At 44.5% G+C, this 263,713-nt stretch overlaps 2 protein-coding genes across 14 annotated transcripts in view; both read right to left on the bottom strand.

The window, feature by feature from the left end:
- Positions 1 to 36,498, bottom strand: part of PLEKHA2 (pleckstrin homology domain containing A2) — a 74,833-nt gene extending 38,335 nt beyond the window's left edge. The window contains exons 1-2 of one of the 3 annotated variants that reach the window (XM_066237254.1): positions 36,391 to 36,498; positions 9,772 to 9,935 (exon numbers count right to left, since the gene is read on the bottom strand). In XM_066237254.1, coding sequence (XP_066093351.1) covers positions 9,772 to 9,912 — 141 coding nt within the window. In that variant the 5' untranslated portion in view covers positions 9,913 to 9,935; positions 36,391 to 36,498. Of the gene's footprint in view, positions 1 to 9,771; positions 9,936 to 21,949; positions 22,072 to 22,309; positions 22,468 to 36,390 lie in introns of those variants that run through there. The other 2 variants (XM_066237252.1, XM_066237253.1) reach the window with 2 other exon arrangements.
- Positions 36,499 to 67,251: 30,753 nt separating this feature from the next.
- TACC1 (transforming acidic coiled-coil containing protein 1) lies at positions 67,252 to 174,024 on the bottom strand. 11 transcript variants are annotated; one of them, XM_066236875.1, is made up of 14 exons: positions 173,827 to 174,024; positions 120,264 to 120,450; positions 119,182 to 119,297; positions 98,534 to 99,617; positions 94,767 to 94,827; positions 93,065 to 93,272; positions 89,647 to 89,699; positions 83,660 to 83,785; positions 81,393 to 81,469; positions 78,835 to 78,878; positions 77,370 to 77,530; positions 76,440 to 76,546; positions 73,126 to 73,246; positions 67,252 to 72,077 (listed from the first exon to the last, which is right to left on the bottom strand). In XM_066236875.1, exons 2-14 carry the CDS (start codon positions 120,422 to 120,424, stop codon positions 72,009 to 72,011), a joined length of 2,388 nt encoding a protein of 795 aa, XP_066092972.1. In that variant the 5' UTR covers positions 120,425 to 120,450; positions 173,827 to 174,024; the 3' UTR covers positions 67,252 to 72,008. The 11 variants fall into 11 exon arrangements, with proteins under 11 accessions (XP_066092972.1, XP_066092973.1, XP_066092974.1 ...); XM_066236876.1 differs by lacking the exons at positions 120,264 to 120,450; positions 173,827 to 174,024 and adding an exon at positions 152,960 to 153,108; XM_066236877.1 differs by lacking the exons at positions 120,264 to 120,450; positions 173,827 to 174,024 and adding an exon at positions 152,960 to 153,108 and having other exon boundaries at positions 93,152 to 93,272.
- Positions 174,025 to 263,713: the final 89,689 nt, after the last annotated feature.

Below are 263,713 nucleotides of genomic sequence, written 5' to 3'. Positions count from 1 at the left end.
TGAGGAAATGACTTCCTCAAGGAGCAGAGGGAAGACAGACAGACCTCATGACTCCCAACATCAGTCTGCTGCTTTGACAAAGCCCACCTTGGAAAAGGAAAACAGAAACGGACATATATTTAGAGTATACTATGCACCAGGCCTGCTGCTAGGGACTTTTGCAGGTGTCACTGAATCCCAACACTCCCGTTTTACAGAAGAAGAAACTAAGGATTGAGCAGGTGAGGCAACTTGCCCAAGGTAACACAGGTACTGAGGAGTCAGGCCAGTGGTGGAACCCACCCTTCCTGATTCTCAAATCCCATGCAGTTTCCTCTCTACCACGCCACCTCCCTTCAAATGTACAAGGACCTACTCATTATCTAAGAGTTGATTATCAATGAAAGGTAAATAAAAGAGCAAGACCAGCAGGCTTACGCCAGATGAGGCCCTGTGGAGTTGCCCAAACTGGGCAGGGCAGGAACTGGCCAAACTGGCTCTTAGGTGCCAAACTCCAAAATACTAGGAATTGAGAGACTGGAAAGGGGAAGGAAAGACGCTGGTGGCTGGTGCCCTCTTAACGTCTCTGCTAGCCCTCTGGGCTTCTTAGCAGACAGCGAGGGACACAGCAGGCAGTCAGAACCGACCTGCTGGCCAACTGGTGGGAGGAGGAAGAAGAGAACGTGTGTGGAAATTCCACAGCGAAGGCAGGAACCACCACGGCTGCCCATGGCTGAAACCACAACTCAAACCACCCAAAGCCAAGGTCAGACACGGATCTCAGGGAAGGGCTCACCTACGAAGAGCGCTCTATGGGGACGGAAGGGAGAGCGGAATTCCCTGGGCCCCAACCCCACAGCGCTCACAGCGGCAGGAGGGAATAACCAAAGGAGAGGAGCCCAGCTGCACCCAGGCACTAAGGGACCCAGCCAGGGGCTTCACCCGCTGCTTTGGTATCACACACATCTCCCCTCCTCCCTCTAGCTCCACTACCTGATACTAAATAGAAGAAAGGTGTAACGTCCATGGCTACTCTCTCCATTCTCCAGCTCAGAAAGATGTATTTAACCTTTCCCTTCGAGAAAAGTCAATTCGCTATCATACACTGCTGTGTTGGTGTGACGCTCCCACTCACCATGCAGCTGCCCCTTGTGGCCGTGCAGCAGCACCAGCTTGAGCCAGCACGAGCTTCAGGATGTGGAAGCTTCCCAGCCATCCCATTCCCAGCCCTTCTACTTCCTCTTCCAATCCTGGTGACAATGACCTAAAGACATGGCCAAAGGCCTCAGCTCTAGATAATCTCCTGGACACATTCAGTTTCCAAAACTCCAACTGCTGGCCACCTAACTGTTTCCGAAACCTTAAATTCAGTAAGCCAACTATTTCACCCCTTTCCTCAACTTGGCCCCCTCCAGATTTACCTCAAACTCAATCATCATTTCCCCTCCACCCTCTAACTGATTCCCTTCCCAACTTTTCCGTCTCTGTCAGCAACTCCGCACTTGCTCCCCAGTCAAGCAGGCACTACTAAATCTTTGACTACTTGCCAGACGAGTGGTGGCTCAGTGAATAAACCATCGACCTGGAACGCTGAGGTCCCAGGCTCAAAACCCTGAGGTCGCCAGCTTAAGCGTGGGTTTGCCAGCTTGAGCCCAAGATCACTAGCTTGAACCCAAGGTCACTGCCTTGAGCAAGGGGTTCACTGGTTCGGCTAAAGACCCCCAATCAAGGCATGTATGAGATGCAATCAATGAACAACTAAAGTGCCACAGGTTTTTTTTTCTTCTTTTCCAAGTGAGAGGAGGAGAAATGAGACAGACTCTCTCCCATGTGTCCCAACAGGGATCCACCCAGTAACCCCTGTCAGGAGCCAATACTCTACCCATCTGGGGCCATATTCGCAACCGAGCTATTTTTAGAGCCTGAGACGGAGGCTCCACAGAGACATCCTCCGCACGTGGGACTGATGTGCTAGAACCAATCAAACTATGGCTGCAGAAGAGGGAAAGAGAGAGAAAGAAAGAAAAAAGGGGGGAGAAGGAGAAGGAGTGGAGAAGTAGATGGTCACTTCTCCTGTGTGCCCTGACTGGGAATCAAACCTGGGTCCTCCACATGCCAGGCTGACGCTCTACCACTGAGCAAACCGGCCAGGGCCACAGTGCCGCAATTTTAATGTTTCTTTTCTCCTCTCTCTCTCTCCCCTCCCACTTTAAATTGGTCCCTTCCACTCCATCCCCACCACACTACCACCACAGACATATACGAGAGCTGCAGAACAAATTCCTCACTGTCATCACTGACTCCAGCCTCCCCCCACTTCCCTGTCCATCTCACGTCACTACCGCAACAAACTTCCTTAACAAATAACATCTCTATCAACATCTAACTTGATAAACTTCAGAGTTTATCAAAGCACTTTCACATACATTACTTTATTTCATCTTTACAGTAACTATGTCAGAGATAGAGGTAATTTGTATCATTACTGGTATTTTACAGATGAGGACAGGAGGCTCAAAACAATGGATGCTTCCCTAATTAATGTATTCATCATATCCTGTGCTTAGCTGACACAACTAATAAAAATGAGCTCTGAGTACAATCTCATAGGCAGCCCTGCCCCAAACATACAAGTGCCTGCTTTTCCTTACAGACATTATTTTAATAATAAAATGACATTCATGTCTATAAATAGATAAAATATTTTATGTATATATGCAGAACGTTAAAATCTAAAGCAAAACATGACAATATAACCAGAAACAAATTTTAAGAAAACTTAGACCAGTCATCACCATGGTTTTGCATTAGTAAAACCTCTGCTAAGTTTCAAAGCTTCTATCTCTTTAGCTGCTTGGACTTTAATACCAAGCAGTGCCGACTATTAACATGATTGCTTAAAGTGCTGTTTAGTTTTTACTTCTTTTTAACTTAAACAAAGTACACCTTGTTACAAAGACAAGAATCATTTTATTTAAAATATAAGATTACTATAAAAAAAACATAAAACAAAATTACACTTACAACATTTTAGGTTAACTCTCAAAAAGCCCACACATAATTTTAATTCTTAAAACGTTAATTTAATAATAACCCTTACCAGATTAGCATTTATTTGTTTGTTTGTTTGTTTTAATTTGCATGTTAGTCAAAGTATAAACCTATTGTTTGAAACCTTCCTTTTGGGACTTTTTCCCCCCCTAAAGGAATTCTGCATTCTTACTCTAACACAATAATAGACAAAAGCATGCCAGAAATTCTATTTAACAATTGAAATCATGTGTCATATTGATAGCTAATATACCAATTACACAAAATCCACTAATTAAAAATACACTGCTCACAAAAATCAGGGAATGTGCAAATAGTATAGTGCATTTTCACCAATAAAATAAAAGTTGGTTTTGCACTTCATTTGCATATCCAAACAACTTTCTTTGACTTGTTTGGTTTTCTGATGTTTTTGTTTAATTTTTTTTAAAAAAAATCAATGCTTCTTTTTTTATTTGCTTCATATTCATTTTGAAATATCCCCTAATTTTTGTGAGCAGTATACTTTGCCCAACAATTGTTGAAGAGCTGAGAGTTATCACAATGCTTGTATATACAGAGTATCTCTGGACAGGCACACAGAAACTGGTAATACTGGTTGCCTCTGGCTAGGGGACTCTGTAGCCAGGGAACAGGAGTGGGAGGGAAAAACCTGTCACTGTAATCAGCTCTCCCACATTTCAAATTTTGTATCATGTGCGTTTATTGGCCAGTATTTAAAGAAAGTTATCTAACTGGTTATTGGCATTTTGACAGGGTGAAGCATATTACACAAAAATCTTCTAAATATTGTTGGATTTCAGCCAAATTATGCTCAAGAAGATTGTGATATAGAATACACAATTTAAAAAACACATACTAATATTAGCCTAGCCTTTAAGACAAAACTATCATCTATTATACATTACATATAATATAATTTCCTACCCCTCCTCTGTACACTTTCTACTAAAATGCAACTAAATATTCATCTTTTTGTCAACACAGCTAAATAAAGCTCCTTGCCCCTTTCAATGGAAAGAATTGCTTTCAGTTTATTTAAAAAAAAAAAAAAAAAAAAAAAAAAAAAAGCAAAGGCCTCACAGAAACCCGGAAAAATGCAAAGATGCAATCTTTTTGGATATGATGGGTATTTTGTTCCAAATTCATATCAGGGCCTTTGGAAAGTAAAAGCATCTGAGCATTATTTGGCCAAAGAGAGAAAATACATTGTACAGAGTACATTTGATAAGAACAGCAATCTAGTGCAACACTGTTTTCATGCTTCTGTTTATCCTTTGTTCAGAACTATATCATTTTTACAATTACTTAGCCAAGCAGGCATTAGATGGATGGAACATAAGCATGGTTAATTACTCTGTAGGTGGTGGCAACAAAGTAGAGAAGCCTTATTAAGGAATTTCATCCCCTCTCTCATGATAGGGACCAATATTAAATTAAAAGACTGTGCTGGTGCCACCATATCATAGAAATGTTTTAAGAAAAATCCCGCCAATGTTTATTTCTCCGCATCCCAGTCCAAAGCTCTATCCACTGTGCCACTGCCTGGTCAGCAATGTTTATTTCTATTCAAGAATCATTTGCATGTTTGATATGGTCAGCATATTGATTTTTAAATGCATTAGCCAAATCAGTGGCCATAATCAATAATACTGAAACGTTCCATTTATAGGAGTCCTTTTTCAGCTAATGGATTTCATTCTAAATTAGTTTGGTGTCACCAGCGCCTGTATGAAAAAAAAATACCCTTGATTCCTTCTTACTTTACCACTTCGAAACTAATTCTGGCAGTCATTCAAGGCTGGACTGGGTCAGCACAGGCTGACCCCTAGCATGTGACGGCAGTACGTCCAGGAGCAGACATGGTCGCGGGCCTCTTGTCTCTGACGTTCTGCTGTGCTCACCATGGCCAGCACCTGCAGCTCTACTTCAGAGGGCTGCCATCATGCCACAGAGCCATGCTGCCCACGTTTGCAGAGCCAGAACCAGTGACCGTCCAGTGGGGCATCCGGAAGCCCAGCTCCCGTGGGACAACTCTTAGGTCTCAGTTACTGTCAGCCCTGCAGCAGTGGGCTAAGGCCTGCCTCCCCTCTGCAGACCTCTCCTGAGCTCACACCCTTGTCTGGCTTCCCAGCACACTTGACAAGTCTCAGGGGAACATTTCCTTCATAAAGAACTTTCCACAAATCGCAGTGTCAGGGCCTTCTGGGGAACCCGACCTTAAACACTCTCCAACCATGCGAGCTCACCTTCCCTCCCTGGAGCTGCCTCTGCCCCATGGTTCCCTCACCTAACCGCCCCCTCTTCCCGTCCTCCGTCCTCCGAGGTGCATCACAAGCAACCGGACCTCAGAAATGAAAACACTGAAAACCCGGAAGGGTTCCACAAATGTCAATCACTTGTAGTAATCACTTCCAGATTTGGATTTATTGCTACCCCCTCCATAAAGGGGCGCCCTGCAGCTCTCCCTGCAGCATTTGTATTTAGTTATCTACTCCCTCCCCCCCCCCCCCACTATAGGGCAAGCTCTGGGAAGGCAGAGACTTTGTCTTGCTCACTGGAAGCCTCCGCATTTGACTGGTGTCTGGCATGCAGGGCACATTCAACAACTATGTGTTAAGTAGATTTGCTGAACTCCAGGATCTTACTCTACTCTCAGGCCTTCAGGAAATAAAAGGCCAAAAGCCAAGTTAAGGCTTATGGCCCAAGTAGGATAAATGACTTGCTTATGTACAAAACAACTTAGCGGCCAAGCCAGGATCTGACCCTTGATCTCTGTCTCCTGGGTCTGAGAAAGTTCCATCTAAGACTCCACCTCCAGGCCCTGCTGTTCCCCAGATGGGCGGCGGCAGGGGGCACTGCTACCCCTTCACCTTCTACCGTAATACTGGTATCTAGGCGACTGAACTTAACGATATGCTACCTTGTTATAAAGATGGACTCGGATTTTTAGCACTCTCGTTCTGTGTGTATCGTTTTCATCCTTCCTGAACCTGAAGCTTCCTAGTGGCAAAGGCCTCGCTGAGTTCACCTTCCACGTCAGCTGCAGGACCTTGCTCAAGGCGGAGCACAGGGTGAGGAGAGCAGGTACTCAAGTCAGACAGCCCGCAGCCCGGGCCCGCCTCTGGCTCTGCACCTGCCACCTGGGCAACCCGGAGCAAAGTCGCTGGGCGTCTCCGCACCCTGCAGAACACGGCAGAGCGGGAACAGTCCCTGGGTCCCAGGGCTCTGGGGAGGGTTTCAGGAGCTGATACATGCAACACATTTTGCACAGCGGCTGGTGCAGGACAACCACTCGGGAAGACGTGGGAAGTATAACCTGCAGTCAGTGATAACAGTAGTAAGAGCAGAAGTGAAAAACAGGCTCCATAAATGCCAAGTCGTTTCAACAGGCAAAGATCAGAGACCTGGGTTCAGAAAATCCCCTGCCAATGAATGTCTATTAGTTAAGATGTTACTTACATCAGTTGTCTTCTTTTCCCTATACAACAAGTAAGATGCTCAGTTCCTGAATGGAGTTCCCAAAGTCTCTCTCCACATGGACAGACAAACCTCTCAGTTTGCTCTTGGGAGCACTGCCAACCCATCTTCTCCTGACTCGCGGGACTCCACAGAACTGCCGTCTGGTTTAGGCCATGTCTCCAACCTCAGGAGAGCAAGTGCTCCCAAGTGAGCAAACTGGAGAGCCCTCTCTGGCTTGTTCATTCATTCACTGAATAAGCACACATTTACCAAATGCTGAACACGTGGATCAAAAGCTTAACCAGATGAGCCCCCTGCCACCTATGAGCACCCAGCCCTGAGAGTCCCCTGGCTTCTATGTCTTAATCAGAGACTACCTTTGAAAGCTTTCCTTCCTCCCAAGCCGCATTAAGACAACCGTCTCATCATCTGCAATAACAGCAGAGGAACCGAAGTCTGGCTGCCAAGGTTAGAATCCCGGCTCTGCCACTTGCTTATTCTGTAATCAAGGGCAAATGTCTTCCCCCACTCTGCCTCACCCACCTCACCTTTAGAATGAGGACGGTAATACCTATCAATTAGACTGCTGTCAGAATGAAATGAAAACCCAATGAAGTCTTCAGAACAATGGTTGGCACACAGTAATAAATGTTCACTAACACGACTTTACAACTTACAAAAATATCCACTCTCAAGTCTGAGATCGGCTGTTGGGCCATTTAATATAACAAAGAGCCACGTCAACAACTGAAGAAGTAAAATGTTCAGAAATATTGCTATGTCACAGCTAGACTCTCCTTTTTTAGGCACAGGCTGAAATTTCTGCCTCTAGGGAAAATGTAAAGGATCTGCAGCAGGGGCCACGGGTTTTATTTGGTAACTCAAACTCAGAGAAGGCTGTAGCGCAAAGAGCATCCTGAAAGCTCAGTTGGCACGGAGGCACAGGAGGCTGCCCTGGGCAGGACGGGACCTGCCGGAGAGGCTGACCCGAGGCACCGCAGGAAGGCAGCCCAAGGCCCGGCACCCGAGGCACCGCAGGAAGGCAGCCCAAGGCCCGGCACCCGAGGCACTGCAGGAAGGCAGCCCAAGGCCCGGCACCCGAGGCACCGCAGGAAGGCAGCCCAAGGCCTGGCACCCAAGGTTAGTGCAGGTGCTGGAACCAAGGGCAGTCGAATCCTAAGTCGGGAAAGAGCAAGAGAAATCCTGACAACTGCAACATTCAAGAGTAGGAATGCGGCCTAGCGTGCGGAGGACCCGGGTTCGATTCCCGGCCAGGGCACACAGGAGAAGCGCCCATTTGCTTCTCCACCCCTCCGCCGCGCTTTCCTCTCTGTCTCTCTCTTCCCCTCCCGCAGCCAAGGTTCCATTGGAGCAGAGATGGCCCGGGCGCTGGGGATGGCTCTGTGGCCTCTGCCTCAGGCGCTAGAGTGGCTCTGGTCGCAATATGGCGACGCCCAGGATGGGCAGAGCATCGCCCCCTGGTGGGCAGAGCGTCGCCCCTGGTGGGCGTGCCGGGTGGATCCCGGTCGGGCGCATGCGGGAGTCTGTCTGACTGTCTCTCCCCGTTTCCAGCTTCAGAAAAATGAAAAAAATGAAAAAAAAAAAAAAAAAAAAAGAGTAGGAATGGCGACACTGTGGTCCTAGGTGACATGTCACTGACAGCAAGACTCAGAGCCTGTGGTCCAGAGTATGAAGGAGGCTCCAGCTCTCAGGGGGGGTAGCTGGCAACAGCGAAGCAGGATTCCCCAAGCAAGTAAATTTGGGTTAAGAACAGTCCTAGTAGGAAGCATAGCACTAGGCAGCTAAATCAGCACAAAAATAGACTCGAATCACCTGAGCTAACCGGGCAGGAAGTGGGAGAAGGTATACAAAGGAAGAAAAGGGGGAAAGGACTTATAACACCCAGAGACCGTGACTCACCGCGGCTCATCCCTGGCATGCCGGAAGCCAAGTCTACTGGCCACAAGACTTGATTTCAAGTTCCTCCAACAGTGGGGAAGTGGTACCTAAAAGGTTACTTCCTGTCACGGTAGACTCATGACTCAGCTGTGGGCACCTCTACAGAGCAAAGGCAGGGAGCATGATACAGCAGGGCCCACAGGCAAACCCAAAAACAGCATCACAAGAGGCAAGCATTCCAGGGTAAGTCAAAGATGTAACTGTCCATACGAAGGTTTTATTCTGAATGTTCAGCACTCTGAATAAAAGTAATCAACGGAAGGTTTATGAGGAATGTGGGGTGAAATAGGGCACAGCTCCGTTTAGGATTAAGTCTTTCCTGGAGAGGGCGATTCACGTTTTCTGTGCCTGCAGCGTTTTCTCTCAGCCATCAAACCCAGAGGACCAGTGCCAGAGGCCGCCAGAGGGTGAGTCGCTGGGTAATGATCTAGAGACTCACGGGACTCTTCACTTCACATCTTAAAGCCCAGATCCATCCCCCAACACTCAGACTTTCCCCTTCCCAAATCTCTGAACCAGAGCCAAAGCCCAGGTCCACTCCTCACCCCACCTCAATATGGCCATGACCCATGACCTTGCCGATCAGGGGGCCACACCAGTCTTTGGGGACTCATTCCATTAAACTGCTCTAAGGTAGTGGGGAGGAAAGAGCCAACAGCTCTTAATAGCACGAGAAGAAAGACTTGAGATCCCACATCTTCTGAGACCAGGGGCAACTCCAGGGACTCCCAGGCACAGAAATAAACTTCGTCGACTCCACTGTCTGGGACTCGGCTGTTTTTCATCTGTAGTGCAAAGGAGCAGAACTGAGTTCCAGGGTCACCTCCAACCCAGGACTGGGACTCCTGCAGGAGAGCAGGGAAGCCCAACACTTGTCCAGCTTAGGGAACCAGGTCACATTCTCTGCAGGGGAGGGGCCCCAGACTGGAAGAGCAGGAGTGGCCACAAGGCCACAGCCCTAACAGGAGAGGTGAGAGCAAGCAGGCCATGCTCTGCAGCCTGGATCCAGCCCGGCCAGCCTCGGCCTGACTTTTGCAAGTATTAAATTCCTGAGTGTGAGAAAAGACACCAGATCCCCTGGGTCAGGAGAGATGAGCTTTTTTCTCAAAGAACCAGGGATGATTTCCTGTGCACATGGGTGGGTGTGTGTGTGCATGCGTGTCTGTGTGTCTGTGTGTGTGGTGGCGTTTTCTCCTCCTTACTGACCAGCAGGTCAGTGTTAGGCATGAGATGAAGCCCTTGAGGCTAATCCCGTGTGCATTCCACCCAGGCAGCGATGGGCAGCCAGCCACCCTGCCACCTTCCCCCGCAGCCTCTCACCTGGGGGTTGTCCATGTACCAGAGGAGGCAGTTGGCCTGGGTGTCCAAAATAAAGTACCTCCGCAGAAACTTGCCACTGTTCTCATTCTCCTCGATGTCCAGAAACCCACAGATGCGGTTCTGCCGATCCACATAAGGCATTCCTGGGCTCTGCTCACATCACCCTGCACGGCAGGAGGGAGGGGGTGCTGGTGAGAAGGAGGGTGAAGTGGGCCCTGCCTCAGGACCTGCAGGAAACTCACTCTGGCTATCACCTCTGCGAGAAGCTGAGCTGACACTCTCTCGCATCAACCTCCTTCTTTCCCCAGGGCACCCAATGTTCCACCCCAACCAGACCCTGGAAACCTCCATTGGTTCTAGTCCATAGCAGTCATCAAAGTCCATTAACATATATCACCTAATTTTCTTGAGGCTCCTTTGTGTGCCGAGCAAAGCGTCAGGAACTTTACATACATAGAGGGTGTAAGCCTCGATTTTGGGTCAGGGGCCAGGGTTCCAATACCAGTTCTGGCCACTTACTGTGTGCCACAACTATTTAATCTTTGTGTACCTCAGTTTATGCATCTATAAAATGGAGATAATAACAGTATCTGCACCTCATAAGATTTTGGTGAAAATAAGTGCTTGGCACAAATTAAACACTTAATAAACACTAGGTATTACTATTACCCCTTCACAAAAGCCTTGGAAAGTAGGTCATAACCCAGTTTTATACATCAAGAAACTATTTCAGAAAGGATTTAAGCTCCAGTTCAAATACCTGGGTAAAACTTTTCCAGGAATTCACTCAATAACCGCAGCCCCGCCATATTCATGAAGGTGCCAAAGACTTAACCTGAGGGGCCCTGGGACCTTGTGGCAGGGCCATATGCTTCACTTATGTCACTTTGCTGTTACCCAGAGGCCACTTGTAATTGACAAAATAAGGGACAGGAGGACAGCCCCAACCCTAAGCACTTTCACTGACTCCAGAGGGTGTTGGTGTTATGAGACATACCACACGCTCAAGCCAGCCTCCCCTTCCTTGTGATTTCCTTCTGTCTCTCTGAAGAGCCAAAGGAAAGGGCAGAAGCTCTGTTCTCCTCCCAAATGAATATGAGCAACTTCCCATAAGCAGTTACACCCAACCTGATGCATAACACAATGTAGAAGTGAGACAAGGTCCCACAAGGATTAGAAAACACCTTCTAGGCCAGGGGTCCCCAAACTTTTTACACAGGGGCCAGTTCACTGTCACTCAGACCGTTGGAGGGCCGAACTATAAAAAAAACTATGAACAAATCCCTATGCACACTGCACATATCTTATTTTAAAGTAAAAAAAAAAACGGGAATAAATACAATATTTAAAATAAAGAACAAGTAAATTTAAATCAACAAACTGACCAGTATTTCAATGGGAACTATGGGCCTGCTTTTGGCTAATGAGATGGTCAATGTCCGGTTCCATATTTGTCACTGCTAGCCGTAACAAGTGATATGACGCGCTTCCGGAGCCGTGACTCATACGTCCCACGTCACCAGAAGTAGTACTGTACGTGAGCAATGCTGCCAATGACCACCAATGAAAGAGGTGCCCCTTCCGAAAGTGCAGCGGGGGCCGGATAAATGGCCTCAGGGGGCCACATGTGGCCCGTGGGCCGTAGTTTGGGGACCCCTGTTCTAGACTTTCAAGGACAGACACCACCCACCCAGGCCAGTGTGGCTCCAACAAGCAAAATTCACTAAGACCCAAGCCCACAATGGATCTTAGTCTACAACTAAGCAAAGCCATGAGATGGCCGGCTGAAGGCCACTGCCTGCACGGCAACACTGGTCAGCAAGGAAGCTACCGAGATGCCACCGCTGTGGTCATTCGAGCCCAAGGGGCAGGTCTCACCAGCAGGGAGACATGGTCCAATGAGACCAGGCTAATTCTAAGAGTGGTGGCTGGTGGTGCAGTCTGTTTTCTCCCACCCCCACAGGGGCCTGGCGGTGTTGAAAGTCTTCCCTCCAAGTCTTCCCTCCCCCCCAAAAAAACTGCCCCCACACAAACAGGTATCAGTGAACAGTGAATCCCTTGATTCCAGGTAAGGTCAGGCCAGAATTCCAACGGGAACAGACTTCATCAGAAGGGAGATAGATGGGCCAGGGAAGCCCATGGCTACTCGCTGGGTAATGACAGGGGACAAAATAAAGCAGGTAGGGACACAGCAAAGGAAGTAACAGGAGAAATAAAAGAGAAGGAGACAAAAGGATAAAAAGTAGAAAGAGCAGGTTAAGAAAGATGGCCGAGAAGGAAGAAGTGCGGCGGAAGCGGAGACAATGGCAGGGCGGGGTTCGGGGGAGACACAGCCCTGCGCGAAGGAGCGCTGGCTCCCACGGGTGCCTGCAGCCAGGGGCGCTGCTTCTCGGGGCTTCCACGAGCAAAGCCACCATCCTGGCTCCGTTCACACGGAGGATGTGTCAGCACAGGAAAGGGAGAGAAATGAAGACAAGCCAAGAGTTAGGAACAAACGCCATGGGAGGAACTTGAAGTCTTCTCGCACACACGGGGTCAAAGATGGGAAGGCAAGTAGTCTGGCGCTGGTGGGGGCGGGAGCGTGTCCCTGAGAAAGAATGCAGCTTCCCCCTGGGAACAGGGGGACACAGGAGCCCCCTGCGGAAAGGCTGGGACAGCCTCCCAGTGAGAGTGCACAGCTGTCTGGTCAGGCTGATGGAGCGCACCCCCCCCCCCAAGAAAACTTGGCAAATTCCCCTGATGCGGCCAGAGAGACAGAATTTCCAGGGGTTTCAGGACTTGCCACTCCTGGGGCATTTCGAAGCGAAAGCATATAAACTGCAGTGAAACAACGAAGCCAACTGTCTGAGCCCAGTTGGTAAGCACAGCACCCAACTCCATGCTGGCTTTCAAATATTCCCCTTTCAGCCAACAGAATTTTAAAAATGTCTGTCTTTTTTCTCAAGTCAGAGGCTAAACAAGGCACTCTGTCTACAACCCTCCAACAGCCCACTTTTGTTGGGGTGGGCTTCCCTTCGCATGGATCCACAGAGGAGAAGACCTTCATGAACCAAAAGGAAAGATGATAAAAGGAAGAGTTCTGGTTACAACATCTCCTGACTGTGGTTCTAGCCCCAGAAAAAAAAGCTACTCAGACGTACTGAGAAGCCACTGAGTCACAGCGCTCATCGAGAATGTGGGAGGTGGGAGGAAGGATTAGCTGCAGGGGACCCAGCATCACAGGGACAGGTGATTATAACAACCTGACCCACACAGAAGTGACACACTCAAAAGATGGTGCACAGAACACAAACCTGAGGTCCTAAGCCCCAATCCTTGGAGAGTTCATTCAGATCCCATTTATTTGTACAGCTCTTGTCACAATACCCGCTAAGATGTGGCACAGAGAGCCAGCTGTCTCCAGCCCCCAAATCCCCTTTCTCTGTCTCTTAGACCTGCCACCTTTACCTTCCAAGTTTCTGGTCTTTTGCTCAGAGGGACCCCTCCAATACAATTAATTCTGACAAACAGCTGGGCAGTGAGGGGAGAAAAGAAAGTGCTAACAATTGGTACTAATGGGGGGGGCCCACCTAGATATACACATACATACTGTCACCCCAAAATTCCCCTACCAAGACCAAGAGGAAGCTTTGAAATGTCCTTTCTAATTCTCATGACATTCTTCCAGTTACACTATTTTAGTCTGTTTTCTGATTCTCTAAAATCACTTGTTAAAATGTCATTTTAACTTATATTCCCCAGTGTAAAATCACTGGGTGGAGGGTGACATTGGGTGGTTTAACCCAGGAGTTGCCCCTACGTCCGTATGTCCTGGACCCCAATCGCTGACAGTGTCTCTCCCCATCTCCTGGGACAATATGCAACATGTTCTTGCTGGGTTAAAGTACCAGATACCCCTCTCTCAGGCTAGCCTCTTCTTCATTGTTCTAACACCATGAAGAAACCACCCAGCAAGTAGCTTCTTAGTCTTGACAACGCATGGAAGACAAAGAGAACAGATATTTGTGCAGGAAGGGACCTTGGTCCGCCCCACACAGTACCCTCCCTATCTTTCCAAAGCATGCCAAACCTCCCTAGTGTCTTCCGTATTTAGTGCAAAAATCACAACATAACAACGCTGGCATTTTAAAAAGATCACGCTAGCCAACCATTTTCACTTTTGCATGCTTTTTTCATGCCCCTGCCGGCGTAATCAGCCTTTAAACTTTTTAAGTGATATCATAAACTTGTTGCATGCTGCAAGTCTTTATGATCATTATTTTTAATGGTTACATAACATTACTGGACTGTATTTACTATAATTTACTCTCTATGCTTAGACAGTTAGATTACTTTCAATTTTTTACCATTATAAATAATGCTGAAATGTACATATTCATGGCTTTGTTTCTTCTTTAACATAAAAACAACATACATTCCGAGTAATAATGTGACTAGATCCTAGCTTATGATTTTTTACAATTCTTGAGAACTATTTCCTGCTTCTTCTTCCACCCGGACTTTATGAAATGTGAATCAATGTGATGTGTGCACACAACCAATATCGATCTCTCTCTCACACACATACCCCAGACCAAACCAAACCAAAGTGTGGCCTCACATAATCCAGGTAACAAAATAATGTATTTTAAAGAAAAGCAAAATAAAAACGAGGAGAGTCTTACATTATCCAGATTTCTTCAGTATTTAATTTCCTAGGTATGTACTGCAAATGAAAAGATATTAGATAATTTAGAGTAAAAATGAAACTTTGAAGAAAAAGAGTGAATTTGCGTGAAGTTACCCATTGATCAGCAGCAGAAAATGGGTTAAAATGTCAATCAAATGGACCTGAAGAGTATTATGCTAAGTGAAATAAGCCAGTTAGAGTAAGGCAAATACCATATGATTTCACTCATATGGGGAATCTAATGAACAAAATGAACTAACAAAACAGAAACAGACTCAAAGAGCGCAGGCTGACAGCTGTGGGGGGGCAATGAGGGAGGGATGGAGAGATTGAACAAAAAGGAAAAAAGAGAGAAAACTCACAGACACAAACAACAGCGTAATGACTGCAGGTGGAGAAGGGGGGAGATAAATGTGATGAACAGAGACTTGACTTGGGGTGATGAACACACAATACAATGTACAGATGATGTGTTGTAGAACTGTGCACCTGAAACCGGTATAATTTTATTAACCAATGACACACTAATAAATTCAATAAAATGGGGGAAAAGTCAAGTAAACCAAGATTCCTGGTCAATATCTGCCAGGTGACCAGACAAAGCTCATGAAGGAAAAAAGGGTCAAAGGCTGCCTCCCTTACATACAATGAGATCAGGGGAATCGGGAGGTTTTTCTGTCCAAAACATCTCCTCAATTGCCCATTTCAATGCCTCAGGTCTCATCACTAGAGAAGAGTCAAGAATAAAACTGTCCCCTAGGAATTGAGGCAATTGACATCTTTGTCAAGCTCATAATAGATACCTGAAACCAAGACCCTAATAAATAGAACACACGCAGATGGAAGAGAGAGGCAGTAGAGGGATGAAAGAGTAAAGGAAGATTGGCTTGAAACAAATGTTATCTACTTTAAAAAGTTCCCTAAGATTCTTACATACCCAGGACAGGAGTAGGAACTTTTCTGGGAAGCAGTTTGGCAATATGTAACAAGAGCTAAAAATGTTCATACCCTTTGACCCAGTAATTCTACTTCTAGGATTCCATCCAAGTAAATGAATAAAGATGCAAATAAAGATTAAAATAAAAAGATAGCAACTGCAATAGAATTAGTAGTAACAAAAAGTTGGAAATGCTCTGAATGTCCCAATGATTAGGGAATAATTAATTATGAGATATTTGCATAAAAAATATTACATAAGCATGTAAAAACTATGTTTTCAAGTCATCTTTAAATGAATAAGGGAGAAACCATATCCTGATAAGATTTTTAAAAATATAATGTGATTTATAACAGTGTTTTTCAACCACCGATCCACGGACCAGTGCCAGTCTACCAGAAATTTTGTGCCATCTACGAAAGAGTTAACCACCCTGACGCTGTATGAAGATTAGAGACCCAGTGATCTTAGTTGAATTTGCCTATGCTCAGGGTTATTTCTGCCTTAGCGGTCCCTGAAATAATTCTATTTCCACCAGTCCACAAGTGTAAAAAGGTTGAAAACCACTGACTTATAATATGATCTCAACCTCCTAAATGTTATTTTTGTATTTCTACAGAAAAAGACTGACATACAGAGCAAGTTATTAGCAGTTAGTATCTATGGTTTGTGGGTGAATTTTATCTACTTCTATATATTTTCTATATATTTTCCATATTTTCTACAGGGAATGTTTGTTATTGAATTTAGTAGGAGGGAAGAAAGCTGTTTAACTCCACACAAACCCTCACCTCCAGTACAGAAATTTTGAAGCCGAGAATAAATTTCTCAAGTCTCCAGAGTTCACAAACAAGGTAAACCATGCCTACATTATAGCTCCCCTAGGACTTCTTGGTATGTCAAAGTCTTAAATCTAAAAAAGCAGTATCTCACCCATCACAACTGCCCAAGAGCCAGGTACCTATACTCAGGGAGATTTGGCACCCTTCATTGCAGCTGGGTATCTCACTTCCTATTTCAACATCCTCTTAGAAAGGCTCTTCCCCTGCAGGTTTGGCTCCTTACTCTCTAGCCTTCCTAAGAGGAGCCCCTGTATTTGGAGCCAACAACATTCACCCCCAAGTTGTTGCCTCCATTCCTCTATTGCTATAGCACCTGAGCCACACCAAGCCCAGAACTCTGGGGAAAGGAAAGGAAACCTGACAAGGATCCCAGTGGAATTTTCCATCTTGAAACTTGGCGGATAGGGTTGACATTTTAAAAATAAATGGCTAAATTGATGAACAGATAGATAAACAGATTTTTTTAAGAAAAAAAAATCTATAGAGCTATTAAGTCATAAAAGCTATAGTTTGCTGTATTAGACATCTGTCTTCTTTTAAGATTTTACTTATTAATTTTAGACAGAGGAGAGAAAGAGAGAGAGAAAGGTGGGGGGTAAGGAGCAGAAGCCTCAACTTGGTAGTTGCTTCGCGTATGTGCCTTGAGCAGGCAAGCCCAGGGTTTCAAACCAGCAACCTCAGCATTCCAGGTTGATGATTTATCCACTGAGCCACCACAGGTCAGATGTACTGGATATTAAGATCACTAATGTAGTTTGGGAAGAAAGGAAAGACTAGATAGAGTAAAATAATGGAGTTTGAGCTGCCTGACCATTCTGACACTGTTGGGGTGTATAAAAATATAAGAAGGGGATAAAGCCTTAAACAGCATTGGCCCCATTATATGATATAATCTAACCTCCAGTTCAAATATGTTTTAATTTACTTGTTTTTTAAATTTGGAGATTTTTCTTTCACATTACTCTTTGTTGGCAGGACAGGGAATTTCAGCGATTTTAGTGGAGAAAATGGTCAGGAAGGCATTTTATGACATGGAGTGGGGCACACAGTAAGTGCATCTCCTGTCTTATTACCCACTGGGGGTGGGAGAAGGAGGGTGGAGCTGGAGACAGCGGGGTCCAGAGTTGGCAGTAAGTGATAGGGATACCAACAGGAAATTGCTAAATTTCTACAGGAGAAAGTTTATCAGGAAATGACATCAGAGGTCTCAGCGAGGACTGTAATAGAGCAGACAGGAACTGGGGTGTGGAGGTTAAGAGCAGGCACTCAACTATTCCTAGAATATGCACGGGCCATGTGAACGGAGCGCTCACCTATGTTAAACTGTTGCATACACAGAGATGGCCTGTAGAACCACAACAGCGGCAAGGGCCCGATAAAAATCACAAGAACAATAACAAAACAAAAGCTTAGCTATTTCAGAAGACATCCCTGAGAATAGACCAATGATGATAACTTAGGAAGTGTGGGAGCATCTACTTCCTACTGTTATCACCGCATTTTGAAAATACCATCAGAGCAAACTCCAGACAGTCTTAAGGCAGGAAAGTAATGTGAGAGAAGGGAATGTACTGACAACATGTTCCCAACGGAAGCTCGGGGTGAGGAATGCAAGCATCTACAGGAATGGGAAGATTAAGGAGCCTTCTTGACACGGACAGCCCAATCCCCACTGGACCCAAGAACTCTGAATGGAGGGCAAAAGACACTCAAGGAACTTTGAAGGGAAAAAAATTGGTCAGGGGTGAGGGGGGGAATGGCAGAAGTATCTGAATACTGATACCACTGCAATAAAGATGCTAAAAACAACAAAATATTTCAAACACTCATGACCTCTCTTAACAGCAGCCTCTTCCATGTTCAGAGAAAATGTGGTTGTTGGAGCCAGCAGGAAACAAAGGCCTGCCACAGGTCAAGGCTCCACCAGAGAGCTCACCAGGGCAGAGAGCTGCCACACTGGGTCTGTAAGTAGCTTAGAAAAATGGAGCTCTCCAACCTGCAGAATCATCCAGCACCCCCCCACACACACACACACTTAGAGACTCAGCGAATTGTTTCATGGAGGGGATTCCTAGCAACAGCCACAAAGGAGCTCCAGAGTTACAATCTTCACTTAAAACTTGCCAGTGTCAGCCACTAAAATGTGGGCAGTAGGAACATGAAAACATTATTATCTCTACTCTCGACCAGTTTTTTGAAAAGTTAAGAGCATCTGTCTAAGGGCATGTGCTCACAACCCTGAATTCAGGGAGCGAAGAGGAGTGACAAGGAGGATGTGCCGGTGATGACCATCAGTCCGAGCGCGTTTGATGAAACTCCTGTAGGAAGAGGACCGTGGAAAGGGGTGTGCGGATTTCAATTACCCATTGATGCGGCAGACTTAGCGAAGCGAAAGAAGGTGGCTCTAGAAAGTCAGACTCTGCTGAACGTTTCTGGGCCTCTGTCCTCGTTTGCAAAATGGAGAGAATCACTGTACTGACTTCAAAGGTGGCAAGTGGAGATTCAATGAAATAAATAACGTGTGCAAAGTGCTTACCAGGACGTCTGGTAGAGTAAGCACCGGGCACATGTTGTTAAGACGTCTGTGTATGCGGAGAGCCTAACGAGCAGTGTATGATGACCATGACTACCGCAGAGCTGCTCAACGCAGGGCAGGCAGCTGCAGGGGCCGTCACCGCCCCTCCAATAGCAACTAGCAAATTATCAATGGAAAGGCCATGACATTGGGTTCCCCCACAAAGAAAGACCTAAATTTCCCTTACTCTGGTCTCTATTTCAAGAAGCATCATATTTTACATCTCTAAAACACTCCAAGAGGTTTAAAAAAAAAAGAAAAAGAAAATCCAAGAGCTCCACAGACCTCCATCTTTGCCAGCCTACCCTGGATGTTAACAGAACCCAGCCATGCCTATTGGGTTCCAGGAAAGGGTCTCTGGAGCTGCCTCCTGCTCCACCCAAGGGAGAATCACAATAGCAGAGAGCCACTTTGCAAGTGGCTGGCCAAATCAGGGTTCGAGCTGATGGCACAGAGAGTACTACCCTTTGTAGTACTACCCTTTAAGTGTAGTGTTTCCCAGGAGTGTTAGGACCAGCAGACCTGGCTTTCCACCCTCTTTATCTCAGTTGGCCAACCTCTATGGGCAGAAAAGCACACCACAGGCCCAAAGCTGAAAGCCTTTCGCCTGCCTTGGGCAGTGCCAGGAGCTCCTGCACCACCAGCGTTCAGAAGTCCATGGTGAGCAAGCCCAATTCGGTCTTTAATCCTCTGCAAGTCACTTCAATCAATGGAGAGTCAAGGAAGAGAAGAGCCTTTCAGAAAGAAGATAAGTTATAAAGCCCAAAAATCTGGTGGGGCTTAACAGCCAGGGCCAAAGGAGGGGAGAACAGAGTAACCCAAGATTTGAAATAAAGGTCAACTACAGTCCCGCTGCACCAAGCACAGGCCCCGTCAGAACGGGAAGGGACCTCATCCCTCCCATCTCTCGGCCATTCTAGCTCCCCACCCTGTCCAATTGCCAGGTTCAATGATGGGCTTATATGGGGCAGGGCTAGGAGTCTTCTCTTCCCATCGGCTGTCAAACCATAATATTTGCTCTGCTTCCTTCCCTTCCAAAGCCTAACAGATGAGATTGCCAGAGTCCTACCCAGCTCACTAAGACAGATGGAAAACTGAAAGTCAGGCAACCCAAACTGCTTATGGTGGGCAGAGACAGAGCAACCCAATGTTCTAGCACCCAGATCCTCTTTTCCAAGCTCTAGGACTATTTCAGCCAGAATGAATAATGCCCCAGCAGTTTCAGTGAATCAGATACTTACTGCACTGTGGCCCACAGCAAGATCTAATCTGAGGCATTTCCGCATTCTAACAGGGGCATCACCCTACCTGTCCACCTGCCCCATGAAGAAGACAGGAAATCAATGAAGTGTCAACTGGATGTGCACAGTGAAGACCGCACTCCTGCTGCTTGGATCTTCCTCAAGTTCCAGCACTTCAGCAACACGCTACAAGCCTGCAGGGGGCTGCTCGGGAGGGTCTGGCTAATAGGGCTGATGCATCTCCCCTCCCACTTTTGCAGAATCTCTCCAGAGGTAGGCATCAACCAAAACCTGCATGCTTTCAGGATTTATTTTAACCTTGGTAAAATATCGAGCTAAATACAGTTCAGCTCACTATGATGACATGACGGGATCCGCAGGCCCTACTTCCTTATACAGAAGAGAGAAGAAAGCACCAACAGAGGAAAAGAAGGTTTTGCAAACTCTCGACCTAAGAGCAGGTGGTTTCCGAGTCAATACCTAGGAGACTAGCCATCTCTGAAACGAGCAAGGCTCTCTTCACCAGCTAGCCAGAACAAAGTGAGGAGTACCACACTTTGCAAAAATCGGGGCTTACAAATAGGGCAGCAGATTACTTAGGTGTAAAGGCAACATCTGGAGTAAATCTTCATGAACCAGCCTGATGAACTGAATTTCTATAGGCTGCAAGCACTGCCACACTCCTCTTTTCCCTTCCATTTGGACAGGTGCAGACCATTTATGTGCCTGCAGTCACTCATTCATTCATTCAACTAACATTTACCCAGCACCTAGTAGAAGTCACACATTGAGCTGGCCACAGAGTCTAGACTACAAGCCAGACTTTCACTATGACAAAAACCGCCCGCCTTCAAATGGCACACAATGAAGAAGGCTGAAATGATAATAATGCTTTTTTTTTAAAGCTTCCACTGGTTTCTCAAAGCATGCTAGATCTCTCTATTTGAGCAAAACCTTTGTGTTCTAGGAAGCCTCTGAGCTCCCTAGACTGGAAGCTCCCTAAAGACAGAGGCTGAATTTAGTTCATCGCTGCCTTTCATATCCTTAGTATCCAGTGTGTCAACTGAATGCAAATAAAAGAAAACAAACATTTCTGTTCTTTCAAGATCTTTGGCTTTGCTGTTTCCGAAGGCTTTGCCTCCAGAGAAAAATGAAGCTCCAGAAAGAAGTAAAAAGGGGACTGACTCAGATATATTAAGAACAAACAACGTGAGTACAGTTTTGGAACCTCCGCCCAAGTGCAAGCACCAGTCAGCGGGCTGAGGTGCCTCCAAGAGCCACAGCTGGCGTCCTGGTAGAACGCGTTCCCCCTCCCTCTTCTCTGCCGTTGACTCTCCTTTGCAAAGCCCCATTTGGAGTCCTAAAGAAAGAAAGGAGGAGGGATGGGAGGAATTAGAAGGGGAAGACACAGCTTGAACCCACACTCATCAAGAAGGAAGGAAACCTGAAGCCGAGAGGCTGGGGGGCAGGGCTGCCCTGGGGGAGGAGATCTGTAAGGCTGAAGTTGGAGGGCATGCCTGGACACTTTTCCTTCCTACAGGCCTCTTTTTTCCCTTTTCCTTTCTTTCTCTCTCTCTTTCTTTCTTTCTTAATGTGATAAAATAACAATTCAGAACTGCAAAACTGGTGCAGAAAAAGGGAGTGAGGTGAGGAAGAAGCTGGATAAAAAGAGACTGACAGACAAACAGCTCCCCTCGAGGTGTTTTCCCAACCTGGCGCTGTATGTGCATTTTAGGACACTTTTTCTTCAAGTCAACCCCATAGCCTGGAATTCCAGAAGCCCGCGGGCCCGGGCTGGAGCCAGAGGAAAGGAAGAGACCTCCCTACGGAAGCACACTAGGCCTGTCCTGTAATAAGATAATAGGGGAGAGAGAGATGAGTCTCCACGGCCCAATCCGTGCCCCAGGGACTTGCCTGGACGGTCTCAGCTCGCCTGCCCTACCCGCAGCTCGAGCAGTCGTTGCGGAGCCGCTGCCCCAGCGCCAGAACCCGCAAAGAAGTTTCGCCGCTGCACAGTGAGAAAATGCAGCTCAGCAGAACACCCGCCCCCACCCTCACCCGGCCCCACCCCCGCGGCCCGACCCCTGACGGCCGCGACCTTGGCCACCCCGGACGCTCCAGAGCATTGGAGGAGGGGCTGCCTCCAGGCTTTTCCGGGGCGCGAGGAGGCGGCCGGGGGCCACGGCGACCAACTCGACTCCCCCAGCCCGCGCTGGCCCCTGCGCGCCCCTCTGCGCCTCTCCGCCCCCAGGCCCGCGAGGGCACCCAACTTACCCCGCCGTGCAGGGGCCGGGGCTCGGGCAGGGTGCGTGGGTTACATCGGGGTGGGACGCGCCCCTCCAGCCCGCGGGGCCGGCACTCTCGGGGGATTTCTTTATCTCGCGGCCAAACTCTCGGTGCCTCTGGCTCCTCTGGCTCTTCTCCCCCCACCCACCCCGCCCCCTCCTTCTCTCTTGTCTCTCGGCTCTTTTTTCCGGGTTAATTACGTTTCGCATTAAAGCAAAACCCAGCCCCGGATGTGAGTACAATGCTCCGCCGAGCCCGCTGGGGGAGGAGAGGGGTGCCGGGGCGCCGCGGGGTGGGAGGGGGCGCGGCCGGGCGCGGCGGGCTGCGCGGAGGAGGCGGGGCGGGCGCCCAAGGCCCGGCCCCGACCACCTCGCCAGCGTCTGCCGCGGTGCAGGTGGCACCTGGGCTGCGAAGAAAGGCCCGGCCTCGGACGCCTGACCCCGGCAGCAGGTGTCCGGAGCGGGAAAGGGGCCCGGGGTAGAGAGCATCCTCGAAAGAGGGAGGCGCAGACTCCCCCTTTATCCCCATTTCTTCCCAAAGCCCCACCGCGCGACTTCAGTCGGGCCTCCCTCGCATTCTCCACCCTTGCCTTTCTGGGGCCGTGAGACTAGGTTTAGGGTTAGGATCGAAAGAAGAAGCGCAGGTTCTCCCGGGTTGTCCTGAAATTGCCCGAAGAGAGAGTACAATGGGGCCGGACGATCTAACGGGGGATACAAGGACAGAGTGTGGCGCAAAGACGCCCTTTCTGCCCTCAGAGAGGGAGGGTGCTGGGGGGGGGGGGGGAGATGGGAAACCGACGAGCTTGCACTAAGTAAATATTGCGAAGGGGGACCTAGGAGAACCACAGTGCAGCCTTTGCGCTATCTCATTTGATACACACAGCATCTCTAAGGGTATCCATCCCTTTCACGGTGAGAAAACCGAGACTCGGAGACGTGAAGTAATGTGCCCTGGGTCCCACAGTTAATCAATGGCAGGTCTGTCAGGTTCTGACGGCGGCCTCCCACGTGAGGCGATAGACATTTAAACATGCACGAAGCCAGGCAGTCAACATCCCGAACAGAAACGTAGTGGATTCACCCTGGAACGGAGGATCGTGAGATGCAGTTTCTCGGGATTCTGATGCAAATGCAATTCATGAGATCTGAGTCCTACCAGACTTTTAGGGAGAGGAGGGCAAAAGATCCTTGAGGCTCTAGGACAAGGACTGGATATGCGGGAATGACTGCAAGGCTGGTCCACGTCCCAGGATTGTAGGGGAAAGGAAGACGGTTTAAGTCTCCAGGACCTGAGGCAACAGAGCGTGGGGGTAGGGGGCCTGAGCCAGAGGAGCCGGGAGGGAGGCAGGACAGCGCGCAGCACACACCCCGAAAGCACCAGTGATGAAACCACACACGTTTCCTCTTCCATTTTGATTGCCAAAGCAAAAATGAACCACCCGGTTCTCTCAGGTGTGAAAGAAAGGCTGTTTGCTTTAGAACATTTTGCTTTGAATGAGGAAGGAAGGGAGACACAAGAAAAAAAATATATGTATTTCCTTTGAAATAAACACATCAACGACATTTTTTTTTTTTTCCCCCTGCTCATGAAGATTTTTGCCACTCATAAATTTCGGGCAGTATAGCACATTGAAGAGCATGTTCTCTGGAACCAGATGGCGTGGGTTTGAATCCCAGGTCTGCCACTTATTAGCTTTGATCCCTAGGCAAGTAACTTCACCTTTACGTGCCTCAATTTCCACATCTGGGTTGTTATAGAGAGTAAAGGAGTTAACGTTTGTAGGGTTTAGATTACTTTCGAAAATGAAATAGATGCTGTGTTAAGTGTTTTTGAACTTAAAAATTAAATTATGGTTTTCAGCGTGGACGGGAACCCTAGAACTGAGGGTTTCCACTGTGAGCAATGGGGTAAAATCTCAGATTTCATGGTATGGTTCAGATTAAAGCCCATAAAGTTCTACTCCCCGTTGGGCCTGCCTGAGTCACTCAATTACAGAGCCACAAATATTTCCCGAGCACTACTGTATTGGATGCCTGGGAGGCCCAGAGGAACCAAAGGCCTTGGGTGTCATTGTAAGGATAAAAAGTGTCACTAGAAGGTCGCAGCAGCCTTGTATTCCTCCTGGAAGTGCCCTGGAAATAAATGGCACAGAGTGAGTACTGTCAGCCTTCAGAGGAGCAAGACGTTTCTGTATGGGATGGAGGTGGAGTCTCAAGAAGGAGATGGACTTTGAAATGGGCTTATGAAGATGGGTGCAATTTGACTCCAGTGAGAGGGGAGGTTCACCAGCATGTTAGGCCGGGGAGAGGGTCATCAGCGCACTTCAGATGATGCCCATACTTCACAGGGAGCCCCATTCTCTGCTATATTTGACCCTGGCCAGGACCTGGCCCCAGTTAGACTACCGTTGCTGCCCTGATTCCATTCCCTGCCCCCTGAATTTCCTGGTGCTTCTTCTGAGGGCCCCCCCCTCCTATACTGGGCACCACAAAGCAGATGTGAATTGATTCTGTGCCTTGCTATTGTCCTTTTCCATCTTGTGACTGACACATTTTCAAAGTATTTCTATTGCCTGCTTTTATGCATTAATTTTTTTCAGTACAATAAACAGCCCTGATGTCTGACAATGTGACTCTGCCTGTGGGGAAAGGAATGTCCAAAAAAGGGCCTTTCACATCAGCTATTTAAGTCCCCTCGTTCTAACAGTGCAGCATGAGGTTCAGCAATCTGCTCAGGGTTTCACAGCTGGTTAGTGGCGGAGCCAGAGCTGACTACCCTCAGAATCTTCCAGTACTGGTGCAGAAGAGGGAGACATCTGGCCTAGAACCTAAGAATCTAACCAGAAGTCCTTTTGCTCTACTCTAGCCATTTATTTATACACTTCTATTATTGTTCAGTATTAAAGGCCGGGTGACTGGACAACCTACTAACCTTCAGTGGTGAGCCATGACCCCCTTCAGGGAACTGCATTGCTCTCTGTCCTCATTACATCTAGTACCAAGCTGCAGCTGGAGCCAGTTAGCTCTGTTGGGAAAGTGTGGGACTGAAGAGGCCAAGGTCATTGGTTGATTCTGGTTCAGGCCAGTTAATTTTACACAAAGATAAGTTGCTCCAAGGGCATATATTGCATATCTAATGCTAGCTGGTCGTTTTATAAATAATTACTACTGGTTTCAAGAGCAAAGCACCATCCATTTCCAGAAAGATTACTCAAACTGCTATTGTTCTATTCAGTCCTATTTATTCAATAAACAATTATCTGAACCTATTACCATGTTTCCTCCCATATCTCTTGTATTTACTTATTTGCCAGATACTTACTAAACGCTAATTGTTTTACATCTATTATCTCATTTAAGCCTTACAACATTAGGACAACCGATTCTTGTTGCCCCAATTTGTAGGTGAAGTAACTGCGACAGAGACCAAGCCTAGATACAAACCTGTGCAGCCTGGCACTCTTTCACCTCCACATTTTTTATAATAATTATCATTTAGAATCTCCATTCTATTTCACCTAACAATTTCATGTCCAAGGATAGGTCCTACAGAAAATCATTGGCAATATATGTGGCACATATGGTGTGCGTATATGTATATGGACTATATGCAAATAGATTCCTGAAAGCATTGTTTATAATGGAGAAAATGGGAAATCACTCTCATGTTCACTAATAAGGAATTTAACAGGTAAATATTGGTACACCCACACAATCTTATACTATGCAGCTGTTTTTTTCAAAAAATGAGATACATCTCTATGTAAAATATACAAAATACTTTTTTATAATGTTCTCATTAATTTGTAAGAGAGAAATAAGGGGAGAAGGGGTAGAGAGAGAAAGAGAGAGAGAAGCATCACTTCACCATTCCACTTAGCAGGTACTCATTGTTTCTCATGAGTGCCCTAATTTGGGATTGAACCCACGACCTCGACACTCAGGGACAGTGTTTATCCATTGAACCACCTGGCCAGGGCTGAAATATACTAAATACTTTAAGTGGAAAAAAAGTACAAAGCTGTCTGTGTAGTATAATCCCATTTCTATAAATAAAAACCTATACATGCTTATTACATGAGAAAAGTCTAGAAGACTACATTCCAACCTGTTAATTGCAGTTTTCTTAGGGCAGAGAAGGAGGGACTGACACGGTATGTCTCACTTTCTAAGAGATGTATTCTCTGTAGTGTCTCATTTTTTACAATAACTGTGCATACGTTTGGTTATGAGAAAAGACAATGATTATTTAGTTTTTAGTAAAAACTTATAAAGCTCCATGAGAAAGCAAGGAGCCCATCATTTAGTAGGGAAGGAATATCACATGTGCAGGAATAGCTACCATAAAAGCCAGAAACGGATACATGCAGAGGAGAGAAGGGAGAACATTCTGTGGGAAATCACAACCCACAGGGGTTGAGAGGTGCAGGAGAACATGTCTGAAGGACACTTTAGAAGGACCTTAAAGGAAAGGTGAGATGGAGAAGGTAGGGGGCGGGGTTGAGAATAGGTGGATTCCAGATAAAGAGACTGTCCAAGGCAAAGCAGAGGGGCAGATACGCACGGGAGCCATTGGGGGAAGCATGGCTGGTGCAGTTCAGCCGGAGCAGGGAAGGATAGATGAAGGATTTCCATGGGGAACAAAACAAGAAAGAGAGGTAACTGGAGGATCTTTATTGCTAAGCTAATGAGTTGTGCTCATTTCTTTAGGCATCAGGAGCCACTGAAGGCTTTTGAGCAAGGAAATGACACAATTAGAAGTGAATAAGCAATTTCATAGTGATTGCAAAGTAACTGGACTCTAGCACCAAGCTGCTAGGATTTGATGCTAGCTCTGTCACCAGTTAGCTGTATAGCCGTGGACCAGTAACTTTACTTCTTTCTCTGTGTTTCTATAAAGTGGGGAAGGTGGTAATAACAGATAACCTATCTCACACGGTTGTTTTTGAGTTGAGTGAGTTAATGTTTTTAGGGCACAGTGTAAATATCGAGAATTTCTGTTAAATTTTATTTATGTGTTTGTTTATAATTTTATTTTATTTTTTCTGAAGTAAGAAGTGGGGAGGCAAAGAGACAGACTCTGGCATGCGCCTGACCAGGATCAACCCAGCAAGCCCACCAGAGGGCAATGCTCTGCCCATCCAGGGCGTTGCTCCATTGCAACCAAAGCCATTCTAACCCCTGAGGCAGAGGCTATGGAGCCAGCCTCAGTGCCTGGGCCAGCTTTACTCTAATGGAGCCTTGGCTGTGGGAGGGGAAGAGAGAGATAGAGAGAAAGGAGAAGGAGAAGAGTGGAGAAGCAGATGGGCCCTTCTCCTGTGTGCCCTGGCTGGGAATCAAACCCAGGACTTCCACACGCCGGGCCGACACTCTACCACTGAGCCCACCGGCCAGGGCTTCTGTTAAATTTAAAAATTTTAGTATACCTTTGGACTAAAATCCTTACATTTCATTTTGAAACTTTTATTACAGAGAGTCAACATTATATGATAAATTATTAAATATTTATTCTTTCCACTTTCACAGAATTGTAGATTATTAACCTCATTTTACAGATGGGATAATTCTGCTTTTCAGGAGAGATACAATCTCAGAATCACATAGCTCATTATGAGCTGAATCCATGAGTTGAATGATCTCTGTTCAACACTCAGGGTCATCTCTTAGCTCAAATTCTCAGGGCCTTAAAAATGTGGAAAATGGAGAGTGGAAGAATCTTTGGTAACCTCTGTGTACAGAATAAGGGAAACAGCAGTACAAGACAGTAATAAAATAAAATAAAAAGATAAAAACTTGGTGGAACACCTGGAAATTTGTATATAAAATCAAACTTATATATGTACGTGCCGAATTATGCCTCTCACTTCAAAAATCATGTTAAAGACCTAACAAGTGGATTGCATTTGAAGAAAGGGCTTTTAGGAGGTAATTAAGGTTAACAGGTTATAAGGGTCTCTGCCTCCCTGCTTCTCACTTTAGGGGAAAAAAAAAAAAAAGAGGTTATAAGGGTGGGGTTCCAATCCTATAGAATCGGGCCTGATAAGAAGAAGAAGAGATCTCTCCCTGTGTCCACAGATGCCGAGGGAAGGCCACATGAACACACAGCAAGAAGGAGGCAACTGCAAGCCAAGAAGACAGCTCTCACCAGAGCCCAGCCCTGCTGGCAACCACACCTTTGGACTTTCAGCCTACAGAATTACAAGAAAATAAATTTCTATTGGTTAAGCCATGCATTCTATAGTATTCTTTATATACATACATGCACATACCTGTTTACATACATTACATACACATGTCAAAATTATCTTCTAGAAACAAAGTTTAGAAAGCATTGCTATCCTGCTAAACCTGACACTGATGTAAACCTCAAAACTGAGTGTGTATCCTTGTCCCCAGAAATGACAGTCTGCCTGCTAAATGCATCATTCCTATTGATTCGTGCTGAGGGCATTGTTTTTCCGTCAGTTTGAATAAGTGCAGCGCACTGCTAGGATTCCTACATCCCCAGTGATGCCCTGTGATTATGTGGGAAGAACTGGGCCTCTGGAATCAGAGAGAAGGAATAGATACCTTAGCTTTGCATCCGTGACCACATTTTAGCAGTGTATTTATCTTTGTTTTGCTTAGACTAGTTACATGATTCATTTCCTCAGCACTGAATCTATATGCAGGCTACTATTAGTAAATACTTATGGGTAAATATAGTCAAAGTTGTTAGCTAGAATAAACACCATCCGGTTTTCCAAGAAATTCCTATGGTAGTTAGTGAAGTGGGTAAAATTTTCATTGGTGGTTCTCAACACAAGCTGATTATTACAAAACAAAGAAAAGCAAGAAGGATATTTGGACATATATTGAATAGATTTATGTAGCTTCATTATCTTGTTAGTAGGAAAAACATCCACACTGTATCGAGTTCAAAAGGTACAAATAGTAAGAACAAACAAATATTTCTTCTACTCATGTCCCCCAAACACTATTTTCTTCCTCAGAGTTAATCAATTTGAGAGTCTATGTGTGTGTTACATAATAAAAATATTCTGTTTGCAAAGATAAAGTTTAAAATATCATTATCTAATACTAGATTTATAAGTGATTTTTAAAAATCTTTTTTATTTCTGAGCTTTCTAAGTATTCTTCAATAAGCATGTATTATTTTATGATCAGAGGAGGGAAAATGTTAGTTTTACAAGTAAATAGTTTTTAATTTATAAGTACCTCAGGGTTCTCATAGCTGCTTTGTGAATTTTTAAAAAACTCACCATAGAATTAACTTTATCCTCAACTTAAAAATACATGTCAGTCCATGAATACATTTTTCAAAAAATTTTAGCCAATTGTGTGGCCATTCACATTAAAACTCCTACCACTGGAAATGATATACAAAACCTGATTAGCAGCTTGAACCCTGAGACCTAGTGAAACTCAGTATGAGTCACTGGAGACAGGGAATTTGCCCAGGTATCTTCTTTCAAATGTCATCATAATGTGTATGATGACTCCACGTGTCTATCAAACTCTATTAAAATTAAGTGTAACACAAGGCTGGAAGAATTAAGTCCAGTTCACCACCTTCATTTAGTAATTAAACAATCACAAGCTAAATTTATCCTTACACCTAATACTTAATGATGCTGTGAATGTTCTAATTGGATAAGTAGCCAAATGCACCCTCCAGCATCTGATGTCAGAAGATGTTTCCCTGCTGGCTTGCTAAAAAGACATACAAAAACGCACGACCCTGATCTAAAGGTTGCCCTTTGGATGACTTCAATCTTTGGAACAGAGCACTGAATTCAGAAGGTCAGATGGGAAAGGCCTTAGACAAAGTCCTTGCATTAAGAAGAGCCTTTCTTAGGCTTGCTTATGGGTACTGATTGAATATCTAATTTCCAAAGGTCCAATTATGTGGTTTCCTAGCCCTCAGCAGATTAGAAACAGCAGCAGAATGGAAGAGCTCTTGTTGATGTAGGAAGGAGGGGGTGGAGGGGGAAATGACTTTCTTCAGTTCATTCCTATGTCCCTAAATGGATTAGCTGACAACAAGGGAGGGAAAAGAAAAGTTGACAGCATTCCCAGAGGTTCTATGTGCTCAAGATGACTTTCGTCATTCCTGGTGAGGACGCCGGGGTAGGAAAATGTGGTTGAACAGTGATCTGTACTTTTATTTTAGGAGGAAAGGTTCACGTGGTTTTGCTGGTAGGAGCAGTGACCTCTGAGGAGGAGATCACCTCTAAGGTAGTAAGGGGAGGCTTAGGACTCACTCAGACTCTTATATTTTTAAAATATATTATGTGCATTATGTATCTTTTTCTTAATAATACAAAAATTTTTAATTATTTTAAACGACTTTACAAATAAAGTCTCTAAAAAGAAAATATTAAGGGGCCCTGGCCAGGTAGCTCAGTTGGTTAGAGCATCATCCTGGTACACCAAGGTTGTGGGTTCAATCCCCAGTCGGGGCACAGAAAAGAATCAGCCAATGAATGCATAATTAAGTGGAACAACAAATTGGCCCCTCCCTCCCTCCCTTCCTCTTTCTTTTTAAAATCAATAAATAAAAAAGATATTTTTTTTAAATATCGAAGACTTAATATCATTAAATTTCTAGAAGAAAACATAATGGGTAATCTCCTTGATATTGGTCTTGGCAATGACTCTCTTTTGGATTGACACCAAGAGCAAAGGCAACAAAAGCAAAAATAAACAAGTGGGACTACATCAAACTAAAAAGCTTTTGCACAGAAAAGACAACAATCAGCAAAATGAAAAGGCAACCTACAGAATGGAAGAAGATATTTGCAAGCCATGTATCTAATGAGGGGTTAATATCTAAAATATATATAGAATTCATATAACTATAACAAAAAAACAAACAATCTGACTTTAGAAATGGGCAGAGCAACTGAGTAGACATATTTTCAAAGAAGACATAGGAATGGCCAACAGGTACATGAAAAGATGCTCAACGTCCCTAATCACCAAGGAATGCAAATCAAAACTACAGTAAAGATATCACCTCATACCTGTTAGGATGGCTATTATAAAAAAGACAAGCGATAGCAAGTGTTGGGAAAGGTACTAAGAAAAGGGAACCTTTGTGCACTGTCGGTGGGAATGTAAATTGATGCAGCCACTGTGGAAAACAGTGAGGAAGTTCCTCAAAAAATTAAAAATAGAACTACCATATGATCCAGCAATTCCACTTCTGGGTGTGTATCAAAAGGAAGCAAATCACTATCTCGAAGAGAATATCTGCATCCTCACGTTCATTGCAGCAGTATTCACAACAGCCAAGACATGGAAACAACGTAAGTGTCCATTGATAGGTGAATAGTTAAGAAAATTAAATATATAATATCAATAATATGATAAATAATAATATTAAATATATAATGTTATTTAGCCATGAAAAAAAGAAGATAGTCCTACCATTTGTGGCAACATGGATGGAACTTGAGGGCATTATGCTAAATGAAGTAAGTCAGACAGAGAAAGAAAAATACTGTATGATCTCACTTATATGTGGAATCTTAAAAAAACCAAACTCATAGAAACAGAAGACAGACTAGTGGTTGCCAGATACAGGAGTTAGGGGTGGATAAATGACTAAAGATAGTCAAAGATATAAATATAATATTAAATAAGTTATGGGAGTGCAATGTACAGTATGGTGACTATAGTTAACAATACTGTACAGTATTGTATATTTGAAAGTTGCTAAGAGAGTAGATCCTAAATGTTCTCATTACAAAAAGAAAACATTCGTAACTATGTGAGATGATGCATGTTAACTAAACTTATTGTTGTGATCATTTTGTAATACATACATGTATCAAAATATTTCGCTGTACACCTTAAATTAATACAATATTATGTCAATTATATCACAGCAAAAATGAGAAAATTCAAAAGATAACAAAGAATACTATATCACAATGAGATATTGCTACATACGTATCATAAAAATAGTGACAATGTCATATGCGGGTTAGGATAAAGAGAAATGGATCATACATAATTCATTGCAGGTGAGAATGTAAGATAGTACAGTCTCTCTGGAAAACAGCCTGGCAGTGTCATTTTAAAAAAAGAAAAAGAAAAGTAAACATGCAACTATCATAAGACTCAACAATCACAACTGGCATTTATCCCAGAGAAATAAAGACTGAAATCCACACAAAAACCCGTATGAATGTTTGTAGCAGCTTTACTGATAATAGCCAAAACTGGATACAGCCTAGAAGTCCTTCAGCTGGTGAATAGTTAAATTGTGATAGATCCAAACCATGGATGCTATTCAGCAATAAAAGCAAACAAACTACTGATACATAAACAGCCATAATGGATGTGTAGAGAATTAGGGTAAGTGGGGAACAAAAAGACAGCCCCCGAAGGTTATACTGTATGATTCGTTCTTTTTGTAGAACATTCCTGAAAGGGCAAAAATACAGAAATGGAGAACAGATGAGTGATTGTCAACCGTTAAGAAGGACATGAGTTTAAGAGGGACATGTGTGTAGCTATACAAAGGCAACGCAGGAATCCTCCTGCTGATGGAAATGTCCTGCCTCTTGGCTGCAAAAGTCTCAATATCCTGGTTGTGATACTGTACACAAGATGCCACCATCGGGGGAAACTGGGTAAAGGCTACACAGGATCTGAGTTATTTCTTACAACTGCCTGTGAATCTTTAACTGTCTCAAAATAAAAGGCTTAATTAAAGAAAAAAAATAAAGCTAAAAAATATTGACAGAGCTTTGTGTTTAAATAGTTATTATCTAGTTTTAACAATCACTTGTGGTGAGACAGAACTCTGTTGACCCCAGATTAACCAAGGCAACACTTACAAACTCCACACACTGGTGAAGTAGGTTCACGTGTGGAGTCTGTACTGACAACTGTGGTGGAGCAGTGCTTTATTTCTCTCCTACCTCAACTGCTTCAGTCCCTATTACATCACTACCCCCCCCCATGGCCATTTCCTCTGCCATTTGGGCATATGTTGTCTCCATCCATTTTTCTGCCTTCCTTAAAAAGAAAGTTTTTCATACTTGGAGAAACTCCCACCAGAACTTCAGCTGGTATGCAAGAACATGACTTTCTTATGGCAGGGTGAACATCAGGGTTAGTTAGATCATTTCAATTAGTTACCATAAAACCCTGCCGTGGTACCCGATATTGAGAAGGTGACAAGCAAACATTACAGTAGAAGCCCGTTAGAATGCAACTTGGGATTATATGTTACTGGGTACACCATGAGTCAAATCACGGCCACTGAAATGTAACTGCATATTCTTAAAATAGTTCAGCTGTGAGGGCTAGGGGCTGATTTATTTCTGGTTTCTCTAGTCTAAGCCCTTGTACCATGACCCTGTAGCTACCACCCAGTTTAGAGTAGATGGGCAGCATAGTGAGGGACAAAGAACTTGGGAAGAGAAAACCTCTGAAATCATAGGCAGGACGATGCCTACAATTTAACACACAAAGTTGCAAAAGATCTAGAAATATAAGCAGTATGCTGTGAGCAAAAATGTCAGAGGAAGACATAAAACAGTGTTTCTCAAACTTTTCTCCACTACACCCCCTAAAAAGTACTGGAAAATAAGGTATACTTTTGCTTATTTTTAAGTTAACATCTGTAACTTTTAATCGTAAGTTTGAATGATTACAAAGGATGGATTCTGAAAATTGTTAACAAGCAGTGTTTTAAAATAAAACTGTTATATCACTCTTTTTAAATGTAACCAATAAAATCTAAGTACCATTGTCATCTGACACCATCATCCCTTTTTCAAACAAAAAAGCAGTTATTTAACAGAATGTTAAATCATTTCCTTTTCCCTGCATTATATTTATATATATTTTCTTCCCCTAAAGAATTATATCCAAACATCATATAGTTTTATGACATCATTTATTATTTAATCATTTTTATCAACTACCCAATCATATGTTCTGAAACAATAATGTGTATGTGAATTGATTTTACAATTTAAAAAATGTCTGGTGACCACAAGCCTCCCAATGTTAAAGCATTCTTTGAGACGAATATACATCATTACCATTATTAGTAACAAAATAAATATATATTTCATTGATCATTAAACTTAAAAGAGTAAAATATTGGATATTATTCTTTATAGAAGGTGAATGAGGATGGAATTTTAACTATAATGTATTTTATATATTTACACATATATGTAATAGTTCAAATATTCATCAATTAATAGTACTTTTTGCAAGAATGAGCAGGCTTACCATTAATCTCATTCCTATTTCTCATTTTTATGAGTGTAGGATCTGAGAAAACTTGTTCACATTAATAAGTGGATGGGGCTGTAGGAGTTTCTTTATGATAATATTCAGGTCTGATGAGAAGGAAGGAAAATTGGGGTGTATTTCTGGGCTTATGGCTTCAGAGAGGGACCTGGAATGACTTCATTGCCTACAAATACAAATCCTATGTGAAGGTTTCTTGCCAGTCCACCTTTGCCAGGAAATGTGACATTTGTTTTTCAACAGGGCTGGATTTGGCAATACCATTCAATTCTTCGAACTCCTTTGAATCATAGGTTAGATGTCACTTAGAGATCTTCCTTCAAAACTCATTCTGTGGGGGGGTTGTGCCTGCTAGGGGGCTGGGAACTTATGGGAACTCTCTGTACTTTCTCCTAGTTTTGCTGTAAACCTGAAACTACTCTAAAAATAAAGTCAATTTTTAAAAAAAATTATTGTACTGATCCATCAGTGGTCAACTCAATTAGGTTTTTCTCCAAGTGTTCTGGAAAGTCATAAATTGGAAACTACCTAACTTGTGAAATGATATGTACTGTTTTAAAAAAAAGTTTGCTTTCTCAACACAAAAACAAATATTTCTAATTGTCCTTTGTCTTAGCCCTGGACATTTTTACAACCGAGGGCGCTTCCTCTCTCCTTTTTTAGAAGTGAGAGAAGTCTAGCGCGAGTGACAGGTGGGAGCCAGGAAGATGCCCGTGGGCGGCCCTCACCCCTCCTCAGGCAGACCCGGAAACAGTCCCTTACCACTCCTTACCCTGCGGGGAACCCACCATAAAGCAGCACTGGAGTGAGAGCATCTAAAAACTGACCTCAAATACACAGAATTGTCATTGCAGACTTTTTAGTTACTCACTGGCTGTTTAGCTGCAATTCAATGTTAACTGGGTACCCAGGACCGAATCATTCTTCTTAAAAGAGGAGAAGGTGAGGCCTGGGAACAAATGCCTAAAGGACTCAAACAGCCAGAAGGGCTTTTTATTTCTCCCTCTACCTAATTCTCAGGGGGAATTATCGCCTTCTCACTTCTCAGCAGGCTGTCCTCCCCCTCCTCTCTCCCCTACGTCTCCCCATCCTTCTTATCCCAAAAGCAAAAGTGTCACAGAAACAGCCCCCAGAACATGGCTGGACAACGTTCAGGAAAGGAAGACAGCTTTGGGAGGGAACCAGGGCCAGGGACCTGCCAGAGAGGAGCAGAGAGGGTATGTGGCTGCTGTGGGGACACGTCTCTGTCCCCTCACCTCAGAAACAGGCAAATGGAAGGAGGGGGCAGTAGCCGATTCTTTCAGGCCAGAGGCCAAATTTATATAAAATGTGTGAATATTCTCTTTTACAGTCTAGCCCATGGAGACATAATAGAATATATTCTTTAAATCCAGCAACCTTCTGATATTTGCTGCTCTCCTGGGCTGCTCCTTGGTAAAGACATTGACTGTGCCTTTCGCCCTGTCCGGCTCCTATTTACTACCACCACTGCCCTCTCGCTCCCCTCTCCTCTCCCAAGCACCAAAAATAATTTGAATTTCAAACCTTTTTTTGGCCTTCCTGTGGGTGTGGGAGGGCCTCCTTTGGGAATTGTTCTGGGTCGAGTCGCCTCCATCTGTAATTTGTCAAAATCTCTGTCTGCACCCCACCCCCACCTCCTTTTCTTAATACAGGGGGAGTGTGGGTTCCCATTTCTCCCCCTTAAAGGACCTTCTCTACCTAATCCTTAGATCACAAAAGTGAAAGGAGCCCCCAGGCAGCCCCTGAGGGCCTGCAGCCTCCACTTACCCTGCCCAGTGTGGAAGAACAGGGCTCTCTGCTTCAAAGGACGAGGTGGCTGAGAAGGAGGAAGGCAAGATCTGAGCTCCACGGTTCAGGAGACCCAAGGCAAGTTCCTGTTTTAAAGACAGAGTTTTCAAAATGATTAAAGTTTAGATAGGTGTGCATGTGTGTGTGTGTGTGTGTGTGTGTGTGTGTGTGTGTGTGTCCCTCTCCCCAGTTCAACCCTGGGATCCCCCTGATCTCCCTCTGAGGGACAGCTGATCTACCTTAATAGAAAATCTCTCTAGATGTAACCTCCCCCACCCCCGCCCCTGTTCCTCTGCCTTCGTGGACATTTCTTAGCTACTGCCTCAATATTCTGGTAAATTTTTGTTATTAACAAGAAGGAAAGGCCTGATCAGGTGGTGGCGCAGTGGATAGAGCGTCGGACTGGGATGCGGAAGGACCCAGGTTCGAGACCCCGAGGTCGCCAGCTTGAGTGCGGGCTCATCTGGCTTGAGCAAAGAGCTCACCAGCTTGGACCCAAGGTCGCTGGCTCCAGCAGGGGGTTACTCAGTCTGCTGAAGGCCCGCGTGGTCAGGGCGCATGTGAGAAGGCAATCAATGAGCAACTAAGAAGTCGCAACGCACAACGAGAAACTGATGATTGATGCTTCTCATCTCTCTCCGTTCCTGTCTGTCTGTCCCTGTCTATCTCTGCCTCTGTTAAAAAAAAAAAAAAAAAAGAAGGAAAGGAAAATAAAACCTAGGAAGAGAAAAGACCACACATCCTGTGGTTTGGGAGAGCTTTATTTTATTTTATTTGAGAAAAGGGGAGATAGAGAGACAGACTCCCGCATGTGCCCCCAACCCAAACCCCATCTGGGGCCAATGCTTGAATCAACCAAGCTATTTTTAGTGCCCATGCCAACATTAAGACCAAGAAGCAATCCTCAGTACCCGGGGCCAAGCTCTAACCAATAAAGCCACTGGCTGCGGGAGGGGAAGAGGGAGAGAAAGGTGCTGAGGGAGAAGCAGAAGGCCGCTTCTCCTGTGAGCCCTGGCCAGGAATCGAACCCAGGACATTCATATACCAGGCTGACACTCTGTCTACTGAGCCATCAACCAGGGCCCGTTTGGGACAGTTTTAGATCAAGGTTCTCATGACTTGTTCTCCCCTAGTCCTTCCCATGCTGAGGACAGGTTACCTGTGGAGCCTGTTTTCTTCCTCTGATCCTGCATGAGATGCTCTCCCTAGATTTGGATTTGGGAGAAACGAAGTAAAAGTGGGGGGGGGGGTTCCCAAGGATGGAGAGCCAGTTACAGGAGGGATCTTCTGTGCAACCAGAGCCTTTGTCCTCAGTGCTGCAGACTGTAGGCCACTGAGCCAGGAAGACTGTGCCCCTGGGAACTCGGCCAAAGAGGGCTCTCACCACTCAGTTTTAACAGTACTTGTATATTCCTCTAACTTGGCAGTTTCTTTATATTAAAATGGGCATACTAATGCCTAACACACAATGTTATTATAAGGAATAAATAAAATGAAAGTGCCTACTGTAGTGCCTGGCACACAGTAGACATTAAATTAATGTTTGTTGAACATAAAGTATGTTTATCACATTATGTTGTATACCTTTTTGTCTTCCCTGCTGGACTCTGAACATCTTACTCATTTTTATATCCCTTTTACCTGCCACAGTGCCTGGAATGTAAACACTCAATACATATGTTTAATTAATTATTCAATTAATTAATACATGGGCCCACTCTCAATCTGGCCCAATTTCCCTTGCTGGTCAGGAGTATAGTCTTTGTTCTCTCTCAATATGTGTCCTAGATCAAGCTCTGAAATCATCCATCAAGGACCAGCAACTATTTGAGGGAATCCTCCAACATAAAGGAAAGATCAAGACCAACAAGTAAGGCATTATGGGGGGAACTTGGAAGAAACAGAGACAATCCAGGGAGGGAAAAACATTAGTATCATATTGAAGTAAAAAAAGATACTGTGTTCATTTTTTAAATAATGATCATTAAAATAAACAAATCAAAATAACCCAACCAAGATGTTCTGTAAAGAGAGAGAAAGCATTAGGATAAGAAGAAAGCACTCATGGAGATTACAAATCTGTTGACAAAAAAAACAAAACAAAACAGTAGAAGGGTTGAAATAGACATTTGAGGGAATCTACCAGAGAATAAATGGAAAAACAAAAATTTAGAAAGTAGGAAAGATGAAAACAATTACATACAAACTCAAGGGCTCAATATATACTAAATAAAATTTCCAAAAAGATAAAACAGAGAAACTAATTCAAGATCGAATTCCGGAATTGAACTAAATCATGTTCTAAAAAGATAAAACAGAGAAACTAATTCAAGATCGAATTCCGGAATTGAACTAAATCATGTTCTAAGTTAAAAGGGCCAGTGAGTGCCCAGCACAGTGAATTAAAAACAGACCCACATCAAGACACAACACTGTAAAACTTCCATTCTTCAGAGATAAAAAAAAAAGAGGCCTCAGAGAGACCTTTTTCTTTTTCTCCAGAGAGAAAGAAACAGATCATACTCAGAGATGTCAGGGAACCAGAATGACATCAGACTCCTGAACTGCAGTATGGGGATGTAAAGGACAGAGAGATCACGGCCTTTAAACAACCTCGATAAAGAAAAATGTTTCATAACCTGCCTTTTTATACCCAACCAAAGTATAAACCAATCATGAAGAAAGAACAAAGGTATACTTCAGGCACATATTGCCTCAAAGATTCCGCTTCCCATCATTCACCCATTCTCAAGAAGCTCTCAGAAGATGTGCTCCTCTAAAACAGGACAAACTAAGACTGTCCCTGGAAACTCCAGGTCTAGCACCTACGGTTGTAGGTGTTGTAGGAGAAAAGTGGAAAGGATTCCTACAGTGAAGGTGAAGGGACGTTGCAAAATAATAACCGTCCATCCAACCCAGGGTAAAGGAAGACCATATCAGAGCTGGGGAACAGAGAAATTCAGGATTGCTGGATCTTGGAGATCTCCAAAGGAAAAAAATGACTGGGAGATCACCTGATGTGTGTGAATGTTGGAAGAATTCTATAATTCCTTATTCTTATTAATAAAATTATATTCTTAATGATAAAATGAAGGATTTTATACTTCTCACCCTGGCCAGTTGGCTCAGTGGTAGAGCGTCGACCCAGCGTGTGGAAGTCCCCAGTTCAATTCCTGGTCAGGGCACACCGGAGAAGTGACCATCTGCTTCTACTCCCTTCACCCTCCCCCTTCTCTTTCTCTCTTCCCCTCCACCAGCCATGGCTTGATTGATTAGAGTAAATGGGCGCCAGGCACTGAGGATGGCTCCTTGGAGCCTCTGACTCAGGCACTAAAATGAGCTCTGTCACAAGCATGGGCCCCAGATGGGCAGAGCATCTGCTGCAGACAAAGGTACCAGTCAGGGAGCATGCAGGAGTCTGTCTCTTTATCTCCCCTCCTCTCACTTAAAATTTTTTTTAAAAGAATTTTATACTTCTTAAATTATAATTTTATTTATTTATTTTTTTAAAGTCTTTTTTATTTATTTTTATTTTTTTTATTTATTCATTTTAGAAAGGAGAGAAAGAGGGGAAGAGAGAGAGAGAGGAGAGAGAGAAGGGGGGGAGGAGCAGGAAGCATCAACTCCCATATGTGCCTTGACCAGGCAAGCCCAGGGTTTCGAACCAGCGACCTCAGCATCTCCAGGTCGACACTTTATCCACTGAAATTATAATTTTATAATTTATAAAGTTGGAAGAATGAATTAATGATAGATACATAGAAAACCAATTAAACAATAACAATAAAGACGCAGTTATTAATTCCAGGAAGACTAGAAAAATATATACAAGAGGAGGTGGTCACAGTGTGCTACATGGCCCCTCTCTGAACGACGTTTATATAAATGTTAATGTAAACATTAAACATTGATTTCATTAAAAAGTGGTATGTAACTTGAAAGGGAGGATAGGAAGAGAGCTAAAATCTGATATTCTATAATAAGATGTCCATAGAAGGAAAAATCAAAAGCTAGCCACATGAGCATGCTATATGAAACCAAAAAGGAAAAAGAGCATAAGACCCAGCTGACTTTGAAGTGGGTGCCTCTCAGGTGAGGGCAGTAATGAAAGAAAGGAGCTATTTTTGTTCTAAGCCTTAGAGTACTAATTGCTTTTTTAAACTGTGTACTTGGATAATGGTCATTTGAAAGTTGACAAAGCAAGCATTGCTAGTTCCGGTCCTATTTTCTTTCCTTCCATTAAAAGGATCTCAGTTTATTGAATGTCAAATGAGGAGCCAGTGATGCCCAGCTCCCCATTTCCTGAGGTGGGGCATAATCACAGACCAGAAGGTGGAGTTTCTTCTTCTCTGAATTCCTGGCGGCTAGATGTCTATCCCTTTCCCACAATAATCATAATATTTATTCAATGACTAGAGTAAACTGAAGGAGTCTTGGGGACTTCTTTATGGAGCTTGGGGGAAGTTTTCATTTATATAAGATGATGATAAGATGCCAAGGGTAAAGGCAGTGTTGGGACCAGTCCTTGTATTCTACACCTGATAACATATTTCTGGCCTTTTTCCCCAAACCAGTTGAAAACTCTCTGATGACAAGGGACCATAACTAATGTGTTTTGGTTAGTTGTTTGGTTAGTTGGTTGATTTTGTTTTGTTTTGTGTTTTTCATTCCCCACCCAGGGTGACAGTACCTTGATAACCAGCAGCTAAGCAAGCCAGGAAGCCTGTCCTGCCTTGCTGAGAGGACTTGCAAAGCATGTGTCCCTAAAAGAGACAGGTTTATTTTAAAAGAATAAAAAGAACAGGGGTATTTTTAGTCAAAGGGCCTGAGGAACTGCTTGAGTGGTTCTCCAAACCAACTTTCCTTCTAATTTTTTGTTGATTGCTTTGTCCAGTTCCTGGAGACATTGCTGGGTTAGGAAGCAGAAAACACCAAGACTTTAGCTATACTCTGCCACTAACATACTGGAGGGGCTTGAAAAAGTCAGGTGGGAGCATTTAGCCTTGTATTCTCCCCCCATGAGATAAAAGGATTAAACCAGCTGATCGCTAGAGGCTCTGCTGCTGCCAAGACTGTGGGAGTCAGGACTGTGTACAAACAAGTGGACACGCTGGCAGGCTGGGGCCCCACGCTGCCTGCCCTGCAGAAAAAGAATGTCCTCAATGGTAAGGGGGTTGTTAAGTGCGGAGGAAAGGAGGAATAATAGACATGACCAGGTGACAGAGGGCCCCACCAGGCAACAGCTGTGAAAAGGGAAGTCAAACAATGTACGAGTAAACTGCCGGTGAAATAATTCATGAAGAAAAGGGCACCTCCGCCCATTTCACTTTAGGTGACTCTGGTAAGAAGGTGCCATTCGCCTGCACGGTTTGCTCAAAGCTTAATAATTCCAGAAAACAGTACAGAGATTATTTCCAGCAGAGCCACTGATTTGAAGATCACTGGGCAAAAGCCAGTGAGCATTTGGTGTGAGGGCTGGGAGGGGCTGAGGTGGGAGGAAGGGAAATCTGGAAAGCTGTTGTATAATTACCGGTCACAGAAAACTGGTTATGGCGTTCAGTCTGCCCCGTGTGCTGGTACACACCTTCCTTTGCAGAAGACTCCCTCCCCCCACCACCGTTCTCCTGAGAAATGCTTTCTCCCTCCCCAACTCCGGTTCCAGAGTTAGTTACCCAAGGGTACCTGCTCTAGTATGAACCCATCACGGTGTCCCACCCACTTGGCTCAGTTAGTTGGTCCATAGATGAATCTGTGACCCACATCTGGCCAGTTAGTCAACTTATTTGGGGGATACTTCAAATTAGAGTTGGAAAATAAATCCAGATCCTCTCGTGTGTATCAAAGTTGGGTATGAGGCAACTTGTGGCTGGTGGAGAATGTTACCCCGAGAGAATAAAACCCATAGCAAAAAGAATCCAGAAAGGCCTACTGGAGGAAAATAACCTAGAATGAAGAAAAGGCAATTGCAGTATTATTTTGAGAAAATTATCATTTAGGCCCTGGCCAGTTGGCTCAGTGGTAGAGCTTCAGCCCCAGTATGTGGATGTCCCAGGTAATTCCCGGTCAGGGCACACAGGAGAAGCAACCATATGTTTCTCTACCCCTCCCCCTCTCACTTCTCTCTCTCTCTCTCTTTCTCTCTGTCTTCCCGTCCTACAGCCATGGCTTGGTTGGAGCAAGTTGGCCCCGGGTGCTAAGGATGGCTCCATGGCCTCCACCTCAGGCGCTAAGGAGAGCTCAATTGCTGAGCAATGGAGCAATGGCCCCAGATGGGCAGAGCATTGCCCCCTAGTGGGCTTGCCCAGTGGATCCTGGTCAGGGTGCATGCAATGTCTGTCTCTGCATCCTCTACTCTCAATGAATAAAAAAAGAAAAGAAAAAAATGAAAATTATCATTTATAGTCTCCTTTGTTTGTTAATGAGCTTGAATTACTGTTATTTGAAACATACCTGATTCAAATAAACAGGTAAAAGAGAATTACCTGTATAGAAATGGGCTCATGCACTCTGATAGAGTGTATTCTCGCTGAGTAGAGTTTAGACTGAGCATTCAGCTCTTGGTCTCAAGTGTGCATGCTACATTGATAAAATTCCTGCCCAAATGTTCAAAGCAGCATTTTAAATGCCATGCTGCACTTAATTCCTTGGTTGGCCTTTCAGGTGACTGAAACCTGTTGTTCTTTTCTTAGAGAGACCAGGCAAGGGAAGGGGTCTCTCACGTGGCCCTCTGAAAACTCTTTCTTGAGTTCAGGCTTCACGGGCACCTGGGTAGTCAGCAATGGGGACAGCCATCCCCTGCAGTATGGAGGAAGGCCTGCACAGTAATGACTGCCTGGCATCCTTTCTATGCACAGGGACACATTTCCCAGATAGAACTGATGCTCGGCTCTTGTTGTTCCCTTTCACACCCATGCCCTTTCCTTCCTCAGTTTAACTGACATCTTTTATTATTTTACTTTTTACCTCAACTACCATATATGTTGACAACTCCTAAATATGCGTTTGTGGCTTGGACTTTTCTCCTTAACTGAATTCCTATAGCTAACTACTTCCTCGTCTCTTACCTTTGAATGTCCCAAACCTTCTATACCTACAACTGCCCTCGCTGTTTCTGCCTCATAACTCTCTCTCCTGCTTTCCCTGTCTCTGTGCAGGATAACCATCCACTCTGTTGCCCAAGCCAGAAACCTAAATGTCACTCTTACTCCTCCCTCTCTCACCACCCACAGCCACTTACTCATCAAGCCGGATAGTTCTCGCTGCTTCCCATCTCTTTAGTCCATTCCCTCCTCCCTGTTCTCGGCCTTAATCCAGGCCCTTATCTTGTCTTGTGTGATGTGTCCCTCATTCATTCATTCAGTGTCTAGGGACTTGGTGAACAAGACAAGGAAGACCCCTTGCCTCATGAAGGATATTTGAGGGGGGTAAAAGACAGTAATTAAAGAATCACATGTTGACAATATATTAAAGAGATGGGGGGGATATAAGTGTCCTCTTGAAGGAGGTGAGATCAAAGCTGAGATTTCCTGGTTGAGAAGGAAGTCACAGAGAGGGTGGAAGACAAGCCCTCTAGGCAAAGGGAACAGCAAATAAATGCAGAGATCCTGAGGCAGAAAAAACTTGCCCTGTTTGAGGAGCTGACAAAGGGCCCTGTGGCTTTTTGAGTATTCCCTAGGAAGGCAGTGGGACCGAAGGCATAGAGAAGAAGGAGGAGCCCTTCTGGCACGAGGAGAAGCCTGGATTTCATTTTAATCTCTCGGAAGACTTTAAGCAGGAGAGTGAGATGTCTTCCAGGATCAACCCCTCCAATCCTTCTCCAAGTGACTTCCAGGTTGACCTTTTCATAACAAAAATCTGATTACATATCCCTGTGGTTTTAAAAACTTTACCGTGGCTCCCATGTGCCTGTAGATTAGCACCCAAATTTCTTAGCCTGGCCTACACATCCCTTCATGATTTTGTCCCATGTTTCTCTCCATTGTTGTGTCTCCCTGCGCCTCCTTGTCCCCCTGGCTCTGGCTGAGCGAGGTGACTTCCAGACCCTGACAGAGTCTGCTGTCTGATGGCCATGTTTTACTCCTGGGTTATCTCTGCTGAGCAGGGTTCCCTACCCCGTCATCAAACAAAAATCAACTCATCTTTCAAGACAAAGATCAAATGTCACCTCCTCTGTGTCATCTTTCCTGATCCCTGCCCTCAAGCAGAATGGACCATTCTCTGCTTTGCCTCCTCTGTGTGTCCTGGGTGAACGTCCAGCAAAAGCCCTTTAACCCTTTATGGCACTTCTCAGTTTACTGGCATCTTTCCCTGTTCACAGATGACCCTTTCTGACTCACATTTATTCCCTGACACTGAGCATAGATCTTGAAATACTTTATGGTATAAAGAGAATGAGTTTCCCTCCATTTTGCCTATTTGTATTACCCATTGTTATTCTGCCAAAGGAGTAGGATCCCAGATGCTTGAAACTCAGTAAGAATTTTCACTAAAATGTCAGAAAAAACTTAGAGCAGATCTACTGTCTTTAAGCTATTCGTGTCCCCCCATTAGCTGCATCCATCAGCACATTGATCCCCCCGGTAAGGATGAAATTGGGAAAGAGTATGAGCAGGTAAAAATATCTGTGGGCAGGAGGGGTGTGTTGTTCTGAAACCTATCGACTCATCAATCACCTCTCAGCATCTGCAGTGTCCCCATCATCCAATGTCTCTGCAGGGCGTACTCACCAGTAGCAGATGGCCCAAGGAGGTACACTGGCTGGTGGAGGCAGGACTGCTGGAGACAGAACGCGTCACTTGGTAATTTCCTGCTGAGGGCTCAGCACTGTACAGTGGGGGGAAAAAAGAAGTAAATGACTTGTTCCCTATATTTTAGGAAGGGAGATTATGACTATACCCACAGAAAATACTAACTAATTGATGTTTGTCAATTGATACACAAGAGATAATTAGTGTTGGCTAAGGTGTTACCGGAAATAAATGCGGTATATTGTTTTTAATCTCTTCACCTTCTTGTTGAAGGTCACTATATGGCTTCTACCAGCTCATGTCCGCTCATTTGGGGTGGGCCACAGTGAGGCTGAGCTGGAAGAGAATCAGGCAGTGACGTCGCCACATGCTCACAGGAGTTTCTCTGCGGCTTATTCGAAGTGCTTGCCATTGACTGAGAAATGCACGTGGAACCCGGGCCCCTCCTGCCTTTTCAGTCACTGCATCTCAGGAAGCAGAGCAGACGAAACTGACTGGGGCTAGCAAATAGGCGACCAAGGCTCCGAGCCTTGGAAAATGTCCGTGGGCCATGCACTGTCTGTGTGTCCTGCAGTCTGGGGTCAAGAGAACTGTTGTCACTGAGTACTTTTTTATGAGTTCTCACTGAAAAAAAGTCAGTGGGACACTCAGGGCACGTGGGCTCCTCCCGAAGAAGACAAATGGTAGTAAATTTCCTTGCTCCCCAAACAGCCTGCAGCTACACCAACTCATCCAGAGGCTTTGCCAGCAAGACATCCTTGCCTGGGCCAGGCTCGCGGAGAGCAGCCCGAGGAGAGGGCAGCTGGCTGGAGTGCAGAGGAGACGTAATCATTACCAGTTCTGAGGAAAGATGTGAAACCCTTAAATCAAACCACAAATGATGAGGGCTCATCCTTCCATAAATCCTAGCTGTGGTGATTTCATTGGGTCTTAAGCAGCAAACCATATGGGCCTTCTTGGTGAAGTTTAAGTCAGTAGTGTTACCTCCTCACTTAACAGTACAAAATTTCAGTTGATTCTTCATATATATCATATATATATATATATATATATATTTTTTTTTTTTTTTTAGTTTTTTATACTTTTATTTCTAGGCTCGCCAATCTAATTTGATACATTAGACATGATGTGTTCAGAGTAGGGGTTTATGCAATTCATTGCACATAATAAACTTATACTAAATAAATATCTGTTCCTTGACTGACATATAGAGTCTCAGCTTTTAGGTCACAGCAAGACACTCCATATTGATTAAATATCACCTAATACAGAGTCCATATTCACATAGCTCTTATTGCACATGACAAGTCCTTTAAAGCTATTTTAGCTAGCTCTTGACGTCTAAACCTATTAAGACAAGAGTTTCTTATAGTCCCATTTGCTTGTTCATAACCATGTTTAACCATATTTTCTGCAGAGGATGATCCCGTGGCCTCAAAAGCTAAGGAGGAATTTAATGCTACGGTTCTTCTCTGTGGTACAGTTTCTCAAATCTATTGTGTGCCCAACGTGACGTCCCATCTCCAACACAGGTGCCAGGTGAGGTATGGGAGGGGCAGGTGGGTGTGTCCCAGAGCTTCCTCACAACACCAGCTGTCAACACAAACCCACTCTGTAGCTGAGAACCCACACTGTGGTTCTGAAGTAAAATAAAGATGTTAATAACATGACTAGCTGCTTACATTGGCCACATCACCCTTAGGTAACAATTCTTTGCCTTCTAACATCAGCTTTCAGTAGTAGCCTTTAGGTAAGTCACTCAAAGTTTCACTTAAAAGGGACAGAAGACACAAAAACTGAAGATAGAATTAAACACACCAGGTCCAAAAATTATGGACCCCAAATCCAGGTTTTGTGAGTTGGCTCCTCCCCACCCCCATCTTCCATATTTAAAATTGTTGAGTGTGTGCGCCAGATGACTCATCCAAGCTGGTCTGGAAGTTGTCTCTGCTGGTGACAGTGAAGCCGATCCACCCTCTGCCCGCCGCCCCGTCTGGTGGAAATGCAGACTATCAGTTCCGTGGCACTGTTACCAGGGCACCGTGGCTTGCTTTATTTAGACACACGGCTCTTAGGCAACTTGCACCCACATGGAACTTTTCCTCTCCCGATCACATTTCCCCATCATTTCCAACTGTCTGCACCACGTAAAGTGTGTGTGCCCTAAAAGAGGCTGAGGACCCAAAGACCCCCAGGGTCCTCAGAACCCACAGAACAGGCCCCTCCCACAAGTGATCTCCTTGTTCTGCAGTCTGCATATCCAAGGTGATGAGACACTAAGCTATTACCCAGCCTTATCAGGGCAGGCGCCCTGCTCTCTCTTCCTGCTTCTCTGTGGTTCTTCATAGCAAGCGTGCAGAAATGTTTTTCTTTGCAATTTCAGTAATTCTGATGCTGACTATATTCACAGAAATTCTGAAACTTCTAAGTGGTACCAGCTCCTAGATATCATTATACATTTAGGGGACAGAGCCCTGTTCCAAGGTTCAGGCTAAGCCCCCTAAAACAACAGGACTTTTGTGGGAATTGCCTTTTTCTCCTCCTTTCTCCACTCTATAGATTTTCACATTCTGGAGGAAAGCCAGGCTCTCTCTTTTTTTTTTTTTAACTGTAGATCTTCAAGCCAGCCCGAGCAGGCTCCTAGCTCTCTCTCCCTCCTCCCTTTTCTTTCTTTCCCCTCCTGGCTCCCGTTCAATGACTAAAGCTCTCCAGGAGTATTTATGGACCAGGGTATCTATTGTGACCTTGTGATTGCACTAATCCCTTGGCTTGAGGCTGCTCTGCTCTGACAGTCACAAGGGTGATGGGGGCAGGGAGTGGGGAGAAGGACAGTGCATCATCCAGGAGTGGAATGCTTATTTATAGAACAGGCCTTTTCCTTTCCTTCCTAGAGTTGTCTATAAATGCAGCAGTGGCCATATCCTCAAACACTCCCTCTCGGAGATAGATGATGGAGGACCAGGGCTCCAAGGTAAAGGCTAGAGCCCTTGGAGTCAGGGTTCCAAAGGGTGGTTTTCCGCACCTCCATGGGACAAACCCCAGGAGGCCCTGCTTCATAGGGATGGTTGCATCTCTGAACTTTTTAACTTCCTCAGAGTCTCAGAGCTGCAACCAGATGCTCCTGCCTAAGGATACCTGACTCAACCGCCTCGGGGGTGCAAGTCAAATTTCTGGGAAACTGACCTCTTTCGGGCTGGTTGGAGTCTGGTAGGACTGACCATCTTTTGGGGGTCTTTGAAAAGCATGCTGGGAAATTGTTGTTAGACTAAGAGAAAACAAAAATGAAAGACTTTGTCTTGTAGATTGAAATTACCTCTATCTGGGTTAAGAAAAAAGAGATGAACAAAACAGGACTTTGAGGAAGGAGTGAGAATGAAGGCCGTTTGAATAAAGCTAAAGGGCGCCTGCTTAGCCTCATAATTTATTATATTATTATAGCCTACATCGGGTACCTGTGATTGCTTCTTGTGTTCAATTTTTGACTCAACTAGACTGAAAATCATTTGAGGGCAGGAAATTTCGGAAACAGAGCTGGGTGCAAAATTAAAATTAGTGCTCAGGAAGCCTTGTGAGTTCTCATACGTGACTACTTATAAGTGACTATTGTTACCATTGGGGAAGGTTTGATGATGATGGTGATAATGAAGATGGTGGTGGTGGTGGTGGTGGTGATGGTGGTGACAGAATCCTACTATAGCCTGACCAGGCGGTGGCGCAGTGGATAGAGCATCGGACTGGGATGCCAAGGACCCAGGTTCGAGACCCTGAGGTCGCCAGCTTGAGTGCGGGCTCATCTGGTTTGAGCAAGGCTCTCCAGCTTGAGCCCAAGGTCACTGGCTTGAGCAAGGAGTTACTCGGTCTGCTGAAGGCCCACTGTCAAGGCACATACGAGAAAGCAATCAATGAACAACTAAGGTATCTCAACAAAAAACTGATGATTGATGCTTCTCATCTCTCTCCGTTCCTGTCTGTCTGTCCCTGTCTATTCCTCTCTCTCTGTCTCTGTTAAAAAAAAAGAGAATCCTACTATAGGCAGAAACTCTATCCCTTTTTTATTTCTCTCATTGCTCTGCCCAGAGGGTACAATGTACACAGTAGGCTTTCATATTATTCACTAGACTTTCAATAAATAAATGTTGATAATAAAGATTCAATGTCTGTCACATGGAATTGTAACCTGTTTAGTGGTGCCTTTGACTAAGCTTGAAGCTTTTCCCTCTCTTAAAAAAAGAAGAAGAGACATCTTCTGAGCCTGATATTCAGTTCTCTCAGAGAGGCCTGTGGACTGTGTGCGACCATAGGGTACCGGTTCAACTTGAGCTTTAACCAGAGCCATCTAGAGGCTTGGGGAAACACTATGGTCAGGTGTTCAAGAATGTGTATTTCTTTCTTTTTTTTTTTTTTTTTTTGTATTTTTCTGAAGTTGGAAATGGGGAAGCAGTCAGACAGACTCCCGCATGCACCCAACCAGGACCCACCTGGCATGCCCACCAGGGGGCGATGCTCTGCCCATCTGGGGGCGTTGCTCTGTTGCGACCAGAGCCATTCTAGCACCTGAGACAGAGGCCATAGAGCCATCCTCAGCGCCCGGGCCAACTTTGCACCAATGGAGCCTTGGCTGTGGGAGGGGAAGAGAGAGACAGAGAGGAAAAAGATGAGGAGGGGTGGAGAAGCAGATGGGCACTTCTCCCGTGTGCTCTGGCTAGGAATCGAACCCGGGACTCCTGCACACCAGGCCAACGCTCTACCACTGAGCCAACTGGCCAGGGCAAGAATGTGCATTTCTTATAATCAATAATATTGTAATAAGTATGTTGCCAGTTGGGCACTGGAACTATCAGGAGGAACACTTTGTAAAGTATATATATGATTGCCTAACTATGATGTTCTTCACCTGAAACTAATACAAAATAATACTGAATGTAAACAATAGTTGAAGATAAAATTTTAAAAATTAAAGAAAATTTTAAAAAGAAAAAATAAACAAACAGAAAGTCATTGTATAATTTTACATTTAAGATTTAATTCAGCCCTGGCTAGATAGCTCAGTTGGTTAGAGCAGTGGTCCCCAACCCCCGGGCCGCAGACCGGTACCAGTCTGTGGGCCATTTGGTACCGGTCCGCAGAGAAAGAATATAAATAACTTACATTATTTCCATTTTATTTATATTTAAGTCTGAACGATGTTTTATTTTTAAAAAATGACCAGATTCCCTTTTAGATCCGTCTAAGACTCACTCTTGACGCTTGTCTCGGTCATGTGATACATTTATCCATCCCACCCTAAAAGCCAGTCTGCAAAAGTATTTTCTGGCCCTGGCTGGTTGGCTCAGTGGTAGAGCGTCAGCCTGGCGTGCGGGGGACCCGGGTTCAATTCCCGGCCAGGGCACATAGGAGAAGCGCCCATTTGCTTCTCCACCCCCACCCCCTCCTTCCTCTCTGTCTCTCCCTTCCCCTCCCACAGCCGAGGCTCCTTTGGAGCAAAGATGGCCCGGGCGCTGGGGATGGCTCGTTGGCCTTTGCCCCAGGCGCTAGAGTGGCTCTGGTCGTGGCAGAGCGACGTCCTGGAGGGGCAGAGCATCGCCCCCTGGTGGGCAGAGTGTCGCCCCTGGTAGGCAGAGCGTCGCCCCTGGTGGGCGTGCCAGGTGGATCCCGGTCGGGTGCATGCGGGAGTCTGTCTGACTGTCTCTCCCCGTTTCCAGCTTCAGAAAAAAAAATAATAATAAAAAAAAATAAAGTATTTTCTGACATTAAACTGGTCCATGGCCCAAAAAAGGTTTGGGACCACTGGGTTAGAGCATCATCCCAATATGCAGAGGTTGCCAGTTCGATCCCCAGTCAGGGCACATACAGGAACAGACTGCTGTTTCTGTCTCCCTCTCTCTCCTTTTTTCTCTCTTTAAAATCAATCAATACATTTTTTTTTAAAGATACCACTGATCTTCAAGAAGGAAGAATTTTTTAAAAAATAACTTAGACTTACACAAAATGAATTTGTATAGAGTTGTATCTTTTGGGGAAAGTTGTTCTGAAAGAACCATGAGTTGCAAGTATACTAACACTTATATTTCAAAATTATTAATCAAAAATGTATCCAAATATTATTATAACCTATAAAATACTCTTAAACCCAGTAACAATTGCATCAGCAGAAAAATCCTCTCAAAATTAAAAATTAGCAAAAAGTATTTGTGATCTATTATTTGCCGAGAAAAACTGAACAACCAACTGATGTTGCTTTCAATTATATCAATTAAAAATGAAGTTGTTTGTCTGACCAGGCAGTGGCCCAGTGGAGAGAATGTCATACTGGGACACAGAGGACCCAGGTTTGAAACCCCGAGTTCGCCGGTTTGAGGATGAGCTCATTCGGCTTGAGCATGGGGTCACCGGCTTGAGCATGGGATTATAGACATGACCTCAAGGTCGCTGGCTTGAGCAAGGAATCACTCACTCTGCTATAGTTTCCTGGACAAGTAACATATGAGAAAGCAGTCAATGAACAACTAAGGTGCTGCTATGAAGAATTGATGCTTCTCATCTCTCTCTTATTGTCTGTCTGTCCCTCTCTCTGTCTCTGTCACACACACACACACAAAATGAAGTTGTTAAATTATAAATTTTGATGACCTAAAAAACAAATTAAAAAAAGCAAGTCAGCCTGACCAGGTGGTGGTGCAGTGGATAGAGCATCGGACTGGGATGCGGAAGGACCCAGGTTCGAGACCCCGAGGTCGCCAGCTTGAGCGATGGCTCATGTGGTTTGAGCAAAGCTCACCAGCTTGGACCCAAGGTCGCTGGCTCCAGCAAGGGGTTACTCTGTCTGCTGAAGGCCCGTGGTCAAGGCACATATGAGAAAGCAATCAATGAACAACTAAGAAGTCACAACGAAAAACTAATAATTGATGCTTCTCATCTCTCTCCATTCCTGTCTGTCTGTCCCTGTCTATCTCTGCCTCTGTAAAAATAAATAAATAAATAAATAAAAATTAGTGTTAAAAAAAAAAGCAAGTCAGTAAAACTCATGTAGCTAATCAAGATTACATTAGTGAAATGTTATCATTTATTATATTATGTAAAAATTTGACACCAAATTACTGTCTTTTTTGCAAGTTGACATTGTTACTGATCATTCTGTGCCACACTTCTTACCCCGCCTGCCCTAACTTCCGGTTCTCGGGCCCTCCACAGTGCTCCCTGGACCTCTTCCCCCGAAGGTCTCCAGCTGTGCAGCCTTTGCTACCTGATCACCCACTGGGAACACCACCAGCTTTCAACCTCACACCTTCTCACACTTCAATCTGACTTTGTCCCTCAAGGAGCATTTGTAGAGCACTTACTATGTGCTAGGCACTATAACACCTTGGGGTATTATGGTGAACAAAAGATGGATTTCCTGCTCCTATGGAACACACAGTCTAGAAGGAGGAGACTGACAAAGGCCATCTAAGGAAATACTAATTGCAAATTATGGCTGGTGTTTTAGGAAAAGAACAGGTGTTGAGGTAGAGACTAGTGGGAATGAGGGAGAAATATTTCGTCTTTGAGGAAATGGCATTTAGGCCAAGATCTAAAGGATGAGACCAGTACAGGAGAGCTAGTACTGTGTAAATAGGGACAAGCATTTGGGCAGATGGAAACGTATGCACAAAGCCCTGCAGGAGAACCCTCATTCAGAGCTATGCAGACTATTCCTGGCACAGGCAGGTCCTGCCTAAGGGGTAAGAGGTGCTGGAATCCAGCCCATCTCTGCCCCCTACGCTGTGTGCCATGGTGAGAAGAAGGGAAGAGCTTTCTTTTTCTGATTCTCACGAAGACACCACATGGGCTAGCAGTAGTCCTGGCCTTCAGGCGCAGAGGGAATGGCTCTTAGTCCTGTCCTCTTAGTTCACGGGCTACAGCCTTGATTCACATGCTGGGACGTGGTTTCCAGATGCAGGTCTCCATACGCCTGGCCATGGCCCAGTCTGTGTTTGGTTTTATCTATCCAATGATAACAATTCAAACTGATGTGGCATTTTACATTTGCTTAAAATATCATTCCATCTTTCAGTATCGCTGTGAGATAGCAAAGGCAGGCATTTTTTCCCCTTAAATGTACATACAATAAAATGAACCGCCATGGTTCCCAGAGATGATCTCTCATCCATTCTTCTGCGCAAGCGCTTTTCTCAGGTTTGGGTGTCCTCTCTGGTGCCCTCTCACCTGCATCGTCCACAGGGCTATCCCCTGCCAGACCTCTGAGCGAAGCCTCCCGTGTTCTCCCGTCCTGTGTAGGCACCCTGCCCCGGACACAGCCCTCATGACCAGAGCTCCTGTCCTCAGTGCTTTCCCCTCCACCTTGCCCACCAGGCTGAGGAGGGACCAGGACTGGCCTTTCGAATCCCTAATACTTGGCATACCTCCCGGATAGCCGAAGGAGCCTGGGGAAGGTTCACTGCACGAATGAATGGAAACTGCTGAAGACTCCGCAAGTAGCAGACTACATACAGGTCAGCAATGACTTTGGAGACTTTTGATACAAAACAATGGAGGGGGAAAAAAACACAACAAAACAAGGAGGGGGTAGGATTTGCCAGTAAAGATGTGGGGAGGGAATGAAAAGTGGGGTGGGTGGAATTACCAGTATTTCCTTTAAGTCACCTGCAGTAAATTAATTCCTCCGGCCTTTGAGCAGTGTGACAAAGGTGTGTTCAGAAGCAAACAAATAAAGCTTTGGAGTGAGAACTTTAGGCACTGGCCCATAACAGGGGCAGGAAGTCAGAGGCTTTGCAGAAGGGGAAGTAGGAGCCTCCTGAAATTACAGCACCTCCCTGCAGGTCCTTCGCTCACACCTCCCCGAGCTCCCCCCCCCCCCCCACTCTCGCCTGGGCGGCAGCGTCTTATTCTTTGCCTTCTGATTTGACGGCCTTAGATGCTGACAAGTTGCTTTGAGGGCTGGATTCTCTGTGGCACCTGGGGACATGAGGCTTCTTGTCCTGTACTTAGTATATAAATCAATTTCATCTTGGAAGCTATTTTTAGACTGGCGAAGCTGACTTATATTCTGTAGGAACGTTTATAATAAAAGCTAGAGCGGCATGCAGGAAACCTGGTTTCTCTCTCTCTTCCAGGGACCAGCTAGCTGCTTGCAGACGGGCAGTGTTCCACTTCCTTCCCTGCTCAGGCGGTGCTCACCAAGACTGCCCGCTAAGGTTTATTTATGACCCTTTCAAACCGACCACAGAGCTGTTTTCCATTCCTAAGATTGTGCCTTAGAAAACTTGGCCCCGCTTCCTAAGTCCTCTCAGTGATAGGACTCTCTGTGAACTCCAGTGGCCAGGAAAAGTATGATAAACAAAAGCACCCCCAGAGGGAGTTACTCAAGTTCCAAATGTTTGATCTCAAAATCCGGCTGAATTTATCGGTTGAAAGCACCATTGACAGAATATTTCTGGCTGACCTCTCTGCCCCGAAGCACCCACCACCCCCATTCTGAACGCTGAGCGTCTCGGCCCTCCTATTAGCATCTGCACAGATACCTCTCCTGGGAAAAGAGCCTACGTTCTTCCTGGAACCAGTGTAAACCCAAAGGAGCCTTTTAAAAATATATTTTAATAGCTGGAGAGGATCCCTCTTCTTTTAACTTCTGAGCTCATTCCCCCCTGGGAATCAAATGACATTTAGATTCCGGTGTATAAGTTGTTTTTTCTTTAGATTAGCTTTTGGGTAAACATTCCTCTGCAAATTATTGTCACATTTTAAGGGAACTTCAAGTGTCCAGTCAGACCGATTCCTACAGTGTTCCCTTCACTGCCCCCAGCTCGACTCTCACACACCAACTTCCCCATTTCTCAACAACTCAAATTCAAACTGATTCTGCTGTTGGTTAAAATATTTCCCCAACTTTCTGGAATTTCCATCTTTCACAGTTACCTGCCCCCTCCTCCTTCCCCCGCTGCAGCCGAAGTTTTGCCCACTAAGGTGAGTGCAGCTGGCCAGAGTCACGAAGGGTGAGCCACCACGGATTGCTCCATGCAGGTGCGGTCAGCAGGAGGCCAGAGGGTCCTTGAGGAGGGGAGAGAGGATCAACAAGACAAGCTTAGTGAGAGGCGGAGGTCTGGCACCGAGGCCTGGGAAAGGGGGAAGCAGCTTTCTACCTATGGATTCCCAGGAGCCTGGCGGTCACAAACAGAAAAGCAGGCAAATTATGTCTTTTTTCTTCAGCCAGGAGTTCGACAGCTCTTTACATCAGGGTAACCTCTCCTCATGCCCTGTCTGCTAACATTGCCATCGGAAGCTTTGTCCAATTTGGTGCAATTTTCCTTATACAGATTCTTTATCTCTCAGTTTCAAAGCATGTCCCTTTAATCAGGTTACCATGACGAGCCGGATGGGCTGTTCCCAAGCTCTAGGGAGCGCGATTCACATAGCCTACAATATAATTATCAAAATAGCAAACGATGTCTCCTCTTTAAAACTTAGAGTCATGTTTTATTTTGCTTTTGTAGGTTAACAAAAGTAAAATGGTCGAATGAAAAGAATACCTAAGTAGTTTCTATTACTGTCATAAAATTACTATGTTGCCCTCGACAGGTCACCTCGCTATCGTGTCTCTGCTCTGTAAATTAAAGGAGTGGGGACTACATCATCTCTGGCAATGATATTTTGTATTCAGCAGAAAGTGACATTTCTTTGACCAATAAGCTACATGGTAGGGAGTTTTTGATTAGTCATTTTCTGTGGTCATGGCTCCCAAGTTGGAGCTGTTCAGCCTGGTTCTGACTTCAGCTCTCTGCTGCACTGTGGATTTTGAAATCCAGTGAATGTGGACTGACTGTGCCAATTTCCTTCCTTGACTTTCTGAGCTTGGATCTTTTCTGCACTATTAAACACAGAAGCACTCATTTGAGGAATTAACTGAGGTGGTCACTTGAGGTCACATAGCAGCTGTGGCCCTTCAGGGTCTCACTTTTGCATAGAAACAACAATTCAAGAAAAAGAGAGAGAGAAAGAGAGAGAGAGAGAGAGAGAGAGAGAGAGAGAGAGAGAGGAGGGTTGACCAGATAACTTGGGAAGCTTCGGAAACAAAGCATTCCATTCTAAGTTTTTAGCTGTGGGTATTGAATCACAGCGCCTCCTGGGTTTTGTTCCCTATCAAATCACAACTTGGCCAACATTTACTGGCAAAGGCCATAACCAGTGCTGTGGAGGGCAGTGGAGAAACGCTTCCTTGACCAATCCCAGAGTAGTTCTGTGACACCACATCCCAGGAAGAAGGTTGGGGGGAGAAGTCTCTTTTTATTTGGCCACATCCAACAAGCCTTTGTCAGGAGTTCCAGCTGTGAGGATACCAGTGTGGAAACAGTACTCCTGAACCTTGAAGCTGTAATGTTAACACATGCGCCAAATCAGAAATGAGAGCAGTGCTTCTCAATCTCTCACGGGGATACTGCAAGTAATTTATTACTATGATACTTAGGGCACTAAAGTTTGAAAGTGATTGTTTTGAAAACATAACTAAGAGTGAATTCAGGTCATCTTTCAATATTGAGATGTTTGTATTTTGGGTTTTTTTGTTTTTTGTTTTTTAAGTCTTCTGCTGGAATACCTCTGCAGGATGGAATTGTTTGTTTGTTTGTTTGTTTATTTATTTATTTATTTATTTATTTATTTATTTAGAGGAGAGAGAGAGAGAGAGAGAGAGAGAGAAGGGAGGGGAGGAACAGGAAGCATCAACTCCCACATGTGCCTTGTTGACCGGGCAAGCCCAGGGTTTTGAACCGCCGACCTCAGTGTTCCAGGTCGATACTTTATCCACTGTGCCACCACAGGTCCGGCTGGAATTGTTTTTATGTAGGAAAATACCTTGAAGACACATTTAAGTATTAAAAGATGGGACAGAGCCTGAAGAGACAGATCAGTGGAGGAATTATTTATCTGCTCTGCCTAATACGGAGGATGGAATGCATTTCTGTTGGTTGTTTGTTGTTGTTGGAAATAGGCCAACTAAGAGATGGGATGGTAATGCGATCCGGACAAAGTGGCTGAAATGCGGCTCCAGAGGGAGGTCACCCAGCTTCACGGCTGTAAAACCCACCAGGAGGCCCCTGCAACAAAGCAGTTTAGATGCAAGAGAAACTGTGCCTGGCTTCCAGCCTCTGTCCAATTCCCATTCTCAACCGGGCTGGGCTAAGGTGCTTTAAAATAATAATATAATAATGCCATGTATATATTTACTATAGATATAATTTTAGTATTTTACCACTTCTATGTGTTCAGTTCAGTAGCATTCAGGACGTTCACATTGTCGGGCTGGGCTGAGGTTCTTCTTTCTCTGGGGAAAGGGAAGCCCCAGGGCTTTCCCGGCCCATCTCCCTGGCTCCCTCTACCGAGGAGGTTCCTGACACGGCTGCTACCATCCTGAAAATCCAACCAACCACAGGAAGGGGGATCGACCCTATCAACATTTAAGCCAGAGCGTCGGGTCACCACTACGTGGAAGCTGCCAAACCGTAGAATGGAATCAGATAGCCCAGCTGGGCCTCTGACACGCCCGGCCAGCAAGGTGCCCAAGCTCACCCCAGTCACTTCATTAATCTCACAGGAGGTAATCCTGCCTTTTGGGGGACTGAAAAGTTTGGATCCCATACTACTTGTCTTTCAGTCGGGGTTCCGGTCAGGCATGTCTAATATTCAAATGGAAGTTATTGCATTCCTATGATGTTAACTTATTTGGCAATAGTTCTACATTCACAGGATTTCTTTATTATTACTCTTATTATTATTATTATTATTATTACTTTGATGAATATTAAAAAGAAGATGCTAAGATATATATTTGAGTCAATGCACCTATAGATATGTAAAAATAGACATTAGATTGGAAAGGAAGAACAGAAATTCACTGGAGGAAGAAAGCTAGATCCATAGCTTCCTTTGTGTTCCTTTTCTACGCCTGTACAAAATTCACGGTTATCCCTGCTTCTAAAATTTCTTTCAACACTTCAGAGGGTTACTGTAAAGATGAAGAGATGAGTAAAAAACAGTTCTTAGCCCTGGCCGGTTGGCTCAGCGGTGGAGCATCGGCCTGGCGTGCGGGGGACCTGGGTTTGATTCCTGGCCAGGGCACATAGGAGAAGCGCCCATTTGCTTCTCCATCCCCCCCCCCCCCCTCCTTCCTCTCTGTCTCTCTCTTCCTCTCCCGCAGCCAGGGTTCCATTGGAGCAAAGATGGCCCGGGCACTGGGGATGGCTCCTTGGCCTCTGCCCCAGGCGCTAGAGTGGCTCTGGTCTCGGCAGAGCGATGCCCCGGAGGGGCAGAGCGTCGCCCCTGGTGGGCGTGCCGGGTGGATCCCAGTCGGGCGCATGCGGGAGTCTGTCTGACTGTCTCTCCCCGTTTCCAGCTTCAGAAAAATACAAAAACAAAAAACAAAAAAAAACCAAAAACAGTTCTTAGAGTCGTGCTTGGCACACAAAAAGCGCTAAGATACTATGATTATTGTCATTATTGATGTTAGAGCACTCAGTACACTATGATATGGTCATAAGGGCTCGCTCCTTCACTGACTCCCTCTCGCTCCAGTGTCAGGTCCTTTAGGATAGAAACTTTGTGACTCCAGCACACAGAGAACAGCAGAAATAAGCATGAGTTGGTTGACTGCCCTTTTTTTTTTTTTTTTGGTAGAGGACCAGATAATTAATACCACAGCTTCTGGGGTCAAAAGGTCTCTGTCACAGGTACTCAGCTCTGCTGTTGTGGATGAAAGCACCATCAACATTAAATAAACAACTGAGGGTAGCTGTGTTACAATGAAACTTTATCTAGGAACACTGAAATGTGAATTTAATATCATTTTCACATGACACAAAATATTATTGTTCTTTTGATTTTTTTCCGGCTACTTAAAAATGTCAAAACCATTTTTACCTTGTGGGTCATAAAAAAACAACAACAACACATAGCAGGTCAGATTTGGTGCCAGACCACGGTTTGCTGACCCCTAAACTAGATACGTGGGCAGGTCCAGGGCAACAATTGGGCCTTACTCATATAACCTTTAGTCTAGTTCTTCTCATGGGATGGATGGTCAAATAAGGTTTGTCTAACTAGCAAATGGAGAAAGGCGAAAGGGAGGGATTTAAGGAAAGTAACTTACTAAACTGTTTCAGAAAGATTTAATTTGTAGTGATGACAGGATGACGGCTGGCTTGGCCATGCCTGTTATGTGGGTGGGGTGGCAGTGATGGGACCCAACTGCATCTACCAAATCTTTTGTCATATTAATAATAACTCTTAATGGAAACCTTAAGTGACACCGATGGTTTTATATCCTGCCTGTGAACTGCCTTCAATCCCTTTTGGAAAAGTTGGAATTATACATACTTCTAAATAATACCTGCTGATCAAAAAACAGGACCAGAATCACATTACTGGATACCTTCTCCAGAAAAGAAAAACTGTCGGATTATATTAAATATATTGGCATCCTAATTTCACAGAACAGAATTGGGAATGTTGCAGAAATAGAAAAATAGCAGATCAGTGTCCAAAAGCACAGATAGGCCCCGAATTTGATCCACCTACACAACTGAGTCAGGCCCAGCTGGAATCAACAGATGCTGCCTGCTGTGCCTCCTGGTGTCCACGCCTCCCTCCCCCTCACTCCAGTTGTCTCCCAGGCAGAAAAACGCATTTGCCTCCAGCCAAGTGAACCCTCTCCTCCCTGAAGATTAGGTGTCCCCATGCATATGGAGGTACTCAAGTTACACAGACACAGGTACAGCTTTATTTTTTCTTAGGGGTTCTTAATTTTATGTGTGTGTGTGTGTGTGTGTGTGTGTGTGTGTGTGTGTGCACGCACGTTACGCGCCTACGATCTGATTTCATTTAGATCTCAGGCAAATGTTCATTTGGAGGGCAGACTTTCATATAGGAATCCCATAATAAATGGCATTTCTCAATGCAGGACTATGACCAAATGAATTAGGAGAACAGCTCTGTCAGGAGGGATGCCTCTGGAATAAGAGGGAAATTAAAACAGAGCTCAGGTTTTAAATATAGTGTTAGAATGCCTAAACACGTGTAGTTTTAGAAAGAACATAGAGTCATAGAGAGAGGCCAAACTTCTGGTGTTTTGTAGGTGAGGAAAGAGGTCGCTGGTAACAATGACTGTCCAGAGCCCCTGTGCGTAGGGGAGGTCTTGAACACAGCTCTCTCCTGAACTTGACTCAGGCTCGCTGCATAGAAGATGCAGAGAGGAAAAGGAAAGGAGGCTTTCTTTCATTAAAGTGAATTGTCACACACCAATCTGTAGCTTTAGAAAATATTAAGGCGCCTGACCAGGCGGTGGCACAGTGGATAGAGCGTCGGACTGGGACACAGAGGACCCAGGTTTGAAACCTCAAGGTCACTGGCTTGTGCGCAGGCTCACCAGCTTGAGCGCGGGGGTGCTGGCTTGTGTGCGGGATCATAGACATGACCCCATGGTCACTGGCTTGAGTCCAAATGTCTCTGGCTTGAAGCCCAAGGTTGCTGGCTTGAGCCCAAGGTTGCTGACTTGAGCAAGGGGTCACTAGCTCTGCTGTAGCCCCCCCCCCATCAAGGCACATGCAGAAAGCAGTCAATGAACAACTAAGGTGCCTCAACAAAGAATTGATGCTTCTCGTCTCTCTCCCTTCCTGTCTGTCTCTTGTCAAAAAAAAAATTAAGCAATATTTTTTATTGGAAAAGAGCTTGTACTTGATTCCACCACTTAGCTATGACCACAGTAATGCTTGTTTCCAGCGTAGTGCTGAAGCGCTCATGGTCTCCCCCTGTCCCTTTGTGCAACATACCACATAGGTACAACAAAGCTCAGAGGACAGAAATGGCAAAGGTAACTTTTTCCTACCAGCACCTACCCAGGACCTGGCACATGATACATGCTCAAAAACACTCTTGGAACATGTAACCGTGGGATAAGATACAGGACAGGGTAGAAGTAGAGAGATAACCACAAAAGGGAAAAGGTTTAGAGAATCCTCGCAACTTTCCTATAAACTGAACATGATTCAAAAATAAAAATGTTCTTTTTTTTTTTTTGTATTTTTCTGAAGTTGGAAACGGGGAGGCAGTCAGACAGACTCCTGCATATGCGCGACCGGGATCCACCCTGCAAGCCCACCAGGGGTGACGCTCTGCCCATCCGGGGCGGCGCTCTGTTGCGACCAGAGCCATTCTAGCGCCTGAGGCAGAGGCCATGGAGCCATCCCCAGTGCCTGGGCCATCTTTGCTCCAATGGAGCCTTGGCTGCGGGAGGGGAAGAGAGAGACAGAGAGGAAGGAGAGGAAGAGGGGTGGAGAAGCAGATGGGCGCTTCTCCTATGTGCCCTGGCCAGGAATCGAACCCGGGACTTCTGCACGCCAGGCCGATGCTCTACCACTGAGCCAACCAGCCAGAGCCTAAAAATGTTCTTTAAAAATGTCTCAAGAAGCTAGTGGTTATTTCAACAAATATTCCAACTGACCAATTATTTTATCAGACCTCTGGAATTCTCTGATTTCTACCTGTGTGACATTGTGGTGACCTTTCCTCTTTTCGCCTTAGGTTTCTTTCTTTAACTCCCAATTTCAGATTCAACTTCAAATTTTATCACACTTCTGAAAATATGGGGTGCCTCGTGACTTAGTCACTTACTCACTTAACACTGTGTGTTCATGGCTCGGGGTCACTCAACAGGAGAATGACATCGACAGTAGCAGACAGTCACCCGGATCTAGTTTAGATTTAAATAAGAGATTTGGTTTACTGTACATAAATGTTTATAATTTAGAGTTGAACTGCGCAAGGGAGGGAAGTCTAAGAACTTGTAATCAAGGAGAATTCTTGCTTCTAACAGAGGTTTCCTTTCTTCGAACATGAGTCAGGTTCGTTTTTAGCAGTGGCAGCAAAACAGAAACAGGGCATCAGACCGAAGGAGCCCGCCCTCTGCTGCCACAGGGAGGAGGAGGAGGGGTTCAGGGCAGAGAAAGAATAATTTTACTTTTCTTCTTCTTTTTAATAGACTAATTTTTAAGGCAGTTTTAGTTTCACAGGCTTGTTCTTCATATGCCGTCCTCCTAACTTCCTCTCCTCTTCTTTGCCTCTCAACCGAGTCCTACACAGGAGTTTTGACGTCTTGTTCTCTGAATGCAGCTTCGTTGTCCCTGCGCCAAAGTTTTGATTTTCTTCAAGTTGCTGTGAACTCTGGTGGTTGGTTACAAAGTGTTCTAACTCTGCAGCTCACTTTTTTTTTTTTTTTTTGGTATTTTTCTGAAGCTGGAAACGGGGAGAGACAGTCAGACAGACTCCCGCATGCGCCTGACCGGGATCCACCCGGCACGCCAGGGGCAAGACTCTGCCCCTCCGGGGCGTCGCTTTGTCGCGACCAGAGCCACTCTAGCGCCTGGGGCAGAGGCCAAGGAGCCATCCCCAGTGCTCGGGCCATCTTTGCTCCAATGGAACCTCAGCTGCGGGAGGGGAAGAGAGAGACATAGAGGAAGGAGAGGGGGAGGGGTGGAGAAGCAGATGGGCGCTTCTCCTGTGTGCCCTGGCCGGGAATTGAACCCTGGACTTCTGCACGCCAGGCTGACGCTCTACCACTGAGCCAACCAGCCAGGGCCTCTGCAGCTCACTTTTAAAAGATGGGATTGCGATGTTATTTTTTTTTACTTCCATAAAATCCTTGACTGATTTAACCACCCCTTTCCCCCCACAGCTAAAGTGAGTGCCTTTCACACTTTCAAAACTTTTATTTTTAACTCTTCAGGCCCCCCAACTTAAGATGTTTCAAATTGCAACCTAGTACACATAGAAACATGTACGTGAAATAAGTCTCTCAAAACAGTTCCTAGCATCGCCACTTATTCTTACAACAAGCACTCTTCTATTCTCTCCTGATTCATATCCTCTAAAATAGATTTTGCCCAGCTGTTTGAAAAACACGGCTGCATAGACTGTCAGTCCTTGGGAGTGGAGCCCCCCAGTGACCATTCACACACATTTGCACTGGAGACGGATGCAGGAAATAAAATCATATTTTAGACACCTTATTTTTGCCAAAAATTGGTGATGTTACGAAGATCAACGGAAAGGGAGAAAGAAAACAAATGTGTCTGGAAAAATCAGGACATTATGAAAGACGAATTACAGTAAGTGCCAGCCTTTCGGTGAAAGAGAAGCACATTTATTACTGCTCCTTGTCCTGAGGTCCGGCCTGGTCTGTCCGAGCTCCGTAAGATTTTAGTAAAACATGGTAATTATGCCCGAATGAACCCAATTAGCTAACTAGCTGTCATTTTTGATGTTTAGAACAAAAATGCCTTTCTGAGTCTACACAGTTGAAGATTTGTGATTATGAGTTTGCACATCTTAACTCAACACATTTTGTCAATTAAATTTATTTTCAGAAATTCAGACAGAATAGGCTGGCCATCCCTGCTGAGCATACAACTAAACCACTGAGTCTGCGAGCATATTATTGTGTGTCAGCTTGAATCATAAGAGTGGTGGGTACAGTGGCTATAATGACATTCTCTACTCGTGGGAGAGGGTGTAGAGGATATAGCCCAACTTCTTCATCCTGCGGACAAAACTAAGGTCCAGATTGGAGCTGCTGGCCCAATGGGCATTGGTTTGGGACTTAGCTCAGACCTCTTCTCTTCCTGTGTGATGAGGGCTGACGTTTACCTCTCTGAATACTATAGTCACAGTAGACATGGTAAAAAGTCCCGTGGATTCACCATCTTTTTTATTTTATTGATTGATTTTAGAGAGGGAGAGAGACAGAAACATCAATCTGTTTCTGTATGAGCCCTGACCAGGGATCAAACTGGCAACCTTTGCGTATAAGGATGATGCTTTAACCAACTGAGCAAGCCCAACCTTTGCATATCAGATGATGTCCTAACCAACCAAGCCATCTGGCCAGGGCTGGACTCACCATCTTGTGGCAAGTCCAATTTTAATACATCTAAGATAGCCATCTTCAGGATGATTTTAACAGAAACTGGGGAACCTTTCTGCTTTAGAGTTAGCACTTTAGGAAGATGTAACATCACAAAATCATAGGAAGGAACGCCCTAGCATTCTCAGTCAAAATAAGGGTGTTAAAGGCCTGTCAAATGCAGTTGACAAAAACTAGGACTAGATCCCATCTGAAGCCTTCCGTGCCAAAGCTCCTTCTGTGGAACAAGGCCTGAAAGGGGAGGAGAATAGGAGATTTTTCCCTAAACTGCCTTTTCAGGACAGTAACGAATTATGAATCTTTGCTAGGTATCATGTTCTCACACTTGCAGAACTTTGGTGACATGATTCTGCAGAATTTTCTGATATCTATTGAAATATTCCCCCTGGAGATAAGAAAGGAGCAAGAAAATTCATTTAGTGAATACGAAGCCCTTCTCTGCCCTGTGGAAGAGTATATTCCAAAGTTTGTCCCAATTTGGAGTGGCCTTAAGGAGAATGGGATTCGAGATCAGTGAGACCTGGGTTCGCACGCCAGCTCCACCTTTGTACTAACTAACGATGGTGTGTGTTTTATGGCTCCCCACCCGCCACCGGCAAAAAAAGCAAGCAAAAACACCCACTTCCACCTACATGGAATTGTTAATGTGACATATTTGTAAAGGCACCTGGCACATAGGAAACTCAAATATCAATGACTTTTTCCTTTAAATTGGCTAAAAAAATGAATTTCTGTTTTTTGAGTTATATCTTCAATCTGTGTTGCATATGGATTCCCATGGGAACCAAACTTTGGAGGATGTACACACGTTCTGGCACAGGAAAAAGAGAGATGATAGAAACCTTTTGTGGCTGAAACAGGTCCAGGGAGTCTTGGAATCGTCAGGAGCCACGATGACTTTCTTTCCCTACTTCAGAGCTCCATCACCCCAACGTGGGGGTCTGTGTTCAGCTAACCCTCCACCCCTCCGCCCCCTACCAATCTCAAAAAAATCAAGTTCGGTAGCTCCCAAGTTTCCAAAGCGTTGTCATTTTTAGATGTCTAATAAAATAACAAGATCATTTGGTTCTGAGGGGGAATATTTAAAAATTTCGTCAACTCGAGGTTTGAGAATTACTCTCATTTATTAAGGACCCAAGGGGCTGGGCACTATGCGAGCATTGCCGCGGAGTCCTCACAACTACTCTGGGAGGTAGAAACTGTGATCACCAGTTAGAAAAGCGGATCCCAGGCAGGAGAAGTCACCGAGGCCGGGGTCTGAAGCCAGGCTGAGCCCAGTGTCATCCTGTGCGGCTGGTGCTCTACCCAGTCTGCACATCCTTCCCAGATACACTTCCCCCCTCCGGAACCCTTCACAACCCATGGCATCCTGTCCTGTTCGGCGGTTTAGATTCATCTCAATTAATTTGTAAGCACCTATGTGACCCCATTCTCAAGCTCATAATTTAGGTAAAAATCACCTACAAATTACAATTGGGCTAGGAAACCTGGAATAGGGCTGACTTCCTTCGGGGAGAAAAGTTGTTTTAGTTAGCGTATCACTCATATTTCAATCAAGTTTTAAACTTAAAAACAATTTTTCTTGCCTGACCAGTGGTGGCACAGTGGATGTAGCGTCGACCTGGAGCGCTGAGGTCGCCAGTTCACAGCCCTGGGCTTGCCGGGTCAGGGCACAGGCGAGAAGCACCCACGCAACTTCTCGCTCCTCTCCCCAGCCCTCTCTCTCCTCACTAAAACAATAAATAAAGTCTTTACAACAAAACAAAAAAATTTTTCTTCGGCTAGACTCAAAAATTTTGCATGTTCCACTTTGAAACTCTGCAAATGCACTAAGTATTTGGTAAGTGAATGAATGGAAACGAAGAGGTATTTGGCTTTGATTGGTCCTTAAACACCTACCAGCTTAGAAAATGATATAAATATAACACTATCCAAGTCTGGGTGAAATTGGATTTCTAGTCCTTGGAAAGAACTAAGTGGCAATTAATTTTATTGCTCATTTTGAGTGAGGGTGATAATGTTCCCTAATTTGCAAACTATGGAACCTTGGCCCCATCACCACTCTCTATGGGCCTTGCCCTTCAACTGCAGAATGACTAACATTAGATCATCTTTTCATACTTTGACCGCTAGCCATAGCAAGAAATTAATTTTCATCACGACATAGCACATACATCCCTACAGCTGAAACACATGCCATGAAGCAATAACTTATCCTTAACGTGTGCAATGCACTTTGATGTTTGTCAGCTTCTCTTCTATTAAAATACTGATTGCCAATTACTAAAAAGATCCCGTGATCCCCTATTTGTAAGAGTGTGAAAAACAGTAAGTGGTCTCTTATTATCTAGAAATAAAATTCTGTAAGAGAGTAGAAAGGTAATTTTCATCTTATTCTTTTTAAAAATTCTTATTAAATGAGATGTCTGCCATCTTGAGCCTTCGGTAATCGGCAACAGCTCCTCCCCCACTCATCTTACAGGAGTCCTCGCCTGGGCCTCAGGGGCCCGTTAGTGAAAAGCATTTTCAGGAACCTTACAGGCTGTTATGTCTTCCGATGCAGCAAACAGTAAGAAAGTGACAGTGATTTTTCTTAGTGGGTTCACTCCCAGGTTATAAAATGGAGCCTCTTATCTTTTCCTGAAATAAAACTTACAAAATTTACTACTGAGGCCCCCAGCCCTTTAAGAGTGGAGTTGGCCTGGCTCGTACTGAAAAATAAGAGACATAAAACATCAACTATTTTCTGTGGGCTGTTCTGTGATGTTTACACAGCTCTGGCTTCTTGGGGTGACCTAGGTTCTTATGACTTGAAAAATGCCCGGGCAGACAAGCAGTCTCTGAGCAAAACCAACAAGCACCCAATTACTTTGTTTGCACAGATGCAAAGGCATGGAAATAATTTATATGGTAAGGTCTGAATTCCAAAGTTTGTTTTGTTTTTAATTATACACCCAACCAAATACATAAAATCCCACAAAATGAGTGCAGCGAAAAATGTCATCCTTTCTATTTTTAAACTGAAATATAGAGCTCATAAAAGTGAGGCGGTCATAAATTTTCACTTGGGGACAAAACCACTCTCTACCCAGGGAAAAATGTGCGCGCGCGCGCACACACACACACAAATTTAACAGTGGCAAAGTTTTTATTCAGGCAATGAAACATGGAAAAAATATATTAGTAATCATTATAATAATTTCATTTGTGTGAGTATAACTTTTACAAATATTTACCTGACATATAAAAGGGAAATTATTGTGCATATAAAATTTATGTAGATGATTACTCCACACAACACAATCCTGATAGCAGTAGTCAACGCAGTGTTCACTCCTCCAGGCGAGGCTCCTCACACACTTCATGGCACCCGAGGGGACACAGTGGAAGCAGATGTGCAAGTACACTTGTTGGCACATTAGTACAAATGGGTATCTACTGGCAAACACACGCTTGCTGACAGCAACACTGAAAAGGTGACTGCTGCCTCTGAGATGTACAGGAAATGCCTGGATCCTGTCCCATCGGCTGACAGGGGCCAAGGCGGAGGCTACTGTGTGGTCACAGACTGCCCTGTATCTGGACTGGGGCTGGTTTCTCAGTTCAGATTTGTATAGGTCCATCTGGAAATTATTAATATAGGATACCGGTTAACAATGTGACCGGGAAATGCTTTTTGGAGAATATTTCAGACACCACTAACAGGCAGAGGTGGAGAAAGTGGCATCTTTACGGTTCTAAAGAATCGATACAGGGAAGGTTCGAGCCACACCACAGCTCTATGCCTGGCCTCCTCCCAATGAGTTAAGACTGGCAGCATGGCACATGACGTCTCTATATTAGAACTATAACCAGAATATATATAGATATGTAATAGCTGTAACCATATTATAGTTAATAAAGTCATTCCTTAGGAATCTTGTTTGTCCAAAATCTAACTGCATGCTAAGAGGCACAGAAATGGGATTGCATTTGGACGAAGAACTACGAAAAGTGCAATCTTTAGTCTCCAGAATGCTAGCTCTGGGCACTAGGGAGGGTCTTCCCTGGAAATGCTGCCGCTTAGAGCATCTTCCAGAGGAGATCCTTAGAGAGAAGTGTCCAATGTCTTTATCTTTACTCTATGGGAGACTCAAGGTTTGAGTGATAAATTGCTTTTTAAAAATCACTGAGTCCTAGAGGCCAAACGCTTTCAGACAGAAGTCTCCTCAAAATACTTCTATTAAAATCTTTGAAGAAGATGACCTCTTAGACCTTTGGCCTGACATTCTGGGATTCCCAGACTATATATTTGTTCTTTAATAAGCAAATAATAATCTGCTATCTTTAGAATTCTTCAGAATATATACACCTTTACTTTAAAATCCTTTGCCTGAATCATTTACTCTTTCAATACCTAGTTTCTCTCTTTCCAACAGGAAGATAGAGTAAGAAAGCCAAGCCTGAGAGCAAGCTCGCATGGTCGCAAAACCACAAAGAAAAGACAACAGTCGTGTACAATGACATGGCTGCTAATTGTAGTGAAAAACCAAAAGGAAATGAAGGGAGTCTTTATACCAATGCTTGTTCTTTAAAAATGTCCATTTTGAGCTTCAGAGCCACCACCAGTTACCTCTACTTAAATTTTAAGGTGAGTGCTTCCTTCTGCCTGCTTTCAGACTGCCAGCAACACCTGGAACTTGACTCCTCCTGTCCACAAACAGTTCTAACTCAGGGCTGTCCAACACAGATCTAAGAACGGGTGTGAGAGTTGCACCAAGTGTGGCACAAGTGGAAAGGGGCACTGGCTGGAAAGAAAAGTCAACTTGAGTGATCCCCCAAAACCAAACATAAAACTTCCCTTAGATCCTGAATCATTCTGGAAGGCGGCCTGACCCTCAGTTTTGCTCTGTCATGACTTTCTGCACTTCCTGATTTGGGCTGGGGCTGAAGAAGCTGGAAACCACATGAGAACACTGGGCTTCATGGATGTTTCCAGAACAGCTTCACAGAACCAAAGGCTGGAGCACGCCTTCAGGAGCTCCTCCCCAGTAAGTCTTGGGAGGTCTGACTGTAACTGACCAGTCACCAAGAGACCAACTGTTCAGTTTCCAATTAAAATACTCTAAGATATACACTACCTACCTAGCTACACTGTGGCAATGTCAAAAACTGAAGAAACAGCTCTGGAAGCAGAGTTGCAACAGAATCACCTAATATTCCCAACCACCCCCTGGGCCAGCGCCTCCCACGGGTCTCTTTTCACTTCTGTAACATGGTTTATTGCCTGACGTACAGGAAATCTGGCCCCCCGGGGGCTAACTCTAGGTTATATTCTTACTCGCTAGAGTTCTACAAATTTAGGTTTTTATTTTTATTTGTTGGCTTATTTTTAAAGAAAATAAACATGTTACCCTGCCCAGTATACTTCTGATCTGCCAGCTGCACAAGCTATGCCTGTATTCTTGCTGGAGAATATCCACCTGTTAAATCAGAAGGAAGAGCATGTTCTCGTGACGGTCAGGGCTGACAGGCCAGTGGCAAACGTTCCTTAACAAGGGCCTTCATTCTCGGTTCTAGTTTTTAGGGGTCTTTTTTAACCAGTGTGCTAGGGAAGGATTGTCGTCACCTGTTTTCAAAACACAGCTATCTTTTTAAAATATACACAAGAAGTTTAAAAAGAGGACTAAGATTCATAATGAATACCACTATAAGCCTTCCATGCCTAAAACAGAGCAACAGAAAACAAGTAAACATGGCAATGTCACCAAAATACAGCAGCAAAAAGATTTAGCAATGTTTCTTTTGGCCTAATGCAAAGTTAATTTTCCTCACAGGAGGGGACAGAAGAAGAAACGAGTCACACCACTGGAGACACTTGCACTCCACTGCTGCTATGACCACAGGACAGCACTCGCCTTAATCCACGGTGACTGTTTGCAGAGCCCTAATGATTGTCAAGTTACTTCTCAAGCCACAGATCATTTCTGTTGTTCTTTTTTTGTACAAAATGCTATGACAATAGGCTTTAAAATACAGCCTAAGCACCAATTATGATAAATGCATATTGGTAAAACGTGACTTCTGGCTTTAAAAGACATTATTGACCTCCCTGGGGCTAAAGATTGCACCCATGTGAACAGTACACTTCTAAAGAAAACTCCATGTGTAAGGATCTATAGAGGTTCTCCACTAGGCACAATTCACTGCTGAAGTGAAGTCATGCAACAGCTTTACAGGAAAAGGACGAACACCTACACGTACTGAATATAGCGCATATCACCGTGAAGACCGTCAGGGTGTTCAGACTAAGACAGAAGAGTGCTTTGAACACTTGCAGGGATTTGGTTTTGCCTATCAAATACTAGGGAATTCACTGGCTACGTGGAAGTTTTCCATTTGGGAGTCAATGGCCCCCCACTCGGAACCACATCCAGCCAGAACTTGAGGAACCTGGTTGTACGTGGAGCTTGTCCCCTGCATGCCCTTCCTCCACGAGACAAATGGCCTTTGTTTAAAATTATCCAAAATGTGCTGATTTTCAGGGCAGTTCAAATGACATTTACTGCCTGTTTTGTTAAAAATTCTGTCTTAAGCCTCCAAGAACTTTTTTTTGCCTTCAAAGAAAAGTCTGAAGAACAAAACACACTCATGAAAAACCTACTGTCTCTTCACCTTATAATTGCTGCTGGGGTTGCAGTTACCTTAAGATTATCTAAACCTTTTACAAGTAGATTTTCTTGGCATATTTTAAATAGATAGTGAAGAGGAAATACTATTTTGTAGCGACAAAGGAAGCAGAGATGGCACGGCTCTAGGATGGCCTTGCCCAGCGCCGACTGTGATGCAAGGAAGCCCACTGTGCTGCTCACGAGAGAGCAGACACTCAGTCTGAGGGCTCACCCCAAAGGGCCCACTCACACTCACCAAGGCTGAGGGTGCTCAACACCAGGGCAACACAACATTATGGCAACATCTTCCCCCGGCGTGAACCCTGAGCCTGGGGTATGAGTCACGACAGACAGGAGTCTGCGGTCTTCACATCTTCAACCCCCCACAACTCTGAAGCTGCATTCTAAGCCAGGACTCTTCTTCAAAACAGGATTTCAAGTGTACAGAAATGGGGTCTTCTGTAGCAAAGCTCTTATTTGACTACGCTCCAGGGAAAAATCAGCAGCACATGTAAATATGGGTGAGTGTGAGTGTGAGTGTGTGTGTGAGTGTGTGTATAAATGGGTACTCAGAGTCCCTTCTTGTCTATAAATTAGAAGTAACAAAAGCCAAATTACCTCCTCAAATAAAACCACTAATACTGAAAATTACATTTAAAAGATGAAATAAATAGGTCACAAAAAGAATCAGATGGTAAATAGGAGATGATCCCAAACAGTAGCCATAAAATCACAAATTTAACATATTGGAAAAGTAAAGATGACTTTAAAATGAATTAATGATAGAGAAATCACAAACCCAGACTTAGCAGCCTGTCTACCTGAACCTACTGATGGGAAACTGTGACAGCCTCTAGACCAGGGGTCCCCAAACCTTTTACACAGGGGCCAGTTCACAGTCCCTCAGACCGTTGGAGGGCCGCCACATACAGTGCTCCTCTCACTGACCACCAACGAAAGAGATGCCCCTTCCGGAAGTGCGGCGGGGCCGGATATATGGCCTCAGGGGGCTGCAGTTTGGGGACGCCTGCTCTAGACTGTCAGGTGTCACTCCCTGTGACTGCAAACTCTAGGCTTTCTTCCAGGGCTATTGCTTCAGCAGCAAAGCGGGACAGGCAGCAGTAGGCATGTGCTTTTTCAAAGTTCTTTTTCTCTGCAAAGGGGCAATAATTCCTGGATAAGGCAAGATACTTGTGGTCATAAGAGAAGCAGCCAGATGCAGATCTTTTGGGAAACTCAGTCAGTCTTTCCCAGCTTTGCAATCAGCTCGTCACAGATTTTCGTCAGTTCTTCAATTTCTTGGTTCTGAAAGACAAATGATGTGATTGTGCAGGTCATTTGTGTCCTGCAATAAAGGCAATTATAACTAATAGTTTCAAGACGGGCCTAGACTCTAACTCAGTGATTCAGAGACCTTTTAAAGAAAGGAGAGCTCTATACCTTCTCCCTGGAAAATGCTCACGTGTTCACAAAGTTATGTTTAAATTGAGCAGGGGGTAAGGGTAGTTACCAGCCCTCTACAGCTTGTCCATGAACCTCTTAGTCCTCAAATTTTCTTGTTATCATAGGAATGACCTGTTAAAAACACAAGCATCTGGGCTTCACTCAACATTAGCATCTCCAGGGTCCTGGGACGCTTGAGTCTTTATATCCCGGGAACACTGCCTTAGAGGTTATTAGAACCATGGTAAGAACCCTGTCCTGACTGAATGGAGGCCACCTGAGTACACGATAGGAGACACAAGAGAAAAACACAAGAAGTATACAATAATTGAATTCCGAGAATCGCTGACCAGAGAAAAATAGGGACTGCTGTTACCACGATTGTTATTTATCTATACAGTTTCTCTACCACGCACCATTGGCATTTAGGGTCAGTCTTTGTGTAGGGGCCGTCCTGTGCATTGTAGGATGTTTGGCAACATTTCTGGCCTCTACCCCTAGATGCCAATACATCTCCTAGCCATGACAACCAAATATACCTCTAGATGTTACCGAATGTCCCCTGGAGGGTAATATTACAATAAAGGGGGAATATGGCTTCATATACTACATAAGAAAACAAGAAGAAATTTTCAAAGGGAACCTCAGGGCCCGACTAAGCAGCCTCTGGTCCCTGAACTTCAGTTAATGCAAGTTCCTTTTGCACCTGCCTGTGGACAGTTCCCACCGACATGCCAGGGAGTTTTGTGGTCTGCCTTATTTGTCTCCCCTCGAGTCAGTTTACAAAGGACCTGGATTGAGGTGTCTGGGCAAAGGGGCAAGGCCTCTTTCATCCAGATCCACCGCAAGCCAGCCACTGCTGCAGACGAAACCCAGCGTCTCTGCAGTCACACCACACCCCTCTTTGTACCTTCTGCTGAAGGGCCCTCTCCAGCGACTCCACCTTCATCTGCTCTTTCCGGAGTCCTGCGTGAAGAGCTGCACTCTCAGCCTTTGCTTTTGTTCGAACTTGAGCAATCTCTTCATTGGCTCTGTTTATGGTGTTTTTGTTTGTAGAATAAAGGGACAAAATGCATATGGTTAGTCATCACTGGGCAGTAAACAATGACGTCTGTGTAAAAGGACTGAATTCATGACAAGAGAAAAACAAAAGAAATCAGTGACCTAAATAATTCAATTTTAATTTATGAAAACTCAATTTACACACAGCTGCTAAGGAAATTCTCATGGTGCAAACCAACGGCAGAGTTCATCTCAAAGGCCACAGAGTCCTTCAAAAGTCACACGTCACTGAAAAATGGAATCACATGACAGTTTCTATAACAGTCAAAAAAAGTGGTTGTTTTTTTTGAACCCAGTGCAAGAGCAGGCAGGGTCATCTCTGGGATCATCACAACTAAAGAGGCAGGATACCAACCACCGACATCTACAAGACACAGTCCTAAAAGTGACTTCGTTCACGAAATGCAAAAGAAATTTTTTAGAAAACATAATGTTGGCTGATAAATCAACTGATGAAGCAATGCTAAAAGCTCACTAGTTATCAGAGGCATGCAAATTAAAGTGATAAACTTTTACAATTTGTCAGACTGGGAAAAGCTCACAAGGATGACCTGTCCCGTGCCGGCTGAGCGGCAGCAAACAGGCTCATGCGCTGACTGGGGAACAGAAGCCGGCCCTGTCCTGGTGGAGGGCGGCCTGGGAGGAACCACTGCCGCACAATGTGTACACACCCAGAGTCGCAGTCCTCTTTCCTGAGCCCTCCGCAGCGGCACTCCCATCTGGCACAATGGGAACGCACAAGGATGTCCCCTGCAGCAATGTTTGCAATGGAAAAGAGTGTGACACCATCTAAATGCCCATCCATAAGGAATGCACTAGGCCTCCAACCTAACAAAATAACTAGATTATGCTACATGTTCATGGCCATGAAAAAATGGCCATGATATACTATTAAAAGAAAAGGGAAACTTGTGCAATATGACTCCATTATAATTTTTTAAAAGTCCAAAAGCCATTATGAGTATAGTATTTGTGAAGGCACAAAGACTGGAAGGTACACAGTCAGCTTTAATAGCAGTACCTCTGAGTCTGGGAGTGGCTAACGGGGACCTTGTAAGGTTTTACAAATAGGAAGACAGAGAGCGAAATATACAGTCTGTATTACTTTTTAGTTAAAAAATAAAGTTGGATGCATCTTTTACACTACTCCCAAAACAAATTCTAAATGTGTAGATTTATTTATTTAAAAGATTAATTCATAAAAGTACTAAGAGGAAAACACAGGTGAACATTTTATATTCAGCACAAGAAAGATTTTTTTAATATGACAGAAGATCCAGAAGCTGTAAAAAAAAAAGTGACTGATAAATTTTACTACTTAAAAATAAATTTCTGCATATCAAAAAACACTACAGGCAGAACCAAATGATAAACAACAAGCTGGAAAAATTATTCACGACTCATACCACAACGGGTTGTCATCCTTAATATATAAGTATATTAACATTAATAAAATATAAAAATATATGTATATAACATATAATAATATATTTGTATATAATATATATAAACTGATGACAGAAAACTAAGCATAGTCATTCATAATAGAACAAACATATGTATAGACAGCTGCTAAAATATGTTCAATTTCACTCATAAGCATGAATCAAAACTACAATGAATAAAATAAATGCCCTGTTGCTTAGCAAAAACAACACTACCCCCACCAACTATAATGAAATACCATTTTCATCTATATATTAGATTTGTAGAAAATAAAAAATTTTGATCTGTTGGCAAAGCTGTTGTGAAAAGAGACATTTTCATACACTGCGTAGGAGCATAAATGAATAAAATTCTAAGGAGGACAATTCGACAATATTTATCATAATTATAAATTCAAATACTCTTTGGCCTAGCAATTCATTTTCTATCCTACAGATAACTCACATGCATGTCTAATGATATTCATAAAAGGTTACTTATTGCACCACTGTTTGCAGCAGCAGATTTTAAATAACCTGAATGTCCAACAGAAAGGTACATTCCCACAATAGAACGCCATACAGCTGTTAAAAACCATGAGGAAGCTCTTAATGGATTGATTCGAAAAGATTTTGAAAGTATACTGCTAAATGAAAAAAGCAAGGTATGCTATCATCTGTATAAAAAAGGAGACTCTTACCACAAAAAAAAATATGGTAACTATGTGAGGTGATGAAGGCGTTGGCTAACACTATCATGATGCAATATAAAAATATAGCAAATCAACACGCTATATATAGTGTATCCATAAAGTCATGGTGCACTTTTGACCGGTCACAGGAAAGCAACAAAAGACGATAGAAATGTGAAATCTGCACCAAATAAAAGGAAAACCCTCCCAGTTTCTGTAGAATGATGTGGCAGCATGTGCGCATGCGCAGATGATGACATAACACCGTGTATACAGAGGAGCAGCCCACGGCCATGCCAATCAAGATGTGGACAGTACAGAGGAAAGTTCAGTGTGTTCTGTGGCTCACTAAATTCGTATCCGTGACCAAAGTGCACCGTGAATATCGGCGCGTTTATAATGAAGCGCCACCAAATAGGAATAACATTACTCGGTGGGATAAGCAGTTGAAGGAAACTGGCAGTTTGGTGGAGAAACCCCGTCTGGTAGGCCATCAGTCAGTGACGAGTCTGTAGAGGCTACACGGGATAGCTACCTAAGGAGCTCTAAAAAATCTGTGCGTGAGCCCACATCGAACTGCACTGAATAGATATAAAACTGGGAGAGTTTTCTTTTTATTTGGTGCAGATTTCACATTTCTATTGTCTTTTGTTGCTTTCCTGTGACCGGTCAAAAGTGCACCATGACTTTACGGACACACTGTACTTACACATGTTATATGTCAATTATGTCTCAATAAAGCTTGAGGGAGAGAAAAGAAGAGGGTAAAATTACACCTGGGAAGATAAAATAGTGATTACCCCAGGTGAGGAAAGTGGTGGGAACCCAGTGGAGGGGGGGCAGAGGACACTCTGGATCTTATTCTTTTTAATGTTAGAACCCTGGGAAGATTCTACCTATTCAAAAAAGTAACTCTCTCTCACACACACGCATGCACACACGCACACACAAATGCCAGCTGGAGTAGCAAACAGTGATTTTTTCCTTGCCTCCATCAATCTTCTCACAACATTATGAAAGTAAAATTGTCATGTGTAAGCTCTTACTTGTCTAGTTTTTCTTCTGCGTGGACCTTCAGAGCCTGGTATCGCTGTTCCTCTTGTTTAACTCTGGCTAAGTAATCCTGAGCACATTTTTTCAAGGCTTCTTCATTCTGTTTCAAAATAACAATTTAAAATAAGTGGTCATTTTTTTTTCCTGTATAGGTGATATACAATCAGTTCTCATTTTTTCAAAAACAAGAAAATCCAATTAATTTAGATGCCTTCAAATTATACTGCATAGTGATTTGAAACAGTCACAAATAAATCTACTGAAGAGAATCTAGATAATTTCCTCATGTATTAATTTTCAAATCATACAGCAAGGTTCAGTGACGCTGGTACACCTGCTTTAGGAAAGCAGTTATTCAAATCCCAATGGCAATCTGATTCCCACAGATAATTTGGCCAGTCTCATTTTTATTTAACATGAAAAAAAAAGAATGTTCACTGCTATAAATGTGTCTCATTGATGGTGTTCAACCAAATTTAATCAATATGCCCACTTACATCTAAGTTTGGAACATTCTATTACTTTTCTCTAGAATATGCAGCCTGAATTTTTTCAGTGCTGTGTCTTGAATCCCTTTTATTAATATTAAATTGGTAAAATAGCAAAATGAACATTTCTAGGATTCTCCTCAAGTTCAAGGGTTCCGCAGTTCTAACACTCCGTGCCACACTCTGGCTGTGTCTGGGGTTTATGGCCGCAGCCAGGAGAGGGATGGCCGAGACACGCCCCCTGCAGGGCAAGATGTGGGAGCAACCGCAGAAAGGAAAAGCGGGAGACTCCCCGGCTTCACTGGAACAGAGGACACAGGCCAACAGGGGCCCCGAGTCCCTCCTTCAAAGGCCCCCACACCCCTCCGGGATACACGTGTGCAGATCCACTACCAGGAACATGCACCGGCAAGGAGAGTCCGGGCGCTGCGCTACCTTCTTGAAGCCTTCCAGAACCCCTTTCAGGTTCTCGTATCTCCGGAAGAGGTCAGAAAGGGACCGCTCCACAGAATTAAGGTCAGCCAGGGCCTGCTCCTTTTCCATGGTCAGCTGCTGGAAGCTTTTCTGAGAGGTCATAGTTGTCTTTTGTTCATCTTCTGTGAAACACAATCAAAAGCAATGGCATATTCAATCAACAGACAGTTAACAGCTGCCTTCCTTGAGCTGATGAACAGTGTCCTCATTGGTGGGACCCAGCAGTGGACACAAGTCCCCACTCTCAAGCACTTACATATAGTGGGGGACACATGCAGTGGATGGGGGACAAGCAAGAAAGGTAAGAGGGATGGGGAGCCTTTCCCATACAGAGTGGCTCACTCAGGAGAGATGTGAAGAGACTCAAAGAACTGAGGGCAGACGCTTGCTGGGAGAATATTCCATGCAGAAGAGGGGAACAGCTGGGGCAAAGGCCCTGTGCTGGGAAGGCATTAGGTGATGTGGACAGTGAAAAATATCATTGCAGTGCTTAAGTGTAGAGAGATCTGACTTTGAGTTTGGGAGTCAGTCTGTCCTTACAATACTGGTGAGAAGTTCTAATTCAGTGCAGGAGGATCAACCACTGTCATTTTGAAAAGGCACCCACGGGTCTGATACAGGGAAGGTGGCCCTGGGTACAAACGATGTGCCTAGGCCACCAATGCTCTGGGTACTGGGTGAAGGGTTTTTCACAGAATCCAAGTGTTTGCCAGCCTCTGAAATGAACCCAACTACAGCTGATCCCCCTGCTCATGGATTTCGTATTTCTGAATTTGCCTACTCTCTAAAATTTATTTGTAATACAAAACTCAGTATTTCCGGTGCATCCCTGGTCATTCACAAACATGAACAGAACAGCAAAAAATCTGCGTCACCTGACGTGCACGTTCTCAGCTGGGGTTAACCAGGTGACACCTTGTCGCTTCATACTGTAAACTGTCCCTTTCACAGCCTGTTCAGTGGCACCTTTGTGTGTGTGTGTGTACTTTCTTTTGGTCATGTTGCTATTTAAAACAGCCTCCAAATGTAGTTCTGAAGTGCTATCTTGTGTCCCTAAGTGCAGGAAGGATGTGACATGCCTTACAGACACAATACATGTTAGATAAGTTTTGTTCACACTTGAGCCTTACACTGTTTCCCATGAGTTCCACGTTAATGAATCAACAATATATATCAAATGAGATTTTTTAAACAGAAACCCATGTAAGACAAGATTATGTATTGATAAAAAAAAAGCTGTGAGCAGAGGCTTGCAGGAACCTAACCCTGTATTTCCCTAGGAGCAACAGTTCGGTGTTTACTAATTCAGTGTTTGTGGCAACTTTACAGAACGTAACTATTGCGAATTATGAGAATCAACTGTATCCTGACTTGAAAATCATCTATGGATCCTATGGCTTATGCCCTAGAAAAAAAATTTCCTTACCAATCATTTGAGCAATGGTCTTTTCATATTCAGCCACAATTTTCCTTAAAAAAACAAAACAAAAACACAATTATTATCAGAAGAGAATTTTTAGACAATAGAAGTTGAAGAAATGCTTCCCCAATCAAACATATTAACATACAGAGTAGGGCAAAAGGAGGTGTATAATTGTTCATATAAAAAATAATGACATAATTAATAAATTGTACAAGAAAACACTGTTTCTTTCGTGTACTCACAGGTATAAACCTGCTGTTGCCTCACCCTATCTACTGACAAATTTACATAACCTATGTATCCGCTTTGGGCTCTCTTTTTTTTCTTACGTTAATGCAAGTTTGTTAATGTTCAAAAGGTTTTTCTTAAGACTATGTTTAACAAGCCTTCATTCTATTTAGAGAACAACTGCCTCACCTTTCCTTTGCCCCTGTGAGTGACCTCGAGGCACCAAATTAAGTCTGCCTAGACAAATCAGTCTTTCACAAAATAAGTTACAGCAGTCCCCATTATCTGTGGTTTCTCCCTCCTCTTTCGGTTACCTGCCATCAACCACATCCAAAAATACTAAATGAAAAATTTCAGAAGTAAACAATTCTTTAGTTTTAAATTTTGCACCATTCTGAGTAGTGTGGTAAATCACACGCTGTCCTGCTCGGTCACGCGTGGTCTGTGAATCATCCTTGTCCGCGTTCCCACACTGTATACGCTACCAGCCCATTAGTCATTATTGGCCATCTGGTTATCAGACCGACTGTCACAGTATCACAGTGCCTGTGTTCAAATCACTTTTTTTTGTGTGTGTGTATTTTTCTGAAGCTGGAAACGGGGAGAGACAGTCAGACAGACTCCCGCATGCACCCGACCGGGATCCACCCGGCACACCCACCAGGGGGCGACGCTCTGCCCATCAGGGGGCGATGATCTGCCCCTCAAGGGCGTCGCTCTGCCGCGACCAGAGCCACTCTAGCGCCTGGGGCAGAGGCCAAGGAGCCATCCCCAGCGCCCGGGCCATCCTTGCTCCAATGGAGCCTTGGCTGCGGGAGGGGAAGAGAGAGACAGAGAGGAAGGAGAGGGGGAGGGGTGGAGAAGCAGACGGGCGCCTCTCCTGTGTGCCCTGGCCGGGAATCGAACTGGGACTTCTGCACGCCAGGTCGACGCTCTACCACTGAGCCAACCGGCCAGGGCCCAAATCACTTTTATTTTACCTAATAATGGCCCCAAAGTGAAAGAGCAGTGTTGCTGACAATCAGACGTGCCAAAGAGAAGCCATATTGTATGCTTCCCTTAAGTGAAAAGGTGAGTACAGCACAATATTTTCATTGAGAAACCACATTCGCAAAGCTGTTATTTCAGGATACTGTTATAATTTTTCTACCTTATTATTAGTTGTTGTTAATATCTTACTGTGTCTAATTTACAAATTAAACTATCACAGGTAGGTAGGTACAGAAAGAAGTATATGTACATTTCGGCACTAAGCAGTTTCAGGCATCCACTGTGGGTCTCAGAGCATACTGGCGGTGGGTAAGGGGGGACTACTACAATGACATCATGGGGGCTCCCCCTGAGAGATCTGATCTGAGTTTAGGCTTTCCTGGCCCAAATCTACCTTTTCAGGCACCTTTCCCCACTGGTTCACTTATAAGTTTTATTTTACTGTAAAAACCAAAAGTATTTCAGTTATTTAAAGACTTGAAAGATCACCCGCTGTGCTCGCCTTTCTGTCAGAGAAGTGCAGGTGCTGCCCCAACTCTATCCGGGCTGCTCTTCCCTGGGACCCTCAGTGAGAAGTGGCTCCCCTGCCCCTCGCTGGCAGCTCCCATCACCCTGACCCTGCACCCAGGCTTCTAAGGGCTCCTCTAAGCTCTCCCTGCCTCTCAACCATACCCAGGTCTGGGCCTTACATCCAGTAAATGCTCAAAAAGAGCAAATAACACAAAAGACACAAATTAGCGTGGACATACAGATTTAAAATGTTTCTTAATCATTCAAATTCTGACAGTAGAGTGTATAAATTATTTATGCTTTCCCCTCTTCTTTGATGCCCTCTTTAATTATTACATAGCTCTTAACTCTCCTTTCTAGAGAATGAGCAGCAAAACTAAAAAGATTTCAAATCATAATCTCAATCAATTCTGCTTCCTGTTAAGCTTTTGTAATCTATTTAGTGGTTATGAGATTTGAAGCTACCATGTATAGTTCCTTAAAAGTATTATGAATTATAATGCCTCCATAACTGAATGTCAGGAAAGCTTATTACTCTGTATTTCAAGTGGATGTTTTTGTAAAAATTTGTCTTTTCAAAAGATAAGATTATCTGAGTTCTGCTTACTTGTAATGTTGTGGACATCCCCAAAATAAACAACAGTATTTGAACATAAAAACTGGTCAGCAATGCTCATGAAATGATATTATCAATCACAAGTTAAGGTGTAAATAGCACAGCCCCATGTTCTCAGCAGCTGGTTCTGGGGTGAGCAAATTCTTCCACCACTTCCTTTGTATTAAACCTAGTAATGCATAAAGATATCCAAACCCTCGCCCGAACCCAATCTCACCTCATCTCCAAGACTTCTTGTCGGGTTTCTTCGTATTTTTTCTTCCATTCATTTGCTTCGATCTCTTTAGTGATAATCTAGATTATAATAAAGAGAAAGCTTGGTTTTACCTACTCAATCTATTAGTTTGAATTTAAGACTGGAGATGGAAACAATACCTACCCAGGTCCATACAAGACATTCATCTACCTTAGGAATATACAACCTCAACAGCTATATAATGCTCATAAGCATTTGTAAAAATAGACTCTTAGCCACATAGGGTGCTGGGAATGTAGCCACCAGCGTAAAGGTAAGCAGAACATCTCCTGGAACTAGTTCCCAGTGGTAACAAAAATCTCTGTAAATTTTACCACAGTCCAGGGTCTGGCTCTCAGCACTGTGGGCCAGGAAAATTGATTGGGACAGACACCTAGAGCAGAGCACCTGTCTGACAGACTCACCTTAATAAAGTAGACACCAGTACACCAATTTCAGTGAGGATGGGAAATGAAACTGGCACAAAGTCAGTGTTAGAACTTGGCATGACCAGCATATTCCCTTTCTACAGAGACTTCTGATTGCTTGATAAGGATAAAGTCAGAGAGAGGGAGTCAGAAGTGCCACGCCTCCATCCAGACGCATCCATCTCACTAAAGGCAGGATGTTGCTACTCAGTGCAGAACCCACAGCCCTACTTGGGATGCCCATGAGAGATGGAAAGAAATTCTCCAAGTTCATTGCTTGAAACTCCACCTGCCCTGCATTGGGCTTGGGTGGGGACCTGTTTTTCTATTTTATTTTACTTCTCTGTGCTTCCCTCTTTCTAATTGGTACGTTTTTACTTTGGTGCCTTTAATAAGGTTCTCAAGACCAGCTTGTCTGCTCCAGTGACTAAATATATCTTTGCTTTGATGCCTTAGGGGGTCATCTCAAAATTTAACTCTCAGGAGAAAGATGAAGTTGATTTTCTATTTATGAGATTCTGGGGGGCCTCCTCACCACTGCTCCCAAGTTTTGACAATAGCATTAGCTGACACCCCTCATTACTAACCTAATGCTATTTTTAAAGCTTAAGAGACCCACAGAAGAGGTGTGGTCACAGGGCACAGAGAGACAGTGGTCAGAAGGAAGGGGGATGAGGGAATGGGATCAGAGAAGGTAAAGGAATTAGCCAACATATATATATATATATATATATATATATATATATATATATATATATATATAAAAAACACATAAATACAAATAGTGGGACAGCAAATCTCAGAGGGCAAATGGGGTGTAATGGGGGCACACTGTTGGGGGTTGAGGTGTTATATTGAGTGGGACACTTGAATCCACATTAACACAATAAATACTGTATATAAAAATGTAATTAAAAAAAAGCTGGAGTCATCAATTAATATACAACCCAAATACAGAAACTATAGTGCAGAAATATAACAGGAGAGGCTGGTAACTGACTACTGGAGTATTAATGGTGTCTTTCCTATTATTCAGATCGCCCAGGAACAGCTTAGCAGTGACCTATTCTGAACAAAGCCAGCTTAAGAAACATGATAGAGACATTTGAGAGCCAAATTAAAGAATGGATGAAGATAGGCAACTATATTATAGCAAATCTAGAATTTAAGGAACTTTCATGTTCATGCATATATCCTGCACAAAATAAAGGCACTAATTTATAAACTTATGTAAATGAAAGTGGCACAATTTGATATTTAAAATTTCAAGGTTAAAAAATAAAGAAGAGTATAACATTTAAAAAAACTTATGTACTAATTTTAGAGAGAGGAAAAGAGAGTAGGGAGAGAGGGAAGGACAGGGAGAGAAAGAGAGATAGGAGAAGGAGAAAGGGAGGGAGGGACAGAGATAAAGGGAGAGGGAGAGAAAGGGAGACAGGGAGAAAGAAACATCAGTTTGTTATTCCACTTATTTATGCATTTATTGGTTGATTCTTTTATGTGCCCTGACCAGGGATTGAACCCATAACTTGGCATATTGGGAAGACGCTCTAACCAACCGAGCAACCCAGCCAGGGCAAAAGTACAGCATTCTTAAGGATATTTCAGAGCATCAGCTTTTTCTCCTGGACACCACAATGTCAAGACCCCAGCACCAATGTGGTGTTTTACAGGGAACCCTTTATATGAGCTAAATGAGCTGCAGGAAATAGGAACTTCCAGCCAGGGATAACTCAGGCCAACAGAGAGGGAGTCTGCCCACTGGCCCATGAGCTGTACAAAGACACGGAGTGATAGTGGATGGAACAAGAAAGCCTTTACCTCTTCTCTTATCAGGGTGAGCACGGCTGTCTTATCTGACTCGCTGAGGCAGATGCTGTCCAGGGGGCTCTCACCTCCACAGGCCACGGACAGAGGGGCCTTCTCCACAGGGGATTCCAACAGTCCCTGAGGGGAGATGGTTACATTTAATACTGTTCATCTTCAGCTCCTTAATTTCAAACATCTTTTAATACATTCCTCATATTACATACAGCAAAATCTTTAAAAACATGTTTGAATTAAAAAACAAAACAAAAAACCCCAGCAGGATTCAAAATAAAATCTTTCAGTTACAGCGCTATCTAAAGGAAAAACTTCCTCTAATGACTATCAGGGGTAGCTCAGCCTGTTTAACGGATCACCTAGAGAAGCTTCTTTCTTATCCACAACCAGAAAGCATAACTACCATAGTGGTCAGTCACCAAAGAATTACATGCAAAAAAGAGAAAACTTTACATCAGGCATCCCCAAACTACGACCCACGGGTCGCATGTGGCCTCCTGAAACCATTTATACAGCTCCCGCCGCACTTCCGGAAAGGGGCACCTCTTTCACTGGTGGTCAGTGAGAGGAGCACTGTATGTGGCGGCCCCCCAACGGTCTGAGGGACAGTGAACTGGCCCCCTGTGTAAAAAGTTTGAGGACCCCTGCTACATGGTTCATGACTCATATTTCAAGGGGTCTCTGGGGATGATATGTTCCATATAAATAAATTTTCAAAAAAGGATCAACTTTTTTTTTAATATATTGATGCTTTGTGGATGGAAATATTTCTAAAATATATAACTAACTTTCAGGCCTAAGAGAGCAGAACTGGCAATACATCTGCTGTCACCCCAGCCCTGGGTGAGCCAGGATCGCCAGGACTTCCACTGTTCCACAGTGACCTCTATAGCAGCCCAGCGACGCTGACAGGTGTGCACCACTATCTGTTCCTGACAGGAAGTGAAAGTCTGTGCCTGTGCTATTTCTGGCCCTTCCTGGCTATTAAGTCGTCAGTTCCCTCTAACAGCACTTCACTTTCTGGCACACCAGCTTGCTTTTATCATAAACTCAGGTTCTAGGAAGCCACGTTCTTCTTAAGTATACCGACTTGGTACTATTTTTCTTCCAAGAAGATATTTTTCAGGCTATTGCCCCCTAACTCATACAAGGAAATTTTTTATATAAATGGGGAAAAAAGCTCACCAAATGACATTCAAAATGCCAAAGTGACCTAGGAATTTTTAAATGTCATTATAACTGATCAATCAATTACTGATTATAATCAATCAGTTCTCTGATATCTTGTCTGAACCAAGACTGAAAATAAAGCCCAACGTTCACTTAGACCAGTGGGTTTTAAACTCATCACGGTCATAGACTCATTTGCTCTCTAGAAAATACTAAAGAACACACAATTCTGCATACAACCTCATAGAACTCATCCAATATAAACATTCTGGGCTTAGGCCACAGAAAAGGGAAATATAAAGCCACAGGCTGGCAGTGCCCACTTCCAGCAGCATTCAGGGGGAGGGTAGCCCACTAAGGTGACAGAAGTCCAAGGTCCCCTCAGAAACACACTCTATCTTGGGATAGATCTATCACTACAGCCAGAGGCCACTTGTGGTGGGAAACCTCTAGAATAGTCCCAGTGACCCCCAATTCCTGATACTAATCCTCTCGTGCCCTCTCTTCCTCTTGTGTGCAGGCTGGACCTAAGGACTCACTTCAAGAAGACAGAAGGCCCTGGCCGGTTGGCTCAGTGGTAGAGCATCGGCCTGGTGTGCAGGAGTCCCAGGTTCGATTCCCGGCCAGGGCACACAGGAGAAGCACCCACCTGCTTCTCCACCTCCCCTCTCCTTCCTCTTTGTCTCTCTCTTCCCCTCCCACAGCTGAGGCTCCATTGGAGCAAAGTTGGCCCGGGCACTGAGGATGGCTCCATGGCCTCTGCCTCAGGCGCTAGAATGGCTCTGGTCGCGGCAGAGCAGTGCCCCAGAAGGGCAGAGCATCATCCCCTGGTGGGCATGCCAAGTGGATCCTGGTCGGGCACATGCGGGAGTCTGACAGCCTTCCCATTTCCAACTTCAGAAAAATAAAAAATAATAAACTAAAAAAAAAAAGAAGACAGAATACAGTCAAAGTCACTTCTGAGATCAGTTTACAAAAAGTCTCCAGCTTCCACATGGTGAGAAACTCCATGGAGCGTTCCACGTGGCAAGGACCTGATGGCTCTGTCAACAGCTAGTAAAAAACCTGAGATATGCCAACAGTCACATGAATAAGCCTGCGGGTGACCGCATCTGGGTCAATGCCTTGATCGTAGCCTATGAGAGACCCCGAGTCAGAAGCACCCCACAAAGCCATCCCAGGATTCCTAACCCAGAAATGATAGCATAATAAATGTGTGTTGTGGATAACTGATACATCCCTAGACATCTGAATCATTCCATTAACTTCCTACGCCATGTTTATCAAGAGGCTGTCTGGTAATCTTGTTCCCCATGCAACATGCTTACAGGGTGATAATGCGCTAAGTTAAGCTAACATATCTGGTTTACCTTGTTGTTACATTTCCAATGCTAAATTAATACATCCTGAAGTATGTATTTTATGAGTGTTTACTGTTATTATTTTCTTTAAGTAAGAAGAGGGGAGATAGAGACAGATTCTGCATGCACCCTGACCAGGATCCACCCAGCAACCCCCATCTGGGGCCAATGCTTGAATCAACCAAGCTATCCTCAGCACCCAGGGCCAACACTTAGACCTACTGAGCTATCCTCAGCGCCTGGGGCTGACGCTCAGACCAACGGAGCCACTGGCTGCGAGAGGAGTAAGTAAGCCAAAACTTTTTTTAGTAAAGAAAATAGCATCTATTCTGGAGTTCAGCATCTCATTCATTTGTTGAGGTGATAAACAAATTCAGCCTGCCTGCTTGTTTAACAACTTTTTGCTAACAAACATGGCGTCTGAAGGGAATAGCATTCTGAGTTGGGGGTACTAGATCAGGGCTCAAATGACAGCAAATATTTCCTGATGAGTGAGCTCTGCAGCCTGCAGTTCTCGTCTAGGGCAGGGCCCTCTGCCTGGCCACATGCCAGGAGCCTCCCGGCTCAAAATGCAAGAGCTCTTAAGAGATATGGCAGGAATTAATGCCACCCCTTCCAGTCCCTTAGCATTTAACTTTCTGCATTCCTTGGTCCTTTATATTGTTTACCAAAAGTGAAGAAACCTACAGAATGTACCTTCACAAAGCACTGGCCTGACGATCTCTTCCTGGTCTCAGCAATCTTATATGTTTAATAAAGATGCTGAACCAATCAATCATATCCTTCCAAAAGGGTCCTGTCTCATGTCCCTTAATACACCCTGTCCCAAGGAGCATTCATACCTGAGAACCAACAAAGACCTCTCTCTAGACAGTGGAAGCCCAGGGAGTCCTGGCTGCAAGTTTCCCGTGAGCACAGAGGCCACAAAGTAACCTCCTGGCGCATGCCCTTGCAGCGGGAGAATCGGCATCATTCATCTGTCACGGCATGTTGACTGTGCTCTCCCTATCGCCTGTCCCTGAACCACCTGGGGCAGGGCCACTCCTGCCACTTTTCTAACAGAGACATGCTTGTAAAAGCCAAACAAAGTCAAATCTTAAAAAGTTTGACTTCCTTAAAAAATAGACTCCTAAGTGAGAAGTGCTGCAGCCCAACAGCTGAGAAGCAGACGAGAGACTCCCAGCCACCAGGCACTTGCCCTCTGGCCACCACCCACACGGGGTGTGAGACTGCAAAAGACGTGCTTCAAAGCCACCCAGAGGCTTTAAAGAGTACATGCTAGATTAAACAGACTTCTTTATTCAATGGTTTGAATATTGTAATTTCTTTAAGCAACACTCAATATTCTAAGGAAACAGGTTAATTTATTTTAGGAAGTTCAACTGGGGTTTCTTCGATCACAGTATGCTCTTCACAACCTGGCTCTAGAGACAAGTGTTTCTGTTTTTCTTTCTCACTCTCTTTTCCACCCTCTTCCTATCAACATCACACCACCTTCTATAGCCTCGCACCCTACAGCTTCCGCCTTCCACCTATCATTTCATTTTATCCTCACAATCACTCTGCTGGGCAGAGAGGTGCCGCTAGTAATATGGACGAATGAGCTGGGAATCCAGCAGTTTAGCAGGTTTGTTTCAAGAATGGGGGGAACTAACTGAATGTGCAGCCACACAGACCATTGCTTGGTCCGGCCAATACATCCTTCTTCAATCACCCTCTTGCCAGTTTTTACACTGCAAATATTCAAAAGTGTTCCCAGAGTCCTTGGAAAATTCCAAAAGGAACTGGTCTCCCCAAGAGCAAAACCAGGCTGTTCTGGCCATGCAGCGGGGAGCCTCATCCTCTCACAGGTGGGGAAGGAAGACATCCTCTGTCCCACAGATGAGAAGCCCAGGTGTGAGCCCATTAGTAGCTGCACTGGGATTAGATGGCCTAGCTCCCAAAATGCTGAGGATCAGGTAAGTTTCTAAGCAAAAGTTATTCTGTCCAGAAACAAATGTCACGAATGTGAGAGGCCCCTGTGAGGGGACATGCCCAAGTCCCCGTGTGCTTTGTGCACGTCTTGGGCTCCTGCTTCCGCAGGCCCCTCCTCCGCCCAGCCACCTTCCCATCAGCTGCACATCCGCGCCTCCGGGGAAATACCAGGGCTGCCGCCCAACAGTGAGTCTCCTAACCAGCCCCGTGGAAAGACATTCTATGAAACAACTGACCAGGTGCTTCAAAATGTCAAGGTCAGGAAAGACAAAGACAGACCGATTAAAGGATTTAATCTGCGACAGATTAAAGGAGCCTAGGGACATGAGAACTAAATGCCATGCAGGATCCTGCACCAAAGAGAGACATTACCGGCACAACTGATAAAATTGGAATATGGTTTATGGATTATGTAATACTGTGTGTCAGTTGATTTTGATAACTGTGCTGATTATATAAACTGAACATTTGAGTATGGGTGAAAGATTTACAGTTATTCTTTGTACTATTTTTGGTAATCTTTGTTTTTCATTAGCTCAGACCCAGCCTTCTTGACCCCATGCAGCCGGTCAGTGCCGGCTCCTGCGGCCCCAGCAGGCCCCAGCGAAGTACTCTATTGCAACATTACCACAGGTGTGGTTAGTTTCCATTTTGCTGTTCAAAAGAGCTTTATAATGCAAGCCATGCGTAATTTAAATACTCTCACTAGCCATATTTAAAAAGTAAAAGGAAACAGGTGAGATTAACTTCAGTAACATAGTTTAGTTAACCCAATATATACAAAATAGTATCATCTCAACATGTAATCAATATAAAGTTAGAGATACTTTACTTCCTTTTTGTACTAAGTTGTCAAAAACTGGTTGTTTTTTACACTTAGAGGACACCTCAGTTCAGACTGGCTCCAGTTCAAGTGCTCAGCTGCACATGCAGCTAGGGGTGCTGTCTAGGGACCCTCGGGGAGACCGCCATCCCTTAGTGAGGAGCTGTGTTTTATTTCTATTTCAACCCCATCATGGGCTTCAAAACAAATGCTAGAAAAATCTGAGCACCACTTAACCCTCCTCAGCCAGGACCAGGACCTCACCGCCTTGATCCAGGCGGAGCTGCCACGATCGTGCCACAGTGAGGAGTGGTGGCGGGACCTATGGGCTCTCGCTGGCCTCAGTTTCCCCTGCCATTCCGGCTCCCTGGAGCTGGGGACTCAGGCTCCTAGAAAAACCAGAGTGGGCAGCAGGAGACCCAATAGACAGCCCACTGCTCTGAGTCTCTGCAGGGGCCGGGGGGCTGGGACCCTGAAGCTTAGAGCCTGAGCCCTCCCCTTCTCCCTGAGACCACCTTCCTCTCCCCCCCGAGATTCCTACCTTCACGTGTCTCCCGCTGATAAGTGTCTGACTTTTCCTTCATCATTCTTCTTTTGTAAATAAAAAGCAGAGTTCAGAACAAAACAAAAACACCCCACAACATTTAGGAACTTACTGGCACGGCAGATCCATCTTTCTCCATCTTCTGGCACGTCTCTTGTTCTATGCCTACAACACAGAGAGTCATTTTTGTAGTCATCGCAAGAGTCGGTTCTTTGCTTTGCTTCCTAGTAAAAGACACTTGGAAACCCCAGCACAGGCCCAGAATAACATCTATGAACACAGAACGGCATTTCAAGGTTTCCAAAGGAGCACCAGTTCTCTGTTGACCACTGTGTTGTCTGTGTTAAAAGTCCAAAATATTCAGAAGGAGGAGTGCAGAGTGTTAAAAGTCCAAAATAGAAGAAAGGAGTCCAGTTAGCCATAAACCAAAGCAGAATCTTCAGGTGGAAAGAACAAGGCTGCCCCCTTGTGTCCACAGCCTAACCAGGGACTATTTCAGGAAGAGGAAACACCACCAAATGCTACTTTATTACCAAGTCTTAGTGAATTTACATTCCACCCCAAAGTTCCTTCAATCTAATTAGTATAGCAGTTGTAGATAAAACAATAAGCTTCCAATTGCAATACCCACAAGACTAAATTCATTTTCTACCTCCCACTCTACCACCAGAGGCAACATTTTAAAAACTCTAACACTACACTTTTTCTAATTCAAGGAATATGCTCTCACTAAAGGCAATTTTTAAAAAATGGAAAAGCACACAAAATGTTAACACTCCCACAACGCAGTAATGAATTACTATTTTAGTATCCTGTCAATAATGAATTATTTTTAAAACATAAATGTGACTATTACTACTCTGTTTAAAAACCTTCAATGGATAAGCCCAAATTCCAAACTGCCCCTCTGTCTTCTCACTTACCCTGTGGCCTCAGAGAGCTACTGGCCACTTTCCTTACATGGCAGGCTTCTTCCCATCCCTGAGACAGATTCCTGCTCTCTGGTGTACATCTATGTCTGGACCTGTCAAGACCTCGCTCAAAGGTGACTTTCCCCAGTAAATATCTCCGACTCACCTGACAGAGATCAGTCTTCCCGTCCACCTCCCACGCCCACACCTGCAGGACCACAGCCTCTGCTCACTCCCTGGAAATGGCTAATCAGTTATACAGGGACACGGCACCTGTTCACTATGAGGACAGCACTGTGTCTAAGAGAACCCCAGCTCTATGGACTTCTGTTGAAGGACTTCCCTCCGAGTGAGAAAGAATATAATTTAACACATATCTACTATGCACCTGCACCCAAGGAAATTCAAAGATGAATCACTAATATAACCTCAAGAAGTATATCAAAGATACCCTTCTATAATTAATATACACAATAGGAACAAAGAAGAAATGCATTGGGAGCATAAAGTGTGGTGGGAGCCGAGTGACATTTTTTAAATAGGCCCACAAGAACGGGCAGAATTTTTATAGAAAATAGTAAAGAAAGGTATTTCAAATAAAAGAAATAAGTGTAACCCTTATAAATGGGTAAAGGGGCATAAAGAGAGATGGAAAATGAGATCGTGGTAAAGAAGTCAGAGCATGAAGAGCTCTGGGAAGAGGTCTGAAACAGTGCCCGGCACACCTGACAGATGAAGACTGAGCCCGGGGCAGGGCGGCCAGAGCAATCACTTCCACACAGTGCCGCTTTCACCCGCTTCCTGCTGTGATGACAGATCACCATTTCTTACATTCTAAGTACAAAGGCCCCGAATTAAATTATGTTGCTAAAGATCTGAGTTTTTGATAATGTTTAATGTACTCAGAAACATGGTTCTAAACATTTCACAAGTCTAGTTTAGGACCACCAATATAACTTGGGACCAAAAAGAAGGCCACAGCTCTAGAATGTTCTAAGAGTCCAATAGCAAGAAGTTTCAGTACACGTGAGTCTATCTAGGTTCTTAGTTGAACACTAAAAAGGGTTTATAGGGCATTGGTTAATTGCAGTCTACCATATCTGTGAGCAGGAAAATTTGTAACAGTCTTAATGAAAACAATCTTTCACCCTTTAACACTGTGGTTAAAAGACCATGGAACCAGGCTGCAGAGGTCGGAATTCTACTCTAGGTCTACCATTTACAAGGGATCCTGGCCGACTAACCTAACTTCTGTGTCTCACTTTCCTTCTCTGAAAAATGGGGGAAAAAATACCTAACAAGGAGCAGTGGGTTAATAATACATGTAAAGCACTTAGAGCAGGGGTAGTCAACCTTTTTATACCTACCGCCCACTTTTGTATCTCTGTTAGTAGTAAAAGTTTCTAACTGCCCACCGGTTCCACAGTAATGGTGATTTATAAAGTAGGGAAGTAACTTTACTTTATAAAATTTATAAAGCAGAGTTACAGCAAGTTAAAGCATAGAATAATAATTACTTACCAAGTACTTTATGTAGGATTTTTGCTAAGTTTGACAGAATAAATCTTTATAAAACAACTTACTGTAGTTAAATCTTTTTATTTTTATTTTGGTTGCTCCGCTACCGCCCACCATGAAAGCTGGAACGCCCACTAGTGGGCGGTAGGGACCAGGTTGACTACCACTGACTTAGAACAATGCCTGCACTCAGGAAGGAATTATACAGGAAGGAATATTAGTTTCTATTATTTCTGTAAGTTGAACAAGGAGCAAAATAATCAAAACATGGTTACAGGCCACTACACTTTATAATATGGCCACATAAAAATAAATTATAAAAAATTTCAAGCAGTCCCACATGTTAGTGTCTCCTGGATATCCTGCCACTCTTATCCATATGTCCCTGGAATTGGATAAAACACCCTTTTGTGTCTCTTTTCTTGGTAAAGAAGCGAAGTATAGATCGGCATCCTAAGTCCATCCTTCAGGTGACCCAATTCTCTAATCTAAGGCAGGGGTCCCCAAACTACGACCCGCGGGCCGCATGCAGCCCCCTGACCATTTATCTGGCCACCACTGTATTTCCGGAAGGGGCACCTCTTTCACTGGTGGTCAGTAAGAGGAGCATCCGCATCCTGTGCTCCTGGAGTACTGTATGTGGTGGTGCCGCAAAGCGAGGCGTCGCTCATGTACAGTACTACTTCCGATGACGTGGGACGTACACGTCACGGCTCTGGAAGCGAGTCATATCACTTGTTACAGCTAGCAGTGACAAATATGGAACTGGACATTGACCATCTCATTAGCCAAAAGCAGGCCCATAGTTCCCATTGAAATACTGGTCAGTTTGTTGATTTAAATTTACTTGTTCTTTATTTTAAATATTGTATTTGTTCCCGTTTTGTTTTTTTTACTTTAAAATAAGATATGTGCAGTGTGCATAGGGATTTGTTCATAGTTTTTTTTTATAGTCTGGCCCTCCAATGGTCTGAGGGACAGTGAACTGGCACCCTGTGTAAAAAGTTTGGGGACCCCTGCGCTCTAAAGCGTCTGCAGCGTTAGGCTTTCTGGCATTTCTATGCTTATGTACATTAGAAAAATGAAGATATGCTTCCATACCTGCTTCTGAGGATGAGAACGCATGATTTATGGTAGACACAGGAACATTGGTACACTCAAAGTACTCCAGGCCTTCCTCTGGCTCACCTTTCACCTCGGCCCCGGCTGACTTCTGCCCAGAAGAAGTGCATGCCAGTTTCTCCTCATCAGTAGCATGGCCATCCCTGTTAGAAATGTCTGAAATCTGGGAGATCACTGCTCCTTCATCCTGGGAAACATAACAGAGAAGATGACACCGTTAAGGAAGACACGGTGGGGAAAGGGACATCTCAGAGCAGCCACGGTTCCATAAAGGTATTTGATAAGAGTTAACCACTGATCTGAGTACAAATCAAGCAAGAAGCTAGAGTCTCTCAATCACAAAATGCTATATTTTCGAGAGGCTAGTTTTTGTAATTCAAATCAGAGGTTTGCTAAGTTAATCTTTTCTAGTCTAAATTTCTAAAACAATTTTTGAAAATTTATTTATTGATTTCAAGAGAGAGAGAAACATCAATTTATTGTTCCCTTTATTTATGCATTCACTGGTTAATTCTTGCACAGGCCCTGACTGGGGATTGAGCCCACAGCCTTAGCATATCAGGACAGTGCTCTAACCAACTCATCTACTGGGCCAGGGCTTAGCCTACATTCATAAGCAAAAAACTTAAGTGGTTCAAGACAGAGGTTTTTAAATATTTTGCTTATATACCTGCTAAATTGAAAAAGAAAATCTATGTACTCCATTATATAAAAACTTTTCAGCCTGACCAGGCGGTGGCGCAGTGGGTAAAGCGTCGGACTGGGATGCGGAAGACCCAGATTCGAGACCCCCAGGTCGCCAGTTTGAGCGTGGGCTCATCTGGTTTGAGCAAAAGCTCACCAGCTTGAGCCCAAAGCCCCTGGCTCAAGCAAGGGGTTACTCAGTCTGCTGAAGGCCCACGATCAAGGCACATATGAGAAAGCAATCAATGAACAACTAAGGTGTTGCAACGCGCAACGAAAAACTAATGACTGATGCTTCTCATCTCTCCGTTCCTGTCTGTCTGTCCCTGTCTATCTCTCTCTCTGTCTCTGTAAAAAAGAAAAAAACAAAACAAAAAAACAATAACTTTTCAGCATTAAGTTTAAATAACTGCAAAGAATATATTATCTGATATAAATTGTGACCTTGCTTAAATCAATGTAGTTATTCTAATGATTTGATATCCCACCATCTATTTAAAAGCAGATATGAATGACCTCTTTAAAAGTCAGAAATTTACACCATTCCTCTTTCTCTCTGAATCTGTACTTCCATCTACTTCCACCAACTCAGGCTCTCCCACTATGTTGAAAATGATGAGCTGGAAAACCATCTGACTTTAGTAAAACATGATTCCAGGATGGAATCACCTCCTGGAAACCTACATCAGCATCCATCTATATCTCCCTTCATTTGGTGCCCCAGAGATGTCACACCCAGAGTAATGCACCTTAGTAAGATTCAGAATGGGTGAGAGGGAACTTCAAAAAAATGGGAAGATGGTAACTGGGAAAGGGTTCCCTTGTCCTGAGGGGCCTTTTCAGATCAGTTTAGGAAGCTGGTTTTCTTAAAGCTAAGTACTCCCATACCCAGTGGGAAATTTTTATTAACCACCATACCCCCACCTGGGGTGGAGATGCAGCTGCCAGTTTGGGGACTAGTGAGTCTAAGAAACGTTCTGGTGATACACAGACTTACCTGCGAACACCCATCCAAAGCAAGAGACTGCGTTTCATATTTCTTCACCTTACAGCCACTCCTGGAAGGAAAAATAATAATAATAACCAGGCTGATTTGGAACCTCACAGACAACTTTCAAGCTATGAGATGGAGCAGAGAGAGCAGACAGAAGCCAAGGCATACAGCATCACACAGGTCATCCATCTACATATCAGAGACGGGAACACCCTTTGTATTTCTGAATCATATCTCAAGAGGAGGGCAAGCAAAGAACCAGAGTTCAGTTCATTCTCTGAAGAGACCTCCCCGTGGGCTTCTGTGGGACGTTAAACACCAGTACTCTGACCTCTACAGTTTTTAATTACACACCACCAAAGCCGTTCGGGGAGCAGCCTTAGACCTAGAGACACTGGGCTCATCTGATCCTCACCCACTTGGGCTTGGACATCATTAGAAAATTACCACACGGGACCAGATTCTTTAAAAATTCTTTATTGTACTAAAAGCCATTATTAGTCTGGTAAGCTCCAGACCTGTGAGCTAACAGAGTAGAACTGTGGTCAACAGAAAGTATAAAAAGGCAAATATCTGTGTAAACTATTACCATTCCTATTAAGTAGGTAAAATGGAAAGGAATGTCTTGGCTGAAACTAGGGAAAATTCAAACCACCTGTTATTTCTAAACGATCATATAATTTGTGATCTGAAGACTAGTTTAAATTCTTCTGTTTGAATGAACATCAAACGTCCAGTAATGTGACTGTGACAAAAGAAATAATAATAATTTGCAACTTTTTCTCCTTGTGTGGGCAAACAAAAGAAAACGAAGGCAAGCATATGTTACCAAAATGTGCAGAACCACTAATTGGTTTGTGATTTTCATTCCTATGCTTGAGTGCCACCCCTCCACCAAACTCAAGTTGGTTCACAAAAATCCCATAGTCTCCATTTCATCCCCTGCTCCAACCCAGCAGCCTTAGCCTTTTTTTGATAAAAAGCCAATCATTTCTAACATGAAATAGCAGAGCAGTCCCTGGAAGCGCTGCTGGGGTGATCTCGGGGCCAAGCCGGCATTCAATATCCAAGCGCCACGAGAGGCGTGCCAAGGCAGGGGGCGCAAGCTCTCGCTCCTGAGGCGGCAAGGCCGAGCCCCCCCTTTAGGTTCAGACAATTGCAAGGCTAAGCTGACTCGGGAACTGGCAAATGAAATGCAAAACGTAATCCACAGGTCAAACTCAGAAACAGAAGCCAACATGCTATGGAGAGATGGTCTGGGGAGGATGGGGAGGAACTGCCAACAGTCCCATATGGAAGTGATGGCAGGAGTACTTACAACAGAAAACAGAGAAATTTCACTTGTTCAGTAGTCCTGATGCACCAACAAAATCAGAGACAGGAAAGAGACAGACAGATGGAGAAAAAAAGCATGTAAAGCCTGGAATATTTTAACTCTAGTCTGGAAGAGGTAAAGGCTGCAAAGTTCTTTCTATGAAGTGAGCCACAAATTTAAAATGGGATATTCATGAATGTTATCACTGATGAGTGAATGATTATCAGGAACCTCAACTCTAACAAATAAGAGTGGTAGAAACATTCAGAAATGTCACATATGCAAAGTTACAGATGAAAAAGTAAACAACATTTCACTGCTGAGCCTGTTTACTCTTAAATGTCTAGTCACCCAGCTTAAGGCAATGCATGAATAGAGTTGAAAATGTGTCTGCTTATATCTACTGCAGGTGTGTATCACTAAGACACCTAAAATGACTTATCTTACTCGGTCCACAAAAATCCCAATCATACATAGTATGTCGTCTCCATTTTATAGAAGAATCTGAGATGCCAACTAAACGTGTCTTTTAAAAAGTCACACAAGTAACCCGCTAATAGGTCTACCTGTCCACTAGATGCTATCCCACATAACTCTCTTCAGTCTTTCCTATCAATGAAGGGATGTGCTAAACAAAATCCCAGCGTTACAGACAGGTTGAGCACTCTTCTCAGAGACTAGAGTTTTGATTGCATAAGAGTTCAGAAAACTCTTTTATATTAGATCAAAAAGTCCATTCACCAAAGATGGAGTATGAAGAAAATGCTATCAGGTGAAGTAGGTAGCATTTTCTACCTGGTAGTCCTACCAGGTAGGACTCAAAAGAGCGTGCTTCTTGCCACTGAAAATAAGATGTAGGCTAAATGTCCCTCCTGTTGGCCCAGATTTAATCTTATCTAACAGGAATGCACTAACTACATGCCTTCAACATATAACTGAAAGGAAGGCTCCCAAATGACTTATTAACACCTTGCTAGGCAGAAGCTCTCCACATTTAGGATAACCCATATCAGAAAGCACCAAGGCCTTGACCTGGCCAACATATACCCCAGCCACTGTCTAGACAACAGTAACTAATCTTAGCCACAGAAAAGCACTTGGAGGACACCTGATCAGTCATATTATTCAGCAACCATTTAACTGCTTAATATAATCAAAAAACAGATCAACAACTACTAATAACACTTTATTCCCCTAGACCAGCGGTTCTCAACCTGTGGGTCGGGATCCCAGCGGGGGTCCAACGACCAAAACACTGACCCCTGTGTTTTGGTCATTCGACCCCCGCCGGGGTCACGACCCACAGGTTGAGAACCGCTGCCCTAGACATTTTGAAGTTGCTTAAGAACTGATTCCTACCAGCTTTGATATTTTCTGCTCTTTAAACCATTTCCTTTTAGTATAACTCACCACGCCATCCAATATTTTTCTTAAAGTCACAGTAATAATAAAAATTACTTCCCTACTGATCTATGGTGACAACTAAAAATATTTCTTTTTCAGTCTTCCTTTTCATATTTTATCCTCTATGTCACTGGTCTTCCTTTATAGCTAATTTTTAGCAAAAGGTTACAGGTTTACAAGGGGGACCTGTGAACCTTGATTATTATCACTCAAGTGCTGGGATAAGGTAACCCTGCAACAAATTTAAACTGAAACTGGACATGAACTATGGGCTGAGGTGATCACTCTGAGAACTCCAAGGACCTTGCAAAAGTGGCCCCAGATTCCCCAGGGTGGGGGGTGGGGGAGATGGTGTGACAACACACAGCAAAAGACTAATTTAGTCAGATTTATGTCACCATTGAAAATATTCTTAAATCTTATTGGAAATTCACCTCCTTGGTAATGGAACCGGAAGCTAACTATAAAGACATAAGAATTCTCACCAACTTTTAGTGGTTTGCTTCCAACAAAAATCACAGCTTTCTGCTTTAAGTGAAAAACTTCTACAGGACACTTTTGGACCATTTTCTACAAGTTCTTGATACAAGACAGATAATCTGTAGATTTGGGATTTTTGTTTTAACCACAGAGAATCTGAGGATGGTGGCCAGCACAACACTTGAATTTTATATATGAAGTGACTCCTGACAGCCCAGATAGAATTTCTGAAAACCATCAAATCTCTGCCTGCCTACTTCATGGCATTATTTTAAACAGGAAGAAAGTACTCAAGGTGGGAGGTGATGGGTGGGTGGGGTAGTGGAGAGAGTTCAGTGGAATAAGCTGAGCATTCAGAAACTAGGTAGACATCTAAAAAAGAAACCTCTGATATTTAAGATTCTACACAACAGTTTGGTTCAAAATAGTGAAGACTGCAATATAAAGTTGTAAGCTTTGTGTCTGCCCAACTGCGCCTCAAAGATAACTTCAGTTCACAAAAGCCCGAGCAGCTGGCTGCAAACTTTGAGAGTGTACACGGAACACAATACCCACACCTGTCGTCACTCACGTTATTAAACGCGACTTTGCCTTCTTGGGTGATTCTAAGATTTCATTACCATGATTACCAGCAGGAGAATGGAAGTCACTGTTTGTTAAAGCTGTAGTTGGTTTAGAGGGATCCAGGGATTCATCAAAGTGGTAGGAGCCCTTAGAGGGGAGGAGAGGGGAGTTCTGGCCCCCAAAGGGACTGCAGCTGGGGTCATCCCACTGACAGGGATCCAGCTTAGAAGGTGTCTGGCAGAGAGGAGCGTCGCCCGCGGCTGGGTCCAGAGGCGGTTCTGCACCTTTGGCGCCGACTGCCTTACTGACGCCATCTTTCTGTACCCTGGGAGTCGGTTTGTTACCCAGTTTCCTGCCAAGTTTTCTTGGAAGGCCTTTCCTGGACTCTACATTTTCCACATCTTCTGTGAACTCGAACTCGAGCTTGAGAGGGGAGCTCCTCGACTCATCCAGCAGCTCCACCCCTGAGTCATTGGTGTCACTGCTGGGAGTGCTGCTGGATGTTTCCGTAACGTCTGGGGGACACTTCTGGCTCCTGGCATCTCCTGACAGGAGATGTGTGTTCCCATCCATTCCATCAGGATAGGACGCCTGGGGCAGGGGCATGACCTCCATAGAAGCTTCTGTTTCGGAGAACTCGCCAACTGTCTTCTTCCTCAGAGAGACGGGTTTAGGCTTTCTTAGCTTGCTTCTGCTGGGCACTGGCTCAGAACAGGAGCTGCCACTCTTCAGGTCAGCTTCTGTGGAGGCGTCCAGGGTAACCCCCATGGTGCCGTCGGTCATCGCCTTGTCCTGGGCGGCTTCTGGTGGGCTGGAGGGCGGAGCCTCACCTGAGATGGCAGTTACGTAGCCATATGCTGCTCCTGTTCCCAGAGCTGTCGAGACACTCGGGGAATGCTTGGTTTCTATTGAAAACGGCCTCACTACTGAAATTCTGCTAGTTTCGTGTTCAGGTTCTTCTTTGAAATCCTTGACTGAGTGAGAATCAATAGTCGGCTGTGGGACCTCATTTCCCAAGGGTCTAGAGCAAGTCTCGGATGAACGTCTTTCAACCACTTCTGCTATTAGCTGTTCATCCGCTTCTTGTGAGTCTAAAACAAAACACAAAAACCATCTATTAAAGAATTATCTTTTTGGCATTGGTAAGTATCTCCTACTTGATGAATGCACAAGACAAATAGCAGGCTCTTCCCTTACTTTCTGAAGCGCCTCTAAGTTTCAGCAAGTACAGCAGTTGCAGCCTCCAAAGCAAGAGCTGGTACAACCCTCAACAAATGAATCTTCCCATTCCAAGTTGTGAATGTATATTATCCAAGTGATTCAAATAATAACCACACCAAATATACGTACTAAGGAAAAGGCTAATGGATCACAGATAGACTGCAAAGCATATTCACATGATGTTAAAGTTCCATTGTTAAAGTTAAATGACTGGGCTGGAAGGCGCTATAGGTGCAGGGATCGAGCTGGCTCTGACGGTTCCCAGGCAGCACCCGGCAGTGTCAGGGGCTGAATTTCATACAGCAAGCAGATTTCAATTTTTGGATGTTAAAACCAAGTACTCCCTCTTCCCCAGAATGGAATTTAAATAATCAAACTGTTTCAAAATTAAATGGCAAATGCACCATAGCCAGCTGAGAATAACTTCCCTGTAGACTTAAAAACAAAAAGAACTAAATTTAAAAAAAAAAAAACTAATTTGAAGAAGCAGATATAGGAATGGCTTTAAAAACAAATAGCCATTATTTTACTAAGACACAAATCATAAAACAATAGCTATTTTTTTTAATTTTAGAAATATTTTTAATTTTTAAAAGTAAAAATACATAACACTTTTTTTTTCATTTTTCCAAAGCTGGAAACGGGGAGGCAGTCAGACAGACTCCCGCATGCGCCCGACCGGGATCCACCCGGCATGCCCACTAGGGGGCAATGCTCTGCCCATCTAGGGTGTTGCTCTGTTGCGACCAGAGCCATTCTAGCGCCTGAGGCAGAGGCCACAGAGCCATCCCCAGCGCCCGGGCCATCTCTTGCTCCAATGGAGCCTTGGCTGCGGGAGGGGAAGAGAGAGACAGAGAGGAAGGAGAGGGGGAGGGGTGGAGAAGCAGATGGGCGCTTCTCCTGTGTGCCCTGGCCGGGAATCGAACCTGGGACTCCCACATGCCAGGCCGACGCTCTACCACTGAGCCAACCGGCCAGGGCCTGCTATTTTTCTTTAGAAGCACTCTCTAAACTGGGCCAAAAAGTCAAATCACTTCTAAAAAATGAAGATACTTTTCAATTGGGGTCTTATTAGGAGAATTGCTTCGATTAGGAAGGTATAATGAGGTTATTCCTTTTTAAAATTTATGTATTTGATTTTAGAGACAGGGGAAGGAAGAGAGAGGGAGAAAGTGGTAGAAACATCGATTGGTTGTTCCACTTATATATGCATTTATTAGCTGATTCTTGTACATGCCCTGACCGGGAATCAAACCCGTAACCTTACCATACCGAGATGATGCTCTAACCAAATGAGCTACTTGGCCAAGGCAAGGGTATTTCTTCAAAGCAAAAACTAAGGCAGTGTTTTCCTGACTTAGATACTGAAACAACAGAGTAGCAGCAAACACGAAATAAGCTGGTTATTATCAGAGTATCTCATGATTTTAAAGGAAACTCAGAGATGACCCACTAATCCTACTTTCTATTCCTAGTCCTAACCCAGGATCAAAACCTTGAGCCTCACTCGAAGAGTTTAGGAAATACTCACACCTTTCTATCCTTCTACATGATGCCCTTCTGGCTGGAACTGGGCAGGGGCTTCCACCTATAGCTCTGGGGAGTAAAGGGTTATACCTACTGTATCAGAAAGCACGCCACCTACCATGGTGGCGTGGGGAAGGAAACAAGCAGCCCCTATCTGAAGTCAGCCCCCCACCTGGAGCAGAGAGGAAGGAGCTCCACCGAGAAAAGAGCCCGCCCAGGCATTTCCTTGCTAGCTCAGGCCAGGTGCCAGGGAAGCAGACTTGCCCGGCCCTCCATCTGGCGGCGGGCGGGCGCAGACCCGGCCTGGGTCTGTACCTTGTTTGCTGCAGAAGGCACTAACGGGCTGGGAGGGAGCAGTGGGAGAGGACTGCTCACTGACCTGAACCTGTTCTGGACGTTGTGAGAATGTAGAACAAGAAAACAAACTAACCACATAACTCAGAAAGGTATGTCTGAATAAGACCTTTTTCATTTATACTCTAGATCAGCAAGTGTCCCAGTACCAACTGAGCCCACACACCTGAGTGCTGCCCTAAAGCAGAACCTGAACCCCAAGCATCACACCCAAGTCACTTTCTTTTTTTTTTTTTGTATTTTTCTGAAGCTGGAAACGGGGAGGCAGTCAGACAGACTCCCGCATGCGCCCGACTGGGATCCACCCGGCACGCCCACCAGGGGGCGATGCTCTGCCCATCCGGGGCCTTTCTCTGCCGCGACCAGAGCCACTCTAGCGCCTGGGGCAGAGGCCACAGAGCCATCCTCAGCGCCCGGGCCATCTTTTGCTCCAATGGAGCCTCGGCTGCAGGAGGGGAAGAGAGAGGAAGGAGAGGGGGAGGGGTGGAGAAGCAGATGGGCGCCTCTCCTGAGTGCCCTGGCCGGGAATCAAACCCGGGACTCCGGCCTGACCTGTGGTGGCGCAGTGGATAAAGCATCGACCTGGAAATGCTGAGGTCGCCGGTTCGAAACCCTGGGCTTGCCTGGTCAAGGCACATATGGGAGTTGATGCTTCCAGCTCCTCCCCCTTTCTCTCTCTCTGTCTCTCTCTCCTCTCTCTCCTCTCTAAAAATGAATAAATAAAAATTAAAAAAACAAACAAACAAACAAAAAAAACCGGGACTCCTGCACGCCAGGCCGACGCTCTACCACTGAGCCAACCGGCCAGGGCCGCAAGTCACTTTCAGTAAGAAGGAAAACACCCACCCTCGTCGGCTCCAGTTCCCAGTCTCCCATTGGTCAAGAGTTCCAGCCACAACTGTCAGTGCCTGTTTTTAATCTGAAAATACTGTTGCGTACTCTATTCATCCTTCTGTTTTCACAAAAACCCTGTATTCCTTAAAAACTTTCTTCCAGGGACTGAACAGCTGTCTCCCTGGAATGAGTCTGAAGAGTCTGACAAGCACGGCGCTGCCTGGTGGCTCGGTGAGCACAGGCAGAGATTAGATCAGCAGATGAATTCAAAGCACACACATAGGAAATCCAGAAACAGACCAACACTTCCACTTCCGCCACGTTTGCTGCTGCTGACGGGACTCTTCCTCTCCGTGACCAGCCTCCCATAAATCTGAAAGGCTGCGCGCATCGCCCATGTATGCTCTAACACAGCAGATGCCTTCCTGCTTCCTCAGGATACGGACTGTCTCCTGTAAAAGAGTTTCCCACCCCTTTATAATATGGTGAAAAGAAAAGGCATGGATGCCAAAAATGTAAAGGTTGAGGCAACGCCTGACATTCTGGTTTGCACTCCAGTATAATGAAAATATACTGGCTAAAATACAAGTTCTGAGAAACCTTGAAAGCCTTAAAAGAGGGAGGGGAAATACCAGTATCACAAAATATATTTGAAATTCAGAAATGTATTCAGTTAACAGACTGAGAACCCACTGACTAGCTGCTTTCACATGTACAATCTCATTTTAGGAGATAAAATGACAACCCCTTGGAAAACAATGGACTGCGTTACTTCAGATTTGGCCTAATTGTCCAGGATGCTTGACTTCTTCCCCTCAGATTTTAACTTTTTGGTGAAACAGTGTCTGCAAGCTCCTTCTGATCTATCGCTTCCTGTCCTTCAGCTACAGATGGTCCCTCTCATGGGTTTCTAAATACCTGATATGCAAAGCGAGAAAGCTGCCAGAACTTAAACAGGTTTCCGGTACGGTGCAGACACACATCCTGGCTTCCTCCTAATCTCAACATCCACAAATAGTATAGATCTCTCATCCAAGTCTAAGATACAAGGTCTAACTTTAAGGCAAAAACCTTAAAACAAAAATCTCAGAACCAATACATGATACTGAATCTCTTTTACACTAACGCAAGGTGGGGTCCACGAAGACTCTGAAACGCTGTGGGAAATTCTGCGGGACTTCTGTCTGTGGGGGGACATCCACAGCTTCCCACTGAGGAGCCACTTCCCCATTTAGGAGCCTGTACTTAGGGTCCTCAAAAGAGCTCCTCATTCCTGGAGTTATAACTTCAACCCTCACCCCAATCACTACACTGGGGTTTAAAAACTCTGAAACTACTGAGGGGGAAAGAACTCAACGTCAAAGACTAAAACTTGTCACCTCTGAGAACATTCAAAAGGAATGTGTTACAAGTGCTGTTTTAAGCAATTTTAAGTGTGGACTAAATCCTTGAGAGGAAACCCTTACTAAAACACAAATTCAAATAGGTTTGTTTAAACAAAATTCAGTCACCTTACTTAATGCATGTTGACAGTGAGACTGAAATAAAGGGTGGACTAAAGGAACACAAAGGACTAAAGGAACACAAAACATCCAGTGACAGCTGGAGGAGACATGGTCTTGTCAGGACGCGGGTTGGCAGGAAGGCACTTGGGCAGACTACCCTGGGAACAGAATCAACCCCCAGGAACAAACTGTAGAAAACAATTTCCATCTCAGGAAGGTGGTTCAGGTTTGTAATGCAGGGTGAAGCCATGAGGTCTGGGGACAGCCCAAATGTGCCTACGTCTGCAGGCTGTTCTCCCCTAATAACGGCTGGATACTCCAAGTACGTTGATTTGAAGGGGAAGCCAAGTGGCCAGGCCGCCCAGTGACCCTGGCCTTGGCTAGCCCCACGCACAGGTGAGGGATTGTGAAGTCCTGGCAGACAGGCTCATACACCAGATGTTCAGGAAACGCTGGAGCCACCATCACTAGACACCAGATAAGCTGCCTCCCACAAAATCTCGTATAAAGTGAAAAAAACAATGTGAAGGAAGAAAAAGGAGGAAGTCGAGCACTGACTACTGTGTCAAGCATGGTGACTGAGCATTTTACAAACAAAAACTCATGCAACAAAAGAAGAATTAAAGAGAACACACAGAGAGAATTTCTGTCATAAGGACTTGACAAACTGGAGTGAGCAACCAGACCATAAATCCTCCTCCCATTTCCCATGTAAAACAATACTGTCCCTTGTGCTGCCACTGAACTGCAATTCAGGAATTCTATATAATGGGTATACAAGCAATTTTTAAATGGCCAAAACATATTTGAAAAATACGTTTACTTTAAATTCATATACAATTAATAAACAGGATACCATTTTTAACCCATCATATTTGTAAAAAAATACTCAGTAACTAGGCAAGGAAGCCAGTAGGCATTCTCATACATCTCAAGGGAAAGTATATTATGGTAATCCTTTCAGAAGTATTTAACAGTACCTACCAAAATCCAAAATGAACTGATTTTTTAACTTATCAATTCCACTGCTAGGAATGTATTTTAATTATGCACACAAAGAGGGCCAGCCAAAAGCACATATGTACAAGGATGAGGATGTTCACCTGAGTGTGGGTTCCTATACTTTTCTGCGCTATTATAAAGCATCACAGGGGACTGACAGATAATTTAAGGAGTAACATCACACTGGAATACTATGTGGGTCTTAACAATGAAGCTGACCAATATATGCTATTACGGGAGGATCTCAAAGACATGTTACAGGGAAAAAGCAGAGAAAAGGACAGTGTGTTAAAGTATGCCTCCTTCTTCAATTTAAATGTATAAAATATATAAAACTGATATTCAGAGGCTCAGAATCCTTGTTAGTAAGCAAAAAAATCTCTTCTTACTCAAAACCTAATCCCGTTCTACCCATTTCTCTTGTCTCCATTTCCAACCCCAACGCGCTCTGCCCCTACTTCCCCCGAGTGCCCAAGACCACTGGTTAGGCAACGTCTTCTTAGGTACGACACCAAAAACACAAGGGACAAAGGTCAAAATTGATAATACGAACTTCATCAAAAATAAAAACATTTTTATACTTCAAATGATACCCTCAAATAAGTGAAAAGACAACTCACAGAATAGAAAACACTGACAATCATATATCTAATAAAGGACTTGTATCTAGAATACATAAAGTACTCTTACAACTCAATATAAAAAGATAAATAACCCAATTAAAAAAAGTTGGCAAAGAATCTGAATAAACATTTTGCTAAAAAAAGTTATATAAACAGCCAACAAGACATGAAAAGATGCTCAACATCGTCAGCCATTAGGGAAATTCCAAATCAAATCAAAACCACAAGACAGCACTCCACACCAACTAAGATGGCTACAATCATACAGATAACAACATGTGTTATCAAAAACGTGAAGAAACTGAAACCCTCACACACTGTTGGTAGGAACGTAAGAGGGTACAGTAACTTTGTAAAAATTTGAGTTTCCTCAAAACGTTAGAAATAGTTATCTTATGACCCAGCAATTCCATTACTAGGTATATACCCAGGAGAAATGAAAACATACATCCACACAAAAAGCTGAACACAAATATTCACAGCAGTATTGTTCATAATGGCCCCAAACTGGAAAGAACCCAAATGTTACACTGATGGGTGGGTAAACGAAATGTGGAATAGCCATACTGTGGAGTATTAATCAACAATAAAAAGGAATGAAATACCAATACATGCTACAATATGAATGAACCTTGAAAATGTTACGGTAAGTGAACAGAGCCAGTCACTAAAGACTACGTGTTTATACGAAATGCCCAGAACAAGCAAATCTATTGAGACACAAGGTAGATTATCAAGTTGCCTAGTGCTGGAGGGTAGAATGGGAGAGGAACGGTGGCAGTGGAGGGGGTGACTGCTCATGGGTAAGGGTTTCCTTGAGGCGCTATAAAATGTTCTGAACATTAGATTGAGGCAACAGTTGCACAATTCTGTTCCTATACTAAAACCCATTGACCTGTACATCTTAAATAGGTGAATTGCATTGTATGTGAGTTACATCTCCATGAAACCAATAAAATAAAAAAAGAACATGGAGGCTCAGGGCATAAAAGAGCAGGGGCAGCATCCTGAAATATCTAATAAAATGTTCTACCACACCGTAGACTTACTTTTCAGGAAATGCTTTAAATAGTCTCTTATGTGTGTCACTTGTAGGGACACATACTTGAGAGAGGTGAGAAATCTCACCATCACATCAGTTTTGGATTTTAAATTTCTCTTGAGGAAGCCTAGAATGTGCTAGATAAAGTCTATTTACAGAAGGAGGTGAAAAAAATGACATCATTCCTCTCTCCTATAACAGGTACAGCCAAATATACGAACCATCCTAGAGACATGACAATTGTGAGGCTCAAATGGCTTTTGTGTTGTTGTTTGGGGAAGTAGAGTTTTTTTACTCTAATTTTTAACACTTGACTTTTTCCAGGACCTCCCTCACACAATCCCCTATTAAACTATCTATTTGCTGCTAAAATGTCAGGAGAAGCAAACCCAGGGAAACAGAAGGTAGCTAGCTCCCTCCAGACTCTGAGGCTTCACACTCGGTCTCCTTTTTACCCCAAAGCAAAACCAAGCGCCCAAAACACAACTGATGCTCAACCAGTGTCCACTACCCAGCAAATGTCCATCTCACGTGATTATCTTTTTTTATACAGAAAAAGAACCTGTAAGTAGTGATAAAGTCATGCAGCTCTACACAACAGCTGTAAAGAACATTTGTTCTTCATCTGACCCCCTCCCTTTGAAGACCCCTCCTACAGATACTTGGCCCACCCTCCCATCCCCTAGTCTCCCAGGTTTGAATAAAGGGCTTCAGGAGGGAAACAAGTGTGATTCTGGCACTGTGCCACTCCTATCTGCAAGCGTTCTGACCTGAGGAGACTGTTAATAGAGTCTTTACTAGGGTTGCACATTACCTTTTAGGCAGATTTTAGGGCTTTTCAATTTCATGCCTCTGAGTTCCTGGTCCCATTGATTCCCCCAAAGTTGAAATATATTTTATACAGGCCAGTTGGCTCAGCAGTAGAGCACTGGCCTGGCATGTCAATGCCTGGGTTCGATTCCCAGTCAGGGCACACAGCAGAAGCAACCATCTGCTTCTCCACCCCTCCCTCTCTCCCTTCTCTCTATCTCTCTCTTCTTCTGTCGCAGCCATAGGTTGGCTGGAGCAAGTTGGCCCCAGGTGCTAAGGACAGCTCCATGGCCTTGCCTCAGGCGCTAAAATAGATTGGTTGCTGAGCAACAGCCCCAGATAGGCAGAGCATCACTCATAAAGGCCTTGCAAGGTGGATTCTAGTCAGGGCGCATGTGGGAGTCTCTCTCTCTGCCTCCCTGCTTCTCACCTAAGGAAAAAAAAAGAAATATATATATATAATATATATATGTACATTCTAAATAGATGAGTCAAGGGCATCAGCCTTAAAATGGAGTTGAAGTGAACACTATGTATTTATTGTCCAGTGACAGGACAACTAAACAAAAAGGCCTTTTCCAGAAGGCTGGGTAGAACCTAAGGGTGTGGGCTGCAGAGCTCACGTTCACCTGACAACCACTGGAGCCCCGGGTCAGGGTTCCAAGTGGATGAGTCAAAGCAGGAAACATCAGAACATTCTCTTGAGTATGCCAGAATTTTAAGATGTTACTACTTAAAGCAGAAAAACAACATCAACACACATACACACCCTTGACTCAACCTAGGTAATGAACTAACTGTCCAACCCTTCTCCTCCCCACCTTCCAAAACAAAATCAAACAAAAACATTACTCAGGAACTAAGGAGTGGGGCTGGGGGGAGGGATAATTACTTTTTGTAAGAGACAGGGCGCCAAGTGCCACGTTGTTCTCCCAAGATAAGAGATAACCTTCTAACTCCAGACAGACTCACTCTAAAATACAAAACTCCACAGGTAAAAAAGAATTATCTGGAAAGCCACTTGATGGACTGAAAAGGCATGTACTAAGGATGAAGAAAGTACTTCAAATTTGCAAACCAACACCTTATGTTATTTTATTGACAAAAAGACCCAAACCTGCCCTGGCTGGTTGGCTCAGCGGTAGAGCGTCGGCCTGGCGTGCGGTGGACCCGGGTTCGATTCCCGGCCAGGGCACATAGGAGAAGCGCCCATTTGCTTCTCCACCCCTTCCCCCCCCCCCCTCCTCTCTGTCTCTCTCTTCCCCTCCCGCAGGCAAGGCTCCATTGGAGCAAAGATGGCCCGGGCACTGGGGATGGCTCCTTGGCCTCTGCCCCAGGCGCTAGAGTGGCTCTGGTCGCGGCAGAGCGACGCCCCGGAGGGGCAGAGCATCGCCCCCTGGTGGGCATGCCGGGTGGATCCCGGTCTGGCGCATGCGGGAGTCTGTCTGACTGTCTCTCCCCGTTTCCAGCTTCAGAAAAATACAAAAAAAAAAAAAAAAAAAAAAAAAAAAAGACCCAAACCCTATCCTCTGAGGGCCAAGATTACAATAAGGTAAGAGGGCGGGGCCCACTATTCACGAAGAATCTGCCTATCAGGAAGCCAAAGCCTTCTCCAGAGAAGCCCATGTAACAATCAATGCCTTCTCACTCATGAGATGCCCCTGAGTTCTACAACTGTCTTGGTTTTTTGGGGTTTTTTTTTGTATTTTTCCGAAGTTGGAAACAGGGAGGCAGTCAGACAGACTCCCGCATGTGCCCGACCGGGATCCACCTGGCACGCCCACCAGGGGGCGATGCTCTGCCCATCCGGGGCGTCGCTCTGTTGTGACCAGAGCCACTCTAGCGCCCTGGGCAGAGACCAAGGAGTCATCCCCAGCGCCTGGGCCATCTCTTGTTCCAATGGAGCCTTGGCTGCGGGAGGGGAAGAGAGAGACAGAGAGGAAGGAGAGGGGGAAGGGTGGAGAAGCAGATGGGCACTTCTCCTATGTGCCCTGGCCGGGAATCGAACCCGGGACTCCTGCACGCCAGGCCGACGCTCTACCACTGAGCCAACCGGCCAGGGCTACAACTGTCTGGTTTTGAGGTTACATTTCAGAGTGGAAACCCCCTATCACAGTCAGAACTCACAGAGCGCCCTCTCTACAGCACTTCTCCATCCCCAAACTATGCAGCAGGAAGAGCAAGGGGAGAGAGAGCATGTGCTACCAGATGGGGCTCCTGTGCAGAGACCTGAAATTGTGTAACTTCTCTCTGTTGCTGCCAAACATAATGTGCATCTCTTCAGAAGCAATTACTGGCGAATTCAAAATACCAACTGCCTCTCTCACAAAGTAGCAGCCGCCTACGCGGAGCTGGGAGGCTGATGCAGGATAAAGAAAGGCTGCAGCCTGCAGGGAACAGCAGCAGCCAGCACATCGGGCACAGGAGACACCTCCCACAAGTGCACAGGGACCCTGGCTGAAGGCCACGTCATGTTCCCGCTGCTTCTGCTCCTGCACTCTAAGGACAGGGGCAGCAGGAAGGGGGGGGCAGTTAAGAGGCCCCAAAGAAAGAAATAACGAAAAAACTATGCAGTCCTTGATATAATTTTTTTTTTTAAGTAGAAAGGGGCCTTGAGGTAGCCAGCCTCCAAGATGGCCCCCAGTGAGTCCCACCTCCTGGCATTCACACCTTGGACGGACCTGGTAACCAAAAGGATACTGTGGAAATAACAGAGAGCTACTTCTGAGGCTAAGTCACAACAGGCATTGCAACTTCCATCTTGCTCTTGGATTCCTCCCTCGGTGGGCCGCTGGCCACCAGACTGGAAGAACACCAGGCAATCCCAGAGAGAGAGAGGTCCACCCACACGGTGAAGAAGTGAGGCCTTACCCGACAGCCAGCGCTGACTTGCCAGGCCTGAGCAAGCTACCTGAGGAGAGGGTGCTCTAGCCCCAGCCAACCTTTCAAACGCCTGCAACCCCCGCCAACACCGTGACTCTGCTCTCCCCAGGAACCTAAGCCAGACCACCCAGACAGCTGCTCCCAAATTCCAGAACTGCAAAGCTATGCGAGATAATGAATGTTTCCTCTTTTAAGCTGCTAATAAGTTTTGGACTAACCTGTTATGCAACAAGAGAATGAATTCAAGCCTCTTAGAAATACCCCTTCCTACCCTCAAATAGGTGCAGAGTCCCAGGAGGCTGCGGGCGCACACGTTCATGCACCTGCCTCTCCTCACCCACAGATGACTCCCGGGAGAGGGAAGCAAAACTATTAGTCAGTGTGCCCATTTCCTTTTTCTTTCTCATTGATGAGCTGAAGCTAAGCATTAAGGAAGCAAATTTTTTTAATCCAACTGCACTGCTTACACAGTGAAGCTTTATTTTTTTGCTTCTATCTAAATTGTGCTGTAAACTTCCAAATGTCTCATGTCCAAAATTCCTAAAATACATTTTATACTTCATATATTACATATGCCAAGTTAACACATGTGGAAGATGTATCCGCTGCTGAATTTTTTATTTTAACTATTATCACTTAGAAGGATATCTAAGAGGACGCTCCCCCCCCCCCCCCCACTGTCCTGGCAACACAAAGACTGTAAGACGCTTACTTCCTGTGGTAAGTCTTCAGTCAGTGAAGAGATTCACACATTCCCTGGGGAGAGAAGCTATATAATACGTTCCAACAGCTCTCTAGATCTCTGATCTTAGAAGCTGAATTTAAGACCCTACTCAACTACCAGCAATAAAGCCTCTGACCTCAATTTCCCAATCAGTGGGATGGATATACATCTGTACTATCACACAGCATCATTGTTATAAAAATAAAATTAGATGCTATATAAAAAGAAACAACCCCTACTTGCTTCCAATACATACAATAAACATAGCTGAAACAGACAGTGGTCTGCTAAGAGGGAGTCGTATGGTAAGAAAGGTGGAGATCAGGCCCTGGCCGGTTAGCTCAGCGGTAGAGCGTCGGCCTGGCGTGCGGGGGACCTGGGTTCGATTCCCGGCCAGGGCACACAGGAGAAGCGCCCATTTGCTTCTCCACTCCCCCCCCCCTTCCTCTCTGTCTCTCTCTTCCCCTCCCGCAGCCAAGGCTCCATTGGAGCAAAGATGGCCCGGGCGCTGGGGATGGCTCCTTGGCCTCTGCCCCAGGCGCTAGAGTGGCTCTGGTCGAGGCAGAGCGACACCCCGGAGGGGCAGAGCATCGCCCCCTGGTGGGCAGAGTGTTGCCCCTGGTGGGCGTGCCGGGTGGATCCCGGTCGGGCGCATGCGGGAGTCTGTCCGACTGTCTCTCCCCATTTCCAGCTTCAGAAAAATACAAAAAAAAAAAAAAAAAAAAGAAAGGTGGAGATCAATTAAGAGTTGCTATATTACCAGCAATGACACAGGAAAGAGGGTACCTGACAGTATCTGTATCGGCCAAAGAGAACTGTCAAACTACATTTTTTGTGAATTAATGCAATACCCCATTTGGTTACTAGTCCCTTGGGTTTGGCCATCACCCTTCTTAGCCCTGAGGATCCAATCACGTCTGTGTGAACTCAAAATTAGGTTCATGTACACGCAAAAGTGAGGGTGAGATCTTGAACTTACAAGGAGCAATCCCTTTCCAGGCCCAACCTTAACAATGTTGGGATAATTCAGCAATCCTCAGTTACCAAATCCCCACTGAGATGGCTGTTCTGGGTGGATAAACCACGATCTTCCCATCACTAATCTGAGTTTAGGTGGCTATGACACACGGTCACCTCCAAGGTTCCCTGAACAATAAATAGTACTGGGCACTTGAAAGACACTATGACTGCTCTTTAACTGAAATGTTTAAATGGCCTTAGACCACATCCACTTTTTAAGTGGAGTATCAAATGCTAGCAGTACCATTTTAGAAGGGTTGTCCCACTACCACCAGAAATACAGAGAAATGCCTCCACCAGCAGAAACTATTAAAGTAAACAAATTGCTTTATTTGATGCTCAAGTAAGCCTAAAATTGGGGAGTACAAGTCTGAAATAAGTTTAATCATTACATTTCTTAGAAAGTTCTGGAATTTACTATTCATCCTAAAAACAAAATACTGCTTTGACAGTTACTAAAATCTTTACTTTTGGCAAGTAGACTTTTGCCCTTGCCCAAGTTTTTGAATTTTAGAGAGAGGAGAGAGACAGAAGGAGGGGGAACAGGAAGCATCAACTCATAGTTGCTTCCCATATGTGCCTTGACCGGGTAAGCCCAGGGTTTTGAACCAGCAACCTCAGCATTCCAGGTCGATGCTTCATCCACTGCGCCACCACAGGTCGGGCAGCCCAAATTTTTATTTAAAACCTATGATTCTGCACTCTCCAAGGTCTCTTCTGGAAACACTACATCTTTCCCCAAGACATTCTCTTTAGGGGCAGCGCCATACAGAAGCAGAGGTGCTCCGTGCGCAGCTCATTTCCCGGGGAGAAATAGACAACAAAGAAACATGGCTCTGATCCCTCTTACTAACTAGTGATAATCTTGGAGTTGAGCTAAAAACATTATATGAAGAAAAATAAAATAAAGTTGCATCACACTGCTGAGGTATTATTCAAGCCTTAAACATCTTAAAAGATATAAAACAATATAACATAAAAATATAAGCTGTGAAAAAGTCAATCATATACAAAGAGAAAAAGAAAATGAACAGCATTAGCCTGGGGTGTTGTAGAAGGAGCCACATGGGTTGAACTGTTGACCTAGGTAATGTTTGAAGTCCTTAATTAATCTCATCATTTCTAAAAAAATTCTAATAAAGCAATCCCTGTGGTAGGGGCAGGGAGAGGATGTTAAACTAAATCCCTAGGGGAACCATTCTTGTAGATTCAGCTGGAATACTTCATTGCATGCCTAATAAAAAAAACGTTTGCATAGCACTGGGTTATATATTTAACCCCAAGCGCTAAAATAAAAAATCTAAGGCTTAGATTTTAACAAGAGCTCTTTCTACATCTTCTCTAATTTCTTTTTGTGTACATCCTCAGATCTTTCAGTCAGTTGAGAATCAATTACCTGACCACCGGTGCCCATACTAATGGCACGCAGCACCCACAGTTCATTGGTTAATCAGATACACCCTTGCTATATTTTTTAAATTTTCATCCCAAACTACTTAAACCTTGTATTTTTTTTTTTTACCAAAATTGCCATGTGGCTTTAAGTTGGCAAACTCTTCTGTTAGGTTCTCTGGCCATTCGCTCTCTGACCCAAGTATTCGACCTTGTTGATACAGTGTGAAAGCGGCCACAGACAACACCCAGGTGAACGAGTGTAGCTGCATTCCAACACAACTTCCTTTATGGGCACTGAAATGTGAATTTCATATAACTTTTACACATCACAAAAATGTTTTTTTCCAAATACATTTTTTAAATGTAGGGACTGTCCTTAGCCTTTGGGCAGAACAACAACAGACAAGAGCAGGTGCAGGCCAGATTTGGTCTCTGGGCCGTATTTGCTGATTCCAGATCTAGACTCCCAAAACTGTGTCAACAAAGAACCTGCATTCCCCACAGGGCCTCTGCAGCAGTCAAGATGTGCGGACTGACCCTGCTCATCTCCTCTCTTCCGTCCTGGAGGACTACAGCACACCTCTGAAATCTATAGGCGTCAAACAGGGTAGGTTCATTGAGCTGTTTCAAGGACAAAACAGAGTTTCAACATGGATTAAGATTCTCTTTCTCAAAGAAGAGTAACAGTCTAAATCAGGGGTCCCCAAACTTTTTACACAGGGGGCCAGTTCACTGTCCCTCAGACAGTTGGAGGGCCACCACATACAGTGCTCCTCTCACTGACCACCAATGAAAGAGGTGCCCCTTCCGAAGTGCGGCTGGGCCGGATAAATGGCCTCAGGGGGCCGCATGCGGGCCCGCAGGCTGTAGTTTGGGGATGCCTGGTAAATAAAGGTGGGTGTGTAGTGGGGGAGGGCTCAAGTAGCAGGGGCAGTCAGTGCAGCCTTTACAGACTAAACACTGGACAAAACCAGTCCATAAGCACCGCCCCCCTCTGAAAAAAAGAGGAACTTCAGATTATAGCTCTTTTAAAGGTCCTTTCCTAGGCACTGTCTCCTCCTCACTGATATACCTCCCAGCCAAGTGTAGTAAGAGCAGCAACTTAAACACCCTTTGTGGGGGAAGGCAGACAGATAGCAAACACAGAACGACCAGTGCAAACATTACAGTCATCACCCTGGTATTTTCAAGAAATTTCTTTGGCTAGAGTTTTATTTCACCAGTTAGTCTGAAACTGGCTTTTATTTGTGGCTTAAAAAAAAACAACAACTAAAAACCCACAGCCTCATCCACTGTTAATGTCTAGAATGGCATACAACTCTACAACTCTGTCTTAAGAAGAGTTACTATAGAGTTCAGATAATGTAGGTCCCTAAAAAACTTCCGGTAAAGAGAAAATTAACTTCAAAATATACTGCTCACAAAAATTAGGGGATATTTCAGAATGAATATGAAGCTATAAAATATCCCCTAATTTTTCTGAGCAGTATAGGTGCAGATGTTTCCCTGAGTTCAAATAATTAAATGGAGGCTGGGGTGGGGCCATGGGTACAGAATATGAGACACAGCCCACACATTTGAGGGCCCTTATATACCAGGAAGCCAGGATCTTTCACACGTTAGCACCAGCTCCTAACTGGGTAATTCATAACTCATCCCTCCAAAAGATACAGGCTTATATAATCTACACCTGGTGTTCTGCCATGTCCTAGAACCACAGAAATATGAAAGGCTAACTTTATCAGAGAGAAAGAACCATTCAGGCCCAGAGATTAGACTTCAATTTGAAATGACTCGCCACAGTGGATAGAGCATCAGCCTGGTGTGCAGACGTCCCAGGTTCGGTCAAGGTACACATAAGAAGTGACCATCTGCTTCTCTCCCCCTCCATCTCTTCTCTCTCTCTTCCCCTTTCGCAGCCAGTGCCTTGATCAGTTTGAGTGTCTTCCCCAGGCACTGAGGATAGCTCGGCTGATTCGAGCATCGGCCCTAGATGGGGGTTGCTGGGTGGATCCTATTGAGGACGCGTGCGGAGTCTATCTCCCCTCCTCTCACTTAAAAGAAAAGAAAGAAAGAAAGAAGTGACTCTCCAGGAATTTGCCCACTGATACCATCCCTAGTCAGAGCTATGCTTCGGTGTACTTTTTCACTGTGTATGTGCGACAAAGCCATCAACAGGACTCTGGCCTAACTCTAGATATTGGGTAGAAAGAGCCGTAGGAGGCAGGATATTACCAGGCCAAAAATAGGCAATCTTCCTATTATATAAAGACCCTAAATTGGGAGACTTCATAATATACATGTAGTGGTTTTTTCCAGACTCCACTCCCCAGCCAACCCTCCACAATAGACATGATCTGCAGTCATTAACTACTCCACAGCATTTTCCCAGGCCATGTATGCAACTTTTAGAGGGTGAGAGTGTAATGACCAAAACTTGTAATAATGAGTCAGTGTCATACGATGGACCAAACAATTGGGTCTCTATGGCTCTGGGAGCCAGGTCTGGGCCATCCAGGCCACTAACCAGGCCCCCTGTTCAATTCAATTAGCAAAGAATTTGTCAGAATGAATCAGACTACCAGCTGACAGAATGGCGGGGAAGGGGAAGGGGCCGCCCAAGCTCAGGCCCATTCAAACAGGCTTTCAAATACCAACATAACAAGTCTTGTGAGCTTTATTTAAATTTGATGGGAAGGCTAAAAAATAGTTCTTTCAGGCATTCAAATCTCCCTTCTGTCTGTCAGTCTTGAGAGAAGAAAAGGAAAGCTACCAAAGAACAAGTGGCATCTTCAGGCACTGAGAATGCCACAAATACAAAGCAAAGCGCACACACACGTTTTCCAACCCACAAACTTGCCTGTTCCCATGCGGTCTCTGCCTAAAACAACGAACGGTGAAAGCAGCCGGGGTGAGTGGAGGGTGTTCTCAATTCTCAGCAGTTCACAGTATGGAGGTCACAATTTAAAGCAAAAGCAAACCACAAAAAGCTGGTATTTCACTGATTATCCAGCCCTGCCATGATCTCTACCACAGAGAACCTAACTTCCCTAGGCAACCTGGGAGGCAGTTATCAAACAATAAAATACAATAGCTGTTGGCAGACAGAAAGTCATAATCAGACCAAAAATTAGGTAACTGGCTAACTGAACGCTGGCTCTATATGCCACTGTAGGGTAACAGTAGCAGACACTAGAATAGAGAAAGATAGTAAAAAAGGAAAGGACCTGATCCTAGAGTCCCTTCCCCAGACAGCAGTCAGCTAACCTTTTTATTTATTTATTTATTTATTTATTTTTTTATTTATTGATTGATTTTTAGAGGGGGGGGGAGAGAGAGAGAAGGGGGAGGAGCAGGAAGCATCAACTCCCATATGTGCCTTGATCAGGCAAGCCCAGGGTTTCAAACCGGCGACCTCAGTGTTCCAGGTCGACGCTTTATCCCACTGCGCCACCACAGGTCAGGCCTAGCTAACCTTTTTAAAAGGAAATCGAAGCACAATCCTGTGCTCAAAGTCCTCTGCTGTGAGTTGAACTGGGAACCCTCAAAAAGATGTGCTGAAGCCTGACCTGTGGTGGCGCAGTGGATAAAACGTCGACCTGGAAATGCTGAGGTCGCCGGTTCGAAACCCTGGGCTTGCCTGGTCAAGGCACATATGGGAGTTGATGCTTCCAGCTCCTCCCCACCTTCTCTCTCTGTCTCTCTCTCCTCTCTCTCTGTCTCTCTCTCTCCCTCTCTGTCTTTCTCTCCCTTTCTCTCTCTTCTCTAAAATGAATTAAAAAAAATTAAAAAAAAAAAAAAGAAATAAAAGATGTGCTGAAGCAAGAGTATCTTTGCAGATGCAACCAAGATAACAGGAGGTCATACTGGATTAGGATGGTCCCTAACCCAATGACTTGTGTCCTCGTAAGAATGCCATGTGAAGACACAGGAAAGTAGGAAGCAAGTGGCCAGGTAATGAAGAAGGCAGATGCTGAAGCTGTGCTGCCACAAGCCAAGGAATACCAAAAATTGCTGGCAACCACATTTGGAGGGTGCCTGGTCCTGCTGACCACTTGATTTCGGACTTCTAGCCTTCAGAACTGTGAGAGAATCCATTTCTGTTGTTTTAAGCCACCACGTTTATGGTACTTTCTCAAGCAGCCCCAGGAAGCTAAATAACACCTTCTCCCATGGCTTCCTATCTCGATCAGAAAGAAAATGTAGCATCACTACGGTATGATCCAGACTGCCCCTCACCTGGCTGACCTCAGCCACTTCTGCTCCCTGCCTAGTCTCTCCACTCCAGCAACACTGGCGCCTTCACTGGTGGGTCCACAAACATGCTGCCACACTGCCACCCTCCCAACACGGGGCTCTGCCCGTCACAGGCTGGTCCTATCTCAGACCTCTGCAGATGCCATGCCCTCTGCTGGAAGGGTTCTCGCCCCAGGAATCTGCCAGGCTGTTCCCTCCATCCTCAGGGCTCTGCTCAAGTCTCCTTATCATTGAGCCTCCCCGTAATGACCCTTCAGCATCTCCTACCCGACCCCATACCACCTACTCCTCCTTCCCCTGCTTCACTTCTCTCCATAATACTTAAGAAAGTGACCTGTCGATTTCTCTTAACCTTTAAAGCAGGGGTCCCCAAACTACGGCCCGCGGGCTGCATGTGGCTCCCTGAGGCCATTTATCCGGCCCCTGTTGCACTTCCGGAAGGGGCACCTCTTTCACTGGTGGTCAGTAAGAGGAGCACATTGACCATCTCATTAGCCAAAAGCAGGCCCATAGTTCCCATTGAAATACTGGTCAGTTTGTTGATTTAAATTTACTTGTTCTTTATTTTAAATATTTTATTTGTTCCCATCTTGTTTTTCACTTTAAAATAAGATATGTGTAGTGTGCATAGGGATTTGTTCATAGTTGGGTTTTTTTATAGTCTGGCCCTCCAACGGTCTGAGTGACAGTGAACTGGCCCCCTGTGTAAAAAGTTTGGGGACCCCTGCTTTAAAGGGTCCGTCGCCCTCTTGTAATGTTAGAAGGGCAGAAGCAGGAGTTTTCCCTACTGAATCACAGCGCACTCTATTGAACAGACAAATGAATTCCATCAGAATAGGTGAAATTTTACTCAAAACTGGCTGCGCGACAAAAAAGATTTCTACTAATTAAGTGGAACAGCAGATGCTTCTGTAGATGAAGGGCAGACTCAAGGTTGGGCTCTGAGGGGCCGGGAGCCACTCTCTGCACCAGGTTTTCTTAGGGAGACTGAGGGGTTCACCTCCACTGCTGTGTGAAAGAGCAGTTTTAAAACAGCCTCTTAAGATTCCCTCTTATCTAAAAAAACGTCAACTCTTACCTTGAAATTTTCTCCAGCCACACCCTCGCAGAAAGCTTAGCTGGAGAAATTTGTGAAGCCAAATCTAAACATACTTCACCACTGCATTCCTACACATAGTTTTGTTTTTTAGGGGATCAGAGGAAGGGCCCAGCAGGTTTGATAATGATAATCTCATGCTGCAAATGTACAAACCGTTTGGGAAAGAAAGCCTCTGACTACCACAATCCTTAAAAACAAACAAACAAAACCATTTTAAATAAACCAGGAGCTTTAAAACAGCTCTTTCTCAATAAGGAGATCATCCAAACCTAAATGGCCCTAAATTTACACTTTTCCTTCCCTCATTTCCATTTTCAGAACTGAAACAAAAGAGGCAGAAAATGAAAGTCTGTCCTTACCTTGCGTTTTGGCCCCAGGTCCTGCTAATCCTAGTGACAAATGACAGGATTCATTGAGAGGTGATCTGATCGGTGTTTCAACTTCAGGGGTCTCAAAATTACCTTCAGAATCCGAGCTGCCAAGGGGGAAAAATGAGGAATTACCACTTTCAATGGTATTTCCGACACCCTTTATAATTATAATATCCAAAACGGCTCAAGTCCAGAATTCTTCCTAACTTCACAACCCACTGCCCCTCGGCACAGACTGGCCTGGCCTGTGGGCGATGCTGTGGGTTTTCTAGCTGGGTCTTCCTCAGGCTTCTGTCTGGCATCCTGTCTCCCTGAAACTCACCATCCTCCGGAGCTTTTCTCCAGCACCATCTATTTTGATGTCATCCTTCTCTCTGACACCCAGGAAAAAAGCTCTTTTCAACAGCGTCTTTTTCTCATAAGAGCCCTTTCCCAGAGCCTTAAAAATTAAGATTGTCCCCTTGTCCTAAAATACTAAGCCAATGCTCGCTGTGATGCCTTTTTCTCTGGCAGGCCTCTACCTGTTATAACTCATTGGGCCAGAGGCTGAGAATTCAGTCACCTGCCTTCCGCAATCACACGGGTGACAGCTCAGCAGAGACCACCATTTCTCACCAGCTGCCAGGGGCCTGTCATCACGAGACCTTCTTTACCAAGACTGTATTTTGGGATACAGTAGGAGCGACTTCTTCCGCACAGGGAGAGCCCCCAGTTCCACCAGTGTAATCAATGACACTGTGGTATATGTGTGTGTGCGTGTGTAGGGGCGGGAGACCGAAGCTTAGAAAAGGTCACTGAGGCAGACCGGGATGCGGACAGACTGCAGATTCTGGGTTAGGGTCAGAAAAGCTCATACTGGAACGAGGGAAAGAAAATACACGGGAGGACGGAACATCCTGAACTTTCGAATGCACAGAGGGAACATTTGAAATGCATTGCCAAGAATATGGTTATGCGGGTGGGCGATCACACACACGCACACAGAATGAGCTGCAGATGGATGGATGGCAGGATGGGTGGATGGCAGGATGGCAGCACGTTTGCATCTCCGCAGGGATGCGTGTACTTGCCTGAAACTCAAGGATTTGGTCTCGGCTTGCGAGTCCTCCTCCTCGGGGTCGCCCTCGGGCCCTCCGGCCTCGTCGTCTCCGGCGCCCCCGCCGCGCACCGCGGACCACGTCCATTTCGCCCACTGCACGGGCGACAGGATCTGCCACGGGCTGAACGCCATGAGCGCGGGTCCTGCGGCTCCAGCTCCTATGAGTAGGGGAAGGGGAGAGCCTTTTTTCCTTTTCAAAATGGAGGGAACCGGTGACAGGCGCCTGCAAGCGTTTCCAGCGGAGGCGCGGATGTGGTTAAACGAGCGCCGTCGGGGGCCCGGGTGGAAGCGCTTCCTCTCCGCCGCCGGGCAACGCCGCTTCCTCCTAAGTCCTCCTTCCCCAATGGGGCGACCGCGGCGCCGCCCCGCGCCCGGCGACTGTCGCCGGGAAGACGCCTCTCCTGGGGCTTCGTCAGGACCCCGGTCCGCGGCAGCCGGCAGCTCGGGGACTCGGGGGAACGGGTTCCCAAATCCCCCTTCCCCGCCCGCGCGGCGCGCATCAGCTGCCGCGGTAGCCGCGCCCCAGGAGCCGCCCCTCGGACCGTACTACTCGCGCGCGCGCGCGGGGGCGGCCGCGGCGGCGGGGCTTTGATGTCTGCAGCGCGCCCGCCGGACCCCCCCGCCGCCGCGCCGCTCTGGTCGCGCCTGGACAGCGGGATGGGGGCTTCCCGGCTGCGCCTCGGACTGCGGACGGCGGACCCAGACACCTCTACAGTACGGTCAACGTCAGCAGCAACGAAGATCCACTTCTCTGGGTCCCCGCACGTTGGCCTTTCCTTCCTTCCCTTTTTATTTTTATATTTTCATCTTGCCCACTGTGACTTGATGGCGTGGGTGATGTTGGACCGCACAGAAGTTAAACCTCTTATTTAAAAAAACAAAACTTTGAGGCTGCCGTTGACTGGTGTTTTTTCCCTCCCTGATATTGACAGCGTGGAAGATTTCAGCCTGTTCACCTTCAACCCTGTCACCCCCTGGTTTTGGATAATCCGTCAGCTACGCCGCCAGGGTGGCCAAGGGCTGGAAATTTAGATGCTCTGTCCCTCCCCAAACCGCACTCGTGGATGCTTTGTGGCCAAGTCTCTGGTAAAGGGTGCCGAATTACCCTGTGAAATTATAGCCTGATCGGTTTCCCATCCTCCTTTTTGAGGCTTTCTTTTCATAACTTCCAAATCTTTGATTTCTGACTTCGTTTGCTGCTTCAGAAGTATGCCAACAGGCCTGGTGAAGGCAGCCTTCAAAATAAAAATCCTCTTAATGTTTGGAGGCAGCACTCTCCGAGGATTTCTTCATGTTCCACTTAGGGATTGCTCCTCTCAGAATCACCAGTGCAGCCTCAAACACCAGGCTTAATGCTCTTGGTCTGGATACGGCATTTCTTGTACAGTCACAATTTCCCAAGGTGATGGTGTATCTGTGAGGTGGTTGTAGGTTCCCACAGAGAGAGCAGCTCCACAACTTAGGAACAAGTGGTTGGTGCCTATGTTGTTGATGAATCATGACTGTTTTACACATTCAGTAACAAAAACAAAAGGAAAAAATCATGCAAGATAAGATGTGGCACGGCTACCTCACTTATCAGAAGGGCAGGGGTTTGCCTGAAGTCTAAATGAAAGGGTTGGGGGGTAGGGGTCGGGATGTGTAGAGAAGTCACCCAGCTCCTTCCCAGAGATAAACACAACTGTCACGAGTCTTCTGGAGACTCTGTAGCTGTGAAGTAAGCAGGAGTCATTTTCTTAGGTTCACATGAATATGCCACAACACTATGCAACTGTATTTTTAGGTTTAGAGTTCACCACATAAACCTTCAGATTATAAGGTCCCCCAGGTTTCTGTATTTAACACAGTGTTTTGTTGCCTGGAAATAATATTACCCATGTAAATCAGTCACTGGCATGCACTAGGTTGTGTTCATTCCTCCTCCTGAATAGTTCTCAAATCTTTTCATTTCTCTGTATCCCCATTTTTCTCAGTTCTGCTATAAATGTCTCCCACCTCGTTCTACCTTCGGTTTTTCTCACTGGGGGTCACCCTGTGTAAGGCCAGAAGGCACGGCCACGGCCACTATCACAGCAGCCCGGCCCATGCAGGGTCGCATTCGATTTGGACAGTCGGCAAAGAAACAGCGGAGCCAAAAACTGGTGGGCCATAGTCTTTAATTCTAGCTTTGCACCCGGCGGGCAAGTAAAAATACACACTGGGCTCCAAAACCCAGTCACATTCAGTGCTCACAAAGCTACTGACTTATCCGAGTTTCCTAGAATCAAAGGTTTCTAGCTCACCAGACTTATTATTCACCTCTGTTCCCCATCTCCTTTCCTTATCCCAGATACAAACTCTACACAAACTGGCATCTCACTCAGCACTCCGCCATCTTGGCTGCTTCTCCTGGCCTCCTCCTCCACGTGGCCTTTCTCTGCTCTCCTCTGCTCTCTCTTCTAATCTCAAGAACCAAGCGCCAAACTCTCATTCCATCCCCATTTTATAGTGTAGAAATCCAAACCCTTAATCCAATATACAAAACAGGGAAGTCTCTCATACAAAGTCAGCCTCTGAGGCATGATAGGATTGTACCGCCCTACATCAAAAAGGGTAGGAAAGGCTTAATCCCAAAACCAAGCCCCAGGCTAAAGGATTCTGCCTGCCTTTAGCCCACCCCAACACACATTAATATCACCTGGGTGACGGCCTCCTCCTGTTATCTTTAACAAAGTGAGCATAATACATTTTATCTGCCCAACACCCTGCCTGGCTGGTCTGTGACTTGTACTCTAGTCTTGCTGTTCCTATCCCCCTGCATTCCCAGCCTTTTGTATTCTTAGCCATAATCAGTAGAGAATTGGTTCTGAGCCTTTAATATGTCCAAGAAGCATGTGGGGCACTTCTTTAAAAACACAATTCAAATTGCCAGTGGGATCTGAAAATCTGTATTTTCACCAAGTGTTCTGGGAATTGTTTTTCCACAGGATAAATTTGGGAAACAATGACTAGTTTGCACCAACTAATTGCGTCTTCCTGGACAACCTTCCTTTTGCCTGCAGTTTTTCATAGCCCTCCTCATAGCCCCCACCTGCGGCTCTCTGACCTTGACTGCCTGAACTTCCTTCACCACCCAGCTCTGGGAAAGCAGGCTGAGCTCTCCCTCCTTTCTACCATCTTTCTACCCCAAACATCCAGAAAGACTTACTGTGGCCCCTAGTTAGTCTGGAAAAGAGGGCGCTATTAATAGTTATACCAGGACAACAGGCATGAACCAGGACATCCCAGGATGTAAGGCCACCTTACACCTTAGCATAATTGTTTACTGATCTGTCCCACTTCTGGACCATAAGCTTTAAATGGCAGTGACCACATCATTTCTGTTTTCCCAGAGATAATACAGGACCATACATTCAGTTGGTGTTTAAATGTGCTGAATTCATTCAGTTGGTGTTTACATTCCTAAAGCCTGACTCCCGAAGAAATCAAGTTATTGAGCCAGCAAAGAACAAAACCTGGGGCTAGTGATGGCCCCAGTAAGATAAAGGCTGACCAGTAAAGCAATTTCTTGAAACCGGAGAGGCAAATGCTCAGTGTCTGAACACACACTCCTCTGCAAGCTCCTGGACTTAGTGTGAATTGCAATAAAGTAACTACCCAATAGCTTGAATAGATTTTATTGTCTAGCAGTCCAAGTAACAAGGCTAACTGATACATGAATTTTCCTGTAATTCTGGGAAAAAATGGGCAATATTTGACAACAGATAATCCTAACCAATAATTTTGCTGCTACATCCTCAACTTCTTGGAGCAAAATGTCTGCAAATACATGACCAAGTAACCAGATGAAATGTATTTGTTTTGGAAATGACCATAAACACAGAAAGGACCCCGTCTGTTCTCTTCCCTCCTCAGCTCTTGCTCTTCACAGAATCTCTGGATCAATACGCCATGAAAATCTAAAATGTAATTCCCTTGAAACATGCCACAATGCTGGCTGGGCCAGGCACACACCATACCACTAATGGGTGCTCCAGAGAGATATAAGAAATGGGTCCTGTTGGGCAGATAAAATGTATTATGTTCACTTTGTTAAAGATTACGCTGCCCACGAGGAGGCCGTCGCCCAGGTGATATTAATGTGTGTTGGGGTGGGCTAAAGGCAGGCAGAATCCTTGTAGCCTGGGGCTTGGTTTTGGGATTAAGCCTTTCCTACCCTTTTTTGATGTGGGGTGGTACAATCCAATCATGCCTCAGAGAAGTGACTTTGTATTAGAGACTTCCCTATTTTGTATATTGGATTAAGAGTTTGGATTTCTACACTATAAAATGGGGACGGAGCGGGAGCTTGCTCTCTTGGTTCCTGGGATGATTAGTGTTGGGCAGATAAAATATATTATGCTCACTTTGTTAAAGTGGCGCTGCCCACGTGGAGGCCATTGCCCAGGTGATATTAATGCGTGTCTCTCTGGGCAGGCAGAATCCTTGTAGCCTGGGGCTTCGTTTTTGGATTAAGCCTTTCCCACCCTTTTTGATGTGGGGCGGTACAATCCAATCATGCCTCAGAGAAGTGACTTTGTAGTAGAGACTTCCCTATTTTGTATATTGGGTTAAAGGTTATGGATCTACACTATAAAATGGGGGAAGAACAGGAGCTTGCGCTCTTGGTTCCTGGGATGATTAGCATGAGAGAGCACAGGGAGCAGAGCAGAGAACAGAAAGAGGCCATGTGGCCAGGAGAAGCAGCCAAGATGGCGGAGTGCTGAGTGAGATGCCAGTTTGTGTAGAGAGAAGGAAGGAGATGGGGAACTGAGGAGAATAAGGCTGGTGAGCTAGAAACTTTTGATTCTAGGAAACTCGGATAAGTCAGTGGCTTTGTGAGCACTGAATGTGAGTGGGTTTTGGAGCCCAGTGTGTGTTTTTACTTGCCTGCCGGGTGTAAGCTAGAATTAAAGACTATGGCCCACCAGTTTGTGGCTCCGTTGTTTCTTTACCGACTGTCCGAATCCAATGCGAACCTGCATGGCCCTGGCTTCTGGCTCTACCGGTCCTTTTGGTAAAAAAATAAAATACACGAATAACCCAACTGAAACAGGCAAACAATGATCCGTTCAGTAGCACAGCTACTGGGAATGTGGCTGTGAGGGGCAGAGGCAGGGTGGGGCCTCATGGGGAAGGACCCTGTACACCCATTGACGAGTTTGCACTTAGTCCTGTAGTGGGGCAGCAAATACAAGTTCCTGCCTTTATAATGTAAGGCAATGACCTGTAAAACAGTGCCTTGGCTGAGGGGCAGCCGTACCCAGGTCCTGAGGCCCAGCCTTGCCATCTAACAATTTTCCAAGAGAAACCAAAATACTGGGTTTCATAAAAATCTTCCAGTCTTTAATGTTCCCACTAACTTAAATTACTTTAAACCCTGGGAACGCCAACATGGTGCAGAACAAACAAAAGCCATTTACTTATGCGCCTGAGTGATCCATGGAGCCAGGATGGACAGAGTGAAGTCATCCCACTTTGAGCAAGTAAGTAACATTTCCGCTTAGAAAGATCATCCTGGCCCTGGCCGGTTGGCTCAGCGGTAGAGCGTCGGCCTGGCGTGCGGGGGACCCGGGTTCGATTCCCAGCCAGGGCACATAGGAGAAGCGCCCATTTGCTTCTCCACCCCCCCTTCCTCTCTGTCTCTCTCTTCCCCTCCTGCAGCCAAGGCTCCATTGGAGCAAAAGATGGCCCAGGCGCTGGGGATGGCTCCTTGGCCTCTGCCCCAGGCACTAGAGTGGCTCTGGTCGGGGCAGAGCATCGCCCCCTGGTGGGCAGAGCGTCGCCCCTGGTGGGCGTGCCGGGTGGATCCTGGTTGGGCGCATGCGGGAGTCTGTCTGACTGTCTCTCCCCATTTCCAGCTTCAGAAAAATAAAAAATAAAAAATAAATAAAAAAAATAAAAAAATAAAAAAAAAAGAAAGATCATCCTGGCAACAACCTGGGGGCTGTGAAGCTGCTATTTTCCCTGCTCCAAACTGCGTAGAGAAGAGGACAGCTTCTCCCCAGAGGGTAAAAGAAGCAGAACTGGAATGAGTGTCCTTATCTTTCAGTCCATTTATTTACTAAGTGTCAGTGCTGTAAGCAAGCCAAGCACAATGGGAACACTCCTACTGCTGAGAAATGGAGTTCCTAACAGCCAGTGAAATGAGAAGGAGCGAGGCTGCAAGGAGGAGGAGAGGGCTGGGAGGCACTAAGGAATCCCAGAGATAAAATAACCACTGAGAAACCAGAAAGGTCAGAAAAACAGACAGACCAGTCACTTTATCTGTGTTTCCTAACAACTTAAGAATTTGATGAGCAGGCCCTGGTCAGGGAGCTCAGTCGGTTAGTGTCAACGTATACGCCACGGATGTCGGTTCCATACCCTGTCGGGCACATACAAGAGTAACCAATAAATGCATAAATCGGTGGAAAAACAAACCAATGTTTCTCTCTCTTTCTCTCTCTCTCTCTCCCTCCCCCTCTCTTTCTTCCTGCCTCCCTCCCTCTCTCTATAATCAAATTGAAAAAAAAATTAAAAAGAACTTGAAAAACAAAAAATACATCTACTTCAACTATGATTAAATGCCAGACTGATGATGGCCAAAGTGGCTGGGCAGCCTTGGAGGGCTTAGAAAAAGCACCGAGTCTGACCAGGCGGTGGCGCAGTGGATACAGCGTTGGACTGGGATGCGAAGGACCCAGGTTCGAGACCCCGAGGTCGCCAGCTTGAGCGCAGACTCATCTGGCTTGAGCAAAAAGCTCACCAGCTTGGACCCAAGGTCTCTGGCTCGAGCAAGGAGTTACTCGGTCGACTGAAGGCTCATGGTCAAGGCACATATGAGAAAGCAATCAATGAACAACTAAGGTGTCACAACAAAGAAATAAGGATTGATGCTTCTCATCTCTCTCTGTTCCTGTCTGTCTGTCCCTATCTATCCCTCTCTCTGACTCTCTCTGTCTCTGAAAAAAAAAAAGAGAAAGAAAAAGCACCAAGCCATATGAAATCGAAATGGCCATGGTAACTAGATTGAGGGGCTTCAATGGAACCCATTGGACCATCTCCCATCCCCCAGCCCCCCAGCCCCCCAGCCCTGCTCTTGGAGAGAGCACCATCTGTTCACTGCATGCAGTTTCTAAGCCATGATGGGGAAATCCCTGCCTACATCAACCCGATCACTGAATGTCGTCTCCCCACTCACCAAGCTAAACACCCTCAACTCTCAGCACTTTTTTCTCTTGAATATTTAAATGAAGGTCTCTAAGATATAATGATAACAGTACCTTATATCAATAAAGTTTTATTTGATCCTTATAGTCATTCTCTCATGTAGAGGGGCAGGTTTTCTCATTCTCAGTTTGCTGATAAAGTAACAGAACCAGAAAGGACAAGTCACACAGCTAACTAACATCACAGATGCATGTAGAACCTTTATCTCCTACCTTCCAGTGTCCTCTGCGCTGTGTCAAACTGCAGGAAAGCAGAATGGCCTCGCAGCCACCCACAGATGGAGCTTCCATCAGCTGGCCATTCCTTGCAAACTGTAGCTGCTACTAGAGTCCTGGCTTCTTGCTTATGAGGCACTGGCTGCAAAATTGCAACTAGGAATACCTCCTTCCCTCAGTGAAAAACAGCCATTGTCAAGAGGAGGTCTGTTTTTCTGACCTAGTCTAACCGGCAAGAACATGCTGATGTTTGTACGAGACAACATTGCCAATAACGGCATCTAACTAATATTCAAATATTAATGATACATACAGTATTAACCTTGCAAGATCTGATGGTATCCTTTACTTGTAGGTTATAATCACCTATAGAATCCTCCGTCCACATCTAAGCACACCCAAACCAGAGAATTTGTACTATGCATTTACACTGAAAGTCATAGCATAAAAAACAACAACTTGCTTTCTAATTTTTACAAGAGAAAAACTGGGTTTGTGTCCATAGTTAATTAATATTCAGAGCTGCAGGGCCTGAGCTGTGGTGGCACAGTGGATAAAGCATTGACCTGGAATGCTGAGGTCACTGGTTCAAAACCCCAGGCTTGCCTGGTCAAGGCATATATGGGAGTTGATGCTTCCCACTCCTCACTCCATCTCTCTCTCTCTCTCTCTCTCTCTCTCTCCCCTCTCTAAAATGAATAAATAAAATCTTAAAAAAAATATTCAGAGCTGCAGGAAGAGTAAAAGAGACCAGAGTGCATCCATTAAAGACTTGGCCGGGCTCCCCACCTGAGCCTGCTCAAAGACAGAGGTCCAGGTTTTGCTCTGGTGAACCACTCCTGTCAGATCCACCCTCTCATCTATTTTGTTCTGTGTCAAAAATAAAGTTTGACTTCCCCAGAAAGTATGCCATTCAACGTAGGTCACAATGAGACCTGTAGCTGAGTTATCCGTGTCAGCTTTAAGAGACACGGGGAGGAAAACCATATATGTATTTTATGATGTTTACGCTAAACGGGTGTTGTTTTAGTCATTTTATGAGGTTCTCTCTATTCCCATCAAACATCATGACAATATGTTTATTGACTTTATAAGAATGCTCATGTTAGTTCTCTACCCTGGAGTGTACGAGTATTGGAGAAACAGTTGTTGAGTACAAAGGCTATAAACAGAATTAGGTCAGTCTATTCATTCTACCTGAGGAAAATAACTCCAACATTATTCCTCATTCTACCCACCAACTACCACAAATCCAAACAAGCAAACCAAAAATAAATACAAAAGATCCACCTAGAGCAGGGAACTATCTTTAAATTTAGAAATATCTTGCCTTGGCTGGTTGGCTCAGTGGTAGAGCGTCGGCCTGGCGTGTGTGGAAGCCCCGGGTTCATTCCCAGTCAGGGCACACAGGAGAAGCAGCCATCTGTTTCTCCAACCCTCCCCATCTCCCTTTTCTTTTTCTCTTTCGCTTCCGCTCCTGCAGCCATGGCTTGATTTGTTCAAGCCAGTTGGACCTGGGCACTGAGGATGGCTCCATAGCTTCACCTCAGGCTCCATGGCCTAGCTTCAGACACTAAAATAGCTCAGTTGCCCAGCAACAGAGCAGCAGTTCCAGATGAGCAGAGCATCACACAGTAGGGGGCTTGCTGGTGAGTCCTGATCCAAGCGATTGCAGGCTGCCTCCCAGCCTCACTTAAGAAGAAAAAAAAAAAAAAAAAAAAAAAAAAAAAAAATATATATATATATATATATATATATATATATATATATTCTAATCCAGTAGATATATACTGCTCATAAAAATCAGGGGATATTTCAAAATGAATATGAAGCTATAAAATATCCCCTAATTTTTGTGAGCAGTAAAAAATTTGGTTTTTCTTGCCAAACAACATTGCAGTTACAGAGCCTGTTAAACAGGTATGTCATCTTGTAAAGTAACTGTTACTGATGTGGCACACTTTGTTTTCTTCTGTTGAATTTACATTCCTTTTTAGCAGGTTGGGCAAGGAGAAAAGTGGGCCCGCCTTTATATGTAAAGCCTCCGACAAGAACCCTTTCTAGGTTGCTTATGAATTTCAGTTTCTAATAGTGAATATTACTCCAAATTGGAGAGATGTACTTTCCTTCAGTTACCTGGGTTACGGGGAGGTGGAATCTAAGGCTTGAGTTTAAGACGTTGAAGAAATTTAGGAATTTGAAATAGAAAAATATTCCTTCACTGTAGCCATTTTATTCTCTCTCCTCTACCCTATCTCCAAAATAAAATGTTTCCCAAATAATGTATTCTATTCGGAAGAACACTTATCACATAGCCCAGATTTTCTGAGATCATCTTGATGTCCAATATTCTACCCACTGTCCTAGTAAATACAGGTCCCATTTGTGAAGCACTGTGATTAGGAGATGGGAGGGCGACAGGTTGGGAGGGTTTGGAAAGGCCCGCAGAGAGCCCACCGATGGGAGGGTGTGAGAAGTGTCTACCAGAAGAAAGAATAAAATCACAGAAAGATTTGCAAAGTAACAGGGACAGTCACTCTGCCTAAGTCCTCACCCTGGGGATTTGGGGGCATTTCACTACAGTAACTTGTGTGTTTGTGACGGGTGGCCTGCCTATGTTTCTAGGAGATACAAAGATGGGGGGACTAGGAAGCAAACTCCGTGACGTGATATGCGACCTTCTGTTACTTCCAGCTTCTGTCTATTTAAAGGGTTAACTGCCACTTTTTGGTTCTGAAATTACAAGTGTGTGAGAACTGAAAAATACAGTGTGTCTGTAAAGTCATGGTGCACTTTGACCAGTCACAGGAAAGCAACAAAAGACAATAGAAATGTGAAATCTGCACCAAATAAAAGGAAAACTCTCCCAGTTTTATACCTATTCAGTGCAGTTCGATGTGGGCTCATGCACAGATTTTTTAGGGCTCCTTAGGTAGCTATCCCGTATAGCCTCTACAGACTCGTCACTGACTGATAGCCTACCAGAAGGGGGTTTCTCCACCAAACTGCTGGTTTCCTTCAACTGCTTATCCCACTGAGTAATGTTATTCCTATGTGGTGGTGCTTCGTTACAAACGCGCCAATATTCATGTTGCACTTTGGTCACGGATTCGAATTTAGCGAGCCACAGAACACACTGAACTTTCCTCTGTACCGTGCACATCTCGACTGGCATGGCCGTGGGCTGCTCTGCTGTATATACAGTGTTACGTCATCATCTGCGCATGTGCACATGCTACCACATCATCCTACAGAAACTGGGAGGGGTTTCCTTTTATTTGGTGCAGATTTCACATTTCTATCATCTTTTGTTGCTTTCCTGTGACTGGTCAAAAGTGCACCATGACTTTACGGACACACTGTATGTACTTTTACTTCTCTGTTATAAAACAAAGTGGGAGAGAAGAAATCTGTTTTCTTTGTGTCCAAATATTGAAATATCAGTCATTTTACGCACTAATGAATATAAGCTACGCAACTGGCTAACTGTAAAGACATCACAATGTTCCAAACTGGTAAAATTAAATATTGTAAAGGTGGCGATACTGCTCCATTCATTTATAGGTCTAATGCAATTTTCATTCAAAATTCTTAGGGGATTTTTCTTAGGATTTGTCAATATTAAAAAAAAAAGGTCAAGGAAGAGATTAAATCTACAAGATATTGCCACATTTATGCAAAAAGAGGCATATCCTTGTTCTGTAAAAAAAAAAAAAAAGAAAGCCCAGAAAAAGACCATATAAGATACAGAAATTTATTATATGATTTAAAAAACATGCTACAATACAGGGGGAAGGAGAGATTATTTAACAAACGGCTGAAGAAAAGTTGGTTACGCGAATGGAAAGGGCTGTGTAACAAGCCTGACGAGTTCAGTAACAGAAAGTAACCACACAGGCTGGATTGAGCACAAATTCCTAACTGGGTAGGTCATGACAGGGAATCAAAAACCAGGCTTATAGTGTCCTTAGCAAAGGTCAATCTTTACCCTGTCTATTATCCTTACGCATCTAAGATACCACACCTATGAAAGGCCAGGATGATTTTCTTTCCCAGACCCCTGGAAGGTACAACTGCAGGCAGCGGAGCCCAAGACCACCTCCTGCCTTACCTGCATGCCATCTCTATTCACTGTAAATGATAACTATCCTGTACTCACCAATGTAAAAAAACAACAACACTATTTTGCTTTTTATCCAATCCTAGAAATTTCCCCTTTGCGTTCTTCTCTCCTCCCCCCCACACCCCCTCAATCTACCATCAATAGATTTCATGTAATCTGCATAAAAAGAACAGCAAAATTGCCATTCTCTGGAGCATTTTCAAAATTCACTGAGATTTTGCTTGCAGGCACTTTCAAAATTTTGGCTCAAATAAAGTCGTATAAACATTTTCTATAGGTTTGTTTGGATGTTGTTTTGTCCACAGTTGGCAATGGGGAAAAAAGACCACTTATCTCAGAGCATGTACTAAGATAAATTCCAAATGTGTCAGATGGCTAAATAATAAAAATCAAAGCATGGGAAGAAAACAAACGAGAAGCAACAGAATCTGTCAAAGCTCTGTTGTAAGGATAACTGTCCAAACTTCGAAGTAATTAATGAAATCACACACAAAATAAAGATTGCAGATTTGGCTACATGAGAAGCATCAAGTTTCTAAAAGTTTGCCTTCGAATTAAAGGGCAAATCGACAGGCTGCAGAAAATAGTAGCAACCCAAAGCTAAGCTCGTTATATCCTACAGAACTCATGAGAACTAGTAAGATCATCCAAACCCCAACAGAGAAGTGAATAATTGCAAGAAATTACTGTGCACCAGACCCTCTGCTATGCACTTCACACTTAATCCTCACCCTCTTGTCCCAGAGTCTCATGAAAAAGGTATGATTTCTGACCAGTCAAGGTGGCTACATTTTCAGCTTCTCAAGAAGGGGATCCTGGTCTGGGTTTAGCAAGGAAGAATATCGGATCATAACCTCCTTGAAATTATAAGCAAAATTATGTGTGTGTGCATATTTGCAACACCTCTCCACCTCCTCTTCAAACTCCATTCCAGGAATAATGCTTTAGGCTGATGAAAGATTAATTTTCTATTTATTTATTTATTTATTTATTTATTGTATTTTTCTGAAGCTGGAAACGGGGAGAGACAGTCAGACAGACTCCTGCGTGCGACCGACCGGGATCCACCCGGAATGCCCACCAGGGGACAATGCTCTGCCCCTCCGGGGCGTCGCTCTGCCGTGACCAGAGCCACTCTAGCGCCTGGGGCAGAGGCCAAGGAGCCATCCCCAGCGCCCGGGCCATCTTTGCTCCAATGGAGCCTTGGCTGCGGGAGGGGAAGAGAGAAACAGAGAGGAAGGAGGGGGGTGGTGGAGAAGCAAATGGGCGCTTCTCCTATGTGCCCTGGCCAGGAATCGAACCCGGGTCCCCCGCACGCCAGGCCGACGCTCTACCGCTGAGCCAACTGGCCAGGGCTGAAAGATTAATTTTCTAATCTGAAAGTTGAAGTTGAACAAGTAGAAGATTCTATTTTTTCTAACAGTTACAAGGAAGTTCTAACTGGAGGGACTCTTAACTCAGAGAACGCCAACCTGCTGGAAATTAATACAGGCACCTGCAAGCTTGGATGACATACAACAGGTGGAAAGGAAAAGAATGCCCAGTGGGAGGCCTGTCAATCTAACCTAAGTGACCTGCTGGTGACTACATTGTGACACTCATATTGCTCAGAAGTATTTGCCTAGAGAGCCATAAAAATGAGGGCTTTAAGAAAATACAAAAGGACCAGGACCCCTCTGGAGTCCTGAAAGGGGACCTAAGCAAGTGAGAGGTCCTGAAATTTAAGCTGCATTAGTTACACGGTAAATTCAGCCTGGCCTCGAGGGCAAGAGAGACCCCTCTGTCTCAGGAGTGGACAGCTGGCTTCAATTTGGGAAATGAAAATATTGATATTTTGAGGGAAGGGGTCACACAGACCTCTTCTATCTTCCTAAAAGAAATGAAAAAATTTAACTGTTGGAAACTTGCTAAAATTGTCAAAAGATATCTTTTACATGAATTGTGAAACATAACTCATAGCTTTATTCCTTTTGTACCAGTGAACACACACACGCTTCAAGATAAATAAGAAAAATTGTAATGCTTCTTTAGCACTGTGCGCCTTCTGCACCCTATTCTTTGAATTCTCACAAGACCACCATGGTGGCGTGTAACTTCCTCCCACGTTCATTATTTCCTTATAGCTGTTGGTAAGAGAACCCCCTGAGGTTTTGTTGGGCACAGGCCACCCAGCGAGAGGCAACATTGCCCAGCTGGAGCCCTTCTCCGCAGCTAGGTGTGGCGCTGTGACTCAGTTCTGACCTGTGGGATGTGAGCCAGAGGTGGATGAGACTAGGGCTCACTGTCTTTAGAAAGAAAACTGCTGCTCTTGCCCTTCCCTTCCCCCATCCCAGAGGCTGGGGCGAGCCAGCTGCTGCGGTATGGGTGAGGACGGAGGGGAGCAGAATACGCCCCCCCCTAAAATGTGCCACTTTGGCATGTGGGTTGCTTTGAACTAAAGTCAATCAGGACCCACCAGCAGACTCGAGGAAAACGTTGACCTCTTCCTCAACTACCTATAGGGTGCGTGGCTCAAAAAGAGAGCTATTATCAGAGAGAACTGTGTGGCAGGGAAACAGCTAACTACCAACCGTCTTCCTTTCCGCCTTCCTGTGAGTCACCCGCCCTCTCTTTGAAGCCCGGGCCCCTGCCCCATGCCTCTAGTGCAGGGTGGCATAGAAGCCTCACTTGCCAGACTACCTTTGGATCTCCTATTTTTAGGTGTATCCCATATATCCAAAAATTGCTTTTCTCCTCTTGATCTGTAATATGTTCATCATTAGACCATGGAAGGGAAGAAGGGAAATGTTTCTCCTCCCTTACAAGGACCGTACTTGGAAGATGAACAAGCAGCATGACAGGTGGGGCCAGGCCAGGCGGCCTCGTGCGGCAGAACAGCCTGCGGCCCTGGACCACTCACCACCTGAGGACTGATACGTGAGAGAGCAACAGAAGTCTGTCTTCTTTGCACTGTTGTGCCATTGGGTCTCTTTGTCATAGCATCCTCACCCCTCGTTAACAATATAACCTCTTTGGGGGCATTTCAGCATCTAAACTCCCTTAGATAGTGAGTCATACTGAGGAACCTGCCTTAATTTCATCCCACATTCTCGTGAAAAGCATTTTATTTAGGTTTCTTCAAAATTCATTCACAGTATTTTATAAAGCGAAGAATTCTTTTGTATGCAAATAACATTTGGTTTGCTTTTAAAATATTTCAAATGCCTTTATTGTTTAAAGCAAAACAACACATACTTCACCCTTTCATTGAGTCATTTTACAAACACTACAAAGGACAAAAGAGGCCCAGTTTTTGCCCTGGTGGAGCTCGCATATTAGCGAGTTTAGTCGGCAAAGAAATAATTATGTGACTTATAAACTGTCATGAGTGATGTATAAGGAAAGTGCAAGGGGCTAGGAGAAAACCAGCAGAGAGTGAGCCGGGGTTATTGGAGATAAATCAGGGACGGGCGGCTGCTCGGAGGAAGTGGCTGCTGAGGGCTGAGGCTGGGAAGTGGAGGGTCGGGGCATGCTCTGCTCTGGAGCAAGGGTGCCCACAGTGAGTGAGGGGAAGAACTGTCATGCTCAGGTTGGTGGAGTAGGAAAGGAGGACACAGGTTATCCAGGGGGCGACCTTAAGGATGATGGTCTTTGTAAAAGTGAATTTTTAATGACACAGAAAAGTACAAAGAAGAAAGGAAAATCTATTCATAGTCATGCTTTTGATAAATAGCCACTCTTAACATGTTGATGAGCAATATATTACCCTGCTTTTAATCTTTTTCTTCTCTGAATTTATTGGGGTGATATTGGTTCATAAAATTATACAGGTTGCAGGTGCACAATTCTACAATACACTTTTTCAAAGCTCTTCTTACATCTGGAATCAAATTATTTATATTTTTCTGTTTACTATCTGTCTTTCCTGACTAGAAGTGTTCTCTCTGAACCCATTCTTGTTCTGTCTGATCAATCCTATTTGGAGACAAACTCTGCAAATTCTCTTCTTACGTACATACACATGTACTTATGAGCTTGGCTAGATAGATTAGAGAGAGAGAGAGAGAGATAGGTAGATAGATAAGATATACAGAGACAGATACTTTAAAACACAGGAGATTGAAATATACATACTGTCCTCTGCTAGAGGTGAAGACCTATTCCTCACTTCTCGGGTCTTCAATGTAAGCTCTGCTCCCCAAGGGAGGAAGTGGGAATCGGGAATTCAGCCGAGACCCTTCCTGACCCCACAGGGCCCAAGTGTGTGTTTACATCATTGACATCATTTGCTCCCCAGGGAGGGATAGAGGGGGGGGCGGGTTCATTCTTCCCGCTAATGAAACTGTGAGGAACCACCCCAGGCATGCATCTTTTCACACATACAAGATTGTTTCTTAGAGTTAAAACTCTAGAAGTGGGATTGTAGTGTCAAAATAAACTCATTTTACATTTGAATGCTTATAGACAAACTGCCCTGCAGAACGGTTGTACTAATTTAGCAGGTTTTAAATTGTACATATTGATTTTAGAGCAAGAAGAAGGGAGAAAGAGTGGGAGAGAGAGGGAGGTACTGATTTGTTGTTCCACTCATTCACACACTCACTGGCTGATTCTTGTATGTGCCCTGACCAAGGATGAACCCTCAACCTTGGCATTATCTGGATGATGCCAGGCCAGGGCCTAATTTACATTTTAAAATGAGTTATCCCTAAAGTTTAATTAAACTGAATTTAGTCAGACTTCTAAAACCTTGGCAAATAGGTGGAAATGATAAGTCATTTGGGGGGTTTTTTGGGTTTTTTTTTTTTGTATTTTTCTGAAGTTGGAAACAGGGAGGCAGTCAGACAGACTTCTCTGCATGCGCTCGACCGGGATCCACCCGGCACGCCCACCAGGGGGCATCTGTTACAACCGAGCCACTCTAGCGCCTGAGGCAGAGGCCATGGAGCCATCCTCAGCGCCCGGGCCAACTTTGCTCCAATGGAGCCTTGGCTGCGGGAGGGGAAGAGAGAGACAGAGAGGAAGGAGGGGGGCGGGGTGGAGAAGCAGATGGGCGCCTCTCCCGTGAGCCCTGGCCGGAATCGAACCCGGACTCCTGCACGCCAGGCTGACGCTCTACCACTGAGCCAACCGGCCAGGGCCCCATTTTTGGTTTTATCTAAACACATTTGATTAATAATGAAGTCTGAACCTCTTGTAATGCATTTACTGAAACAGCAGCTGACTTCCTTCCCACCCGCTCTTCCCTTCATTCTTTTCTTCTTCTTAAAAATTTCTACTTATAGCCTGATCAGGCGGTGGCGCAGTGTGTAGAGCATCGAATTGGGATGCAGAGGACCCAAGTTCAAGACCCTGAGGTTGCTGGCTTGAGTGTGGGTGGCTCACCAGCTTAAGCATGGGGTTGTTGAATTGAGCCCAAAGGTCGCTGGCTTGAGCCCAAATGTTGCTGGCTTAAAGTCCAAGGTCAATGGCTTGAGCTCAAGGTCGCTGGCTTGAGCAAGGGGTCACTCGCTCTGCTGCAGCTCCCCAGTCAAGGCACATATGAGAAAGCAATTAATGAATAACTAAGGAGCTGCAATGAAGAATTGATGCTTCTCATTACTCTACCTTCCTGTCTGTCTGTCCCTATCTGTCCCTTTCTCTGCCTGCCTCTCTGTCTCTGTCACAAAAAGAAAATCTCCTTATTGATTTTAGAGATATAGACAGAAATAAACATGGATTTGTTGTTCCACTTATTTATGCATTTGTTGGCTGATTCTTGTGTGTGTCCTAACAGAGGAGGGAACCAGCAGTGTCACACTGTTGCCGGAGGAAACGGGTCCTTGTGGCGCGACCTATTTCAGGGACACTGCCTATGCTAACAACACGATAGACCCTTGCTCTCTATTTGGGAACCATGTCTCTAATCTTCAAACTAGGAACAGCAAGTTCAATATTTCCTCCTCAAAATGGTATTTATGGACTGAATATCATTTGCTATTTCCTTTCATGCAAAAATATTCTGAGTCACTTTAACCAAACTCATGAGTCCATGGCATCACTAAGGACCTCACTCACAATAAATTGTAGCTGGAAGAGGTGTTTCGCTATCCTTGTCTGCCTAACATATTCCCCCTTCCTTGAGCAACAACCCACATTTTCCGAGGAAAGACCCCTCCCACTCTCAGAGCCTGTGGTTTGGATACCCTGGCTCCTGGCACAGGCCTGGGAGAGGGACTCAGGTGACGACACAGTCTGTGCATCCCTGCACACTCGCCACAGCCCTCCCCCCGGCGACACTTGGGGTAGCACAGGGAGCATGGCCCAAGCCCATCCAATGCATGTCTCCCAATAACCTCGCTAGACTATTTAACCATTTTCTCCCATTTCTGTATCAAATCTGGGGCCTTTCTGGCAAGATTCTGAAGAAAATCCAGCGTCCTCAAGGAGGGAGACAGATGAAAGCTGCCCACTTCTACTGTAGTAACTGCAGCCTGGCCAGCAGGCATTCTGGGTCAGGCAGAATCCGTGCAGTGACATCAGCAGACAGTGTATATGCAGAAATGGGACTCTACATTGGGATTAGCCAACATGATGGGCACTTTTATTAGTCACTAGCCTCTTGGTGCGATAAGCCCTTTATTTTCAAGGCTCAGGAAGCCCAAAGTAATGCCAGCTGGTAGACACATTTCCCAGGCTGCTGGTTCGAGTAGTGGGCACAGGGAGACAGTGTGGCAACATTCTTCAGCCACATTCTAAGGCTCCTGGCACATGTTTGACAAAGCTGCCTCCGATGTTCCTGGAATTCATTCTCCTTCACCAACAACCAAGCTTAAAGAAATTACTGAACTCTCAATTATTAAAGTACCTTTATAAGTGTAGAGTATTGTGCTGAACTCTTTCTTCTCTCTCTTTAGATACTGACTTTTGCCTCAAGTAAGATACTTAAAATTATTTTAGCTTCAGCATTCATACTTTGATTAAATCCACTCATTGAAAAACATCTATTGAATGACTCTCAGGATGGGCAAGGCATGCCATGGGACCTGCTCATTCTCTCTGGCCTCGGCGTTAAAACAGGAACATACAGACAGCACACTGCAAGGGGCTGAGGAGCTTCTCATATCCCAGCCTCCTCTGAGTGCTGAACGCAGAGGAAAGCTCAAGTATGACCAAAAAAGGAAACATCGTGACAGGAGAGAAAGGGAGAGAGCAGGAAGGGAGGGAACCCCGAGGGTGGGGGTGCTACTGGCTGCAAGAGACCGAAATGCAGATGGAAATACCCCAGTCCACACTCGCTCAACATTATTCGGGAAGGAACGCAAGCTGCTGCTCCTGGGGAGATAGCGTTATGGTGATGAACTATGTGGCGTCTAAAAGCCTCTCTGCTTTGTCGAGAATGTGAGCGATCTGGGATCTGATGCTGTCAGGTAGAGCATTCATACTTTATGGAATGCAGACAAGACAGTCCTGAACAGAGCTCCTTGGCTCAGAGGGAAACCACAGTCTTCTGACATCTCTGTGTGTGAAACTGCCCCTGCTTTGTGAGGAAGCATTTGTGGGAAAGTGAGGGCTGGCAGCACAGGTGCGTGCTCGTGCACACACACACACACTTCCCCCACACACCTGTGCATACACACACACCTCCCCTACAAGCACATAAATGCACATCTATTCACACACCTGTGCATATCCACACACACTTCCTATCTGCACCTGTGCACATACATACACACACCTCCCACATACCTGTGCACACACACACTTATACACCCCTCCCACACAACGCCACACGCAGTCACACAGACCTGTGCACACATAGACATGTATATACTTCCCAGTCACACAGACCTGTGCACACACAAAGACACATATAGACTCCCTACACAATCTCTCTCTCTCTCTCTCTCTCTCTCTCTCTCTCTCTCTCTCTCTCTCACACACACACACATACACACACACACCACAGTCACACACACCCCTCAAGCATTCCAGTCCCAACACAAGACCCTCCCCAGGCCCACTGACCATTCACACAGGGGCCTGGAATCAATCAAACAAGACAGACAATTAGCAGGGGCATAAAAACAACTTATACTTAAAAGAAAAAGATCATAATTTGAAAAGGACTGCTAAACACAAGAAGACATTTAGAAGGGGAGTCCTAGGGCAACAAAAGATGAGAAAAAGAGATGTTGGAAGGGCCAGTCAAGTAAGTACTGGAGTTGTCTGGGTTTGGGTCTCTGAAGAATGTGCCTCAGGAGTTGGGATACCCATCTTCTTGGGGAAGAATCTGCTTCCTGACCCTTTCTCTCTCTGAATAAAACCTTCCCTGTACACACACTTTGCCAGCCTGTAGCTACAGCAGCCACCAGAGGGCACCAGAAAGCCCTGCCACAAATTCAATCAACAAAAATTGTTTTAAAAAGATTTCTTCAAGATTTGTATTTCTGTAAATACAAAAAAAGTCACAATGAGTGTCCTCTGCATCTAACATGGGTCTTTATATACTACAATTCAACAGTGAGCACCAATGGACAACAGGAGGGAGGATGCAGACTTCCAACTGATCAGAAACCACACACACACACACACACACACACACACGCTCTGAACCATGCAATTTGGAGGAGCAAAGAGAAACAACACACCCATGAGAGGTAGGATCTTAGCCAGTAGAAGGAAACAGAAGTATAAAAACTCAATTTCATCCTCCCTCATTCTCTAATTTATTCTTTTCTTCTACATGCACTATAAGTCAGTATCAGATGACTTTCTAACTTGAACGCACTCAACAACGGAGTGGCTGAAGAAATAGTCTTACTCACCTCAGCCTATCCTCCGCCCAAAACTAAGCAGATGGTGGCTGGCGCCCCCTGGTGGAAGGACTACAGAATGGTACCTTCTATCAGGCAAGAAGCAGGAAGGAGGTAATCAACAGGTCAGAGAGCCCCAGGTCTAGACTACACCTCCCATCTCTGTCTCTCTTCCTCCCCACAACTATCAGCTACTCTGGAAATTTGCGCACATCTTAGTTTTAATCTTGTCTTCAAGAGAACCTGCCAACCTACACTTGGAGTATCAACTGTAACGGTGACCCATGCTATTCAGAACTTGACTTGTGTTTCCAAATGTCATCATTATAGGACATTGGACATTTATTAATAACTATGGCTTCACACATGGTGAAACCAGTGGATACACAGCTTTCTTTTTTTTTTAATTTATTTTATTTATTCATTTTTAGAGAGGAGAGAGAGACAGAGAGGGAGAGAGGAAAGAGAGAAGGGGGAGGAGCTGGAAGCATCAACTCCCATATGTGCCTTGACCAGGCAAGCCCAGGGTTTCGAACCGGCGACCTCAGCATTTCCAGGTCGACGCTTTATCCACTGCGCCACCACAGGTCAGGCCAGATACACAGCTTTCAAAAGGCAAAGGAAGGAACAGGGGAAGGGACAGAGACTGGCAGACACTACTGGACTCAGAGAAACACTTAGAAGACGAGGTCTCGCAGGTAGAATGTCAGTCAGCTTCCCACAATTATATCTTGCCCAAGCCTTTCTTAGTTCTGTTTTCTCAAACCCCTATTTATGAACAATTTTGATGTGGCCATAGAAACATAACATTCTGCAGTTGTTAGGAAAGCAAGATCAGACACGAATAATTCAGTGCTGAAACCCGGGAGAGGCATCCTATCTGTTCCGTGTCAATATAATCTAGTATATATAGGTATTTATCTACAGAATGGGTTGGACAATGTTTTCTCAAGCATTTACTTTCCTGAAACTGTTATCAGTAGGTAAAGAGCCATAAAAACTTATTCCCTAGCCGATACACAGAAGCCTCTATCGGTTGATGCGTTGCCTGGGTGGCAGACCTACTCTGGAAGGCCTGGCCGTTTTGTTTCCTCTGCTTCAGCCAGGCTCACTAGACTTGAATCCCAGCTCTGCCATTTAGCGGCTCCGTGGCCTTAGTTTCTCCACTTTCCCAGGCCTCAGTTTATTCATCTTTAAATGGAGAAAGTAATATATATATACCTCACAGGGTCCCTGAAAGAATGAAATGAGATAGTGAACAGCCTTCAGGATCTCTGACGCTCCTTACTTTTATGTATTGTGTATATGTGTATTTTCTTTTTTTTTTTTTTTTTTTTTTTTTGTATTTTTCTGAAGCTGGAAACGGGGAGAGATAGTCAGACAGACAGACCCCCGCATGCGCCCGACCGGGATCCACCCGGCACACCCACCAGGGGCGACGCTCTGCCCACCAGGGGGCGATGCTCTGCTGCAACCAGAGCCACTCTAGCACCTGGGGCAGAGGCCAAGGAGCCATCCCCAGCGCCTGGGCCATCTTTGCTCCAATGGAGCCTTGGCTGCAAGAGGGGAAGAGAGAGACAGAGAGGAAGGAGGGGGGAGCGGGGGTGGAGAAGCAAATGGGAGCTTCTCCTATGTGCCCTGGCCGGGAATCAAACCTGGGTTCCCCGCACGCCAGGCCGACGCTCTACCGCTGAGCCAACCGGCCAGGGCCTATATGTGTATTTTCATTTGGAAAAAGTCTATAAAATTTTTATTACATTATTAAGGGATCTGTGGTCCAGAGAAGTTTTAAGAGCTCTTGCTCTAAAGCAAAGCATCTTTGCAAGATTCCTGGGAGCTCTCATCAGTGACATAACATGCTGTCAGACTTTCATGGGGAATGGGGACATGCAGTGCAAGATAGATATACGGATTATATTAGAAACAAATCTATCCTGCTCTCAAAAATAGGTATGACTCAAAAGCTTCCATGTAATATCCCTAAATTTCACTGAGCCAAATATAATTTCTTTTGCCTATAATTATTATTAATACTGTTTTCAGCAGACACACCCTAAAATTGGTCAAGGTGAAACTGTACTATGTACAGGTAAACAATATTATATACAAAGTGTTCTTAAAAGTAAGCATTCTGAGAACAAAGAAATGTAAAAGTGAGGGACTCTTTCACTCTCTGAGGGTTACCAGGTGGCCACAGGTAGGCATGGGGGATACAGGAGGAGCGGAGAACCGTGGTTTTTTTTTTTTTTTTTAATTTATTTTATTTTCTTTTAATAATTTTTATTTATTTATTTTTATTTATTCATTTTAGAGAGGAGAGAGAGACAGAGAGACACAGAGAGGAGAGAGAGACAGGAGGGAGGAGCTGGAAGCATCAACTCCCATATGTGCCTTGACCAGGCAAGCCCAGGGTTTCGAACCGGCAACCTCAGCATTTACAGGTCGACGCTTTATCCACTGCGCCACCACAGGTCAGGCCAGAACCGTGGTTTATCATTTGCCAGTCCTTATATAAATCTGCTAGAACTCTATATCATATTAGTATAAAAAATAAAGTGCAGAATGTACATGCAAAATGTAAGCCTGAGAAAGCTTGAAGATGACCTGAGAGTATATAAAGGCACCACCATTTCTATACAGGAAGCTAAACTGTTTAAAATGAAACCTTCAAATGGACTGCAGATCCCTGGTCGGCAAACCACGGCTCGCGAGCCACATGCAGCTCTTTGGCCCCTTGAGCGTGGCTCTTCCACAAAACACCATGTACGAGCGCTACCTTGATAAGGAATGTACCTACCTATATTGTTTAAATGTAAAAAATTTGGCTCTCAAAAGAAATTTCGCCCTGGCCGGTTGGCTCAGTGGTAGAGCGTTGGCCTGGCGTGTAGAGGTCCCGGGTTCGATTCCCGGCTGGGGCACACAGGAGAAGCGCCCATCTGCTTCTCCACCCCTCCCCTTCTCCTTCCTCTCTGTCTCTCGCTTCCCCTCCCGCAGCCGAGGCTCCATTGGAGCAAGGATGGCCCAGGCGCTGGGGATAGCTCCTTGGCCTCTGCCCCAGGTGCTAGAGTGGCTCTGGTCGCAACAGAGCAACCCCCCCCAAGGGGCAGAGCATCGCCCCCTGGTGGGCAGAGCATCGCCCCCTGGTGGGCGTGCTGGGTGGATCCTGGTCGGGCGCATGCAGGAGTCCGTCTGACTGTCTCTCCCGGTTTCTAGCTTCAGAAAAATAAAAAATAAAAAAAAAGAAAGAAATTTCAATCGTTGTACCATTGATATTTGGCTCTGTTGACTGATGAGTTTGCTGACCACAGATCTAGGTCAATGTAAAATCTATGAGAAAAACTCAATCATGACTGTCTTTTTTTCCTACCTCTATTCACATGGTCACCCCCACAAATCTGACTGGCAAATGTCCTGTGGTCAATATTCTTAAATTTTTTTATATTGTGTACTCATGTAAATCCCACATAAATAATAAAAAATACAGTCCTTGAACATAAGAGTATAGTCAATATTTGTTGAGTGAATAAGAATGGAAACCATCAAAGGTTAAACAGAAGGAAAGAGAGGTTATAACACTGAATTTGAAAAAAGGTATTAACAAATCTGTGGGAAGAGAAGGGATTGTTTAATACCTCATACTAGTACTGGAGTAACTGGTTAGTTATTTTGAAAAAAATGTTAGAGCCTTATCTTACACTAGTGGGTCTAGAAATTTCAGATAGAGTATATGATTTGTTATAAAGAGAAAGAAGTCATAAAACAACCAGAAGAAAAAGTTACCTCATCTTGGGGTACAGAAGAGCTGACCAAACCCAAAGGCGGAGCAAGAAAAACATGATAGGTTCGTTTACACTTTCATATAAATGTAATGTGGTATTCTGGAACAGAAAGTGAATATCAGGAAAAAACTAAGGAAATTCAAGTAAAGTATGGACGTTAGTTGATAATAATATACTAGTGATGGTTTCATTAAATGTAACAAAAAGTACCATTCTAATATAAGATGTTAAGAATAAGAAAAACTGCCTGTAGCATCTATGGGAACTCTCAGTATATCTGCTTAAATGTTCTATAATTCTAAAACTGTTCTAAGACTCAAAGCTCACTAAAAAAATATCTGCCCCTCAAAACAAAACGAAACAAAATAACAATGGTGGCCAAAGGTTAATAGATTTATATAGCACAATATTATGGGCCTCTGGATTTAGGCCATCTAGGTTTAAATCTCAATTTTGTTACTCTAGCTATGGGACCTCAGATAATCTATTGAATCTCACTAGGACTGATTCTTCATTTATAAGTTGGAAATTTAACACTATCCACTTTATAGGGTTATTTTAAGAATCATGTAAGTTTATGCATGTGAGAGACTAACTTCTTAGCACATAGTAAGTGCTCAGTAAATATTAGTTGGCTTCATCATAAAGAACTCTCAGAAGTAAATAACAATTTAGTATCTCAGTACAAAATTGACAAAAAGAAATAAACAAAAAATTAAGTAATTATACAAATGGCTAATAAACATATGAGGGAAAGTTTGCTCTCACTAGTAATGAATTTAAAAAGTTAAAACAAGATAATATTTTTCCTATTATTAAATTGGCAAAAATTTTAAATAATATTGCCCTGCACTGGAAAGGATGCTATGAACATATTGAAAGGATGTTATACTGCTCGGGGTACGGGGTGTATAATTTGGTACTACTTTTGGGGGAATAATTTGACAATATATCGTATATATGTGGCTTGACCAGGGATCGAACGGGCAACCTCTGTGCTACAGGATGATGCTCTAACCAACTGAGGTTTCCGGCCAGGGCAATTAATTTTCAGTAAGGGTGGCAAAACCATTCAAAGGGGAAAGGATAATCTTTTCAACAGATGGTGCTGGCAAAACTGGATCCACATACAAGAGAAGGAGAAAACCCTTACCTTATACCACCTGCAAAACAACTCAAAATGGGTAAAAGATCTAAACTTAAGAGCTAAAACTATAAAACTCTTAGAATAGGACATAAGGGAAAATCTTCACAACCTTGGGTTCGGCAATCATTTCTTGGTTGTAACACCAAAAGCACAAAGCAATGCAATAAAAAACACACGTAAATTGGACTTCATCAAAATTAAAAACTTGTCTGCATCAAAGGACACTAAGAACACAGTTAAAAGGCAACCTACACAATGGGAGAAAGTATTTTCAAATTACATATCTGATGGGGATTTAATATCTAGAATCTATAAAGAATTCCTATATCAGACAAACAACCTATTTCAAAACTGGGCAAAGTCTGGAACATTTGGAGAATGGACAGTTCTTCAAAGGTGTAGATATGGCCAAAATACACACGAAAAGACAATTGACACCACTAACCATCAGGGTAGCTTTTCAACCTTTTCCATTCCAGGGCACACATAGTCCAATTCCTAAAATTCTGTGGCACACCAAAAAATACATTTTTTTGCCGATCTGACAAAAAATATATAGGTACAATTTTGATTCATTCGCACCAGATGGCTATTGTGGTTGGCTGTTGTCTTTTTTTTTTTTACACTCCAGGAAAAGAGGTCAGTGACCCTGAATCAGATACTGCATGTTTTAAAACTTCTTATGGCACTTTAGGGAAATTCATATCAAAGCAAAATGAGATGGTACTTCATACCCATTAAGAAAGCTACTAATTTTTTTTAAAAGAGGGGGTGGGGGAGAGGGAGGGGCATAAAGAGAAACAAATATAAGATGACGGAGGACGATCTGACTTTGGGTGATGGGTATACAACATAATTGACTGTCCAAATGATGTGGAGATGTTTTCTCTAAATCTATGTACTCTAGTTGACCAATGTCACCCTGTTAAATTTAATTGTCTAAATAAAAATAAATAAATTAAAAAAAATTTTTTTTAAATGTTTTAAAGAAAAAAAAAGCTCAGATAATAACAAGTGTTAGTAAGAATACGGATAAACTGGGACCACCACGCATTGCTGGTGCGAATGGGAAATGGCGCAGTCCTGTGGAAAACTGTTTGGTGGTACCTTAGAAAGTTAAACACAGTTACCCTATGATCCAGCGATTTCACTCCCAAGCATATACGCAGAGGAGCTGAAAGCAGGGACTCACACTGATACTAGCACACCCATATTCATCGCAGAATTACTCACAATAGCCGGAAGGTGGAGGCAACCTAAGTGTCCATCAGCAGATGGAGGAACCAACAAACTGTGTGTATAAACACAATGGAATATTGTTCAGCCATAAAAAGGAATGAAATTCTGATCCATGCTACAATGTGGATGAGCCATTGAGGGCATTGTGCTAAGCCAGCCAGACACAGAAGGATAAGTAGCGTATGATTCCACTTATAGGAGAGACCTATAGACAGATAGAGGCAGAAGGTAGAAGAATAAAGGTTACCAGGGGCCAGTGGAGGGGAGAATGGGGAGCTGATGTTTGATGGGTATAGAGTTTCTGCTCAGTATGATGAAAAATTCTGGAAATGGAGAGTTGTAATGGTTATACAATACTGTGAATGTACTTAATGCCACTGAACTGTACACTTAAAAATAAGTAAAATGGTGAATTTAATGTTATACATATTTTACAATAATAAAATGCAGAAAAATAGCACCCCACAATAGCCACAGTGAGCTTCCTCAAAATACGGACCTCCATATTCCGTGGCCACTTACACTACCAGTTCATTTCCTGACTTGAAGTAAATTCACATATCCTGCTGGCTGCTAACCAACTCAGACAGTAGACCATCTTCTTCGCTAGCTCAGTACCCCAGCAGCTGTGCGCCTTGCCCCCCTTTTCTCTTCTTTTTTTTTATTAATTTTTTTTTAGAGAGGAGAGAGAGTGAGAGAGAGAGAGAGAGAAGGGGGGAGGAGCAGGAAGCATCAACTCCCATATGTGCCTTGACTAGGTAAGCCCAGGGTTTTGAACCCGCGATCTCAGCGTTCCAGGTCGACGCTTTATCCACTGCGCCACCACAGGTCAGGCGCTTTTCTCTTCTTGACTTTTGACACTGAACGGTGTACCACCTGGGAAAGGCTGTGGGGTGGAGGTGGGGGTGGTGCACGACTGGCTGCTGGGGCTCAAACAAGGAAGAAACTGTGGAGCAAAACTATACTTGAACCCCCTCGGAGTTTTGATCCTTGATAGAATATCTATCTTAACCTTTTAATGCTTTTCAGAGATGAATTCTTCTTCCCCTACTAACTCTCTTTACTATTTAAACTACCCCCAGAGTCTAGAAGTTATGATATCTAAACTCAGCATACACACACAAATAATGCCCTTGCCATGTAATTCAAACCATTTCCTTTTGGGTTGACTTCACTGGGGACAGAGCCAGTATGTATGTGTGTATATATATATCCCTCCTCTAACACTATAATTCTTTGAACTTTTCTGCATTTAGCTGTGTTTTTTTTTCTGGGTCTTCTCCACAAACTTTTTTAAATCTAAATTTTTAAAATTTTCTACAGCAGTTGGGAACTTAAATGTTCTTAATGACAATAAAAATTGTGTGGTGAGAAGGTGGTGAACAATATCATGAACTTGAAAGCAATGGGTTTCAGAAATATCATTCCCTAAGTTTACTTATTTTGAGTCATGTTTTCCTGTGTCTGAAACTTCAAAGCCGGCGCCTCCCTCCTCATGTCGGGGACATCTGTCCCACAGTGACTTGCCCATCAAGCGGCACTGCAGCTTGGTTGCTGCTGACTTTGAAGTTCACCAGAACTTTGTAGAACCTGCATTTAATTCACACAGTCAGAAAGATTCAGGGCAAAAACATACCAGACCTCAGAAACTGACCCTGACTTTGCCACTGAGCTCTTCCATTATGCTATATACCAAATGCAAACAACGACTGGACTGGAAACTAGAATTGACAGCAGGTGCAACATCTTGCATTCCAGGCACACAAGCTCAACAAGAACTAGATTAATTAGTTACACACTCTATTCTCCAATGGATAATAGACTCTGCTTTATGTCATTCTGAAATTCTCTCCACAGATTGTCTACTGCTCTTACGAAACCCATTCTGGACACATTGTCAAAAACAATCAACCCAGGAATCAGTAATTTCAAACACTTCATCAAACTACCACCTCCCCAAACTCATGTCCACGGTCTTAATCTTTCTGGAAAATGGAAATTAACTGAGGAGAAAACTGACTCCAAAAAAAAGTTATTGCCTTGCTTCTGTAAGATGCCTTGCTGAGTTAGTACAGAGGGCCACCTCTTCAGAAGAGACCCTGCCTCACTCAGAAACATACATCCCCTCTTCCGGGGACGGAGTCTCCAGGCATTCAGAGCAGTCCAGTGTTTGATATGCCATTGGAGGCTGTCCCACAATACAGCCTCTTCAAAACTAGGCTGTCCTGAACCCTCGACAATAGAATAGTTTACCTTTATACCACGAAGGTTAGGAAAGCACCAAAATCTACATGTACCCAGGTCAACTTGGTGGAGTTCACACTGAGAGACCTACAGTTCTAATGAGATTGTCTGAAACAAAAAATCAGGTCAGCAGGGCCGATGGTGGAGCCACGTATGCTAAATGTGTCCATGGCAGGATCAGGCGTGCTTTCCTTACGGAGGAGCAGAAAATCGTTGTGAAAGTGTTGAAGGCACAAGCACAGAGTCAGACAGCTAAATATTTATATAAAAAGTGAAGCTTTGGCCCTGGCCAGTTGGCTCCGTGGTAGTGACAGCCTGGTGTGTGGAAGTCCCGAGGTCGGTTCCTGGTCAGGGCACACAGGAGAAGCAACCATCTGCTTCTCTACCCTCCCCCTCCCTCTCTCTCTCTGCCCCTCCCACAGCCAAGGCTCAAATGGTTCAAGCAAGTTGTATCCAGGCGCTGAGGATGGCTCCATGGCCTTGCCTCCAGTGCTAAAGTAGCTTGGTTGCCATGGGCGGGGGGGGGGTGGTGTCTGTCTCTCTGTCTCCCCACCTCCTTCCCCCAAAATGAAGCTTTTTTGAGTAGAAAAAACAAAGAAAAGGCCTATAGATATATATCCCAAATAACCTAGCATAGCTTCTGCTTTATAGGTACAGGTACATGTGAATGTATTCGTAACAACTCAGGTACCGATCACGCAGGCAGTGCCAGGCCCTGCACTAACTGTATACACCACTTCAAAAAGAAGTACGATTATCGTTGACATTTTAAAGACGCAGAAATCTGCCTATCTGAAAAGTTAAATGGTTATTTCCCAAAGCTTCCCGAACTAAGTTAGCATGCCACCGAGCTGGCCTTGCACCCAGGCTGGCCTCATTCTCCAGCTCCTGCTTCTGATCACCATACAGTACAACCTCCAGGAATAAATGAAGTGAAATTTCCCCTAGCTTCTACCAAAGCCAGCTCATTTGTTTCCTTGGGTTTGGGGAAGGTAGACAGCTTTAAAATAATATTAAAAAATGAGTTTTATCTTAAAATCAGACATTTCTTTTCATGTACATCCATACTTATTTATATTTCACAATAGAGCTCTGCTTAGAGCAGGGGTCCCCAAACTACGGCCCGCGGGCTGCATGCGGCCCCCTGAGACCATTTATCCGGCCCCTGCCGCACTTCCGGAAGGGGCACCTCTTTCATTGGTGGTCAGTGAGAGGAGCATAGTTCCCATTGAAATACTGGTCAGTTTGTTGATTTAAATTTACTTGTTCTTTATTTTAAATATTATACTTGTTCCCGTTTTGTTTTTTTACTTTAAAATAAGATATGTGCAGTGTGCAGAGGGATTTGTTCATAATTTTTTTTATAGTCCAGCCCTCCAACGGTCTGAGGGACAGTGAACTGGCCCCTTGTGTAAAAAGTTTGGGGACCCCTGGCTTAGAGGTTTATCTGGTTACATTTAGTATTTGATTAAATTACTCTGAAATGTAAATTGGGGACATTCTGAAACATAATTTCTCCCTCAAAAGACAAATGCAGGCAGTAACACTTAACTTGTGAGATTTTCATGTACATATTCTTTTTTTTTTTTAAGGGACAATAGATTTTGAAAACGCAGCAGCCTGAGGAGGAGAACTTCCTTGAGGTCAATGTTATCCACGACAGCCACATGTCCGGCAGGAAATGTACAGCCGCGTGACCTTAACAAAGAATCTCCTACTCCCTTAGACCCTGGAGAGGCTTGTGGCTTGTACAGCTGAACAAGGCAGGACTTGGATAAAAAGCATGCTTTTTGCTTTTCAAGTATATTACAGGCATGGAATCATATTTCTAACGACGAGCATTTCACCAGCTACATGCCAAGAGGTTTATAAGGCTGGCTCATTAAGCATAGCTGGCACACTCTGATGGGGCTAATGATCCCAGCACTGCCTACATGCGCTTATGTGTTTCTTAATGTACTTACTTGAGTAGAGTAGGGCATCCCTGGGCTGTATTCTCAGGTGAAGACCAAGAATGAGCTTTTATTTTGCTCTTTTTAAGGTGAGCTTTGCTAACTATATAAAGTACATGCAGAACCTCATTGGAGAGAGAGAGAGATCTTCTGTTGCCAAACCACTGGGTAATTTAACAATTGAGAATCAAATTCCTCACCCTAACAACTAAATCCTACACAGAAAGCAGTGAGTTCACTTCTTTAGCATGCTATCAGTGAATGGTTCCAATATTTACTTTCAAGTTACACAATAAAACCGGCCACATGTTCACAAACATTAAATAGCCAATTTTTATCCTTGGCTAAAACAATATATTGCTCAGAGATAAAACTCTAACTTGTTGTTCATATATACATGATCTTATGTCATCCTCAGAACAGCCTATGACGTTGTCAGTTTTTCCACTCCCCTTTTACCAACAAGGAAACAGACACAGAAAGGCTAAGAAACAGATAAAAGCTCTCCAACAGCTAAGAAGAGAGCCTAGAATTAAAGCCAGGGCTATCTGCCTCCACTACTCTCAACTTCATCTCAGTATTCTATTGCCTCTTATGTTTGTTTTTTAAAAAGTTAAATCAACTTTGGCACTTTCCTCTCATGAGGTCTTAAGCATTACTAATACAGATATCTCCCTTATTCAGGAAGAACTGAAGAAAAACGGGGTGTGTTCTGTCAGCAGCGATGAAAGTTCGTTTCCTAGGATAGTCCCAACTTTCCTGTAGGAGGCAGGTGCAGTGTGGGCTCTGCAGTTAGGTAACCTGGGTCCTGCGCATCTAGCAGTGTGACCTGGGACTTAGCCTCTCTGTGCTTCAGTTTCCTCACCAGTTAAATGAGGTAACGATAGAAACTAACTCAGTGTTCTTGGGAATTAAGTAACACAGTATTTAGACCAGGATTTCCCACATTTTGCATATTCAATCATTCTCAGCTATTCTTATGATTAATAAGCTGCCTGAACTAAGTATAGATTAATGATCGTCCATAAACACCAGAAGGCACAATTAACACATCTATCATTTGGATATCCAGGAAGCCTTGAAAAGATGATCAGAAAGCCCTCCCATGGGCCAGGCTGCCTATATGTGACAGCTAAGTAGATCTCTCTCAAACTCAATATTTTGGCACTGGCCGAATTAAAATAGACTGTGGATTCTTTGGCATTACTTCACCTCCAGGACTTATATACACTAAAAAAAATTTAAACACTTAAAGATTGTTTGAGTTCTCAAATAGTTGTCAACGCATCCTCTCTTTTGCAAGAAGCACGGCCATCTTTCAAACCATGCAACTTGCTCTAATCACTTTCTCTAAAAATGTCCCTTCGCAGCTTGCATTTCAGTACTTGGTGTCCCCAATTGTTGCTGTCCCAGAACAAAGCCTAATTGCTGCTGGTACAATACAGCCCTTTCTCTGAGAGCACCATGAAGACCTCGGGAACAAACAAGAGAGGGAGTTCTGAGCAGCAAACGCCGCATGGAAGTCCCTGGACTCTGAAGGCCAAGGCGAGCTGAGTTATCTTTGAGACTCGGGTCCCTTGCTAATATCTCCCCCTCCCTGCAAACAGTTCTGTCTCGTGAATGTTTCAGAACTCATTAGGACGCGTGTGTTTTCCTACCTGAATGAGTCTGGAAAACTTGAGGTCCCCTCGTCCCACCCGCGCAGCGAGAACAGTATCAAGGCAGCAGTCCTGCTTGGGCGCGATTTTCTCGCGGTGGGGTCGTGGCCGGGCGGGCGCCCCGAGGGCCTCGCAGGACGAGACTCGGGGCGGATGTCCCACCAGGCCAACCTCGGAGTCCCTGCGCCCCCGCGGGTGCGAGCGGGAACCCCACCTTCCCAGCCCTTGCGGGACAGGCGCCGAGCGTTCCATTCCCGGCTGGCACGCAAACCCCCACACGGCGGCCCGGGGAGGCCTGGGACTCACGCGCTCTCCCTGGGTCTCGGGGGCCTCTCCCCCGCCGGCTCCCGGTCCCTCGGGGTCTGAGAGTGGGAGCCTCCCATGGCTCGGAGCTCGCACCCTGCCTGACCCGCTCGTGCTCCGCGGTGCGCCCACCCGCCCCGGACCCTGGGCGGGGAGGCGGTGGCGGGGCGGGGCGGGACGGAGGTGGGGCCGAGGGTGGGCGGGGTGGGGGAGCCCGGCTGCAGGGTCCCGGCCGCGGGGAAAACCGGCGAGAGGACCGTTGGAGACGCGGCGGTTCTTCTCCAATTGCAGGGCGCAGCCTGCCCCGCGGCCGCCGGGGGACGCGGCAGAGCGATGCTGATGCCCAGGTCACGCCTGGCCGGCGCAGCGGGCGCCGCATCTCCCAGCCGGGAGCCCCTAGGCGGCCGAGGGCATCAGGTGGAGTGGGCGGGAGGCTTGGGCGCGCCCGGGCTCCCGCGGACCAGGGAGACGGCGCTTCCTCTGCCCTCAGCCCCGGGGCGGTCGGCCACGCTGGGGCAGCGGCCAGGACCCTGGGCAGGGCGGCCCCGCAGGAAAGCCCCCAGCGGGCTTGTGCGCCCGGAGCGGGAGGCCAGGCTTCCCTTCTGAGCCAGCGGCTTCACCCGCACGCAGGCTCGTTCTGTAGAAAACTGGGGTAATCCTGGTTCTGCCCCCGACTAGCTGGGTGAGTTAGGACAGGTTACACCCTCTCCGAATCATTTCTTCATCTGTAAAATAAGGAACTATGTTTATTTTTTACCTCTTAATGTCCTTTCTGGTTTTGACAATCAATGAATGAATGCTCTTCCAAACTAAAGGAATAAAAGCAGTCTGTCCTCATTGCACCTAGTAACTCCCTTTTCGGAATATTCGATGCTCTTTCTCACCCATTCCTGCCCCCCACCTCCCTGCTCTCCAGCCATCTTTCCTCTACCCTAGCGTTTTGTTGTTGCTGTTGGCGAAGTGGGGAGCGGGGGAGTGACGGAGATTGAAATACTAACACCTTATACTGTATTTACCCTAACACCAGCGTGAATCCTGACATTACATCTTTTTCTGTTATTGCCTATCTCCTGCACTGGAAGGTAAACTCTGAGAAGACAAATTTATTTTTGTTTTCACTTGTTCCTGATTGGCATTCAATTGTTGATAAAATATTTATCCTACATGCATATTATAGTCTTCCTTCCCAGTGTTCTGGGTAGCTCTTGTTAATCTCCTTAACATAGCATTTACCAGTCTTATGTAGTAATTATCTCTTCACTTGTTCATCTTTCCACTAGAATCTGAGTTCTTTAATGGCAAGAAACCTTTCTTATCTCTGTATCCAAGCTCCGTGCCTGGCATAGTGCCTGTGGACCTGGCTTGTATACAAGATTTGCTGAATGAATGAATGAATGAATGAGCCTGTGGGTGGGCAGCCCATGGAATGGTGTTCAACATTAACTGTCATTCTTGAGTGGAAGCTCTAGGAGAATAAAGATGTATGTGGCTACATTTTAATGTTTCCAGAAAAGATCAGAAAACTCATAATAGAGACATATTTACAACAGATCTCTCTCTCTCTTTCTCTTTTGTATTGAATTTTGACTTCCTGTTTATACATTATCTTCACTCTGTTATAGCCAGAGGTTCCTGGAGTTCCGGATGCTGCCACATTGGAGACATAGACATCAGATTACTTGGTGGGAAAATAAACATTAATTTGTGAAAGTGTATTGAAACTGAATTGAGGTCTTCGGGGAAGGATTTCAAATAGCTGAAGAAAAGTTGACTCTTGGCAGATACTTTTTTAAAGTTCAAATTCTTTACACATTCTATCAGAAATACTTTGGCAATGTGATTGAAGAACCAATGATATCGCATGACCCTGTCAAAGCTGTGACCCTGGCCAAAGGAATATTCAGCCTGTCCTAGTGAGAAAGATGTTTCTTCTCAGTGGGTCATTCCAAGGGAAAATGGGAGAGGGAGTAACAAGAAAGGAGTGTGAGGCTGGGAAGGCTGTCTTTCTACTGGGTGGACAGGTGGGCTGTTGGGAAGAGTGTTATTACTATGAGTGCAGAAAGGCACCGGGTGGTGCCACTAAACTGGTTTGAAAGAAAAGGAAGAAAATGAAACCTACACTCTACTGTGGTGCAGAGAAGCTGAGATAAAGAGGGGGAAAAGGAGTCTGTAAAATAATGTGAAAGGGGCCCTGGCCGGTTGGCTCACGGGGGACCCAGGTTCGATTCCTGGCCAGGGCACATAGGAGAAGCGCCCATTTGCTTCTCCCCCCTCCTTCCTCTCTGTCTCTCTCTTCCCCTCCCGCAGCCAAGGCTCCATTGGAGCAAAGATGGCCCGGGCGCTGGGGATGGCTCCTTGGCCTCTGCCCCAAGCGCTAGAGTGGCTCTGGTTGCAGCAGAGCGACGCCCGCCCCCTGGTGGGCAGAGCTTCGCCCCTGGTGGGCGTGCCGAGTGGATCCCGGTCGAGTGCATGCGGGAGTCTGTCTGACTGTCTCTCCCGTTTCTAGCTTCAGAAAAATACAAAAAATAATAATAATAATAATGTGAAAGGTTGTCAATGTGGGAGCCAAATACATCTCTGCAGAGATGCTTTTTTTTTTTTTTTACTAACTTGTTGCCCTGCTACTGCGGAGGCATGGGCAGGTGGGGCTTCAGACCCAGGGACGTAAAGATAGTGACATAGAAGTCTTGTCTTTGGGAAGTAAACTTATGAGGGCTTTTCAGGAAAAATGCCTAGGATAGACCCGAGAGTCCCCGATACAGAATGATTTGTCTTTCTCATGGAAGCAGAGCCAAGATCTGTTACTCCATCCCAAAGACTGCTTACAGATCTCCAACAAAGGAATCGACTGCAAGATATCTGCAGATCTTCTGTTTAATGTCTGTTGATTTAAAATTCTTCTTGCTTTTTTTATGTTCAATAAAAATAAATAAAAGCCTTAGCATACCTAATGAAGATGCAGAATTGTTACCATGCAGTCATAAGTCCTCTGTGGAAAACTATTAAAGACATGGAAACCCCTCCTCTCCTTTGTGTGGTTCTGAAGTCCCGCAGTCAGAGGCCAGCTTTAAGTGGGATGACCCTGCTGTCATCTCACCTATTGACTGAGCAAGTAAAGCCAGCTCGGGGGTCAGAACCATTCACACGGCTGAGGAGTTCTCCTTAAGCAGGGAATAATAGCTGGGGACACTTGGTATTGCATTTGAAATGGAACGGGAGAATAAAACCTGACTATCGTATGGTGTTCCTGTAGTTTCTGCCTAATGTGACCAAAGAAGGAGCAGAAAGTGAAGAAGAGAGGAAGGAGGCAGCCCACGGTTTTCAGTCCCTGGGGCAGTGGGCCGCTGAACGTGATGGCCAGCGGCCAGCCCAGCTGGGGTGGAAGGCAATACATGGCCTGCGGTGAAGTCTAGGAGGGGTTAGTGCTCCATATGCAGTGTTAAGGTTTCTTTCTCTGCATTATAATTCTGCCAGGAAGGCATTTTTTAAACTTTGAAAATATAGTTAAGAAGCCCTGGCCGGTTGGCTCAGCGGTAGAGCGTCGGCCTAGCGTGCGGAGGACCCGGGTTCGATTCCCGGCCAGGGCACACAGGAGAAGCGCCCATTTGCTTCTCCACCCCTCCGCCGCGCTTTCCTCTCTGTCTCTCTCTTCCCCTCCCGCAACCAAGGCTCCATTGGAGCAAAAATGGCCCGGGCGCTGGGGATGGCTCTGTAGCCTCTGCCCCAGGCGCTAGAGTGGCTCTGGTCGCAACATGGCGAGGCCCAGGATGGGCAGAGCATCGCCCCCTGGTGGGCAGAGCATCGCCCCTGGTGGGCGTGCTGGGTGGATCCCAGTCGGGCACATGCGGGAGTCTGTCTGACTCTCTCTCCGTACCATGTCAAACCTTCCACCAGAATGCTACTCATGCTCTATAGGAAGGTGGGAACTAACACGTTTGGGAAGCCGGGAACTCTGCGTGGCGCTGGCAAAAGCAATCAGAGTGAGTGTTCGTACAGGAAATGATGGTAACGGCAAGGGATACTTGTGGAGCAGTTTTCCTGTACCAGACTCTGTTCTAAGTGCTTTAGATTTGTTAACTCACTTAATGTTTGTCACAACTTTTTGAGTTGGCATTTTTAGTATCCTCAGTTTACAGATGAGTGAAGAGAAGCATAAAACGGTTAACCATGATCAAGGCCACACAGCTAGAAAAGGACAGAGCTCAGTCAGTCAGGTAGGCTAGATCCCCAGCTATACCATAAATTATATAACATAATTTTTATACTCTGCACTCCCTTTTAAGATGAAGAAACTAAAGTTTAGAGAGGTAAGTGGTGTGTCCAGTATTTAAAACTTGTTCTGTTTTGATGACAAAGTTACTGTTGATGTTCAGCATGGGTTCCCTCCCCGTTCCCCAGTAATCATGGTAAATGAGTATTACCCCCTTCAAAGCAGCCATTTTGGCAAATTACATGTTTATTTCTAGTTGTACCATCTTTCCTTTTTTGGAAATTGTTTAAGAGTCAAATTTATAAGCTGAAGGATAAAATTGGATTTACTACTGAAGAACCACATATTAGTCCTGAAATCAGGTAGTGTGAGTGATCCAACATTGTTCTCCTTTTTTAAAACATCATTTTTTCTATTCTAAGTCCTTTGCCTTTCCATATAAAATTAATTAATTAATTAATTTATTTATTTATTTTGTACAGAGACAGAGAGAGGGATAGACAGACAGGAATGGAGAGATGAGAAGCATCAATCATTAGTTTTTCGTTGCGCATTGCAACACCTTAGTTGTTCATTGATTGCTTTCTCATATGTGCCTTGACCTTGAACATTCAGCAGACTGAGTAACCCCTTGCTCAGGCCAGTGACCTTGGGTCCAAGCTGGTGAGCTTTGCTCAAATCAGATGAGCCCGCGCTCAAGCTGGCGACCTCAGGGTCTCGAACCTGGGTCCTCTGCATCCCAGTCCGACGCTCTATCCACTGCACCACTGCCTGGTCAGGCTCCATATAAAATTTAATATAAACTTGTTCATTTCTTTTAGGGGGGTCCATAGGGATTATTTTTTTAAGTTTTCGTCGATGGTATATGAACAGAGGTGTTAAGTTCCACTTCCAGGAAGTATCCATAACAGTAGTGAGGAGGCACTAGAGTCTGAATGTTGGTGTCCCCCCAGGTTTCATATGTCAAAATCCTAACCCCGACAGGTGGTGATATTAGGAGTGGGGCCTTTGAGAGATGCTTAAATTGTGAGGGTGGAGCACTCATGAATGGGCTCAGTGCCCTTATAAAAGACAGTCCAGAGAGATGAGATCCCTTGCCCCTTCCACCAAGTGAGGACACAGAAGGCCCTGGCTGTGAGCCAGGAAAACGCCTTCACCAGAATGCAACCATGCTGCGGCCCTGGTGTTGGCATTCCAGGCTTCAACACTGAGAGGATTAAATTTCTGTTTTTTATAAGCTACCCAGTTTGTGGTATTTTGTTATAGCAGCTGAAATGGACAAAGACAGGGGGTGAGTGCAGCCATGCTGAATCCTGAGCTTTGGAGGAGCCTCTGAGCCTGCCTGGACTGCCTACCTACAGATAGATCTCTTTACCGTCAGGGAAAACAGAAAAGAATAACACGCTGCCTACCTACAGATAGATCTCTTTACCGTCAGGGAACACAGAAGAGAATAACACGCTGCCTACCTACAGATAGATCTCTTTACCGTCAGGGAACACAGAAAAGAATAACACACTGCCTACCTATAGATAGATCTCTTTACCGTCAGGGAACACAGAAGAGAATAACACGCTGCCTACCTACAGATAGATCTCTTTACCGTCAGGGAACACAGAAGAGAATAACACGCTGCCTACCTACAGATAGATCTCTTTACCGTCAGGGAACACAGAAGAGAATAACACGCTGCCTACCTACAGATAGATCTCTTTAACGTCAGGGAACACAGAAAAGAATAACACGCTGGTTAGCCACGAAGAATTTGGGTTTCTGTGAGACTCAGACAATGCAAATCCTAATCAATGTTCCGGTCCTTTAATTGGGAAAAAAAAGATTCCCATTATTTTCTAATCAAACTGCCTGTAGCTGGAAGAACTGTATTGCTGAACGGCCTGCCAGCAATCACACCATCCTACTCTACAGATAAAGAGGGCTATAAATTAGCCCTAACCCTAGTATACTTTGTTTTACTGTACTTTGCAGATATTACATTTCTACAAATTGGAGGCCTGCGACAACGTGAGCGGCATAAGTCAATCGGCGCCATTTTCCCAACAGCGTTTTCTTACTTGATGGCTCTGTGTCACATTTTGGTGATTATCACACTAGTTCAAAGTTTTTAATTTTGATTACATTCGTTATGGCGATCTGCGATCAGTGATTATAATTGTTTTGGGGCCACCATGAACCATTAAGAAAATTTGTGACTCATGGGAAGAGATCAAAATATTAACATTAGCAGGAGTTTGAAAGAAGTTGATTCTCATCCTCATGGACTACTTGGAGGGGTTCGAGACTGCAGCGGAGGAAGCAACTGCAGATGTGGTGTAAACAGCAAGAGATCTAGAATTATAAGTAAAGCCTGAAGATGGGACTGAACTGCTTCAATCTTGTGCTAAAGCTTTAATGGATGGGAGTGGCTTCTCCCATGGATTCTTTAATGGATGAGTTAAAAAAAAAAAAAAAAAAGTGGTTTCTTGAGATAGGATCTAATCTTGGTGAAAATGCTATGACGATTGTTGAAATGACAACAAAGAATTTAGAATATTATATAAACCTGTTGATAAAGCAATGGCAGGGTTTGAGAGGGTTGAATGAGATTTTACTGTGAGTAAAATGCTATCAAACAGCATCACATGTTATGGAGAAATAGTCCGTGAAAGGAAGAGTCAATTGATGCAGCAAATTTCACTGTTCTCTCATTTTAAGAAATTCTATGGCCACCCCAGGCCTCAGCAACCACCACCCTGATCAGTCACCAGCCATTAACATTGAGGCCAGACTCTCCCCACCAGCAAAAAGATTATAACTTGTTGAAAGTTTGGATGATGGTTAGCGTTTTTTTAGCAATAAAATATTTTTAAATCAAGGCATGGACATTTTTTTTTAGAGATAATGCTATTTCACACTTATTAGACTATAGTATAGTGTAAGCATAACTTTTATGTGCATCAAGTAACCAAAAAATCTATGATTTGCTTTATTGTGATACTTGCTTTATTGTGGTGGCTTGGAATTGAACCCGCATTATAGCCAAAGTATGTCTGTACTTCCTGAAGTTTAGCTCTGGCTGAACCTGTTCATACACCCCCCCCCCCCAGCCTTCATTGCTAAGCAAAATTATGCCCTATTCCAAATAAACTTCCTCTAACTGAATGTTTTTATTCTCTTCTCCCTTAATGCTGTCCTGAATGATTCATTCATTCATTCATTTAACAAATTCACGTACCACCTTTGCGACTGTCTCAATTTGAATTAATCTTTGCAAAAAAAAATGTTGGATGAAGTGAGTGTTGACTGAGGCCCACTACCAGTGTCAAGATGACTCTCTTGCAAACCTAGACCCTAACTCTACCTCACATCATTGTTTGGACACTGTTTAAACATAAGGGGAAAAAAAATCAAAACTAAGAGACTGATTCCTACAACAGAGCTGGGAAGGCCCTTCAAGGCTATCTAGTTCTACCTTCTTATATTTATATACATGAACCAAGGCCATGGGATAGGCTACAGAACCTACCAAAGCCGGAACCAAGACTCAGATTTCCCCACCCCCACCCAATCCTTTGTTCTTTCTTCCACCCTTATTTCCTTCATTCACACTTAACCCAAATACAAAATTACATACCTGTTATTTTGATTAGAAAAATCTTACAAATTACTTTAAAAACCATCCCAGTTATATTCAGAGTCAAAGAAATTCCTTTTGGTAATTTGTCTTTGAATTTATTCTCAGTTTACTCTGAAGGGTATATATACATGCCAACAACCCACGCCAGGACCTTTCCTCTAGCCTTGAAGAAAATTAAGTCAGGTGAAAGTCACATGATTACTTACAAGGTAGGTTTTCAGTGCAAATGTCCAGCCAAATGCCCTTTGCCTGAGGCTAATTCTCAAAAATCCCTCTATAATTCCACCAGCCACTCTGTGTGTGACTGTTCTCTAACACTTTGTGCCAGCAAAACTGAATTCTGGCAAAAGGGAAAAAAAAGGCCTTTGTTCCTGTTTCAAGGTGATGTAACTGTCACCTCTAATAAGTTGGCAGTTTCCAGAAGAGAGTCTGTGCTTCTGACCTGTGACCTGCTGTTCCACTGTGGAAACAGCTGCCAAGTTCACAATTTCCATCTGTATTCTCAGGGATTGGAATGCAAGCACTTAGAAAACTTCTTTCCTTTTTCATTTCATTCGCCTGTCATTTTTATTCCTACATAATGGTTCAGGGACAGTATACCCTTTGTGTGCTTTTTATTGATTTTATTTTAAAAGCAGGCTCTTTTTCTGCCCTGGACTTATTTTCAGAGACAGAACCTCCCTGTAATTTAAACATCCTGGACTCAATAACCGCAAGTGTCATCTTGGAATATTAACTCTTAGTACTTTTTTGGGGTCTCAGGCAACTCCAGAGGAGTGACCCAGAGCAACCTTGGGGTGTTTAAATATGGATTCCAACTCCTCTGTCTGGTCTTGGGGGGAAGTTGGGGGTACAGAGAGTTCATCCACCAATACTTTATTTCCACTCTCTGACCTGGCAGGTGCCAGCTGCAGCCATTTCACTGAGCAATGACAAAAGCAGACAGGGGAACCAGAAGGCTGGCGAGAGTCCTGAGGGTGTGGGTTCGAAGCAGTGCTTTCATTTGTGAATCTTTGAAATTAAAATCAGTATGCCTGGTTCATTTTTTTAAAAAGCATGAATATAAAAAAGAATACTACTGTTCTCTGGCTGAGCAAAGCAAACAGGTCCTGTGGAGTCTGGGTAGGCCAGTGGTCCCCAACCCCCGGGTTGCAGACCGGTACCGGTCCGTGGGCCATTTGGTACCGGTCCGCAGAGAAAGAATAAATAACTTACATTATTTCCATTTTATTTATATTTAAGTCTGAACGATGTTTTATTTTTTAAAAATGACCAGATTCCCTCTGTTACATCTGTCTAAGACTCACTCTTGACGCTTGTCTCGGTCACGTGATACATTTATTCGTCCCACCCTAAAGGCCGGTCCGTGAAAATATTTTCTGACATTAAACTGGTTCATGGCCCAAAAAAGGTTGGGGACCACTGGGGTAGGCTCCAAAGAAAGCAGAGCAAATATTCAAAGGAAATCTCTAAAGAGAGGCAAAGTAAATATAAACATTTCCTTAGGCTTAGAAGTTAAGAGGGTCATGTGAAGTTAAGAGGTCATGTGAAGACCTTCACTATTTATCTTAGGACATTTGTGAGCTAGATGGAGCTGCCAAGGTACAGGAATAAAAGAAGCTTTTACCCTTCCGCAGGCTGAACAAAAGAAGGAGGAAGCACAGGTAGATGAGAACCTCAGAGCCACGTGTTCTTCAGGAAGTCTGAATGTTTGCCACGTTCCTGCAGAGAAAGGCTGGATTGCACTGGCATGACTGCACCTGCAGATGAAAATCCCAGGGCGCCCATGGGCGTGGGAGGCAGGACGGAAGAAAATAAAACTATCATACTTCCCTAGGGGTGATACAAGCATGGGTCAGTAGGGAGTGCTGTTGTTTCGCTTTTTCGTTGTTCCAGAGAGGGGCACAACCAATGAGGATTTGGTTTGTATAATCTTAGCTTCGAGTTTTTCAACTTTCAACTCAAAGCTTCTGTGGTACTATTCTGTAACCATTTCCTTGAGCATCTGGGGGTCTAAAAAGATGTGAGCAGCAGAAGTGGGAGCCGTAGACACCATCTTTTGCCTCCCGGGCACCACCATGACTAGTCCCTGAAAGAAACGGGGAGCTCTGATCCTACTTGTAGGACAGAGCAGGGCACAACATGGTCAGCGGATGAAGGAAAGCAGGGACAAGATGGAATGAATATGAGAAAGGGAACAGCTGGTTGCCTGGATCAAACCAGACTGAAGGACAGTCATAGGGCCCAAGAGCTGAAAGCGGCCAATGAGATCATCTGACTCAATTCCCACCTGATGTAGGAATTCTTTACTCAGGGTTCCTGACCAATGGTCAGCCAATCTCTGCTCGGGATTGTCACAGATATTTCTGGCAGACACAGAGTTGCAGCCTTCAGATTCCTCTCCGAGAAAAGATTTAACAACCCAGCTTTAAGGAATGTGGTTAGCTGATAATCTCCAGCTGTTCAGGGTCTGCCTCTGCTTTTGAGCTGACATTGATCGCTGGCAGTCCGTGGCCAATGGCTGAGCAAGGTGGTAGTATAAAGGCCTGACCATTTCTGTCTAATATGGGACCCTTCTGATGGGCAGTCTTTGCTTTGGAGCTCTGCATTAGTCTGGCCTGTACCTCAGTGTGAAGGCTCTCTAGTCCAATCTTGCTCTCGCTCTTTTTCTCCACCAGGTATTATTCCTCCATAAGCCTTGATATATGAAGCACAGGGTTATTTTTAGGGTATGACACTATTCTATATGATACCTTAATGGTGGGAAAAATGACACTACATATTTGTCAAAACCCATAGAACTTTACAGCACAGAGAGTGAACCTAGCCTGACAGATGGTGGCATAGTGGATACAGCATCAACCCAGAATGCTGAGGTTGCCGATTCTAAACCCGAGGTTGCTGGCTTGAGCAAGGGGCTGCTAGCTTGACTTGGGCCTGAGGCCACTGGTCCAATCTCTAGTCAAAGCACGTACAAGATGTAATCAATGCACAACTATACTGCTCACAAAAATCGGGATATTTCAAAATGAATATGAAGCAATAAAAAAATGGAAGCATTTGACTTTTTTTTTTATTAAATAAGAACATCAGAAAAACAAACAAGTCAAAGAAAGTTGTTTTATTATGCAAATGAGATGCAAAACCAACTTATTTCATTGGTGAAAATGCACAAAAGGCTGAAAGTACTGGAGTATCTGAACCTTCCCATGCTTTTCTGTCTCTCCGTGCCTGTCCCTCTTTCTCTTTCTCTTTTTTTTCTTGTCTCTCTCTCTCAAAAAAAGTGAACTTAATATGTGAAAATTAAAGAGAAATCATTTAGGACATTGGGGGATTCTAAGATGGAATCCCCACTGTAATAAAACACTCTAATGGTATTACAAATGTTTGAGACAACTCCACTAAAGGGTCTGGAGAGGAAAAGGTGCTGACCTGACTAACTTTGGAAATGAGTGGCATCTATCAGACTAAAGACAAAAGAAACTGTACAGAAGCACTGTAGTCTCTCTGATCAAGTTGTTTCCCATGGGCATATCTGTTAACAATTCTAATACCACTATACATGTATATTGCAATTGAACAGTGAAGTAAATGGATGGCAGATGGTGGGAGCCAGATTTCTCACTGTTGGAATGGGTTCTATAGATAAGCAAAGGGAGGTCTAGAAAGACCCATATGGTAGTGGGTTAGAGTTGGAGACGTCCATACCAGTTCAAGTTTTGCTTAATATAGAGTCAGATGGTTACATGTAGACATAGTGATAAATGTGTGTATATACACAAGTTAATATATACACATATCTCTTCTTGCTCTATTAACTGTGAAGGACTAGTCACATCATCAACACCTCAGTAGCAACAAGCATACCTAGCACCCAGATCTTGGTTTCAATACTATTCTCTAATAAAAGGAGTCAAGGCTACTTGGAGAAATAGCTGCATCTAGGACAGGGCAGGAAACATACAAGATGAGCCCTGAGCATCTTACAGTGTCAAAAAGTAAAGAAGTACTAAAAAAAACAAAAACACAAAACACAAAACCAACGAACAGAAACAACATCATAACTCATATTAATGGGGTATAACAAAGGGACACAGAAGTCAATTGAAAGAGTTCCCAATGGCCAAAGCTGGGAAAAATTAAGCAATAAAATTAATAAATTAGTATTGAACTATAACCTTAAGTATAAAATAAATACACACAAATCTCTACTGGTATAAATGATTTAACAAATAAATAAATAAAAAGAAGAGACAAATATCTCATGAAAAAGAATTCCAAATAATTTATATAGATACTCCACCATTAATGAGGCAATGCTTAACGCCCCACTCCATTAGCCTGAGCTGAGCGCAGTAACTTCCTTCCAAAGAGGAAGAGGACGCCTGGATGGACAGGAAAACACAGTGATCTCATGGCAGAGAAACCCAGCGAACACGGCTCCGGCCAGGTAACCAAGGCGAACACCAACAGTGATAAGTCACGCTAATAGTGCCTACCCATGATATGATGATGCAATGAAATGCCACTTTTATTTCTGTGACATTCCCAAGAATGCACAACCCCAGTGTAATCATGAGAAAAATATAAAACAAATCCCAATTGAGAGACATTCTACAAAATACTGGATTAGCAGTCCTCAAAACATTCAAAGTCATCAAAAAAAAAAAAAAAAAAAAAAAAAAAAAAAAAAAGAGGAAAATCTGAGAAACTATCAAGCCAAGAATGGCAGTAAGAGTAGTGACTATAGGTTTTTCTTTCTCTAGTAAACAAAGCCACATGGGTCGGTCAGGATCCCAGCAGGTAACACTCTCCAACATGAGAGTTTAATAAAGAGACTGTTTACAAAGGTCTGAGTAGAATGTGAGAGACCTCGAGAAATAGCAGTTTCCCAGGGCTGTCTACTGGGAGAGACTGCTTCTAACCCAGGCCTGAAGAGTCAGAGGGACAGAGCCGTGTGGAGAGGCTGTCTGACACGAGTTGTGTCTTCAGTCAGAGGACACAACCAGCCCATGACAACCCAGCAGGAAAAGAGCAAGGGGAATAAATATTATACTTTTGGATCACTCTCTTCTCTCCCTCTGATTTCCTACAGCGGCCTCTGCTGGCTGAACCTAACGGAATATCAAATGTGAGAGAGCCGTTCAGATCAGCTTCCTGGACACAGAGAAGAGTGGAGAGTAGGTTTACAAGGGTAAATGGAAATATCCAGCACACAAGTAGTTTTTTTTTTAATCCTTTAAAAAAGATTTTATTTATTCATTTTAGAGAGAGGAGAGAGAGAGAGAGAGAGAGAGAGAGAGAGAGAGAAGTGGGGAGGAGCAGGAAACATCAACTCCGTAGGTGCGTTGACTCGGCAAGCCCAGGGCCCCACACCTGCGACCTAAGCGTTCCAGGTCGACGCCCTACCCACTGCACCACCACAGGTCAGGCGAACACCCAAGTAGTTTTTTGTTTTTTTTTTTTTCCTGTATTTTTCTGAAGCTGGAAACGGGGAGAGACAGTCAGACAGACTCCTGCATGCGCCGGACCAGGATCCACCCTGCACGCCCACCAGGGGGCGATGCTCTGCCCCTCCGGGGCGTCGCTCTGTTGCGACCAGAGCCACTCTAGCGCCTGGGGCAGAGGCCAAGGAGCCATCCCCAGCGCCCGGGCCATCTTTGCTCCAATGGAGCCTCAGCTGCGGGAGGGGAAGAGAGAGACAGAGAGGAAGGAGAGGGGGAGGAGTGGAGAAGCAGATGGGCGCTTCTCCTGTGTGCCCTGGCTGGGAATCGAACCCGGGACTTCTACACGCCAGGCCGACGCTCTACCACTGAGCCAACCGGCCAGGGCCCCAGGTAGTTTTAATTGCTTTTCAAGACCATCCACATAACAGATAGGTTTTGTGACATAGAGGGGCCCCCGGAGCCTCGTCCTGTGACCTTGGAGAAGTCATTACTTCTCTAGGCCTCATTCTCATCATCTGTAAAACGAAGGGTTTAGACGAGAAAGTCTCTGAGATCACTTTTAGTCCTGATGCACATAATTCTAGAAGCAAACTAAAAGCCTTACCAGGCTACGGCTGATACGTGCCTAGAGCCCTGACAGCTGTTTATTTACTAAAGTATATGCAGACCTCTTTTTTCCATGACGCATCTCTGCATCTGTGCAAGGCTGTGCAGTGCACGTTGGTTACTGAGCCACTCCAGGGAAAGGCGCAGGCTCTGCTCACTCACATACGCGGACGTATCACAGGCACGCTGGCGGAGGAAACCTGAGACTGGGAAAGCGGCCCAGGCTCTGCTCAACCAGCTGCAAGAGGCAAGGAGACAGACACGAGGGCCAGCCACTCACCACCAGCCGGGTCCGCAGTCCGTGGGCACGCCTGCTTGTTCCTGAAGGAGACTTGAGGGGGCCTCGGCAGCTGGCGGCAGCTGGCGCAGCCCTCGGGCTGGCCTGGTAGCTCTACTAGCAGGCCCAGCAGAGGGGCGGCTGCCAGCAGCCACGCAGATGGTAATGATTAGCCAGAAAGTCAAACTATGGAAAGTTCTAAGGGTCCAAGAAAGCTTCACATGGAACAACGAACATACTAGCCTTCTCCCGCTGCCTTGGGACATTTTGTTCCGTATTGTGTCTGCTTTTCCAAGTACTGTCGGCTTCCGTCTCTTCAAACCTCATTTTGAAAATAGAGCATGAGTCTAAGGAACGGAATATCCCTACTACTGCTCCAGGGATGAAAGTGCAAAAGGTACTAACCCTCTACTCCCAACCTCATCTATTTGGGTGGCCTGGAATATACAACAGATTTCCTCCCTTCTCCTAACTCCAGCCCCTAGTCATTAAACTAGGACCCTCCATATCTCCTGACAGGCCCCACAGGAGTGCTGGTTGAGTCCTGGTGTGAACACACCCAGACTTGGAGATGAGGGCTTGACGGTTGTTCAGTGAACTAAAGGCCTAGAGGCTGTACTACAGGTGAGGAAGGAAGGGGATTCTAGATGAGAGAGGCTGAGAAGGCGAGTGGATAAAGGCCACTAGGAGGAAAAGGGACAAAGACAGCGCTGTACACACAGAGGAAGGATATCTCCTACTTCAACTGCTGCCTGCCTGGAGCTGTCCCGGTTAAGTCGGCGCTCTCTGTTTTGAAATTTCAGAGAAGCAGCTTGTCTATCAAATAACACATGGAAAGCTTTCCATCTGGGCTTTAGACTCTCAGAAAGGAGTTTTTCTTGCCCGCTTTGGAGAGGATATCAGCTGTGGTATGTGGCTAGGGGTACCTAGGGGTTGCCTTATTCCATAATGCTCCTCCTCTTCACCGTCACAGTGAAATCTGAAGGAGCTATACCTGCATATCAATTCATTCATGAATCTCTGTCCAATAGTTTGCTACAAGTCAAGCACTGGTCAGCGGAGGCTTTGATGAACAACACATATGATTAATTTAGGTATCAGATCCTGGGGGATTATGGGCAGAGCAGGGCTGGGACCTTCTCACTGTTGTTAGAGAGTGACCAGACCTCTTCGGAAGAGGAGAGAGGCAGCCATTGTGGAAAGCAGTATAGAGTTAATTAAAAAGTTTAAAAAGGAACTGTCTTATGACCCAGTGATCCCACTTCTGGCAATTCATCTAAAGAAACCCAAAGTACTAATTTGAAAAATATATGCAACCTTATGTTCATTGCAGCATTATTTACAGTAGCCAAGATTTAGAAGCAGTCCAAGTGTCCATCATTAGGTGAGTAGATTAAAAAGCTATGGTATATTTACACAACGAAATGCTACTCAGTTGTAAAAAAGAAGGAAATCTTACCCTATGCGACAGCACGAGTGGACCCAGAGAGCACTGTGCTAAGTGGAATAAGCCAGTCAGAGAAAGACAAGTACCTTATGATTTCTCTGATATGTGAATTCAATGAAGAAAATGAACTAACACGTAAAATAGGACAGACTCATAGAGAGAGAGCAGGCTGACAGCTCTCTATCAGGGGAGGCTGGGAGGGTGGAGGGATTGAGCAGAAAAGAGAGAAGACGCATGGACATGGATGCCAGTGTGATGGCTGCTGCGGGAGGGGAGTGAGGGAGGTCTGGTGATGGAAGGGGACCTGACTTGGGGTGGCGAGCACACAACACAATGTACAGATGACGTGTTGTGGAACTGTGCACCTGAACTCTGTATAATTTTATTAATCAGTGTCACCCCAATAAATTCAATAATAAGGAAACAATAAAGAAAGAAAAGAAAAGAAAAGGAGAGAGGAGCCCTGGAGACAGAGGAGCCTCTGGAAGTGCCCCAGGAAAGACAACCTGCTTTGCAGGTTCACCCACACCTGGTCTGGCCGAGCCTGACAGTTTGTTTGCATAGATGCAGCTGCGTCCCCTGTCCTGTGCCCCTGTCACATGCCCCTTTACGTTTCTGACCCCTGCTCTCCAAAAAGCGAATAAGGGTGTTGCACTCAGACCTTGTGCTATAAGAGTCACGGCTCCTCCCATCCACTTCCAAATACAGCACTCTTCAAACAAATGGGAGTGACTTGCGGCAGGGAGGACTCTATTTACTATCCCCGCAATGTAGGATTTAAGCACCCATTCCCAAACCCTACAGTCCTGAGTTAGAAACCCGACCCTAGCACTTGGGAAGTGCTGCTGAGCACACAGCTGGTAGCTGTGTGCTTTCGTGCATGTTATTTCCTTCTGTAAACCTTTCTATCACCATTCACAAACTGGGGAATGCTAGCTCTCTCCTTACAGTTGGTCATGAGGATTAAATAAGTGCGATAATGCATGTGAAGCCCTTAGCTCATAGTGAGTGCTCAGTATATGTCAGTTATTAATTTATTTCTTGCCTACTCTTACTTCCAGGAAAGGCTGGCCACCTGATGCTCACTACTTTCAAAATCTGGACTTAAGCTGCACTCACCATTTTGTTCTTTGAAAAAGCCATAGAATTCTTTTGTAAGTCATGTTTTTCTTATTGTGTTCTTCTAATCAGCTATATTTAGCTCTTAACTTTGATATCGCAGGTTGAAATTCTAAAGTCATTCTTCCGAAAATAAAAGTGGTTCAGCCAATGTCATTTAGTCATTGAGAAAAACAACCTTTTTTTTTTGGAAGTAACAATAGGTCTAACAGTAGGGACTAATTTCCATAACTATAAAAGATAACTAAATTATACTTCATTTAATCAAAAGATCCAATTTGGCAAGGTCAACCCTAAAGATTTGCTGTTTCGGTTTTACCTCTTTAATCCCTGGCAGAACATCTAAGCTCTTCCTCATAGGTTATAAGTTAGATCTCAGGGACCCTGGGTCCTTCCCGGCTGAGGTCCAGGCACCACCCTCTTATCCCCAGCTCACAGTTCAAGTTAGTAGTGCCTATTTTACCATCTCAAACACTAGTTACGTCTTATTTCTAGATTGCCACTCAGCTACTTTACCTAAGGTTAATCCAACAACCCCTTGTACACATAATAATATATTTATATTTATTGAGTGCTTACCATGTGCCAGACTCAGTTCTAAATGCTTTATGTGACTAAGATATAATATATTTGTGAAACAGGTACTGTTATTATCATCCCTCTACACAGGATATCATTATTTTGATCATTTTCCTAAGATGAGCCAGCTAATATGTGGCAGAGCAGGATTTGAATCCAGCGAGTCTGGCTCCAGAGCTAGCTCTCAGAAGAGAGGTCAAGTTTATCAGAGACATAGCTTGGACAAGAATTCTGACTCCACTTTTTCACAAAGCCACTCTTCCTTCCATGGAACATTCTGTCCTGGCCCTGTCACTGTTCCTCCCAGCCTAGTCTCAGGGACATCCTTTGCCAAAAAAATATGAAAGAACTGTACTCACAGTATTCCTCTGATGTCTGTTAAACAAGGCTTAAAAATAGTCAAGGCAGTCTGCTCAGACTCAGGGGACATAGCTTCAATCACCGTCACCACCACTACCTGGCTGGGTGATGTTGGGCAAGTTGCTCAAAGTCTCTGCTCAGACTCAGGGGACACAGCTTCAATCACCGTCACCACCACTACCTGGCTGGGTGATGTTGGGCAAGTTGCTCAAAGTCTCTGCTCAGACTCAGGGGACGTAGCTTCAATCACCGTCACCACCACTACCTGGCTGGGTGATGTTGGGCAAGTTGCTCAAAGTCTCTGCTCAGACTCAGGGGACATAGCTTCAAGCACCGTCACCACCACTACCTGGCTGGGTGATGTTGGGCAAGTTGCTCAAAGTCTCTGCTCAGACTCAGGGGACATAGCTTCAAGCACCGTCACCACCACTACCTGGCTGGGTGATGTTGGGCAAGTTGCTCAAAGTCTCTGCTCAGACTCAGGGGACACAGCTTCAATCACCGTCACCACCACTACCTGGCTGGGTGATGTTGGGCAAGTTGCTCAAAGTCTCTGCTCAGACTCAGGGGACATAGCTTCAAGCACCGTCACCACCACTACCTGGCTGGGTGATGTTGGGCAAGTTGCTCAAAGTCTCTGCTCAGACTCAGGGGACACAGCTTCAATCACCGTCACCACCACTACCTGGCTGGGTGATGTTGGGCAAGTTGCTCAAAGTCTCTGCTCAGACTCAGGGGACGTAGCTTCAAGCACCATCACCACCACTACCTGGCTGGGTGATGTTGGGCAAGTTGCTCAAAGTCTCTGCTCAGACTCAGGGGACACAGCTTCAATCACCGTCACCACCACTACCTGGCTGGGTGATGTTGGGCAAGTTGCTCAGAGTCTCTGCATTTTTAGATTCCTCATCAGCAGAGTGGCCATGATGCTGAAGGCTGCCCTACAGGGCTTTTGTGGGGAGTGCATGAGCTAATCTGTGTAATGTACTCAACACAATGACTCAATAAGTAAGCTGTTATCATTAAGGAAGATCTATAATAGTCATTATGAGTATTGATCACAAAGCCCTTAACATAAGCAGAAGTGAGAAGGGCACATTCAGAAAAGACTCAGAGAGAGGCCAGGTTGTAATCTCAGCTCCCTGGGGCCCTGGCCCTTGTCTGTCCCTGCACATGAGGACGGGCTGCGGGCGATGGGAACACTCACCTCCCGAGCCTGGCCAGCACACACCTCCCCAGGGCAGGAGATGACCATTCAGTAGAAGGTTAGCTGGGAGGGCCAGGTGAAAACCTAGACAAGACAAGCTAGAAATCCCTCTGTAAATCAACTGTGGTCCATAACCAATCATGTCAGTGTAGATAAAACATTCCTTGTTCCAGGTCAGTGGTTGAAAATATTTCAAAACTTTCTTTCAACTGGGCACCCGACCATATAAGTCAGGTAAAGATGTAGCTGCTCTGTTTGAAGTGGGAAGAGGCAGCTCCTGTAACACCCCTAGGCTCCTAGTTGAACTCCTCCTCAAAGGGGACCCTGTGCCCCATCCGAAGAGCAATGATGTCCTTAGACCGCAGCTTAAGAAACATTTTCTAAGAGGAACAAATGTATATAAAACATAAACCCTGTCCTTAGGGAGCTTAGAGTTTAGTGAGCTGGCAGCTATAGCCTTGCACTGACCAGCAACTGAGCCCCAATATCCTTGGTAGAAGGCACAAACCTCCCGAGGCACTTTTGCTACCCCCGCGCCCTGCACAACCTGAGGCTTCTCGGTCACAAGGAACCCTCCACATGCACATAGCACACTCTCAGGACTGGGGAGAGCATGCTGGCATTGTTCACCTGCTTCAGAAAAATAACCTTTTACAAGTAATTCACCTTTCACAACCCCTCTATGAGGTGAGGTTATTACTATCCCATTTCACAGAGAAGGAAACTGAAGCTGAGGATATTGAGCTTTCCAACGTTACCTCGCTCGACAATGCTGGAACCTGGATCATCTTGGTTTCAGAGCATGGTGGCATGGATTCCATATTGGAGCTACTACCTCAGTTCAGATCCCTCTTCTGCCATTTACTAGTTGTGTCTCCTGCCTCAATCTCCTCATCTGTGAAGTGGGGATGAGGATGAGACCTACCATCCTTAGAATGGTGCCCGGCAACACAGCAAGTACTCAACAAGAGTTAGTGGCTATCATGGGATCAACAGCTAGTAGGTTATAACTAGTTTTGCTCAATTCATCCTCCCATTTATTTAGCCTGTTAGAGAGCAGTGCACAGCAGCATGTGGCTAAGGAGAAATGTGTGTGGTTCAGGGAAGCCCAGGTCGTAGGAGTGCAAAGAAAGGGCATTTGAAATGCTTCATTTATGACCGCTTCATAAACTTTCGAGTACTTCTTGTGCAGAAGCCATGCTGAGTCCCCTGAGTCAGTCCAATGTCAGGACATCTTGTCAAAGTGAGCCTTTCAGCAATGGCAGCTGAGAGTGTGCCCCTAAGGAAGCCAAGGGCCACATTCTGGGTAGACCAGTTAGCTCTGCCACAGACGGCTAAGTTTCACACAGCATTTGGACTCTGCCCATAAATGTATAGCACTGGTGCCACATCTCCATGCCTGGAGTGTCCCCATCCATGATGGTGGGTGGGAGAGAGAGAAGGAGAGAGGAGAGGGCATTGGGAAGCCAGAACACATGGCCCAGGTCCTGGGAAGCCGCTGGACCCCAGTTCATCAGGGTGAAAATTTCTTTTTCTGGCCTTTCCATTTTAGTCATTTCTCTCTAAATCTATTCAAAGCTGAAGGTATTTATAAATACTCCTTGACATTCCAGGGTCTCCAAAAAAAAAAAAGGAAGGAAGGAAGGAAGAAAGAAAGAGAAAGAAGAGAGAGAGAGAGAGAGAGAGAGAGAGAGAAAGGAAAGAGAGAGAGAGAGAGAAGGAAAAGAAAAAAAATCAAGAATCTGCCATAACATTTTCCACATCAGAACTCAAACAAAATGTGTGCTTCCAGGGACCTAGGAATTAAAGTTAAATTTGGAAAGAGAGTGGGAAAAGAAATGCCTGACTTTATCCCGAGTCCACCCACCCACGACACATACCCATCAGCGAAAATGTCCTCAGTCCAAGACTAAAAGGACAATCGCCTCATTTTGCTCAATAAATGTCAAATGATCACAAGAATGTCCAGTCCCTCAGTTCCTACCTCTTCGACCTTGGTCCCAGGGTCTTTTCTCTCCGGCTTTCACACCACCTGCTACAGATCCATCATCTCTCCTTGGGAAGCTGAGCCTCTGGTCAGGGAGGGGTTCCGCGGAAGGAAGGGGAGGGCAGGACTGAGGTCATCGACGTGGAGAGGGGATGGTCTCCGAACCGAGCACTTGGTCACAGGGAAAGGATGTTTTGTAATTTTTGGCTTGAATTTCCAGAGGCAGAACAGGAAATGTCCATGGGGCTGGGAGCTCAAGAGAAACTGCCGTCGGCCTGCAGAGGGGGGCCTTCTCAAGCTCTCTCTCCCGAGGCCCGTCTGGAATTTAAAGCTCCCTCTGAATGTCTGAATTTTCCTGCCTTTCCCCCTGACTCTTTCCTCCAGCCCCCTCCCTTTTTTCTTCCTAATGGAACGTCAGTTTCATTCCTGACGTGCTGGAAAAATTTTCCTCTGCCTAAACTTGGCTCAGGAACACTCTCCTTGTGAGAGAATTTCTCCTGTTACACAGTTCAGTATTTTTTTTTTTTTTTGGTGCTCTTTGTTTTGCCAACTTTTGTACTAGGAACATTCTGATGGATTTCCACCCCTCTTCCACCTTACACCCTCCCCCCGCGGTTAACCTCTGAATTCCAAGAATTATACACACCCACATCCCTCTTGACTGTTTTTTTTTCTTCTTTAATTTAAAAAATAACGACAATAGTAGTAATAACTAATAAAAGATTGTAGTGGAAACATCCTTAAACTGTGGGCACAGAGGGTGCTGCCCAGGTCAGCCTCTGCGTGCGCCCATCTGGGCCCACAGTCAGTGTGTGTGGTGCGTGATAGGAGCGATAATGATTCTCTTCAAGGCTCTCTTCTCATTCTAGGTCTTTCTATGATGGCAACACGGGAATTGACCGCTTCTCCCAAATAGGGTCCAAGTTATAAACTCTGCCTCCACGGCCCCCCACCTCCCAGGAACAGGGCTGGGAGACTTGTGGTTGCGATTCTTGAATGCGCTGGCAGGGAGGTACATGGGAGTGAGAAGCCATCTTAAGATTCAGTTGTTGGTTATTGCTCAGAGGGTGGCATGTCTGTGAATTGTCAAATGCCACCACAAATTGGGAACCTTTAGGGTACTTGTTGACGCTTGCAATAAAACTGGGTAGTTCTCACAGTGCTAATTAGAGATTTGTTCACAGACAGGAAATGACAATCTCCTCTGTTCTGTTTATTTTTAAAGGTGGCTAATAAAGAAATTAATAGAGTAAACAAGATTACAAGGGAAAAAAAATTACACAGTTTACATAACAGGCTAAAATTTTTTAGCTTGTTGATTTGGTATACTGATTACATATCATTTTTTATCCAGTCAGTAAAGCCAGATTGACCTAGGTAATGTTTTTCTCTTCTAGCTTGAGTTCTGTACCTAAACTTAAAAGTAATTGATATGCATTAATATTCTGAAATTTAGAGATTCTATCATTTAAAAACTCATTTTAGTGTGGAAATACTCCTAATAAACGATTTAACCCAGGGGTCCCAAACTACAGCCCGGCCCGCGGGCCACATGCGGCCCCCTGAGGCCATTTATCCAGCCCCCGCCGCACTTCTGGAAGGGGCACCTCTTTCATTGGTGGTCAGTGAGAGGAGCATAGTTCCCATTGAAATACTGGTCAGTTGGTTGATTTAAATTTACTTGTTCTTTATTTTAAATATTGTATTTGTTCCCATTTTGTTTTTTTTACTTTAAAATAAGATCTGTGCAGTGTGCATAGGGATTTGTTCATAGTATTTTTTATAGTCTGGCCCTCCAATGGTCTGAGGGACAGTGAACTGGCCCCCTGTGTAAAAAGTTTGGAGACCCCTGATTTAACCTATCATTAAAAGTAGTTAACTAGATGCCTATTTTTCAATATATTTAACATATTAGTAAAATAAACATAGAACTCCCTCACTTGATGTTTGTCCCAACATGGTGTTAAAACTCACACTCTGAAAAGAGGTAGACAGAGCGAGTCCATCTGATATCTAAAAAGTAGACAGTGCATGCTTTTAAAACATTGGTTGTGTCCCCAGTTGAGGGTAAAAATCACAGACTTGAGGAGTGTGCACTCGGTGGGCACAGCTCACCACAAGGATGTGGGGATGTTGCCAGGCAGAACTCGTCAGGAAGCACTTCTCATTCTCATCTTGAGAGCAAGATTCACTAGGTTAGTCACCCCTTTTTACTTGTTAAACTGGCTGCTTTGATATCATGAATGTAGACACATGCATAGTGATTTCATATTGGGCAGCAAAAGACAGAGCTGAAGGCAAAATGAAAACCCAGTTTTTTTAAGATCAAAGCTGGACAGTATTTTACAGAATGGCAAAGCTTGGATTGGTTTGTGGGTGAGGGACCATAATGAATTTAACTGCCTACAAAACATTGATTGAGTACATACTGTGTGTGCCAGGTCTATGTGAGTCTTCCTCCGATGAAAACAATTTTAACATGACTCTGTAAGGTATCGTTTCTGTCGTTATACAGACATGGAGCTAGGATTCTGAGAAGTATATTTTGCAATTTTGCCTGTCCATGTTAAAACTGTTCATGATTTTAGTTTTTTTAAAAGAGTCATTTTATTCATGCTGCCTGTCTAGTCTCCCAACTCCCTACCATGCTTCATGTTAGAATCACAAATATCATCCATTCATTTATTCCAGTCAACAGATATTTTCTGAACATCTATGTACATAGTACTGAGACAGAAGATGAATGCTTCAACTACTCTGTCCTGGGGTTGTTTTTAATCTAGTAGGGGGAGTAAATAAACATACCTGTATCATTTGATGCAGAAATTCTACTCCTAGGTATATAACCAAGAGAGCTAAAAACATATGTCCACATAAAAACCTGTACACAAATGTTCACAGTAGCATTATGTACAATAGCTGCCATGTAAACAACCCAAATATCCACCAAATGATGAAAGGATAAACAAAATGTGATATAGTCATACAATAGACTATGACTCAGCCATAAAAAGAAGTTCAGATATATGCTACAACATAGATGAACCTTGAATACCTTTTTGTGTGTGTGACAGAGATCGAGAGACAGAGAGAGGGACGGATAAGGACAGAGAGACAGGAAAGGAGAGAGATGAGAAGCGTAATTCTTCATTGCAGCTCCTTAGTTGTTCACTGATACTTTCTCATATGTGCCTTGACGGGAGTGGGGGGGCTACACAGCAGAGTGAATGACCCCTCGCTTAAGCCAGTGATCTTGGGCTCAAGCCAGTGACCATGGGGTCATATCCATGATCCCATTCTCAAGCCGGTGATCCCATTCTCAAGCTGGCAAGCCCTCACTCAAGCCGGATAAGCCCATGCATAAGCTAACAACCTCGCAGTTTTGAACCTGGGTCCTCTGTGTTCTGGTCCGGTGCTCTATCCACTGCGTCACCACCTAGTCAGGCGAATACTTTATATTAAGTGAAAGAAGCCATCACAAAACACCACATATTATATAATTGGTTGCCAGGGGCTGGAGTGGTGTTATGTCAGTAGCAGGAATTAAAAAAAAAAATTTTTTTAATTTATTTGGGGGATGGAGAGAGAGAGAGAGAGGGAGGGAGAAAGCGGGGAGGAGCAGGAAGCATCAACTCCCATATGTGCCTTGACAAGACAAGTGCAGGGTTTCGAACTGGTGACCTCAGCATTCCAGGTCGATGCTTTATCCACTGCGCCACCGCAGGTCAGGCCCAGTAGCAGGAATTTGAGGGTTGATAGTTAAGGTATGGGGTTCCTTTGGGAGATAATGAAAATGTTCTAGACTTCATATTCAAATCATTTAAAAAGTGTAACTACCCTGAAATTTAGGAGCCTGACAATGATTATCCTGCATGCATTTTATTAAAGAACACATTTTTGAGTGTTTTAAGCTAATGAAAACTCTAAAGTTTTCATCTCTCAGAAATGAGCAAAACCCTATTATAGCCTGACCAGGTGGTGGCGCAGTGGATAGAGCGTCGGACTGGGATGCGGAAGGACCCAGGTTCGAGACCCCGAGGTCGCCAGCTTGAGCGCGGGCTCATCTGGCTTGAGCAAAGAGCCCACCAGTTTGGACCCAAGGTCGCTAGCTCCAGCAGGGGGTTACTCGGTCTGCTGAATGCCCACGGTCAAGGCACATGTGAGAAAGCAATCAATGAACAACTAAGAAGTCGCAATGCGCAACGAGAAACTGATGATTGATGCTTCTCATCTCTCTCCTTTCCTGTCTGTCTGTCCCTGTCTATCTCTGCCTCTGTTAAAAATAAATAAATAAATAAAAAGTTAAAAAAAAAACAAAACAAAACCCTATTATATTCCAGGTTCCCTGAAAGGGGCAGGAGCTGGGGGTCTGCAGAGGAGCAAGCAAAGGAACAAACGCAGTAGGCAGTTCCAGGTGCTGTGATGGGCAATACAGGTGTGGCCAGGGCTAGGAGTGCATGCTGTGGGGAGCAGCTGGGACAGTGAGCGTGGTGGTGGCAGGAGGTTCTGAGGATGGTGAAACTGGCACTTTCACTCGAGCATTTCTGGCAAGCAGAGGTTTCATTAGTGTTTTTATTGTTGTTATTTTGAAGGATGGATTATGTCTGGGTAATTTAGAAACAGCTTAGTGGCTCTTGAAATATGATTGGACAGTTATAGAATTCTGCCTTCCTCCTCAAGCAGGGGTTGGGAAACTTTTTGGCTGAGAGAGCCATGAATGCCACATATTTTAAAATGTAATTCTGTGAGAGCCATACAACGTTACGCATTATCCAATAAGAATTTGGTGTTGTCCCGGAGGACAGCTGTGATTGTCTCCAGCCACCCGCAACCATGAACGTGAGCGGTAGGAAATGAACGGATTGTAATACATGAGAAAGTTTTATATTTTTAACGTTATTATTATTTTTATTAAAGATTTGTCTGCGAGCCAGATGCAGCCATCAAAAGAGCCACATCTGGCTCGCGAGCCATAGGTCCCCGACCCTTGTTCTTAAGCATACACTCGCTATCAGGATAAACTTTGTTTCTCTGTGCGGGTGGGATGGCATGCCTGGGTATGTCCAGTAGATGGAGATATTGCTGTTCCAGAAAGAAAACTGTCTTCGCAGACTCGGTCTTCCATGCTGTTCAAGGCAGCTGAGCATCAGCAACCGCTGCCGTTTGTGCCCTTCCGCACCGGGCAGCAGTCAAGGCGGCAACCCAGAAGTACGCAGTGGGCACACAATGCAATATACAGATCACGTACCATAAAAAGGGACACTTGAAGCCTAGAAGATCTTATTAGCCGAAGTCACCGCAATAACTTAACTTAAAATGAAAAAACATGGGCTTTGGAGTTGGCTGCAGCTGTGTCCCACCCCAACTCTGCCTTGGTGGAGTAATCGTGGGAACATTACTTCAGTTCTCTGAACCTCAGTTACCTCATCCAAAAAGTGAGACTTTCAAAGATCCACAGTCTCCTAGCCACCATTTCCAAACTCCCACATTTCGAAAACCAGAAGCATTTCGCAACTCACTCGGGACCAAGACTTGGCCTCAACTGACCTGAGGTTATGTGTCTGTCGACCTACTTGGTGTGAGTATTCTTACATTTCATTGCAGAAAGGGTTTATGTGCTTCTTTGCAAGGTGCTTCTCTGCCCACTGGGGCTTTGGGCTAATAAAGCATATTATGCAGTATTACCTTCCCAAAATCTGAAAACAGTTGGAATCCCGGATTTCAGGGTAAGAGATCGTGGACCTGCGATACTCACTGCAAGGGCCCGGTGAGGACAGAAAGAGATGACTTGTCCAAAGCCACCTGGCACTCTTTTGGCTCTCAGCAGCCCTTCTTGCTCCAACCTGAACCATCAGATTTGGGGTCTGGAAAATAAGAGAAAGCTCAGGGGGAAAGAAGAGGCAAAAATTCCCCTTCATGCCTTCATATCATTCATTCATACAACAAAGATATATTAAGCATCTCCTATGTGCCAGATACTTTGTGATTAACAGGCTTATAGTCTTCTGTTGAGCTTGTGCCCGCCTCAGGGGTGAACTCAGGGACTGTCTTGGTCGGGGTCCCCACATCGCTCGGGCCACGGGGTCACTGGGTGAGGCAAAGGAAGATACGGAAGCGGGTGGCTGCTCCAGATACTGCGGGGAGAGAAGAGAAGTGTTCTGTTCCTAGGACTCGACCCGCACTGTGGCTGCTTTTCTACCCACTTCTAAACTTCTAATACCATCTTTGATTTTCACCCTGAAGATCTCACCTGGTTAAGCTTCTGCCCTGGAGGAAGAGTGGTTGATGGAATGAGAGGTGGAAAGGTGCTTCTAATGCAGCTCGCCCGTAGGCCTTTCTCGACTCTGCAGTAACTAGCAGAAAGTCCTGACACTCTCGCTCTGCGGCAGATTAATGTCTGTTGTAGATTCACCACCAGTATAATGGAGCTGACACTACCCGACTCTGCCTGTGTCACCGTCTTGTCTCTCACTTCCCCCTCCGTCCTCCTCTGCTCCAGTGACATCAACTGCTTGCAGTCCTTCAAACATGCCAAATGCTGCCTCTTTCTCTGCTTTTGCACATGCTGCCCCCTTTCCTGAAACTGCCATTCCCACTCCTCCTTTCTTTCCTGTTTGGTTGCTAGTAGTTCCTCAGCAAGCCCAGGGCCCAATTGCTCCAGGCGCTTTACCCACTCTTCCTTTCCTGCCAGTCCTGAGTCGTGCCACGGGAGCCTGTGCACACTGCCATCACAGCACTGAGCACGCTGCACTGCAATCCTCACGGCCAGCGTCACCCCACCCACCGCACACATACACTGGCAGCTCCTCGAGGGCACAGACTATTCTTTTTTGTGTCCTTAAAACCACTAGGCTTGCCACTCAAATAACTGTTGATGGATTGAATGAATGGTAGTGAAGATCATTGTTACTATATGTATGAAAGTGCTTTGAGCTCTTGGGAGGTTTAATGAAGTTCTCCAGATGAAAAAATGACATAAATCTGCACTCATTGCAAGAAGAAAGCTGAGACCTGTTTTGATGTCAGGTTCTCACCTTGTGTGACCCATTGCTTCATTCCTGGGACAGAGACCTGACTTGTGGGAAGCATGTTAGGCTGGAAGTCCCAAACCTGGGCTCGGGACCCACGTCTATCACTAGCCAACTGTGTGATCACATCACTGATCGTCACATAGCTGCTTAGCCTCCTTCTCAGAGCGACAAAGAGTCAGAGCAGCTGCTCCCTAAAGCTCTAATCTTCTGTGATTTTATTCTGAGTGCATAGAGCTGTGGGCTCATTGATCACATGATGACATCTAACTTAACTTGCTAGTTCTAAAAATAGGACATCTATGTGAATGTGCACCCAAGTGCGGACAGAGACAGGACTGTGGCGAAGGGTGCCAGCAGGATGGTCGGTGGCCAACTGGAAGACTGCCACACAAGCACTTCTACTCTTACAGATTGATTCCTCGGCATTGTGTCTTCAGGAAGTCTTCTCCTAAAATTCAAATACTTCTGGGTCCCACCTTTTTACCTTAAAATGATAGAATTTCAAGGTTAAGAAGGAGCTTAGTAGCTCAGTTATATCTTGTCAAAACCTTGCAGGGACAGTGGATGGACAACTGAACGGGGCAGGCTCTGACAGGTACCTGGGAAGTAAGGCCCGGTGGCACCTGGAAGCTGCTGAGAGAAAAGTAAAAGAAGGTATGTAAAGAAGGAATTTCTCCTACCTTGCTAGTTTCTCCTCAAGCCATTATCAGTGATGCAGACACTTCTACAAAAGCGGAACTTCTGTTCCAAGGGCAGGGTGCGCTCCGCGTCCCCATTCCACTTTCTAGGCTTCGTTCCCCCACATCCTACTTGCTCAAACCGAAGACCTATAGATCTGTGGTCCCCAACCCCCGGGCTGCGGACCGCTACCGGTCCGTGGGCCATTTGGTACCGGTCCACAGAGAAAGAATAAATAACTTACATTATTTTCGTTTTATTTATATTTAAGTCTGAACGATGTTTTATTTTTTAAAAATGACCAGATTCCCTCCGTTACATCCGTCTAAGACTCACTCTTGACCCTTGTCTCGTAAGTTCGACAATTATATTTAAAAATTCCACAGTTTTTACGCCAGTCGCGTAATTTTATTTTGTGCATTTATCTGTTCCACCCTAACGGTCGGTCTGTGAAAATATTTTCTGACATTAAACCGGTCTGTGGCCCCAAAAAGGTTGGGGGCCATTCTCTCTTTTCCCCACTTCCGACACTTAACCCAGTAAATCCTGTCATCTCTTCCTTCAGATAGATTATCAATCTGACCACTTCTTGCAACCCTGGGTTTTGACTTGCTAAAACCCAAGTCAAAATCACCGTCATCTTGCCAGAACTAACACGACAGGTTTCTAGTTGGGGCCCAACCTCTACTCTTGTTTCCTTAGATGTCATTCTCTATGTGACAGCCAGAACCTTGTTTTCTAGCTTCAAAGCCTCCAGTGGCTTCTCATTGTTAGTACAGGGCGATCCAAATGGCTCCCCGTCTCACAGGGCCCCTGCCCACCTCACCATCCTCACCTCCGGGTTACAGCCACGCTGGCCTTTCTGTCCCTTCAACGTGCCAAGCATTTGCTGTTTCAGGACATTTGAATGTCCTATTGCTTCTTCCTCCAGATCTTCATACACAGGCCCAGCCCTAATATCAGAACAGCCCAGACACATGGAAGCCCACAGACCACTAACAACTGTTATAAGGTATATTCTATTCTCTTACCATGACAAATGTCTTCACAATGACAGAGCCGAAAAATCTGTGTGACTGTAAGTTTGTGAAATAAAAAGAACAATTGAATTTAATTATTATTGTGCATATTGGAGTGTTCTGTTGGTTGGCAATATTTAAATGAGTAACAGACACAGACATTATTCATAATTTATATGCTTATTTCTCAAAATTTATCTTTGGTTTTCGCTTAAGTGAAACCAGGAAAATAATCATTTTCAAATAACTGTTCTATTGAGATGAATGATATACAAGATCTTTAAAACGTAATTGTCTTCAAGTATACAAAATTTAAATATATTATCATTAAAAACATAACTGAAAGTAAATATATGTAATAAAAACCTAAAGTGTTTTCATATGTGCTTTCAAAAAATTATTTTTCTCAAAAGATTAGAATTACTTAAAATTAAATAAGTGCATATTATAATTAGTGAATATGAATATTTTAACTTAGAATTATTTAAATAAAGATAAAGAACTTTTTTGGAAATTTTATCTAAGTTATATTAAATATTCTTATTAACAAAATGATTCTCAATATTAGTGTTCAGTGCATATGATCAAAGTAAAAAATTGGTATGCTTTGAGCATCTTACATCTAGATAGACATGCATACAAATTTAAGAGAAATATGAATTATTTAAGAGTGAATGTTCCTCACATACCATGTGCAAATGTTGCAAATGCCACTTTAATCCATGAGCATCTCCAAACACAAAGAAGAAAAGCAACAACAACAAAAATGGATGCCCAGAATTCTGGGAAACAATTTTTCCTGCACTTCTCTGTTGCATTGATGCTATCCGAGAAGGGCTTCCCAAATTCATCTGTCCTTTCTCTCACCTGAGCACTGTGCCATGCTCATTCTCTCCAGGCTAATTCTCACTTGGATGCAGAGGTGGAAAAGTATTCTCTGAAGCCCAGGGAATGTTAAATAATGAGGATGTGCAGGGTCTTCTCACACTGGGGCCAGGACAGAGGCCTTTATTACCTTGGTCCAAGGGTAGTTCTGTTCATTAAGTCACTTCCTTCCTGGACTCACAGGCATAGAAAGGTCTTTCCTGACCACCCTGACTAACTGAAGAGGGCTCCACCTCCCCACTCAGTCATTCTCTATCCGTTGTCCCAGTTGCTTTTCTTCATAGCAATTGCCACTGTCTGTAATTACATTACATCTTATTTGTTGATTGTTTTTATATTGCCCCCCCACACACACACACCATGGGTTTTGTCATATCTACTTTATATACTCAGCCCTTACAGGAGAACATTGCACATGACAGGCTTCACTAACTATTTATTTATAATTAAATATCGCCAATCTTATCATTCTGGAGGTACTATAGCAACGTGCGTTTACTGATGTTATGCTGGTCCACCCTTACACAGTTCCTGCTTGTTCATGCTCACAACCTGTGACGTGCAAAGGGCTCGACGGGTGCTAAGAAAGGTTTGGAGGTTTGTCAGTGTGAGCACGTGGTAAACTGGGACCTGAACTCAGTCTCAGAGACAATGAAATTAGGGTTATATACCTCTGGAATGAAAAGGGGGCCTTGAGGGTTTACAGGACTGTCTTGAAACCTACACCCATGGTGAGCAGCTCCATGCATTTCTTCCCCTAGAGGGCAGTGTCTACACACACATGGACTTCTGACCCGTAAGCGCCACTAGAAGGTAGTGGTGGGAGCCCCGTCCTCGCCCAGATTTTAGGAGACTCTTGAAACAGTCTGATCACACCAAGGTTGTCATACAAGTTCCATAGATCTTATTAGCTCTCCGTGTTTCCAGAAAGTCAGGAATTTGTTGGTATAGACTTCCAACCCCCCTGCCTTTACCCATGATTTTCCAAGTAGAAAGTTAGAATGTAAAGCCAGATACCTCTTCATACTCCCAACATTTTGGGCTGGAAATGTTTTTGTTGTAGAGGGGCTGTCCTGTGCATTATAGGATGTCTAACCGCATCCCTGGCCTCTACCCACTCATTGCTAATAGTACTCACTGCCCACTCTTTCCCCCAACACACACACACACACACACACACACTCACACACATACACACACTTGTCACAACCAAAAATGTCTACAGACATGGCCAAATGTCCCCGGGAAAGGTGGGGTGGAATCACCCTGTCATGTTGGTTTGAGAACCACTGTCTTGTCACTGTAAAAGACAACGCAGGGCCCTGACCAGGTGGTGGCGCAGTGGATAGAGTGTTGAACTGGGATGCGTAGGACCCAGGTTCGAGACCTCGAGGTCACCAGCTTGAGTGCGGGGCTCATATGGCTTGAGCAAAAAAAAAAACTCACCAGCTTGGATCCAAGGTCGCTGGCTCGAGCAAGGGGTTACTCGGTCTGCTGAAGGCCCCCGGTCAAGGCACATATGAGAAAGCAATCAATGAACAACTAAGGTGTCGCAACAAAAAACTGATGATTGATGCTTCTCATCTCTCTCCGTTCCTGTCTGTCTGTCCCTGTCTATCCCTTTCTCTCTCTCTGTCTCTGTAAAAAAACAACAACAAAAAACAGACAACGCAGGCCGCTCATGGAATAGATGTCATGGAGCCTAGCTGCTTCAGGAGACTGCTGAGGAGGAACTCACAAATGTTCTCTGCACAGAATCCTGCCATTCTCGTGTAAACTTTTCTTCCAGCGACATTTAATTTTTTACCATCTCCAAATGGCAATCATTTGCAAATTAAATGGTATTTATCCTCCTGGCTATAAACTCTAAAAGGAGTGCAAGGAATTGTGTGTGTATGTGTGCGCGCGCGCACACACACACACACACAGTTCTTACTCCCCGGGAGTCATTTATCTGCCATTTATGTTGTCGTTCCTCTTTTGGCCTCTTCCTCCACCAGACAGGCTTAGTAACTGGCAGTCGTCACACTGCAGGGCCAAGCTGTCGGCAGCCACCTCCGCACTGGGGGGGGGGGGGGGGGGGGGGGGGGACCAGACGAGCCACAGAGCTCACTGGAGCCATCGCTCCTTTTGTTTTCTCAGTCAGACTGCAGTTTTGTCTCTTGGCTGTCTCTGAATGAAGAGGATCTTAAAACATCATGTGGCTGCAAAAGGTTTCATATAAGCTGGAAAGAGAAGTAAACAGGAAGTCAACAGCAAAGAAGAAATAAAAGTGATCCGTCAATTAGACAGCTTGAGCCCCCCTAGGCATCTATGGGGAAGCAGGGCTGCATTAAGCAGGCCCCCGAGCAGAGCTGCAGCGAGCCAGCCAAGGAGCGAGTGCCAAGCCCTCCAAGAGCCAAAGATCTGCCAGGAGGGGCAGAACAATGTGGCCCACATGCCTGCGTGGAAATCATCGCGGCCAAGTTGCAGAACTTACATGACAATTTTTTCTCCTTTCCTGGACTCGGATGAAAGGCCGCACTGTGAGTGGAGAATACAATTGCCCTGGCATTCCCATCCCACATCTGGCTGTTCTTGTTGTACCCTGGATTTTCACATTCAGAGAGACAACCCACTATGTTCTTGAGACACACCAGGCACTGAGATTCCAGCTGTGCCTCAGAGTGCACGTCCCAAGACCCTGGCTGCCCCTCCAGCCACCGCCCGTGCCCATGGCTTCCGTGCCCGGTGTTCTGACCCAGCAGTGCCCCGGAGTCCACGTCCCGAGACCCTGGCTGCCCCTCCAGGCACCACCCGTGCCCAGGGCTTCCACGCCCGGTATTCTGACCCAGCAGTGCCCCGGAGTCCACGTCCTGAGACCCTGGCTGCCTCTCCAGCCACCGCCCGTGCCCAGGGCTTCCACGCCCGGTATTCTGACCCAGCAGTGCTTCAGAGTCCACGTCCCGAGACCCTGGCTGCCCCTCCAGCCACCGCCCATGCCCAGGACTTCCACTCCCGGTGTTCTGACCCAGCAGTGCCCCGGAGTCCACGTCCCGAGACCCTGGCTGCCCCTCCAGCCACCGCCCGTGCCCAGGGCTCCCACGCCCGGTGTTCTGACCCAGCAGCGCCCCTCCAACAACAGGAATGCTACATTGTTTTAACCCTGCTCCAGCCTGCCCACAGTCTTTCCTGAAAACAGCATCAAACAGAATTTGGGGGATGATATTATGATTTTTTAAAATTTATTTTTTTTATTTTAAAGAGAGACAGAAACATGAATGTGTTCTCATATGTGCCCTGAGCTGGGATCAAACCCACAATCTTTGTATATCTAGATGAGGCTCTAACCAACAGAGCTATTTGCCAAGGCTATAGTGACTTTAAAAATTTTTGTTTGTAGTCATTGATTTTAGAGGAAGAGAAGAAGGGACAGAGAGAGAGAGAGAGAGAGGGAGAGAGAGAGGGAGAAATATTGATTTGTTGTTCCACTTAGTTGTGTGTTCATTGGTTGATTCTTGTATGAGAATCTGCCACTGTGGCATATCAGGATGGCATTCTAACCAACTGAGCTACCCGGCCAGAGCTATAAAGACTTCTTTGACATCAGTCTGAAAGGGGTGCTTCACAAAACTGAGAGAGAAAAAAAGAGACACCAGGTTTTTGGTGTCTCATTTCGAAAGAAAGATCAGATTGTACAGACAGGGAGTGTTTTGTTTTGTTGTGTTGTGTTTTGTTTTGGAAAAGAAAAAGGATGTAGGAGGTGACAAACTAGGTTGAGGTCAGAGGAGTAATAAACAGCCCTCACTGGCTGGCTCAATGAATAGAGCATCGGCTCAAAATATGGACATCCCGGGTTCAATTCCCACTCAGGGCACACAGGAGAAGCAACTGTCTGCTTCTCTTCTCCTCCTTCTCCCTCTTCTCTCTCTCTTTCCCTCATTCGAGTGTTGGCCATGGGCACTGAGGATAGCTCGGTTGGTCAGAGCGTCAGCCCCAGACAGGGTTGTCGGGTGGAGCCTGGTTAGGGCGCATGCAGGAATCTATCTCTCTATCTCCCTTCCTCTCACTTAAAAAAATAAAGGGTAAGAAACATATTTTTAGGCAAGTTTCTAATCCTACCTGGAGGAGGTAAGGTATGCAACATATATGATTAACAACAACACTATGACTAACAAATAACCACGTCTTCCATTAAAATTCCTCTGGTCCACTTACTTTGTCACAGATTACACTTCCACTCCAAACATGGAAGTGGCTGGGGTTGTCTCCACACCAGAGGTTCAGCTGTGGATGGTGGGATGTTGTGAAGGAGGCCTCCCCCAGAAGATTCAGATTACAGAGGATGTAAAACAACGGGACAGTGGCAGAGCTCTGACCTCAGCGCTTCTCAACTAGAGTTCTAAGCAAGTTGTTTTCCAACACTTGACACCCTTATGACCAGACTGAAGAGTAGAGATTTTGACCAGGTGTGTGAAAGTGGCTGGTGTCCAGCTTCTGTTTAAGCGAAGGCTCACCTTCCTGGAAACACGCTTGCTGTCTGGCCCTGGCCCGCTGTAGCAGAACCCCTTTTGGGAAGCAGCCATGGAGTCCTCCACACTCACTGCATTAGGAGGGGGCCCCAAAGAGGGGATCACGAAACCTTCAGCCCAGACTACGACTTCTCAGTTCTACCAACCTCTGTGTGATTTGCCATCTCTTCCATAAGCAGTCCCAGCAAGAATCAAGCAATCACAAATATATCTTTGAACAACCACCCAGACACTTATGTGATGAGCAGAGATGCATCTGCTGAGTGGGGAGGGCCTCTCAGCCTAAGTAAGTGAAGTGCTAAGACTTGACCCACATGGTCATCATGGATAAGAAGTGAATCAATGAGCCTCCCGGTTATCCAGGCTGTGGGTCAAATTAAAGAAGCCCAAACACAGTTCTGGCTTCTATGAAGTTCCATTCTAGCTCAACTCACAAGACTAACAAACATGCAAGGCTGAGATCATAATATGAGGCCCCATGACCATTCTGGCCCTTGATGAGCTCAAGCCTGAACATTTATACAGCACTTGGCACTTTGTTCAATAAGACCTCACGTTGTTATTTAACTTTTCTTTTATGTCTTCTATCACCCATTAGATTATAAACTCCTCCAGAGCAGGAAGCACAATTTACCCTTCTTAGGGTCTCATCACACACACACACACTCACACACACACACACAGCTTCTTGCATAATGCTACACACACTATCACACTATTCGGGGCTCGTTATGCTGTTCCTGAGCGCTCCAGTAAGTTCAATGTGTGTAACAGAATATAATTGCAATGGGAGCTTGTGTTGGGGGGCATCTGGGTGGGCAGGAGTCATAGAAAGAAGCCGCAACGGAGATGCAAGAGGTAACTGACAGTCAACAACTGTGGTTCTTTATTTCTTCTTTTTGAAAGCATTGATTAAAGATAACATAGAAAAATTATGAAAGTGCACATATTCATTATAGAAAATTTGTAAAATGAAGAAAAGTATAAAGAAGAAAAGTTAAATCACAGGTAATTTGACTCCCACACATCCGTAAACACACAGAGGATATGACTATAAACTGCAACAAGTGTCATGGGGGCACAGATAAATAAGAGAACCCAGAATGGGGGAGCCGAGCTGGGAGAGGCCTCTCGGAGGGTGTGGCGCTTGAGCTGCGACCTGAAGGAGGAGCAGGGGTTGCACAGGTGAAGAGAGAGAGGAAGAGCCTAACAGGCAGGTGTAGGTTACAGAATATACTTATTTAAAAGGTAAATCGTAACTCTCAGAAAAATATAAAACGAACGTGTGTCAAACGGTGTATCTAACTCAATAATTAATGAAGAACCCAGTAAGATGTTACAACTGATTCAAAGGAGAATTCAGAGTACCAAACTTAACAATCAAAAATACTGAAATGGGGCCCTGGTGGGATATCTTGGTTGGTTAGAGCATCGTCCTGATTGATATGCAGAGGTTGCGGGTTTGACCCCCAGTCAGGGCACAATGGATAGATGGATATAACCAAGAGGGGTAAGCTAGTCAGGACACCCACAAATCTTCCTCCTTATTTCAAAGTCTTTCACAGTTTTTCCTGATATGTGCAAATGTCCTTAGAAAGGAAAGAACTTAATAGAACTGAAAGGAGAGGGAGGAGACAGGAGAACAGTGGATTCAGATAGAGGTCATGCTATACCTTCCCGTTTGTAGTCTGCTTTCTCCATTTAACAATATATATGGAATGAATGTTTCCCCATATCTTTGAATAGCCTTTTGAAGCATGATTTTTTTAAAATTCAGTGAGAGTAGGGAGGCAGAAAGATAGATTCCCACATGTGCCTCATCCGGGATCCACCTGGCAAGCTCACTAGGGGGTAATGCTCTGTCCATCTGAGACGTTGCTCTGTTGCTCAGCAACCAAGCTGTTCTTAGCACTTGAGGTGGAGGCCATGGAACCATCCTCAGCACCTAGGGCCAACTCACTCCAGTTGAGCCATGGCTACAAAAGAGGAAGAGGGAGAGAAAGAGAGAGAGAGAGAGAGAGAGAGAGAGAGAGAGAGAGAGAGAGAGAGAGAAGCAAGGTGGGAAGGGGTAGAGAGGCAGATGGGTGTCTCTGCCATGTGCCCTAACTGGGAATCAAGCCTGAGACAACCACATACTGGGCTGATGGTCTACCAATTGAGCCAACTGAAGCATGATTTTTTTTTTTTTACAGAAACAGAGAGAGAGGCAGAGAGAGGAATAGACAGAGACAGACAGACAGGAACGGCGAGAGATGAGAAGTATCAATCATTAGTTTTTCGTTGCAACACCTTAGTTGTTCATTGATTGCTTTCTCATATGTGCCTTGACCGTGGGGCTATAGCAGACCAAGTAACCCCTTGCTCGAGCCAGCGACCTTGGGTCCAAGCTGGTGAGCTTTGCTCATACTAGATGAGCCCGCGTTCAAGCTGGCAACCTCAGGGTCTCGAACCTGAGTCCTCCACATCCCAGTCCGACGCTCTATCCACTGCACCACCGCCTGGTTAGGCTGAAGCATGATTTTTTAATGGCTGTAGCATACTCCCTTGTAGTGGACTCACCATAAGGTATTTAATCATTTGTCCATTTAAACTGTTATCACTTAATATTCTTGTATGAGAATCTTTGTCTTACATATCTCTGATTATTCCCTTGGGATAGATTTCTCTAAGTAGAATGTCTAGATCAAAGATATTTAAAAGGTGTTGGTGATCAAAAACTGCTTTCAAATGAAATGATTGTGGAAAATATTGAGGTGTGAGCAGGTGGAAGGTCTGAGATGACTGAGAAGGTGGGAGGTGGGAAGGGTCTGACCTCAGGGAGAGCAGTGGGGTGAAGAGGAAGGGCAGAAGTGAGGAGGGCCAGCAGCAGCAGGAATCTGGGAGTCTGGGCATCTGGGCATCTGAGCGGATAGAGTGGAAAGCAGGAGGAGATGACTCCAGCTCTGGATTTGCATTTGCCTTAGACATAGGTTGGAAATGGGTGTGTTTGGAAGAGAAACTAACTTGAAGAAAGAAGACAGGAAGACATGTTTGTTTTTGAACATGGAAGGTGTGAGATAGCCATAGAGCATCCAGGAGCATAGAGGCAGAGCCTGGGATAGAGAGGTGGATTTAGGAGTCATATAGAGAGCTGCTGGTTCAAACCAGGAAAAAGAGGATGCCTAAATGAGGGGAGCCCTACAGAATCCCCACACTGCCAGGTGTGCCGGAGAACCCGGCAAATAAACCAACAGGAGAGAGGAAGGTAGGAAAGGGTCTCCATGAGGTGGGTGATTAATAATGTCAAATATTGCCCTGAGTCCAGAAAGGATGAGAACTAAGGGAAAAAACCATTGTGTTTGGCCAAAGAAAGTCATGGTGACCTGGATGAGAGAAGTTTCAATAAAACTGTGGGGGCGGAAGTTAGCGGTTAAGGAAATAGGAGATGGAGGCATTGAGTGTCAGCTACAACATTGAGAATTTTGGCAGCAAAAAGAAGAGAGAAGTCTGGAAATTAGCTGGAAAGGAGGGGAGTCCAGCAGTACTCTGTGTAAATGTCTTGTTCATATTCCAGCCCAGCAGTTTCCGTCTGCCTTTCCACATCCCTACCACAGTTTCCTCCACTTAGCTTTAGATCCCAAGGATTTTTTAACCTCAGAGAATATTATGTGGCTTCATAGAACAAGCACTTAACACAAAGCCAGGCACATAGTAAATGCTCAATTAGTGTTAGCTATTGATATGATTTTTATTAAGAGTCTTTAGGCACCAAATATACAAACACAAAGAAAGAAGAGCATCTCCCAGGGAGGGGTAGAGTGAGAATGGGAAGGATGTGATGGGAGGGGTGCTGTCCTCAGCATAAAAAGCCATTTTTCATTTCTCACCCTTAATTCTAGATCTAGTGTTGACTTAATTCTAAGTATATTGTTTCCATATCCATATAAGATGTCCCAAGGAGCCTGCATTTTGTCGGTTGGCATGTAATTTTTAGACTCCCCTCAAGAATTTCTTTCTGAATTTTCCTTCATTGCTTTGGGGTCAGTCTGAGTCTAAGGTCTGACCCTGCCTCTTCGAACTGTGGAAGAGAACAGAGGACAACTCCCCGAGGGACAGGATTTAGGAAGAGAATGTGCAGAGAGGCGCTAAGCAAATGCCAAACATGTGAGCCACGTGCCGCAAACGCAAGCGAGGGACAGAGGAGCCGAGGAGCCCACGTCTTCAGGAGCAGACTGAGTGCAATCACAGCTGGTCATCAGGAGGGGTCTGAGCAGGGGCACCCTGAGGGTTCTGTGCCAGTGTGGGCTGAGGAGCAGAGGGGGCAGGCCCTATGTTTCCTACAGCGAGGCGACAGAATTAACCCACACTGCAGTGGGGCTGTGCAGAGAAAGTGCAGGATTCATTGTGTCCAGGACTTTGTTGGCCTTTCCCCTGAGTCATCCTCACCTACTGGTTAGAAGACAAAAAAGTAACTATCTGTAAACAGTCCCTTTGGATAGAGTTCGGCCTCCCATGGATAAAATGCTCCTCCTCTTCCGTGTGACGTAAGACAGTGTCTGGGTTACGGAGGAAGAGCTTACACGAGGGAAGGCCTCGGATGCATTCTCCACGTCCTGGGAGGCCCGGTGAGCTTTTTTGTCTCCTCCAGGTTTCTACTCACCTTAATGGCCTTCTCAGGTGAAGGGCAGACAGCCGGGCGGTGGGCGGGGGGCTATTTGTATGTGGTCTGGCCTCCCTTGACTTGACCGGAACTCAGAAGTTGACCTGGCTCCCTTGTTGCTGCATGCCCCTCTGCAGACCATCTGTGACTGCCACTGGGTCCCACTGCCCCGACTCCTTTCTGCAGCCCTGGCTACTGAGCCACCCTTCCCAGTGATAACTCTTGTCTCCCTCACTGGTTGCATTGCTTTTCAGTAGCAGAAGCCCCATTGTCACCAAAGCTGACAACCTCGTGGTGTGATTTTATAACTGGGTTAAATGTCAGCCTGGAGGGGAAAAAAATCTACTATCAAGGCTACCCATACAATGAGACCTGACTTCCTCGCATTGACTGATGCTTCAGAACAAACTGTTTGAACTGACCGCTTGTCGGGCATCTGGTGGAGATGGCTTTTTTTTTTTTTTTTTTTTTTTGGACAGGGCTGAAAACCTGAGAGGTCTTTTTATTTCATACCCTCTATAAACTCTGCTCAATGAGGATGGAAAGTGTTGCATGTGGAAATTGCCTGGGCAACTGGGGAAAACTTGCCAAAAGAGAAACTTTCCAGTTCTTAGCTTTCAAAGTGTGCACTGTGCCATATGTCATGAGGTAATATACGGGTTCCCTGAATGGGGGCTCCAGGGCCGATGAGAGCAGTGGCCGGACAGTCAGCAGATACAGTTCTACTCGCTAATCAGAGGCAAAAGGAGAACTGGTAAGAAGAGCGAAAGAACGGGCAACCAAAAATCTAAGCTCCACAAAATGGAGGAAGCTGCCCGCGGGCCCAGAACTCCATGTTGTTTAGGAGAAGAAAACAAGCTTGCCAGTGTTCCTGAGGCAGCCTGTTGACGTTAACAGATACCATCTGGAAATCAAGAAGACTCCGATTTTGTTTTTTACAGATTTGTACTGAAAACCAGTTCCAGCCAGGGGACCTCAAATCTCAGAAGTTTCCAACAGGCCACTCAGATATAAACAATCATTTAGCAAAATCCGCAGTCAAATGACAGACGAGGGCTGTTGTCTTCTCTCTATTTAAATCAAGAGACGAGGTCAGACGTGACCAAGTGCCTGGAGATGTGATGGTCTGTGGAGATGCATTGTAAGTCATTTTTAATACAGAGATCGGCCTCAGAGACAAGCGAAATTTATCTTCAAGACTTCATTCCCCTCAAATATCTAGTGTCCTCATTCTGGCCTCTACTTAATTACCCTCTCTGCCCCCCACAGATTACAGTTCTCGGAGGTAATGATTTTAATGGGTGTGTTAGCCTTTCTCTTCAACCACCCTACGCTCTCCTTGTATTTGCATTGTAACAGGGCTTTTTGGAGATAATACCTCTGAAAGAATGTCTAAATTGTGAACATTTGAGACAGCAACCTGGTGGGCTTGCGCAGTTAGGGAAGGGCTGCACGTGGGAACCGTGGGCCGCCTGCTCAGAGCAGTCCTTGGTTTGAGGCTGGCTGCAACGTCCTTGGGTGGGGCTCTCACCTCCTTCCACACCCCAGCAGTTGTGAGCAGGGAATGCCTGCAAAAATCTCACTTTCCTGGGCAGCACAGAGTATGACGTGTTCTACGTTGCTGGCAGAGAAAAATTAGTGCAGATTTCCTTGGGTAATTGGGCAAAAAACAGGCCTCATGCATCATTCCTTGCCCGTGTGTGGCCATTTCCGAACAAACTTCCCAGGCAGAAGACCTCTGGCTTCTTTCTCTGGCCCTGTCCTGAGCTGGGTTCAGCAGCATTACAATCCCAGGGCCGCCCGGATGCACGCGGGTGCTTCTTGTTGCTTCGCACTGGACTGTGGGTCATTCCCGTGCAAGGGACAGGATATGAATTTTCCTAGAAGGACACTAGCATGGTGTGACACTAGTACAATTTTCAAATTTTAGTGGTGATTATGGCCACTACCCTTTTCCTGCTTCCTGAGGACAACAGTTTAACATGATTTCCAGCACAATTAAAACAAACTGTTTTAGACAGAGCCAGTGTTAAGGAGTGTGTCGGCCTTAGAGCCACAATGCACTAATTTTTTTAAATTTAACCATTCAAGGTGGTGTTCATGCAAAAACTGCAATTGGGAATACACAGAATTTCCTGGTTTTAGTTGTATTAGTATGCAGCATATGTTTGCACAATACTATTTTGGGGGGCAAGCACTTTCTCATTCACAATCTCATTTGAGCCTTACCAAAAGAGGCTCAAAAAGAGATTTGAGATAGGTAAGGTGGGTATTCATCTTTCCCCTTGATGAATGAGATATCTGAAGTTCTGACAGCTCTGACAGCTGATAGTAAAAGGTAGGACTAATCCCAGGTTTCCTGGCTCCTAGAACCTATTTCTATTGTATCAAATCATCTTTCATTAAAACTCATAGGGCCTGACTAGTGGTGGCACAGTGACGGAGCCTCAGCACAAGGGGCTGAGGTCCCTGGTTTGAAACCCCGTGGTCCCAGCTTGAGCGGGGGCTTGCCAGCTTGAGTGAGAGGTTGCTGGTTTGAACATGGGATCATCGACTGGTCCCAAGATCATTGGCTTGAGCAAGGGATTACTGGCTCGGCTTGAGCCCACCGTCCACCAGTCAAGATACATAGGAGAAGCAATCAATGAACAACTAAAGTGAAGCAACTACAGTTGACGCTTCTTGTCGTCTCTCTCCTTCCTCTCTTTCTCTCTCCCACTGTAAAAAAAAAAAAAAAAAAAAAAAAAAAAGGGCCAGAAGGAGCTGTGGATTGGTCAAACCCCATCACATTTGTTCAAGTGGATATGTGCTTTTTTTCTGCCCAGCATCGTTCTTTGGGGAATCACCCAGCCCCCAATTCTGTAATAATCATATAGTTTGGCTATGGCAGAATTCACCATGTGCATAACTGAGGATATGGAACTAAAGCCTGGCCAACAGAATCTCCTATTATCCTTGCCACAGTGATTGACTCAGGTACAGCCATGTGACCTAAGCTGGCCAATCGGTCTTCTCTGGGCCTTTCATTTAAGGCTCTTGGGAAAGCTACACCCTCTTTTGTTGGGTCCTTGCTGATATGAAACAAGAGTGTGACTGGGAATGAAACTAAGCAGAGGCAACCAGAGCTGAAAGATTGGAGAGTCTTAATGATGTTATTTGAACCACTGAGTCCAGCTGGGCCTGACACTCTTCAATGAGCCAAAAAATTCCTGTTTTTGTTTCAGCCAATTGGAGTTCTGTCTACGACACTTGCAAATGAAAGAAGTTATTGACTAATAAAACTGCCATTTCTGTCTCCCCTAGAATTAAGAAATTCCTTTTTAAGACTGTTTATTTGTAGTATGCTTCATTCCTCCCCACCAAAAAAACTTCTGAGGCAGCTTATAAAAATAAATAGAAAAAATAGGCTAAAAGCCAAAATTTAATGAAAGGGTAAGTTTAATATATAAAATATATATCATATGTATAATATAATCTTTATGTTAAATTGAACTTTTTATTTTTAAATTATAATTCCAAGTATCATTGAAAGTACCAGGAAATGGACACTGTTTGAGAAATTATAAATTGCTTCAAACTTTCTTGAGAGAAACTTGACAATGCTTAATGATATCCACTGCTTGCCCATAATCAGCAATTCAACTTTTAAGAATGCATCCAAAAAAATAATTAAATAAAAAAGGATGTATGCAAAGATTTATCTGTACGAATGACTGTTATAATCACTGAAAACTGGAAAACAGCCTGAATATCTAATTGTAAATTATGAGCCAAAAAATGATTTGTCCACTCATTAGACTATCATTTATTTAATTTAATAAATATGCTAATGTGTTTATTAAAATAATGATGTGAAATTTTATTTTCTAACCTGGAATAATATTTACATATTGTAGCATGGCTTTGAACTAACACATCTAAACTTTCCCTAAGCACAACAAGATTCAAGTAAATGATTCACTCTTAACCTGCTGTATTTTTTAAAAAAACAAAACAAATGAGCCTTTTAAATTTATTGGGTGTGGTCATTAAAAATAGAGAAATTTAGAAGTGGCAAAAATTGTCCTTCTATTCTTACAGTTCGGGTATTCTTGTTTGGGTCAAATTTGGCTCTCCATAAATATGCCATTAATCATTCCTTCTTGGACCACGTGCTATCCATACACTCTCCATTTCTCAAACACTTGACTAATATTGAGAGATTATGTATTGGCAGTGAGATGGGACTCAAGTTTCACCTATTCTTCTAGAACAATGGTTGCCAAAATGTGTATAAAACAAACCACTGGCTATAAGAAGAAAATTTTTGACTTCTAGTTATAGATACCCTTTTTTATTTTCTATTTTTGTTTTATAATATATGTAACATAACTGGATAGTATATGACAAATAAATATACAAAGATTGCTAAAATGTTTTTGATAATAAAACTGTGTTTTGACCTGCCCTGTGGTGGCACAGTAGATAAAGCCTCGACCTGGAACACTGAAGTGGCAGGTTCAAAACCCTGGACTTGCCCGATCAAGGCACATATGACCAGCAATCAATGAATAACTAAAGTAAAGCAACTAAGAGTTGATACTTCTTGCTCCCCCACTCCTCTCTCTGTAAAATCAATAAATAATATCTTTTTTTTTAAATGTGTGTGTTCTGGTTCTCTATTGCTATGTAACACACAATCCAAAAGTTTAGTAAACACCATTTGATTTTGTTGACAGACTTGTAAATTAGAAATTTGTAAAGAATTCACCTGTGCAGTTTATTTTTGCGTCAATCAGTATCAGTTGGAGCAACTCAACGAGATCTAAAAAATTTACTTCCCACATGGCTTACTCACATGGTTGGTAAGTTGGTGCTGGCTCAGTTACGACCTCACCCAGGACTATTGGCTGTTGGAGGAGGGGTGGATGTCTCAGTTCTTTTTCATAGGGTTTCTCCACTGGCCTGATTGAGCTTCCTCATGAAATGGAGGCTGGGTTCCAAGAGAGAATGTTCCAAGAGAGGAAATTAAAGTTACCAGTTTCTTAAGGCCTAGAGCAAGAAAATTAGTGTCCCTTCCATCATATTCTACCGGTCAAAAACAATCTAAGAGTCCATCCAAGAATCCAAGGGTGGAGACATATATCTCATCTCTCAGTGGGTAGGCTGCCAAATAATTTCTGGTCATCTTACTCCACCACATGGTATGTGACCAAAAATGTCTGGAGACCACTACTTTAGATAAACAGAATGTGTGCCAGCAGCTCAACCCCCAGACTAAGGCTCAGTTCTCTTATATAAGAAATTCTTGGGCATCAGAAGCTAGTCTGCTCCCACGAGGGTACCTCCTCAAAGCGGTTTCAACAGAAATGAGCTCAGATTTTTCTCATAATGGGCTTTTTACTCCAAAGTCATAATCAGAATAATATGCAGGATAATGTGGGGGAAAATAAGAGTCTAACTCTTTTTGGTGCCACTGCTTTTTCTTGCTTAATAGTAGAGATAAAACATTATCTGGTCAGGTCTTGAAGACCTGTAAAAAAAATTTATCTCTTACATAGTATATTTTAAAACTAAAATATGTTGAATATTTTAACCTAAATATAATCAAAACGACTCTTATGACTCAAAAAGATATGATTATAACAGTGTCCTTACCAAAAGTTTTCCAGTGTACAGGCTAACACCTGCTTTTCCTTTCTCATCAACCAAGGAGAATAACCGCAAACAGAGGTTAAATATTTCTCTTCTATAACATATAGTAACATACTCTTGAGAGTATGTGGGTTACTGAATGGTATAAACTCATTTTTGTAAGAAAATGTGTGTGAGAAAGACGCGAGGAAATTTTCCCTTATTTACAATCCTAACCTCTACCATTAAGAAGAGAGGGTGCTGAGAAGAACCTGCGGTTTTCCTGAGCAGGGTACAAACCAAAAAAAAAAAAAAAAAAAAAAAAAAAGAATAAGATACTAAAAAAAATGTGTTTCATGAGAAAAGCAAGAGATGTCTAAAGGAGGCAAAAGAGAGAGGATGAATTATTTAAAGGGGCGGGTGGGGGATAATTCTGGTACGTCAGCGGCAGGAAATCTCCAGGTTGTGACAGGCTTTTTGGTAAAATCTGCATTATTCAGTATTTCTTTTTGGTGTTGGATTATGTTCTTTTGGGGGTAATTCTGAGTGATGTTGAAAGTTGACCTAGGCCAAGAACAAAGTTACCCTAAGGAAGTTCAAGTCACTTATGAGTAATATCTGAGTAGAAAAAGTCCAAAATATGCCTACACCTGATTGTGACAGCAAATATCTTTGGGTAGTGGATTATAAACGGTATTTACAATATTTCATTTCCTCTTCACTTTTGTATTTTTGCAATCAGACAGACCTGTGTTAGAACCCAGCTCCCATACTGTTTCATTTCATGATTTTAGACAGGTTTCTTAATCTGTTTAAGCCTCAGTTTTCTCATTTGTATAAAAAGGATAATAATAGTACCTTCCTCAAAGGTAGTTTCAGGATTAAATGAGTAAAGTTCTTCAAACAGTGCTTAGAACTGAGTAAGCATACAAAAAATGGTACAAGTTATTATTGTTGTTGTTGACAACTAAAGCTTGCTGGTAGTTCTTAGATTCTGAAAATTACCAACTTTTTCTACTCACTGCCAAGAAGTTAAGGCCACACCTGGCTCTGTGTCTATATCCTAAAGAACCAACAGAGTAAAACAACCAAAGTTAATCCCTCCTCCCAGAAGTCACACAGCATATCATCATCATAAAGAAAAACCTTTCTGAGGACCTACTGTGTGCAGGTCATTTAAGTTCTCTAGAAGTTAGATGCAGTGATGTGGCCTCCATCTTGTAGCCAGGTCAGTTCTGGCCACTATAGCCCAAGTGTCTCAGTTCCTAATTCAAAACACTGCAAGGGGAGGCTATACTTAGGCCGGGGCCCACATGTTCTTAATTCCCAGTGAAGAAGACACATTACTTTTCAGGACTTCTACACTAGCCAAAGCGTTCTGATGTGGGGTTTGAGTTCCTTGGCGCTGTCATGTGACTGGCTTTTTGATGTGGTTTCTGTTCCAGTAAGTGAAACTCTGGCATCTCAGAGCTGGCGCAGCCTGCCATGCTAAAGATGAGTTCTAAGCACAGACTAGGGCTGAATCTGCACGCCTGGGGGCAGGCGGGACCACAGACTGCTGTGGGGTTCATTAGCCCAAGGCTGTTTGCATGTGGCATGGCCCCACTGTCCAGGGTCTCCTAGTGGCTGCCTGTAGCCTAGCTATGTACAACAGAGCTCCTCGACACATTTTTGGTGTTTGACCTCTTTGGTGGGAGAAAAAACAAACCAAAACTCTGAACCCCACATGTTCCTGCTTGAGGCTACAGAAGCAGATGTAGAGAGATTCATGTAACATCTCACTGCTCGGGGTGAGATCTTCCCTATGGTGTCTGGTGTTTATTCATTATGTGAAGTAAATGAATAATCCATGGCCTAAAAACAAAAGCATAAGCATGTGGTAAATATTACTAGTTCACGAGTATCTGGTTCTCCTCTCTTTCCAGGCACATGGGAGACTAGACTGCCCAGCCCTCTGTGGTTGGGTGGGGCCATGTGACTAGTTTAGGCCAATGGGGTGTGAACTGATGTGACACCGATCACTCCTCAGCTTAAGCGTTGAAGTGTTGAAGAGCAGCTGAGACGCTCAATCTCTCTCTTTCCTGCTGAGGAGACCGAAGGAATAGTGTGTTAGATGTTACAGCTACAGTTGATAGAGCCTCCATCATCCTGGATCCTTGAGTTATAGATGGAGCAGAATTTCCCCAACATGCATACCCTGACTCTTGACTTACAATGGACATGTAATATATGCAAGAAATAAATCTTTTTTGTGTGTTCAACTTTGGGATCTAGGGGTTAATTTGTTATCAGAGTACAACTTAATGTAACTAATTTTAACTAATAAAATTTTCTCAAAAATATTAGTAATATAGAGATTGGTCTGCAGGTCACCTATAGGAGCTGTCACTGGGGTTAGGCCAAGGCTGTCTATGGTGAAAGATAGAGGACAAAAGGAATGCTTTTGAGGAGGAACGACAGTCAAAATTACCAAATTCAAGGGGACTGTAGTCTACTCTGGGATGGCTGCAGGCCGGACAGAACACCCCGGGGACACTGTCTCTGGAAGTGCTCATCCCAGACACCCAACTCCAGAACCAGGCCAGCCAAGCAGAGCAGCCAGCCCTCCAGGAGGAAAAGTGTTCCAGTAGACTGTTCACCATGGCCTTGTTGGTTCAGAGCCCGGAGGATGGTAGCATGTCTATGGGCCCCAGAAAGTGAACGATGCTTCAAAGGCCCCTTCAGATGCACAGGCTCCTTCAGGATATTAGACCATGATGAGAATTTACTAACTGATCTGTTTGGTTTTCTTTGCATAGACCCTGAATGCCAATTATCTAAAGGAGAATTAAGAAGACAGACTCACCCAGCCCCTGTCTCAGGCTCTTCAAAGTGTACCACAAATGAGAAACTAACAACCACGGTACGAAGGGAGTCAGGGCTGCACTTTCCAGTTTTAAATCTGAAATGACCCAGCTGCCCTCATGAACATTTCAGTAAACTGAACAGAGAAGAACCTGGAAAAGGAAGGCGGAAAAACTCTTCCTCTTGTCATCACTGATGACATGATTCATAGCGACGGAGAGTCAGTACTGCCATCTACCTTCGGCTGGGCCAGCCTGGAATGCGGTAGCGTTCCGTTGACAGCAGCAGAACGACGCACAGGACCAAATGCATCGCGGGGCCAAACTTCCGTCGTTGGAACTGGGAGAAAGAAGAAAGGGTAATAGGTTAGTTTGCTCATGGCTCCCTGGGCTGGAATTGCTGAAGAGTTAGTTTCTACTTCTGTGCAAAATTGTCTTTGCAGAAATCTACTTCTCTCAATTGGCTGGGAATGCAGAGCCAGGGGTCTGGCAAGATTGAAATGAAAGTATTCACTAAGACTAAATGGGATTTTGCTACTTAGCAGAATTCTAATGCTAAGGTCTCTCAGGGTTTTTAATTTTTACAAGGTAATTATTCTCAAAGTCCAAAAGGTGTAGTTTCTCTTACTGAAAGCCTCCTACTGCAAGAGAAATGGGATCTTGTAACAAATTAAGTTACTTGCTTTCTCTGTCTGTATCCACTCTGCTGGGCAGGCTATCTGCAAGATTGAGAACCACAGCTTGGTTCCCAGGTACAATGCTGTGAAATAATTACAACAGATGTTAATGTGGTGAATCCATTTAAACAAAGATAAATACCAAATGGAAATATAGTTTTGCTTTGAATGTAATGCACTTGAAAATGCCTGTGCATTTAGAACAGAAAGCAGATTTATGAGCTCTAAATAAAGGCTTTGGAGATGGTGAATACTGTCAGTTGGAAAATAGTAGCAAGAGCCTGACCTTTGGTGGCACAGTGGATAGATCATTGATCTAGGACACTGAGGTTGCAAGTTTGAAATCTCAAGGTTGCTGGCTTGAGCACAGACAGGCTCATCCAGCTTGAGCGCGGGGTCGCTGACATGAGCTCAAAGGTTACTTGCTTGAGGCCAGACGTCACTGGCTTGAGCTCAAAGGTCACTAGCTTGAGCAAGGGGTCACTGGCTCAGCTGAAGCTCCCCTGTCAAGGCATATATAAGAAACAATCAATGAACAACTAAAGTGATGCAACTATGAATTAATGCTTCTTATCTCTCTACTTTGAAAAAAAATAGTAGTAAGAACCTATCTAGTGGCTCCCTATCTTTTTAATTTGTATCAACAGTACTGCAAATGTATTTTAATTATGATTTCCAAATGATACCTTGATAGTTTGTGAAATGAAAGAAAACCCTCTCCTTCTGAAATGCACCAGAGTTACATTTCATTTTTCAGGTGGTCCCAGAGTGCTTTATTACTAAAGGTTGCTGATATAAGGATTCCTGGGAGCCAAGGTGGCAGGCAAAGCCCCTTGCTCAAACCCCGAAGTCTGAGCCAGAACTGGGGCCAGTCCCATCTGCTATGTTTGCCACAGTCAGGAGGCATGGGGCCAATGACAGGTCTTGGTTTATGAAGCTATACGTGACACATGATGAGTGGAAAACACACTTCTGGCTTCAGATTGATCCTGTAACTGAGGTATAGCACAATGGCCATGCCAAATAGATATTTGCAGCCAAAGTCAGGAGGCTTGTGCCCTTTTGGCAAGCAACAATGCAAATTCCCAATACCTAAATTCAGCTTATAAATAGATGAATGTAATCTCCAAAAAAGTAAAACAGCACAAATAAACAATAGAAAAAAAGGTGAGAGGAGGTTGGGGTGTAAGGGATGTCTTTCTGATATGCCAGGTGAAGGTGACATCTACTGAAAACCTTGCTTCATTCCATCCCAAGCCTGTCATAGAACTGACATCTATAAAGGAACACAGAGAGACTAAAGAGACAGACACTTAATGAGCTCATGTAGCAGACGGCTCATCCTCGCTGCCTAAAGCAACACACCTGATTGAAGGGTGCCGTGAACTCGGCTCCCATCTTTCCAGCCCAGGGAGCTGAGACTGGCATGCGGAGTGGGAACAGAAACCCTGTGCCTCATGGGCAGTTTGAGGTCAAGTCAGGATTTGTTTCCAGCCTGCCTTTCAAAGCTGTTTTCATGGAGCCCTCCATACTAACAACTCAGCATGCGAGAACGGGGAAGGTCGGAGCGGCGGGCCCCTTCCAGGAGATGCAGTCCCAGATGAACATTCTTCAGAAATGAGGAGGGCTGGGGCCTTTCCTAAAAGGATTTATTAGAGTTGGAAATTCAGTTTAACCATTCGCCCGGCTACTTTACCTCTACCCCACCAAAGCCTAACCCACCCCGAAGCTTGCCCTACCAAAATAAATAGTGACTGTGTGAAGCTCAATAGTGATTCTACTCAAAGTTATTGCCACCCATGTCCAAAACCCAAGCCAATATCAAGTCACCCAGGCCTGCTCTTCAGAGGGCTACTGAACATCTTCTGAGACAATTAAATCAGGGGGCCTGTGCAAATGAGATTTTGATGCAATGAACTGAGTATTCATTCTGACCATCACACAAAAATGCAGTATGGTTCTTTAATATCCTAAGGGTGATAACTACTATTTAACACTTTCCCTTTGTAAAATATAATAGTTTACAAAATAGCTTCACATGAATCATATCTCTCTCGTTTTCAAAACCCTAGGATAGGTAAGGCATGCATTTTATTTACACTAAGTGAATAAGGAAACTGAGATTTCTTGTTGGTCAAGAGCCTTGCCTTAAATAACAGAACTAACTAGTGTTGGATGTAGGATGACAATAGAGAGTACCAGTCCAATATTTTTTTCAATCCTCTATACTGTCTCTACCAAAAAAAAAAAAAAATCTTGACCAGGCAGTGGCGCAGTAGATAGAATGTTGGACTGGGGTGCAGAGGATTCGGGTTCAAAATCCTGAGGTCACCGGCTTGAGCACAGGATCACTGGCTTGAGTGCTAGGTCGCTGGCCTGAGCGTGATATCGTGGACATGACCCAATGGTCACTGTCTTGAGCCCAAAGGTCACTGGCTTGAAGCTCAAGGTCGCTAGCTTGAGCCCAAGGTCATAGGCTTGAGCAAGGGGTCACTCACTCTGCTGTAGCCCCCCCCCCCGCCAGTCAAGGCACATATGGGAAAGCAATTGATGAACAACTAAGGTGCCACAATGAAGAATCGAAGCTTCTCATCTCTCTCCCTTCCTGCCTGTCTGCCTTTCTCTTTGTCTCTCTCTGTCTCTGTCATACAAAAAAATCTTTTTCTTCCTTGAAAGCATTGAAATTTAAAAGTTGTTTTAGACTTTATTATTTTATTTGATAGAAATGAAAACTAGCTAACATTTTGTTGTCATTACTAAATTGAGTCATTGTATTGAGTGTCAGATGTTCAACACAAACTTTCTCATTAAGAGTTGGTAGTATTACTCCCATTGCTATAGACAAGGCAACGGAGCACAGAGAGGTGTCTGTGGTTTGCCCCAACCACGCAGCCAGTATGCAGGGGAGCAGGGACTTGCACACAGTCAGCGTGACTCCAAAGCCTAAACTTTGGGGCTGTGCGGCCTCCCATCCTCACACCCACCTGCTGAGGCAGGCAGGCTTGTCACTGCTTTAATTGACAACTGAAGAAACACAGGTCCGGTCACAAATAGGAAGAATCATCCATATTGCCAAGATGTTTGGCATCTTTGGAGTCCATGTTGATTGTTCCAGCTGGAAGGTTAAGCTGGCACCAACAGAAATAACCCATAACCAGTAGGAATAAACCAAATAACCAATAAAAACCAACCACTCTGTATATAGGTGGAATGCTTCCCCAACTACTCGTCCACTCAAGACAGCTCTCCTTTCCTATTGGCCAGCCTTTTCTTCACAATGGCATTCCTGTTACTCCTATTTCTGATACTAAAAACCCTTAAGTTCCTCCTCCTTCATTTTTCATATTCAGTCAATTATCAGGAATTTCTATTTCTTCGTTGTACATGTCTCTAGAACCTGCTTTTTCCTGTTCTCTCCTAGTGCTGCTACCAGAGCCCAGTTTGAATAACTGCACAATAACCTCTGTTGCTTCAGACACTTCCCATGGTATAGTCACTCTTGTCCTCAGTCATCCTAAAAGCACAGCTGTCCTCATCACATTTTATGCTTGAGCCGATGAATGGCACCCTCATTTCTATCACAAGTCCTGTTTCTTAGATCCTCCACTATCTGTCCTACTTTTTCTACCTATCCGTTCTCTCTCCCCTCTCCTCTTGTTAAGTAGGTCTCTTCACAGCACCCAGCACATGCTAACCTCCACATCTCCGTGCCTTCCTTGTTATTTTCCCTCTTATGTTATTTCTCTTCTCTCGTGCTTGTCCCAATCTAGACATCCTTCCGGCCTTCTGTGAAATCTTCTCAGACTAGTTTTTCCTTCTTGAATTCCTACTGTTCCTACAAAAGGTGCCACAGAATTTAGTGTTTAATCTTGTTTTCTGATTGTCTTTCTCTGAATTTTATGTCCTCCACTAGCCTGTACGTTTCCCAGGGAAAGAACCGTCTCAGAACTTTTTCATGATCCTCACTGAGCCTAAGAGAAGACTAAACTCCGAGACAGAACCTGTTTGGTTGACTGATTTCACTTGGTGGAGGTAATTGGCATCAGCCCAGAAGGCAAACTAGCACAAGTTGATTTAGTAGCTCCAGCGAACAACCCAGTGGCCTTGCTCCAGGAGGGTTACTTCTCCAATACTTGGTGCCAACACCGAATTCCTTTGAAGGCCAATTCACTTTCTGTAGTAGAGATGTCTGTTTGTGCACCTTCTGTGAGGCCTGTGCCAGGCCACAGTTGCTGTTCTCTGAAGACGCATGATAATGGAGGGGGAGGGGGAAGGTGAAGTGGGTTGTCCAAGAGAAAGATCACAGCAAGTTGAATCTGATTTATAATCTCCAAAGTGATGCATTAGAGAGTAGCTCAAGGCAGATGTTTTAGAATAATTCATGAAACAGTTTTTACCACTTGTTGGACACGGCTAGGCATTGTTCAGAATCAGCATGTTAAATGGCCATGCATCAGCGTTAAAGTTGCCCCAGACAGCTTTCTAAGACTAGTACTTTGGAACCAAAATATTGATAATAATAAAGTTAGGACATATGTCCCCATTTAAAGAGTGTGTACATGTATGAAAAGTTTGGAACAGATACCATCTTAGGAATTAAATCATTTTGAGTTTGAAGGAATTCTGATCTTTATCAGAAATGGGGATAAGATTTTTTGCATACTATTAATATACTTTTCTCTTTTGTATTTATTGATTTGCATACTTTTTTTTTGTATTTTTCTGAAGTTGGAAATGGGGAGGCAGCCAGACAGACTCCCACATGCGCCCAACCGGGATCCACCCGGCATGCCCACCAGGGGCAATGCTCTGCCCATCTGGGGCGTTGCTCTGTTACAACCAGAACCATTCTAGCGCCCGGGCCAACTTTGCTCCAATGGAGCCTTGGCTGCGGGAGGGGAAGAGAGAGACAGAGAGAAAGGAGAGGGGGAGGGGTGGAGAAGCAGATGGGCGCTTCTCCTGTGTGCCCTGGCTGGGAATCGAACTCAGGACTCCTGCATGCCAGGCCGACACTCTACCACTGAGCCAAGCGGCCAGGGCTGATTTGCATACTATTAATACACTTTTCTCTTCACCTTCCCATTTTGTCAGAGACATATGTCTACATTTAGATTTCTACAGCATGAATGCAAAAAGTAAAAACTAAATGTTTAGGATCTCACAATCAAAAATGAAATATTGTAGTTGCAAAACTAGGCTTTGTTGAGAGATACCGGTAAATAGGATTTGCTAGATTTCTTTAGCTCCCATTTAGCATAATGAGAACCAAGCCTGTAGGTAGAACTCAGATCATAGGACCGTTTCCAGTCAAGCACTAATTCCATCTATGATGACTTGGCCATGAGCTTGAGTGCTTGGTTAGATGAGAATGATGAGTTGTAGAGGCAGGGAGCCTGCCCATTTTTAGTGCTAAAGGAACATGAGAAGTAGAAGGGAGACAGATGCTAGAAATGCACATTGATCTTGGGTTTCTGTTTCTGGGCTGCCCAGAGGGGGGACGTGTATGACATAAGTTAAAATCAACACAAGGTCTTTCCCCTATTTAAGACATGGAAACAGACTCCCCACACTGATCCGGGAGTGGCCACATCAGAGTAAACCCAGCAGCACAGTGTGGTTAGGCAGTGGCAGGGCTAGACCTTAGCCTCCCCAAGCTCCCCTCAGTCCCTGTGTGGCGGTAAGGGAACACCAAAATCCCCGCGTGCCCTGGACAGGGTGTGGCACAGATGCCTGTGGGAGGCTGGCTGGAAGATGTACCAGAGAGGGACGACCTTGGTGGGCAAGATGGCACGTGGCCAAAGTTGCAAAATGAAGTGGGCCCTGACCTCGCAACCAGACCCAGGGGTCCATGGCACCAAGGGAGAGCCAAGAGGGGTTCAGTCAGGAAAAAAGAAAGCTGGGCTCTGACTCAGCCAAGAGAGAAAATGAACCACAAGTTACCCATAGTCTTCAGCAACAAACACCGGCTGAATGCCAAGAAAAGGGACAAGCTGTCCATCAGTGGTCACCCATCCAGGGAGCAGCCCCGACCAGCCACCCTATCGCTGACCCAGTGAGGATCCAGAAAACACCATACAGACGCAGGTCTGTTAACTCTACCCATGAGAATACAGCCAGCCTTCCACATGCACCCTGACACCATCTTGGTGAGAGAGAAAAGGAGAGAGACATCTGAAACTCTGGGCATTTCTCCAAAAAAAAGAAAGAAAAAGACTGAGTTATCCAAAGAATGCTGTTCCAGAGCATGGGACTGGACTGAGATGAGAGGGTTGAAGTAAATTCAGTTTCCCACATCCCAGCGGAATGGGGGCTCATTGACCAAAATCAGAGCGCTTCCACGAGTCCTTTGTACTCTACTCTGAGGGTAGGGTGAGTGCCTAGGTGTCCCTTCTCCCTGGCCTGACCTTCTCCTTTCTGGGCAAGAAAAGGTTCATAGGACCATGGGATCAGGTGAGGCAGATGTTAGAATCTCTATTACACAGACGCAGAAAGCAAGGTCCAGCGGTGAAGCAGCTCATCCACAGTCATCTGAGTGGCAAAACCCCTGTACCAGGGAGTTCCATCTCCTGATCCCAGCCCTGTGCTCCTCTTGCAGGACCGAGAGCCTGCTCAGTGCCCGTGCAGGAGAGGCCCCAGCACCTGGGCCGGGAGAGCAATGCTGACAGATGTTTATGCTCCGGAGCACACCTTCAGTGTCCTGTGCTCAGGTCCCTGTCATATCTTCTTGTCTTCTTTCAGGAGAGTCCTGTGGCTAAAGATGTTCCTTTGACGTATTTGCCCCTGGGGGAGGTGCGGAGGTGCTGTGATTCCCTGTGCCTTTCATTGTGCCAAAGGCTGGAAACGGCACAAAGCTGAGAGAACAGTGACTGAACATAGTATTTTTCTTCCTCCCAAGTATCACCTAAAACTGAAAACTTTATTGGCTGCAGTTTTTATCCATCTGCAAAAACACAGAGAAGGGGGTTGGCAACTGACTTCAGACTTCCCCTGGAGTGTTACTTACCTGACTTTAACCAGATGCTGTGCAGCGGCCCGCCTCAGTCTTCCGTACCCATACTCAGCGGGGGAAGACCGAGAAAAAAAAGGAATGTTTGTTATGTTATGGACTCTTTCCCCTTTTTCTCTTTCTTTCTTTCTTTCCTTTTTTTTTTTTTTTTTTTTAAATTTCTCTTTTAATTCCAGGACCGGATATACAAGTTCCAGAAAAGGAATATACATCCCCAGAGTCTGAAATCAAATCTGGAATTCATATCCTCTGTGAATGTACTTTATTAAAAGCAGGAATCAAGAAAGGTTTTGGAATTATTATGTTGGAGAGTTTGATCGTGTAGAATGGACTTAGAATTAGGGATAATTTTAGACACGGTTTGCAGGCAGCCAACTCCATGGACGAATGGGGAAACTGGGCGCTTTGGCATCCATCCCGTCCCAACGGCTCTCAAACCAGGCCTCAGCCTGTTTGACCCACTCGGGAAAGAGAGAGGGACACTTCAGCAAGACACATTGCATCTGTAATTGCTGCAATCAGGTGAACTGAAATTTCGTACGCACACGTAGCAGGCATCCAACTGTTATTTGGGGGTTAATCTCTGTAAAATCTTTTTGCTGAACGGTGGAGAGCGCAACCCCAGACTGCTGCCAGGGGTGGAAGGCATGAGGGTTCGTGTGTGTGCACAGTGCGCCTGCGCAGACATCTGTGTGGAGCAGCTGAAAGTATTGGTTGAAGTCCAGGATTGGAACCGGCGGAGGCCGTAGGGGGAGGAAGCGGGGCAAGTCACGGAAACTGCACTGGGACACGCCTGCAGCCTGTACTACTGGCTGTTCTCGGGATGGGAAATGAGCAACTTGTCCATTGTTCCCAGGGGGCCTGGACAGTTTTATATCAGTCAGCTGTCTTCCAACAGTATTTCCCCCTCGGTTTGGCATTCTTCCGAATACCGTTGCAGCTCACGGTATCTCTGTGATGGAAGCAACCCTTTCACGAGGGTCAACCAACACAACGGCGGGATCAAAGAGATCATGGGATTCACACTCCTGTAATCAAAGAATTGCCGAGCCCTTTAACTGGTCAAAAAGAAGAGGGAGCCCCTTGTGACTTAGAAGAAACCCCCAGAGTCTAAGAGGTCCCCACGCTGGGCCATCAATGTTCCTGAGCTAATTCAAAGGACTGCATTTGCTGTGTTTAATAGAAGGCTCGTGAGGAAAAGGTTGGATGCTTCTGGTGGGGCCACTGGTGGCTTTCTGTTGCTGTCTAATTCAGGCTCCTCCCCCTACACCCCCCACTCTTCATTCACATCCAGTGACTCTCCTGTTGCTTTATTTGAAAAGTCCCCCTTTTCAGAACATGGGGGAAGGTACTATGAACATCTGGATGGTTAAGGTCCTTGATGTTTCATGTCAGCTGCCTTTTTAAAACTTCTGAGGTATTGTCTTAATTAGAGCAGCCATAAAGAAGAATTTGAGATTCCCCTCCACAGTGGCTCCCAGGAGAACCAGCGGCAGGATTATTTTCCTGAGTTCCTGTCTTCTGGAGAAAGCTGGATCCCCCCTCCGTTCCCCCTCCTTTCTTTCCCCCCTCCGCAGGGTCCTGGCCTCCGGAGGTGAGCGTGGGCCTGGAGCCTCTGCCCCCAGGGTTCTTTGCAGGAAGGGTGGCTGCTCAGATTCCAAGCTTCCTGCTGGACCAGTGACTAGGCTAACACCCCCTCAGGGAGGTGGTTTGCAATATTTGTCCTGTAACTGTTCTGTTCCACCAGAGGAGGTCATGTGGTTTTCTTCTTCTTTCCTGTGAGTAGAAAAGATGTGTTTTTCTGTGGGTATGTAAGGACGCAGAGACACGGCCAGGCAGCCACACTGACAGAACCCCCTCTCTGAACAGAGAGCACTGTTCAGGGAGCCAAGAAGAAATGATATTCGTTGTCAAGCGCAAATGAATGTGCTACAAGCAGCCCTAGGCACCAGGCTTGAGAAACTTGACTATAGAAGCGTCTCCTTTTGGAAAGCACACATCAGCGAACTGATACACGGTCCATGAAGAGTAACTTTCCACACTTCTCAGGCGTCTCTTCCAGAGTGTTCCAGAGACTTGGTCTTCCACTTGCTCACTTATGGCTGCATTTTTCATTATAACTTGAGCTGTAGATTGGAGTCCATCCCCACTTCAGCTCAGGTCATCCTGTTTGTCTCTAAAAGCCAGAAACTTTCCCACCATGCTTTGAGAGCGCAGGTTCTGAGCGACTAGAAGGAGCTTGGCCGGCCCTGGCCCAGAGTCGTGAGAAGGGCGCCTCCGCCAGGACTTCCGAGGCCTTGGGCTCGGCCGGCCCTGCGAGCGGTTTGCCCTGGGGCCTCGCCTGCTGTCCTGCCACGGCATGAAAACAGAGCCAAGCATGCTCTACTCCAATGTTTTTATCTTCTTGGTTTTCTTAAATTGAAATATAATTTACATACAGTAAAATGCGCAAATTCTAATCATAGAGCTTAAAGCATTTTGACAAATAAATATATGAAAATACTTCTCATTTAACCTCCACCCAAATCAAGAATATAGACCTTTTTCAACACCCCGCCAAATCCCCTCCTGCCCATCCTGTTGTTGAACACTTAAAGCCACTGCCCAGATGTCGTACAGGGTCCCTGCTCTCGTTCCTCACTGGGAGATTCTTGCCCCGGTTGTCACTCTGGCTCTCCGTCAACTCCAGCGCCAGTCTTTCCCTCCTGTCTGCCACTCCCTCCGTGGCCAGATGGGGGAGCTTGGGCAGAGCCGGTCTCCTTTTCAAAAGTTACTAACTCGAAGCTCAGAGAGGTCAAGTGATTTGCTCCTGGCCACACAGCTGTGAAGAAATGGCACAAAGGCCAGAGCCCAGCTCTCCCAGGTTTGCTCTTGGCCTTCTCTCCTCTGCCTGGGAGAGCACCAAGCTATGCCCCACGGGAGTGAGAACGGATCAGGCTGAGACACCCAGAGCCCGTCTCTATCCAGGCCAGACAGTGCCCAGACTCCGCATTCCAGGATGCTTCTCACCTGGGGGTCACCACTGCCGAGCAAGCTTGTGATGTGCGTTCTCTCCTTCTCCCACCCCTTTGCCCACCAAACGCAAAGAATAGTGCACTAATCTAACATGCTGGAGAATCACATCGATTCTCAGGCCTGGGGCAGACCCAGGAGTCTGCATTTTTACCAGGTTTCCAGCCGTTCTCCCCACCCACCTCAGGGTATCTGTGAGACCTGCTGCACTTTGATAAAAACTCTCCTATCTTCTCCACTAAGGAAATAGTGTTCAATAGTTTCCACCCTTTGCATACCTGATCCCTCCCTTCCTGGAACATTTTCCTTCCTGAACTTCTTCCTTTTTTATCTCTGTGATCTGTCTCGTCCCTTGATGGCCGGATTCCTTTTATGAGGATTCTCTTATTCAATCTGTCCATCTAATCTCTAGTCTTTTCCTGAATTGTCCCTTAATCTCTAGATAGCCTTAATGTTTGTGGTGATTTAACATAACCCACACTCACCAAATACATGTGCAAACACCCCCTCCGCTGAAACCCCTCCTTCCGCAGCTGAACAAAGTCCAAATGCCTTAAAGTCGCACTTAAGACCCCCAGTATCTACTGCTTACCTTCCAGTCTGTCCCACCTCCCTGCAACATAGCTCTGCCTCCCACCACCAGGTTCCAACTCTTTCCATACCTCCCTTCGCCTGTGAAAGTCTTCCCTCGGGCTCCCCAGGTGAACCCCTCCTTGTTTTGCAGAACTTAGATGAAAGAGCCATCCTCCAGGAAGCACCTCATCCTCTCCAAACACCCCTAACAATGGGTTGTGTGTGCCTTTTCTTTAGGCTGTCTTCTCTCCCTAACCAAACCGGGAGCCAGGAGTCCTCAGAGATTGCGATGGGAGCTAAGGGTAGGGCCATAAGCCAACACTTTCCTGGACAAAGGGTTGTGGCCATTTTTATATGGTGGTCATGTGCTAAAATACCGTATTTCCCCATGTGAAGATGCTCCCATGTATAAGACAGACCTTAATTTGGGGGTCCGAAATTTGAAAAAAAAAAGTTATTGAACTCAAGTTTTATTCATCATATAATTCATACAACTCTTCAAGTGGGAAATGCAAGTAAAAAAAAAAAAAAAAGCTACAACCACTGTATAAGACGCACCCAATTTTTAGATCCCATTTTTTTCAAAAAAGGGTGTGTCTTATACGTGGGGAAATACGGTAATATACTATAAAAATGTTTACTGAATGTTTCCTATGTAGCAGGTACTGTTTGTTTTAAGAGCTTTTTTCCCTACTAGGTTTATTTGTATAAGATATGTTTTTCTTGGAAAAAGAAAAAAAAAAAGATGTTTTTCTTTAATGGTGGTTACTTGAGTGACCTCATGTCTGTATAGTATGTCTTAGGTTTCAGAAGATACAGCCTAACTTCGCATTGTAGCTCTCTAAGAGTCAATAAAGACAATTGTCTACAGTTAATCTGAGGGTTCCACTTCCATGGCAGACAAGTGTAAGCTGGACATCCCTGATTTATGCACCTAAACGAGGTTTTTTTTTTTTCCTTGTAGGCTTTAAAAATGCTAACTGAATAATTAGAAGGGTGATTTTATTTATTATGTCCATCCAATATATCTAAAAATTTAAATAAAAATCAGTGCTGGAGAAAGATTCAAAATGTACAAAAGATTTAATATATGCTAATTTATTTTAAAAAGAACCTCTCTGGACTGTTCTTTCCCAGACATTTAAAATGCCACTAGAGCCCTGTCCAGTTGGCTCAGTGGTAGAACGTTGGCCCAGCATGTGGATGTCCTGAGTTCAATTCCAGTCAGGGCACATAAGCAAAGAGACTCATATGCTTCTTCATGCCTCCTCCACCCCTCTCTCTCTTCCCCTCCCGCAGCCATGGCTCAATTGGAGCAAGTTGGCCCTGGGAGCTGAGGTTGATTCCATGGGCTCTACCTCAGGTGCTAAGAAGAGCTTGTTGCTGAGCAACGGCCCCAGATGGGTAGAGCATCACACCCTAGTTGCCTTGCTGGGTAGATCCCTGTCAGGAGCATGCTGGAGTCGGTCTTTCTGTGTACCTCCCTGCACTAAAATAGAAAGAAAGAAAGAAAGAAAGAAAGAAAGAAAGAAAGAAAGAAAGAAAATACCAAGAGGAAGAGTGTCATGTCTCTAGACAGATGTTCCATGTGCCCCTAGATATACGATGCAGGATAGAGTTGAGGTGTCCCAGTGCAGAAAGGAGAGACCAGCAACTGAACCCTCCAGGCCCGTAGTGATCACTGGAATGTGCTGGCATTTCCCCGGAGACTGTCAGTTTAAAGCCACCAAAATGTACTTCTCAATTCATTAATCTCTTAGTTAGGGTGGGAGGGGAGACAGGAAAATCTTCTTAAGATAAGCATGAAGTACAAATATGACTTTGCCTTCTTATAAAAAGCCATCATTCACATAAATTGCATCTTTCAACCTTTCAAGGGATTAAATGCTACAAGACAGACAGCATCTGGTTCAAACAGCAGCAAATCAAAGGGGGTAACAATACACCGCATGGTGAATAACAGGCAGGCTCCTGTATCCATAGGAGGCCAACAGCAGAGGGGAAAAGGAATCTGCGAGAAGCACAGTAAGAAAGGGTACACCTGTAGATGTGTCAGGGAAGATAGTGATGACAGCGGGGATAATAACGCCATTCTTCTAAGGTGACCCAAAGCGGCAGGCAGTCGCCCTCCTTCAGGGGGTGGAACATAGTTTTCCTTGACCCATGGGCCAGAAAAGAGAATAGAGGACAGAGCCTCTCCCTTCTGAAAACCACCAGCAGGCACCACTAATTAACATGCAGACTCGAATTGGCTTCGTGAAGGGTTTCTTGAGAGAGCAAAGGAAGAGGCGATGTGTCTGGAATTAGATAAAAAGAAGTTGAAGTTTGACTTCTTTGTCTCGCCCACCTCTTTCTTGTCCTCCCCCACTTCAAGACTTCTCCTCCCCTTTATCTCCATCTCGGGCTCTTATTACTCTCGCGACCTCTGCCCTTTGACCCTTCCAAGGAAGGATCAGATGCATGCCATTCACACCTCCGTGTAAAGTTAATCCTCTGGCAGCTCCCAGGTATTCTGTGTGAGCCATAACCCCAAATGAAAGGCTCTCCTCTGTTAAAGGAGTTTCAGGTGGACCACGAGGTACGTTTTGGGGGGCTGGTAAGAATCAAGTTCTGAAGGATCTGAGTGAGGTCTGCCCAGAGCATCTCAGGCCACCGTTTTCTGGAACGTTGCCTGACTCCCGCTGGGAGTATTAATATTTGAGGATAGAGTACCCAGAACTATCCTATATGCTTTATTTATATATTAATCTCTTTTAAAGTTAGTTTTAGTTTCTATCGAAGTTATACATGCACCTTTTATTTTCCCAGTGGTTTTCAAACGTGGCTGAAATGTAGATTCATCTGGGGAAATGTTTTAGAATTCTGAAGGCTAACCTTCACTCAAGCTCAGCGAAGTGAAAACCCATTGGAGGTACCGCACAAGTCCTGGGGTGTCTGCAGAGCCCCAGGTGATGCAGCCGGAATGTGAGGCACTGATTTGAGGGAGATAATTCGACAAGGCATATTTAAAACCTGAGCAAACCAAACCAAATGACAATATCCAAGCCTTACCCTTCTTAAGAAACAGTAAGTCCAACTATCTGAGTTCATTCCTATGGTATTCACCTTCATATTTCCTTTTTTTATTTTAATTGATCGATTGATTTTTGAAAGAGAGAGAAACATTGATTTGTTGTTCTACTTATGTACGTATTCATCGGTTGATTCTTGTATGTGCCCGGACTGGGGATCAGATCTGCAACCGTGGGTATCAAGACGATGCTCTAAACAGCTGAGTAACCCAGCCAGGACTGCCCTCATATTTCTAAATTACACAATTACATTGTTACTTCTTGCTTTTTTTGGCTTTAATCACTTATTGACTTCCCATGATTGAAAATGAGCTTTTATACCACCACCACCCATACCCGACAAAAACACACTTTCTAGCCTCCACATCACCGCAATACTGTTCTAGTTTAGTTACATCGATATCCATATTTGACTGTTTGCCAATTTTCTCTGTACTCATCACCAATCCAACCCCGAACTCCTTCCAAATTGTCCTCACAATCGGTTGAAACCTCTTGAGGTAATCACTATCACTGCATTGGGACATTCAATCTGGACTGGTGAGCCCCCTCACCTCAGACTGAAGATTCCCACCTTTTCTGTGTCAGACTCCTTGTCTTCTTTTTTTTTTTCTTCATTCTTTTTTTGGAGTCCTTCCCCCAGAAGCTTCTGGGATGGGAAAAGAGTACATGGGAGTGAAGCTTTTGAGAACTTGACAGCCTGAAAAGACATTAGTCTCTCCTGGAGTTTGGCTAGAGCCAGGATTTTCATATAAAAATGATTTCCCTCAGAATTTTGAAGGCATTGCTATACCGTCTTCTAACTCTTTGGGCTGCTATGGAGAACCGCAATGTCATTTTGATACCTGATAATTTACATAAAACAATTTCTTCCCTTTCTCTGAAAGCTTGTTGGACCTTCTTGATTCCAGTGTTCTGAGATTTCATGCTGATGTACTGGTGGGGTAGCTCTGTTTTCATCCACTGCACCAGGAACTCAGCAAGCCCTTTCAATCAAGACATACAGGCCCTAGAGTGAGAAATGGAATCCTTTCATTAATAATTTTCTTTTTCCACTTACTCTATTCTCAAAAATGTTTTGTTATAGTCACTAAGCTCTATATAACATTTTTAATTTTTTTTTTACAACTCTGGTTTTGATAATAAATTTCTTATTTATTCATTTTTAGAGAGACAGGAGAGAGAGAGAGAGAGAGAGAGAGAGAGAGAGAGAGAGAGAAGGAGGGAGGAGCAGGAAGCATCAACTCCCATATGTGCCTTGACCAGGCAAGTCCAGGGTTTTGAACTATTTTTTTTCTTTTTGTTCTACTTCTTGGAGGATTTCTTCATCTCTTCTTCCAACTCTTCTATGAGATTTTTCATCTCTCCCATTGTACTTTAAATTTCTAAATTTCTAAGTTGAAGAAGGCCTCCTGTTTTCAGAACACTCCTTGTGTAAAGCATTCTGTTATTTCAAGAGTGCAATATCTTATTCTGAGGATTTGGAAATCACGCAGCGAGGAGGGCAGTGTACGGCCTGCTGCCTACACATAACACTGTCACTGGGACTCACATTGTTCCACACCTGAGGACAGTGAAAAGAGAGTCAATCACCTCCAAGAGACAGAGGAAAGATTTTACCAGCATAACATATGAACAAAAAGTAGTACACAGATCCAGAAAGAAACTGTATCTTTCTAACTATGCAGTAAGGCTCTCATGCATTTATTACTAAGTGACCTTGAGGGTCAAAGAATAACAAATAAGTCTTTTATTAATATAATGGCTTTAGAATAATACAGAAACATTTGTTCTTTGTTTTGTCTTTCTTTTTTTTTAAAGATTTTATTTATTCATTTTAGAGAGGAGAAGGAGAGAGAGAGAAGGGGGGAGGAGCAGGAAACATCAACTCCCATATGTGCCTTGACCAGGGAAGTCAGGGTTTCGAACCAGCGACCTCAGTGTTCCAGGTCGATGCTTTATCCACTGCGCCACCACGGTCAGGCCAGAAACATTTGTTCTGATTTATAATCCATTTGTTATAGATGAAAACTGTGTAGTGAACTACAGGTCACTATAGTGAAAACTATGCAGTGAACTACAGGTCACTAATAATCCCTTTCCCCTCATTTTGCCAAGGGTATTCACAAACATTGTCCCATTTGGTCCTCATAAAGACTGAGCAGACAAATGGGGTAACTCATTTAACATTTCCTCCACACATGTTAACTTGCTAAGACAAGGTACAGCTATGTAATCACAATTTTCCACGTACATTACTATTGTGAAATGGGAAAAACACTGGAGTGGGAATCAAGAAACCTGGATTTTAGTCTATACTACGCCACTAATTAGTTAAGAGAACTTAAGCAACTTAGTTCCAGTTCACTAACATTTTTTAGGTGTCTTTTGTGTACCAAATATTGTGCTAGATGCTAGAAGTACCAAGCTGAATATGACACAGTTCTTGTCTTTAAATGGTTTAGCTATGGCCAGTTGGCTCAGTAGTAGAGCATCGGCCCGGCCTGTGGATGTCCCAGGTTCAATTCACAGTCAGGGCACACAGGAGAAGCTATCTGCTTCTTCACCCCTCCCCCTCTTCCTTCTCTCTGTTTATCTCTCTTTACCTTCTGCTCAGTTAAAGCAAGTTGGCCCCAGGCACTGAGGATGGCTCCATGACCTCGTCAGAGGCACTAAAATAGCTTGGTTGCTGAGCAATGGAGCAATGGCCCCAGACAGGCAGAGCATCGCCTGGTAGAGGGCTTTCCAGGTGGATCCCAGTCGGAGCCCATACAGAAGTTTGTCTCTCTGGCTCCCTGCTTCTCACTTTAAAAAAATATAAATAAATAAATAAATGTCTTACAATTTGGCTGAGAAGACAGATATAATACCGCCTTCTAAAAACAGCAGTTTTCTGTAATAATTTATGAAAATAATATATGAACATATGCCCTGAAAAACCACAGAGGACATAATTATTCTGTCTGGAGAAGAGAGGTAATGAAATTTTCAAAGAGAAGGTGGAAAACTATATTTTTTCAAGTATAATAATAACATATTGTTTCAAGAAAACTCAAACAAAATGATATATAAAAAATAAAAAAGTCATCATAACTCCCTTCACACCAAGAGATAAGTGATGTTAATTTGATGTTTATTAGGCAATACATTTGACGTATGTTTTAAAGGACCAGTGGAGGTTTGTCTGACATGAAAGGTAACAGGTTGGACAGAGATTTCAAGGGAAAGGAAATATACAAAGGGGAGGTAAAAAGTCATGGCAAGCTTGGAGCACAAACTACAGAAAATTATGGGAGGAATGGCAAGAAATAAGGCAGGAGAGCAAAGCATCTACCAGAACAAGAAGGGTTTTCTTTACCATGCTAAGGATTTTGGACTACTTCCTGCAGGAATTGGGAACCATTGAAGTATATTAAGTTAGAAGGTAGAGTCAAGACTGCACTTTATATACCATTCAGTGGTATTGTGGAAGGTGTGGAAGGATGAGATGAGGCAAGACTGAAGTAAGAGACCAGTAAGAAAGTTTAAATGAAAATAATAATAAGTTTAGGTGAGTCTGAACTAAGGCAGAAGAGTAAAGATAGAAAGAGAGGGATAGATTTGATAGATTGCAGGGAGTTAGTATTAATAATAAACAAATTAACTGGAAATGATAAAGAAAAAGAGGAGTCCAATCTTTAACTTCTGGATTGAATAATTGAGCGACTGGTGGTGTTATTAAGAAAGAGAAAGAGTGTAGAACAAGCAGCAGGTTGGAGGACGGAGTAATGCCTGGAAGACATCAGGGGAACCCATCCAGGAAGGAATGGTTTATGAGGTTGGCAATGTCTCATTCTTCAACCCTACTGGCTCCCAGGAAAATACTGGCCAATGTAGGGTCAGCTCAAAGACAAATATTTACCTGGTACAACAGAAAATGGCAGAGGAAGTGAGCAGCATTATACTACAGAAATAGTATTAAGCATCTGATCCAAGCAGTGGATAAGAAACCATAAAAGGAACTAAGTCCAGGGGTCAGGATGTTGGGGAGTGAGAAATAGCATGGAAGGCAGAGTAGAAATGTATAAAAGCAGAGGGTAGGATGTGGGCTGCAAGAGAGACAAATATGACAGGTCCTTTCTTCATTATTGGTTCTGACTGAGGAGCTAACGGCTCACTTATTGGCTACAGAACCTTCCTTGGGTCCAGGGATGGCAGGGAGGGCCATGGTGTATTCAGGTTTGCCCAATGGAAACTCCAAGACCGCCTGAGAGAGGACGGTTCCTGGAGTTACCTAGCCCTAATTCTTTCCCTATCTGTGCATCAGGTGCTGGATCTGGTTTCAATTCCAGCTTGAAAAAGGAAGGGAATAAGAGAGCTAGAGACAGGAGGTGAAGGGATATGCTTAGGTCAATGGAAAGACCTAAGAAACGAACTGGAGTTTGTATCAGGGTTATACCTCATTATCACAGGATACTGGGCTGTCTTCAAGATGGTGTCTCCAGGCTCCAAAAACAATCATTTCTCTCTTCCAAACCAACTGGATGACCTCAGCAACTACATGCCCGGGCCTAAATCTTCACCAGAGTTGTCTTTTGGCCAGAGAAATGGTCATAAGTACTTAAGCTTCATTGGGGTGGGCAAGGACAGGGGCAGATGTAAAAAGGATCTTGAGCCCTTAAAAGGTGCATATCCAAAATAACTGAAAGCAGAATCTTAAAGAGACATCTGCACAACCATGTTCATAGCCGTATTATTCACAAAAGTCAAGAGGTAGAGGCACAAGTTTAGAGTCCAAATATCTCCTACTTATATCAGAAGAAAAACCCCAAGCCAAACAATTAACATAAAATTGGTCTTCAGCCAGTGATACCCCTAGGATACCAGGTAGAAACAAATATAAAACCACTCGGAAATTAAACTTCAACACTCCAGGCCATGGGGAATTCCCACAGGAAAAATAGAGCCCTGCTTACAATAACAAAGTTATAAAAACAGAGAGACATTATCTAGCTTGTACAAGAATCAACAGTCAAAATAAACAGCAGGATTAAAGTCCTCAAAACTTTAGATAGTAGATACTGGAAAGCTGTTCTAGTTTATAAGATGATAGTAGAGACTATAAAATTAATATTTTTAAATGATTTCAAAAGTCAAAGAAGGATATACCTAAGACTAGTACAAGACACTATTTTTAAAAGAATGGAAAGATCTAAAATTAACCAGAGGAAACTTCCAGAAATTAAAAATATGGTTGCGGAAACTAAAAGTGTAAGGGATGCATTAAGCAGCAGATTAGACACACAGAAGAATTAGTGAAATGGAAGAGAGATCTGTGGAAATATTTCAAAGTGCTCCATAGAGAGACAAAGAGGTTAAATATGTAAATGACAGGTTAAAGGATGAGAATGAATGAAAAGAGCCAACATAGGTCTCATAAGAGTACCAAAAGAAGACAATAAAAAGAAGAAAAAAATACTCAAAATTTAATATCTGGGTTCAAAAGATGTCCTTGCCACTTGACCAGGCGGATAGAGCATCAGCCTGGTTCGCAGAGGACCCAGGTTTAAAACCTCGAGGTCACCGGCTTGAGCATGGGATCATAGACATGACCTTATGGTCGCTGGCTTGAGCCCAATGTTGCTGGCTTGAGCAAGGGGTCACTGGCTCGGCTGGAGCCCTCTGGTCAAGGCACATATGAGAAAATCAATGAACAACTAAGGAGCCGCAACTATGAATTGATGCTTCTCATCTCTCTCCCTTCCAGTATCTCTCTCTCTCTCTCTCTCTCTCTCTCTCTCTCTCACACACACATACACACACACACACACACACACACACACACACAATGTGCGCGTGCGCACACAAAAAAGTCCTTGCCAATTACTGTCTTACCTTGGACAAACAATTTAACCTCTCTGTGACCTAGTTTCCTTAATTGTAAAATGGAACTAGGACTCTGGGGTGAGAATTAAATGAGATAACAAATATATAAGTGGCTATTATTGTTATTAATGGGAATTATCCCACATCAGTAACAGATTCAAATGACTGCTTAAAGAATCACATGGAAGATACAAATAAATTAAACCTAGGCACATTTTATTAAACTGCAGAACATAAAAGACAGAAAAATCTTACAGTAACCAGCAAGAAAAGACAGATTTTCCACAAAGGGATAATAATTAGACTTAGAGCAACGATTGTTTTCAGTAGCAACAAAAGAGGTCAGAAAAGAAAGAAAAATGTCTTCAGTGGGCTGAGGAAAAATAACTGTCAACCCGAAATTCAACACCCAAATAAGTGGCCATTTACCACTGAGGGAGAAAGAAAGGTACTTTTCAAGATGAAACTTATATTGTTTTGTTTTGTTTTACCACTCACAAACCCTTACTGAAAGAACTATTAAAGGATATACTTCAAGAAGGGAATTGATTCCAGAAAGAAGCCATGGTATTGAGAGAGAGAGAGAGAGAGAGAGAGAGAGAAGCATCTTCTTGGGGTGGGAGCAGAGAGATAGGCGAAGAGTCAAGGGAAGCAGAGATGAGTCGGGCGGAAACGGACCTGCGGGAGAGGAAAGGCAGTCTGAGGAGCTTATGTCATGGAGAGCATCATGACCCATGGGGAGACAGAGGTGAGCATTGTGGAATTATGGAGGAGAGACATGAATGGAACTAACAAGCTTTGAAAAACAAATTAAAATTTTGGTGAGGGGAACATAAGGTTTTGAAAGAACTGAGTTGCTTTCTGGAACTGAATTTCCTTGTCTGAGAGGTTGGATGTAATGAGCTTGAGTGTCCCTCCTGGCCCTGACATTTTATAATGTTGGCTAAGGAGACGAAGGTGTGAGGCCAGGGCTCTTGAGTTCAGCTGCATTGATACGTGTGGAGACTTCTGAAACTTGGAAAGCTGAGCTCAGTCTATTTCTGAAAGCAAGGCTACAGCTGATAGTGGACATCTAAAGTCCCTACAGTAAGAAGCGGGTGCAGCACTGAGACAATTAGAGCAGAGAAGGGGCCTGAGTGTGGCACAGACATGAATGGAAGTGGCGGAGACCAGGGGAAGTCCTAAAAAGCCACATCCTGGCTTCCACACTGCATTCCAAGGGTTCTGAGTTTGACAGAAATCCAAACAAGTCTTGTCTAAGGCACTTTCCCCTTTAATTTTCAAATTTATGTATATTTTAAGGGAAATTTAATCTTTGTGGCTCTGAATCATGCACAGCAAAATCCTCTAAGAGACACTTGATGCCGGGAGCTTTTCCTGAACTTGGAACAACTTGTTACAACAGGGTCTTTTACAACTGACCCTGTTTCTAGGCTCTACCTTTTTACCCAAGGTCCAAGAATTTGGGTCAGATGCTAAATACCTGCCGGACAAGGACTCTGCACTTCACTTCCTCTCCTACCTTGGCTGTCCAAGGGAACTCGTCCAAGCCATGGGGGCCTGGGGCTTGGCTCTGTCAAAGAAACAGTGCGGTCCTTGATGCTAACACGAACAATGGCTGCATTTGAGGCCGGGCTGGCAAATGGGACTCCAGTTTCCAAGCCATGTTTCCTTAGGTTGCAATAAGCGCTCCACCCAACCTCATTATACAGTGGCAAACCTCACAGCAGCCTGTTGGTGGTTCATACCCTTCTACTAAGCAGAGCCCAGTCCCACAGGGCTATGGGAGAGGAAGGTATTCAGCCAGGATGGGCTGCACACTATTTTCCTTCAGTCATTCTCAAGCTCTGCTGGCCAAGAGCGCATGGTCCCAGCCGACCCTGTTGTTTCAGCAGTCTTGTGGTGTACCTCACTTCCAGGAATGTTACCCAGCCCGGGGCAGGGAGAGCCTCATCACTTATTTACCCACAGACCAGTTCCAAGATGTAGAATCATACCACTGGAAAGAATTTCTAGTCTGTGACTTTGGGCCCCACAGTTTCTACATTTCCTTTATGACAGCAATGAGATAGGTTCCCCTATCATACTTTCACATTCTCACTTAATTAATTTTTAGCTGACTTTGAGCTGGGTGGCAGAGGCCAATCAAATGAAAGAGTCTCATATTGCCACTTAATAAGCATCATGGGGGCCAGAAACCACCGCAAGGCTGGTTTTCCACACCGGTTTTTGTTTGTTTGTTTGTTTTGTTTTGTTTTGTTTTTCATTTAAGGTTGGAATTATTCAACGTAGCTTATGTGGCATAATTTTAGGGGCAAATTTTCCTCATAATATCTCCCAGTGACATCTGCTATCCCGTTACTAACTATTATTATCTATCCCGTCCGTGTTACGATGGTTGGAGGAGGAAAAGAGGGGAATTTGCAATATACTCATAAAATATATACACGCTGGAAATTAAAGCACACCAAGTCTCAAACAACTTGATGTAAATGAGTTAATTAGAGCAGGAAACCCTGCGAAACAATGTGGTTTAGCAGAAAGAACACTGGACTTAGAGTCTAAAAAATAAAGATTCAATTCTGGCTCTACTTTCTTTCTCTGCTTTAATTTCCTCATCTGTAAATTGGTGACAACCATACCCATCTCATTATAAAGCTGTGTGTGTGTGTGTGTGTGTGTGTGTGTGTGTGTCCATGAACACGTTCTGTAATGACTTTAAGAATGTCGGCACATCGTGAGCACAGGGACCAAAGGGCAGGCAGGAGGCAGGAGGACAGGGCTCCCGGCTGCCACAGGCTGATGCAGCGCAGAGTCCCAGTGAACTCCCTGAGGGCTAGCCTCAGAGGGCACAAGGCAGCTTAGTGCTGGGCCAGCCTTCCTCAATCAGGGGTCTCCAAACTTTTTACACAGGGGGCCAGTTCACTATCCCTCAGACCATTGGAGGGCTGCCAAATACAGTGGTCCTCTCACTGACCACCAATGAAAGAGGTGCCCCTTCCAGAAGTGCAGTGGGAGCTGGATAAATGGCCTCAGGGGGCTGCATTGCGGCCCGTGGGCCGTAGTTTGGGGACGCCTGCGATGCTTGGGATTGAAAAAGGACTGAGTGTTAGGCTCTGGGGTGTACTGGAGCGGAACCCTGTCTGCCATAGCCTGGCAGGCCTGACTGCCTCCCCGGTGAGCGCCCCAGGCTATCCACTTGTGAGTGCAGGTCCACTCTCCACCTTGGCCTCTGGGTGCAAGGCTTGGAGAGGGGGCTGGACAGTTGGAAGCTCCCTGGTGGCATTTTAATGAAAACTGTTAGAGCTCAGGTGTAACTTTTACTGACTTCTAGGGAAGCCTGCTCACCTCTGCTTGGGGCACCTTTATTCTGGCTTCATAAAAATTTGTTTATAAGGCCAAGCTCAAATAAAGTTAAAACAGTGCAACAGAGTGGTTGGGGACGGGCTATGAAAGGCTCAAGCCCATTACACAAGACTCTCTGTAGACCCGGGTCTAGAGGCTAGTGGATCGCGCCCCAGAGTTATTTTTCTATCCATTTGAGCAGGTTTTCCCCCAGAACAGACCCCTGGAGCTGCCAACCTGTGGTAACAAGGAGAAACACGGGGCTGACATGTGAGCCCCAAGCTGCTGCGGCAGGGGGTTTGTTTCACCTCCGGGCTTGGAAATAAATGCAGCCTGACTTTTGGGAGGGAGCCTAATTGATTCTGCTGGTGGCGGCAGTGTGGTGGAGACCCCTGGAAAGAATGATGTTTGGGGCCAGGGTACCAGCGCCGAAGGCACACACACTTCCTTTAATTAACAGGCACACGGTGCCAACAAACACACCGGCATATGGGAAGTGAGGGCGACTACCAGGCAAGCCTCCTGCTTCCTCGGGGAGTGCCCTGCCAGCCAGGATTACTCCCTGTTCCTGTTTCCTCACAAAAAACCCCTGTGCTCGATGCAGAGGCTGGCCCCAGGTGTTGGCAGACCCCCAGCCTGGAGGCATTGCTTGAGCTTGTCTTCCTGCCTCTCTCTCTGCCAGGGACTTTTTTTTTTTTTTTTTCAGTAGCTAAAGTATTCAGAAAAACCAGGGGACCTTTCTGAGGACTCTCTGGAATTCAACGGTCAAATTCTGCCTTTCCTTTTCTCTCCTTTGACATTTCAAAACTTTCGTTATGTCTGCTGATAAACTTCATCTTCTTCTCCAGAACTCTCACCATCCCCACCTCCCGTCACCCTGTGCAGGGTCTGAAGTGATCTCCAGCGCCCCCCAAAGGCCATCCAGGCGAGGAGCGAGCTCCCCTGTCTGTGGCTTTTCCCACAGAAACGGTCAGTGCCTCTTATTTCTAGAGGAGCTTTTCCTATGCTCCGTGAGACTCTTTTTTCATACACTTTCAAAATTTATGTTTGAATTACAGTTGACAGTCATTCTACTAGTTTCACGTGTACAGCTCAGTGGTTAGACATATAACTCACAGAGGGATCCCTTACTGAGTCTAGCGCCCCTGCCACCATCACAGTTACTGCAATATTACTGACCATATCCCCTAAGCTGTACTTTACAGCCCCACGACTATTTTAGTTTTTTGGGTGTTTTTAATTTTTTTTTTTAGTTTATGTTATTTTATTTTTAATTTAATTCTTACTTGAATTTATTTGGGTTATTGACCATTGCAAAAATAGCTCAAGACACAGTGATGTAGTCAATAAACATATATATATATATATATATATATATATATATATATATATATATATCTCAAGCGTCTGTTATGTGTCAGGCATGGGGCTGGGTGTAGAGAACCTTAAACATCGGAGCTGAGACCCCTCTCCAGGCAAGGAGCCAGAGGCAGGAACAGAAGCAACAGGACATGGTAAAAACTCTAACAGGGACGTCCGCGGAGCTATGAGTACTCCATGGAAGGACCATTCTGGCCGGGCAGAGCCCATCAGAATCAGATCAAGCTTGTTAGCAATGTAAACTCCCAGGCCTTATCCTGGAACTTCCAGATCACCATCTCAGGGAGGGAGGCCCAGAAAGATGGAGTTCAATGAGTTTCTCAGGTGACTCCTATTTACACTAAATTTTGAGAAGCATTCTCTTATTTGAGAGCCACTGTCCCAGGGGTAGTTAGAAAGGGTGCACTGAGGAGATAATATTTGATATTTTTTAAAAATGTAATAGTCTTTATTTGAGCTATGATTTCCTTTGAAAGAAATCATCAAAGGATACTTTAATATTATGCCACGTATATATGGCGCTGGGTCCCAAGTTTTGTGGGGCAGTAGCTTACTAAACTGAAGTGACCTTTCTTTTCATCATAATTTTTAAAATATCTTTTAAATTGTGATACAATACACATAGCATAAAATTTACCCTATTAACGATTTCAAGTGTACTCAGTGGCATTAGGACATTCACATTGTTGAGCAACGACCACCACCATTGATTCACAGAACTTGAAAAACTGAAGCCCTATTCCCCTTAGACACTGTAGCTCCTCTCTACCCAACACTCCCCTCTACCCCAACAACCACCATTCTACTTTCTGTCTCTGAATTTGCCTCATATAAGTGATATCATACAACATTTATTTTTTTAATGACTAATTATTTCACTTATTATAATGTCTTCAAGATTCATCCATACTGTAGCATGTGCTAGAGAGATAACTCTGATCACCAGGTATAAGATAACTGTAGTGACCCAGGCAGAAAATCGCAAAGGCCCACACGAAGGGTATTGAGATGGAACATGATGATTGGATAAGGGGTGGAGATATGTGGGTGTTCCAATGCGATTCTTTCTTACCGCTTTAGAAAACCAAGTGGATGGCCCTGCCACGCACCGAGGCTCAGAACACTGAAAGAAGACAGCTGTGACCGTCATGGAGCCAGAGTGATACCGAACCAATTGCTCTCCTCTCTCTGCCATAGTGCAATGGGTTTCCCAACCTCGCTCTTTACTATCTTCCCAATGTATGGCAAGCCCTGGAACAGTCTAGCTATATGAGAACATCATTGGTTTTCAGAATAGTGGGTTCATCTGTGCTTTGTCAATGGCAGGATTTCACCATAATGTCTGTGGGAAGCTTCATGATTCCTGATTCAGACCCTTCTATCAACCACAAGAGCCGCCAAAAGGTCTCTGGATGAGTGTCTCATGCTCCCATGCCCATTACTGCAGGGAGTTGGGGGATTCCATTCTTCTGCAGATTTTTTTTCAGCTGTGGCTTTCACAAACCACATGGGAGACTGCAAATCACATCCGACCAGCAGGCGGAAGACCCGAGCTGGCCCTGTATTCAGTGGAGTGGCACATTTTGGTGTACCCACAGCCGGGAGACTCTATGACTACTCCTGAAAACCCAAAGCAGTGGCAGAGGCCGATTAAATTACTAAAAGGGATTTTTACAACTTTAAAGTTGAAAGAGTTGGGGCAAATTTGGTCCCAGGAAGAAGAGAATTGCAATCAGATGTCCTGGTTCTACTGAGCCAGGCCAAGCATAGCTTGAGCTGAAGACCAGAGTACAGAGTTGGAGTTGGCCCCGAAAGGGATAAGTACTCAGTGATGGTGGCTTAAAACAACAACACATGTTTTGTTTTGTTTTTTTACCTAGTTCTTATGGGTCAAGAATCCAGGAGTAGCTTAGCTGGGTGGTTCTGGTTCAGTATCTCTCATGATCTGCAGTCAAGCCGCCATGTAAAGACTTGATTTGGGCTGAAAGATCCACTCCCAAGCTCATTCCTATGGCTGTTTATAGAAAGTCTTAATTTCTTGCCATGTGGACCTCTCCACAGGGATGCTCATGACATGGAAGCTGGCTTTCCCTAGTGTACCTGAGAGAAAGAAAGAGAGAAAAACTATAGTGTCTTTTAAAATCTAAACGAGCCTGACCAGGTGGTAACGCAGTGGATAGAGCATCAGACTGGGACACAGAGGACCCACGTTCAAAACCCTGAGGTGGCCTGCTTGAGCGCAGGCTCACCAGCTTGAGTGTGAGGTCACTGGCTTGAGCATGGGATCATGAATACAACCTCATGATCACTGGATTGAGCCCAAAGGTCGCTGGTGTGAGCCCAAGATCTCTGGCTTGAGCAAGGGGTCACCTGCTCTGCTGTAGCTCCCCGGTCAAAGCACATGTGAAAAAGCAATCAGTGAACAACTAAGGAGACTAAGAAGCTGCAGTAAAGAATTGATGCTTCTCCTCTCTCTCCCTTTCTGTCTGTCTCTATCTTTTCCTCTCTCTGTCTCTCTCTGTGTGTCTCTTTCACAAAAAAATAAAATAAAATAAAATAAAATCTAATCTCAGAAGTGGCATATTGTTGCTTCTGCTATATTATAATGGTCACAATGACCAACCCTGGTACCATGTGAGAGAGAACCACACAAGAATCAAATACCAGGAGGCAAGGGTCACTGGGACCATATTGGATGATGACTATAACACCGAAAGTTCTGGTGAGTGCTTCATAACATAGTGCACCTGTTATACAGACAGAAAGAAAGACAGTTGGACCCACAATACTTCCTTTTCATTTCTTTTGTTTTTCCAATCTTATTACACTTCAGGAAACTTTGTGAAATTTATGTTGCCTGTATTTTGACCTCCAGCATTTTCATCTCATTGCCATCAATGAGCCCTTAATATACAATCCAGCCCTTTAACCTTCAACTGCTCTTAGTCTCAGCACTTTAACATTTTCTTATTGTTTTACATGTACTTACATGGTTTCCCAAACTAAACTATATGCTCATTATAAAAAGGGACCATATGTCTTTTTATTTGTAAGGGTCCATAACAGCAAGCCCGATGCTAGACACATGGTAGTTGTTTAATCAAGAGTTATTCACTGACTGATTGATTTAGAGGACCTCTGGGAAGTTGAGGAGTCCGTGTGGAAGAAACTTGGTCAGATGAGTCATCACTCAAGTCCAGAGCAAAACTCCATAGACAGCTGCTTATCCCAGCTGGAGGAAGAAGACTGGCTCTTAGTCTGAGGCTCAGAGGCCACCTGCTGTATTTAGCTGGGGCTAATGATCAAGCCTCTCTCACACTGAGCTGCGCCATAACTCATGAGGCTGTTGGAAGCCTCATTTCTGTACACCCTGGGCTAGTTGTACGCAGTCTATGAGGCACACACTAATGCTTCAAGAGGAAATGGCTACTAACAAGCAGAACTTCCTTTTAAATGTCTCCATGATTTGTGGCATGCTCTGAAATGAGAAGCATGTCTGTTCTGCAGAGCAGGAGAAGGGCCACTTGTTTTGTACAACGTCACCAGCGGACACCAGGGAGTCCTTAGTTTGCTATTTAGCACTGTATCATATAACAGTCAGCAACTTGGGAAGGAAGCTGTGTTCAACCCAGTGCTGGTGAGACTCAGGGAGTGGTACCAGCTAACTGTACTCTGTGTTCACATAGATCTAAGTGGCAACATCAAGATCTCAGGTTGGAACCCCAGGAAAGAGTGTCCCCCAAACACACACACACACACACACACACACACACACACACTCTCTCTTACTCTGGTTTTCACTTGGCTTGGGGTTGCCTGGGGTTAATGGGTCCTTGCTAAAATGTTTGATTTTTCAATATGGCCTTGGAAACCTGTGCCTTTTGTCCTTTCGGTCCTGTGCTGCCTGCACCTCAGCTATTCCTATCAGCGATTTTGCATTGCTGGTAACTACAGAGAAAGCCTGTGAAAAAGGCTTTGTTATATTACATTGCCCCCTGGCTCCAATGAATTGCTCCATAAATCACGTTATTGTTCAAGTGTCCTAGCAAAACTAAACCACTTTCAGGGGCTCAGTGAACACAAGGATATTAATCAAAGACAACCACTGCAGAAGGGTCATTTGGAGAGAAAAAAAAAAGGAAAGAAATTTTAAAAACTGAGAGGTTTTAATGTGTGAATCCTGGAGACAAGCATTGGGACTGAGCCAAACCAGAACATCTTTCCTCTTTCATAAATACTCCGATACAGGAACACAGTATCTCTGAACACTTTAGGTCTATTTAGTTTAATAGCAAAACAGTATGAACACCTGCTGTACCTTCAGGATCCAGCTCAAGCAGCACAGGGTGAGAATGAGGTGGTGGGGTGAGGGCTCCATAAATCAGGAAGAACTCTTCATCAGATTCAGCTGGGACCTGCTGCGTTTGCCGAGCGGATGACAGGTACAAGCATCTCACAAATATTCCTGAGAGCCCCTGTCCTTGACTATTGCACAACAGAGGTGATGAACCTTGCTCCTTGAGTTCTAGGCTCCACGTGCAAACCTTAGGGAGGGGAAGCGGTAACAGAGCATTCGTTTCTCAGATTATTGCTCAGAACAACTAGTCAGCAGGCCAACAGCCTTTATAGAGAGCCCATAAACCACTCTGCACTAAGTATGATGGAAAAATACAATCCAAAATAAAAGGCCAAATTCTACTATAACAAATTAAGTTCTGGAACTTTAGACAACAGAATATTGCTCAAAATAAGTGGCCCCTGCTTGTCTGCTTTGTTGCTCAGATTTCTCCTACAAGGGTTTGGTTTCTTTTTCTTTTACTTGCTTTACTGAGCTATAATTGACATGAAATATTGTGTACATTTAAGGTGGGCAATGTGATGATTTGAAGCATATATATTTGAAATTATATATATGTATATATTGCAAAATGTTTACTGCAGTAAGATTAGCTAGCACATCTTTTATCTGACATAATTACCATCTTGTTGTTGTTTCTGGGTTGTGAGAACATTTAATACCTACTCTCTTAGTAACTTTCAAGTATACAATACAGTATTGTTAACTATAGTTACTATGATGTGCATAATGAGATCTCCAACACTTACTCCCCTTATCACTGGAAGTTTGCACTCTTGACCAACATCTCCCCATTTCCCTTAGTCCCTAGTAACCACTGTTCTAATCTTTGCTTCTATGAGTTTGGCCTTCTTAGATTCCACATATAAGTGAAATCATACAGTCTTTGTCTCTCTCTGATTCTTTCAATTTATAATGTCCTCAAAGTCCATCTATGTTGTTGTAAATGTTATGATTTCTTTCTTTTTATAGTTGAATAATATTCCAGTGAGAGTGTGTATGGAGGTATACCTATCACCTTTCTTTTATCTATTCATCTGTCAATTGGCTATTATGAATAATTCTTCAATAAACATGGTGAGGCAGATAATTCTTCAACATAGTGATTTCCTTGAGATATAAAATCCTTTGGACTATACACAGAAGTGAGATTGTTTGATCATATGGAGTTCTATTTTTAATTTTACGTACTGTTTTCCAGAGTAGGTACTTCAGTCTACATTTCCACCAACAGTGCACAAGGGTTCCTTTTCTCTCACATCCTCAACAGCAGGTGTCTAGTGTCTTTTTTTATGATAGCCATTCTAACAAGTGTGAGGTGACATCCTATTGTGGTTTTAAATTGCATTTCAGGATTTGGTTTCTAATAAAATCTGACTTAAAGTAGATGGCTTCTGCCATCAAATGACTTAACATCAAATGATGTGTGACAAGCACAAAAAAAGTACTGTTTAAATCCTGTACCTACAAAACAAAATCTAACAGGTAGGGAGAGGGGAGACTTTCCACTCCTTTGATGAACTGTAACAAAGGTCAACCTTTTTATTTATTTATTTATTTATTTACTTACTTACTTACTTATTTATTTTAATAGGGGGAAGGACAGACAGGGACAGACAGGAAGGGAGAGAGATGAGAAGCATCAACTCACAGTTGTGGTACCCTCGCTGTTCATTGATTGCTCTCTCATATGTGCCTTGATCTGGGGGCTCCAGCCAAGTTAGGGACCCCTTGCTAAAGCCAGCGACCTTGGGCTTTAAGTCACAGATCTTTGGACTCAAGCCAGTGACCACGGGGTCATGTCCATGATCCCACACTCAAGCCAGCAACCCTGCATTCAAGCCGGTGACCTCGGGGTTTCAAACCAAGGACCTCAGCATCCTACACTGACACTCTCCACTGTTCCACCGCTTGGTCAGTCAGTTCAACCTTTTAAAATCTCTTACTTCTTTGCCTTCTTCCTCATTCCCGAAACATACAAAGAAGATGAAGGTCACTTAAAATGCCACCAACTTTTTAATATTTTGGTATATAATGATTATGACTAAGTAGACAGACTCAATCAGCAGGTCTAGGTATGAATCATGGCTCTGTGTGCCCCTGGTCAATTATATAATCTTTTGAAGTCTCGGTTTCTTTATCTGTAAAATGGAAATAATAATAGCATTAACCTCATGTAATTGTTGTAAGAATTAACTAATCCACATAAGGGGCTCAGACATTACCAGGCAAGTACTAAGTGCTAAATAATACTATTCATATATATATATCACTACCATATTATTTATGTATACATACATTCACACTCTTTTTTAAAAAAGGGGGCCATACTTTACATATTGTTTAAAACTTGCAATGTATTGTAACAATTTTACACATCATTAGTCTCCCACAACATTATTTTTAATGAGTATATCATTACATGAATGTATCCTAAAGTATTTAACTAATCTATTATTGAACAATTAGGCTGTTTCCAATATCTGATATTGTAAATATCTTGTGAGGAACTGCCTTGTAGAGGCTTCTTGCACACATGTTTGTTTGTTGCCTTAGGCTAAATTCCCAGAACTAGAGCCACTGAATCAAAAGAAATGCAATTAAAATATTCTAAAAAGAACATAAACACATTACAGAAAATAGGGGGGAAATGTGATTCCACCACACTAATAAAATTACTAATATAATTTGAGTGGCTAAGATAGTCTGATGTTTTTGTTTTAACTTAGAAGAATAGAAGTTTCAAGTAAAAAAAATGAACAGATGTTTATTATTTTTGCTTTTTTCTGAAATTCACTGAAATAACAATAAACAACTAAAAAACGGTTTTAAAAAATAAAAAAGCATAAATCAACAATAAAAAGACAATAGAAGAGATGACAAGAGCCAAAAGATGTGACAAGAGCCAAATTCGTCTGAAAAGCAAACCAGACGAATGATAACTGACTTAGTGGATCAGGGGAAACTAAAATTCACATCACAACTTAAAATGATTAACCAACTTTCAAAGAAGCATCTAGACCCTCCAGATCCCCTCCCTGACTGTGAAAGAAGACAGAAGATTTACTCTGTGGAGAGGGTGAACCAGACAGGTTCTGGATGAGGCACTGCAGAGGTTAGGATGAGGCATCTTAATGAAAGAAGAGTATGTAAGTGAAAGTTGACATGCCCGCTAAAAGGTAAGACTCCCAGCTCCCTACCCCAACTCAGTTCCCAGAATTCCTATAGCCAGTCTCACATACTCTCTTCTCTCCCCACCCTACCCCCTAAGACAGGAGATTGGGAAATTCTTCTATGAGCAACTTACAGAGCCAAGAAAAAACATTAGGGAGGTTTTTCCAAGGAAATATCAGTTCTCAGCATAAGCTATGAAGAAGTTCAATACTCCCCCTCCACACAGAAAAGGATCACACTAGACATTTGAGAAAGCCACTAACATAAAACACACCAAAGAAAACAAACTAACCAAAAAGAGGGACTCAGAAAAAATAAGGCAGAATGCAGGGGGGGGGGGGATATCTAAAAAGAGAAAGATATTGCAGCCATGAAATAAAAACAAGAGGCTATAAAAAATTAGAAAGCAAGAAAATGCTCTGAGTAATTAAATATATGAGAAAATAAATTAACTTTTCTTTTGAAAGATGAAGTTGAGGAAATTTCCCAGGAAGTGGACCAATGAATACTTGATCTGAACTGAAGGAGAGTAATGCACAGTACAGTGAATAAGAAAAAGCATGACCAAGACACATCATTCTGAAAATTCATATCACCAAGAATAAAAAGATCATAAAAGTCTCCAAAAATTTTTTTCAAGCCACTTAAAAAGACTGAGATTCACAACAGCAATTAAAGACGATAGAGAAATTCTGAGATAAATGGTTTTAACTCAGAATTTTATACCCAGCCAAACTATAAATCAAGTATACTTAAATGAAAACACATCTTCAGATATTTAAATTCTCAAGAAATGTATCTTCTTTTCTCAGGAAACTAATGGTGAATATGCTTTGCTTAGACAAGGGAGTAAGAAGAGAAGAAGAAATAAATGGTGATGGAAAGCTAACTGCTGTAATTTGAAGACCCAAAACTAACTTAGTGGCTAATGAAAGTATAAGCTTATTGTTTTTCTCACGTAAGAGTCTAAGGTAAGTATTCCAAGTCAGCAGGGCAACTCTGCTCCATTTAGTCATTCAGGAAGCCAGATTCTTTGTCCTGTTTCTCTGCCATCCTTTAGAGCAGTGGTTCTCAAAGTATTGTCTCCAGAATAGTAGCATCAACTTCACTTGAGAACTTGTTAGAACTGCAAATTCTCAGGTCTCAATATCAGATCCAATGAATCAGAAACTCTAGAGGTGGAGCCCAGAAATTTGTGTTTTAACCAGCCTCCCCGGTAATTCCAATATATGCTAAAATTTGTGGATGAGTATTTTAGGGCATTATCCTTTTCTGTATGACCAAAATTTGATTGTAGATACTTTTGATTATAGCTCAACAAAAGGAAAAAGTGCGAAGGTTTTCATGGTAAGACCAGGATGTGACTTACATTGCTTCCACTTACATTCATTACATAGGGCAAACCCTAGTCATGTGGTAACCCCTGTCTTCAAAGAGGAGTGTAGAAATGTAGTCTTCAGCTGGGCAGCTATATATTAACTACAGTTCTATTTCTATGAAAGGAGGAAAGAACAGATTTGAGAGGATAACCAGTAGTTTTTACTACACATATAGTCCAAGCAATAAGGACCTTAATACCCAAGAGTGTAGCAAAGATGAATCCCAGGATGATGTTGAAGAAACATCCCAAATGCCCCACTCACAGACTAGAGCTTTGAATCAGGTCACAGAGCAGCTAACTAGTCCAGATGGGAACAGAAGTGCTGCAAAAGCTCCAGCAGTGTTGCCAAGGAAAATAATGAAACCAAGAGAATATCTACATTTGAATGTACTGACAGTAGATTTTGTGGATGCATTAATAATAGGTACATAGGAAAGTAAACAGAATACAAAAAAAGATAGAAGAGTGTTAATTCCAGGGGAAACAAAAGGTTGAATGAGAAAGAAAACATAATTATAGGATTCTGTGTGGCTTAGCTGGGAATAATATCTACATAGTCACAATATAAATACTTAATATTGATTTAACCCAAAATAATGATGTAACTATTTTGGGAGAATGAGCAGAGAGAAATGGTGTGCAGGTCAGTTTGATAATGATAAACAACATTTATGTAGCTGGGTATATTATACTGTGTGTCAGAAAGTATTCTATTATATACTCATTATATAAATATATTCAACTTTTTAATCTCCATAATTATTCTATGAGGTATATGTGCATCCATCCTGCACATGAAGAAACTGAGGCATATAGCAATTAAGCAACTTGCATAGGTCACATAATTAGTAAGTATTATCTCTGAGATTTCAACCTAGGTCATTTCTCTCCAGAGCTCATGTTCTCAGTTACTATGCTATATAGTTGCATTTTCTGGGGTAGAAAGCCAAAATACAACAAACTGAAAAATATAGGATAAGCATGTTATTTATAAATAAAGACAGAAAAACCAAGAAGAAGCAGATGAGAGTTTAAAGTGATTGCTTCTGATCGGGGGTACCTGGGAGTGGTCAAAGAATTGCTGCTTTTCTTTTTATTGTGGTTATAGACTCAGGAAAATGTTTAATTTTTAACATCTTTTAAATATCACTGTGATCAAAATAATTTTTTAAAAAGGAGAGATGAGCCTGGCCTGTGGTGGTGCAGTGGATAAAACATCAACCCAAACCCTGATGTTGCCAGTTGAAAACCCTGGGCTTGCCGGGTCAAGGCACATACAACAAGCAAGCAATGAAAAACTAAAGTGAACCAATGATGAGTTGATACTTTTTGCCCCCTCCTAAAATCAATAAATAAAATCTTTAAAAAGAGAGAGATGATGATGATGAAAGGGATGTGCCTAGCTCTGTTAATGTAGAGAATGGAAAGAGAGTGGCCCAAAAGAGAAGATAAAAAAAGACCCTAATGGGTAAATTATGCAAGGAAGCAACTGGTAAAGTTATAGAAAAAGAAAGAGAAGTTTCCATAGAGAAATGGAAACCGAAGGAGGTATTCTTGGAGAAATGAGAGGCAGAAAGTAAGAGAGCCAGAGAGAATGAGAAAACAAAAGATTGAACAAGACAGTGCAGAGACGTCATCCTTGGCTGTGGACTGAGCCGGGGAAGCAAACTCCAGGGAAAGCCCGTGGGCTGAGTGCAGGGCAGCTACTGCAGTGTCACCCAGTGGCTGTCTGCAGAGTGGTTTTGGTCTGGGGTCTGGAACATGAGATGCCTTTCTTGGCTGAAACAAACGGCTCTGGTCTGGAAAACTGAAGGTAGAAGGAAGGATAAACTACCATGCTGAGGTGACTGATAAAAACCTAATTATGTATCAACCTCAGCCAAACCAAGAAAACTTTGTCTATCTATTATGTGCCCTGGGGCAAGTCATTTAATATCGCTGAGCCTCAGTTTTTTCTGTTGCAAAAAAAAGCTGATATGTATTAAGTATGCACACACACATACACACACACATATATGTTTAGTACATATAATACTTCTCAGAGCCTCTTTTCATTTTCCATTTTCAGGAGCCAGTTTCTCAGGTAGTAAAATTGAGCCTCAGGGAGATGAAGTGAGTAGCATAAAATTACACAGCTAGTTAATGGTAGAACCCAGATTCTAGTCCCACACTTAGTTCACTTTTCTTTGTAAACATTGTCTCAATTAAGACTCAGAGAAACTCTAAGAAGTAAAACTATGTATTTACATTGGAGGAATTCTACAGGAGAGGAAACCAAGATTTATATTCCACAGTATTTGGCTGCCTGACACAACCCAAGTCTTCTGGTGCGAAGCGAGGGGCTCTTTCCCACCCAGCGTGGGAGGTGAGTGAAGGAGACGACGTGGCTAGAGAGGAGGCCCCAGAGCTGAAAGGCCTTCCGCGCTGGCTCCTCCTCTCACTGCCTGTGGGCAAGAGGTGGGTATGGTGGCCATCCTTCCCCGGAAGTCCACGTTTCAAACACTACCTTGCTTTCAGAATATCCGTTTGATTGATTACTTTTTTAATTTAAAAAATACGGTCATAGAAATAAGAACAGCGAAGGTTGCCTCAAGCGCCATTACCGCGATGAGGAAGGTGCAGAGCTTCCTGCCGCAGCCCCGGGCCCCGCTGCGTCCCTGCGGCCCCGCTCGCGTCCTGCGTCCCGGAGCCGCCCTGCGCTCCCCGCGGCCCACTCGGTTCAGCCGGGAGGTCCAGCGCGCGCAGGGTTTCCCAGACAGCGCCCCCCGGCCCCCGGGCGGCCGCGCCCCAGCGCCCGGCCTCTGCGCCGGGAAGGAGCCGGGCCGCCCGCAGGCCGGGGAGGCCGGGCCGCGGAGGGGCAGGCCGCGCGGGCAGCCGGCCGCGGGCCCACGAGGCGCTCGCCCCGAGGCGCTCGCCCTGAGGCTCGGCTCCAGGGCCGGGAAGCTCCGCCGCCGTGCCCACCGCCCTGGCCGCCCTCCAGCGTAGGCCGGGGCGCCCGGTCCGAGGCCCGGAGGCCGCGGGGCCCGGGCCGGGGCTGGGCCCGCACCCCTCCCGGCGGGGCTCGCCGCGTCGCTCCCCAGACCCCGCGCGTCCCCGCCCCCACCGCCTCTAACGGGGAATGCTGACAAGTTGAATACAGCGGGAATAACAGCCATTTGTTCTGGTTATCGCTGCCGGTATTGAAGCCAGATGTGTGTGTTGCTGACATTGACATGGTACATCTGGCTGGGTTTTTGGTTTCCATCGCGGAGTTTACCACATCCACCCTCGTCTGCTAGAAGAGAAGAGGCGAACATCTGGAAGTCATTGCAGCTGTCACGCTTCAAGGGGATCCTGTACCACAGAGAAGAGAATTCAATACGTAAACTGAGCAAAATTATCCAGCTCGTCTTGTCAGTCCAGATTTCTAACACATGCAGGAAAATGGCAACCAAGTTAGGGTGCTCTTCCTTCCTCCCTCCGCGGGGCCAGCACCGAGAACCCCAGGGTCCTTTACCACCCCGGGAGCCTGGGTTGTCTCTATAGAAGGACTCTGGCTACAAGGTCCCGTCCGCCATTGTGTGCCAGAATCTTGTTGATCATGGGTAGGCTGGACTAGAAAAGGCTCACTCTTTTCCCTTCTGATCTTAGGTTTGCTGAAAGTTTTAAATTAAACATTGCTTAGTCTTTCCCCTCACTTCTGCTCATAACCGCCTCTTCCTCATGGCATTCAGTGCTGCAGCCCTACCCTACCTATTCAATTTTATCTCCAGTCTTTCTCTAAGGCAGAAACAAATGATGCCTTTGCCTGGAATCCCCTTTCCCTATTCTGTTCACACCAATCCAAATCTGTTCCACCAAGATCCACCTCAAGATTATTTCATCTATGAAGCCCTTCCTGACCACTCAAAAGTCCACTGATTTTTTTTCCTTAGGTGTAATTTAATTAAGTATAAACCCATGGAGGGAAATACGGGAGTACATTTTTCTTATGTCTCCTTCAGCAGCCAGCACTGTGTGCTGAGGTAGAGCAGGTTCTCTATTAACACTTATCAAATAAAAGCACAAATCAGTGTTTTCTTATTACCCGTCCTTTCCACATAATTTTCTTGCCTTCTATGTTATATTTTATGACAAGATTCAGTGTCCATATTGAATGGCTTGAACTTTTGGGGAAATAGCTGTAAAAATCTAGTAATGAGTAATAATATCTGGAATCGAAGATTCCATTAACTTAGAATTCTGCCTAGTGTAGTGCATTGAATCTTGATTTTAAAAAATGAAGTGCAGTGAAAAGAAAACAAGTGTACAAGTCAAGGGATCTAATATTATTCCCATGGGTGCCCCTAACTTGCTTGGTGACCTTGGACAGTCATTTACCTTTTTTATGCCTCCAGTCTCCCTCTGTAAAAAAGGTGAGCTGTAGCCAGTGGCCTCTTCCTGGTAATAGGTAGAGTTGAAGTCACTTTCCTGAGAAGAGGTAGAGTCCTTTAAGTTCAGGTTTTCGTTACCACTTCTGGATCTGTTCTGGAGTTTGAAGGAAGTAGTCGCCATCCTTCAGTGTTTCACCTGCCCAGTGTGGAAACAACATGGATAGATAAAAGATGTGAGGGAAGAGCAGAGTGAGAAGAGGAACCAAGCACAACTAGGAGCAGGATTTCACCCTTCTGAGTGTCTAGCATTTTCAAAATCAAGACAAGCCACTGCAGCAAGTTGGGAAAGACTAGTCATTCCAGCCATTGATGATGTGTCTTGGGTTTTGTCCTTCTTTGTGCATTGATAAGAATGCAAAGCTCCCTGATCTAGCCTTGCTACATGGGATGGATAAGTACGTAGGAGCATAAATAGGATCTGGAAATAAAGGGGAGGGAATATGAAAGGAGGGGACTACCAAAGGAGAAAGAAAGAAAGTGTGCCTCCCTGGTGGGACCAGCCAGCCAAAGAGGATACTTAACTTCCATGAAAGGAAGGCCATGTTACAAGATAAGGAGGGAGTGGGAGTCAGCAGACCCAAGGTTCCAGTGGGTTTCTGCTGCACTGCTCTGTGGGTGGGCAGGTATGTTTCCTCTCTACCCCTCATCTGTGAAATGAGGCACTTAGATGAATTGATTTCTAATGTCTGTTAGCTTTTACATATTATAATTCATTTAGAAACCACCTTTGAGGCCAAATCAGCTTATCATTTCTGACTAAACCTCAAAATTCCAGCCCTAGTCTGTCCTTAACTCTTGAGGCTCTAAGAAATCCTCATAGAAGAGAATTTGGGGCATTAAATCCCTGAAATCCCTCTGCTCCATTCATTCAAATGGAAAAAGAAACTCACTCCCCTTCTCCCAGAGAGGAATCAGTTGCAATAGGAAGATTGCAGATTAATGACCTAGAAAATCTTCCTCAAATGGAAATGATACTTAATTAAGCTCCATTAAATCATAACTCCTGGCTTCTGCTTTTGGCCTCTTACTACTGAGTCCAGGATTGAATAATTCTTCCGTTCCTATTAAATTAAAAGCACATAAGCTCTAGGGAACAATCTGCTCACCTCCACTATATACACAGCCATCTTCCTTTCTGTTCAAACACTCTAAAAAATACCATCACTAGGCATGTCTGATTACTTCAGGAAAGAAGAGGGTCATTTCTAATTTGTCTTGGTTTATGGGCAACTTGACAATTTGACTAACTACTAAAGAGCCAGGACTATATCATCTTCTCATAAAAGAAACTAAAAACTAATAAAAAAAAAAAAGCCTATAAATGCAGCCTATTAGTTAGCTGGAAATGAGAGGTTATGTAATCATTGTCTTGGCTGAGAGGAACTAAGCTTTCCAGGAAGACTTTTCTCTACTTCCCGAGAGGCATCAAGAGGGAAGTTCATGTCTCTTTGCTCCCATTTATCAAGCTTGGATATTTAAGCATCATGTCCTTCTTCCCTCTGTGAACTATTCTTTTGTCTCAAGTGGACCTCTTGCTTTCCCTGTAAAATGCCTCTCTCCAAATTCACTCCTCCTGCATGAACCGCACTCGCCTCTGGGTACAACTGGAGAAGCCTCCAGCCTTATGAAACAATGCACTGGCACCACAGCCCGAGTGCTCAGGCCGGCCTTGCGTCATTAAGCAATTTGAGGGGTTCTAGGGAGGCCTTGCCTTCTCAAAAAAAGAGTCTGCTCTCCTCAATTCTGCTATTAGATTCATTGGAGTCCTTCAAAGACCCCCAAATGGGATTGTGAATTTCATGCCCTCTTATCTATGATAATTTGAAGGACTCATGTCCTTCTAGAAAGTCCTAGTATTCTGTATGATTCATTTGACACTTTTCATCAGTAACTTGCTCTGTGACCTTGGGCAGATCACCTTCTTTCTCTGGACCACCCCCTTGGTAGAATCACTAAGAGATACCCTAACTTGCAGTAGGAAAAGCTAGTTACCCACAAGGACAAGGTCTGACTGGAAGGACAGTAGCACAGCAAAGTCTGAACTACCTTACATTCAATTCCAGGTCTGACTCCTTAGGGCCAAACCACCTTTAGACGCAGCTGTTGCCTTTGTGCACATCTTCTCTCCCTACTGATGTCTACTGACGCTCGCCTAGTATTGTCAAGAGCATGAAATTTAATGTGTAATTGATTTAATTTTGTGTTCAACTTACTTTCAATATGACTCAAGGTGCCTCTAAATAAGAATATAATCCAGACTCACTTAAAATAGAATTCATCTGCTTGACTGGTGGTGGTGCAGTGGATAGAGCATTGATCTGGAATGCTGAGGACCCAGGTTCGAAACTCTGAGGTCACTGACTTGAACACAGCAGGCTCACCAGCTTGAGCGTGGGAACATCGACATGACTTCATGGTTGCTGGCTTGAAGCCCAAGGTCACTGGCTTGAGCCCAAGGTCGCTAGCTTCAGCAAGGGGTCACTGGCTCAGCTGGAGCACACACACCCCACACCGTCAAGGCACAGATGAGAAACAATCAATGCACAATTAAAGTGCAGCATCGATGAGTTGATACTTCTCATCTCTTTCCCTTCCTGTCTCTCTGTCTGCCTGCCTGTCTGTCTGTCTCTTGTTAACAAAAAGTAAAATAAAATAAAATAGTCCACCTGAGAGAATCAGAAGGGATGAATGGTTTCTGGCACTGAGAATGTTCTACTTCTGATATTTTAGCAACAAATCTGGCCTAAGTTTTTCTGGTAGTCAAGGCACAGGGGTCACTTGATGGGCTGTTCATACTTGCTGGATGAATAGTAGGTTCAATAAATGTGGGAGTTTTTTTCATCAACTCTCAACCACTCTTAGTTGGGAGGGCAAAACACTGATCAAGAGGACTCGGAATAAAAATATCAGGGTAGATGGCTAGAAAGATTTTTGGCAAAGGGAGAATCCTAAAACAAGCTTCTAACTCACTTGTTTAAACCCTGTTGCCAAAGCTGGGCCTTTTTGAGAATTTCCGTGATTGTATGCAGACCATTAACATGGGAGGCGTGCCCATGACTCCACAGGCCACAGGCACTGACCTGTTGCTCCCTAGAGCAGTTCCGTCTCAGAAGGGAATCTTCCTTCATTTTGATCTGTAGGCCAGACATTTCTTTGATGAAAATGTAGTATTTTCTCTTTTACCCAACCACACACCACTCCCTACCTGTAGATCCCTGTGCCTGAGTACTCACCAGCTGCTGAGCTGTCCCAGAGAACCCCTCATTACACAAAGCTTCTGCCACCTCCCCACCAGCAGTCAGCCCTCAGATCCCCCAAGCCTGCCCTTGGGATCCATTGTAAGGCTCGAGTTCAGCCCCCCCTGCCCTCACAGGAAAGCTCACTCCGTTTGACCTCTGCAGTTCTCTGGGCTTCCCCACTGCATGGGGAAGTTCCTTTTAGTCTTACTCCTCCTCAGCTCTGCACTCCTGCCCAACTGCCACTTTGCCAAGCATTTTCTTTCTGTTGCTTCTTTTCCAAATTCAGGCTTTTTCTCCAAGATCCTCAAAGTTATTTGCGCTTGGTCCATTAAGGGAATCGGGTAGGTACGTCCCCCCAGCCCCGTAGCTGGCATCCTTCCTGCCGCCTGCACCAATCCAGTCCCATTTGGAGACCTAATTTGCCTCACCCCAGGGTGTGCCAGCCGCAGACTCTTCAGACCAACAGAACAGAGTAGGAAATGACCTTAGGAGGTCATTGGGTCCAGCCTCTTGTTCTTAGATAGGTGAATCCAAATCTTACTGAGACAATTATTCTGCCCTGTCTTCTGATTGTCCTGCTACTATGCAATCGCTCTCGTAGGTGAGGAGTGCTACCTTAGATTAATCCTGACTTTTTCCTGACCTAATTGAGGCCCCAATTCTCATCTCATCCATTGTATCCATGAAAAATGACTGATGAGTGTTTTCTCTCTGTCCTTAGCCTTCTCTTCAGCAGAGAAAGTTTCCTCAGAAATAAAACTCTGATTGTTCTACTTCTTCCTTCCCGCTTGCCTCATCTAAGCACCCTCTAAATCAGGCCCAAGGCTCCAGCGGGAGTAATATCCTTTCTCTTGCAGCTGGTCTGAGTTTTGCCGTCTGGGAGACTGGGCTTAGAACAGCTTGAAGTTAGCACAGAGGCGAATGAAGCTTTAAATCTCCAGCACTTAACAGCTTCTCTGCAGCCTCAGAGGTAACCGCATTTTCCTGCTTGCTTCCTCTCATCTCTATATATCTAGGTAATCTCTGCTGCTCGCTGGTGCCTGACTCCAGCCCTCTGTCTGCACTGCTCTGGCCGTGCTGAAAGAGGGAAGGCTGAGGAAGAAAAATTAATAGACACACACCCATAACAATAACAGGCTTTCTAGAGCATACGAGAAATAATTTAAGAGATTAAATTTGTGGGGTGGGAAGAGAGGGGTAGGGGATTTAGCAGGCAGGGGGTTTAGCAGGCAGGGGGTTTAGCAGGGGGTTTACTAATGCCTCTGACTTCCACTTCCAGAGGGGCAGTGGCTCAGTGCGAGCGAGCACTTTTCCCTTCGTGGGTTAGACTCAGAGCTGAAAATGGTTAAGTCACTAACTTCTTTAAAGGCTGGGGTTCTCAAACAGTGCGGCACCCTAGTGAGAAAAGGATATTTTGTATTTATTGAGGGTTCATTGCATGCCAGGTACAATGTCAAATACTTTACATCCTGGCTTATTATCTACTGAGCTTGTTTCAAACTTCAAAAATAAAGGCTATCATTTGCTTATGACTGGGATCAATCCCAAATAACTACTACTTCAAGAGCTTGTAATTCTGAGACCAAAAGTAGCTTTGCACATCTTACCTTTGCCTGCCTCCCTTCTTTCCTCCCTTCCACTGGCGGAGGCTTTTGCTACTAAGGGGAGGGAAGAAGGGAGGCAGGTAGTTAGAGATCCTTTAAATATCGAAAATGTGCTTCAGGTCTGTGATCTTCTTGTAACGCCCTAGGGTAGTGAGAGGACTGGGGAAGGAAGAGGCTTCCTCCCTTTCTCACAAGTTTGTACCTTCCTCCTGCCTCATTCCTTTGGGCTTGATTGAAAATGCCCTGAAGAGGAACAATTCCTAGTTGCTACTACTTTTCATCATTACTCTGTTATTACAAATTCCTAATTTTTTCAACATCTTGAGGATACATATTTGTGATACTGTGATTTATAATAAAAACTGTATATTTGGTCTTTGTCCCAGTACCTGGAACAGATTTCTTAGACCCTTGGAATTGCCTAAGTGATAGAGAACAGGTAAATGTGTCTTTTGTTATGTTAATGAGCTGACTTGTGAATTCCAGTAGGTGACCTAAAAAAACCTACCACGTGATTAGAGGTTAAACATTCAATCACCCCCACCCTACCACAATACCTACATCTAGGGGAGGGAGAGGGAGCTGGAGGTTGAGTTCAATCATGAAAGGCCAGTGATTTAATCAGTCCTGCCCAAGTAATGGAGACTCTATACAATCCCAAAAGGATAGGGTTCAGAGCACTTCTGTATTGATGGACACATGGAAATGTGGGGAGAATGAGATGGCATGGAAGCCCCACACCCTTTTCCTTGTATGTTGTATGCACCCCTTACATCTGGCTGTTCCTAAGTTACAGCCTTTTGTAACAAACCAGTAGTCTAGTAAGTATAATGTATCTCTGAGTCCTGTGAGCACTCTAGTAAATCAATGGAGCCAAAGGGAGTCATGGGAACCTCCATCCTATAAGTGGTTGTTTGCGACTGACATCTGAAGTGAGAGCAGGAGGCAGTCTTATAGAACTGATCCCTTAACCTGTAGGACCTGATGCTACCTCCAGGTAAATAGTGTCCGTTTTAAATTGAATTGTAGGACACCCAGCTGGTGGCCAAGAACTTCTCAGTGTGGGGGAAAAACCCCACACACTGGATGGAACAGGGTGCAGAATCATAACATTAACAAAGAAGGTTCAGAATATACAGGTACCTTTCCCAGGGCAGGGAGTCCTGGAAGAGCACCCGGAACCGCAACAGGCTCCAGAGCAGGGAGACAGACTGGGTCACATCCTGATTCTAACACTTCCTCTCCACAGAAACAGAAACAGGTTTCTTCACCTCTCTGAGTCTATCTTTCCATTTTTGTTTTGTTTCAAAATTAACAGACTATTTATTTTTAGCAGTTTTAGCTTTACAGAAAAATTGAAGGCCATGGCCAATTGGATCAGTGGTAGAGTGTCGGCCTAGTGTGTGGATGTCCCAGGTTTAATTCCTGGTCAGGGCACCCAGGAGAAGCGCCTATCTGCTATTCCACCCCTCCCACTCTCGCCTCTCTCTCTCTCTCTCTCTCTCTGTCTCTCTCTCTCTTCTCCTCCCCTCCTGCAGCCTTGCCTTGATTGGAACGAGTTGGCCCTGGGCACTGAGGATGACTCCATGGCCTCTGCCTCAGGTGCTAAAAAATGGCTCCGGTTGCAACAGAGGAAGGGCCCCAGATGGGCAAAGCATTGCCCCTTAGTGGGCTTGCCGGGTGGATCCTGGTCAGGGCACATGCAGGAGTCTGTCTCTGCCTCCCCATCCTCTCACTAAATAAAAAAGAAAAAGAAATTGAGCAGATAGTACAGAGTTCTATACAGTGGTGGGATTCAAATAATTTAACAGCTGGTTCTCTGCCCTAATGACTGGGGTTTTTTTGTTTTGTTTTTTTCCTTTTCTGCATTTTTCTGAAGCTGGAAACGGGGAGGCAGTCAGACAGACTCCCGCATGCGCCCGACCGGGATCCACCTGGCATGCCCACCAGGGGGCGATGCTCTGCCCATCCGGGGCGTTGCTCTGTTGTGATCAGAGCCACTCTAGCACCTGGGGCAGAGGCCACGGAGCCATCCCCACCGCCAGGGCCATCTTTTGCTCCAATAGAGCCGTGGCTGCGGGAGGGGAAGAGAGAGACAGAGAGGAAGGAGAGGGGAGGGGTGGAGAAGCAGATGGGCACCTCTCCTGTGTGCCCTGGCTGGTAATCGAACCCGGGACTTCCGCACACCAGGCCGACGCTCTACCACTGAGCCAACCGGCCAGGGCCATGACTGTTTTAAGTATAAAAAAAATGCTATACCAAAAGGTAGTTTATTATTTCATTCATTTAATACTTAAATAGGAACAATATAAGAGGTACAAAAAACTAGATTATGTTAGAGTTTTAAAATATTAATGAAAAAATATTAAATAATATCTGACAAAAAACAATAAATCTGTTATTTAAGATATTTCCACATTGCTTCTTTTTTTATTGATTTTAATTTATTGTATTTACATAGATTCAAGTGTCCCACCAAATACATTGCCCCCACCCCTGTGTTTCCATCAACATCCCCCTTGTCTCCCTCCCCCCAACGCCTTCCTTCCCCCCTTCCATCCAGGATTTGCTTTTCTGCTTTCTATAACGCTGTGTTATGTATATATAATTTCACAAATCTCTTTCCCTTCTCTGATCCCATCCTCTCATCCCCTTCCCTCTGTCCGCTTTCCCTCTGGTCCCTTTGATCCCGCCTCTGCCTCTATTCTGTTCCTCAGTTCACATTGTTCATTGGATTCCTCAAATAAATGAGGTCATACGATATTTTTCTTTCTCTGCCTGGCTTATTTCACGTAACATAATAGTTTCCAGGTCCACCCATGTTGTTGCAAAAGGTAAGATTTCCTTCTTTTTCATGGTCCCATTGTATTTCATCGTGTATATGTACCACTGCTTTTTAATCCACTCGTCCGCTGATGGACACCTGGGCTGTTTCCAGATCTTGGCTATTGTAAACAATGCTGCCATAAACATGGGGGTGCATTTCTTCTGTTGAATCAGTGATGTGGTGTTCTTAGGATATATTCCTAAAATTGGGATGGCTAGGTCAAAAGGTAGTTCCATTTTAATTTTTTGAGGAATCTCCATACTGTTTTCTTCAGTGGCTGCACCAGTCTGCATTCCCACCAGCAGTGCAGGAGGGTTCCCTTTTCTCCACATCCTCGCCAGCACTTATTATGTGTTGTTTTGTTAATTGTTACATCCCAGGAGACAGACCACAGCAAACCCAAAGTGAATTTTATAAGTTTTATTGCAGACCTGCACAGGGACTGCAGGCAACCCACGCAAGGGAGCACTGCAGCCCCGAGCTTCTAAAATGGCTCCTTTTTATAGGGTGGCTATCTAGGCTGAGCAAGCATTATACAGAAGCAGATGTGACAGTTAGCTATTCGCTAGGGAGGTCGCGCGCAGCATAGCAACGGGGGTTTGGGGTATAGCTCAGTGGAGAATTTCAAACATAAACTTCTGATAAGGGTCTCTGACTCATAGAATGCAGGATGTTGGGTCTATATTTCTAACGGTTGTTTATCTTTTTTTTTTTTTTCCTCCAGCCATGTACTGGATGTACTCAGTTTTCATGGCTGGTAGCCTGCACCGCTTGTCCTAAGATGTCACATTAATGAGCGCCATTCTGACTGGTGTGAGGTGATATCTCATCATGGTTTTAATTTGCATTTTTCTAATGATTAGTGATATTGAACATTTTTTCATCTGCCTATTGCCATCTGTATGTCCTTTTTGAAGAAGTGTCTATTCATTTCTTTTGGCCATTGTTTGACTGGATTGTTTATCTTCATAGTGTTGAGTTTTACAAGTTCTTTATAAATTTGATTATTAACCCTATATTAGACGTATTATCGAATATGTTCTCCCATTGTGTAGTTGTTTTTTTATTTTGTTCATATTGTCATTAGCTGTGCAAAAGCTTTTTAGTTTGTTATAGTCCCATTTGTTCATCCTGTCCTTTATTTCACCTGGCTGTGAAGATAAATCGGCAAATATATTGCTGCAAGAGATGTCAGAGAGCTTACTGCCTATGTTTTCTTCTAAGATGTTTATGGTTTCATGACTTACATTTAAGTCTTTTATGCATTTTGAGTTTATTTTTGTGAATGGTGTAAGTTGGTGGTCTAGTTTCATTTATCTGCAAGTAGCTGTCCAATTTTATATATTTTACTTCTTCTTTTCCAATTTGGATGCCTTTTATCTCTTCTTCTTGTCTGATTGCTGGGGCTAGGACTTCCAGAACTATGTTGAATAAGAGTGGTGAAAGGGGGCACCCCTGCCTTGTTTCTGATCCTAAGGGGATTGCTTTTAATTTTTCCCCATTTGTTAAAGAGGCTGTCTTTACTCCATTGTACATTCTTACCTCCTTTGTCAAATATCAGTTGTCCATAGAGCTGTGGGTTTATTTCTGGGTTCTCTTTTCTGTTCCATTGATCTATATTCCTGTTCTTATGCCAGTACCAAGCTGTTTTGAGTGCAATGGCCTTGTGGTATAACTTGATATCAAGAAGTGTGATACCACTCACTTTATCTTTTTCAAGATTGCTGAGGCTATTTGTGTTCTTTTTTGGTTCCATATAAATGTTTGGAATATTTTTTCTATATTTTTGAAATATGTCATTGGTATTTTAATAGAAATTGCATTGGATTTATAAATTTCTTTTAGTAGCATAGACATTTTAATGATGTTTATTTTTTCTATCCATGAATATGGTATATGCTTCCACTTGTTTGTATCTTCCTTGATTACTTTTATCAATGTTTTATAATTTTCCGAGTACAAAACTTTAACCTCCTTGGTTAAATTTACTCCTAGGTACTTTAATTTTTTGGTTGCAATAGTGAAGGGGATTGTTTCCTTCATTTCTCTTTCTGACAGTTCTTTGTTGGTGTATAAATATACCTCTGATTTCTGAATATTAATTTTATATCCTGCCACCTTGCTGAATTCATTTATCAGGTCCAGTAGTTTTTTGACTGAGAATTTAGGGTTTTCTACGTATGGAATCATATCATTAGAAAATAATGATAGTTTTACTTCTTCTTTTCCAATTTGGATGCCTTTTATCTCTTCTTGTCTGATTGCTGGGGCTAGGACTTCCAGAACTATGTTAAATAAGAGTGGTGAAAGGGGGCACCCCTGCCTTGTTTCTGATCCTAAGGGGATTGCTTTTAATTTTTCCCCATTGATTATGATGTTGGCTGTGGGCCTGTCATAGATGGCCTTTATCATGTTGAGGTATGTTCTGTGTATTCCCACTTTGCTGAGAGTTTTGGTCATAAATGGGTGCTGGATTTTATCAAATGCTTTTTCTGCGTCTATTGATATTATCATGTCATTTTTGTCCTTCCTTTTGTTTATGTGATGAATCACATTGATTGATTTGCGAATATTATACCAGCCTTGCCTTCCCAGAATAAATCCCACTGATCATGATGTATGATTTTTTTCATGTATTGCTGGATCCAGTTTGCTAATATTTTGTTAAGAATTTTAGCATCGGCCCTGGCAGGTTGGCCCTGGTGTGCCAATTCCAGGTCCGATTCCAGGCCAGGGCACACAGGAGAAGCGCCCATCTGCTTCTCCACCCCTCCCCCTCTCCTTTCTCTCTGTCTCTCTCTTCCCCTCCCGCAGCCAAGGCTCCATTGGAGCAAAGTTAGCCCTGGCACTGAGGATGGCTCTGTGGCCTCTGCCTCAGGCACTAGAATGGCTCTGATTGCGGCAGAGCAACGCCCCAGATGGGCAAAGCATCGCCTCCTGGTGGGCGTGCCAGGTGGATCCCAGTTGGGTGCATGCGGGAGTCTGTCTGACTGCCTCCCCATTTCCAACTTCAGGAAAAAAAAAATTTAGCACCTAAATTCATCAAGGATATTAGCCTATAGTTTTCTTTCTTTGTATTACCTTTGCCTGGTTTTAAAATGAGAATTATGCTCACCTCATAAAAAGAGCTTGGAAGTCTTTCCTCCTCTTGAATTTTTAAAAATAGATTGAGAAGGATAGGAGTTAGTTCTTCTTTGAATATTTGATAGAATTTGCCTGTGAAGCCATCTGGCCCAGGGCTTTTGTTTGTTGGGAGTTTTTTGATAACTATTTCAATCTCATTTGTTGTAATCGATCTGTTTAGGTTTTCTGACTCTTCCATATTGATTTTTGAAAGATTGTATGTTTCAAGGAATTTGTCCATTTCACCTAGTTTGTCTAATATTTTGGCATACAGTTCTTCACAGTATTTTCTTAAAATCCTTTGTATTTCTGCTGTGTCAGTTGTTACCTCTCCACTCTCATTTCTAATTTTATTTATTTGAGTTCTCTCTCTTTTTTCTTGGTGAGTCTGGCTAAAGGTTCATCAATCTTGTTTACCTTTTCAAAGAACCAGCTCTTGGTTTCATTGATCTTCTGTATTGTTTTTTTAGCCTCTCTGCCATTTATTTCTGCTCTGGTCTTTATTATTTCCTTCCTTCTACTTCTTCTGGGCTTTACTTGCTGTTCTTTTCTAATTCTTTTAGATGCAGGGTTAAGTTGTTTATTTGAGCTTTTTCTTGCTTCTTAAGGTATGCTTGTAATGCTATGAACTTCCTCTCAGGACTGCTTTTGCTGTGTCCCATAAATTTTGATTTGTTGTATGTTCATTTTCATTTGTTTCAAGGAAATATTTTATTTCTTCCTTGATCTCATTGTTAACCCATTTGTTATTTAATAACATGCTATTTTGTTTCCAAGTGTTGAATATTTTTCAGTTTTTCTGTTGTAGTTGATTTCTGGTTTCATGCCATTGTATCATAGTAGATGCTTGATATGATTTTAATCTTCTTAAATTTACTGTGACTCATTTTGTGTTCTAACATGGACACAAAATGTGGTCTATCCTAGAGAATGTACCATAAGCACTTGAAAAGAATGTATGTTCTGCAGCTTTAAGGTGAAAGGTTCTGAAGATATCCATTAAATCCAGTTGATCTACTGTGTCCTTTAAGTTTTAAGTGATAGTCTTGCTGGATAAAGAAGTCTTGGTTGTAGGCTCTTGTTTTGCATTACTTTGAATATTTCTTGCCATTCCCTTATGGACTCAAGTGTTTGTGTTGAAAAGTTGGATGTTATCCTTATGGGAGCTCCTTTGTAGGTGATTCACTGCTTTTCTCTTGCAGCTTTTAGTATTCCTTTTTTATCTCTTGGCTTTGGTATTTTAATTATAATGTGTCTTGGTATAGGCCTCCTTAGGTTCCTCTTTAATGGGATTCTCTGTGCTTCTTGAACTTGTGTGACTTTTTCCATCATCAATTTAGGGAAGTTTTCAGCTATGATTTCTTCAATCAAGTTCTCTATCCCTTGTTCTTTCTCTTCTCCTTCAAGAACCCCTATTATGCAGATGTTGTTTCTTTTCTTGTTGTCACAGAGCTCTCTTAGAGTTTCCTCAGACTTTTTGATCCTCTTTCCTTTTTGCTGTTCTGCTTCCGTGCTTTTGCTTATCTTGTCCTCTAAATTGCTGATTTGATCCTCTACTTCATCCAGCCTGCTTTTAATTCCTTCTAGTGTAGTCTTCATTTCTGATATTGTGTTTGTCATTTCTGTCTGATTCTTCTTTATGATTTCAATATCCTTTTTGATGCTTGCTATCTCTTTGTTTAGGTGCTCATTATGTCCATCTATTGTTGCTCTCAGATCCTTGAGCATCCTAACAATCATTATTCTAAACTCTGCATCCAGTATCTTGGTTATTTCCATCTCATTCAGTTCTTTTTCTGGGGATTTCTCTTGTTGATTCATTTGAATTGCATTTCTCTGTCTTCCCATTTTGTCTCTGTATAGACTGCTCCTTTGGATGTGCTGTTTGTGTAACTGAGTATAGTGTTGGTATTGTCCGCCTTCAGCTTTCAGTTGTGTTGTTTCTAGATCTTCTTGGATTGGCTTCGGCTATTGTTTGTATTCTGCTGTGGGCTACTTGTCTGCTGTTACTGTTCTTTTTGCTATTTGTGTCAGTGTTTTCTATGCCTTAGCTGGGTCAGGTGTGAGGAAACTTTCCTTAAGATACCATTCTAACTAGGGTTGTTAGGTCCTGAGCTGATGTGTTCAGTATCTGGCCACTGGATGTCCCAGCCCTGGACCTCCCTGGCCGGAACCTGGAACAGAACAGTGGGAGTCACTGCTTATAACTGGCCCTTAACACTCTTCTTAAAACTACAGGCAATCTAGAATTTCTTCAGCTAAATATTGTTTGTACACCTCCTCTAGTCTCTGGGGCTCCAGGCTGGGGATCTGGTCTGGGGCTGAGGACCCACAACTCTCTGGGCAACCCACCCTACTATGAGAGACCCTCTGGGCCACCTCTCACTCCCGGGAGCAGGGCAGCCCTTTCTACATCTCCACCCTTCCCACCAGTCTCAGTGTGGTTTCTTCAGTGATGCTTGGTTATAGATTCCTCTTAGTTTAGTCCAAAGTTGTTTTTTCAAGATGACTGTTTCTAAATTAAGTTGTAATCCACTTTGGTTCTGGGATGTGGCAGTTGTAACACCTGCCTACTCTGTCACCACTTTCTCTTCTCTACATTGCTTCTTGATTGGCGTCCTCACTTGCCTCACCTATACATGGAATGAACATTACTATGGGCACTTAGAATACGCTGTTACACAGATAGTTAAAAAAGAATAAGGAATATAAATTTGTGATTTCCCTGATTACAAGTGCCATTTTAACAACCAGTTCACCATACTCAACAAATAATTAAGTATTGGTTCTGCTGAACTGATGGGAACTGGCTGAATCCCACCACTGGTTCTATACACCCTTTTATCCACCAGCCCCGGTTTCCCCTATTACTGATACCTTCACTCTCAGTATTGTATATTTTATGGCTTTTGACAAATGTGTGGTGTACCTATCTTGCAGTATCATACAAAGTAGTTTCACTGCCCTAAAAATCCTCTAAGTTTCACCTATTCATCCATTCTGCCACCCAACTCCTGGCCACTAATAATTTTTTTTAAGAAACTTAAAAAAAATTTTTTTCCATTGTTTTGAGAGAAAAAGAGAGAGGAAAAGAGAGACACAGCAACTTAGTTTTTCCATTTAGTTGTGTACTCATTGATTGCTTCTCATATGTGTCCTGACTGGAGATCAAATCCACAACTCGTCGCACCAGAATAATGCTTCTTCCACTGAGCCACCCAACCAGGACCACCGATGATTTTATTTTTTACTGTTTCTAGTAGTGTTGCCCTTTCCAGAATGTTATATAGTTGGAATTATACAGTTTTGTAGCCTTGTCAGATTGGCTTCTTTCATTTCACAATTTGTATTTAAGTTTCTTTTGTGCTTTGATAGTTCATTTCTCTTCATCACTGATTCTCTCTAATTTTTATTGAAGCATAACACATATACATAAAGCCAAATTTAATTTTTACAAAATAAGCACACACATAATTATGAAAATTACCAGCACTCGGAACCCTAGTGTCCCTAGGACCCCCTCCCAGTTCTTACCACCCTCCCTAAAAGTTACCACTATTCTGACTTCTGGCCCCGGAACTTAATTTAGCCCAGCTTTGAAGTTCAGATAAGTGGAATTAAACAGTACATACTCTTTTGTGTCTGGCTCCTTATTTTTTGACATTTAGGTTCATCTGATTCCATAGTAATTTGTTCTTTGTTATTGCATTGCATAAATATACCACAATTCATTTATTCATTCTACTGTTGATGAGCATTTGTGTTATTTCTGGTTTGAGGCTATTGCAAATATTGTTGCTTTAAATATTCTTATACAGGATTTTTGGGGGTGAACATATGTTCACACTTCATTTGGTTATATACCCAAGAGTAGAATTTCTGAGCTATAAGGTATCTGTATTTTAAACTCTAATAGATTATGCCAGTTTACCAAAGTACTTGTATTATTTGCATGCCCATAGCTTCTCACTCTCACCAATACTTTATACTGTCAATGTTTTCATTTTAGGCATTTTAGCCACATGGTGGTTTGAATTTGCAATTCACTGATGACCAATGAAGTTGAGTGCTGTCTCAGGTCAGGTTCCTTAATAAACAAACCAAGATGGAGATTTCTATGCAATAATCTTATGAGAGAATGCCCTGTGGGAGACTGAAGGCAGCAGAACTGACAGCCCATTGCCATAGGCTTCTGCTGAGCCCATGGGCAGCTCTGAGGCTGGCACAACCCTTCAGAGTTGACCTGCCTTGAGGTAAGGGGCCAGTCAGACCTTCATGCCCCCATGACCAATCACTGCATGTTGGCTGTCCCTGAGGAAGGGTATGACTTTGGGTAAAAAGCTCTATCTTTGCCAAAGGAAATTCACAGAGAGGCACACAGCTGGGAGCAACACTTCAAGTTAGAGGAATGAGTGCTTTGGTCCTGACAGGGGATCTGAGCTGTAGCCTGGCTGCATCTCTCTAATGTCTTCTCCATTTCTGACTCATAAAATAGTCCTAATGGCCAGACCTGATTAACCAGACATTCACTAAACCTGAACTCTACCCACAGTTTATAAATTCTTTATTGATTGGTTCCTTATTCATAAAGCACTGTTAGTCACGTGATCTCATAAAATCACAGCAATCTCACTATAGAATGAGGGACTGAGGCTCAGGAAGGCCAGCTGGCCTTCCCAAGGTCACACTTCTAGTAAATAGGCTGGACAGGACTTCGGCTTCTGAGTGCCGAGTTCTTTACGGGAAGGTGGGCTGACAGGAAGATAACCCTGCCAAGTATGTTTGCAGATGGTAGAACTTCCCAGGCCCCCATGAAGATCTCCTTCAGTTATAAATAAAGTCATTTTCTAAGGCTCTTATGCTGTCTAAGGGGACGGGATCCTAACTTCCAGCCAGAACTCTTTCTCTTACTATTTCTCCTGCTTTTCCACCAGTAGTTGGAAGCTAAGAGTGTGAAAACTGGAGGCATTTCTGTGTCCAGATGCCCATCGTCCTGATGAATGGCTGTCTACCTCTTCTCCTAGGCTGGATGAGGAGCCAGCTGCCAAGGCAAGCCCCTCTGTAGGTGCCTCTTCCCAAATGGCAGCAGAAATTGAAGCAGTCTCTGCCCAGGGTGTCAGTCTGTCTGTCTGCACTGAAGTATCCAGCTTGAGCTAGCAAGCTAGCATGGATGGCCAGTTATTTTAGCTCTTTAAATACCTGCCAAACTCTCTCTTTTTTCACTACAGCTTTATTTTGATGGGTCAGACCTAAAATCAAATCCTCTGTGTGGAAGGCAGTGGCTCTGCCCTCAGACACTCCCACCCCTTTCATCGCCTCAGACTATGTGCTCAAGGGTGCAGTGGAAACAGGTTGTTTTCCTCTGGGGCCCAGTTTAGACAAGCCTTGGCCACCTTGACTCCCCATACCTCAGCAGCTAGAGTCCCAAATTGGCTCAAGAGGTTTGATCCATTCCAGGAGGCCCAAAGTGTTTCCGAACCAGAACCAAGGCCAAGGCCTCTCACCTGAGTCCTGAGTACTTTGAGCTCCTCCTGCCTCTAGAGCAGCCGGAGCTGTCCAGAAGGCCTTGGAGGCTTTCAAGATGGGTGTGTTCTGGAGCTGGTCTCTGGTTCCTGACACAACTCCCACTCCTTCGGCCTTTACAGTCTGTACTTTTCTCCCACTGCCCACAATTTGGTGCCCTAGTGCCTCTTTCCTCAGCCACAAGGTGCTCTCCAGAGATAGCCTGAGAAGCCCATGTACTGAAGTATATCTATCAAAAGACACCCTCAGCCCTGGCCAGTTGGCTCAGTGGTAGAGCATTGGCCCCACGTGTGGATGCCCCGAGTTTGATTCCCAGTTGGGCACACAGGAGAAAAGACCATCTGCTTCTCCACCCCTCCCCCTCCCCTTCTCTTTCTCTCTCTCTCTCTCTCTCTCTCTTTCTCTTTCTCTTTCTCTTTTTTGCCTCCTGCAGCCATGGCTCGATTGATGTGAGCGCATCGACCCTGGAGCGCTGGGTTGGCTCCTGGAGCCTCTGCCTTAGGCACTAAAAAATAGCTCAGTTGCAAGCACCACCCCAGTTAGGCAGAGCATCAGCCCCAAATCGGGTTGCCAGGTGGATCCTGGTCAGGGGGCATGTGGGAGTCTGTCTCTTGATCTCCCCTTCTCTCACTGGAAAAAAAAAGACACCATCTGGAGTGGGCTGCTAGGGAGAAACAATTGTTCCATAGAGCACCTTCTCTAAAATCATACCGTTTCACGGTTTCTAAAGGTAGCCTTCTAGACATGATGGCTGTTAGGACTTCGCGGAGCACATGCTGGATGAAGCCGTGTGAAAACAGGCCGGTGTGTCCAAGACTAGGCCCCGGTGAGGAGCTTGCTCTCTCTGTGCCAGCCACCCAGGCTCTGCCCCTGCCGGCTCCTCGAAACTTCCTGGCCTGTGCACAGCAGGACTTCGACCTTCACAGGGTAGAGAAGAGCCCTTTCTGCTTCCCAGTAAAAGTCATCGTGTCCCTTTTCTTTGGAACAGGGCAGTGGATTTGGAGAGGGAGGCGCTCACTCCTGTAAGACACTGTAACACAATTACATCCCACCCAAAGCACACACTCTGAGGGCCCAAGAGGCTGTCTGTCCTCTTCCCCCAGTTTGCCGTCTCCTTCCCAAGTCATACTCACTTCCCCGTTTTCCTAGTCTCCTTTCTCTCTGCCTCCCTTTTTCTTCTTTTCCTCTTTTTCCCCCTTCATTCTTCTCTCCTTCCCTCAGCCATTCCCGCCCCGCCCCTCCCCACTTTCCTTCCTCTTCCTCAGAGAGCATCCTTCTGACAGCTTCCTTCCTCAGGATGAGCAGTTAGAGCTGAGCCGGGCTGGTCCCTCCCTCCTCCCTGCCAGCCCCTGCCTCTCCTCTCCGTTCTGTGTGGCCACCCCCTGCACACACAGCAGGCCGGGCGGTGGTGTCTTGCTCTCTCCCCGCTTTAAAGAAAGGGTTCAGACAACAGGTGGAACAAGTTGCCGGTGGGGAGCCATTCATCCCGGGGCAGGCTCTCTTTCCCGAGGTCTCTCTGTAGGTGGGGGGAGGAGGGATTATTGAGCGTTGCTCTAGGCGGGTCCCGAGCAGCGGAAATGAGTGATGAGCGCAGAGGCAGCATCCAGCTGTGGTCACACAGATCCCCCTATGAATCACTCCCCATCTCTGTGACTCAGACAAGTTATTCTGAGCCCCCGTTTGCTCCTTTGTAAAATTACACTCGATCTTACTCAGTGAGGCAGTGCACTCAGCCCAGTGCTGCTCTCAGCACGCGTCAGCGTCAGCGACAGTGATGGTGAGGATGGAGCGGCAGGTGTGAATCCATCCCTTGGAGAGCTTTCTGTCTAGAAAGGAAGATGAGACAGCAACTCCGGTAGAAAGGGAAATCAGGAAGGCGTGAGGAAGAACTCCCTGCGCTTGGCGCGATGAGGGAAGGCTTACAGAGGAAGGTAGCACTTCGCAGAACTTCCCATGGCAGGAGTCAGATGTGCCTCAGTGAGGGAAAGATGCTCCTGGTGTAGGAGACACCATTAGCAAATGTCTGGATACAGTTAAGTTGGTGGCCCATTGAAGGAAGAGGAGAGGGTGTCTCTGAAATGTGAGAGGTGTAAGAGCAGCGGTGAGAAAGAGTGTGGGAAGGCAGGGTGAGACTCCTAGGAGCGCTGGGATCACAGGGTAGAGTGGTATTCTCCTGCACGTGTGCACTAGAACGCATCCTCTCTTGCCTGCTTAAGGACATCCCTCCAGCAACTTCTCATTCCTCTCCTGCCCCATTAATTTATTGTATCATTCCCATCACCATACAAACATACTGTTATTTCCCCTGCCTTAAAACAAAGCAGAACAGAACATACCTTGACCTCACTCCTCTGCTCCCTTTTTGAGCAAAGCTCCTAGGAGGGGAGCTACGCTTCCTTTTCTCTCTCAGTCTCTCTCAACCCATTCATTTAGGCTTTCATTCCCACCGTTCCACTGAGAATACTCTTGCCAAGGCCATCAATGGCACCCACATTTTTCAATCCAATGTTCTTCTTTCTTGACCCTCAAGAGCATTTGACATAGTCAATCACCCCGTCACCTTAAGATACTTCTTCCCTTGGCTTCCGGACATCGCACTCTACTGGTTTTCCTCCTACCTCATTGAATGCTCCCTGTCATCGCCTTCTTTATTTCCTCCCCAGCTCCCTGACCTCCTTCCATTGGAGTTCCCCGGGGCTCTAACTTGGACCTCTTCACTTTTTTCAACGCCAGTGTTTGTTTATTTTAACTTAATATTTTTAGCTGTGGTAAAAATGTATACCACATAAAATTTACCCTCTTAATCAGTTTTAAGTGTACAGTTCTGTAGTGTTAAGCATGTTCACATGGTGCAGGCAATCTCCAAAACATTTGTCATCTTGCAAAACTTGAAACTCTATATCTATTAAACAACAACTCCCCATTTTCTCTTTCTCTGGTCCCTGGCAAACACCAGCCTACTTTCTGTCTCTATGAATTGTTTCTAAGTACCTCGCATAAGTGTCATTATCTGGTATTTATCTTCTTGTGTCTGGCTTATTTCACTTCATACAATGTCCTCTAGGTTCCTCTGTTTGTAGCATGTGATGGAACCTCCTCCCTTTTTAGGGTTGAGTAATATTCCATTGTATGTACATACCACATTGATGGACACTTGGGTTGCTTCTGTCTCTTGGCTATTGTGAATAATGCTACCATAAACACGGATGTGCAAATATCTCTTTGCTGCTTTCAATTATTTTGGGTATTTACCCAGAAGTAGAAGCGCTGGCTCACATGTTGGACCTCTTCACAATGTGATCTCATCCAGTGTCCTGGTTTGGAATATATTTGCTGATGACTTTTAAATGTACATCTCCTGCTCAGACCTCTTTCATGAACTCTTGGCCTATAATATATTCAATAGTCTACTTACATCTCAACTTGGATACCCATTAGGCATCTAGAATTTGTTATCTCCCCAAGTTGAATTTGTAATTTTCTTCCCGCAGTCTGATCTCCCCCAGTCCTCTCCGTCTCATTTAGTGGCAATTCCATTCTTCTATCTACTCCATCAGAAAACCTGGCGTCATCCTTATCTCCCTCTTTCTCTCACCTCTCATATTCAATACTTGAAGAATCCTGTTGGCTGTACTTCAGAATAAATTCAGATTCTAACCACTTCCCATCACCTCCACTGCTACCCAAGCCACCATCGTCTCTCACCCTAGATTATCACAATAGCTGCTAACAGGTCTTCCTGATTCCATACTTGCCCCCTTGACTATGCTCCAGGCAATAGCCAAAATGATCTGTTGGGATTTCTGTCTATTTGGTTTAATGCTGTATCTCCAGTACCTAGAACAAGGTCTTTACATAGTCAATGCTGAATAAATGAATGACTCCTGTAGGCCAGTGATTTTTAACTTTTCAGTGTGTAGCTCTTTCTTTCAAACAAAATATTGTAAAGAACTCCAATATATAAGACAGATAAAAGTCAAGTGGCTCTGCTGGAACTAAGGAGTAGGGGCCCACAGCCTTTCTCCCTCTGCCCCCTCCCCTGTTACTCCCATTTGGTGGTGATTGAAGAGGCTCATAGACCCCCGGGGAGTCTTTCAGAGCACAGTGAGAAGTTCTGTTCAAAGCTAAGAAGAAAAGAGCTCACTGCTCCTGCCCTCCTGCGCATACTGGATCCTGGTGGAAAGTAGCCCGGGGTTTTTTTAGGCCACAGGCAGGAGCCCTGCACTCCATTCTATTCCTAGCACTGCCACCAATGAGCTCCATGTGTGAACCAAGCTCTCTCCCATTCAAAACTTTGTTCTATGCCTGGCCTCCGCAAACTGAGAAGACATTCAGAGACTACCAGAGAGCCACTGTTGGAAAAGACCTTAAATATCACTTAGCAAACCTTCTGCCCTGTGGTTTTCAATCATTAATTCATTTAACAAACACTGAGTACCTGCTGTGTACGTGCCAGGCAGTGTGTGTAGACATTCAAAAGGAGAGTAGCTGTCTTCCCGAATCACCGGAGAGAGACAGTGAATACTGAGAAGCCCCTCTCCACATCCTTTCTGTTTGAATGCCTTCAGTGCTAGGGAACTCGCTACCTCCTTAGAGCCCACATTACACTGTCCAGTGACACCAGCAGCAAAACTTTTCTTCTTTTTATTGAGCCCTTATTCTGTTTTCTTTTAACTTCCACCTTGGGTCTTAATTTTCTCCTCCGGCTCTATACCAAATAAATCTCTCTTCCAAATGATAGCCTTTTAAGTATTTGAAAACAGTAATCAAGTCCCACAGAGAGCTCTCCATAGACCTGTGGCCACTCCAGGGTGGGAGTGGAGGACTGTGTTTTGTGGCTGCCCCGAGCTGGTGGGGATTTGGGAGCCAGGCAGAGCTGGGTTGCTGCTGATCCCATAGCAGGACACTCATTCTGCAGTACTGGGAACTCCCTCTCAGAGCCACCCCTCCCCAGCATGAGGGAATTCCAACATGCTTTCACTAGCAGGGTAAAGGGTTCAAGTAAGAGTCAAGCACCGGGCTGCAGATTTTCTGCTGCCTCCGCACTCCCCTTCCTAGAGGGGCAGCCTCCCTCCTGGTGCAGGCTTTAGGCTGCTCATTGGACTTCAAAGTCACCCCATCCCAGTGCTCTGGGGTGAGCCGACACAGTGAGGAAGAATGGCAGCCACTCCGGACCACAGAGCTGCAGTGGGGGAGGAACAACAAGGAACTAAATGATTTTTTTTTTTTTTCTGGAGTGCTCTTTGTTTCAACAAAATGTAGTTTTCCAAGTAATTGTTTGCCTGACGCAATAAAGCCCCCTGGGCCTCCGGGTATAAATCTTCCCAACAAGTGGGCAGTTTTCTGCTTTTTCCTGCAAGGCCAAAGCCCAGCTTTTCTCTGGACCAGCCCAGCAGGTCTTGAATTCATTAGTTGGGCCATTTGGCTGAGCTGCCTCCAGCACTTGTGCCAGTGCTGCGGGCCGTTCTGTGCAGTCCTGCGGGCCGTTCTGTGCAGTCCTGTGGGCCGTTCTGTGCAGTCCTGTGGGCTGTTCTGTGCAGTCCTGTCTGCCCTTTCATGCTCATGCTGGAGGCCCAGCCTGCCCGGACCCGGACACGGGAGAGGGAGTCCGCAGGGTGGAGGAGAAAAAGGAGAGGGAGCTGCGGGTAGGAAAGGGTGGGGAGAGGAGGGAAGAGAAGGGAAGGGAAGGAATAGAGAAGAGAAGAGGGGAGGAGAGGGAGGAGAGGGGAGGGGAGGGATGGAGAGTGGATGGGAGGAGAAGGGAAGGGAGGGAAGAGGGAGGGAGAAATGAGAGAGCCTTAACTATTTTCTGGCTAGCTGAGAAGCCTCAGAAAGAAGAAAAAAAAAAAACACTCATAAAAGATTCTCAGTCTGAGAAGAAGGGCCAGGATATGGGAGTAACATGTAGGATCTACCCCATGCAGCTGTGCAAAAAAGCATGTTCCTGAAAAATAATCTTGACTCCTGGCTGCGGGGAGAGTAAGGGAATAAAAAGGTCCATTTTAGAGTGTCTGAAAAGTCTCTGTATTACATTGCCCTTGCCTCTCTCCCATTTCCTTCTCTGTTTTTTTTTTATGCACACAGTTTCCATTTAAAATGTAAAGAAATAAATAAAAGCATTCACGTGCTTCCTTTGCTCCCCCTCCTACTTCCTTCATTCTTCACCCCTATTCCCTGCTCGGCTCAAATTCCTCCCCAGACCCACTTGTTTGACACTTACAAGTGCCTGAAAAATCTGGCTCTTCATTTCTTCCAGACAGCACCTCTCTCTGTGCCACCTCCTCCCTCCTTCCCCCTAAGTCTCCTGTGATTACATGAAGTAGCGCGTTGACATTCCTGGGGGACTCTATGCACCTTCAACGAACAGGTCTGTCCAAATCTCATTAGAATGTCAGCCATCGAGGGCAAGAGTACAGCAAGGATCCGTATTAAGTGCCCACCACATGGCATCACCCAGACTCGGCCAATCAATCCCCCTTTACCAGTAAAAGAAGGGCCATTCTGGTCCACACAGGACTTTCACCCATGACCCTAAGTAAAGGCTTTGGGAAGAAGTCTTCAGTGGACCAGGTTTCTCTCCCATTCCTATCAGGTTTGGAAAACCTCCTACCCTAACCATCCTTGCCTGCCTAGCAAAACATGCCCTTAGGGACAGTCATTAAGCTCAACCACTTAAACTTAGGTGTGAATTTAAAACCCTGTGTTAGGTCCACCCAGAGATATTTGCTTTTCAATAGTCTCTAATTGTGGAGCTAAGGGCTTTAAAATCACAGCAGGCAGCGCCCACCAGGGGAAAGTGCTCTTTCCAAGTTCCCACTGGCGACTGGGAAGGCAGCTGCACACTCATTTCCCTCAGAGGCCAGGCTAGAGCCCAGTCCCATGAAAGCCAGAGGCTTCCTGTCCTCACTTCTTGGTGGCGAATGGACTGGACTGTGAAATGCCACCATGGGGAGCAAGGGCATTTGTGAAATCTCTCTCTCTCTCTCTCTCTCTCTCTCTCTCTCTCTCTCTCACACACACACACACACACACACACACACACACACGGTCTGGAGAGACAGGATTCAGTGTACTCATCACAATTGTATAACCTAGACAACACATTCCTACCTGGACACAGAACCCTGTGATTGTGGTGTCCTCTGCAGGACCAGCCCATGGTTTGTACCGGTGCTAGAAACAATAGTAAGACTCCCCCTTCCCCGAAGGGCCCAGATCAAACCAACAGCAATACTTGTTGTGTGGTTAGTACACCAGGAGGACATTGGTCTTGGGCTCTCATGTGCATCTCACAAGAGTCCTTTGGGGAGCTGGGTTCTGGCACCAACATCATCATCAATTGACATTTCCTTCAAAGTGCCCAGATGTGCATGACAGCGTGACAGGCCAGTTGAGCTGGGTCATTCTGCAATGCCTGAAGCGTTCTCTTCAGCATCAAGAACTGTTGCTCGGTAGATACTCATATTGTGTTCCTTGCCCGGCCTCTCCTCGCTGCAGTAGTCTAAAAATGGAGAGGAAACATACTTACATTCTCCAAAAAAGCTGCAGTGGTCATTGGGGGATCTTGCGGAGGCCAAACCAGAGCCCTTATTTAATTTGGTTGGTGGTCTCTGCCACAGAGCTAATGAGCTGCAAATACTCCCCTTCAAAAGGAAGGGCTGAGCCTTTGAAGCCTGCAAGGGATCCGCCCAGAATACCACAGTCTCCAGCGGCCGGCAGCGCTTCCCGCTTCCCGGCAGGGCCTGGAGAGCAACTCGGGGCGGAGAGTGTGTCCCACCAGCCACCCCTCCAGGGCACGCCCAGCCTGGGCCTTGCCTGTAGGAAAGGGGAACGGTAGGACTTTGCACGCTGCATTTTGGGCATGACAGGAAGAGCATAACAAGTACCGATCGTTAAATGATTGAGGATAAGCCGGTCCTGTGACAAGCACTGTACAAACGTGTTCTTTGTTTCTCTCACAGCTCTTATTTTTAAAGACACAGAAACTGGGGCACAGAGATGCCCTGTAATGAAACCAGGGTCACACAGCTAGCAGGTAGCACATCCAGGACTTGAACTGACTTCCAGGACCACACATTTCAACATATGGCAATTTG

Source organism: Saccopteryx bilineata, chromosome 6 (assembly GCF_036850765.1).
Source record: "Saccopteryx bilineata isolate mSacBil1 chromosome 6, mSacBil1_pri_phased_curated, whole genome shotgun sequence".
Taxonomy (NCBI): Eukaryota; Metazoa; Chordata; class Mammalia; order Chiroptera; family Emballonuridae; genus Saccopteryx; species Saccopteryx bilineata.
Note: the sequence above shows the minus strand (reverse complement) of the source record. Positions and strands in the feature narration are given on the sequence as shown.

Excerpts from the sequence above, each read along its gene's own strand:
- TACC1 (XM_066236875.1), bottom strand. The coding sequence starts at position 120,424 with ATGGCGTTCAGCCCGTGGCAGATCCTGTCGCCCGTGCAGTGGGCGAAA. Across the intron at positions 94,828-98,533 it reads GCAAAGTCGCGTTTAATAAC|GAGTGGCTGTAAGGTGAAGA; the intron begins GTGAGTGACGAC and ends TTTTCCTTCCAG. Across the intron at positions 93,273-94,766 it reads CTTTGGATGGGTGTTCGCAG|GATGAAGGAGCAGTGATCTC; the intron begins GTAAGTCTGTGT and ends TATGTTTCCCAG.